Source organism: Columba livia, chromosome 6, assembly GCF_036013475.1.
Source record: "Columba livia isolate bColLiv1 breed racing homer chromosome 6, bColLiv1.pat.W.v2, whole genome shotgun sequence".
In the NCBI taxonomy this organism is placed as follows: Eukaryota; Metazoa; Chordata; class Aves; order Columbiformes; family Columbidae; genus Columba; species Columba livia.
This window is the reverse complement of record NC_088607.1, coordinates 36586600-36797779: the sequence shown is the minus strand read 5'-3', so window position 1 is coordinate 36797779 and position 211180 is coordinate 36586600. Positions and strand designations below refer to the sequence as shown.

The window sequence follows — 211180 nt, the reverse complement described above, 5'->3', positions numbered from 1 at the left end:
CGTAGCTCAGCATCGGCGTAGGCAAAGGCTGGTGGTGGTGGGGATCAGCTTTAGGACTGGAAAACTGGTGTGGTCCTGGTCCAGTGTCGAGGTGAGAGAGAACACGTAGCAGGATGCAATGGCAAGGATGGGTCCCTATGGTGGGACACTAAACCCACATGTCATACAAGAAATAAGTCTGCCAAACCACCGCACAGTGCCCATTTCATTATGTTTATGGTCCAAAAGTATTCTAGCAGAGGCAAATGTTCAATTCAGCTGTTGCATCACCATATGCCACCCCTGAGGACCGCAACCTCTGGCTGCTCAGAGGTTGCCACACTCAGAACCCACCATTGCAGAGTTTCGTGGCCAAAGAACATACTTGCAGCCTTTTCTAGGTACAACAAACCATCCTGGAAACCTGCGCTGGCTTTCCCTGCTGCAAGTATATTGAGTCTTCGCTTGTTTTTGTATCAATTCCTGCAAACCTGCAGTTTGCAAGCTATGTGTATTTAGGCCACCAGCAAGAGAGATATGTCACTCCTGCCACCTTTCTCCGGCAAACCAAAATCTCCTATTGGAACCAGGACTGGCACCAGGCTGTGTCCCTTCTCCCAGCGTCTCTGCTGGGAGCAGCAGTGATGGATAAGCTGGAAAAGCCTTCGGCACAGAGCGAAAACACCAGCAACAAAATGGTAGCACAGCAACGGCCCTTAAGATGTGATCTGAGTTCAGTCCTTTGCATTTATTTACCAAAAAAATGGGCCTGGGTAGGTGCTGTCAGAGCAGCGGTGAGCCAGCTATCTGGTCAAAGGCCTGTGGGGAGCCGGGAGATAGAGCGGGTTAACGTTTAACCGCAGGGACCGTAAACCAGCCCTGCGGCTGCTGAACCTTTGGAGTTTGATATGATGATTAGGGAATAACTGGAGTGACACGTCGCAAACTCTCCATAATCAAGGAGACGTTTTTCCCCAGTGGTGATCTCCCAAATTGCTCAGGTAAGTGGCCGCTCATCCTACTCTGAGGTTTGGGGAGCAGGGACGGGGTATCATGAGAATAGGGGCTTTGGGCTGGGATAGGGAAGGAGTGGATCCACCGTGCGCCTTTCTCCGCTTCCCTGGTGATGTCCCACCATCAAACCCACACCTCGGGTGCTGTTGGACACCAGTGGGGCTGGACTGGGGAGTGCCAGGACCACCCTGCACCTTGAGGCTCGACTCACCCACGGCACCACTCACCTCAGTTTTCTGATGTGCAAGATGGGTAGATAAGGACTCCTTGGTGACTTTGTCATAATTGCTGCCCGCCGGTGGCAGCAAGGAGCCTTTTTTTACCTCTTTTCCCTTGGGGATCACTGGTGGTTGCCAGAAAAGCAAAGCCAGACAAGGTGGAGGGTGGGGGGGGAGGAGGGATTTTCCTTGTGATAATTCAGTCTCAATTTGTTAAAGCACAACTTTGCAGGGCTAATCATTAGAAGGCTTTCCACCCGACTTCTTATTCCTCCTTCTCTTTGTGAAAGGTTGGTCTCCATTTCAAAGGCAATTGTTGATCCTAAAAAAACTCCCCTAAACTCTTCAAACTATCAGGCTTTCCGCCCAATCCATGACGCTTCTCTGAAGCATGTTGTGTGCATTTGGTAACACATCTACAAAAGCTGCGTGCGAGAGGAAAGGTATTTGGAAGAGAGGATCCCCTTCCTAAGCAAAACATTTGTTGGTTTATACACAAAATACATTCCCAAGGCTCACGTGATGCAAAGCGTGCGGCGCTTTTCCATGACTTTGAATTTATCCCATTTTTCTTGCAAATATCAATGAGTTCCCACTTTCTGTGAGACCAGCTGAGCTGGAAAAAAACCCTGTGCCCTGGAAAGCAAAGAGACTAAAACCTTGTGCCGTGTTGCTCAATCGGACTCTGTCCCATAGTGTGTCCCACCCCAGCAAAGGGCTGGTGGCAGCTCCCAAAGCTGATTTTGGGAAGAACACAAAGAATACTTTGGGTTATATATATATGAATCCAAATCCTGAAAAACAAGCTGGTAACCTGAAGAAAAGTGGTTTCTCTAGTAACTCCCTATTTGGGTTACTAAGGGTAAAGAGTGAATATATTAATTAATGTATTGATACTTATTCAGTGTTTTCAAAGGGTGTCATTCTTTGCGAGGAGCAGTTGCACCAGCGGTTAGATGTGCCCGAGTGGCTCAACACATTCAAACACAGAAGTGTATTGATCTGCACAGGATAAACATGGTTTCGTTATCTTGTTCATGAGAACAGTAACCAGGTTTCCCTGAAAAGGCTGCAAAGGGTCCAAAAGCGGTGGGGGATGAGAGCAGGGTCTAGCTGCAATCACATAGAATCACACAGAATCGACTGGGTTGGAAAAGACCTCAGAGATCATCAAGTCCAACCCTTGGTCCAACTCCAGTCCATTGACTAGATCATGGTACTAAGTGCCATGTCCAAGCTCAGGTTAAAAACCTCCAGGGCCGGTGAGTCCAGCACCTCCCTGGGCAGCCATTCCAATGCCTGACCACTCTCTCTGCAAAGAATTGCTTTCTAATCTCCAGCCTCAGTTTCCCCATGCCCCTTGTCCTATTGCTGACCAATCCCCACCTGGCTAGAACTGCCCTTCAGGTAGTTCTAGAGAGTGCTGAGCTCACCTCTAAGCCTCCTCTTCTCCAGACTAAACAAGCCCAGCTCCCTCAGCCTCTCCGCATAGGGCTTGTGTTCAAGTCCCTTCCCCAGTCTTGTTGCTCTTCTCTGGGCCCGCTCCAGCACTTCAATCTCTTTCCTGAGCTGAGGGCCCAGAACTGAACACAATACTCCAGGTGTGGCCTCCCCAATGCAGAGTACAGGGGAAGGATCACTGCCCTTGTCCTGCTGACCACGCTATTTTTGATACACCTTTCCTCCTCTCTACAAAAACCCCGGCATGGGAGACATCCTTTAAATGGGGAAAACAATTCCCCATTTTCCAAGAAAAGAACCCCAAAGTGAAATAAAATCCATGTTTTTTGGGTAAAACCTTCTGGATCCATCTCACTTCTGGCTGAGCAGAGCAAAGCCGTAGGAACAGCTTGCAGTAGCTGGCCAGTAAACCACATGTAGAAATAGTCACAGGAAGGTGAAGCAGTGTTGTAGAAAGTTTGCTTCTTGTCAATGTGGGGTTTGCTAAACACAGAAGTGCCTTTTAGAGCTTTAATAGAAACCTAAAACAAGTGACAGTGTTCAACAGACAGAGGAAAATCTAATGAAGTGATGCTCAGATTGAAGATAAAAACAACATTTTCCTTTTATAATGGCACTGGGTTCTTGACTCTGTGACCATGGTACTACTGTTAAAAATTTGGTCAAAAATGAGAATGAAATAAAAAACACACCTGGACAGTTTGCTTTCTTGAAGGTCCTAATTTCAATATAAACACCTAAATAAAAGGTTTTTTTCATAATGGTCATTATTGACAGCAAGCCATCTGAAGGCCAAACCCCTGAAAATGACTGAATTCCAACTCCCAGAACAATTCTTTCTATTAAGTGTGGTTGGGTTTTTCATTTGTTTGCCTCTTTGCATTTGTGTTTGAAATAGTGCTAAAAATACTGCCTTAATTTGCTGCAGTTGTTCACACTTTCCATCAGCAGCCATGAAAGGGGGGTTTTCCCCCTGTGATGGTGGATTTGCTAATTGATTAATGGCCCAGGGAACAAAGAAGGTGAGAAATAATCATGTTTCCCCAGGTTCTGTGACAGCAACTCTGCTCCTTTACCCTTAATGATTAAAAAAGAACAGCCCAGCACAGCTGCAAGGGTTAAACTGATGCCTGGAATAAGGCAAAAGGGCTGAAATCCCACCAGTTTGGGAAATAAAACATCCCACTGTGGCTTGCATCCTGGAAACAGATGCACTAATGGATATGAGCCCTTGGGTGGTAAAGGTAGGAAAGTGGCCTGTGCAAAAAGGTGTTTCAATGTCCTCAGGCCAAGGGAGGTAGGAGAGAAGTGGGAAAAGACGTGCTTGGAAAGCTGAGGACTAGAAAGCCTCTTTTAATGTGCTTGAGATTCACTGTGTTGGGGCTTATGCCTCTTAAAAAACAGAGGTGTGATTTCAGTTTCTATGCCCCCCGAAACCCAATGGATGGAGGAAAAAAGCTCTCTAGCAAAGAGTCACAGGAAGGTAAAGCAGTATTGTAAAAAGTTGGTTTATAAATTGCTTATAAATTAGCTGTGGATGACTTGAGGTTGGTAATTAGTAGGAGGGACCAGATTTCTAAAAGCAACACTACAAAACCAGATCTGGGTGGTGTGTTGGGTCGTCTGCTCATGTGTCCAAGTCAGAGCACCCCCGGGGATGGGGATGCTGCATTTTTTGAAAGCAGCAGCGTGTGGAAGCACTGGGCACAGATTAAGGTCAGATTGTTGCTAACGCACACCCCGAGAGCATGGTTTTCAAAAAATGCGTGGAATTCTCCAACATCATATTTTGCGGTGGCTGTGATTAACACCTTGCACAACCTTGAATGCTCTTGCTCCCATGTTCCTAGTGAATTGCTGGAGCATATCTTTGAGCACGCCAATGTCTAGACATGCTGGTCTAGAGCCTAAAAAATTTGCAGGATGCCTTACGAGAAGAGCCCAGAAGAGCTTGCCTGGTTTTATCTGATGAGGCAGAAACTGAAGAGCGATATTGCTCTTGCTGTAAATGCATCAGCCTGGCAAGATGCTCTATTCCCATCCCTCCCCCAGCCCCATGGCTTGTGCTCACTGCTCGGCATGAAACCAGCACCTGGGGTGAGATATTACTGGAAATTACTCCTTGGAGGAGGAGGAGAGAGACAGAGACACACGGCATTTAGAGCACTGCATGCAAATGCATTCAAAGCAGCAGCCGCTGAGCCGCCCACCCCATAGGGAAGTGCGGAATGAAACAGCGCAATCTGGGCGAAGGGGTAGGAAAAAAAAGGCTCTTACACTACTCCTCTATCTAGGTCGCGGCTGGGGACAGACTAGAAACCTCAGCCGAGTTGGAAACCCGCCGAGGTTTGCCTGGCTGCAGTCCAGCCGCTTTCCCGGCAGGGAGAGGAGATGCTGCTGGCGCGGGGCGATGTCTCTGCCGGCACTCGTTGCCCACCACGATGCTCCGACACCCAGGCAGCCAGGAACCAAGTTGCTACAGCACTGATATACCTAATAGTTTGAAAAAAAATAATATATATATATATAAAATCTAAGGCGGTGAATATTAGACACAGGGCAGCTGTCCCTTTCTGTCCCCAGCTCTGCCCTGGCCTTTGAGTAGATGAGGACAGGCCCAAGTTCAGATATAAAGGCTAAGAAAGAGTCATGGAACACAGTGCAAATTTGCACCAAGTGCTACAATTTCCTTGCTCAACCCTCTGATGAATCCACAATGCAGCAAAAGCAAAATAGAACGGGCAAAATTTGCAGTATGCCAGAGTTTTCCTCTATAGGGCACATACAGAATCATTTTGATTGGAAAAGACCTTGTCATGCAGGGGAGGATTCAAAATGAATTTGGATTTTTTTTTCAATGTAAATATATTTTTTAACACTTTTTCCTTCTTAAGCAGCCTGGGAAAGTGTCTGACTTGTTTTTGCACAGCAACGTGCTAATTCTGCCCTGTGCTACACTGAACCCCAGCTCCAGAGGACTCAGCAGGCACAGAAACCTCAAGCAACAACAGGGCTTTGCTGCCGCCCTCAGCAAAGGCAAACCAAGGCAGTAATTGGGCTCCAGCTGCTGCAGAAAACACTCCTTTTGGAATGAGAGCCAGGAGAGAGCTACTGCATTGCACAGCCCATCTCCCGGCTCCTGCACGTGGGTGGTTAAAACACCGAGATAACCTGAGAGCATGGCCAAAAGAAAAGTCGGAAGGCACTCGCAAACCCCAGCTCCAAAATCTGGCATTACAGATGTGTCTCTGTTTCCAAGTGTTTATGTCACAGCCTCCAGAGCTCGGTGTGGTAAAGCCCAAGTGACACGAGGCTGAGACCCCTACAAAGACTTGGGATCCTGCCCCATTTTGGGCACTGAGTACGATCCACCTATTTAAATTCAAGCACCTACTTAAGCCTTCCAAGATGTGTGATCTAGGAGTGCAGAGCAACCAATGTCCAAAGGCAAAGAGGCCAAGCTCAAACCTTAGATTTTCCCTTGATGAACCCCAAAGCAGTATGTGCTACTAAAATACTTGGGTGTTACACAGCCAGTTCTTGGAAAAGGCTTTTCCTGTTATTCCCATAGTGTCATGCCACACTCGCAGAACTCTGCCATAATTGGCTGTATTGCACTTCTTTACCTGCGATGCACCAAGAGATCTGCTGTACAGGTGGATTATTTAGGGTCATCTGCCCAAATTTTGGCATTAGCTCAGAGTGCAGCCACAGCAATCCATCCTCCTTCTACCTTGTCTGTCTCTCCCTTTGAATCCTTCAGATTTCCCTTCTTCCCAGCCAGCATCTCCACCACCATCCCATGCCCTTCGCTGTGCTGTGCGGGGTCCTGGGTGCCTCATCCCCCTAATCCCCAGTACACCAACCCCGTCTCCTTTTGGTCCTGTTTGCTCTCCAAGCAAACCTAGAGTCATCATCGCCTTCCATTACCTCCACCTTTGTACAACTGAAAGCAAATTAAGGCAATAATGATCATTTTGGGTGACATGCTTTAGCAAATTCCTACTCTGAGTTCTTGGTCCTACTATTCATAGGACATGCCCTGGCTAAGAGGGCTTGAGGAGGCAACTGGTTTTGCTCCTACTGATCTTCAGCATCAGCCCATCATCATTCGGATTTCAGCTTTAGCGTATTTTCAACCCAAAGCCAGAACTTAAATTTAAAAAATATATATATATTTAATCAGATATGACCTAAAACTACAGCACTGATCCAAAATCTCTGAACCCAAGGTTGTCTCAGTCCTGAACAGATCTGGAGTTTTCCCATATTATTTGTTTTCAAAAACTGGCCAAATCTGAACCTAGGTCTTGTTTCTTATGAAGTGCTGGACACGACTTGTACCAGGTTCTCTTCCCAGCATCAATGGGATGCACTGACATGAAGGACTCACCACCACGTACTCAGTGCAAGATTAGGTATTTTACGCTACAATATCCCTCTGCATCTCACTAGAGTATTGTCCAAAAATCGAACTGTGGGTTTATATGCTGTTTATTTTTTTGCCACATGTAAGAAGGGGATATTTCCACTTTTTCCATGCTCTGTCGTGTTTTGGTTTTGTCTCAAAATGACTGATTTAGCAAGACTGATCCTGTTAACTTTCTCAGGAGGGTGGACTTTCTCCCTCTAGCCATATTAATTTATTTAATTTATCTTAAATTTGATTGCAGTGAGCACCCCTAATTAACCTGATTTTTTGCTGATAATCACTCACAATGGAATCAAATCACAAATCCGGGGATGGATTGACCGGCACACAGAAAGAAGCCACCCTCCGCGCATTAATTCAGCGAACGGGATATAATTTGATCCAGGTAGGAACTCACGGTCACGTCCTTTCTCGTGCAGTGTCTGGCTTCGTCCCACAGCGACGCGCTGTGTCGGGGGCTTGAGCAGTGGATCTGTAAGCACAAAGCACTCCTTGCTCCTTCTTTCCTCTCTCTTTTTCTCTGACATATGTGCTGCACACAGCTATGCGTGACAGATGCTGCGTTTTCCGAGGTGGGATTTTATTCCTCCAGGAATTCTTTGCACAATGCCAAATTACGGTAAGGGTGGAAAAAACAGTTTGAGTGCTGGTGAATGTTGGGGAAGTTTGGGTTTGCTGTCCTCAAAGCCATGGCTGCAGCAGAAGCGTAGCAAAGAGAACCCATTAAGCTAGTTGCAGAAGAGCGTAGGTCCACCCTTGGCAATGGAACGTCCAATGTGTCACCACCAGAACTGCCGTTTGTGTAGATCTTGCACAAGTGCCTGTGAGGCAGATGCCTCACCTGCCCAAACACCGAAGGTTTGTTCTCAGTTTGGTCTTCAAGGTCTCCAAGTGCAAAGCCTCCTCTGGTCAGGGCAGGTGGAAACTGGGCATGTCGTTCAAAAGCCATCTGAAGAGAGTCAGCATGACAAAAACAAGCTGACTTTTCAAAAGCGTTGGGCATCAACCTTGCATCCTGGAAGAAGTGACTGAAAACAGTGAATTTTGGGCAGGTGGCTGCCTTGAACTTTGCCTCGCTTTGTGTAGCACTAGAGGGCGTAACAGCCCAAATCAAAACGTGAGACTCCTGGGGGGAAAAAGCACTTTCCTCTAGTGCTTAATCCCATGTGTGCCACAGAACCAGGCCAGCAGTTGGGTTTGTCGCCCTTGAGGAGGTTTTCTGCTGTACCTGACTGTACCTGTAACTTCTCTATATCTTATATTTACTGTGGCTTTCCTTATCCTGGTCTTCAGTTGTTCATACTGTCACATTCCTTAACTGGTCATTCCTAAAGCACAGATTCCAACCCCCTCCTCTGCACAGATCTGCTCCCCTGATGGGTCCCTCTGAAATCTCCAGCAGATTTAAAGGCCTTCACTTCTCCTGGATGTAGGAAGGGGTGGGTGTTGGGGTCCATCACCAGGCCCAGGTCCTCACCACACCTTGTACCAGGCATTGCTACCTCTTCACTAAGCTCAAATATTGGCACAAATGTCTTTTTTCAGGTGCGTTGAGCAACTCCAGCATCACCTACTGGCAATGATGCCTTGGGCTCCCTGCCTGGCCCCTTTAACTCTCTCCACGTGTCTCTCCAAATTTCTGCCTTAATTCCCAGTTTTCCCCCTGAGGTCCAAATGACTTCTGCTTTTGTCAAGTCCTTCTGCTTTCAGACATGACCCTTCTGGTATCTTCGATCTGTATTGGGAGTTGTCCATCAATTACTAAAACAAGAGACAGTATTGTTGCTAATAAATGGATGAAGAGTTATGACAAGTTATGAATTTTGCAAGTGTTATATTACACAGTCCACAACTAACACACGTGGAAATCCACCTCTCATAGCCAAAAAGACCTACGTTTCCAATTTGACTGTGTCCATCTCTTGGACAGCAGAAGTAGCGGTTGAGTTGCAGAGCATGCGCTGACACACGTTCCTCAGCAAAACTCATCTAGCCACAAACGAGATGATTCTTCAGGTACATCACCAACATACTGACGGGTATTGAAGCCTTTCAGTAGATATGGCAGAGGGGCAGCCAACGAACACAGTTATCTCTGCTGAGACTGTTAGGAGTTGCTCCTTGCATGATGGAGGGCACCTGCCTCCAGCCCAGCTGCTAACAGAGCATGTCTAAAGCGTGATTCCCTGGGAAGGCATTGTTACAGCCACATTTTAAACCTACAGCTCAACCATCCTTTTCTTTTCCTCCATGGCAGGAAAATGGGCAGAGGAAATACGGAGGCCCACCACCAGGGTGGGACGGCCCTCCGCCAGAGAGGGGCTGCGAGATCTTCATTGGCAAGCTGCCCCGAGACCTCTTTGAAGATGAACTTATACCACTGTGCGAAAAAGTAAGACTTTATGGTGGGTGGTTATCTTGCAGAGGTTACTGATGATCAAAGCTGCATTTCAAGGCTGAACTGGAGATGATTTGGCCCTTGACTTGGTGGAGCTCTGATGTGATGTAGTCAAGGAAGCAGCTGGTCTTGTTTGAACACCTCCCACCTCTCTATCAGAATGACTTTTCTTTCTATTTGCAGATTGGCAAAATCTATGAAATGAGAATGATGATGGACTTCAATGGCAACAATAGGGGCTACGCCTTTGTGACCTTCTCGAATAAACAGGAGGCAAAGAATGCAATAAAACAACTCAATAATTATGAAATTAGGTAAGCATGCCGAACACCTTCACATCAACTTTAAATCATATATATTAGTCTATTTTATACATGCAATGTATTTTTCTTTACAGCCCAGAGCAAAGTTATTTAGATACCTAAGACTTAAGAGTCATTGCTTTACACTGTAGTACAAATGCAGTACATAGGACTCATCAGAGCCAACAATATTTTGCACAGAATCTCTTCCTTACAAAAAATATCTACCAGAACATTGGAAAAAATATTTTCCTTTGTATCAAATTAACTTTTGCTTAACTGTTGCTGTTTACTTCACATTCCCCTCTGGGCTGTGTTTTGTTGAGCTGTTCCTATCCGCAGTCTCTCTCATACTGCAGATATGTTCTGGGAGACAGAGTGATTACACGAAAAATGGTGAAATAGGATGGAAAAACAGTGAGCAAAACAGTGATATTTCCTAATAGATAGGAACAGAAAAAGCCTTCATGTTTGTAACTAAAAATTGGGAACAAAACACCCGGAAATCAACAACATATGGGCCCACCAACATGTTTTGTTTTTATTTCAACCGCATTTAATGTTTTTTTTCCAGTTCAAATTGGTATGAGTAGATGCCTTTGCTTAGAAGAATCTAGAGATAAACCATTCTGGAGATTTTGTGGTTTTAATTGAAAAATTTAAAAAAAGGGTTGTGAATTGCTTTACTAGCAACCCTAAGGACAAGCAAGTCACAAGGCACAAGAGGAGGGCTTGGAAACACAATTTGTATCAGAGGCTGGAATGTCTCAGACATCAGACTTCACCCACCTCCACCTCCTCTACTTAGTTCCCTTGTTCCAAAGACCCTTCTAAAGAGGTTTTTAACTTCTCAAGACCTGCCAGAGTTGCTTGGACCACAAGAGTTGAGCAAAGAGTGTGTAAGGAGATTTTTACTTTGGGGTTTGCACAGCACTTGGTATCAGTGAGCCTCCAAATGTTATCTCCCCATGACAAGGGATTTTCTGCTCCTAAAACCTCAGTTGTGTTGGCCAACAAGCTCCAAGTCACTGATGGACACAGTGAACCCTGACTTGCACTGGTGGCAACACAGAAGTCCTCGATGGCAGCAAACATTTTTGCAAAGAGCAAAAAGGAGAATCCCAGGAAGTAAAAACAAAATTTGGCTTTGGTTTCTCCATTATCTCAAATCCTTCATTTCAACTGCGCTGCCTTACTTTGATGTCAAATTCATTAGCTGCCTTCCCATTAGATCTTGCATTGAGCAAGACCACCTGAATGTCCCAAGCACCATATGTTGCAGGAGCGGGAGGCCTTGTGCTTGACCTTATGTTTTGGGACAAGAGGAGGGCTTTATTTTAAGTTTTACCTCTCTTTGAGGATCGATCCTGACCCCTGACAAACCAGCAATGTTGTTCATACACAGGAACGGGCGTCTCCTTGGGGTCTGTGCCAGCGTGGACAACTGCCGCCTCTTTGTGGGAGGCATCCCCAAAACGAAGAAGAGGGAGGAAATCTTAGCAGAGATGAAGAAAGTCACAGACGGAGTTGTGGATGTCATTGTCTACCCTAGCGCAGCTGATAAAACCAAAAACCGCGGTTTTGCTTTTGTGGAATACGAAAGCCATCGGGCAGCAGCAATGGCCAGGAGAAAATTGCTCCCAGGTTAGTACAGATGGTGAGCGGGGTACGGATGGCTTCATCTCAGGGGTCACCTAGGTACGTGCTGTGGTGAGACCGAGGTTTCCAGAGGACCCATGTAGTCCTCTTGGCTGGATTACATGTAAAATATAACCTCATTTATGGTCTCTCAGAGAGCATCACTCAGGAAGGCATCCAAGAACATATACAGCCTTGACAATGGGGGTTCTGGAAAATGGATATTTTCTGTGTTGGAAGAAAACTTCAAACAAGGAATCGCTTTAGGATTTAAACAAGATAAAAAAGAAGTTTGTGTAATTAGTGCTGGGAGATATTCGAAGACCAGAGAGAAGTTTGGCAGGTGTTAGATGAAGGAGTCACTTAACGTCAAGTGCATTTGTAGTGATTTCACCAGTTTTCTCATGCTATCTTATGATCAGTATCTCCCACACTGCTTTGTTGAACCCAGCTCGCTGCTGGCGAAAGAATCCAATAAACCTTTTGTTTTGAGACTTGCTCATAAACCACCAGCTTTCTTTCACTCTTTCTGTGTGGCAGCCTGTAAAACACCATGAATCATTTAAATCCTTCTTTCTTATTGTAAATAAAAGAGCATGATTTTGAGCACTGAGTATGCTTGGCTGTTGTGGGATACCCCACAGTGACTATTTTTCCTTTTATTCTGCAATTTCTGCACCAGTTTAACATCCCCCTGGTTGCAGGAGTACATTTCTTTGGTCTGTGCTTCAGCCCAACTTCTTTCCTTGGTTTCTCTGTTGAGAACGAAGGAAGGAGCAGGAAAAGGCAGAGCTGCCGATGGCAGCCGTGAGGGAGCAGAGCATTCAAAATCCTGAACAAAAACAGATGGGGACAAGCTTGTAGCCCTGAAGAGACATGTGCAATGTGATTTCCAGTTTAGGGACATCTCAGTAAATGCTTTGGGGAATTTCGAAGGCCTGAGCAGGAGCCAGAGTCTTCTGATGTTGCAGACATACGGGAGAAACTTGAAAAAAGTTTCAAGCCAGAACGCAATGTGCCTCCATCTGATGCATTGGATGAATGTGCAATGGAATATCATTATCAAGATGCTTCCTTTACTCTGAACCTTGCTGCGCTTCGAGGAAGCTTTGTAGAAGAGACAGATATGCTAAAAAAGGAAGATGCTTTTTATGAAAACTTTGTCCTGTCTCCTGGTTAAACAAAAGGATAGAGAATGACTTGGTTTTAGCAAGAAGGGTCGGCACTAAGCTACAAGTCAGCCACTATTGATCAGAAAACGGCAATTCAGAAAGGGGCGCACGGCCTTCCGTTTTGCTTGCTGCCATCTCTCTACTCCTGGCTGGTCACAGCCCCGGTTGGTCTGGGCAGTGCTGAAAGCTGAACATCAGCCCAACTTCACTATACAAATCCCAGCTCATTCATGAGCCTTCCTAACAGGGAGAAGCCCCTGTCTGGGTTGTTTCTTGATTGTCACTTCTGTTACAGAAAAACAAGTCCCCAAATTCTACCCTCATCCTCTAATTTTTTTCTATTTTGGAGCTCCCATTCCATCTTAGGTGGGTTGTCGAAGTGGAGGTGCAAGATGGGATGCGTTTTTTTAGCTCTCTCCAAAAAGGTTTTGCAGGATTTCCCTCTATTGGCATAGGCATCCCCAGTTTTTTTCCAGGTTTCAACATAATCAAAGCCTCGGAGGACCTAGTTTTCATGTCATAAAGACCAGAGAGAAAGAAAAAGCACAGGAAACCCCACTTACTCTTTGGGGAACATTTGCAGAAGAGGCAGACATTTTATTTCATTATTTGGGAGGAATATCTAGCACCATGCTGCTAAGACAGAAGATGGCCCCTACTGTCCATCCAAAGAACTAGATGCTGGGCTGATCAAAATCACCAGAGAAAAAGTGGGCCACAGGTAGAGCACATGAAATTTGGGGCTCTGGACATCAGTGGGTGGACAGATTTCAGCCACTCGTGAAGAGAAGAAAGAGGAAGATCTCCCTGCAAGATGTGCAGGAGGGACAGGGAAGAAAAAGAGAAGGAAAGAGCTATCATTGCCTTCCGGAGGAGACGGGAGGTGAAGAAAACCATCACTGCGTAGAGGTTCCTCTGCCCTACCTGGTGTCCTGCAGCTCATCGCTGCGATGCCCACAGCTTCGAGACAAGCCCACGATGACATGGCAACGACATCGTTTTAACTACCTCTTTATTTGACCTTTTTCTTCCCCGTCCCTCAGCAGCTCAATCCAGTGCACACAGAGCCCATGGGCTTCTCCTTCACACCCACACCCTGTTTTAAGCCTCGTTACTTTTTTGTGTCCTTCCTCTCTACTACTTCTGCTGCAGCTTCACCCAATGGGGACCATACAACTTGAAACTCTTGCACGCAGACATACTTGCTTTTGCTGTTTCATTTCATCCATCTGGGACTTCTACATCCCTTTCCTATTATCTAGGGAATGAAGCTTTTGCAGCCAAGAGGGATTTTTATAAGTTCATTAAAATATTTCCCTTTAGGGAGCACTCCAGGGAACACAGACCTTTGTGAATAATGCCATATTTTCACTTCTTTAATTCTGGATGCCGCGTTTCTGTAGGTATTTAGGGTATTAGCAGGAGCATGCTGAAAGTATGACCATCTGCTTTTGGAAATGAGTTAACGAAACAGCCGTGCTTTGAGGTAGAAAAGCTTATTTTGGCCTCATTTGTAGAATGTGCCTACTCTGCTGTTCACACTGTATGTGAAATAGTCTCTGAGCAGAAGCGAGAGGAATCAAAGCTTCTCTGACACTGACTATGCCAACCCCTTTAAAGGAAGGATCCAGTTGTGGGGACACCCCATCGCTGTTGACTGGGCAGAACCAGAAGTGGAGGTGGACGAAGACACCATGTCATCAGTAAAAATCCTCTACGTGAGGAACCTCATGCTCTCGACCACTGAAGAGACCATCGAAAAGGAGTTCAACAACATCAGACCAGGTAGGGAATGTGCTAGCAAATGGTGCAAATGGAAACATTTCTCCATTCATAAAATGCCAAAAGAAGAGACAAAAATCACTGTTTTTCCACTGTAAAATGTCCGTGTGTGACGCCACAAAAATTGTCATTAAGCTAAAGGTTCCCACCCAACATGCACACCATCTCACCCCATTAAGGGATGCTTAATTTCCAGCTAGTAACACTACTAACCTTTTTAGGATGGTTGGCAGCTGGTGGAGATCCAAAATGCTGTATGGGGATGCCTGTGTCGTAAAGATGATTTTGAATCATTTCGACCTTCTTTGAAAAGAGGAAGTTGGTGAAACAGCTGGGTGATTTCAGCATTCTTCTCCTGTGGCAAGGGATGATGAGAGATATAGGGTGATGTAATACAAATACCATTTATCGAATCCATCTAAATTCTGAATTCTATCATTTAAAAGAAAAAACCCACATTCTTCTGTAAATTTGTGAGTAATCAGTGCTTATCGTTGAACACGGAATATAATAGTATTCCTTTGTGGTGTATATGACATGCACTTAGGGCGACATTTTTCAAAAACCAAGTGGGTTTATTTGGAACAAAAATCCTGCTGGCTTTGAAAGCAGATTTTACTGCTGTGTTGCTCCAGTTTTAGGAAATTCCACCCAAAAACAACAAAGTAAAAATAACCCATTTCTGCAGCTCTCCAAGCTAGAGTCCATTAGGCTTCAGTAACTTCTGGTTGGCAATGTGAAATCGCCTTTCATCTCATTCCTATTAACTTCCTTCTATTAATGTTTTAAAATGTACAACAGAGCTTCATTTTTCCTTCACTAACTTTTCACTTCTGCTCTATACTTTTTTTGTTGTACCAGGCTGCAATGCAAAGGTCTTTATGAGGTTTCTTTGTGAGTCATTTCTGTCCTTTTAATTTTTCTGGCTAATACTTTTAGCCACCATCAAGCTGTTAGAGACCCCATTTTACCTCCGAGTTAAATACGTATCATCCCACTCTCTTAAATATTTCCTCCTTTATTGACCCCGTTTTGCTCCTGGACTTTGAACATCTCACACTCCCAGAAACACGTTTGTGCCCATTTAACACTTTGGGAACCCTCATCTGCTTCACTCCTAAGACAAGTTTTCTAGTACAACAACAGAAGATCTTTTTACTTCTGATGCTGTTTTATTTTTTTAATGCACATCAGAGCACCAGAGCCTGAGCTTTGGGGAGAGCAAATGCATTTAATTTATGGTCATATTACAATCAAAACAGTCAGCAAGGGTCTGAAGTGATTCACTTCCCCTCCTTGGTTATCTGCCGTGTTTCAGTACCGCTTGCCCGAAGTGATCATCTGATCCAGGGCATTAGGCAGCTGTTTTAACAATAACAAGTCATCCAATAAAAGATGATCCTAACCAAAGGAGTTATGATCCAGAAGTCCCCGTGATGGGGCAATCACTGCATCGCTACAGGCCCCGTAGGCACTACCAGGAACACTGCTTATGCATCTCAAGTTGTAACACAGCACGAGCATCACCCCTTAAACCTCTGCCAAATTCCTTGCTGGGTGATTTCTGCAGAGATCTGCATCACTTGTCCCCCTGAAAAGCCCTGCCCTTGCTACCTAGAGATTTTGGCAAAACATCCTCATCCCCAGGCCAAGTTTCCGGCAGGATGGTCACGCTCTCCAAATGTAACACAGGGGACAATATTCCTCCCATAACACCGCACATGGAGATGACCCGAGGATGGGTACCATGCTGCTCTGCCCCAGCAGAGGCAGGAGCAGGGAAGAGGAAGAATTTTGGCTCAAGAGAGGATCAGTAATACAGAGCGTTCTCAAGGAGTCAGAAGGGGGATTTTCAAAACACAGAGAGTTCATTAAAGCCTTGACTTGTAAACAAGGCATCAGCATATAACTCCCATAACTTCAGGCTTAGAAAATCATCCTCCAGTCCCAGAAGGACACGAATTGCTACTTACTGTTCCGGTGTCATTTTGAAGACGTGCAGGCTGCTCAGGTTATAGACTGGGACAGGCTCCATTTAGCTCCTTGGAGGTCCTAATGATTCCCCCTGAACTCCAAAGAAATACATTTTCTCCTGCAGTTATTTAAGTAACTGTTTTTCTTGTGGCAGTATGACATTTCCCTGTGTACCTGTTCAGCTTTGAAGGGTAAGAAGCCAACAGGAGAGTTGTTCAGCATCCCTCAGCAATGTTTCCAAAGGATATCTCTGGGGGTGTTACAGTCTTGGTGGCCGGGCTGGCTGATGATATGCTTCCAAACCCACAGGTGTGGGGGAGATGAACAATTAGAGAATAATAGGTAGATATCTAAAGCTTGTGACTGCGGGCAATAGGACCAGTGTGGTTATTTTGGAGACGAACTCATTAGTGTTGAGTACCTTGGTGCTAACTAGTTCCCAGGAGCTGAGCCGCTTACAAGGATAAGCTGTGGAGTATCAACATAGAAGAGAAGAAGAAGAAGCCACTTATATTTGAATTCTCGTGGGTAATCACAGAGGTGTAGAAAGATTCCAGCTGGAGGCACCAGAGTGGGGGTCTCCAGCCCAACCCTGCTCCCAGCATGGCCAATGCCACAGCTACAGCAGGCTCAGTGGGACCATATCCAGGTGAAACGGGGCACCCCTGTGGATGGGGATCCCCTGCTACCTGGGGTCCCATCCCAGGGATGTCCCAGTCACATGGGAAAGGCTGTTTCTTAGGGCCAGACCTGCTGTCCTGTTGGTCCCAGCCCGTGTCCATGCTTGGGGCTGCTCTGTCCCAGCCAGGACTCAGTGTTTGTTATTGCTGAACATCCTGAGCTGATGGTTAAGAGAAGAGCCTCCTTGTTTCACAGCAGAAGGAACAGCTTCCCTGAATCACAGAGTGCATCACAGAGTGGTTGGGGTTGAAGAGACCTCTGGAGATCACCCAGTCCAACCCACGTGCTAACGCAGGGTCACAGAGCAGATCACACAGGGTCACGTCCAGGCGGGTTTGAATGTCTCAGAGAAGGAGCCTCCACACCCGCTCTGGGCAGCCTGGGCCAGGCTCTGGCACCTCCCAGCAAAGAAGTTTCTCCTCATGTTCAGATGGACCCTCCTGTGTTCCAGTCTGTCCCTGTTGCCCCTCACCCTGTCATTGGGCACCACTGAACAGAGTCTGGTCCATCCTCTTGACAGCCACCCTGGAGATATTTATGCCTCTGAGTAGCATGTACAATGCACGTACGAAACTGTGGCGACCACATGGTGACATTACCTATAGCTCACCAAATCCTGGGCTGTTGGATGTCCTGCTCGGCTCATGGTCTCGGTGGTCTGTAACAGAAGGGAGACACAAGACCAAAGGTCGTGTCCAAAAGAGAGTTTTGGACAGATAAAAAAACCACTCAAGTGTAGTGGTAAATCTCCTGGTGTCTGACGTCAAGTTTTTCTTGAAATACTACAGGCTTTATATTTATTTTCTTATGGCATATACATCCTAAGAGGTAAAAAGACACCATCTTCCAGCTCTTCTATGCTTGGTCAGCTTTTCCTTCCCAAAGGCTGACCCAACACAGTTGCTCTTTCAGATCTGTATTTTCCAACTAATACCCATTTTCAACCAATATTCCAATGTTTTCTGCAGGTGCAGTAGAGAGAGTAAAGAAAATTAGAGACTATGCTTTTGTGCACTTTAATAAAAGAGAAGATGCAGTTGAAGCTATGAAAGCCTTAAATGGAAAGGTAAAGTTGTGTAAATGCTAATTTGTGGGGCTTACATGCAGTATGTTACATGCAGCTGAAATAAAGCTGCCTGCTTTATTAGCTACAAAAATATCCTGAAGATGTTGGCCCTCTTTTCTCTTCAGAGGCTGCTTTCATAATCCTGAATTAGTTTTCCAGCAACCCTGATGTACACAAACTGTTGGCTTCTTGCTCCTCGTATTCATGCTAAAAGTTTGCCCAGCTCAGATTGTAGTTCACCCCTCAGGAAAAGAAACATAGCAAAGCCAAAATGAGGGGTTATGGGTTCCCTTGGCTCACACTCACATCCTTGTTTCACATTTGCCAACAAAAATGCTTGCAGGGCAGCCTGTGAATGGCAAACAGGGACAAACAAGGTCGACCCCAAACATCTGCTCCAAATTCAGATGTGGATTTGCAAGGAGGTTGCTGTATTTAGTCCTTCTTGTATTGCATGTAATTCACGGCGCTGTAATGCAAGATCTGTTCCCAAAGCAGTGTTAACCCCGCTCCTATTTTTAGTGCTACTGCTGTTCTCCATAGGAGCATGTATAATCCCCCTGACATGCTACTTTGCAGGGAAGCGAAGCCTTTTGAAGGCTTCATAGCTCTGCTAATTCAGTTAAGGAGCCTTTCCTGGCAGGGCTCAGGGTTGGGTGTTCTCAACATAAGTTTTCATCCAACTTGTGCTTTCTTCCACCCATGGGATTTGGGCTTTTTTGGGGTAGTTTTCACTATCTTCCCATCCCATTAGCAAACCATGTGTGGAAACTGCCTCCCTGAGCAGGATAATTTCTCTGAACTTTGGAGACTTATGCTTGTGCTTCTCTCGTGCTCTCTCCCCACCACCCTGGTGTGAAGGTGCTGGATGGGTCCCCCATTGAGGTGACGTTAGCCAAACCTGTTGACAAAGACAGCTACGTCAGATACACCCGGGGCACAGGCGGCAGAGGTACCATGCTGCAAGCAGAATACACCTATGCCTTCGGACACATGTACGACCCCGCTGCCGCCTACTTGGGCGCCCCAGTTTTCTACGCACCCCAAGCCTATGCGGCCATCCCCAACCTCCACTTCCCCGCCACCAAGGGCCTCAGTAACAGGAGCATCATCCGTCCCCCGTCCATCCGAGGTAACTCCCGTCACACCAATACTCAGCTCTAGCAGAATAACTCCCTGTGGGCTTGGGTGGCTGCTCCCCAGACTTGTGTTGGGGGCGTTGGTTTTGCCCTGGATGCTCAACCCCTTTCAAAGAGCAATGGAAAAGACAGCTTTAGGCGCTGTCCTTCCCAAAGGTGTAATGATCTTCCAGCAGAATAAGAAGAGCATTTAAAAAATAACAGCATTTTTGGTTGGACTCAATGATCTTAAGGGTCTCTTCCAACCAAAATGATTCTATGATTTTCCCAAGCTTGAAACATCTTCCAGAATGCCCTACGTCCAGCATAAATACACCATGAGTCTTCCTGGTTTTGTGTCAGCAGGAAAGACCAAACGAAACAATTTTCCTTTGGTGTGAACCCCCTCAATCAGGCACCAGCACAGCTCTCCGCAGTGTTTCCTCTTTGTTTTGAAGGCCACAGGGAAAATTTTACCAGTCCTGGTGTTTTCTGATCAAAAGCCACAGCATTTCCCAGGGAGATCCCACTGCCCTGACGCAGGGCAGGAACTAGCACTGAAATCAAGAAAGCCATTAATTGTGTGTTCTGAGAGACGGACTTTTTTTTTGGTGGGATCATTAATCTAATAATAACCAGTCTGTGAAAACAGAGTATTTCTGAAAGCTGCCTTCAATCCTGGGTGACCACCCCTGCGATCAAATTAAATCCCCTTGCTCAGGTCCTCCTTATTAAATATCTTTGCCAGCATTGTTTGGGAAGTGCAGAAATGAGTTTGGGGGCTCATGATCCCTGTGGCCAGGTCCCGTGGCAGGCTGGGACCCTGTGTGACACCCCAGTGGGGCTGGTAAGGACCATGCCATCCAATTTTCCCCCCTTCCCAAGGAAAGGTACAGGAATTTCCCTTTTTGTCACCCATATTTTTGCCCACACAGGTGAGACTAGTTCCCGTGAAGGTGGCATTAGAAATACAGATGTGGTAACTCACCAGCCCTCTCTTGCTTTGCAGTCTCTCCAAACTCCCAAGTAGGGTTTTCTGAACAAAAATGGAAGAGTAATGGGAACAATTTCTTCCCCAAAGGGCTGTGGGGCATTGGAACAGGCTGCCCAGGGCAGTGCTGGAGTCACCATCCCTGGAGGGTTGGACAGATGGAGACGAAGTTCTCAGGGACATGGGGCAGTGCCAGGGGTGGGTTATGGTTGGACTCGATGACCTTGAGGGTCTCTTCCAAACAAAATGATTCTATGAAACCCAAACCCAGTGAGTGGGGCTAACTTTTTCATTTCAGCGAGAATCAGGGTCATTTTTTCCGGTGATTTGATTCAGTTTAATGCCTTCTTACATTCCTAGAAATTTACATGAATGTACCTGTAGGGGCTGCGGGAGTTAGAGGACTGGGAGGTCGCGGCTACCTGGCGTACGCTGGCCTGGGGCGCGGATACCAGCTCAAAGGAGAAAAGAGGGGAGAGGATAAACTCTACGACCTCTTGCCAGGAATGGAGCTCACGCCCATGAACCATGTCACCCTAAAGCCCCAAGGGATCAAACTCGCTCCTCAGGTACGTGTGCAAAAAGAAAGATTCCGTATCCCAACCAGAGGTTGTCTTTGCCCAAAAATGCTTTTGGGAAAGCAGCCTCCTGCTTGAATCTGAACTGGGAACTGATAACTAAATTCATTCTTGCATCTCAAAAGGCATTAAAAGAAAATAAAATATCACTAGTTGCACCTTGTAGTACCCACCTGTTTCACCGGAGAATGGCATTCGCTCTCCCTTAGAGGAGTTTTCATAAACTCCCATGGGTGTAAGATGAAATCCAGGTATGGCTGTCGCTCCATGAAAGCACTGAGAGTAAAGAATTCTCACTCAAAATGGGTTTGATAAACAGGATGCATCACTTGGGGCTTCACCAAGGGATGAATGAACCTATAATAGATAAATAATATATATTTTAAAATCATTTATGGGGAAAGAAGTGTTGACTGCCTGCAGAACCCAGTCCAACTCTGTTTGCTCAAGGAGGCTTTTGATGTGGTTGTGCGTGCAGGGCTGGGAGCCAGATGGATGGCTGAGCAGAACAAACCCAGAACAAACTTCCCGCATTTTTGAGGCTCCGGCTCTTACAGCAACTCCTTTCCCTTACATCATCCCAAGCAATGTGAGAAACTTACTTCATCCTGAATTTGGAAGTACAGCTTTGCCTATTAACACTTGAATTGCCTCAGCAGCCCGTTTGCCAAAGCTTATGAAAACATCCTTTTCTCCACCAGAAAACTGGAAAGAGGGTATTTCCCTTTATTCCCTTTATTTTTTTATCAGCATATAAGAGGAGTGAAATATCCTGAGTGGTGCTGCTCTGCCTTAGGGCAGGGGAAATTGATTTTTTCCTCTTCCCATGCATGCGAAACCCCCACTGCAGGTATTTCAAATAGTGCAGTAACAGCGCTGGGCACTTGCAACACTAATTTTTTGAGGCAAGTTTTCCCAGCAGCTGAGCTCCCTAATCCCCCCCAATGCTGCTATTTCACAACAGCAGGTCTTAAACATGCTACAGCTTGCTTCACGGCAGCCTCGTTAATGGGGCAGCCTCATTAATTCCTGTCGACTTGGTCAGCCTCTCCCATCCGCTGCACTGAGACCATTTCTACAACGTCTTTGAATGATGGATCCTGTTCCCACTGCCTGTCTGGGATGCTCAATGTCAATAAGTGGATCTGCATTATTGAGGATTTAAATCTTGATGCAACATTATAAAACCGACATCCATATAAAGGCGTTGGGACAGCAGGGAACAAGTGTTGCCATAGCCAAGAAATTTAACGAACTAGTTTATTTACACTACAAACTGCTAAACTTCAGTTGGAGTTATGATTACAAAATTAAAAGTGGCACTATTTATATTTTACTTTTTGATTTTAACCAAAATTAAGAGTAATTTTTAAATAAGGTGGGCCACAAAAAGGCATGGGTTGGAGGTACCAACATGGTGAACCCAAGACCAACATTGGTTGAATGTTGGGTCTGGTGGAGTAACTTGAAACAAATAACTGGTCCCAGCACTGCTCAGAAGAAGGTCCAGGGACATCACACCGTGTTCAAACCCATTTGGGGACAGTACGTACCCATGGGTTAAAATAAAGAAACACAAAGCCAAAGCAAGAGCGTTTCCAGACAGCTATTCCCAATTATCATGGAATAACTGTGCTAAAGCTGGGGGCAATGTGGTTCAGCATTTCTCTTTCAAACTAGAAGCAGAAATTGCCTATTGAAGCCTGTATAATTAATTGGATGGAAGCACAGACTATCTGGACCTTTCATGCACTGTAACCCACTAAGCCAGGAGGCAACAGAGCATTGAAGATGAATGCAACCCGAGTGCCTTAGCACTGTTAAATAAAAGTGCATAGATAGAGATTCTGAGGAGAACTCAAAGAAAACATTGATAACAGAATAAAAGAGCTAATCACCAAAGGCACAGAGATGTCCAATTTAACAGGGTAATAATTAACTGCGGGAATTAAACAGGCTTCTAAAGTATTCAACATTTAGATGAATCTTATGCTTCAAGGTGAATGTAGTACCCTGTCTGCCATTTATTTTGGGGTTTTTTGTTTTGTTTTCTTGCTGAGCCTTGTGGAAGTTGCCTCAACGCCCCAGGAAGCCGAGTGAAAAGGCGACTACACAGCAATTAACCCGAGTAAAGAAATCTCTGTTTTCCCTTCTAGATCTTAGAAGAAATCTGCCAGAAAAACAACTGGGGACAGCCTGTTTACCAGCTCCACTCTGCAGTGGGCCAAGACCAAAGACAGCTCTTCCTGTACAAAGTCACCATCCCTGCCCTCGCCAGCCAGAACCCCAACATGTACGTCACTAGTTGAGTTGTTTTGGACTTTAGGATTATTATTTTTCTTTAATAGCGTTTTATTTAGCATCTCCTTTCAAAATACAATTGCGCAGCTCCCTGTTTCCTTTTCTTCATTTGTGTTGTTTGGTTTTGTTTTTAATATATTATGGAGAATAACATCCACCAACTAAACCAGACTGATAGTGATGTCTGCCACACTTCCCATGCTTGATGCTCTCTCTGGTGGTGCAAAGATTAAAAAAAGCCAAAAATAATCGGGCAAAAGGGTGGTTTTTAGTACAAAAATAAAGCACACGACAGCTCTTGTGGGAAAAATAAAGCAGCTTGAAGGAACATGCTGATAATGAGGCTCCAAATGTTACTGAACTAAAACATTGTTTGCTGTGCATTTTAAAGAAAAACCCAATAGGCTTTCTTTTGGACTGAAAATGCACAATATGCTCTGAAAGGATGTTGTGTCCAAAATGAGACCCAGGGCCAATCAACTCAGCGAAGAAACTATGAGGGCAGTTCTTTCACTAGTGCTGGTATAATTATGTTAATAATAATATATATAATATACATAATTAATAATAATTAATAATAACATAATAGTGTTAATAATCATCACAGTAAAATAACGTTGCCATTTGATGTGTGGGGAGATGCCATCTATAAGCGGATCAAAACATCTTGTGGGAAAGTCCTAGAGAAAAAAATAGAACCAGGCTAACATTTTGCTATGCTCACAGACATCCCTTCACACCACCCAAGCTCAGCGCCTACATTGATGAAGCCAAAACCTACGCAGCAGAATACACCCTGCAGACGCTGGGGATTCCCACCGAGGGAGCCGAGGTGCCTCCTGCAGCACCAGCTTTTCCAGGTATGGGAACATCCGTGCAGCAAAGATCTGCTGGAATGTTATCTTTCCTGCTGCTTCCTGGTGGACGTCAAGAATCAACCTGGTTTTGGCCAGGGAGGACAGACCTGATTGTCCTCCCCCACAAACAACAGGATTCTGGACTGGGTGGGGTTGAAGGGACCTCTGGAGATCCTCCAGATCATCCAGTCCAACCCACCTGCTATACACAGGGCCACCAGAGCAGATCACACAGGGTCACCTCCAGGTGGGTTTGAATGTCTCAGAGAAGGAGCCTCCACACCCGCTCTGGGCAGCCTGGGCCAGGTTCTGGCACCTCACAGCAAAGAAGTTTCTCCTCATGTTCAGATGGACCCTCCTGTGTTTCAGTCTGTGCCCATTGCCCCTCATCCTATCGTTGGGCACCACTGAACAAAGTCTGGTCCCTCTCTTGAGTCTGTGCTCTCCCTTGACACCCACCCTGGAGATATTTGTCACATTGATCAGATGCTTCTCAACTTCTCTTCTCCAGCTGAACAGCCCCAGCTCTCTCAGTCTCTCCTCATCAGGAAGATGCTCCAGATCACTCAGCATCTTTGTGGCTCTTGGTTGACCCCCCTGAGTACTTAGTTCCTTGTCCTTCTTAAACTGGGAAACCCAGTTTAAGAAGGGGAACCTTTGCCTTGACTCATGTTACTTATGAGTATGACATCGATATTGCCTATATAGTAATTTACATCAGGACTACCCAAATCATGGTGTATGTACCATAGAGCTGCTCAGGCTGGAGGCACCAGGATGGTTGGTCTCTGCTCCCACACTGGTCCCAACAGGGTCAATGCCAGCAGTACAGCAAGTTGCTTGGGGTGAGTTGGGGCAATGTCCAAGGATGGGGATCCCTCATCGTTTGGAGACCTCTCCCAGGTACTCACCTCTCCTCCGCTCCTTACAGTTTGCAGATACTTCCCTTCAACTGGGAGCCCCAGATAGGATGCAGGAGCCAGAACTGGTGTCCCGGTGTCACATCTGGGATGAGTCCCCTCCCTGGACCTGCTGGCTGTGGTCCGGCCAATTCCACCCGTGATGGAGTAGATCTTCATCACTGCCAAGATGCATGGTTGATTGATTCACGGTCCATCTGTGCTCTCCCAGCACCCCCAGCTCCTTTTGAACCAACAAGAAATGACACAACCGTGAACGTTAGGATCTGATCCCAGCACTCACACCCCCCACTGGAAGGTGTTTTTTTTTCCATTTTGATGATCTGTAATCAACAGCAACTGCACAAAACAGCTTGGGAAAAGATGGAAAACAAAGCCTGGGAGCAGGAATCCAGCTCCAGGCATCACATTTACTGTGCTCGCCAGCACGATGGTTATTCTGATGTAGCAGGAGCAACGCATGCCAAACTGCACATGAGGAACGCATTAGTCAGTACTACTGAGTTGTTTGAGTGTCTCAAGGATGGATTTAAAAAAAATATAGAAATCTATTCAGCTTCCTGCCACAGGAGTCCACAAAAGCCACAGAAAAAATCAATTTGTCTGGGTTTGCGCAGGCTTCCGCAGAATGGAAACCAAATGGGCTCTTTATTGAATCCGGTCTCCACTTACTGCTTAATCATAATCTCTCCATTTTCTCTCATCCACCCTTAATTATTTGTCTTGGAAACTCAACAAACTGACACACATTAAAGTTTCAGCTTGCAACACACACTAGGCCTTGATCCATGCTTGTTAAAGCCCAGCTCAGGCCATGCCCAGGTAGCAGCTCATTTCTCTTAGGAGGGTGGCAGATGAGTTGTAAATCACAGATTTCTCAATTCCAAGCTGAAATGTTGCACATCGCTGTGCTAACGCGAAGAAGACTCATTGAGCCAATGGGTGCCCCAGCTGCTCTTCCCAAATATGAGCTTTGTCTTAATTCTTGATTCTTTCACAACAAAACATTGTGGTCTGGTCACCAAGCTCCTCTACCCTGCTTTCAGACAAGCCAGCCCCAAACAATGTTTGTTTTCCCAATGATTCATTTTAACTCAGCAAAGCTAACATTTTCCCATGGAAAAATGTGAAGTGTTGAAACCACATTTTCCATTAGAAACCGGTCGGGAAAAACGAATACGGTGTACTAAATATTTGCTCCTCAATATTGCATAGAGGGTGTTTCCATCCTATCTAATGCAGCTGTCCTGAATTGCATGTATTTTGACTGTGAAGGATATCAGAGTCATATTTCCTCCATGAAACCTGCCCAGGTTTCCCTGTTATTATTCCATTTTCTTGCTTTCCTCATGTCGTGTGTGGGAGGATGTGTACAGAGCACATTAACACCCTCTTAACTCAGAAACAACCGAAGCCTAAGGAAAAAAACATTCAATAGCGAGGGGCATTTTTCAAGGAGCTCATTAGGTGAGAAAACGCATTAATTTTCCAGCTTTTTTTATTACCTTCAACATGGAGAAAAAACATACCAGAAATGACCTATTTAATGTAATTAGATTATTCCCATTAACAAACTCTTCGCTCATTACATCATTTCAATCGCCAGCAAAGTCTTCCCATCAAAACCCTATGGTGAGTTTTGGATGTTTTTCATTAATCTGTGTTTTTCCTCCTGCAGGATACACCATTGCAAACGCAGCCGGCACCGTTGCAGCCACTCAGCTCAAACAAGCGGTGACGATGGGACAAGATTTAGCGACATATGCAGCCTACGAAGCCTACCCTGCCTTTGCCGTGGCGGCACGCAGCGATGGCTATGGAGCATTCTAATCCTATCTTTAATTAAGCTCCCTAAATCAAGCACAGGCAGGAAAAACAAATCTCAGTCTGGTAATTCTTACACCCTCATGATTTTAAGGTAATCTGTCGCCTAAAGGTAGATTTTAGTTGGAGTTTCATTCTTGTAGTTCTTTAGTTTCATAACAGGATAGTAGGGGGCAAGGAGAAATTTAAAAAGAAATCATTCAAATTCAGATTATCGCACTAGAGAGCAAAATCTCAGCCCAGACAATGAGTGGTTCTCAGGTGTGTGTGTATATATACATACATATATATATATATTTATACACACCATTGTGTGTATGTTTACAAGCAAGAACCTGTGCTGACAACAGTTGGTGCCATGGACATGGTGACACAGGACCAGGGAAGGATGGGCTGTCTCCAGCAAGCCCCTCCATGCATCAAAAACTCTCTCTTCACCCCAAAATCTCCCAACCCAGGCAGAGCAGCAGGTAGAATGAAAGACTGTAGAGAACTCCATGCAGAGACCTCCCGTTTGCCTCTGAGCATCCCATGCCACCAGCACTGCTCTGCAGGGATGTGTTCAGGCATCCCAGGCATCTCTTCAATTCATTCTGGCACAGCCAAGGGAAAAAAGACATTTATCATAAACAAGTTGTCCAGCCTTACAGGCTATTTTGCACACTCTTGAATGGTAATTTGATTTTTAAAGCAGAAGGCAAGCATTCAGCATAGTTTTCCCTCTTTCTTTGCTGCTTCCCAGCCATACCTACCAGTCACAAAAGAGCAAACAATGGCGTATTTTTTCCACCTCCCATCAAATGGCACATTCAGTGAAACACAGGAAAACTTTCAGGACTATTAAGGTTGAGGACCAGAAAAGTGGTTTTCGTTAGGGCCAACTCTCTGCTTAATTAGAGCACAAGAGCTCACAGCTGTGGCCCACTAATAACAGGCACCTCCACAGCAGTAAGATTATGTCTAAGGAACCCATTTGATGGGATGGAACGAGCCCTGCCTGGCTACCAACGCTGCTTTACACATTAAAGGAAGACTGCTGGCTGCTCTGCTTCTTGCAAAAATTGGTTTAGTGGAAGAGGCAAAGGCACCTCTTGTTTTGGAGAGCACCGGTGTTGGTGTCGTTTTGGACGCTTTGGGGATGTTGAGAGCATCCTTTAATTTACAGCAGGAAGGCATTATCTGTTTATTTTTGCCATTGGGTTGAGGCAGGAGTAAGGAGAGGTATAGGAGAAACCCAGTGTTAGGTAACTATAGCAGATGTTAATCCTGTATAATATATCCGATACAGAACTGCACACTAAGATAACTTGAATCTGCTCAGTCTGGGGCCATAAAAAAAACCCTTAGTGAAGGAGAATTTACAAGTGGGTTGATGATACCCATGGATTCCAACAAATCTGTCCCCAAATTTTCCATCCAGTCTAGATGATATAATGTGGCACTGTACAAGCCGTTTCAAGCGGAACTCTTTTTGAATGTCCCCAAAGCTGTACAAAGCCGTGATAAGGTGTTGACTACCAGGAGCAAAGCGTTTTCTATTCTCATGCTTTGGCTGACTCTATTTCACTAGGAACAGAACAAAACCACATAAGCTGCATAGTTTACTGTCCTATTAGACCCTTTTCTATTTATGAAGTAGCTCGTTAGTGTGATCCTGAAGGTATTTCAAGCCCTCTGGTTGCTGTTCAGCACACTTGGCTTTGCAGAAAACAAACCTATTCACAGAGGGTGAAACAACCGAGAATGTTATGGGCATCGTGGCTTTATTTTCTCTCCTATGTCTTTTAAGTTGTGTTTGATTGCCAACAAGTACCGTATCCACGCGAGCCTCTCCCTAGATTATTGTTGGCAGAAAGTGTTTCTCACTTTCCATGTTCAGTAATTTTATTCTGCTTTTTCAGCTATTTATATAAGTTCAGAAAGATGTCAAAGAAAAGGGTAAGAAGCAGTATTAAAAAGCGTGTGCATGAAGCACTTATTTTTGTACGCGTAGTACAATATTTGTATAGAGTTTTAACACTATGAAGTGTAGCGAGAAAAAATCACACTGTCCATTTACTGGAGGACAATCATGTATGTTTAAATAGAATGAAGAGAAAATGGCATCTCAGTCATCCATTATAAGGAAGTTATAACTGGGATTAAATTCTGTGAAGCAAGACTGTAGTTCTAGAGTAATTCAAGGACATTAACTGGACTTTGAAATATCATTAAAACTTTTTAAACCAACACACATCTCAGTCATTTTATACCCCAAGTTTCACCCGAAAGGGTCATCCCATGCATGGTAAATAAGAGCACACTTTGCTCTGTAGGGATCGATTGGAGGTCAGACAGGCAAGGTCACAAGCTGCTCAGCAATGCCGAGAGTGTTTTCCATGTGCACTTTGGTGACACTTGGCATGCACACGCAGCAGGAAATCAGCAGTGTTATACTTCTTTACTCTTCAGTAAAAAATCAAGGGGTTAGGGGCTTTTTTCCCAGCACTGCTTTGGCCGATATTTATTTGTCAGGAATCATTTTTTCCTATAGATTTATTACAGTGGCAATAAATTTCCTTAGCTGCTCTCAATGGAGACATCTTGGGCGCGACACCAAGAACAAGACAGTAATGTGCAAAAATATGGGGCAGATGGGGCAATGCATGATTTAGGACTATGAGGGATTGGTCCCACCTCAGGAAGGACCTGTTGTCGGGTCACCAAGAGGTAAATCAGCTACAGCCCTGGTGGTTTGAATAAGATGAGGACCTGCTATTAACACTTGGAAGACCATCATATTTAAATGACCGAGCAGCAGCAATTCCTGCTTCTACACCCAGTATAAAGGGTCCTGGTTTTGCACCTTTCCAGAGACATTCTGAGATGAAGAAATGGGGGGCAGATCTGGTACCAACAGCATGCAGTGCTCAGCCAAAGGCCTCCCTACCAAGCCAAAATAGCAGACTCGCAAAGAGGTCAGCTGTATTCTGGGCTTCAGCGAGAACAGCGGCTCTGCCAGTTCTATTAGTTTCCCTCATTAGCTTTTCCTGATGTCCTGCTTTCGTTTTCTTTGCAATCAGGGCAATGGCAGAGTTCGCTTTTGCGCTTCAGCGTTTACTCTCTCGGAGAACTGAGATTCCCGCTCTGATGGGCAGCAGCTGGCTGATCAATTCTGGAGAGCAAGAATGGTTTTTCAAGAAATCTCAAACCACAGCCCGACTTACAGAACATTATTTCCTATTTGTAAAGATGTGGGTTCTCAGTGGATAGCAAGACAAAGCCAAAAACCATATCCATCCTTCACAAGCAAAACTAAGACACATTTAAGCCATAAATGATGAGACCAATGGCCCAGAAAAATCAGCATACAGCCACACGTTTGGCTGCTTGCAGGGTAGGAGGTACAAAAACTGTGTTTTTCTTCTCCTTTCTACCAGCCAGCCCTCTCCTGGAGGTCTCCAGAGCACAGGGCCTCTCATCTGAGGTGCAAAGTGAGAATAAAACATGCCCGAGTACCATGCAACAACTCTGCCTTTGGAGCTGGATAGACCCTGAAACTTCCCATGTAGAAACCATCTCACACGTCCCATGGAAACCCTCTCTGGAAGCCTATGGGATGAGGTCTCCAGTGTCTTTCAAGAGCTGTTTTATAGTTGAGCTTTCACGGTTCCCTCTTCCCACTAGCCCAGCTAAATCTCCCATAGACCATCTCATCTCCTCATCACATACCTTCCCGGATTTTCCTTTTTTGGGAAAACAAAACCAAACTAAACCTTTGAAGGGTGACATTCCAGTCAGGGACCGCAACTCACTGCTGTTTAGCTGCCTGGGGGTCAGCCCAAACCCGGTGCTGCTCATCCTACTCTCATGGGATGCTCATTCCTTCAAGGGTTGGAAATTAGTATGTTGCCCTCTGTTAAAACTGCAGTTCTCAGCGATTTTTCAGTCTTGGTGAGGGTCCCCTACCCACCAACCCTTCTCCTTCAGGCAGTGCTTAGGGTGGGCTGGAGACATCCTACCACCTCAAACTCCTCTCCATGCTCACAAACTTCTCCTGGCCTCACTCCAGCTACCTGCAGGAGATGGGCACTGTGCATGCCCAGATTTGGGGTCAGTTAAGGAAAACACTGGAAAAGTGACGTTCCTTGGTCCCCAGACCCACCTTGTGCATACGCAGCCCCAGTTGTGAAGATGTTAAAAAGCAGACAGCTGCTGTCAGACCTGTAGACAGTCTGCACAGAAATATCCTGTGTGGGACACATGCAAACAGAACCAGGTAACCATGGGACCAGACTGATCCTAAAATCCTCCATCAGAGCCTGGAGAACTCAAAGAGATCCTATCCTTTCCCCCCAGTGCCTCGGGTCAGATCCTAATTTAGCATCTCTTCTGCAGCTCCACATAAATTCAGGAGGGATAAGATGTGCAGGAGGAAAGTTGTGACACGGTCAAATTCTGCAAAGGAGCTCAGTGAGGAGGTTCAGTCTGCGGCACAAACGAGTTTCTCAAGTTCATACTAGTTTTATTCACCTCCTGAGCACGTATGCAAGGCACAAATGGCTATACATTGAAGGAGGGCAGCTCGAGAGAGGGAAGAGCAACTGCGATGAGTAATGCTATATTTAACAACTGGCAAGGTGCCCACATTCCTGAAAATGTTCTAGGCTTTGGCTCTGCTGAGCGGCAAACTTGTTCTCCTGTAAAACGGCACTGGCACCTAGTGGCTGCTGGATTCAGACACCGCACCCCCAAACGGTTCCTTGTCGCCGTATGCCAACAGCACACACAGACACCATGCTATTAAAGAGCAAATAAAGTGAAGGATCTTTCTCCCACTGTGGTACTCGGAGCTGCTGAGTTTTCTAGACACACAAAATCATGAAAAGTTAAAAAAAAAACCTCAAAAAGCCTTCACCCACTGTTGACACATAAATCAATCTGTTATAAGGTGTTGCACAAGGGGACCGGCTCTGGGACACCGGTGGGGCTCTCCAGGTACCCTAATTCTGGCTCTCAACACCTCTCCTCCCATGAGAAACACCAGCTTCCTAAAAACTCTCTTTTGGAGTCAAGCGCTTGCATTTTCAAGGGTAAATCTTACCCATGAGCACTTTAACTACGTGATTCAATTTTACTTGCAGAAACACGTTCAGCACAAGCACTACCACAAAAAAGTTCACAGTTGGTGTAATGCAATAATACAAACAAAATGATCTGAAACATTCAAATAAAATATCTCGGTGTTGCCTGAGAAAAAACAAACTACTACTTGTTCCCCCCCCCCCCAATGTGTTTCTTTTAGGAAAACTGTGCACTCTTGTGTAATTTATTCTAGTTTACACAGTGTAAGAAAAATGGCAAGTAAAGAGAGTTATTGTTATAATGGCATCCATAAGGCAGCACCGTTTTCAGACCAGAGCAGCTCCTGTTTTCCATAAAAGAGATCTGACCCCATTTCAAAGGACTGCGATGTTTTCACCATGCACGGTCCTGCATGAAAACTGGAGCAAAGCAGGAAAAACATTGCAAGAAACTTTCTGGATCATTTTGCCACCTTGATCATGGCCCAAGTCCATCTGACAGCACAGCAGGATGCTGGAGCAGCATCCTCTGCTGCTGCCTGTACCCTGCGGTCGCCACCGCTGCCATCAGAGCAATTTTGCCCATAGAACGGGGCAGCCGGGACGTCTGGGTAAATTATTAGGGAAGGACATTAAGAGCATCTTCAGGGATTTGATTCCCATTGTTGTTCTTCCAAAGCTCTTTCTTGACTCAATATTGCGACTGCTTCAAGCTGCTCTGGATGGGGATCTCTGAGACTGATTGCAGCTGGTTTAAAATGAATAATTCATTCTCTCCTACTGATTTTAAAGAGAGACAAAATTATCTGACTGACGGTTCTCTGAAGAATTAAAGAGATTGCATACAAAATTAGTACACATTGTTGGAGCTTATTAAACATTTACAGTTGTTTAGCTGTGAGACACTACAAGAATCCTAAATCCGGTTCTGAAAGACATATTTTCTTCTCCCTATGGGCCCCAGATCTACCACTTACAGAGGCTGTAGGAGACCTCAGGAGGGACCTGCCGCCAGCACGGGTCAAGGTGGTCATGGCTTTGCCCAGCCAGCTCATGAAACCTCCAGAATATCCTCTACCCTTCTGGGGACCTTTCTGTGTTGAAAACCTTTCAGCCAAGAGGTTTTGAGACTGTTTTTCTGCCCCTTTAATGCTATCTTGGCTTTGTGCTTTGGTGGAACCCTCCATTGATCTTTCACATGGGTTGGAGGGGCACTATGAGCCCTTCTGGTGACCTACCTGTAGGCAATTCAGGCTTTGTCCTTCAGCTCCGGGCAGCTGTTCATCCAGCCAGAGCCTGCTCACCTTGTGCCCTTCCCCATGCTAAAACATAGCAGGCTAAGGTCTCTTCAGAGCTGCCTCACCCACAGCTTTAATTAATCAGTTCAATTCTTACTGATTTCCACCAGCGGTACCTGAATTATAAACTGATTATGTTGAAATCCAGCCCTGCTCTGGGTCACCTTTTCCTAGCAGCTGCAGGTTCTCCCTCACCAATAGGTCCCTCCCAAAATCCCCAACCTGCATATGGCCTCTGGCGTAACCCTGGTGCCCTCCCATGACACCCTCCCATTCAATCTCTGGCACATGTAAGTGTCCTTATTTTTTCATCATTTTGGTGCATCCCAAAGTGATATTTAGAGGGTAAATTGCCATCTGTTGCCCTTTGCTGTGGTTGGAGGGCTGGTCAGGAGCTTAATGCAAGGACAGCAGTCTTTCTTGCCCAGCATTCTGCCTCTGGACCATGCCAGATGCACGATGTTTTCAGGTGATAAAATCAGAGCAAATACATGTGGTCCTTGCAGACACTTGGCACCCTCCGGCCCATTTGTAGTTTCTTGGGCCACTTGCAATCAATTAAGAGCTTTCAGAGGGCTTCTCTTTCAAAAACTTGCTCAGCATCCCCTTGAGACTACACAACTCCACACGTGGTGGGCAGCACTGAGCCCACCTGGCACACTGTTCAGTTCAAAAGTGACATTTGTGGAAGAGAATAACACATTCTGGCAGGGAAAAACTGGCAACTGCTTCAATATTTTGCCTTGTGTGTGACTGACCTTCCTTTCCTTACCTGAGACGTCTGAGGCAGGACCCTATACAGCCCCTCTCATCAGGCACCTGTGAAACTGAGACCACTGATTTATGGAGAATTATGCACAATTTGATTCATATGGCACTTGCCCCACCACCACCCATAGTCTGTGGTAGATTTTAACTCAGAGAATGAAGCATCAAAATGCCCTAAACCAAAGCAATTAAATGAAACAATATTCAAAACTTAACAGTGAGCATCTATCCTATTTATCCCTTTACCATCCTAAGAGGTCAGCTTTGCCCTTCAACTACGATTGAAGAGTCTTCTCTCCTGATGTCTTGTGAATTCAGCAGGTCTTTCCAGTTTTATGGACTGGGCTCAATATTATGAACTATTTTGTGGTCTGGATTAGCTCCCAATATGCACTAATTCTCCCCAAGAGAGCTTATTCACAATCAAAAGGAACTTCCTCGATGACTGAAGAAAAACAGTTACATATTTTATTACAATAAGAATCAACTGCAACAAGATCTGTCCAGGACGGGAACTGCTTGAATGGGAATACATTGGACTAGTGAGACTGAATTGCAGGTAAAAGCCAAAACTTTGTGGGAAGTCAGGCTTTACAAAGCAGAAGTTGACCAGCAGCAATGATGTACAGAGTAACATTTGCCAAAAAAACCTTCTTAAGTATGTATTATGAACATCACGGGTGTCTAACCTACTGCTCAAAAGAAACAATCCTTTTAATGAACGGATCACCTACAGAGCTATGATTTCAAACGCTGAAGATGTGCCTTCAAATGCAATAGAGACAGCAGGACTGAGAGACAGTTTTTGCCTGTAGTGCCCGAAGTAGCGAATCCTGTAGACGCCCGGCTCTGTGTCACGAGGGATGTGCCACTCAATGGTCACGTTGCTTTGACCAAGTAATCCCTTGGTCCAGTAAAACCTAGCAGACAACCCAAAAACTGCAGTCAGCAAGAAAATCCACTTGTCATTTGTTTTAATATCCCAAGAGCTCAGTAAGCGGAATGCGCTTCAGTTAAGTATATTTTAAAAGCTTCTTTTAACCTTTCCTCATATATTTAAGCTATCCAACAAGCCAACCCAAAACCCAGCAGGGCCAAAAACTATCTGGAACCATGGAAAAATGAGGCAGTGGTCCTTTTTGCAGATGAAGAATATTTCTACAAATGTTATTACATTCCCAGCTCCATATCAGAACACCACACAACGTTACCTCTGCTCTTGTTTTTCTACAAACTTCTTAAAAATCCTTGAGTTTCTACTTCATGATGCACCGCAAATATGGCCAGCTTTTCCTTATGAAAACCCTACCGCTCTGAACCTCTTAGGTTTTCTATTCATCAACACAATGCAGCAGATGGATGGACATAGGCTACGAACAAATGGACAACGATCTTTCTGTAATTTTTGCTCTTCTTTCTACCTTTCCCAAACTCATAAGCCTTCATTGCAGAAGTTATACCCAAGGAGAAGTTGGAATGTTATGTTCTGGACATGTTAACCATCCGAATATGGACCAGTCAGTCCCCAGAGAGCATCATCTACAGGGACAAGACCAACCTGTGGATGGGAGCTCTGAAATGAAGCCATCTAGGGTAAATCCAAATTACTCTGTGGAGTCTATAGAACAGTGAAATCTGGTCAGGGTACTCACCTGGTGTCCCAGGAGGCATCATTCTGCACCACCTGCCAGCTCTCCGAAGTGTTGGTGTATCTCTCCACTGTCAGGAAGTTGTGTTCAGTCTGGAATAAAAATAACAGAGTGAGCCAGATGCTGAAGGGACAGACATGTCCCTACTTTCCTCTATCACTATGCTTCCGTGCACTTTACTGGCAAACATGGTAATTACTAGTAAAAATTCTTATATTTCACGGCAAAAGATCCCAAATTCCAGCATTGTTGTGTCATATTTACCGCTTTCTCAGCAGAGTTCCTGGGGTTCGCACCTACAAAAGTAACTTCAGCAACTTCTGTCTGTGGGGAAAATTGGGATTTGTGTTAAAGACCGAGCACATTGAAAACATGAAGATGCTGTATAAGATTTTAGTGATTTGATTGAGTTTTTGTGGGTTTTGGTTTGCATTTTTTGTTGTTGTTGTTTTTAATTATTTATAATTTCGCTTGTTGCAATAGCAGTAAGCAATTTATACTGTGACTGGTATTCTGTGCCTAACATGTAAGATTTCTGTGTAGAGGAGGGAGAGAAACAGGCGAAACTTTTAAGAGTGCCTCTGTGTCTTCTTCCTACCTTAGTGCTGGAAACAGCAATGAGATTACACTCCTTGCTCTGAACACCTTATTTAAGTTTTGAGTATGAAAACCGAACCATTTCTGATGTTTTTATTTCATTTACATTCCACACCGGAGGCATCAAATGTGACTTGTAAAGAAATCACTGCATGATATTTGCCTATTAAATAATCAGCTCTTATTTTATGTTGAAGCAGAAGAGGAAATCTACATGTTGAATATCAAGGGCTTTTATTTTCCCCTTCATTCATTCACTTTAATTTCACTCAGCACAATGACGCTGGCATGAACACACTCTGTCCATGACAAGAGGAAGAAGAGCACCACCACCCTTTAGAAAACAAAGACCTTTTTCGCAATAGGAATAAGAATTTAAACACAAATTCCCAATGACGTTTACCAAATCCTGGAAGCTCTCACCACTCGATACTGTTGTCTCACTTCTTGCAGCACATCCCCAAACGTCTTATTCGCAGGCGTGCGATCGGCAATGAGAGAAGGCACCAAGGTCAAGTTACCGATGTTGAAAATTGGCGGCTCTGGACCACTTGGCAAATCCTGAACTGTATTCTGGGGGAGGGAAGATGTGCTCATTTGTACACACATGCAGATAACACGTATCTCTGTGGTGAATCATACCAATGATGTGCATTTTATATAAATATATATATATATATTTAGATAGATTTTAAGAACAAGGGTGATAATGGAAATGAACATGCATCTATTTTCTAAACTTTGAACCCAAATCCCGTAGGATTTCTCAAGTGCTATGAGACCCCCACTACAGGAATTATTTTCATACCATAGGAGAATGTCTCAAAGAGGTTTCTTATTTGGGTAGCAATCACGCAACCTCACTGACGAACAAGTATAGCCATCACCATTTACAGGATTTAAATGTCTCTAGCATCATGTGGCATATAAAAAATGTTGATTACCATAGCAATAGCCCTTGCGAGTCCTCTGTACAGCTGAATATAAGCAGAAAGGGTGTGTGGCCCATAAATAGTCGAGGCAGCCTCGTATCGCTGAGCCTAGCAAAGGGCAAATTTGGAAAAGGAAGGTTTGAAGGAACAAGACAAGATCAGCACTGTACCTGCGGGGGTTTATTTACTCCCTTACTGCAAGTAAGACAGCCCAACAGCTCACTTAAGTATTTCTGCTGCAGTTTCAGGTTATTCTTCCTTCTCCAGTCCATGACAAACAAAGAGTACCGGTTGTCACTCTTCCAATTATCACAGCTCTTTCACTCTTTTCAAGGTTTACGATTCAGGTCTTTTCCTCTCCAACTTCTTTTGGATAACCTCAGTTCTTCCAATCTTCCCTCCCAGTTTAGGGTTTCTGAACCCCATGAGTCCACCCAGTGGTCCACACCTTCCTCAAAGCATATGATCTACCACATCTTGGGAAGATCCTTAAAACTGAGCCTTGCAAGCTATATTGTAGTCTCTTCCCCAGTAACATAGCACTATAGTTCATGTTCACCTTACAACCCTACCACTCCAAATCCCTCTTCTGGCAATTTTGCCACTTTATGAAGATAATTTCTCATTCATCCAAATCATCAGGAGGTTACTAAACCAGACCTGAATTCACAGGAGCTCCCTTCAGTGTGTCTGACCATTTCCAAATTAAAGCATCCACATGCACTCCCTAGCTATGGTCAAGAAACCACATTGGCCCTTGGACCATGTCATCTAGGCCAGAATAAACAAAGAGGTCTCATGATTTCTACCACAGATTCTTCAGCTTTTCATGGCAAAGGAAAAGTGCTCTAAATGTGCATAATTTCACACGAGTTATCATCCCATATGTCAAAAATCTGAATTCGGTTAAACACGTCCAATCCACAACTGTAATTGTTTACCTGGTATTCTTCATAGGTGGCAATGTAATGAGTGTAGACATTGCACAGACCTGCAATTATGACATCCATTTGTGATGTACCATGAGAATCAAACTCCTGAAAAAGGAAATAAATCACTTACCTTGTAACAACAGCTTAGTGTATATTATTATTATTAGTAGTAGTAGTAGTATTAACCAGGACAGAACACAAAGTTGCAGCCAGGAGGGGGCTGAAAGTTCAAGAACGCAACACTACAAGTGTAATTTGCCTATATTAATGTCTCATATTCACTTCCCACAGGAAAAAGAGGATAAATTACCTCATACTCCAATATATTCAGTACATTTAGGGTGGGGTTTTTTTTGAAGCTGTGGCCTCTATTCTCCTAAAAAAATGATGATATAACTCTATGAGACAGCCTCAGTGAGTTATGAGACAGCAGCTGGCATTAAGATGGGACTCAGACTGCAGCTGAGAACAGGATGTATCAATCAGGAAAACTGAAAACATACATTTTCCAATTTTTTTCCCCAATTGTTCTTGCGTTGCAAAATTCTGGTAGCAATTAAGGAGCTAAACCTCTCCATCCCAGAGACAAAACTCCTGCCAGCATCTGTTTTGCCTGGATCCCGGTTGAATTAACTTGCGTTGGCTTAATAGATTGAAACCCCTTGGGTTTGATTCTTTTGGGGAGGATATTCATTTCCCAGCATGTCAGTAAGCACATGCAAACTGTGTATGAAGCATTAAGAGAAGGAAAATTCTGTGAGATGCAAGGCCCATGACCCCAGCAGGGAGGAGAAAAGGACCAAGAACCAGAAGGCTCAAGAAACGTGAAGATTCACATATGCTGCTCTCTCAAGGGATGTCTTTCTCATCAACTTACTCTTTTGACAGCTTCCCGGAGCCTGCGTCCAGACATGGTCCTGGGGGTGTTAAGGGAAGAACATCAGCCTCCAGAAATGCAGGGAGCTAGAGCAGAAATTGCTGGTTGGACACGCAAGACGCCACCAGAAATTCATATGGCACTTGCAGCGCTGCTCAGCAATCCCGAGGGATCTCTGCCATGAGCTCAACCAAGACACCTCAAAGCCTTTTACAGACATAATCACAACCAGGGTGAGGCTGGAGGCACTCCAGAGTGGGTAGAAAAAAAGGCTGCTAGAAATAAATCATTACCCTATTCAGATTTTCACCATTGTGCCATTAACAGTCAGTGCAATTTGCCATGATGGTGTTTGTGGCATGAAAAATAAAATAAAATCAAAGTTAACAAGTTCCTTTCTTTTCATCAAAACTGCATTTTGCAATGAACAGTTGAAATTATTTGGGAAGATTGTTTGCATTTCATTCATTCCCACGGCTGACTTACAGAATGGAAAACCCCAGGTAAGCAGAGAAGACAGTATACAAGAAAGTACATGCAGTGGTCATACATGTGTAGTGCCTGCACAGCTGTCATATATTAGGGACAATTTTGAGCCCATGTCTCCTTACTACGTGCATGCAGAAGTACTACAGGTAGTGTGAATGCAATGCTGACGGCTGCAATACATAGAACAAGACCAAGGAAATACGTACGTGAACTCTCCGGGAACAGCAAGGATTGCCAGCGACCCGATGGCAATGATCTGAACATCCACGATATCAGGGTGCCATGGGTGAGGCCGAGTCATCTGATGTGGAAAAAAAAGGAGCATGACTGTTGTGGGATAGTAGCAAAAAAGATAGCTGAAGCGTTTCATTCCTACAGTTGTAAATCAGGGAAATTAAGCAAGTAAATAAGGTCAGGGTAGCACCCAGAAACCCCTCACCTGCATGGGAAAAGGGCACTGTTAAGGTCAATAAGGTTGATCATTTGACCAGGTGAGCAAAAGAGAATGAGTGAAATCAGAGAGCTTGATGGCAATTAGAAATGAGAGTTAACTCTTAATTAGCTGAACAAATGTACTGTCAGCTGTAATGCAGAGAGAGAGTTTCTAAGTCACCCAGAGGGTGATGCTCAGGGAACCCTCAACCTACCCCCGACTTCAAACTGAGCAGCCCGTGCTGGAATCATCACCATATCAAACAAAACAAACTGGAATCATTGGCAAAAACACACACTACGGCAGCATTTCATCTTAAAAGAAGAAAAAAAGCTACATAAAAATGAAGAAGACTGTTAAAAGGGAATTAAGAACAACACGAGCTCAAGGATGTTTGTAGCTCCAGCAGGTGAAATGCAAAATCCCACTCTAGCAAGCCAAAAAGATTTTTGAGGAGCAATTTACTGGGGGCAAAACATGAATGGGAAAACCTAGTGAAGAACATCAGAAGCATGAGGCTTGCCAGAGCAGCCCTAAAAGGATGCTCAGAAGGGGTTAAAGTCGTAAGAATAAAGTGTAATTTACTCTCAGTAGCACCATCCTGGATGGAGGAGATGGGGTGGGAAGAGGCTCTGTGCTGGGATCTCTACTTATGAGAGATGAGATGTGCTAATTGAACATAAAGTGATACTAGGAAAGCTTTTAAAGAGACAGATGAAAGGAAAAATGATGACTCATTTCATCTAGATGGCATCCTCTAAAAGTGCTCTGAAGGACCTTGGGCACAATCCTGCTCTAGTACAGTGCATTTGCCTTAATGCCAAAGGTGTAGCAGGTGGAAAATGGGCCATCAAGTTTAACTTAAAGTTGTAAATTGGATTTTGGGAAAATTCAGTAAGAACAAACACCAAGTCCTGCCCAGAACAGAACATTCCTGAGGATGGGGGTGGGCTGGGACCAACAGGGCAGCAGCTCTGCAGAGGCTGGGCCTAAATAACAGGTCTTCCCTGTGATAGTGAGGCATCCCTGGGATGGGCGGCCAAGCAATGGGGCATCTCCATCCTTGCTGGTTGCCCTGGCTCTTCTGGACATGGTTCTAAGGAACCTGCTGTAGCTGCAGCGTTGGTCCTGCTGGGAGCAACGATGTGCTGGAGAACCCGCTTCAGGGTATGCCAGCCTAAGCTTGGTGTCATTCTACCTATGGATGAGTAAGTCTGGCATCAGCCAATGCTAAAGCTCACAGAACTATTGGACTCTCGCATAAACATCACAGAAAAACAGAGAAGTCAAGAGGACGTTTCCAGGGGAAGTCAAAACCTGGTAGAAACCTTTGAAGGTAACACTGAGGAGATGGGTGAGTTCATACAGTCCTCAGAGCTCCCAAAAGGCACCACGATGAGTTACTTCATTTTGCATGGAACAGGCTGTCACATGAGAAAAAGAACAGTCCTCTCACGGATTAAGGCAAGAAACCAGTGGGAGGATGGAAGAAAAATCCACCCAGAGCTATTAAGATCTGAGAGGATGTCCTGAAGCCAGAGAATGCAGGGAAGCAACACTGATCTCCATGCACTGTTGGCTTTCCCTGGCCTCATGCATGTCCCTGTGCATCCTGCTCAGGGCTGTTTCACAGGCTGAGAATTGGGCCAGGGCAGATCTTCAGTTGGGTTTCTTGACCTGAATGAGAGCAGCATCTCTGGTCCCTCCCCCTGGGACACATGGAAACAATGCTCTGCAAGATGAAAATTTCTACCTCTTGCATTCTGATGAAAACTAATGACAACACATATTCTTGCTTTCTATTTTCATGTCTTCAAGCCCAGGCAGATCTCTCCCTTCTTGCTCATCACCATATGGGCTTGCACGGACAGCCTCTGTAGTGCCCTACCAAAACTTAGACCAGATCAGCAACCTCTGCACTTCCCAGGCACACAACGGTGTATCCTTACCTCTCCGGTGCTAAAGAGGATTGGCTTGGGTTTGTGGCAGGCTTTTGTTTCATTGGATGGCTCTCCCAGCAGTTGGTTCCGGATTTCATCCCAAAACGGGTCCCCTTCTACTAAACCTTGAGGGGGAAAAATCTTTTAAATGCTGTCCTTCAGCTGCCCCAGCAGCTATCGGAGAGCAAACTCATTTATTACCCACTCCCTGCTGGTCTGGGATAGGATATTTCACAGTGGCTTTTGGCTATCTCCCATTTCTGGGGTGGCTTGAAAAGCCAGGCTTTAGCCCAGCTGAGCTACGTCTTAGCAGTCTTTGGCTAATGAGAACAAAGGTGAAAGGTTACCCCAAAGCCAGCTCTTTCTTCTCCCCATTCTTAAAAAACAACCCTTGGAGACTGTGGTTCAACCAGACATTTATGTTCTTAAATGATTCTGGGGGTTTGGATCTGTTTGGGGGATGTTCCATCTCCTTCCCATTTGCACAAAGCTGTATTGACATCTGTTCCCTAAATTACCTTGTGTGAAGTTGAAAGCCCCCACGCCATCAATGGTCCCCGCAGCAAAGCTGTATCCTAAAGCTGGTTTGCATGTTTTAACCTTAATCAGAATGAGAAAAAAAAAAACAAAACTGAGATATTTTAAAACCAGTTCCCCTCAGCATGCCAGGTTCTGCTTTGAGAACACACTTGCTCCTTCCTTACGCCTGCATCCCGGGAGCTCCCACTCTTACCGTGTGCGTGGCATTGAGCTCCACCGAGACATCGCTCATGTTGACCCACTGGTGAGCTGAGCTGAGGGGTCCTGTGACCTCTTGGGAAGCCTCTTCGTACAGCTCCTGACAGACATACAAGGTTGAAATCCTTGAAGAAGAAGAAATCAGGAACCCAGCTCTTCTGAGATTCAGCTATATGAATAATTTCTTCATTCTGTTGACACCTTCCAGTAGCTTCCTCCAAGCGTTAAAGCAAGAATCTCTTCCCCAAGCTCCTTTGTTTCTGTCATACATTTTTACGTCCTTCATGCTTCAAGTACTGCAAGCTCTACCTATCTCAAGTAATTTCTTCCCCAAAGGGCTGTGGGGCATTGGAACAGGCTGCCCAGGGCAGTGCTGGAGTCACCATCCCTGGAGGGTTGGACAAACAGAGATGAGGTTCTCAGGGATGGACTCAATGATCTTGAGAGTCTCTTCCAACCTAAATGATTCTATGATTCTAACATAGGGAGAACATGCTGTGGTTGGCAGTTTTATACATGCTTTTCTTTCCACAGCTGAAACACGTGCCTGTTCCACAAGGATGGCAACTTCTTTGTCCTAGTTGCAACCTTTTGGTGTGTCTCACATCTTAGACCAACCAGAAGAAATGCTTCCTATGAGAAAGATGTTCTTTGGTGCGTTCATTTCTTCGAAACACATGGACTTTACCATGCATTTACCATAGAGCTGACAGTTAAGCTGTTCAGCCTGCCAGAAAATGGTTTGGTGGCACACATGCCTCAAATTGGTACATAGAAAGTGTGGCCACAAGTTAGAGTGCAGGAAGGAGCAGAGGACACGGCCTTTGAAGGCCAAGAGTCTGCAGCATTAAAAACAACAGCAATGCTTTCCATCGCCGTTTGATACAGACACTGGGCCACCGACTGGGACAATCTTTCACTTGCAAGTCACCATAAGCCTGGAGTGAGTTCAGGGCAAGGATTCGAAATGGTGATGAAAAGGGAACTGCCACTATCAAGCCTTATGCGTGTAACTCCTCTGCTGGATGCCTTCCAGTTCCTACAAGCTGCTGTCCCTGAAACAGCGCCAAAAAATGTCTTCGTACTGACTACTCTCATGTTCCATGAGGTCACAGAAGGGGAACCGGTAAATTCAGGTGACTTTTGAGCCAAGACACAGGTGCTGTCAGGGAGGCTATAGGATGGAGGATATCAACTGAGCAAATGTGAAGTCAAGCAACATGAGTATTTTTTGTGGATGTTTAAGCTGGCACATTTTCAATCCCATTTGCATTAGTTTGGGAGTGTGATGCCAAAGCTGGTCAACAAATGCTTTGTGGTGATGTCTCTGAGATCTTCTAGGACTCTCCAACACAAGGAATTTTTCCTGGCATGACACCTCTGGGACATGGGCTTGGGGGGGAGGGGAAGATTATAAGGGGCAACATCCACATGAGATATCAATATACCATTAAAAGCCCAAACCAACATTTTCAAATTGCAACACCTACAATGATGTATCTAAATAAAATGATGTGTTTTCTGAATAATCACTTTTTCTTAAGCATATAGATATGGACTTCAGAGTAATCTAAATCTACATCTACATTCAGAAAAACAGGTGCAAGAAAGTTGCTTAAATAAACATGCATTCCTGTAATAACAGCATCCAAAAAGGTGAAGAATCACTTACCCTTGCTTTTGAGTAGATATTTTGCCCTATAATTCTTGTACTGTCAAACATGTCATTACCGGGACCCATGGCCATGCACATCGTTGCCTGTTAAGAAATTCATTTAAATGGGAGTGACCAGTTAATATGGAGAACATACGGCACCCCAAGTGATTGTTGTGCTGTGGGAACTAATTGCCTCTTGCCAGCCATCTCAAATTTGGGCACCGAGTTACTACACGAAACCTTTGTAGCCCAGCAAACTTAGGTTTGGGCTGAATAACCAGAAAACAGGGTGTATGAGGACAAGACGCAGTAAGTTCCTGAAAGAGGTATCCAGAATAGCCCCAAAAGAGGTGAGTTTTATTTTTTATATTGTCTTCATGCACAATGTTCCACCACGTGGCTCTGTATTTGCTGCTCCACCCCAAGTTTTCTCCTTATCAGAAGATGATGTATATGAGGTAAAATGAGGTGGAGCACAAGTGTGATGGGAGCAGCTGAGGGACCTGGGGGGTTCAGCTGGAGAACAGGAGCTGAGGGGAGACCTTCTGATCTCTGAACTGCCTGAAAGGAGCTTGGAGCCAGGGGGGGTCAGGCTCTGCTCCCCAGGAACAAGCGCCAGGAGCAGAGGAAACGGCCTCAAGTTGCGCCAGGGGAGGTTGAGGTTGGATCTGGGGAACAATTTCTTCCCCAAAGGGCTGTGGGGCATTGGAACAGGCTGCCCAGGGCAGTGCTGGAGTCACCATCCCTGGAAGGTTGGACAGACGGACATGAGGTTCTCAGGACATGGGACAGTGCCAGGGGTGGGTTATGGCTGGACTCGATGAGCTTGAGGGTCTCTTCCAATAAAAATCAATCTGTGATTTTAAGACATACTCACCCCCCCCACAGGACAGGTGCTCTGTGGGTTATTGCACGACTCCCCCGTGTTGATGCAGAACGGGCCTTTGGTGTTGGGCGACACGTCTCCCAAGTTGGAGGATGCAAAGGCGGCAACGAAAGAGCCCTGCCAAAACCAGACGTGGTCCGGTGAACGTTAGTGCCTCGCAGTGATTGCTAACATCACCCGTGGCTTTCCCTGCAGTCCAAGCAGCCAGGCAATGAGCGTGAGATGCTGGTTGATGTTTCTGAAGTGACTGGGAGGACTGGGATGGGCATTTAGGAGCATCCCAAGGGTTGGGGACAGGAAGGGTGAGGGAGAGCATGACACACATGATGCAGATGGGTTTCGGGGTGACCTTTGCACTGCTTCGATATCCAGACAGTGTTTCTTCATCTACCTCTTCCATCTCAGCAGCAGCTCTTTGCGCCATGTGCCTCGTTTCTCACATTACTGGGCAGATGTTAATGGAACATTGCAGCACCTTGCACAGGACTTTTCTTTCTTTCCTGCCAGTTTTTCACCATGACTGATCTGACTGCAGGAGCTAACATCAAGCAGTACTCATCAGAAGCAAGGCTGGTCACACACTGTCAGCTGAATCCAGCTCTCATAGGTACTCTTATTTTTCCCCCTCTTTTAGAGATGGGATGCGTCAACACTAGATATTTTGGTATATTATCGTCTCTTAAGCTATTTTTTGTACGACTACTAGACACAATGAGCTCAGGAGACCATACAGCTAAATATTTCTTAGCTTTGTGTGCATGTCAACTTGCACCCATAACTATGCACTGGATTCAAGGCTTGTGAAAAGCTTTTGGGTAATCCACTATAAAAAGAAACATTTGCAAGCAGGAATTAGGAAGACTTCCTTCAGTTTCCATCTTTGGTGTGAACTGCACATCTTCCTCTGCTCAGAGTATTAACATAGGAACTGGGAAACTGTTTGAAGGTGGAGATACACACAGGATACCCTCTTAATCAACTCATGACTCAAAGCATCTGTGAGGTGCGTTCACATCCACATTTATGTTTCAGGGGAAATAATGCTTTTTAAAGGATCTGTGTTTGCACTCTAGGATGGCAAATCTCCTGAATAAATCAAAATCAGAAGACAGAACAGGCTGGAAGCCATAAGAAAGAAATGGGGCTGACCACAGATGTGATCCCACACCACAGATGCAATATATTGATTCCTTTGGATCAAGTGTATCCCACACATCTTTCTAGTATTTCCAATAGTCGAATCAAAATAAATTGTGTTTATTCCTAAAATCTCAATAAATGCCACTGATTGGTAGTTTGGGAAGCCAAGAGTGCACCTTGCGATTTCTCTAGGGGAAGTAAATGAATCAAAGTGTTCATCTTTGTCCTCATTTGTCTGGTGTTAGCCTGCTGTCCTATTTCACTGTTTGTAATAACCTGCTTTGGCCCACAGAAAGCACCAACCATCCTCGTTATTTTCAGCAGTCCGAAAACCCTCCCACCTCTCCGGGCAGCATCCCCTTGTTCTTCTCTTGTTCAAAGAGGTAAGACGCGTAGCCCATGTTGTCACTGTTCACCAGGTGGTTCGTGTTGTTCATGCTGACCGGGTGCACGGCAAACCAGCTGAGAAGACACACATAGGAAATGCATTGTTCAATCTATATATTGGTCACTCATTCAATCTCTATATTCTCAACTGACCTATGGGAATTCTCTTCAGGAGAATACAAATGCAGACTGTTGGTACCTAGGCGTGGATTTAGAAGGGCAGAGCTATTCCCATTCTCTCCCTTCCTGACCAGGTGGGCTCATGGCTGTGATGGTCCAGGTCTTGAAGACACAAGAATGTGGAATTTCAGACTTGAACAGACTCTTTTCTGAGCCCAGAGAATTATATTTTGGAGGGATTTTGTTTCTTGCTTCAGAGAAACAAGGAGTCAACAAGGTTAAAAACCACACCAAACCACTTTGGAACACTTTGATTCTTACAAAAAGAAAACCCCTCCTCTTCCTCTCAATGCAGTCAGACTCTCACTTGTGACTGCTAAACGAGGAAAATGCAATTATGGCTTTGTTACTGCATGTTACTTCATTAGCTCGGCCTTGAGCTCTGAACTTTGCGCAGCCGAACGCTGCCCCGCGCGCCTGTTGATAGGATGGGTGTCATAAATACTGCCTGTGGGAATGGCATGTTTCCCACGAAACGTGGGGTGCTGAAGGAAAAAATGAAGAGATAAGAAGCCCAAAGGGTCCTGGAGATGCCAGGGCAGAGATCTGCTTGGAGGGGCACAACAAGGGTTTTTTTTTTCACCCCTAAAGGGAAGACCAGCTACAGTCACCTTCCCCAGATACCTTTGGGTCATGCCAGGAAATGTGAGGATTTGCAGAAAAACATATTATTTGGTGGTCAGTACCTGATAAGGCCTAGCTCCTGTCCATTCTCATCTATCATCTTCAGCATCACCATTTCTTTGTCTGTGTTGGCTGAATATCTGGATGAAAACAAAGTGGGGAAATCCCATTAGCACCAGAGCCACAGTCACATTCTGCATCACTCAGACATTTTAAATCTCCAGGAGGTTGAGCAGGGAAATGAAGAAGTTATTAGAGATATTACCAGACCACAGTTAGACCTTAGAGTAGCATCTGCAAAGGTAAGGGAAGAGTTATGGTTGTTGCTGACCCCAGGAGCTGCTTCTCCAGGGGATGGAGAGAGGAGCTCTCTCTAAATACGAATTTGTGCACCAAGGAAGGCTCTGCCATCTGATTCAAATGGTAAAGTCTTTTTTCCCCCCCTTTTTTTAACAAAGCATAAGGCCACATCCCTGACCAACACCTCACATGCTTGGAGGGGGCAACCACAACTTTCAAGCCCACTCTTGCAACTAATTTTCGGGGATGCAACCACCCAAGCATCCAGGATGGCAACAGTGTCATTCTGCCATGGTCTTGGCTCTGCGTTTTCAGCCATCCCATGAATGAGCAGAAACACCAGCTGCAAGATGGCTGGGTCACAGGCCCAACCGAAGGGTCCACTTCAGCCTTCTGTTTCTTTCCCACTTGAGGAGCTTTTACCTGCTTCGTTCAGATGCTGGGTTCTCAAGGTAGGAGAAAGGGCTTCGGTTCATCTGGCTATTTTCTACAGTGCCTCTGTTTATGAAAAGCCTTCCTCTCTTCATGTTCTGATGTGCTATATCAATGCTCTGAAAGGCAGGAAGGCAGGGAATAGTAGTCCATGCATGTAAGGCATATGTGAGAAAATCTTCGTATGTGGAAAATCGTTCTCTTCCGTCCCTGCCTGTCTCAATCATTTCTTGGGAATTTGGAGGCTTTTTTATTTTTTATATCTTTTTCTTAAGTAGTCTAAAATTCTAGAAAATTATGATAATATTTGGAAACCACTCACAACTGTCTCTTTCTCAAGAAAGACTTCAAGGCTTCAGTTTTTTGATATGGGAAGCATAAACCCACCTCCAAATGTGAGTTAAGACCGCAACATTTGGAGGTACTACCATCACAGCAAGAGCTCCGGTAGTCCCAAACATATCTCCTCCCACCTTTTCTGCATTAATGAGCTCTCATGTCAACAGACTGGATGACACCGACCTTTATGATGCCGTTCACAATAGCGTTGAGGGATGGTCTGATTAGCCCTTTGCTGGTGATCCAGAAGAGGGTGTACTGGAAGTAGCCGCCAGGCCCTGAGTGTGTGTGGGTGCCGCTGAGGATGACGTTGTCCTGTCGGTACAGCTCTCCGTACTTGCTCTTGAGTTTCTCGAGCACCTAAGAGGAAGTAGGTGGTCCCAAAAAAACCTTTTTCAAGCCCAAAAGCTATGGAGATTTGTATCAGCCCTTGCAAAACCCCAACAATTCATCCTCCTCCTTGCTCTTCTCTTTCTGCCCGATACTTCTGTACTGCTGTCACAAGTAGGTTATAGCGGTAGATGTGGCAAGAGCCTTAAAACAAAGTCTGGTAAATGAAGACCTTTATGGCCAACCTGCACTGAATCCCCAGTTCTCCAGCACCTCCCTCCTCTGTGGTGCTGGAGAGCCAGCATTGCACAGGCCCTATGATACAATCATAGAAACATTTTGGTTGGAAAAGACCCTCAAGATCATCGAGTCCAGCCACACCCCACCCCTGGCACTGCCCCACGTCCCTGAGAACCTCATCTCCGTCTGTCCAACCCTCCAGGGATGGTGACTCCACCACTGCTCTGGGCAGCCTGTTCCTATGCCCGACAGCCCTTTGGGGAAGAAATTGTTCCCAAGATCCAACCTCAATCTCCCCTGGCGCAACTTGAGGCCGTTTCCTCTCGTCCAATCGATGATAATGTATTTGTGATTAGAATGTATTAGTGATAATTTTTCCACTGAGAGAAGCACAGTCAAAGTCCAGCCTCATTTGCTGAGGAATCAATAGCTCTTCTTCAGCAGAGACACAACGTCTCTCCAAGATCATGTTGCAAGGAGATACCAAAGCAATCAGTCAATGTTCTGCCGTGCTCGGTATTATTTAGCAATGACTACAACCTTCATGCTAACACCAGCAACAACCCAAACTGTGCCAATCATTCATCTCCAGCCACGTACCTCCAGTCTCAGCCTCTGAGACACCATTCCTATGTCGGCACTGACAAACACCACTCGCCTGGAGTCGTCAAGGTCTGCCACGATGAAGGCTCGACTGTAGAGGCGCGTGAGAAGTCCACCACCCACCTGCTCTGGGTTGGCATATCCCATCTGGAAGGGAAGAGCCCCATCAAGCCTACACAGGCAAAATATTGAGCAACGTGTTCATTTGCCTGTGTTCTTCTAAGTTAATTTGCCAGAGGATCAGAGGACTCGTTCAACATAAGAACATTCAGAATTGCAACTATTTTGCCCTGTGATTGCAAGGATCATTGAATCAGAATGGTTTGCGTTGGAAGGGACATTAAAAATCATCTAGTTCCAACCCCCCTGTCACGAGCAGGGACATCTTCCACTAGACAAGGTTGCTCAAAGCCTCAAAGAAATTCCACACAATCTTTGAAGATGACAACCATTTGGCAAGGAAGAGCCGCTAAACCAGAAGTCCTGCAAAAAAATACCCAGAGGTGACGAAAATCAGTATTTTACCAACCCTGTGTTGAATTCCCCCAACTTACCAGAGGAATTTCTGCCACAGGTCCTGTGCAGTCAGCTCGACCTACGCCCAGTAAGTAGTTTGCTGGTGCTTTGCTGGAACCTATAGAAAGAATTAATAGTAGATTAGTGGGCACACAATGCTGATGAGGCATTTGGGACAGTAAAGTGTGGACCAGACATGAAGAACCACAGAGGGAGCTCATGAGATGGGGTCACTGGACTGTGTAAAATGTGTCATGATTCACAGCGAGGGGGAAACAAGCCCGTCTTCGCTGATTAAGTTCTCCAGGCCCACCACTACCATGCGGGAAAGAGATTCGAGGCTGTAAGAGCTGTTTTCACACAAAAAATTCAGCTCAGCAGCAATGAGAAAAAGGGGACAGTGTGTCAGAAGCTACCGGGAAATGATTAGAGAAGAAAGAGGAGGGTATCTGTATGTTGCCCTGGTGCCTCCAACACATCCCATGTCCAGCGCTGGTGCCCTGGTCCCAGCGGGGGATCATGGTGGAGCCAGCAGAAGCTCAAAGAAGGGAAAAGCAGCTCTGGGGAGTGACCTCCAGGCAAGTGGTGAGGAACAGGACTCCCGAAGGACACCATGTCTCATCCCAGCTGTCATGAAGGTGCAGAAGTCCTTCTACAGGATGGACGAAGTGCCTGGATAAGCTCATGGAAAAAATGCCACTAAGGGCTATTACGATTAAAACATATATCAGGAAATCCCAGAACCACAAATCACTGGAGGCTGAGATAACGCTGTGGGAAAATATTTCTGTGTTCTCACTGTCTTCCCCAGCCAGCTGCTGTCACTTGAGACAGGGGACACCCGGTCTTTGAGACTGACCTTTCCTAGGCTGTTAGTTAAAGCAGAGGAGAAGTGAAAGACTCTGGCCGCAGGCTGGCCAGGGGGCATTGCTCTCATTTAAAACGGCATGAGTGAACAGCGCTACCCATTAAAATTACTGTTCCTCATCTTCTCCTCCAAGAACTGTGACACAGAGGGGAATCACTTGTGCACAACTCTTACACGCTACAACCTAAAAACATGAAGAAAATGTGAACTACATCCAATTTGAGACCAAAATCTAGAAAATGGAAGGTCCCATTGCTGACATGTGGGGCGATGCCCCATCTGGGGCAGGGGAGACACCAAGCTCTGGGAAGGGGCTCCTGTCACATGGGAATACCAAAAGCTTCATGACGTTTTCTTTCCCCATGAGATTTTATCTCTCTAGAGGACAAGCATGGGTTACATTAGAAGTGAATTAAGAATTAACTTTGGGCAGCTCCCTACGCTCACCAGCTCCACAGCTGGTGATGGAGCTGGAGGTGCCGATGGGCTGAGATGGGATTGCAACAGCTGTGCAGCCCCACGGTGAGATGCTGGGACTGAGGGGCCCTCGGGACCCCTTCTATGTAGAGGAGAGAGGAAAGGGAGGGTTTCTGGATCCCTGCAGCCAGCCCACAAGGCTGTGCACCCACGCTCTGAGAGATGCTTGTGCTGGATTTGACCACCACAGTCCTACTGCAGAGACCAGCAAGATCATCGTGCCATGGCTGTGCGAGAGGACACGCACAGGGGAGATCACAAAATCACAGAACAGTTTGTGTTGAAGGGACCTTCCCAGCTCCCCCAGTGCCCCCCTGCCATGAGCAGGGACATCTTCACCAGCTCAGGTTGCTCAGAGCCCCGTCCAGCCTGGCCTGGGATGTCTCCAGGGATGGTTCATCCACCACCTCTCTGGCCAACCTGGGCCAGGCTCTCACCACCCTCAGGGCCAACAATTTCTTCCTCATGTCCAGCCTGAATCTCCCTCCTTTAGTTTAAAAGCATCACCCCTTGTCCTATCACAACAGGCCCTGCTCAAAAGTCTGTCCCCATTTTCTCTATGGACCCCTTTTAAGTACAGAAAGGCCACGATAAGGTCTCCCCAGAGCTTCTCTTTGCAGAATGAACACCCCAACCCTGTCAACCCATCCTCCCAGCAGAGCTGTACCAGCCTTGGATCATCTTGGTTATGGAGGTTCAGCAGTGGCCCAGCAACCCTCTACCCACACCTCTTTAATTTAATTACCGCAGCGGACACACACTAGAGGAGGGTGCGACGGTGGTACTGGAAGAGCTCGACTTGCTACTGTGGCCTGTGATGAGAAAGTGGAGGACGAGGAGCACCACGGTCACGGCTATCATGAGCACCAGGCAGATGATGAGGATCACCTCCAGGCGGGAGAAGTAGCACTTGGACCTCTTCCCACACATGGTGGGGACACTGTGGAAGCACAAAGGAGCCCATGGGCAAGGCGGATGGGACAACCCCGACATCGGGCACATCCCACCCTGTGCAATGCATCACAGCCTCAAAGAGCTGGTGATGGTTTGTGTCCCCTGTCCTGGTGTCCGAGCTGGCAGCGGCAGCCATGGAGATGGGAAGTGGAGATTTATGTTTCAACCTGCTTAAAACAGCAAAAATATATCTCCTGCTAGCAATCCTCACTCCCCGTCATGCGGCTCGATAGGATGGGGTGAGTGGCCAAATTAATGATCCCACGTTTCCCAGGACACTTTGCTCGCTCTTTTTAAGAAGTCTTTAAAAAACCAAAGAACTCACAGTCTTCCACCAGATCTACGTTCCTTGAGAAGCTGGAGTTGCTGCGAAGCTTCATGCCGCAGTGTCTTTGCTGCTGCTCGCGTGCTCAGAGCACACCAGAAAACAATATTGCCACCATAATAAAGCTCAATTTAGGAAAAATAATTGCTGAAAGGAGAATTTACTGTCTTGGAAAGGCTGCAGTGAGAAACAACATCACTAAAGAGCTAAGTGATCACCCAGGCTTGTTATAAGTGACCTTTCTTATCAGCTGCTTTTGCCATGGTAAGATACAGCAGTCAGGATCGTTGCTGAATTTCACCTGGAAAATTTTCTAGTGGCAACAAATCTAATCCTGCAGGTTTCCTTCCTCCTTTTCCCCCCCGCAAGCCAGTCACAGGGCACAGCCACCCGTTCAGATACTCGGTATCACAGCACCAGCCTGGAACACCTCTCCACAATACGCAGTTGAGTTCTCCTCCTCCGACTGATTCAGCTGCCAAAGTCATACTAATAGAAGCAAACGCTAGTCCTAGGAAACCCCAGTGAAACCCCATGCAAACTTACCTGAGATCCCTGGTGTGTCCCAGCGCCTAAAGGGAACGTCTCCCAGCTTGAGACCTGTTCCAGGATGAAAAGTTCAGCTGGAAAATTATCGCTGTTATAGACCTGTGAGTCAAGCGCTGCGCAAGATAAGAAGAAACCAATCAATAATTCTTACTGCACAAAGAGATAGTTTGTGTTGTGTTTTGATTTGTTTTTTTCTAATGTGTTTATTTTAAGTCTCAAATGTCACCTACCTCTCTAAAATAGCCAGGGTTGCACCGATCAGCTCTGGTGCATGAGGAGTTTGGGAATGGGACTTTTTCCCTCATCTTTGCTTCATCGCAGCTCGACCAGCCTGTAGGGCAGCTGCTGCTTCCCGCCTGGCCAGGACTCCTAATCCTCAAGGAAGATCAGTCCCCAGGACTCTACTAGAAAAAGAATTGCAATACAGGATTGCATTTTAAGTGCATTTTAAGCACTTCAGTGCGAATTTAAGGCTGGGACCACCTCACACAATTTTCCTTCCTGCTCAGCTTCCAAACGTTTCAGGAGGTTCAGTTCTCCTCTTTCGTCGCCGTGTCTCCCATGCACACTAACCCAGGGGTTAATACTCCAGCCCGCACCGAGCTCACGTAGCCTGAGTCATCGCTCCAAGGTCACGTTCAATATCGCCTTTTAACTCAGCAATTTTTGGACTGGCTGGTGGGGAGAAGCGGGATTTACTGATACATTATCTCCTTGCTGCAATACTGAAGCTTGGGTGGGAAGGGACCCTCCCATCTCCCCCAGTGCCCCCCCTGCCATGAGCAGGGACATCTTCACCAGCTCAGGTTGCTCAGAGCCCCGTCCAGCCTGGCCTGGGATGTCTCCAGGGATGGTTCATCCACCACCTCTCTGGCCAACCTGGGCCAGGCTCTCACCACCCTCAGGGACAACAATTTCTTCCTCATGTCCAACCTGAATCTCCCTCCTTTAGTTTAAAACCACCACCCTTTGTCCTATCACAACAGGCCCTGCTAAAATTCTGTGCATTTCCTTATGCAGTGAAGGTTGTGCTTCAAATGATGTAGGAGGAGTATTCAAACCACCTTTAGATATGATCCTTTAGGAAAAAAAAAAAAAATTAAAACAGCAAATTTGCTTTAAAATGTAAATGAATGAAGCATTTGCTTATCTTTCTGTGCCTCATCTTCTAGTTTCTCACCCCTCTGGAGAAAGACCAGATCGTTTCAGAGAACTGACCCTTTCCAGCCTGCACAAAGCCAGCATTTCCTGGTCTTTCAGAGAGCTCGCTTTGGGCAAGACGTCAGAGCTGTGGCCATAGAAAGCTAAGCTCTTTATAAATACATAGGAGACCACATAGGAGACCTCTGGGAGCTGTCTGAAATGCAATCCCTCCATCCTGCTCTTCCGATGTTGGCATGTGGGAAAGGTGATGGGGAAAATCACAGAATCACAGAATCCCAGAATGTGAGGGGTTGGAAGGGCCCTGGAAAGCTCATGCAGTGCAATCCCCCCATGGAGCAGGAACACCCAGATGAGGTTACACAGGAAGGTGTCCAGGCGGGTTGGAATGTCTGCACAGAAGGAGACTCCACAACCTCCCTGGGCAGCCTGGGCCAGGCTCTGCCACCCTCACCAGGAACAAGTTTCTTCTCCTCTTTCAGTAGAACCTCCTGTGTTCCAGTTTAAACCCATTGCCCCTTGTCCTATCACTGGTTGTCACCGAGAAGAGCCTGGCTCCATCCTCCTGACACTCCCCCTTTATATATCTGTAAACATGAATGAGTCACCCCTCAGTCTCCTCTTGTCCAGCTCCAGAGCCCCAGCTCCCTCAGCCTTTCCTCATAAGGTAGAAACAGTCCCTGCACACTAAGCAACTATCTTGGGCCCCTTTACCTTCAAATCACCAGAGACATAGAGGAAAGGTACGTGCACGCCAAGGAATTCCCACCTGCCCCTGGCCTCCCAGGTGCCCCTTCCACAGAAAATTCCAATTTAAGCAGGTCACAGAAGAGACTAAATAAACAGAGTGGTTATTACTCTTTGCTTTCCTTCCTTTTATCTCAATCCTCATTTTAACCCTGAATTTATCATCTCACAGGCTTTCCAAAGGGAAGGACGCAACGCTCCACCAGTGGTGCTTCATTATCGCTCCAAGCAAGGCAAAAAGCCTAAAATTCGGGTATTTTCCCTCCTCCCTCTCATTGTCATGGTCTTCACGTGGTCTCCAGGTGCGATTTGTTCCAGCTTTAATACTCACTCTTGTCTGGGGCTCGGAGTGGAATCTATCCCCACCAGGAATCAGCCTGTGTTTGCCATGTCCTACCTAAGCCGAACAAGCAGAAGAAGCTCCACCTGTTAAAAACAGTAAAGGAAAATAATGATTGAAGTGGTGTCCTTGTGGACAGCAGGGTGACCATGAGCCAGCACTGGGCCCTTGTGGCCAGGAAGCCAATGGTACCTGGGGTGGGTTAGAAGGGGGTGGTCAGTAGGTCAGAGAGGTTCTCCTGCCCCTCTGCTCTACCCTGGGGAGACCACACCTGGAATATTGTGTCCAGTTGTGGCCCCTCAGTTCCAGCAGGACAGGGAACTGCTGGAGAGAGTCCAGCGCAGCCACCAAGATGCTGAAGGGAGTGGAGCATCTCCCGTGTGAGGAAAGGCTGAGGGAGCTGGGGCTCTGGAGCTGGACAAGAGGACACTGAGGGGGGACTCATTCATGGGGATCAGTATGGAAAGGGCGTGTGTCAGGAGGATGGAGCCAGGCTCTTCTTGGTGACAACCAATGATAGGACAAGGGGCTGTGGGTACAAACTGGAACACAGGAGGTTCCATTTAAATGTGAGAAGAAACTTCTTCCTGGTGAGGGTGGCAGAGCCTGGCCCAGGCTGCCCAGGGAGGTTGTGGAGTCTCCTTCTGTGCAGACATTCCAACCCGCCTGGACACCTTCCTGTGTAACCTCATCTGGGTGTTCCTGCTCCATGGGGGGATTGCACTGGATGAGCTTTCCAGGTCCCTTCCAGTCCCTGACATCCTGCGATTCTGTGACTCTGTGAACTGCCTCCACCAAGGCAGAGGTACAAAATCCTCCTCTAGGGCATTTCTGCTTTTCTGGTGTGGCTCATTGTCACCAGGACAGCAACACGACCGTCCCATTTTCCCATGCCCAAACGGGTTTTGGGTGACAGATCGGAGATATCTCAGCATGAATGGCCCAAAGCCAACACACACCCGCTGCTTGTGCTGGTAAAACGCAGCTGCCTCACACACCTTTGTCTGCTGGAAAAGCCGTGGGGCTCTTGAACGTCTCCAAAAGGCCCTCCTGGAGATTCACACCAATTCTGCTGCCTTTCTGTTAATTAAACTCATTAAAAAAAAAAGGAGTGTAAAAGAGATGAACCAGCTGATATAAGTCACTGTGCATGAATAGCTGGGAAGAGGACAGATCTGCTGTGCAGTCTGGCTGAGTTTTTGTTTGCCTCTGTGCTGGGGAGTATCAAAAGGGTGGATGGGTAATGAAGAGCCTTGATGTTTTCTTAAAAAGAAACAAACCAACACAAGAGCCATGCATTGCCCAGGCTTTTCTTTATCTCATTGGGATATTTTGTGCCACCCTCTTCAAAACCAGTGAGTCTGGCTGGATTTCTGCAGCCACCGAAGCCAGCTGCATCAGCCCTGCATTGTCTGGGTTTGCAAACCTTTGCTTTCCTGGGAAGCCGCTGCAAATCCGCCAAAGCACTGAGCAATTCTCCAGTGGGATCAGGCACCTTGGATGGAAACCTTGATTCAAGCCTGTTTGCTGAGCCACGGGCAGTTCCTGAGCAGAAAATTGGAACAACCACCCTCTCAACATGGGCATAATGCTTGTACAGATCCAAGAGGTTCACCAAAGCCTGGGATCCTGGATGTCAGGAGGGAAAAGCAATTATGAGGCCTCTTAGATAACGTTGTTTGTTTAATAAAGAATGGCCAAAGTCCTTTTTACACGGACACACGAGGATTCTGAGGGCAGGAGATAACGTTTCTGCACAGAGCCGTCAGCAAAAAGCCACTCAGGCTTTGGCAAGGACACATCAGGGGTGAGCCAGGCAGCACCACGTGCATTTTCTTCCCCACCTTTCCTGGTCTAAACACTCCCACGCCTGCTCCAAGCAGCAGCAGATGGCTCTGCTGGAGCCCTGGCCATGATGGCCATGCTTGGGTACAGCCCCATGACCAGGCCGGCTCACAGGCTGACCCAGAAGCACCAAGTGGCAGCACAAGATCTCTCTTGAGACCTCTGGTTGGTTGCCCAACACCTGGAACATAGTTATTTCCTTCTGGAGCATCTTCTGCCTCCAGAGGCCAATGCAGCGATTCAGGTGTTTCACCAAGATCTGAGGTGGGGTTAAAGCTCCTCAAGTATTTCTTTGGAAAGCTTGAGCATGGTGGACAAGGTGCCACTCTTGCAGCTGCCTTCAGTCACTTCAGAAACATCTAGATCTTCTGGGTAAGTCAAACCTGCCACCCCTGAGCTGGGAGAGCTTGTCCCGTTGGGTTCCACAAGAGCTTGGCTGTGGACATGCCTCCTGCCAGCTCTCAGGAACTGCCTGAGCTTGGGCTCGAGTGACACAAGGAAACGTAGCTAAAACCGGCTTTTAAATACACCGCTTAAGCTCAGGGAGTTACAGGTGAAACCAAAAACCTCAATGGGGAAGCAAGAGATGACAACGATGAAGCCATAGGGACCAGCAACCAGAAGAGCAGCACAACAAAATCCTGCTGCAGTCCCAGCACTGAGATACCCCACGTTCCTCCAGCACCCGTCCTTGTACACGTGAAGATGTTTTCCAGGACACACTGACACCTCGGCAGGATGCGGCATTTGGGTACTGGCAGCTTGCTGGGAGACAGACTGTTGTGTTGTGGAAATGCCCTGTGTCCACGGCGCAGCCGAGAGCTGCTCCTGGGAGCGGGATCAGACCCATCTGCGGTGGGCAACGGTGACTTTCCTGCTGGAAAACACGTCTGGCAGCACACACGGGAGGTTTAGGAAGGGCAGGTTGGACGGAGAGAGGGGCTTTTGTGAAAGTAGTGAAACTGGAACCACTGTGTTTTCTGAACTCAGAAGAGCGGTACCACTGAGTGACACCTGAACCGAAGGGACACCCACCAAACAGCATTGAAACGTTGTCCTGGGATGCGGTACGAGCAAGGACCCTCCTGCTCCGCCGGACAACTGAGCCCTGGCCAGTTTTTGCTGCTAATACTCAATTGATGTTCAGACATGGGAACACCCCAAAATTCCCCAGATCATGTGTTTTAAATCTATCCAAACATGAAATGCAAACGGCTTAAAGCTTCCCCACACATGGAAAAGATTTTGACATCGATCATTTGAAGCAGTAGCAAAAGGCCAAACAGGTTTTCCCTGTTTCATAAGAAATACCGCTGCTTCCGAACCTGAAGCATCCTCCCTTGCTGTCCCTCCAGCCCGGCTGAGGTTTCCCACGAGCTAAAAATCCAGAACAACGTCATGAAGAGGTTGCGTGACACAGCACGGGCCGGTTGTCCCTTCTGTGGGATGAAAAGCGTGTAGAAATGTGGAAAAGCACCACTTCTCAGTTTCTCCAAACAGCAGCACAACCCAAACGACAAGGGCACTGGAGCAAGGATCAAAATCTCCGCCAAAAGGTAACTGTGGGCTTAACAATGACAGCAAAAATCTTGCGGCGAGATGAAACGGGGAGGAATGTTCTGATCACTCTGTCAAAAGGCTGGCGATGCACGGAAGCACACGGAAGGGCTAAAAATAATAAACCGGAGTATCTCTCGCTGCTGGCAGGTGCTGAGCTGCATCTGTGCAAAGGAATAGATAACGTCCTGAGCTCCTTTCCCTTTAAGCCTACAAAACATTAAGGGGAAAATGAAGAGAAACCACCTTGGAGGGAGAGCCGAGGCTCCCGAACCAAAACCGCGCTGCCGGGCAGCAAACACAGACCCCTGTTCCGCGCTCAGACTCGCCGCTCAGACCCATCCTGCCAGACCTGTTCCACCTGCAAGAAGCTGAGGTGAACCAAAATGAACTCAAAACAAAGGCTTGCTCAAATAACTCGTCTGGCGGCGCGTCCTTCCCCCAGGGGAAATGAAGATCAGCGGTTATGATAGTGCTGTGCTGTGATTGATGTGTGCCGCGGCCGCAGGCAACCAGCGCTGAAGCCCAAGCAGAAGTGGTTATTGAGTTAGGCAGTAGGTTGGCCAAAAGTCACCCAGAGCATCATAAACAGGTCCAAAGGACAGACAGACAGACCCTTCGGCTCTGCGGCTGCTTTGCAAAGCCCGGGGAGGGAGATGGACTAAAGCGTTACGTGGGCAAAAGCGGGGTTGGATAAATCGCCTTGACCCTTCACGGGGTGGAGGTACCTGCGGGAAAGCTCTTGCAGTAAGTTGTCCCCATGGTGTCAAAGGGATGGGACCAACCCCAAAGTGACGGGATCTCATGGCCCTACCTGGAGGATCGTCCCCATCATCAGAAAGGGGTAACTGAGGGACTCATCCTTGTTTAGACAGAGAGCAAAATGAGGTACGAGATTTCCAAGTCTAAGCTGGCAGCACCATCAGGAGACGTCAGAAGAAACCCTATGGGTGCTGGTTTTGGCTCCAGCCCACCTTCTCCTGCCCAAAGCAATTCCCCCAGGTTAATCCATTCCCCTTCTCCCCCTTCACTGACCTACAAGAAGATCACAAGATGGCTGGATGCATTGGGAAACGTTTGTTGGAAAACAGACTCTTTGGTGGCAACATCATCTTCATTTGCACCCAAAACAGCATTTATCAAAGTCAATCCTGGGCCCAGGACAGACGTTTTGGTCACACAGCTGGCGGCAGCCCCAGAGGCGCGGGACTTACCTGGGGTGCGGAGAGCACAGGGAAAGCAGCAGGGAAAGCATCGCTCCGTGGAATTGCCAAGCAGCACGTGCAAAGCAGAAGCGCTCTGGTAGAAGATGAGGAAAACCTCCTCTGGGCCTGGAGACTGAAAAACAGCAAAGCAGAATCAGGCAGATCATTCCCAAACTGACACCCGCTGGCTTTTTCTGGGCAAAAACATATCACACAGCTGGCAGCAACAGGTCCAGAAGCTTCCTAAAGCACCTGGACAATAATTTCTTGGTACAGGTACTAAGGGAACTGACCTTCCGAGCTTTGGTTCTCACCAACAGAGAGGGTCTCACGGGTGAAGCAATAATTGGCGGCTGCCTTGGCCACAGTGACCACAAAGCAGTCAGGTTCAAAATCTTTGCTAATAGGAAGAAAACTGACAGCAAGAACCCAGCACTGGGTGTGGGGAGAGCAGACTTGAGGCTGCTCAGAGATCTACTTAGTAAGGGTCCCTGGGAAGAAGATTTTGAAGTCAGTGTTGGCTGTTTTTTAAGTACCACCCACTAAAAGCACAGAAGCAGTTGGTTCCAAAATGCCCAAGATCTAGCGGAAAGCCAGCCTGGTTGAGCAGGGAAGAGGAGACTGAGGGGAGAGCTCATGGCAGCTACAGCTTCCTCATAAGGACAGTGACCAACAACAGAACCCAGGGAATGGCAGAAGATGTGCCAGGGGAGGCTCAGGTTGGACATGAGGAAAAGGTTCTTCACCCAGAGGTGCTGGACACTGAACAGGCTCCCCAGGGAGGTGTCACAGCCCCAAGCCCAACAGTGTTTAAGAAGAGACAGGACAATGTCCTCACACACACGGTGTGAGCTGTGGGGTGTCCTGTGCAGGGACAGCAGTTGGACTCCATGATCCTGTGGGTCCTTCCAACCCAGGACATTCTGTGATTGATTCTCCATGCCAGAAAAGGCAACCACCTGGATTTCAGCCACCGCTGAAAACCATCTGCAGTGAATTTGGAGGAAACCCGCTCCCAAACCTTGCTAGAGATCATAGAATTGTTTTGGTTGGAAGAGACCCTCAAGATCACCGCCTCCAACTGTTAACGTGCTTATTTACTTAAACGAGGCTGCAGAACAGACATGCAGAGGGTGTTGAGCCCGAATCCCGGTACCCACCAGCCAAGCCTACAGCAGATAACCAGCAGCAGCAATGACACTAAGAGAATGCACCAGCGCTGCAAAATACGCGTTAATTTTCTACAGGGATGCTGCATCTTCCTGCCCGGTCACCGTGGCGAGTGGATGACCCCCAGCCAAACCAGGCTCCTTTCCCACTGTGTCCAATTTGGCTGAGACTCAACCACTTCATTCTATCAATACGACAGCCCGGGTGAGCTGCTGTGAGCTCTCCCGGCTCAATCAGTGAGCTGCGTGGCCATGGTTTCACTACCCACAGGTCAGTGGATGAGCCCAGCTTAAGTTTAATATCAATCATTTAGCTTAAGCAAATGCACACTGAATATAAGGTTGTGTGATTTTTAATATACTCCCTGCTTCACGTTACTTGGTGAGCTGGATTTGCTGAAATCTTAAGCTGTAAAGTCCTGCTCATATTTACCAAAAGCAACTACAAACTACACTGAACACTTGCAAAATTAGGTCCAGTTCACTGGGAAGAACAGAGCAGACACCCACAGAAGAACGAGGCAGCACAAGCACCGGGCTGGTGTTCATATGATTTAACAACATTGTCTCCCACCTCCTCCCTCGGTCCCGTCCTGCAGGCCGCGCAGCGCCCGGAGCGGCGTGACAGCGCTGAGCCCCATGTCCCCGCGTCCCCGCGTCCCCTCCTCGAGCCAACGCGCTCCGCCAAAGCGCAGTTCCGCTGCGAAATAAACACCAAGATCCATGCAGTAAGTCAGACACTACAATGCAGGATTCAGCAGATTCCATTTAATGTCATGTGCATATATCCATACATTTACTTATGTCAATGGTTTTGATGTGCGTGATGCCAGGTCTTGAAAAATCTACTCGTTCATTTACGTCTGGGAGCGTGAATTCTCTCAAGCCGTCAGAACAAACAGACTTTGGCCAATTGCAACAATAATATTGTGAATTGAAGGTAAAGCAGGCAGAGCTCATCCCCAAAATTCACAGAGAGCTCCACAAAGGCTGTTACAAAGGGTTTTGTTGAGAAGTGTGGGGCACGAGGAAACCCCCACTGAGGAAACTGGTAAGAAATGGGTTCATCGGGTTGAGCGCCCTGCGTAAAACACTAGAAATAACACCCCATTTTCCCTCAAGGAAAAATTGGGGCAGGGCGGAGAAGTAGAGATAAACCATGTCAAAATAATAATAATAGTAATAATAATAATACTAAAGAAATGACACTTCCAGCACCACGTCTTCACAGCAATGTCACCTTTTCCAGCCCCATGGGTGGGGATGTTTTGGCGCCGCATCCCAGCGGTTTTGGGGTAGATTTTTCAAGGCCTGGGGTGGCTCCCAGGAGGCTCCTCCCCGGGTCCCGCTCCCGCCCGCCCCGCAGCCATTGCATAGCATTTGTTCATAGATAAGGCACGGATTTGCCCAACGCAAACAGCAATTCCAAATCAATGCAGTTTCCATACAGTCCAGATTGGATGGCCGACAGTGCAATAACACATCAAATTAAAGGCAAGGTTTGGAAGAATAAACCCAGCTTTAAATTTCAACTGAATATTAAAAAGATAAAGGAAACTACATTTTTCAAAAGCCTTTTTATTTTCCTTCACCATTGTTGTTTTACAATACAAATATCACCTTGTGAATACACAAAAACCCTACAGAAGATAACTCTGCTTCACGTAAAATACAGAATGGATATATATATATTTATATATATATTTTCTCTTCTTCATTCTTTAAAAAAACTCTTTTGCTCTGCACATTGGCAAGTTTAGGATAGAATACTTCCCCAAACATACAGTATGTATGGTAGGAGTGAAACTTAGAATTCCATGCAGTTTCTGCACAAATATCTTAAAGAAATAGATTCTCTTTGTTGTTTCTCAACACCATTTCAAGACGGGATGGAGAAACCATTCGCAGTTCACTCAGTGATCATTTGTAAAATTCTTAAAAAACAGGAATTCATGGCTGTTTTTCTGTTTAAAATACCAAGTAGACAAGAAAGTGATACCTTTAGTTGGACCTGCCCACAATGTGTGAGCAAGATCTTCTTATATACTTTTCCCCTACACATGGCGATTTCAACATTATAAGCAAATTTCCAGTTTAATTTAGCTATAAATGCAAAAATTAGTAATTATACAGTATATATAATTCTGCTTTCATGGAATACTTTATTTTAAATAAAAACATTTAAGACTGCCTACTGACCATACAATCAAGACAAGAAAGGCACTAGAAACATAGACAAATCTCTCTCTCCCAAGAAGCATCTTCTTTAAACTCTCTATTCTCTGACATGTAAAAATCTTTTTAAATTTAATTTTCATACACATCTTGAAAAATAAAGTTAGGAAATACTTAGAAAATCACTTTACAACTCTTTTTTTGTTGGGTTTTTTTGCACTTTTTGACACAGTCACTGCAGACTCTACAAAATCAAGATTACCAAACCTTCCTGTGTCTATCACCTTATACGTAGCGCCGTGCAACAGGTAGAAAGATTTCTCCATTGTACCCAAGGCAGGTATTTAAGAAACCTTCATATAGTCATTTGCTAGAAAATGGCTTACAGCCCAATCTTTGGGGCAAGAGATATGAAAAGTATGTTTTCCCAAGAAAATAATATGCTTTATTCCCAGACGTGACTGGAAAGACCAGAACTTATGATATAAAAGCTTTCATTTATGCCGTCGCATCATATACAAAGGAACACGGTGATGGGTAAATGTAAATCCCAAATCTATTGACAAGAAATGTATAACAGTGCGTGATAAGTTAATTTGTGTTGTTTTCTTTATTGTTGTCCAACGCAGATCCTTTGGAGAGAAAAAAAGATCACAGTGCTTACCAGGTAACTGAATTAAGTCAAGGGAACTGTTAAAAGAAAGGGTTAGGGAGCAGTTGATTCATGTTTTTTATGGCATCTTCTCGTAGGGAGTTCGTAGCACTTGGGACGGGTCGTTTTCCCCCCCGTTCTGTGCGGCGCCTCGGTGTTACGTGTCATTCACCAGGCGGCTGTACTTGACCTGCCGGCCCCGCTGCAGCGCCGGCCAGGGGAAGGGCCAGTGGTACGAGCGAGGTACAATTCCTTGCACATTCTTTTCAAAGTACTGGAAGGGCTTGTACCACCAGACCCTTGCGAGGAGGTTTGTTTGAGAAGCTTCTTTTAGCACCTGCACAAAGATAAACAGAAAAAAAAATAAAGAGGATTATAAAAGAGCGCGTCACCCGCACGGATGCATTGCACGTCGCTTGCAATGGTGTGTCCTGCTGTCCTGGTTTTGTTAAAAACAAATTTCTCGTTTAGTGAATGTGCCTGTCAGCTAAAGCTTCATATCAGCTGCATTTTCCTGGAGAACCAGATCCATGTTTTGGTGAACACAGCAATGGAATGTGAGGTTATTGATAAGCATGGATGGACATCTCGCCAGAGGGGCAACGAGAAACAGGTGACTAAGAAACTGACCAACCGTGTATAACATCCCATTCATGTGAATACTGCATATAAAAGTGGGAGAGCACGAGGATCTTGTCCCTCTTTCCCTTTTCCTCATGGCCGACATTAGGAGAGGACCTTGTGAGTCGTCCCTGTGAACTGAGGCCAGTGACAGACTGAATCCAGCTCCGGTTGGCTGCAGAGTCCAGTCCAGGACTTCGGGTGCCAGCTCTGCAGTTGCTGGGACTTTCAGGATTGGTTTTGTATATTTTGTATTATTTTCTCTATTCTTATTAGTAGCATTAGTAAAACATTGTTAATTTTCCCAGCTCTCTTCCCTCTGTCCTTCTTTCCCTCCCGATCGCCTGTCCTGAGTGGGAAGTGGGGAGAGGGTGTTAACAATACATCTGCCAGGGTTTTATTGTCACCCCGCAATCAAAACCTTGACACTTCCAAAAATGTCTCGATATCTAGAAACATCCCCTAAACATCTGCATGGACAAAGCTCATGAGGAGCCAAGTGACTTTTCCCCAGTGACATCTGCCCTTGTTTCCAAGGCCTCAGCTGTTCTGTGGTCCCATAGGAAAAGAATGAATGACCAAAGAAATCTGGAAATGAAAAAAGCCACCCCAATGCACAGCTGTGTCCATGAGCATCTCTGGAATTACATATATATCAAGAAGGCCAGCATGCCTCCACCTGTCTGGAGGGGATAACGAACACTGCCCTGCCTTCCAAACGTCCCCAAACTGTCCCCATCCAGCCTTCGGCTTCTCCCAACCATGACCAAGCCAGAGGGACAAACCCAAGCGCCCTGCTGCGTGTCCACAGCGGTGGTGCAGGGAAGAACCGTGCTGTGTGGTGGGCTGGTACGAGCACAGGGATTCTGTGCTAAGCTTGCTTTCCATGTCATAAACTCACGTGTAAAATAAACTCCCGTTAGCCCCAAGGGGCTTTTGCTCAGACGCAAGGCACAGCCCCTCTGCACAGAGCATCACCAAGAAGGACCGATGTGCACACAAATGCTTAAGGATCCAGAGATGGATATTTCCCAACATCTCAGCGACTTCGGGAAGAAATGTTGAGCTATCTTCTGAGTCACATAGAATCATTTGGGTTGGAAGAGACCTCAAGATCATTGAGTCCAACCATAACCCAACCCTGGCACTACCCCATGTCCCTGAGAACCTCATCTCCACAGCTGTCTCTGTGTATTACTTCAAGCAGCATCAAAACCACTGGAATAAAATGACATGAAGACCTCGATACGCTCTAAAAGTAGGTACCATCACAATGTTAACTCATTTCCTATCATCATACTAGGTCTTCCTTAAACATAATTAACTGGAATAATCTGCAACAGATAAGCAAAATATCTTCCGCCACATTGCACGGGAAATTTCTGGCCACAAAAGCACGCTGTTCCAGACCTAAAGAAGTTATCCTATCGCAAGTTTCTCTTAACTTTCTAGGTCTTTCCCATGAAGAACAGACTTGTGCATTTCCTCTTGCATTCCTCATCAGTGTCTGCTCGGCTCCTATTGCTCGAATTCATTGACATGAAAGTAAGAAGGAGAATGACATGAAACCTCATTTAGACTTCTTCATTTGACCTTTGCATCACCACTGCTCTCGGGTTGAGTATGACGAACCAGGCTTTGCTATCTCCCACCAAGTGCTGCGTCTCCTAAGCAGCTCCTTGTTCTCAGTATTTCCCTCGTCACCTCATTTTTCATGCCTTTCCAGGCACAGACCTTAGAACAGGAACAGCTCCACTCTCCTCCAAAAGGAAAACATTTCCCTTAGTCAGGAGAACTTATCACCACTTGGAGACGCTTTGAAAACGTGGCTCACCTTTAGCGAGGCCTCACACTATTGCTCAAGAGACCTTTCATCTAATCAAAGGGCACAAGCCACAGAATACAAGGAAAACCCAGCTGACTTCAACATTAAAAAAAACCCACCACATCTAAACGGTTTGCTCTGCTATCACAGAACCGGCCAATTAGCTCAAACTCAGAAGGACTTAAAAATTGAGGTTATGCAGCGGGAGCAAAGTGGCTGGCCTGCCTGTAGGTGTTTTTTTGTGGTCAAGACACAAGATGAACCCAACCGATGGTGCCTCTTCTTTCCCGCAAACCCAACGGGATGGGAGGGATTGAGGGACACTCCAGAAGACACGGACAAGCCCACTCCTACTCCTGCAGAAAGGCTGATGGCAACGCGCCGACGCTCGCCCACCGCCACGCTATGGCAAGCGGAGCAACGCGGATCCCGAGAGCAGGAGAAACTCACTTGCTGGTTGGCCATCGTGTGATACCACCAGAAAAGTCTTGTAGTGATGTAGTAAGCCACCACCACATCCACAGTGTAGTGGTCGTGAGCAAGGAGGATGCAGAACATCCCGACCATGCTGAACGCCCAGCAAAGCCAGTGATACCACCAGAGTCGCCGTGGGGAATCTGGAAAGAAGCACAAACAGGGGTTACTTCAGAGCACAAAGTTATCAGCATGCAGGAGTATCGCTGTAATTAGCAGAGGACTTGGATTGCAATGCTGGTAGCACGATGCCTGCATTGGCATTAAAAGCAGGAATGCTGAGATCACAAAATAAGTATCGTTCTCTTAGGGCATAACTTCAAATTGTACTCAGAGGCAAGCAGATACTTGGAAAATAGAAAGGGTATGAAAACCCTGACAAACAAGCCCAATACATAATGATATAATACACCCTGGTCAGTAAAATTAACTGATTTGCATTTCAACATTCATTATATTAATAATAATATATGACTATTCTAATAATAGCAATACATTATTATTGTAATAATTCTAAAACACCCATTCCTCCCGTCTTTCATAAAAGATAAATGCCCAGTTCTTGCAAAAAAAGCAAAGTTGCATTTAGTGTTGCATTTAGTTGCACTTACTACATGTAGGTAAAATACCATCCATCAGGCAGGGAGCAATGAAGGTTTCAATTACATTTTAAACATTTTATTCAAAATAAAATGCTTAATTCATGCATCAACATGGTAGAGTGTTTTATTTTGTCTCCAAAGCTTTCTTTTTAAGCAAGCCCTATGTTCTGTTACTTTTATTTACCCGAAAAAGCGTGCATTATTACTGTAATTGAATTAACCGATCAGCACAACTATCATTCTTCAATTAGCAAGGAATTCTGAGTGCACAGCAATGAACTTACACTCTTTGATAAATAAGTATGTAAGTGTTAAGATGACGGTGTGGCCGCTGTACAGGTAGTCGCCGCACATGTGGTGGGATCCTGTGATGGACAATCCTCCGCCAGCAAGCAGCTTCATTATCCTTCGCAGATGAGATTCCCAGTCTCCAAAAAGCTGGTGGAAGAGTCAAAACACAAAAGGCCGGTAAAATATCAGCGCTAACCTCTCAGAGTTTAAAGCAATGGTGTTCGTCAGCAACTTCGCCTTTCTGTTATTTTTAATTGGTGCAATTCACAAGATCAATCAGTAAATCCACAGCCTTTCCGCACGCTAGCAGTACATTTCTATATGAAAAAAATGTTAAAAATGGAAATGAGACATGAGTTTGTTTCTTACTGATGCTTTGTATCTGTTATAGTCATATGAAACTTCATCCATCTGTCTAAAATATTCATTTGAAATATTCCATGTATGAAGTATCCTGGAAATTATTACAGTTTCCCTGTATATACACAGTATCCCAAAGGACTACTCTTTCTTCCTATGCTCACAATATAGCTTGAAAAGGCAAATGTGTGTAAAAGATACAACACGTCACTTCCAGCTGCACTGAAAAACAAGGCATTTTGCAGTATAATACCAAAGCAAAAAATTGATCCCAATGTGGTTGAACGCCTGCCAGTGGCTACACTCGGAGATACTTATGGTAAAAGAGCGAACAAAAATTGTTCTTTCTTTATTATTTATAAATACTTGTTGCTAAAACACAAAGACGTAGTCTTCTTCCCAGGTCCTGTTGGCAGTTTTTGCTAATCACAGAATCGACTGGGTTGGAAAAGAGCTCAGAGATCATCAAGTGCAACCCTTGGTCCAACTCCAGCCCATTGACTAGATCATGGCACTAAGTGCCATGTCCAATCTCAGCTTAAAAACCTCCAGGGCCGGTGAGTCCAGCACCTCCCTGGGCAGCCATTCCAATGCCTGACCACTCTCTCTGCAAAGAATTGCTTTCTAACATCCAGCCTCAGTTTCCCCTGGCAGAGTTGAAGCCCATGGCCCCTTGTCCTATTGCTGACTGCCTGGGAGAAGAGACCAATCCCCATGCTTGTGGCTGTGCAGGAAAATGATTCTTACTGGGAATCTTCATGCAGAGCTAACGGGTTCAGATCTCTTATAATTCATCATATTATATTCTTGCACTGGGATATGCAATGGGCACGTGTTTGTGTATATGTACCTAAACAGACATGAACCTCACGTGCATACAGTGAGGTTCAGAACAGCGACTCTTGGAAAAGCTACAACTTGTGCAATACAGTCTCAAAAACCCAGCATCACCAATGAAAAGGAATTAAAAATATTGCCAGCTCAAGCTAAAATGTTGTCATGTTCTCTAAACATCTGTTTTGCCTTCTGTTTAAGAGGCAACACTCTAAAATAAACCAAGTTTAATGTCATTGGTCTTGTTGAGAACAGCACAGGCCCTGCAGATGATAATCCAACAGAAAACGGGATGAGCCACCTGGGGGGTTTTCCTCCGTCCCACCTCCAGCCCATGATGTTGGTGCAAAGGATATTTCTGATTCAAAAAAAGCCGGACTGAAGCAAACCTGAGTCCTTCTGATGATGATACCTCCTCCTAGGTCACCAAAGGGCAGCCTGCACTGTCCCAAGACTTGGGTTTTGCTGCTCCTAGCTCTAAAACAAGCCCAAAACCTGAATAAACCCACCAAGAAAATATGTCATGGGACAAGCACAACGAGGACGTGCTGAGCGTCCCCAGGATGTGACGGGCTGCAGGAGCCATCAGAGCTCAAAGGAGCAGGACGAAGGGATTGATGCACATGACTACACATGTGCTGCATTCTTCCCTCGTTTTATAACGTTTTAAAAACCAATTAACAGCCAGAAGGAAACACAAATCTCCCTAGCTGGCCACTAGAGGCATGTTTTTCTTTTATTTTAAAGCCTGGTCTTGCTTTAAGAAGTGGAAATTATTAATTTCTGGCAGATTTAAAGAGGGTCTTTGCAGCAATTAAACATCCCCTGCCAGTTTCTTACAAAACATTAAAATTCTCCCCAAAGCAACTCAAGAAGGAGTCAAGAGGTATTCTTTTCCCAGCAGTATATTCACAGTGTTCAGGAAAGCCCAGCTCATCCTTAGTCTTATCAGGGCACCAGAAGAGCACAACATAGGCTTGGCTTTACTTGAGCAGTAAGACGGACTTGCCAAGGCTGTAAATTGCCCCAGACGGCAGACTGACGCACTCCAGCCCATTAATACCTGTGTTCTTTGTTAATTTTATAATGGCTGACAGACCAAATACAACGGTGACTCCTCTTGCTTGTCTTTACAAAAGACCTCGGTCCTTCCCAAAGCCACCTGTGGCTTGGCAAACAATCAAACCCTCGCGTTAATACATTCCTGGGCTTTATTTCCCCAAGGAACCGAAGCATTTCAGCTTTGTGTGTACACACCGCAAGCCCCACCGCGACAGCACGTGTGCAGAGTCAAATCAGGGTTTTACTACCTATAAATCAGTGATTTTACTACCTGGCATCTAATGTACAGCTGGGCACACAAAGGCATTGAACTGTGCATGTGGTACATTTTTCACACACACAGAATGGACTGGGTTGGAAAAGACCTCAGAGATCGTCAAGTCCAACCCTTGGTCCAACTCCAGTCCATTGACTAGATCATGGCACTAAGCGCCATGTCCAAGCTCAGCTTAAAAACCTCCAGGGCCGGTGAGTCCAGCACCTCCCTGGGCAGCCATTCCAATGCCTGACCACTCTCTCTGCAAAGAATTGCTTTCTCATCTCCAGCCTCAGTTTCCCCTGGCAGAGTTGAAGCCCATGGCCCCTTGTCCTATTGCTGACTGCCTGGGAGAAGAGACCAATCCCCCCCTGGCTAGAACTGCCCTTCAGGTAGTTCTAGAGAGTGCTGAGCTCACCTCTAAGCCTCCTCTTCTCCAGACTAAACAAGCCCAGCTCCCTCAGCCTCTCCCCATAGGGCTTGTGTTCAAGTCCCTTCCCCAGTCTTGTTGCTCTTCTCTGGACCCGCTCCAGCACTTCAATCTCTTTCCTGAACTGAGGGGCCCAGAACTGAACACAATACTCCAGGTGTGGCCTCACCAATGCAGAGCACAGGGGAAGGATCACTGCCCTTGTCCTGCTGACCACTCTGGTTTGGATACAGGACAGGATCCCATTGGCCTTCTTGGCCACCTGGGCACACTGTTGGCTCATGTTGAGCTTCCTGTCCATTAGTCCCCCAGGTCCCTTTCTGCCTGACTGCTCTCCAGCCACTCTGCGCCCAGCCTGGAGCGCTGCAGGGGGTTGTTGTGGCCAAAGTGCAGGACCCGGCACTTGGCCTTATTGAACTTCATCCCATTGGAATCGGCCCATTTTTCCGGTCTATCCAGATCCCTCTGCAGAGCCCTCCTGCCTTCCAGCAGGTCGACACTCCCTCCCAACTTGCTGTCATCAGCAAATTTACTGATGATGGTCTCAATCCCCTCATCTAAATCATCAATAAGGATGTTAAACAGGACTGGACCCAACACTGACCCCTGGGAAACACCACCAGTGACTGGCCGCCAGCTGGATGCAGCCCCATTCACCAGCACTCCACACTTTCACAGGTATTACCTCCTTGTTTTATTTTCTGAGCAACCTGAGCTGGAAGGGGTTGGATTAGACGAGCTTTGAAGGTCCCTCCAACCGAAACTATTCTGATTTTCATTCCTCAGCACAACAAACAGGATTTGGTGTGCTAAACTGGGGAGAAGGCAGCGAATCCCTGTGCTAAAATAATTGCAAAAATACACCTGGGGACGAAAGGCTGCAAAGGAGATGGAGTTTCCCCAGCCTTAGAAAAGCCTCTTTGGGCCATTTTCAAATATAAATCACGTTTGGATTTGACATGCTGAAGTCTTTAGAAATAAATGAGTCAGTGTGGCACGTCCACCTTTGCTTTGATGGAGACAGAAAACTGAGATTAGAGCTTATGATCTACAGGATGGCCCCATAGGGCCAAACCGGTATTTTCAATTTCATAACAATGATTGAGAAAACGTTGCTCGTCGTTTTGGTAACAGCAAGACAAGGGGAAAACATCAGGGTTAAAATAAGGCAGTCGGAATTAGTTTACCTTTGGAGAACACTTGAAATGCATGCCAGGGACTGGGAGTGTGGTCACATACATTGTAATGCACCGGTACAGGTATAGTGTGCCAACTATACAGAAAAATCTTCTGCTAATGATAGACCTAGAGGAAAAAGAAACAAAAGAGAAGAAAAAATAAGGTCACTGAATGCAAACAAAATATGCAAAGGGAAACATTAACAAAATAAACTACCAACTGTTCTCGATGGGTGTGAAACTCCTGATGGTATCAGCTTACACCTGAGAATACTAAATTGCTTTATAAATATTCCCACGTTGTACGGGTCAGAAACACAAAAAGCAACTCAGCTAATATTACCCATGGAGGTGATTACAGGAAATTTAAGGGCTCAAATACAAAAGCCCGTGCAGATTTAGCACTGAAGACACTAAAAGGCATTTAATGACCCACACCCCTGCAGTAGCTTTGAGTTTTCTATTCAAGGCAGGGGATGAAATGAGAATATTTTCATTTTGAGATGAAAATGAGTCGGTTTATTTCAGCTGACACACACATTTAGCAATTACAAAGAGCTTGTAGGACAATTCAACCCCCTTCTGGCACATCCCGGAGCAACCATAGAGCCCGTGAAGAGTTCCACAAAGAGAAATCGCTGCCCACGGCGCAAAAATCGAGGGCAAATCCAGCCCGAGTTGGTGACCTTACCCACACCAACCCTTTGCATCCTGCTGGTTTGGGTGGGTTAGTTACAATTATGATCCTTCGGGGAACACAAGTTCTGGCATTCATTTGTTGCTATTTTGAAGCATTTACTTAAAAAAAAAAAAAAATCATATTTCTATCAAGCCAAGCTCTTTTGAAGCTCAAAACTGGCCATCTTTCATATTTTTAATAGCTTTTGGCATTATTAAAACGTAGCGCTCCACTCTAGAGAGGAGTATAACTTTGCAGTGCCAGAATCAATAACAACTCGAGTGTCTTAATTCATCAGAAAAGCCTCAACTATGACAGTATAAATACATTTTGCACCCACGTGCTCACTGCTATCGAAACACGGTGTTTCATACTTCTTCTTCGCTCTCCTGGTGCAAACGCAAACAAAGCTGGGAGTTGGAAATGATGCTTTAATGTAGCTCCATGGACTGAAGGGTAAGAGTGGAAGGCTGTGGTTTTCCTCTGCGTTTTGCACGGGGAGTTTTTCCCTGGGAAGGATGATCCAGTAAAGATTTCACCTTTGTGTCTGGCTTTATAACAAGACATTAACACATTTTGCTTTATAACCCAGCACAAATACGAACAGGGGGTTGGGGATTAAAGACAGAGCAGCACTGTATTTAGAGACTGAAGAATTAACAAGTTTTTTCCATCCAGCACTGAACTTTGATTTTTCTTTAATTAAAATTACCCACCAAGCTCTGTGGTTCAGGCAGATTTAGCATATTTTAGCTTTGGAAAGTCTGTGTCGAAGTGCTTTGTACTGTAATATTAAAAAAAATGTAAAAAGCCTCATATTTTCCTTTCTCCAAAGGATTTGTGTGTGTGATTATGAGCCAGCTGGTAAGTACAGCCTCTTGGATTATTACCGGCCAAGGCAACTTTTATTCCAAGTATCCAGCCCTCGCCAATGCGGGTGGCCAGCACGCTGCTTTCCCAGTCCCATGAGCGTGCAGGCTGAACCAGATGTTGAGTACGGCCAAAACCTAGCATTGTGCTCCTCCCAAAACATCTGGGAATGCTGCCCAGAGAAGTTAATTCTACCTCGGCAGCTCGCCCGGACTCCTCGAGATCCCTGCGGCGGCTGCGGAAAAAGGCTCGGGTGGCTCCGAGTCCCCAGCCAGGACCTGCTCCTGCTCTTTGGTGAGAACCCAAGGCCATGGACAATATTCTGCTCAAAGAAAGCTGTGACTACCTGAAGATAAATATAATTTTCAGGGAAGAAAGCAGTAACAGAGGTGAAGGGAAACAGAAACACCCAACACCCTCCTCCCTTGGGGCCCCAACTTTGCAATCCAACAAAGAAGACATGTAGGTTCTACTCAATGTCATCATGCAATCCCTGGACTAAACAAGGAGAACTTGAGTGATCGGTATAACAAATGACACATCTCTGTCGTCCTTCTTTGCGTGGGAGAACAGCAGTCTCAGCTTGGATGAAATCAGGATCTGGTGGGATAAGGAACAGGAATTTCACAAGCGTTTCAAAAAGTCTGAAGCTCTGAAGGTGCCTCCTTTGGTCAAAGGTTCAGCCCAGCAATTCGGTTCGTGGGTAACAAAGCTGCTGGCTCCCTGGTGACACCTGTGAACAGTATCTCTGTGATCTGAGCGGGCGAGGAACCAGGTCTCATCTTGCCCAGCAATTACCTGCCTTCACTTCTTATCTTCAGATCTCCAACGGAGCGTGGCAACGGCTGTCCCTGTCAGAGGAAGGTCGAGCTGGCTTCATTCCCTCTCCTTATTCTAGAATTCAGTTTCCACGGGAGGTGATAATCCACGCCACAAAAGTGATTCACCTCTTTTTAGAGCACTTAGTGGTTCGCCACCCAAAGCCATGAGAATGAGGTCCTCCAGAAAAAGCCACCCCGCTGGGCTCCGGTTCCCATGAGCGCCTCTCCCGTTCTTCCCTTTCTGCTGCTTCCCAACACCTTGGGCTTCCTGGATTTCGATCCATCCACTGGTTGACATAAAAGACTTCTGGTCTCCAAAGCATTACGAACCCATTACACACACTGAGCAGAACGAGCCCTTCTAAAGCAGGTAAAAACAAACACATCAAAGCAAATGGGGATGGGGGGTTGAATCTTCACATCTATCAATGATACCAAGATACTTGACCATGAAGTCAACCCACATCTCGCTGCTTCAGAATCTCCAAGGACCTTATGAATCCTGCTGTTCTGCTCAGCTCCATCCCTCGTATCGTCCTCCTAACCTGACAGCCCGTTCTTGAGCGCGATCCCGTGTCACCTTCTCCAGGTGCCTCCCTTGGTTTGGAACATCTATGGCCACAGACTCCACCAGATAAAACACACAAAGTAGTATCGAGCAGCAGAAAGATGAATAAACCATCACCTCAGTCTTGTGGATTACTTGAATGTCTGTCACATTCCTATGGAAATCCACAGCTGTGTGCAGAAGGGTATCCTGTCCCAGCTGAGCAATTCTCACTTTTCAAGTCACCTGTACCTTATGAAGCTGGTGAACCACATGCTTACGTTTAAATTTTTATGTTTTTCTCCATTATAAGAGCAAGTGATCCATTTGCCTCTTGTTTTATTGCTTTTAAAAAGGGAAATCTGTACATCTAAGGTCATCAAAAGCCCAGAAAAACGAAGGATCTTGTATTTTGCACGGTAGGGCCCAAATTATGTTCTTTCCTCAGTTTCCCACATAGGAGTCACCAAACAAGAGTCAGTGAACAGGTAAAGAACGATGTTGTAGCAGCAGAGGAGGAGCCCGTCTTTGGGCTGGGCAGCTCTGGGGACATCCTTGTGCCTGGTTTTCGAAAGGAAAGGCCATGTCACCTCATCCTGCTTACAGCCACTTGCCTTTGAACACTTGGTTCCCAGTCACGACAGCACCAGGGTTTATATCTCAGACACTCCAGGTAGGGCAGCCCAAGGTGTGGATTTACAGCAGGATAAATACCCTAAATTAAGCACACGCACATTCTGTAGAGGGGAAGCAGGAGGTTATTTCCATTGGCAGGCAAATTCACCCTGGCAGTTCTGGGCAGGGAGCAATCACTAAAACCTTGCAATTTCACTGCATATCTATGCTTTTGCATATTTTTCCAATTAGCTTTTGATGTACTTTGTATTCAACTTTACCTGGACCATCTAATACCAAGCAGAAAAGATCAACATTTTTTCATGCAGCACCACTGAGGTGCACGGACCAAACAAAACCTGTTGGTTTTGTGCAAGAATAACCTTCAGGTAGGTCTTTACATCAGGCATTAAACCGAGCCCAAGTTGGTTTGCAGCTGGGTTCACAACAGCATGAGCTGTGCTCCCTCTAACAGACAGGACAGTCAACTGAGTTAAGAACATCGTTACATGCAGTTTTTCACACAGGAGAAGGACTCATGTTAATTGCACAGATAAACAAGATCAGGGCTATTTCTTAGTTTCTTAGGCAGCTGTTGGACTGAACTTCTCCCTTTCCCACAAGCAGCCACACAAACTGCAGTTTGCTTATGGCACAATATCTATTTCTGTTTCGGAAACCAAAACCAGAAAGAAGCTCCTGGATGTAACCCAGTATGTGACCTCCAAAAGCTCTCAGAAGTCTACCCGAACACCCGATTTTCATAAGGTTTTACTTACTTGTATTTTAAGAGCAGCCACTGAACAAACCACAGTCCTACAAGGATCATGCCGTTGATTTCACAAATAGAAAAAGCCCATTCCACCCGATCAAAGCGATCAAAAAATGCATCTGGTAGGGGAGGCTGCACCTCCTTGGGAGGCACTCGTTCGTGAACGACCGAGATAGTCACCGTGGTAAAGATGAAACAAAAAAGTGCATAAATAAAAGCCAGGAAAGTCTTGCCCCATTCCATAGGATACTGTGAGCGCTCTGGCTCTGGCATGGGGATCTTTATCATCTCCTTCTTATACCCATTTGGCATCCCGTTCAGCTTCATTTTACTGCTAAAGCCATTCTCGCGCATGGCGTTGCCGACGCGGATGTGCCCATTGGCGTGCCCGTTTTTGTGAACCTCCATGTGATGAGCCATTTTTAAAGTTTCAATCATGTGCAACAACCGCTGGCCGCTGTCCGAAGACACCCGGGAGAGGGGCGTCTTCTTAAAATCCTCCTCCGTGAGGTTGATCAAATCCCGCCCGGTGAAGCTCTTCAGCGGCTCGCAATACTCCGGCACGGCATTTTCCGTCAGCCAATTCGTCACCTCCTGGGGTGACCACAGCACCACTTCTTTCATCTCGCCAGGCAGCCGGGACACGGTCTGACATGGGTTTTAAATCGGGCAGCGGTCAGCGCGTCTCTGGCGCGTCGCAAAGCTCCTCCTTGGCTTCATCTTGGCCGAGGAAGCAGGTCCCTGTCCCCGGGGGCGAGCGTGGGAAACGGCTCACTTCATCTTCGTGCTGGCATTCTTCTTCCTGGGGAGGAAACAACATAAGCAAACCAGTCACTAGGGCAGCATTTATCAATAGTTTGCAATTTGGGTCTAAAGACAAAATCACTGCAAAAGAATAGTTAAGATTCTGGTGTGGAAAAGCCTCATTGATTTGAGCCTTGTGCATATAGCACTGGACCTTCTGAGTTTGCTACAGATTTCTCAAGAACATCAATGGTTTTGTATTACAAAAAAGCAAACACTCTGCAGCTGTGGGAAGGATTCCTTCCTGTTCTATATTTGTTAAATCTTCTATTACTATGCAGCTCTGGTGCGTAACTAGTACCCAAACTTCACAGAATCCCAGAATGTCAGGGGTTGGAAGGGACCTGGAAAGCTCATGCAGTGCAATCCCCCCATGGAGCAGGAACACCCAGATGAGGTTACACAGGAAGGTGTCCAGGCGGGTTGGAATGTCTGCACAGAAGGAGACTCCACAACCCCCCTGGGCAGCCTGGGCCAGGCTCTGCCACCCTCACCAGGAACAAGTTTCTTCTCAAATTTAAGTGGAACCTCCTGTGTTCCAGTTTGTACCCATTGCCCCTTGTCCTATCACTGGTTGTCACCGAGAAGAGCCTGGCTCCATCCTCCTGACACTCCCCCTTTCCATATTGATCCCCAGGAATGAGTCACCCCTCAGTCTCCTCTTGTCCAGCTCCAGAGCCCCAGCTCCCTCAGCCTTTCCTCACACGGGAGATGCTCCACTCCCTTCAGCATCTTGGTGGCTGCGCTGGACTCTCTCCAGCAGTTCCCTGTCCTGCTGGAACTGAGGGGCCACAACTGGACACAATATTCCAGGTGTGGTCTCCCCAGGGCAGAGCAGAGGGGCAGGAGAACCTCTCTGACCTACTGACCACCCCCTTCTAACCCACCCCAGGTACCACTGGCCTTCCTGGCCACAAGGGCCCAGTGCTGGCTCATGGTCACCCTGCTGTCCCCAGGACCCCCAGGTCCCTTTCCCCTACACTGCTCTCTAATAGGTCATTCCCCAAATTATACTGGAACCTGGGGTTGTTCCTGCCCAGATTCAAGACTCTGCACTTGCCCTTGTTCTATTTCATTAAATGTTTCCCTGCCCAGCTCTCCAGCCTGTCCAGGTCTCTGGATGGCAGCACAGCTTCCAGTGTCAGCCACTCCTCCCAGCTTGGTGTCATCAGCAAACTTGCTTCTCTTAAAATCATACTACTAAGGGATTTAAAGTTCTCCAGAGCAAATGTTTAGTGTTATTCATGTCACAAATCTTCTTGCCCCTACAAATTTGTGGTATCTTAATCAAATGTATTGCATCAGGTTATCGAACGGGAAGCCTTTTCTTTATTCTGCAATGCAAAACCAGCTGGTGTACCACAATAAATGCTTTTGTATGGGTCAGCAACACAATAATAACAACAACAACAATAATAATAATAATAAATAATGCAGATAAGCAAAGTTATCCTCTCTGCGCAAAACATCAGCAGAAAAATCGAAGTCTGAAAATAAACCAAAGCATTTAGGTTTACAGGACTCTAGCAGATGAATAGCAGCTTTTCAAGGTAAGTTTTATGGTCTCCATGGTATATATTCAAACATATACTGTATATATTCAAATAACGGTTTGTCATCATTTTAAAAAACAAGCAACCAGTAGAAAAATGAAAGCGAAACTAAAAATACTAAAGATAACCAGGCAGCTAATTTCTACACCCACTTAACTACAAAAACGGATTAGAAAGCTTAGAAAAGCTGGTCACTTCAATGCTAAAATTACAGGAAAACAGATGTTACCTGCTGGAAACTCTCTGTGTGTTTCTGAGACACAAACGGCAAAATCCTGGTGATGACACCACCAGCACATTCCCAGGTTTGAGAGGTTTGTGTGGGGAACGATCAATGTTCCTCCCCAGCGCAAAGCAAGGCCAGCGAGAATCCCTGTCCCCAACCCAATGTCCCCAACCCGCTGTCACAACAACTCCGCTGCACCGTACAGAAAGGTCACCTAAAGAAAGCAAAGAGCAGGGGAAACACCGCACGTTTGCTGAAGTCATACCACGTTCTCTATGGGCTTCAGGAATATTTTTAGCCTCTTACAAGCTCCCAGGTGTTTGTGTTTCATAGCAGGGAGCAAAGCTGCCACTGAGAAGAACCAAAATTATCTCCGCTACTGGCACCACTTCAGCAGAAGTGGCACCAACCAGACCCAGAGCTACATTCCTATGCGAAACATGACCACGCCGCACAAAATACATTTTTTGACCTGTTATTACTAAACTGAGCAAGAAACAGAAGGTGCAGCTTTTAATGTTTCTCTGTGGGGTGAACCAGGTCGGGTGATTCGAGAAAATGTTTTAATTTGCACATGCTGCCTCTCGCTTGCACCTGCACGGATTTAAACCTGTGGAGCAAAGCGGGATGAGGATGAATATTCCCCCTTCTTTTAAAACAGTGGAAGAGAAGATACAACTCTATTTCCTCTTTTTTTTCAGTGGAATTCTATGTACTGAGGAAGGCTTTTAGCTGCGGATCGCTTCATTATTCAAGTCGTGTTTAGCAAATGGGTATTTAGTTACACAGCTCTGAACATGGAAAAGAAAGGAGGGAGTGAATTATGCATGTTCGCCCACATTGGAAACTCCTACGAGGCTCTGGCTGAAGGCAGCTCGGCTCTCGGCCGCACTCGCATTGTTATCGCACCTCAAATCCTGGCCCTGACACCGGCCACAGCACAAAACTCATGTGTGAACCCCACATTTTTACTCCACTTTTACTCCACCACAGAACAAGGAGAAGGAAACACCTTTGGGATGGTCACTGAAGTCCTAAGCGAGGCACCGGGAGCTCAGAAAGGGGAGGATCGGTGTCTACATGACGGAAAACGCAACACGCGCTTTCACACTTGTCCTCGGGTTGAAACTCAGGTTGAAATCCAGGAGAAGCAGCCCCAGAAACTGCGCAGCACCAAATTCAACCAACAGACTTCTCCACGGGATCGCCATTGTCGAGGGTAGCGCCTCACCATCTTGACAAAGCCGAAGTTCTTTGGTTTGGAATCCCATTCCACCGCCCAGGCTCTCAGTCCGCAGCAGGACCTTGTTCTCCCACACCTCCAAGTTTTGCTTGAGCAACTGAGCGTGGATTTGGGGCCATCGCAGTGTACACCATAACATGGGGCAATATCAAACCTTTGCACTTTTAAACGCTGGAGTGACTGAATCACAGTTTTCCAAACCACTTGGAAAGGAGGAAAGCAAAACTTTAACCATTATCCATGATACAAGCCTTGCTGGACATCACAGGAGCCTGTAGCCAACCTTCCAATTACATCTTCTTGCTTACCATGCACATGTATCCTCTCCTGCCCCAGCTAAACTTTAAGATAAGCTGTGTGTGGAGCCTGAAAGAACAAAAATCTGTTGCCAGCTGCAAATATTGATGTTGGCACGAGAGTCCTAATATGCTGATGTGACCCCAAGATAGCTGCCAGTGTTAGGAGAAATTCCAATCCATTCAGAAACCTGCTTTAAACTCACCGTCAGTAATGCCATTAAAGCGTACGAAGAATAAAGATTGCTCGCCTCCAATTTTTGTGTCTTGACAGAATTCAAAATATAAATAACACCTCCCAGGAGTCTCTGGTGGTTTTAAAAGTGAGAAATCCCATCTCGTACACCAGAAGCGGCGACTTTCACCCCATTGCATCCGCCGCAATGGGTGGACAATATCAGCATGGGATTTAGCACGGAGCTTCAGTCCTCCCTGATGGTGTTTTTGGGATGGCAATCCCAACCCACCGCTGTCGCAACACCAGCGAGTAAATCGCTATCTAGGACCTTTTGTAAAAGCAGAGTATTCGATACTCGCAGAGGAAGGCTGAGAAAGGCGATACACTGCCGGGGATGCAGGCCATTAAGTCAATTAAGTTAAAAAGAGGAGAAACAACTATAATTTCTAACACACACCTATCATTCAAACCTCCATCTCACAGCCTGTCTAACGGGGGAGGAATAGGCAAAAAGCTGCTTTACTAACACCTTCCAACTCGTCACATTAAAAATACCTCGTTTTCTATCGCGTGTTCATGAAAACTCGATCGGGTGAGGTTTGCAGAAATTATGTGGGAGAGTAAGAGCCCTCACTGGCCCTAAAACGTTCCCTCGATCTGCAGCAGATCTGCTTCATTAAGGAGCCTGCATCCCATAATGATTTATAAATAATAATGTGATTACCATCATACTAATTGCACTATGATAACGATGCCGTGTAAAACCAGCATCTCAAAATAGCCAGACCATGAGGCCGAGCAGGATGAGAGAACTTCAGCAAGGGCTCCAGTCCTCACCTCCTCGTTTTTACGTGACCTTTTTTCCCTTGTTCCCAGCAAACCTTAATGTTCCAACTCAAAACTTTCAGGTCTTTCTTTCCCACTTTCCTGGCAGTGAGTATTTCCCACCACTACTTCAATCTGCCCGTGTGAGGGTGATAATACCGTGACATCAGTGGGTTAAATAAGTATTTGAGAGCGCACTACATAACCCTGCATATCAGGATTTATTTTCTCCTGCATTGCTTTGTGCAGATGCAGTTGGGCATAAGGACCAAACGTGGGAGCATCCACCTCTTTGGTTACAGGGCAAGATCATCAGCAATAAAGTCACCGGCTGGATGCACCTCCACACGCAACTCAGCGGTCAAGCTGCAGGTTTTCTGTCTCTAGGTGTGCTTGGAGGATAACTGAGCACTCACGTTGGACGTTGCTGTTTCACATTTCGTCTCCGAGTCCATGGGTTCATTGCTGAGTGAGTGACGGGACATTCCACAGCACGACTGAGACTTTGGGGTGGCTGCAAGGTCAACACGCTGCTCCCCGTTACCTCTACATTTGCAAGCAGAAAGCATTACACCTCTCAAGTAATGCTGAAGACTGAAGAAAAGCTAAGTTTTCCTGAATCGAATCCTGCCTTCCTCGTGTTTGTACAGCACTTTTATTCTCTAAGCGAGGACCTTTGCTGCCAAGGCAACAGTCACTATAGAAATCAGTAAAATAACCAGCCATTTCAGAAACGGCGATGAGCTCCTCACCAGGAGCCAAGGAGGTTCTCAAACCCTCTCAGTTGCAGTAACACTGAGCATCCTTCCCAAACACCCCAGAAAACAACGAGACGATCAAAACATTCATAACAAATAGAGCTCAAATGAGCCAAGTCCAAGGTTGGAGATAAAACAGTGATTTTGTCCCTTAGGAAACAACTGCTGGCATGCACACTAATTACATGTGCACACACACGTTGAAGCTTTAACGCTTTAGAAACACAAGTCAATTCCCCAAACACCCCGGCGAGAAGTTCCATGAAGAGCGAGAACTTGGGATGAGAGTCGGCAGCTCCCATCCTGCATTTTCACAGCACAGAACAAACTGTTGGTGACAGTGGCGGCTGCGTCACCGCCACAGTCACCTCCCGACAGGCACTTTACCACCACTAACAATAACGCTCCCACACCTTGCTAACTGGGCTCCTGTACTTGCAAAGCACCTTTGCATGCCAATTTGCCTCTAATTATGTGCTAGATACCACTAATAAGGTACCGAATCGCTTTCCTCCCTCGCCCTTTGCAAGAGGCTGCTCCGCTCCTGAGCACACCGGCGTTTTAAAACAGAACAGCAAAACCGGGTTTGTGCTGTAAATACAAATACATGCACATAGGAAATATCTCCAGGCATAAGGCTGAGGCACAGATGGGCTCATGAGTTTCGTGGAGCTCCGAGATAGGTTTCCTAGGTCAGTCCCGGGTGGAAAACATTGTCCCACCGACGCAAAGTCAGAGCAAGCAGAATTACTACTATGAAAAGAGAGGCTGGGATCAGGATGTGAAGCAACTCCCACGTTCCTGGAATAGCTACTTACGCAGCTACAGAAAGAGGAAAAAGAACTGCCTGCATACTACATAAATCCTCAAACAGCCCGTTTTTTTCTAAATTACTCTATAGGAAGAATTAACCAAACCCAGTGGCTATTTCCCATCCTACTTGAACCAAAAAATAAGAAATGAAAATCCGCTCACAGAATAACGGCTTTGAATCCAAGCAAGGATTTCAAATTGAAAGCACTTGCATCCAATGTGAAAGAGCAAACGGCTCATTTCCAGATGGGAAGCACTGCTAGCGAATATCTCTGCTACAAAAATCCATCATCTATACGTGTGTGTGTGTGTATGTATATACACATGTGTTCTGTGCCAGGTGACAGGGACACTTTCCCCCTCCAAACCTGATGATTCCTTTGGTATCTTGCATCTCTGTCTCTTTGTCCGACTTTCCTCCTTCCTCCTCCTCCTTCCCGGGGCTGGGAAGTAGTTATAGAAACCACCAAACACTCGGAGAAGGCTTCACCTGACCAGCAATCGTATCATGGGAGCAGTTGCTAAGCAAGGTTGTTTGTTTTGACGCTATGGAAATCCTGCGGGGAGTGCTGGGGGTGGAAAGGATGAGGTGGAGAGGGCAGGTCCTGCCTTTGGTTTAACTCACAAACCATTTTTTCAGGCTGAAAAATCTCCTCAAATGCAGAACAGGGATAACTCACGTCTCATTCTGTACTGCACACCACAATTGATGTCTACATCCTAAAATAACACAACACCTGCAACAGAAGGAGGATGGATATTAGCAACTGGGAACACACCTTCCAACTGTGCAAGAAGGACGCAAATAACACCACAAAGTTCATTTACGCCAGGGGAAAAAACCCAAACCCACAACTATTTTGCAACATTATCCTTGAGAGAAAGTGGGTTTGTGCTATTTCAGCCCTCCACATGTGTGAAAATACTGAAGGACCATCACAAACCCTTCCCTACACGTAATCTGGTTCGACACTGGAATCTTTAATTCTTCAGCAGGACTCAACGCACCTGCCGCACCAGTCGCTTCCTTGCAATTATATTTGTGATTATTATTATATATATAATAAGTAGGAACAGACAATATGATACGGTAATATTACATTATATATGATATATAACATATAGGAACAACCGCCCCACAGCCACGACGATACGGGTTGTGCTCGAACCTTACGCAGCCGGTTTGTGGAGCGACGCAACCCGAATTTCTCCAGGCTCTGTGCTGGAGCTCCGGCCGTCATCTCCGACACGGCGAGAGGCAGATCCATGTTCTTCCTCGGGATCTGGGTCAGGCAGAGCTGGAAATAAAACCCCGTGTCCTCGTGTAACCCCTGAGCTAACTCTGGCACGGAAGAGCACAAAATCATATCGGCGTTCCTCCTGAAATTATCCAAACCTCCTTCTATTTATACGCGTGCAACAGGAGACCAGATGAAACACTAAAAAAAACAGGAAAAGTGGTTTTTCCCCGCAACAATGAGGAGAGGATGGGGAATGTATAAGGATGAAAATAAGGAGGGAGACTCAACATTTGCAACATGCTCCGTAAATTAACCCTGTTCGAGATGATTCTTTTTAACCTGCAGTGAATACCTAGAAGTCATTTATTGTTAGAAAGTCAGATTTGTGCTGAGCCTCCAGGAACCTTAAGCAGTAGCAAAAACTACAAGGAAAAAAACCAAATACAAATAAATTAGCAAAAGAGAAAGGGAAGTTTTGCCTAAGGAAACTGAGGACAGGGTTGTGACGGATGGGAATGCAAACTCCGGTGTAGTTTGCCAAAGCAGCCATGCAGGTTGGGAAAAAGAAAGCCAGATGAAACTACGGTGAAAAACAGAACATCATTGAAGGCTTAAATCAATTCGCTGCCGTATTTGTTTAATATTTGGGTTGGTCACTGGCCATGTATTAGGCAGCATCCAGACATCTGCTGCCTTCAAATCGCCCTGCCCTGAGTTTTGACTAAAGGAAGAGAAAACTGAGGTTACACACTCAGAATCCCAGGGCGGAATAATGTTTCCATATTTCATTAGCAATATAAATTATTTCAAACACATTACTTTTGAAATCCAGCACATCAGACCCAGATCAAAAAGCCTCTAAGAGCTGAAATATAAATATCTATATATCTTCATATCTTCATGCAAGATGCATTTCAGCTGTTACTATTCATAAACTCCCTCAAAAGGCACACCATGGACATTATTAATCTGCAATGCTATTACCCTTGTAAAACAAAATAATTCCTGCGTTTGTCTTTATTACTTTCTCCTCATCTAACACATACTGATCCCTGCTCTGAAAGGCCAAACAGCACAAATATTCAGGAATATTTCTGGTAGAAATGGTTCTAACCCAATGTTTTTGAACACAAATTCTCCCTTTTTTCAGCAACATCTGTTCATAAATCAAATATTTAAATCTGGAAGATGTATATTTGTAGAAAGGAGAGGAAGACTCTGATTGCGCATTTGGTCTAGAACAACCAGAAGCACAGGAAAGGCTACAAAAAGGGGAAAAGACAATAAAATAGGCATTTTTGATTGCCAGTTATTTCAAGATCGTTGCTTAGTGGTTCAGGACTTGTGCTGCTGCCACCAAATGCGACACTTCGATGCTGCGACAAGCTCCAAATGTCAGAATTCGGACTGCACAAATCCAAGCTATTCTTCCATCCCAGCGCGGTGAAGTGGCTTCATCTCTGTGTCAGGCTCCAGATCTTAATGCCATCAACTGTCCATACTCCGATGTCCATCCATCCCTCCCATGGATTATTCTCCAACACTGGCAAATCCTACTTAAATCTCACTTCTGGCATTGAACCCCAAGAACAGGTATGCACAAACAGCCTCCCAAAACATTATGTGTTCCTAAGCTACTTAATTGCCAGATATTTGATTAAAACAACATCGAAAACACACTTGCTTCCGGACTGACTGTGTGTACTCCCAGCTCTCAGCCAAACCATTTCCAAGACCACAAGCAGAATCATTGAAAATATTCTAGAATCATTTTGGTTAGAGGAGACCTTTAGGATCACCCAACCCTAACCTAAATCTAAACACTAAATCACATCCCAAAGAGCTTCAAAGTCTGCAAAATACTTAATGCTTTAAATATTCACGCGCTGATCTGGTTGGTTTTGAATGTGTCGATTAAATCAGTTCAAAAAGAAATCTGTGATTCCAGGCAAAGAGAATGCCAGCTCGAGGTACTGCGTAAGGACAAGCCTGCATTCATGTCATGGAAATCAGGCTAACGTTTAAAAATAGTACTTAATGAAAATAATATTTCAGCTCACAAACTCCTGAGAACGCTACCTACCCATAGCCAGCGACTCAAAATAGAGCGCAGAGCTCGGTCAGCAGTTCGCTCACCCTTCACAAGCAGAAATAATGAAGAATACTCAAGTCAGATGGTTCTTGGGGCAGCTGTTCATGCAACACGTCCCTCCAGGCTGGGTCGGACAGATGGAGATGAGGTTCTCAGGGACATGGGTGGGTTATGGTTGGACTCAATGATCTTGAGGGTCTTTTCCAACCAAAATGATTCTGTGATTCTACCACCAGCACACGATGTCCAGTTTCTGGCACTGTGCAGAACTGTACAATGCTCTCCTTAAAAAATCTGTATCTCCTTTCATTAAATTGTACATCTGGCGGAAGGAGTCGCTGGCTTGTAGCACAGCACGGGACGTAATGTCACTTCCCCGAGCCACCCAACGCAAGCATCCCCAGGGAACGTCGCGGCGTGAACGCCTTGTTGGCCACGAACAACTGCAGCTCCCTGCGGTGAAACATCCCCACGCTGCCCACAGCAAACACGTCTAATCAATTAAAGGATGCCTGCCACTGCAAAAGGATCGCTGAACCACTTGCCTGCAAATAAAAGAGTGTAGCTCCTGTTACACAAATAACACGCAATAAGGAGAACGAGCAGCAGCAAGAGAACTGCAGAAACCCCACGGCACAATTCTCCTTCCAGCCACAGAAAGAGGAACCCAAATAAATTGTAAGGAAGGAGAGAAGAGAAACGAGAGGGAAGGAGGAGAAGGGAAGGAGGAGAAGGGAAGGAGGAGAAGGGAAGGAGGAGAAGGGAAGGAGGAGAAGGGAAGGAGGAGAAGGGAAGGAGGAGAAGGGAAGGAGGAGAAGGGAAGGAGGAGAAGGGAAGGAGGAGAAGGGAAGGAGGAGAAGGGAAGGAGGAGAAGGGAAGGAGGAGGTGGAAACTCATCCAACATGGAGCCCTCAAGAGCAGAACACCAGTAAAACCCCATCCAGCCAGCTCGTGACAGGCTCCGTGACCATGCAGCACTCCCTCAAAGCCTGGGAAACGTATATATGCCTCCTGAACACATTTGTAAACAGAATATTTTAAATACATTCATAAACAGGATAATGTATTCGTAAACAGAATGTTTTAAGAGTACAAAGCAAATAGGGGCCAACCTGACACAGGTGCTGCTTTGCCTGCCCGTCCCATGGGCAGACTCGCCCTACAGGACTATCCTTGAACACCCGATGTGCATCTTGTACGTAAATCCTAACACCGTTGAGATCTTCTAAACCTGATAAAAATCATCTTCCTTGTAGAAAAGATCATGAACATCAATCCTCTGGTAATGCCGGCGCTTCTCCTGGACGCTGTTGCAATGATTACTGATGGAAAACAAAACGTACTATTTTGGAAACTATAAGATCAAGTACTGTAAAGTGTTATTAAACAGTCACTGTAATTTGCATTTTTTTTGAAGTTTTTAAATTTTATTTTGTTTGGGTGCTTTTGTGGCAGTGAAGGTGGAGTTGCAGCATTACCAGACGCTGCACAGAACATAAATACACATGCAATTTGCTTTTAAAAGCAAGTATATTGTCGTCTGTCCTTAGGCACTCCAAAACCTTTTCACTGCGGCTGAAAATAACCACGTTCACAAATATTTCATGTGGGCGAGGGGCTAAGAGTACTGTGGCGGAAATGCTGATGAAATATGCAGCTCACCCTACCCGGCACCACAACAACACTGAGAAAGAGCGTCCTGTGATAGGTTTTATTTCACGTCATCAGTGAAACAATGCAGGGACTTGATTTCATTTGATCCCAAGACACACGGCACCAGCCCCAAATCAGGAAACTTGCATTTGCTTACTTCACTAAAAGCCAGTTTTTGCCAAGTAACCAATTTCTATACACTCTTTATTAAATAAAATATGAAGGGCAGGTGGAGACATAAAATATAAATGTATATACGTCCACAAGCAGCAGGGCCTGTTACTGTAGATGCTGCATAAATCATTGAGGACAACGGGACTTATGTCCCCTGAGGGAGGGCACAGGCTTCAGGGTCGCTTAGCAGGCGAGGAAGTTTTATATTAACACATGTTGCATTCATATTTGCCTAGAAATAGCAGGAACCACTTTGGTTCATGTACTATTTAGTCAGGCCAAAGGGGTGAAAGGCAGAAGCAAAGCTCAGGACAAACAACCCACGATTTCAATCTGCACCAAATATCAAACTTGCAATGGGATGGCAGGACACTCATGGGTTTGGTAATGAAGCCAGAATGGCTGAAACGATCCTTCTGCCACATTTCTCCGCCTGAAGATGTGCCAGCGGTTAGGAGCTGCCCTACCGAAAGCCATCGCCGTGTCTGTTTGCCACCACTTTGTCACGCGGGTGAACACACACCCAATGTCTTTACAGTCTCAGGCGTTTGCAGTTACAAGTATCTCTTTAGCAAATTGCCCCGGGAGTCATAGCTACCTATGGAAGGCTTGTCCCTAATCACTGCCACCTCCTTTTTCTTAATTATCTGTATTTTGTATTTGTATCTGTATTTTCTTAATTATCTGTATTATTATCTTAATCATCTGCATTATCTGTAGGCACATCTTTCTTGTTCTCGCAGTGTTTGACCCAAAAGGCCCAGAAGCTTTCAAATAACCAGCAGCTGGCACCTCAACGTTCGGTCTCAAAAACCGTGTATCTAGTTGAAAACCACCTTTCACCTTTAAAATTAGGATGTTGACTAAAATACTTTCAGTCTACCTTTTTACTACTCCATATTTGCAAAGCAGCCTTGATGTGGCCTTTAACTTGCAGGCAGATGAACGGGTTTGGGATGAAGACCATGGTGAGTTGTACGTGCAACTTCTCCAGGACAGGACACGTGAAGCTCCACAACCACAGTGCTCAGGGCTTCCAGGGACTCCATCCCACCTTTTCAGGGACTCCGTCCTACTCCTTCCCACCACACAGGACTCTAGAGCTCAGCAGGTCACTGCTGAAGCTCCAGAACCAGCAGGTTTGCCCCAAGCATGGGAAAAACCTGAAGCCACACATCAGCTTGCGGCTTCCTCCTCCCCCGATTATTCAGAGCTTCAACAGAACTGAAAGTCATCTTTATACCCAAAGTGATTTCTGAGTTTAAAATCACCTCTGCGTACCTAGTTCAAAAGGTAGTTATAGACAGGAGTTCCTCCCTATTTCAAAGCTCTGCATAAAGGTGGATTTATCGATGCAGACCCAGGATTCATCAGTAGAGTCAGCTATAAAAAACCAAGTGTTTTGTGCTGGAATCTAGTGAAATTTTCACACTTAAAACAATCAGCCATTGGAATAATCTCCCCAGGGAAGCGTTGGATTCCCCAGCACTGGACACTTTTAAGATTCAGCTTGACAGGGTGCTGGGCCAGCTTGTCTAGACCAGGTTTGTGCCATGAAAGGCTGAACCAGACAATCCTCGTGGTCCCTTCCAGCCTATGAAAATCAGGAAGAATAATTAGGAGTATTCATTCCAAACTGAATTGTAGACAAAAAACCCCCAGTATGGGTGTTTGTGTCTTTTGGAGCTTTGGTTTATTTTTGCCATCAGCATCTGCTCCTTCCTCCCTCTTCTCCTCCACCCTCTGCAGCTGCTTCCAGCCCCACATGTCAGACCCCGCAGCCGAGCGGCACATGCTCCAGATTAAAGGTCAACATGCTAAAGATGGAGAGGTTGCCAAAACCACCACCCAAAAGAGAGGGTGGAATATTCGAGATAACTTTGTGCCAGAGGAGCAGCAGCGCCGGCAGCCCAAGGAGCCCCAGCAGCCGCCTCCTCCTCCCCTTCCAAGGGGTTTGAAAAAGAAGGGGAATCAGTCTGAAAGGATCTGGAGGACTGTAAATAAATTACGGCCCTGTTCATCAATTACCTCGGGCTGTTTTGAAATGAAAGCCACAGCAGGCCCTGTAATCACTCCAAATAAACCTCTCTGTCGGGATCGCGCCTGTACCGACGGCTCAATTACGCCTGGAAAGACTGTTGCAGAACATTAAACATTAACAAAAGTCTGAGCCTGCGTTACTTTTCCTCCAGATAAATCTAATTCAGTAACTGAGTGGTTTTAGCTTAAATAACCCTGAATTACTGGATCAATTCTTTTCCCACCTTTCTCTCACAAGCTGCAGAAGCCAGGCCACCGCATACAGGGAAAATGTTTGCAAACAGTCCCTTTGCTGGACAGCTATATTTTTATTATACAGGGAAGATATTTTGATGATTTAAGAATATATATGGTTTGGGAGAGGGTCGTTTATTTAAAAGTAGTAGCTCAGAAAGCAAAACAGGGGCAAACTGCTCTCCTGGGCTTACCCTGAGCTCTCTAAAAGAGCTTCTTCAGTTCCCTAAAATCCCATTGCAAATTAACAGATCCACAGCTTACGCTTCCTGAAATGGCAAGAACCGCCAAGATGAAGAAAACCTCAAACACAGCAGAACGTCGCTACATTTCTCACTTTGGTTTTGCAATGTATATTATTTTATACATCTCATTTCACAACTTCAAGTTTAACAGGCCCAGAGACACCCTCGCCATGGGAAGCGTCTCTCCATTGCCTCTGTGCAACTGTGACACCTCTCCATTGCCTCTGTGCAACCATAATAACAGATAAATCAAGTCTCTCCAGGCTTGCCCAGGTCAGATCTTTGCTGTTCTAACCCATCCAAGCAGATTGCAGAAGGCTGAACAATGCCAGGATTTTGGTAGGATTTAGGTGTGACTAGTTTAGAACAGATAAACCAACGGCCCCAAAGAAACGCACGTGGCTGAGATGAAAAGAGAAAATTGCGAAGCACAAAAGGAGTTGGAAATAATAAAGGAAAAACCCAGAGAGCTGGGAAGACCCAAAACCTAGAATCAGAGTTGTACCAAAACTAACCAGCAGGTGGTCTGGCTCCCAAATCCTCCTTATCCCTGATGTTCAATGCCAATCCCAAAGCATCAGCTTCCCCAGTATAAATAAATAGGCTCTAACCGGGTTCAACTTCACAGTTCTTAAAAATCAATAAAGTCTAACAGTGCCAGCATTCTCACTGGGGAAAAATGTGCTTGATCTTTTAAATTTACAAGAAAGCAGTGTTTACATATATATATATATATATATGTGTCACTGGGACCAAGGAATTTTTACTCCTGGTTATAAGCCACAGCCCAGTAATAAGGGAGAAGGCACACTGAAGCATTTTGAAACGTAACTGAATGAAACTACCTGCTTGTCTTGTCCAGAGGCCGAAAGAGTAACTTCAGTTCTTAAATTCCCTTTTAAAACGCTGAATAATTCCAGTTTCACAAATCGAGTGGTAAAATTTTACTTGATACCGAATTCCACCAAGCTCTGGAAATGCTTACACTACAGTTTATACCTACAGCCCCTTGAAGACCTTAAAGTGTCATATTATAACTAAGCAAGACCTTTACATTTAGTAAGTGAAATTAGGGCCGCCGTATTTTTTATGTGTTGGGGGTTTTTTCATTATTAATTTTCTTTTTCCATCTACTCAAACTCTCCCCATTAACTATCAGAATATGAATGATTCGAACAGCAAAGTAAACGCTCTTAACTCAGGTAGAGTCACCTGAATGCGCTCAGCTCCAGCTGGAAACAGCAGCATCCGTGTTGTAATTCTGATTTTAAAGCTGAGCAGGCAGGAGAGCCCACGTTACCAATGCCAAGCGCTGGAGCTGTTTACCTGAACTCAGCTCCAGTCCCTGCACACCTGACTCGGGTTATTTGCACCAGAAGAACTCAACAAGCCATTTCTCCCTCCTGCCCTGTGTCCCCATCTTCCTCTCTGGCTCTTGGGTGACTGCGTGGTTTTCTGCTGGGCTGGGTTGAACAGTCACATCAGGATAAGCGAGTCCTTCCCCTTTCGGTGGCAGCAGCGAGTTGTCCGAGCAGCTGGGCTGTATGTTGAAACCATACCTCGAGTTTCCTAATCCGCCTTTCTATTTTTAAAACCCCGGTCATTTCGCCCCCGCCCCCCCCCGCCTTCTCTGCCATGCAGACAGCTGCAGCAAGCAGCTGGAGACAACCAAGTGCTCCACCAGGCCAAAAAGCTCATCCACAGGCTGGCAGCAAGTACCCAAGGGGCAAGAGAGACTCTCAGACACGAGGAACGGGGCTGTCATCCTTTTCCCTGTCCCGCATGGCTCAACGGCTCTTTCTGAACATGGTGAGCTGGGTGTCTAAAGGTCTGCTACCTCCTGGCTCCCGTAAACCAGCTGAGATCCCCATCTCACCCCTAAGAACTCCAAGGTGACAGGCTTAAGCAAAGATTCAGAGCATGGATCTGCTTCTGCCCTGAGCTGCCCAGGGCAGAGATGGAGGGACTGCTCCTGCCTTCTGCAAGCCAGCCTTACCATTTTATACAGAGCTCTAACTGAGATGTCCCCAGTACAGAGACCTCTAACTGAGATGTCCTCAGTACAGAGAGCTCCTTCAACAAACTCACATCTCTCGTGGAAAGGTTTGGATTCATCTTCTCCTCCAGGTTTGGATATCTCCCACTTCAGGCACTTGGTATTAGGTGTAACACAGACACATGGCAAACTCTTGAGATCTCTCCTCACGTAGCAGAACAGCTTTTAAAAAGCTCAGCTTTAAAAAGTTAATGTGCAGCCACCCTGTAAAGGTAGCCAAGCAAAAAGGGCACTTTCCTCAGCAGCAAGAGCAGTTCTGAGCTTTCACAGGCGGATGGAAGCCCAGGGACACGGAGCAAGGCGCTGAGCCCCCTGGAACAGCATGAGTCACAGAATCATGGAAAAGACACTCAAGGTCATCGAGTCCAACCATAACCCACCCCTGGCACTGCCCCATGTCCTGAGAACCTCATGACCGTCTGTCCAACCCTCCAGGGATGGTGACTCCAGCACTGCCCTGGGCAGCCTGTTCCAATGCCCCACAGCCCTTTGGAGAAGAAATTGTTCCCCAGATCCAACCTCAACCTCCCCTGGTGCAACTTGAGGCCGTTTCCTCTGCTCCTGGCGCTTGTTCCTGGGGAGCAGAGCCCGACCCCCCCTGGCTCCAAGCTCCTTTCAGGCAGTTCAGAGATCAGAAGGTCTCCCCCGAGCCAACTCATCCCCACCATCCAACTCCCACCCATCGGGCTGGGGCAGATGGAACCCTCAGGGCTTTCCCAAACCCACAGGGATGCGAGAGGAGACGTGATCTGGAGCTCAGGGAGGAACAGGGACACTCACAAGCTTTTGAGATAGGCTTCTGGGTTTTTTCTTTTCTAAAGTGAGGTCCAGGTTCCTGTGTTCTCAAAGGTCTTATTAGGTCCAGGTACCTCCAGCAAGAAAACTACAAATCTCCTTGTAGGACCAAGCAGACCTTTGGCAGCAAACAGCCGGCACCTAAAGCACACAGCTTAGTGGGGGCAAGGCACGACTCTAATGCCAATTCAGGAAGCTTAAGGGTTTAGTTGGAAGCTTTGAGTCATGCTCTTGGTTCCGAGCAACTAGAATAGCTTAAGCCCCTCTTGAGCTAAGCACTTTTTCTCTTATTCAAACAAGAGCTGCAAACATCGCAAATGAAGCTACTTTTGCTTCCTCATATAATGCGTTTTTGTACGCTACGTATTTTCTATACTTCAAGTTACTCGCATAAAATAGGCAACCATGATCAAGCAAAACTCAAAGAAACGCAGACAGGACTGCACAGTTTATAAGTATCAAATGCCTCGGATAAACCCATTTCTTACATGCCTACAAAACCCAAAGTCAGGCAAAGCAGAAGTCTGGTGTGGATTAAGACCCACAGCAAACCTTCCCAGCTCAAGCAGATTCAACTCACAGGATGCCAGGAAACAAAAGCGAAACAGCCCACTAACCATAAACCCACTGAAAATTAAGTTCCATTAACGAGTTACAGTATTTACAGGTAGGTAAGCGGCAGGAACAGACGTGATTCAGCAATCGCCAGGCTGCTCTTTCAGCAACATGCTTTACTCTTTGTGCCTGGGGAGGTCTTCTCCCTTCCCTGATCCACTGGACTACACCACTTTATTAACCAGAACAGAAAGCACGACACATCCGCACCTAAAACCAAGGTCTGTATGTAACTTTACTTCTTACCTCCTGGAAAAAAGGGAGTTTCGGGGGTGAGAAACGTCTTTAGAAGCTTTAAGCAGCACTGGGACCGCGTGTTAATGATTTACCTGATGGTGCTGTGAGCAGGTAGTTGATAAGAGTGTGTTTTGTTATGGTTTGCCTTCCTGCCTTTGCCTGCGTAACCACATCAACTCAAAAATGAGATAGGCATGGTAATACTTGACCAGACAGAAAGAATTTAGGGCCTCTTCTCAAAGCTTGCATCCTGCTTTCAAACAAACAAACCCCATAGCTTTTTATATATATACACACACAGAACAGAGCCCAATGCCTGGAGTAACTCTTCATGTACACTTAAGTGTGTATACATACACAAATATATATATTTTATATCTATATAAATAAGCACACAGAGAGATGAGCTACTGCAGGCATAGCTTTTCTAGTTTCTTCCCCAAAAGTCAAGTGAAAAAAACAACTTTTCAACTCATCGCTATAAATCTATTAGAAAGCTTCCAGATTAAAGCACTCGCTTCAAAAAAAGAGATTTACAATGAGAAGAAAAGGTGGCTCTGCCACAAACACACGAATAGGATCACATACCGTGGAAAGACTCGGCTGCCTGTCTGCCTTAAGACCCAGCTTACGGATAAAGTTCTATTTATTCCTCTTTCTGACGCACGTTCAGTTCACGGAGAGGATTTCTAGGGTTTCCCTGTGACTCACTGCTCTCCTCTATAGAGCCAGGGCCACCCTCCTGTACAGCCAAACTGGCGTGGTTTTGGGTGGTGGGTGACACCGTGACACACACAGAGTGGCCCGGTCGCACGGCACCGCCTCTTCCTCTGTACAGCTGCCAAAAAACTCACATAAAACCTTAGCTACGCTCTTGTTCTTACTGTGCCATGTAAACACTCGCTGTAATTGCCATGGGGATATTTGGCAGTGATTAAGGAGGGGGATGAGGGTGAGAAGGTGTCCAGGATGGCAAAGGGGACAGTGGCTTGTCCCTGACTTTTAGTTTGTGCAAACAAGCGCCACTGCCACGGCGGCGTAACGCGGCTCACCTTGTACCTCCAAACCAACCCTCCAAACCCAGAAACCACAGAGGGACACCGCCGTGCCCGGGGCGAGAGATGGACCCGTTGGTCGGAAACACGCCAGATCCTCGACTCAGTTTGTGGGGACAAGCCAGGGTACTCACCCACAGGTCAAGCGGCCAACTTGTCCTCTCCCAGTCGCAAACCAAAGCGTTCCCCAATCCCTCCGCCGCTACGGACTCCCAGAGCCGAGGACCTCGCTGGCCTCTCCTTTACCAGCCGAACTTCCTTCAAATTAAAAGTTGTTGCCCTTCAACTTCCCCGCGACGCCAGGGTTTCTCTCCCCTCCGCTCCCGGCCCTGCGCAGCCAAGGAAGTGAATTTTCGCTGCCGTTCCCTCCCGGCCACGCTGTCTCGCCCCGCTGAGTGCGTCAGCAGCGGCGAGAGGAGGAGACGGAGGAGGAGGAGGAGGGACGGGAGCTCCAGCCCGGCTGCGTTTTCCTACGACAGCTGCTGTAGCGCCTCGTGGCAGCTCTGGGTTCTACCAGCGAAAGAACAGCTAAAGCAGGGGGAGATAACATAATCGTACAAATTCAAGTCTATATACGTGTGCAAAGCAAAGCCTTGCATTAATATTACTTTTGAAAGACTCAGGATGACACTGTGGAGATGAAAGAGTCAGTGCTGCGAGGAAGGATTCATTTTTCAAATATATATAAAAGCACCAGATGTGAAGTCCTACCCTAACAAATAAATAATCCACAAGAAAAAAAGGTCATATTTCACCATTCTAAAAACAAAGCGAAACAACGAAATCCCCAACCTTTCCATGAAGGTTTTGGCTCCATCCCACCAGCAGCAGAGTCCCTGGGTAGGCAGCATCACTGGTCCCCAGGGACACACATCCAGCCTTTATCTCATAACACAAACTGTCCAGGAGTGAAATGAGAGGCATGTGAAGTGGTCTGCTTCCCCTCCATGGATGAAATAACATGGGAAAAACCCCTAATAAATAGCATTAATGAAAAGCAGCATCGGGTTTGCCGAACTCCATCCCAGGGCGGGGGATCCTGTTGCCAGTAATACCAAGGAATCTGCAGAGCCACATCAAAGAAATACAGGGTGGAGAAAGTATTTTCAGAAATTTTTCTACGCTAAGCTTGTCATAGAGAGAACAGGTATGTTTAAGGAGTAGTTGGTTTGGGGTTTTTTAATAGCTATATGCCCCTGGGCACAGCCCGTCAATCCTTGTTCCTAGCGCAGGTAGGCAACCACGTATCAGATGCAATAAGGTGTTCAGGATCAGCTCCTCCACACAGTCCAGAAAGCCAAAAAACTCCATGGGTTTGTCGCTGACCTTCAAACACGGGTGAGGAGAGAGGCAGGGAGGGGGTTTTGAGCTCTGAACACAAGTCAGATGTCTGCAAGCGCCAGTTGAAGGAGAACACCCTGAGCAGCCTGTTGTGGCAGGGAGCCCAGTCAATTCCCCTGCCTTTAATTCATTTTTTAAAGCCTTTTTTGTCTTGAAGATCAACAAAAAAAAAAAACAGCACTTTGCTTAAATGGTCCAACTTCTCCCTTTCTCAAATATCTTTTTCCCCTAATTCAAGAATTAAAAGCCATATGGGCTCATTGTCCTTTTCCTGCAGATCTCCGTTAACACGGGAGCTGGCAGACCCCGGCTCCATAACTGCTAAAATCCTTCCGAAAAGAGCTAAGCTGTACCTCCAGCAGGCCAGCGAGTCAAGCTCAATTCAGTCCATTTTATTTAAAATCTGATGAGAAGGGAAATGTGGATTCGCCACTGCCTGCCATGGGAATAACCTTCTCAGGGAAGTGGTGGATCCCCCAGCATTGGGCAGTTTAAAGGTTCAGCTGGACGGGGTGCTGGGCCAGCTTGTCTAGACCAGGCTTTTGCCACAAAAGGTTTGACTTGGTGGTCCCTTCCAATTCTAGGATTCTATGCCTTTTTTTTCCAGCAGTCTTTTAGTAACTGAGCTCCATAAAAGTCAGATGCATCTGCCCAACCTTGTCCCACTTTCTAGGAGGAATTCTGGAGTAGAAGTGGTAATTACTCATTACCTGAAGATTTCTTAGATGTAATTCAATCAGTACCCATTCTGTACATCTTTCCTATTGAGTATAGATAGGAGGAACTGAAGGATTAATTAGAAGGCACACAACGGGGTGCGGATTCCTCGTTACGCAGATGACACTCATGTCTACTTTGGGTCTCATGGGACAGCAGAAGTCACCTGGTGAGGACAGAGGCCAACTTAATAACTCACTTCTAACAATAAATGCATTCATATTTGACAAAAATGCTCTTTTATTACTGCAGCCGATCTTATCTGCGCAATTTCTCCCCTCGGTGATCCAGGACCGTACGGGTTCAGCGACCTCGAGGCACGCAAGGAAGCCAACCCTGTTTTCCCACGATGAGGTGGGGCCAGGAGGGAGAAGAGACGACAGCTTGACGAGTATTACAGGTCATGTAAAGCAAGCTCTGGGAACACCTTTTCAACATGTTTAATCATTACGTATTTAAATATTGCATGTGTCCAGACAGACACAACTTAATACCCTGTAAAGCCCTAAACAAATAAAAAAAAACATAATGAACTTTTCCTAAGAGGATTTTTAGTGGTTTGTGGGGTTTTTTTCCACTCCTACACACTTTGCCCATGACAAATTTAGCCTAAGGGCCAAGAGAGACGACAGCCTGAACCGATTACATCGTTTTCGTTCTATAGGAGTGAACATCTGGGAGTACTGCTCTCTGTTAAGCGGCTGTTGCTCTGTTTCACCTCCACCTTCCCAAATTAGGATGATAACGATCACCATAAAAATGCTTGAAGAAGAGAGACAGCCACCGAGTGCTGACCTGTTTGCTTCTTCCCTCATCAGGACATGAGCTATGTGACTGAACGCTCCATTTGAGGTTGGAACGTAAGAGAAATAGCTACTACCAGGCTTTTGTACTAATGTTTCTTAGTAATTCAAGCACCACGCGCACTGGCGAGAGCACATCTTTCCAAAAGCTTAGCTGGGGAAAGGTCTTGCTCACCTTGACAGCTGAAATCAGCCTAAACATCAAAAAAAAGTCATAACAAGCAGATTGCTGGAAGGCAGGAGGGCTCTGCAGAGGGATCCGGATAGACTGGAAAAATGGGCCAATTCCAATGGGATGAAGTTCAACAAGGCCAAATGCCGGGTGCTGCACTTTGGCGACAACAACCCCCTGCAGCGCTCCAGGCTGGGCACAGAGTGGCTGCAGAGCAGTCAGGCAGAAAGGGACCTGGGGGTACTAATTGACAGGAAGCTCAACAGGAGCCAACAGTGTGCCCAGGTGGCCAAGAAGGCCAATGGGATCCTGTCCTGTATCCAAACCAGCGTGGTCAGCAGGACAAGGGCAGTGATCCTTCCCCTGTGCTCTGCATTGGGGAGGCCACACCTGCAGTATTGTGTTCAGTTCTGGGCCCCTCAGCTCAGGAAAGAGATTGAAGTGCTGGAGCGGGTCCAGAGAAGAGCAACAAGACTGGGGAAGGGACTGGAACACAAGCCCTATGGGGAGAGGCTGAGGGAGCTGGGCTTGTTTAGTCTGGAGAAGAGGAGGCTTAGAGCTGAGCTCAGCACTCTCTAGAACTACCTGAAGGGCAGTTCTAGCCAGGTGGGGATTGGGCTCTTCTCCCAGGCATCAGCAATAGGACAAGGGGCCATGGGCTTCAACTCTGCCAGGGGAAATTGAGGCTGGATGTTAGAAAGCAATTCTTTACAGAGAGAGTGGTCAGGCATTGGAATGGCTGCCCAGGGAGGTGCTGGACTCACCAGCCCTGGATGTTTTTAAGCTGAGATTGGACATGGCACTTAGTGCCATGATCTAGTCAATGGACTGGAGTTGGACCAAGGGTTGCACTTGATGATCTCTGAGGTCTTTTCCAACCCAGTCCATTCTGTGATTCTGTATGATTCTATACTGAACCACCTTTTCCCTTGCCCATCAGTAAAGAAACTCTATATATCAGCAGGTGAAATCCAGCACTGAAGGTGGCAAGTAAAGTCTAGTGCAAATTAAATTAAAAAGAACCCAAAACTACTTTATTCACACCACTGAGCAAACTCAACCCCAATGCCCAAGCACCACAACCCAGATGAAGAAAATGAGCAACAACACTTGCTCCAACCGAGCTGCGGGCAACGGCAAGAAACAAACAGCTTAGAGATACAAACCAGCTTTGGTGTAAGAAGAGGAAGGAAGTCTGAGTCAGAGATAAGAAGAAATAAATAAAAATAAAAGTTTAACAGCAACCGATACACAGAGAGCAGCTTCGCCTTTTATCTCTGGAGACGTAACAAAACAGGCGACAATTTTTGGTCTTGTTTTACTTAAAGTAACCTGATGCTGGTCACTCATATACCAGAAAAAAAAACGCACTACAGGCAAATTAAAGAGCTACTGTGACCTCTGTTTGCTACAAAACGCCGTGTTCAACAACAGCTCAAGGACAAATCTTTAAAAATGATTCCAAACATGCAGCCCAACCGCTGTTTGCTGCAAGCATCAAACCTGCTGCTTGGCATCGAGTATCACACGACGCCAAACAACCCGTGCCACCGGAAAACTGCTGCTTATGACTCTTTCAGCACCTTCTCTCCCCAAAACAAGTGACCCAGTTTACAGCAAACTCCCTGTGTAACACCGATCTCTCTCGAGATGCTGTGAATGCAACAAATCCCGTTGCTTGTTATTTCTGTCAAGCTCATGATTGCTTCCAGCTCCAAGCAGGGTTTTTTTTAAGCCACTTTTCTTAAGCCGAAATGTCTTTGTAAAGCAAACACAAAATTGAGGACATGGCTGAGTTCTGAACAACTTTGGCACCGACCTTTCAGCGCATCTGCTTTATGATCCAGAAATGAGGCGCTTTTTGTTGTAAAATGAAAGATGCAAATGGCTAAAACAAACCTGTTCTGGGCCTCACTGCTCCCCCCTGTCTGCTGAGGGTTTTCCAACCAGCAAATGTGTATATTCCTGTTTGATATCAAACATGATCTCAAACAGGCCAGTAACTAAAGAAAAAGCAGCAACCAAAAAAGTGGATCCCCCCAAATCTATCATCACTCCTATTAAGAAATAACCTAAAGCTTTATATTATTTATTACAGTATTACCGATAATACTATTTATTATTGTTACATCTGTGTTACCGCATTAGCAGCCATTACAACTTCTGTTAAGAATGGACAGTTGCTTTTGAAACAGAAGAAAAATGTCATTAAATTTACCTTAATGGGGTTTGGGTATATAATAGAAATGTTAAAAGGTTGATTTTTAAAATCTATGAAATATTCACGAAAATCACTTCCAGAAATGCCAGATTGAGTGTTTCGGTTATGAGACACGAAGGGCGGTTCCAGAGTCCCCATTTACACCTCAGCTCCAGCAATGAGGTTTCCAGAGAGGAATGAATGCTGTGTCACGGAACGCGTGACTCACGGACCGCGGCCGGGGGAAACCACACCGCTCTGGCTTTTCCTAGAAATAACTCAGCCCGCTTGGAAGCTGAACAGAGTTAACTGAACAAAAAACATCTTTCCTCAAACAAAGGAGCTAATTTCAGCAGCACTTGCTTGAGCGTGCACACCGGAGCAAAGGTGTGCTTTAAACACCTAAAAAAGAGGTTGATCACAGAATCACAGACTGGTTGGGGTTGAAGGGACCTCTGGAGATCACCCAGTCCAACCCACCTGCTAACGCAGGGTCACAGAGCAGATCACACAGGGTCACCTCCAGGCGGGTTTGAATGTCTCAGAGAAGGAGCCTCCACACCCGCTCTGGGCAGCCTGGGCCAGGCTCTGGCACCTCCCAGCAAACAAGTTTCTCCTCATGTTCAGATGGACCCTCCTGTGTTTCAGCCTGTGCCCGTTGCCCCTCACCCTGTCATTGGGCAGCACTGAACAGATTCTGGTCCATCCTCTTGACATCCACCCTGGAGATATTTATCAGCACTAATGAGAACATTGATGATCATGCAACCTGGTAGCAAACTCGGCTGAAAACACACACAGAATCACAGAACATCAGGGATTGGAAGGGCCCTGGAAAGCTCATGCAGTGCAATCCCCCCATGGAGCAGGAACACCCAGATGAGGTTACACAGGAAGGTGTCCAGGCGGGTTGGAATGTCTGCACAGAAGGAGACTCCACAACCCCCTGGGCAGCCTGGGCCAGTGTTCTGTTACCCTTACTGAGAAGAAGTTTCTTCCCCCCGCTCCTCCTCCAGAAGTGAATTAAGAAACACAGTGTGTTGCTGTAGCTGAACACGTGTTTGTACTTTGACCTTGCGTGGGTTTTGCAACCTCCCGAAGCTCGGGCTGGCTGACGTGTTCCTGGGCAGCTCCCAGTTCACTCCCCTTCTGCATCTCACCGGCCTCCAACACGTTGCGACAGCTCTGCAGGATCACACAAACACACACACACGTGCGTCCCTGTGCGCTCGCTGTGACAGACCTGTAAAAAGGGTGGCAGAAACACCAGCGGGATCCCCACGCACCCTGGAGATCCACGAGACACGGGAGCTCTTGTTGATGGAGTGAGCCTCCACGCCACCCGCGTCGTCCCAGCCGCGCAAGCAGCTTAAATCTGTTGAGATTTAATCTTCTTTAACTGGCATAATCTTAATAAAAGGATAAAATCGGTCCCTTTGCTCGCCATGTGTGCATCCCTGGGCTGCAGGGTGTGGACATCCTTCTGCTGTTCTTGGTCCAACATCCCCACTGCTGATCATTGAGAAACAGCCGGGTTTTCTCAGCAGCAGCTCTGCCACGAGGAGCTGGGGTTGCTTGGCAGAGTCCGACACCCAGGAGCTCTCCAGAGGCAAGAGTTGTGAAAAACAAGGTGACACCCACGTTACTGCACGTCATTTCCATACAGGAGATGCGCAATCAGATACTGGGCTCCAAGCAAGCATTTCATACCACCACAGTTATATTTTAACCCCAAAGAGTGATCTTTCCACAGAAGAAAAGAATAAAAGCAAGAGACCCTTTCCAAAGTGATGGTTGCAGCTAGAAGGATGTTTCTCACGTGGCAGGGCGCCATTCACACGTGACTGTGTCCCGCACTCCCAGCTCCTCCAGTGCCACTCCTAGTTCCTTATCCACTTACTTCTTCCTCCAAGACATCTCATTACCCACACGTGTCGAAATCCTCTGCCTGGAGAAGTCACCACCTAAGAACGTGGATGTGGCTGTATTTCTTCCAAACCCAAAATTTCAACCCAAAGGCCTCTGTGTACACATTGATTCCTCACCAAGTACTGGTGGCACCGTTGATTCTCCCATCAAAGAGTTAATTCCTTTGCTATTTGCCCCACATCTTGCTACAATGCTGCTGTTTTTTAACACCAGTGGTTTGGCATCTATCAAGTGCTCTGTTTTTATTTAAAGCTTTTGATCAAGTTGGCGTTACCCCCAAACATGGGATGTTGTGTCACCCAAGGAGCAACTGAGAACCTTCCAGGAAAATACTTTTGCTTGTTTTCAAGTGTAGCTGGCTGGATATAGCAAGTCACTAATTTATTATTCATAAATGAATGGAGCCAAAATGTCCATGCTTGGGCTTATGCAGAGCAGAAAAAAAACCCCACAAAATAAAGGAGAAAGTTGGGGAACAAGCTGTTAGAGAGCAGTGTAGGGGAAAGGGACCTGGGGGTCCTGGGGACAGCAGGGTGACCATGAGCCAGCACTGGGCCCTTGTGGCCAGGAAGCCAATGGTACCTGGGGTGGGTTAGAAGGGGGTGGTCAGTAGGTCAGAGAGGTTCTCCTGCCCCTCTGCTCTGCCCTGGGGAGACCGCACCTGGAATATTGTGTCCAGTTGTGGCCCCTCAGTTCCAGCAGGACAGGGAACTGCTGGAGAGAGAGTCCAGCGCAGCCACCAAGATGCTGAAGGGAGTGGAGCATCTCCCGTGTGAGGAAAGGCTAAGGGAGCTGGGGCTCTGGAGCTGGACAAGAGGACACTGAGGGGGGACTCATTCATGTTTACAGATATCTAAAGGGTGAGTGTCAGGAGGATGGAGCCAGGCTCTTCTTGGTGACAACCAGTGATAGGACAAGGGGTAATGGGTGCAAACTGGAACACAGGAGATTCCACTTAAGTTTGAGAAGAAACTTGTTCCCGGTGAGGGTGGCAGAGCCTGGCCCAGGCTGCCCAGGGGGGTTGTGGAGTCTCCTTCTGTGCAGACATTCCAACCCGCCTGGACACCTTCCTGTGTAACCTCATCTGGGTGTTCCTGCTCCATGGGGGGATTGCACTGCATGAGCTTTCCAGGTCCCTTCCAACCCCTCACATTCTGTGATCCTGTGAGTTTATACCGAATGCACCTTTAACACATGGTAGTACCTGCTTGTAGGCCTGCGCAGAAATCTATGTTGTAACAGTGAGGTTTAAGTTCTATTAATGCTGATCTCTATGCCAAGGAGGGGCAGAGGCATGAGGGACTTGGCTATTTCTTATGATTTCCTCTATTCTTCAGCAGCAGTGCTGCACCCTTCTGCAAATACCAACTTTAAGCTCTGCTGATGCTATCTCTTGGTCTTTAAAGGAACTTCTTATTAACCTGAAAGACCTATATGGAGCCAACACTTCCCAATTCAAGCAAAATTAGCATCTTAAAAAAACCCAAACAACCACTCACACAAAAGCCAAAACTACCTAAACAACCAAAACCCAACAACAATGCAAGAGTTAATACAGGATCACTTTTCACCCTAGAGGTCAATAACAGGGCCCCTGGGTGTGGAGGGGGCTTTTTCCTGTTAAAGATAAACTCCACATCCTGAGGCTTTGTTTGCACGCCACAGGAGTCACAGGAATACAAACCAGAGAGAAATCCAGCTCTTTAGTCTGCAATATATTTTCGTGGCACCTCAGCAGGCCAGTCAATTATCCTCGACACATCACCTACACCTGCTGTTCGTGCAAGGAGCATCTCGTAGCCAGGCGGCAGACCCAGAACACCGTAAACCCTGCTCAGAGACTCTGAAGATGCAACACAAGTCGGTTATGGATTAATCACTGCCTTCGGCTGCCTTTTTCTCCTCTGTAACTGAAAGTAAATATTCACGGGTTAAACAGCACTGACTCAGACATATCCACCTATCCAAAGCCCTACTCATTAATAAGCATGATGTGGATTAATACTGCAAATTAGGGTTTCAAATACCCACTTCCTCCGCCCCAAGGGCAAAGGGAACAACACAACAGAGGCGAAAAGGAGCAATTTGTGAGGACTGCAGGGTGCTGTATTCCCCATACTCTGTTGTCACCCCGTTACCCGTGTCACAGCACACGTCCTCTTCTCGTGACCTCCACACGGCCAGCGCCACCAGTTTAACTGAGTTTGGAGGGGGACCGGATGAATTCAGAGCAGTGAAGAAGACAAAATGATGCTCAGGAGAGCCATTAATCACTAGAAGTTCAAAGAGCTTATTGAGAATGTGTGTATATAGATTTCTCTACACTCCTCCCAAAAAAGAGGAACACACAGCAATGACACCCAGAGGTGGGCTGGTCTGGGTGTAACCCAAAATCTGACTGTACTGATATCTCTTAGAAGTGTGATAAAAATGTTCCCAGTCTCTATTTTCAGGTGCTGACCTGTTAGACCATGTTTTTCTAACCTTGACCGCTGCGATGCACCTGAGAAACACAAAAGGACGAAGACCAAAGCACCGGCTTTGTGCTCCAGGCCCGGGAGGCTCGGCTGTTCCTGCGGAAAGCACCACTTGCGCTGCAGAAGCAAACAGATGCAAAGCGTGGCAAGGTACAAACATGGAAAATATTAGAGATTCTGTTGCATTAAAAATTACACAGCACCAACACTACCTTCTTCTTCGATCTGCTTGTTTAGAGGTGGAACCTTTGGTTCATTTATGGTTTTTCCCTCTGGCAGCGATCTCCTCTAGTTTAACTTACTCCTATAGGAAGTACAAGCAGCAGTTCTGTGTTGGCATTAAAAATGACAGCCTGGTCCTTCCACCAGGACTACTAAAACTCTGCTTCCTAGCATAGATATCCCCCCGAAAATTCAGCATTTACCAAGAACTTAATTCACTACATTTCTTTTACGTAAATTCAGTCACAGCACCCAAATTCGCTCTGACTACAGTGCTGAGCACTAACCTGAACAGGGACCCAAAAAACATCACCCTGCTCCCACTGAAGCCAAGTCTCAGCAGCCCCGAGCACAAAAGGCAGAAGCTCAGACCTGTATTATCCAACACATTATGAGTTCTGCTCAAGTCCAGCATCCATCCCCATTGGATGAGGGGTGATGCGCATCAGCTTCTAAACCTCTTTGGGAGTTACGTGCTCTGTAAGGATGAACGTGAATTGATTTGCAAGTAGAAGATTTCATTTCAACTCACCTCCTATTGATATGGTTAGCTTTAGTGACCAAGGATATGTCCACAACCTATATATACACCTTACTAGAGAAACTACAAGGAGTACTCTCAATACTATATTTATGCTGGAGCGTACGCAAAGCAGTAATTGCTAAATGAAGCCACGGCCAAATCCCTTTGCATTCATCAAATCTATTTCAGTTGGCATTTACCATGTTCACACTTGCATTCTTGACACCAGTCTAGAATGGAAAGGCTACATCCACCTTCAGAAAACCCGCACAGGAGACCATCACGCCATTGTGAACTCACTGTCGATCCCGAAAATCCCCATACGATCGAAGCACAGACAACAGCCCTGCTCTCAGCTATTCCTGGCGGATCATCCCAAGCCAGAAATAACTCAAGTCGACCCTGCGTGAGCTGGGTGGGGTAGATGTGTGGACACTCTGGACACCCCCATCCTTCCCGTAACCTCAGAAACCTGAGTCAAGGAAACTGCCCATTGCTTTTTAAAGATCTTAATTACTCTGGAAAGATGTAACTTGGGTATTATTGTGCTCCGTGCTACAGTTTCCTAGAGCAAGAAGAGATGAGATTTTTCCCCATCCACATCAAAGAGGACTAACCCAGTCGAGTATTTCCGCAGACCTGCCGCTCTTGTGTTTTGTAAAATATCACTGTTGGAGGCTTTAGCCCTGCAATTGCAGTTCTGAGTTTAAACTAATAGGGAGTAGAAAAGGGTAAATACTTGAGCTTCCTAAGGAGGTGCACTTGCTTTTTTACCCTGCTCATTGACACAGTGGTGAGATTTGCCCGGTGATCGGCGTTTCTGCACAAACACAGCGCCCAGAACCCGGCGTGTTCCGAAAACCTCAGGCCTTGAAGTGTTACTTTCTGTCTCTTCTACAGCTCACAAGCAGCAAATGCAGCTTCAGGCCCCAGAAAACCTGTACTTGAACAAAAAGGAAATAGCCTTATCTTGCAAACTATCCTACAAGCACAACATAGACTATACAATCTACACCTTTATACAATTTTCACCCAAATTCACTATGTCAGATTTAGATTGAGCACAATAAAAATGGAAAGCCTTGGGAAGTTTTTGAGGAGCCAGAGCTCTGAATTGCTTAGAAAGCCAAAGATAGTTGAAATTCAGTTTTACTGTAATGAAATCACTTCCATAATGCAATAACAATATTTGGGAGAGAGAGAAGAAGGAAGCTCTCAGCATCACCTATGCAACCTGCTGCCATTTTTAAGTTTGCTGTGCAATCCCTGAGATGTGCACGCAAGCAGATGATGAGAAAGTCTCGCTGGATTATTGAAGAGCGGAGCCTAAAGGCTTCCATCAACTTCTTTCACAGGTCCTTCCTACGATACTGCCCCAGCATTTAACACCTCCAGTCTTCAATATAACCCAATAATTAAAGTTCACAGGTTTGTGGGGGTGTTTGTTGCTGGATTAGTTAAACAGAAAAAGGCCATTTACCTTCACAGGCTTCTCATCCTTCCCAGGTGATAATTTTCTATCACGGTTCAGGGCCCTCTTCTCGCTGAGAACAGCACACTTGATCTTGCACACATTGGATTTTGCTTTGGCTCAGATGGAGAGACATACAAAGCAAACAATCCTACAACGTCACAGGGCGTATTTTTATATATATATATATATATATATATATATATATACACACATGAGAGAAGAAGAAAGAAAAATAGCACTTCTGTAGATATTCAATTACATTATGAAAGATATAAATAGGGGAGAATACAAGACAGAAATAGTCTTTATTTTTCTAAAGCTACATGCACAACGTTCAATGTTGACTCAGACACTGAAGCCAGGTTCAATAACCCAAGATAAATACTGCATCCATCCAGTAATAGGGAGTTTCTCACATATTCCTGGCTTTTGCCAGGAGACGTACCGTTTCTGCTCGGCAAAGACCATCATCCTGGCAGCTCACGCACGTTGCCACTTGGATGAACTTCGACAGGCTGGAGCAAAGGGCAGACAGGAACCTCATGGTGTTCAAATAAAGCAAAGGCCAAGTCTTTCACCTGGAGAAGAATGACCCCAAGAACCAGTGCAGGCTGGAGGCTGATGGACTGGAAAGTAGTTTTGCAAAGAAGGACCTCTGGTTGTGGGTGACAACAAGCTGCCATGGGCCAGCAAGGCACCCTCACAGCAAAAAAGGCCACCAGCATTACAGAATCCCAGAATGTCAGGATCGGAAGGGACCTGGAAAGCTCATCCAGTGCAATCCCCCCATGGAGCAGGAACACCCAGATGAGGTTACACAGGAAGGTGTCCAGGCGGGTTGGAATGTCTGCACAGAAGGAGACTCCACAACCTCCCTGGGCAGCCTGGGCCAGGCTCTGCCACCCTCACCAGGAACAAGTTTCTTCTCAAATTTCAGTGGAACCTCTTGTATTCTGGTTTGAACCCATTACCTCTTGTCCTGTCACTGGTTGTCACCGAGAAGAGCCTGGCTCCATCCTCCTGACACTCCCCCTTTCCATATTGATCCCCATGAATGAGTCACCCCTCAGTCTCCTCTTGTCCAGCTCCAGAGCCCCAGCTCCCTCAGCCTTTCCTCACACGGGAGATGCTCCACTCCCTTCAGCATCTTGGTGGCTGCGCTGGACTCTCTCCAGCAGTTCCCTGTCCTGCTGGAACTGAGGGGCCACAACTGGACACAATATTCCAGGTGTGGTCTCACCAGGGCAGAGTAGAGGGGCAGGAGAACCTCTCTCAACCTCCTGGGCTGCATTAGGAGTGTCTGACAGCAGGACAAGGGAGGTGACCCTTCCCCTCTGGCTCAGCACTGGCAACACCACACCTGAAATGCTGGGTCCAGTTCTGGGCTCCTCAGTGCAGAAGAGACATGGACATACTGGAGAGAGCCTGGCAAAGGGCCACTGAGATGACCAAGGGACTGGAGCAAAGGCTGAGGGAGCTGGGATTACTCAACTGGGAGAAGGCTCAGCAGGAATTTTAACCAATACTTGAAGGGAGGGTACAAAGAGGAAGGAGAAAGTGTCTTCTTAGTGGTGCCCAGTGACAGGACAAGGTGGCATAAACTGAAGCACATTGGACCATAAGAAAAACTTGTTTACTCTGAGGGTGACTGGGTGCTGCACCAGGTTGCCCAGAGAGGCTCTGGAGTCTCCAACCTTGGAGATATTAAAACCCCAGCTGGACGTGGTCCTGTGAAAACAGCTCTGGGTGGCCTTGCTTGATGAGGGCGGGTTAGACAAGATGATCTTCAGAGATCACCAGCCTCAACCAGCCTGTAACTCTGATCATTTTGCCAGTTCGCTTGCATACCCAAGACATCATTTCTGACAAACACAAGTGTTCAGTCCTGTCTCTGGTACCACCCATGGCAGAAACTCACAATGTCACCGCGTTGACAGATCACATGCCAGCTCAGCAGCAAACACCTCACTCAGTTTCCAGTACGTGCCTGCTCACCTTTGCTACAGTTTGGCTCAAACGTGGCTTTCTCAATGTGACACAGGGGTCAGAGACCAGGAACATTAACAGACCAGTCAGGTGTTTCATCAGATCCCTTAAATCTCTCTTACGGTCTCTCTCTCCCTCAAGTTCTGCCTTTTTGTGATGTTTTTAACATCACCTTTTTGATGAATACCTTAAAGACACCCCTCAGCTCCAGAAATGCTCTGTGTCACCTCCAAAAACCAGAAGATGATTCTCCTCTTTTACAACAAAGCAAGAAGAGTCAGACGTGGACAACCTCCAAGTTTACCAGCTAAAACCATCACTGACTTGGCAGATATCTGCTCCTTGCTGGTGTAAGAGAACAGAAGTCCCAAAGATTTTGATTATTTTAAGGCCAAGAGATGAATTAAAAGTTGTAATTTCTTTAAATCTCCAGCATTCCCTGGCACACAGAGGCCAGTTGGCGTCATCGGTAACAAAATGATGTACAAAGCTGATCCCATGCACTAAGATTTCACCCCAACAAGAAGTTCAGGAACAGGGAAGTCTCCCTGCAGAATTCAGGGGTCTGTACAAAAGCTCAAGATAAAACATGTTTCTATCCAACCATTACTGCGCTTGTCTTGCCTGATTCTCAGTTTAGCACACCTCCTCCTCCTCCTGCTCCTTCTCTCTTTGCAAACGGAGCGAGCACGCCGAGGAGAACACAGCTGAGCTCTACCGTGACTGCTGCCACATTTGGGGCCAGAGCACTTGCAGTCTCTCCATCCGGGAGAACAACACAACCAAACCAAACCAACAACAAAAAAAAGCCCAAACCGCCCAATTTTTAAATGGAATTGCCGCACGTGTTTGTTCACGGAGGTTTAAAGGCCACGCACAACTCTGGCCTCTTGCCACGGGGATTTTTCAACATTAGTCTTGGGTCATCAAGTCCAGTCCTGAGACCCACAGATTGACCCGGGTTACAAGGGCCTTTCTGAGGTCGGCCAGTCCGGTCCCAGCTCCAAGCTGGGCTGGCTCTAGGCTACGCTTTCTGGTAGGTTTATTAAGCAATACCATGTTTCACACTGGAGGAAGAGACTATGACATTTGTAGCTGCCAAGCTAAATGTTTGTATAACGGAATAGATGCACAAAGAGACAGCCCTGAAATGATATAAATTCCCCGCACTCATCTCCTGGTCTTAACGAGGAGGCAGCTTCTCAGCTCATCTACAGTTCTGTCTTTAGAAATCCTGCAGCTCTGAAGAGGAAAATTAGACCAGCCTCCCAAAACATCAAAGCAACTCATCCTAGTGAGGTTAAGGAGTTGGTTTCTTTACACTTGCAGCACTCGAGCACACAAAAACCCCCCATTTATATGGTACTTTTCTCTTGGGTGATATAAGCTACTGTTCCATACTGAATTAAAACTGATAAAGCAGAACTAAGTAAACACAGAAATAACTACTGAATCCTCTCTGGACTGGGAAGGGAAAAGAGACGCTGCTAATTACAGCCTAACTCATCTCCTCACTGCCATAAAAGTGTTAGCAACTCTTTCTTTATAATGCACATCAGCACTGGCGGTTTGTTAAATCAGGGACTTTGGTTCTCATAAAAGGAAAGAGTGGCAGCAACCCCAAAATCCATCTCCCTGGTGAAAGAGTGAAGACAGGTTGTCCTCTATAATCAAACCGCTCTTGGTTACTCCCAGTCAATTAATGCACCGCTTAACCTCCCCATTAGCAGCCACCACCATCCGAGAGAAGCCTCAGAGAGGGACAGATATTTCTGTGTGACGCTGCCACAAGCTGCTCGCATGAACACAAACGTGTCTTCTTGCCTGAAGGCTGCTAACGCTGAACCTCTCCATTTGCGTTTCATCTTGTGGATACTCTTAGCACCCCATTTGGGTAAAGAGTAGCGCGGATTATTTCTAAGGAGTACCATGCAGCAGGTTTCAGGGCTCTTTATTGATTAAAGCAGACACCTGGGTCCAGCCAGAAAGGTTTGGTACGTGGTAACCCCGCAGCAATAGAGCAGCTTCTCCACAAGAGTCACATTGGAGCTGTAAGATGCCGGCAGAGCTCTGCAAAAACAACTGCAATACTACTGGGATGTCTAGCACATGACTGGTTTGTTAGATCCACCCATGAAAGCAGCCAGTGCTATTGCTGCTGGCAGAATAATGAACCTTTTGCTGAAGTTCTTGGGGAGAGAAAAGAAAATATATATGTATATATGCACACAGAGAGAGAGAGAGGTATGTATGGAAACAGCACAGCAGCCAGGACGGCACCAGGACACCTGATCCTATATGATCCCAAGGCTCCAGCTGAGGCAGCTACAACCTGTGCCCCGACGTGTATTTTCTGAGTGGTCCCAAATCAGCAAAGCATCAACTCGTGCCCAGGGAACAACCTTCTACCAACACCGAGCACATGAATAACGCACACCTTGAAACCAACACCACCTTTTCGTTACAGCCTCACCCAGCAGGAACCACGCTGGGGTTCGCAATCGCTCATCTAGTGGCGTTACTTACTTAAATACACCGCACAACAGGACAGTGTGGCTAAAACAGACACAGCAGCTCTTTTTCCTGGGTAAGAAAGGCCACAGGACTTTCTGTGACCAGTGACGTTATAAACTCAAGAAGATTTTGGCATAAGAGGCGCACGTTATTTATTAATTGCTTGCAATATTGCAAAGTCACTGCACTGTGTAGTTGCTCATGCTGTTAAGAGCACGACTACTTGTTAATAGAGTGGAAGACTGTATTTGCTCCGCCACCTAAGTAAAGGAAAATCCAAGTTTCCACGGCCATTGTGCATCTCTAAAATGAAACAGTAAAATAAGAGCAAAAGCTTTAAAAAAATCTGCTGTGCTCCCCATTGCCACATTGAAGAGCTGTGCTCAATCCATTTGTGTCCAGCACTCTAAACCAGACCACGGCTTGAAAGAGCTGTCAGGGTTCAATTAAAGCTGACTAGAGAAAATTCACTGGCAAAAAACCAAGAGTTTATTAGGGGTTGCCATTCTAATTTGAACCTCTGGACATTTTTAGGGCCAATAAAAAGGGACTAAAACCCAAGAGACCAAATAATCCACATAGTGATTGTCTCTGCTTGGGCTATTTCAAGAGACATTCTGAGTCACAGATATTTAAAAATAAATACATAGATAGAGAGAGAGATGAGAGAGAGAGAGAGAGAGAGAGATGAGAGAGAGAGAGAGAGATTATATATATATATATATATATATATATAGAGAGAGAGAGAGAGAGAGAGAGAGAGAGAGAGAGAGATGATAGAGAGAGAGAGAGACGATAGAGGTAATTGCTGTTTGACTTCTTGTACCTGCAGTTTGCAAATCACATCACAACATCAAGGAACTAAGCCTCCCCAAAAGGAAAGATATGGATTCTCATGGGAAATAACAGTTTCCAATACATGTATTAATACTTCACCAGTATTATAATCCCAATGGGGAGCAGAAACCCCCATTTCTTTGCCTTCCCGTGTCAAAGACTCTGGCACTCCAGGAATACAGGAGCACCCCACATCAGTACACTCTATATAAGCTTTTCTGAGTAAATATCTCCAGGCTCTGTTGGTCCCTGCAGAGCTGTTTCATCCATCCAAACCCTCCACCAAAAGTGTTGCAAAAGCTTCTCCTCAAGCCTTCATTGCATCTTCATGCATCCAAACCAGACACGCTACTGTGATTCAACAATCATTTGTCTGCCCAGGCCCACCCCTTCCACTTCTACCAGCACAACAGACCATAAAAATCTCCCCAGAGGCTCACGCCTTACCCCGTGCAGAGCAGATCGGGCAACATCCACAGCAGCAGCGTCAGGACCGACTCTTTGTGCAGGTGGTTTTACCTGCAGATGCTCAGCGTGGCGGTTCGTGAGGTCATATGGGATCAGAACTAGTCCAAGACCTCCAGGTAGAATGCCAGCTGCAGACATACTGGACAGTAGATTTGTCCTCCTTTATTTTCCTTCCCATGAAGGCAGTAATTCCTTAGGCGCAACCCAGACAGCCCAGGGCTGTGTTTTGGGTAGTTAGGAGGCCAATAGAAGCAAAAAAACAAACCAAAACGAACAGAAGTGGCCAGTCCCGGGGGCAAGCATTTGCCTGTGAGGACTCACTGCATTTGCAAGCAGCACCATGGTGTTGCTAAAAGGCTTTCCCCAGTAATTCTGACCTTTATTCCTTGGCCAACCGTGTCCGAAACAAGCAGGGAGAAGTCTTGGCTCTCACAACTCTGTACTGCAGCCCAATCTTCCCCCAAACCACCATCAGTCCAAGTAACACATCCTTAATTTAGCATCTCCCTTCCCCTCTACAAGCTCACCGCAGACGGATGGAGCCCCATAGGCTGAATGATGCACCTTTCTATACTTTCTGAAACACAATTTGAGTCAGATATGCTGCCTGTTATACCAGCTGCTACTTGTTTTGTTCTACCTGCTACACGAACAGGCATTTCATCGCAAAATCAAAATGAAATGCCGCTATTGCGAGTCTGCAGGGTGCGGATGAAGCCAAAGCGACGGCCTGGGCGAGATGTTACCTTTCCCCTTGACCTACAGCTCAGAATCAGGACTGTGCTCTGGGTCCAAACATCTTGACCGGCAGCTTTCTGCCTTTCAAATCAGAAATGAGTTTAGTGCTGGTCTAAGACCTCGTCTTCCCTCTGCGTCAGAGCTGTACATTGGTTACCAAGGACACAGTTCACTTTGTTTTGAGGGTTCCCCCCTTGTTTTATTTCTCTTTAAACCATAAACCTGCACACCCATAGCTCCAAAAATAAAAAGGCGACAGCAAAGAAAGACCTTCACAACGCAGCAAAATTTAAGTACGGCATCAAGACAAAAGCACTTTCTCACGTAGTCATTCAAAATCTGAACAGCACTAACGAAGCACAATAACATTGTTAAACAAGCCTAGGTCATTATGACACAACTCCAGTTAAAAGTTACCTACATGACCAGTTACGACTATTTCTTAGGGGAATAAAGTGCCACCTGCCCCTAACATTTCGGATTCAGCTCCTCACTTCAATTCAAGCTTCCTGAATTAACTGAATTTGCCACATCTCACAATCCTCCACAGCTCCAGCTTATTCTAACTCATTGCAATGTGGTTTCCTCATGTGTGTACCTTGGTCCTGGACAACAGATCTAATACTTTTTAGCAGTGCCATAGTACTATTTTGCACAAAATAATATAGACGAATTAGCTTATCATGAACCTTTCACGACAGACTAAGAGTTTAGCGTGTGAAAGCAATCGCAGGCTGTATACACATTATTGTAGTGTTCCTAACATAGGAAACTCATGTAATTTAAGCAGCTATCAACAGAAAAAGTGTGAATCTGACTAAAATTGCCAAGACTGTGTCCAAAAATGAGAAACCCGTCCCTCCCTCCACTCCCGTATCCTGAACGCTCTGCGAGCATCTTCCCTTTGCATTTAAAACACGAACAGCTTTCCCTCCCAAACCTGCTCTTGCAGCTTCGTTCAGATTCCAAAACTCTCCTTGCCCTTCCCCTGGACTATTTCCAAATGAAGATATAAAGAAAAAGGAGAAAAGAAGAGGTGTCTGCAGCTTATTGATGAGTCAAAACGTTGCTCCTGGCATGTCAGGTCCGTTCTTTGCATGAGCAGCAGGTCACAGACGCGCAAACACATTCTCACAATAGTTCTCTGACATGCTAGGTACTAGGTACTCACGTACTAGGCGTTCTTGAAGGCACTTACAAAAAGGGTCCAGAGGAGTTTGGAAATGGCTCACAAGAGGAGCTTCAAGGTCTCATGTACGATTGCAAAGACGATACCCACTGTTTAAATGAGGTGAGGAGCTACTGGCGTTTTCAGGCTGACCAATCATCCTCAGAACTTAATTAATTTAATCCACTGAGTGAAAGCTACTGCAACCAGTAACTAAAAGGCCAAGCACTTCTTCTGCCCAAGCAACTTATGCCTAAGTCATCACGAGCTATGCAGAAACCGCCGGGGAAAAAAGTCAAGCATGACTTAATAAACTCTTGCCGATTCCTGCAATTACAGAAGAGGGATTTCTTTTTCCCCAAACCGCTTTCAGTCGCCACAAGCGGCCTATTGTTGGGATTTCAGCATGCAGCGCTCCTGACGCAAACACCCAGCTCACGTTAGCTCGCCAGGCTGCACGTAACCACGAACCCAACAGAAAGCAATTCAATCCCGCTCCAATAACAACAACTGCTTTGTATGAGTTACCTGTTTGGAGCAGAGGGACGTGCTCTGCTTTGGCACAGCTCTGGAGACGTGCGTAGCAGAGAAGTCTTGCAATGCTTCCAAATTCCCGGGTGCCTGCATGGATGCTGTACATCGGATGATGAGCCAGCATTGCGCAGACGAACCGCCCCGAATCCAGGAAGCCAAAAGTTGCTCAAAACTACATCTCTACACCTCACCGCGCAGGAACACCACGGTCACATCCTCTCTCGTTCAAAAACTGACTCAAAAAACTCCGTCAGACCCAGCAAAATGAGTCATGTCGGCCCCTCAGCTCTGAAAACTCCGTCCTTCAGCTACGGGACTGAAATGTCGTAAACTCAGTGGCTGTGGCAATCGCAAATGCAAAAATCCTGCAGAACTCCACCGCAGCACATGGGAAATACATGCGAGAAAAATCAGCCTTTTCCCCTGCCCTCCAAGAATAAACCGCGTCTCCAAAAGCTGTTCCCTCCCCAAAAAGCAAACTGGCAGGGCAAAGCTTAGCCAGATTTATAACGCTTAAGTAGGATGTGTACTAGGTGTTCTTGAAGGCACTTACAAAAAGGGTCCAGAGGAGTTTGGAAATGGCTCACAAGAAGAGCTTCAAGGTCTCATGTACGATTGCAAAGACGATACCCACTGTTTAAATGAGGTGAGGAGCTACTGGAGTTTTCAGGCTGACCAAATCATACCCCTGCCGTTTGAATACAATAAAGTTACAGTGGATATGTAGGCATAGAAGAGAAAATGGGCCTATATTAGAAAAACATAATCATAATTCTAATGAGTATCAGCATAGCTGAATGCAAAGCCAAGAGGTTTTCTTGGGAGACATGGCAGATATTTCTAATTAAGATGCAGCCATTAACTACATACAGCAATCAGAGGTTAAAACCAACTGATACGGGTAAGGGGGAAGAAAGGAAGAAAAGAAGAAAATATAAGCTAACGAGTTTCGAGCACCAAAGCCTGAACTGCAAATTTAGCTTTGGTGAGAACTTTACCTCTGAGCCCAAGAAATGCTTGCGGGGTATCTACATGCGGCTTGCAAAAACTCCTTAGATGATGTTCTTCAATATTCTGAACGGCAAGCAAAGAATAGAAACCCCACCCAATGTTTCCTGCATGTTGAGAAGTCAGGGTGGGGAGCTTCTGGTTTGCTGGGGTGCTGGTTTTCTTCTCAGTGGGGGTTGTTTGCTTGTGGGTTTTTTCAGTCCTTTTTTTACTATGTGCAAACAGTTTTAGGGACTGAAACCGCTGCAACTTCACCTATTTCTGAGCGAAGCAAATCTAATCCCACAGTCAGGTTATTCTATCTGGTAGCAAAGCAAAGGAGCTAAAAATGAAGGGATGGCAGTTACCATGGGATACCAAGATGCGTCACTTCTCTTGGTGCCATGTGACATCTCAGCCGCCAGTGAAGAACTCAGCAGATGGGATAGAAAAATAATGTAAAAAGGTCTCTAGATTATAGCAAAGTTCAGGCTTTTAAATCAAATTTGCTAACTGTTTATGGCTATGGAAATACAGGAAAACATTTATCTATAAATCAAACTGTCTATCAATCTATTGCCACTGTGCAGTACACTCCCAACAGTCCTCATCGGCACTTTTGTGGTTCCTGACAGTAAACGCAGTCTGTGTGCGTTCAGAAACGCCGCCCTTGTTATCTGCCGTCACAACCACCGCTCGCCTTTCAGAGGCAGCAAAGCAGGTCAGTAATTTCCACCTTGCTCGTAAATACAGAAGCAGCCGCTTCCCAGCAACAGACACAAGTGGCCAGAGCTGGAGAGAGAGCAGGAGAGGGATAAATCACTCTTCATTTACTCCCAGACAGGTTACCAAGCCCATGCCTCGCGACACTGAACCAAGGCTCTTTTAATTTGGAAGGTATCGCTGCCCTGTGCTGACCCCACTACACACTTACCTCTCCTTGGGTTTTCAGCCCATTCAGTCCAGTATAAATTTTTAAACATCTACTGCTCCAAGTTTTTCTCCTCTACACAAAATCCTAAGAATGGTTTTGGTGGTTTACTTTTCCCCCTCCTTTTGCAGCTGCCAGTTTCCTCCTAGCATGTCAAACCGATTCAAAGGACGCTGTTCCACCTCCATCCTCCCAACGCCCACACGCTGCCGAGTGCCAAAACCTCCAGGGAAAATCGGGTCCTTGCACACGCCAAGCAAGCAAACCACCTCTCTGTAGGAAAAAGCAACGTGTGGTGCAAGAAACCCCGTGTAAGCCCCGTGGTGAATTCCGTGGGGCAAGCCCCGAGTTTCAGCTCTACTCAAACATCACATCGTGCTAAAAACGGAGCTTGCAGGGCAATATTGATGCAGATCTATCCCCACCGCATCACACTCACTTGCTGCTCCAACCTACCCGCCTATCAGCTCCAGATTGCAAGTATTTGGGAAAGTAACACAGCAAATCATCTAAGACGACTGACTACTGCTATAATCCGCTCTAAAACACAAACTTTTCATCACCCGAATCATTTGCGGCTATGTGCCTGTTTCCCATTAGCTACCAAAAATATCAAATAATACAGAAGCCAAGAAATCCCATGTTTAATCTGCTACCCCAACTCGTAGCCCCTGCGTTAGCACGTGTCTATATGACACGGCATTTGAAAACAGCTAAGCATTACTTATTGTCTCCTTAGAAAATGAAGTTTCACATTTCTGCAGCATGTTTTACACAGAAGGTGTTAATTTATTTAAAACATTGTTTTAATGAGCCAGGAGACACTGTCTTTAGTAGCTAGGGCTGGGTTTTATCCAGCTCCTTTGAGCCTCTAACCTCTGCGGAAAATCCTGCAGCAGGGAATACCGTAACTACGGGGAATCATGAATGAAGACATTTCATATATTTCTTTTTAAACAGCAGCTTGTTATTTCACTACCCCTTCACTAATAACATTCATTCATTTCCTGCTTTGACTTTACAGCTATTTTCAGTGTATGGATCTCCAAATTCAGGGAAAAAAAAGCCTCCCAAGAGCAGAATAAACCCCAAAGTGCTTCTCTTTTATTAGTAACCAACTGCCGCTTTGCAGCTTCATTGACCTTGTACCACGTACCAGATTCCTTACCTCACCTACGCACACTTTTGTCATCTTTTCATGTGGAAAGAGAGTATTCAACACTTTCTGCATCACTAATAATCACAGTACGCCAAGGGACAGAGGTGCATCCGAAACCACTGCCCAGTGCACAGGTTTTTTTCACCCCAGTTTTCAGCACCTCAAACTCCTCTCAACACAGGGTGAAAAGACAGATTTGCTTTGAAGTGTCTGTTTTAACTCCATTCCTCATTACCACAGAGAAGCAGATCCTGGCCAAACAGAAAGGCTTCCAGTTAAAACTAAAGAATTAGTGCAGAAACATTGCATATATATATATATTTATATATATATTAGGTGGGCATTTTACTGCTAAACAACAGGATTACAAATGCACATAGAAAGAATTTCAGATTTAGCATGACTTTCACAGGGATGATGCATCTTGCACAAGAAACAGTGGGGTGCAGACAAAAATTTGCTGTTTGCTCAAATAAACCATTTTCTAAGTCTTTAGACTTACCCCTTGGAAGGCAGCGGGGTAAAAATAAAGCTCTTCGTCGGGACAGCCTGTTGGGTGCTCCTACTGCACAGTTGGCTGGAATGGACAGGAAGGATGGATTCATTTTGCTTGTGACGGTAAGCGGGTTTTCACTTCCAAGTGAGCACCCAGCACCGCACAGTGTGAAGCAGGATAATCAACAGGTCCAGGAATAGACTTTCTTCGGTACCTCACCTGGAATTTCAGGTTTCAAAAGAGCTTGTAAAATGGTAAAATTCCAATTACAGAATTACAGAATTACAGAATGTGAGGGTTTGGAAGGGACCTGGAAAGCTCATGCAGTGCAGTCCCCCCATGGAGCAGGAACACCCAGATGAGGTTACACAGGAAGGTGTCCAGGCGGGTTGGAATGTCTGCACAGAAGGAGACTCCACAACCCCCCTGGGCAGCCTGGGCCAGGCTCTGACACCCTCACTGAGAAGAAGTTTCTTCTCAAATTTAAGTGGAAACTCCTGTGTTCCAGTTTGCACCCATTACCCCTTGTCCTATCACTGGTTGTCACTGAGAAGAGCCTGGCTCCTTCCTCCTGACACTCACCCTTTCCATATTGATCCCCAGGAATGAGTCACCCCTCAGTGTCCTCTTGTCCAGCTCCAGAGCCCCAGCTCCCTCAGCCTTTCCTCACACGGGAGATGCTCCACTCCCTTCAGCATCTTGGTGGCTGCGCTGGACTCTCTCCAGCAGTTCCCTGTCCTGCTGGAACTGAGGGGCCACAACTGGACACAATATTCCAGGTGTGGTCTCCCCAGGGCAGAGCAGAGGGGCAGGAGAACCTCTCTGACCTACTGACCACCCCCTTCTAACCCACCCCAGGTACCATTGGCCTTCCTGGCCACAAGGGCCCAGTGCTGGCTCATGGTCATCCTGCTGTCCCCAGGACCCCCAGGTCCCTTTCCCCTACGCTGCTCTCTAATAGGTCATTCCCCAACTTATACTGGAACCTGGGGTTGTGTACTCCTTAGGAGGTATTGAATCTTCTCAATACCTGAATAACCTCATCCAACTGTTAACCAGGCAGGTCACCATCCTGAGCAGTCTAGCTGTTCCACTGATACCCAACACGTGTCTTTAAAGCGCAAGTGTTTGTGCTGCCTATTTCTGAACAGGAACACTTCGGTTGCAAGCACCATACTGCTCCAACACCTGCTTCTCATCCAGCTCAAATCAAGCCAAATGTGGGTGAAGGACAGGAAACGAGCATTAGGACAGCTTGCCGAGGTGGGTATTAAATGATGTGCAGCGGTTCTCCAAAGAGACAGCCAGCCAGGCGCGGACAGCAGGGTGTTACCACGTTGTCACACACCCTCTACGTCCCTTTGAAACTCCTCCTTACCCTGAACTCCTACTGTGAGCTCTTTCCATGCCAAGTTCAGCTCAACTCACATCTTCATCTCGGCCTCCGGGCCTCCCCGCTGCTGTCACGGAGACTCAAGACACTGACTGAAAATCCAGTGGAACTTATACTGGGCTTGTTGTTTCCCCTTAAACCTGACACACGCAATGCATAATGAAGGTTACAGGAGCAAAAGGTGGATGGCTCCGGTCCCCAGCCAGCAGTGGAACCTCACACCATGCTCGGGGGGGGGGCATTTCTCATAAAACACCGGGTTTAGGACAAGTGTACACCACGCCAAAACATGCAGCACTCAAACCACACCAATCTCTGACTGCTCAGTTCACAGTGCTGTAGGCAGCACAAGATAATCAACACCCGAGCTCTTGAATTATTATAACGAGCTGCAACAGCAACTCCCAAATGATCTGCATTTAGTTTCCCTGGAAGTTTATGACGACAACCCCAGAAAGAATCAATTTAAGATCTCAAGTTTTGCTTTGGATCTGGACGAGTAGTCAGCAATACTCAATGCTCATTTCCTAATAAAGGCACTTCTTAACAGAGAAGAAATACTAATACAAATAATGACTGCGTGCTGTTGCCCCCCTGCCTTTTGGCGAGGCAATTCTGTGTGCAAACAGCGGTGCATCTGAGTTGTGAAGCCGCGTACACAACGTATTTCCCCCTACACACAGAAATTAGCTCACTGTCACACTGGCTGCATCAGCTGTGTAAATATGAGCTAAAGTACTGCCTTACATACATTCTGTAAAATGAAATCCTACAGAACATAGCCAAATAAAGAGTCATAAAATGTTTAAGCTCTTTATCCGTGCGGTATACTCCTTTATTTCATAATTTTAACGTAGGATTCACCGTAGATAACGTTATTAAAATTTGACAAGAGAGCTGCCTATTCATTGTAAAACCTTCCTCAACAGAACGCTACGGGAAAACCTTGTGCACAAAATCAGCGCATTTTCATGCACCACTTGCAATTTTGTGATTATAATACTTGTGATTAGGTGCCTTAGGGTACTGCAAGCAATCTACCTGCGCGACTATTGTTTTAAAACTAGAGCAAGTCAATGAACGTAAAGAATCCGGCATCGGCTCAATGGTGTTACCACCTTGCTAAGAAAGCGGAAACCTCACTGGTTTAAGGGATTGAAGGACAGAACTGTCCTGCTCGGACAGATGTCAGTCCTTAGGGGTTGGCTTTGGGCGAGCTGACATCCTCGCAAAATACAAACACAACCTTGTGCTGAACATTATTGGAGTATGAGAAAAATCACTGAGAGACGTAGCAGCTACAACTTAAGTACTTATCTCCTTTGCAAACAGCTTTTGAACTGACAGGTACAGCTATGAAAAGACGTCTTTGTAACTGCTGACAGGTTAAGTTTATTTGAGCTTCAGCACAAGCATTTGAAGATGAAAGGGCACAAGGAGGATGCTGAAAGACAACTAACAGCTTGAGGAATACACACCAGTTTAAGCAATTTCTGCGATGTGGGGTAATATTTATGATCACAGCATTCACATTCATCCATTTAGCACCAAGTTTGCCAGATCAGCCGTCGAGACTTTGAACAGGATCAGCAAAAACTGCAGAACATCTCAAAACCGGAGTCAGTGCATTTGCATTCTTGGTATTCAGCTGCCTTCCCAGGGAAACTCACAAAAGACTGTAAGACAGGGAGGGGAAAACAAACCAGCAAGAGGAAGAGCAAGTCGAGCGCTGCAATGGTTTCGGGAGAGACAGAAGCTGTCCGTGTCGACTGCGATGCCCAGACCTGTTAGTCCAGCTCTGCCTCATCCACGGTGCTTCATTTCACATCTGCTGCTGCTTCTTTTAAACGCTTTTCATGCAACTTTATTCTTTTTAGAGCAGGCAGAGTTTGATGAACCGGTACTATGTCAGGGCGGTGATGCTGTCAGATGTAGACCATCCCAACCTTTGGCAGGGGGCAGACACAAGTATGACATCTATATATACATATAAGAGCTGTACTGGGCTGAGAAGGGCATCAGTCTAATTTGAATTTGTGACAGCATTCATGAAACATTCAAAGCAACCTTGTAAGCACAGTTAACATATCCTAACAATAAAACCCAGCCTTTCTGCAAATCATCTTCCTTACCTTTCCTGCCGCTTGCCCTTCAAGATGTGCTGTATAGCTCAGGGAGCTCCCAAGGCTATATTTACACAGGCTTTCCAAGAAACTATTAGTAAAGTTTGGGGAATTTAGCGATGCGTCAGTGTCTGCAATGAAGCTCTACAACACAGCGAAGAGCAGGGAGGAACCTAAAGGTAGGAACATGCTCTAAAGAAGATGGCAGTTACGTGTGCCTAGACGTAGCCTGGATGCGCACATGATTTGAGCAGTTGGGACTTTGGTGACAGAGCAAACATCCTCTGTTGGGACCATAAAATCCCTCAGCATTTAATACCACCATCCTTTGCTACGTATTTATCACCACGGAGCAAAACACTTCAGATATAACATTACTAAGTAGTACATGGAAATCTGTCAAAATAGTTGCTGACAGCCTTTCGACTACTCATTAGAAATAGGAAGAGCAGAGGAAGGGGGAGCACAGGCCAGGGTTAAAAACCAAAACCAAACCACACAACACTTTGTTTTAATGCATCTTGGAAACAAATGCATGAGAATAGAGAAGAACATCTAATGAATGAACTGATTCTTGTGCAAGTATCCCAATAATAATATCATCTGTGGAATAATACAACTGCAAAACCACAAAGTAATTTTAAACAGCTACGTCCGTCATTAAAATAATGAACAAACTAGTCAATAGCTATCCAGTAAGAAAGAGCTATTTAATAGGGTCTAATCTGACATGGGAACATAGCACGTTGGATCCATCTAACGACTGAAATTGGGGGAAAATGACCCATTAACAATGCAGCTGCCCAAAAGGCACAGAAACCAGAAGCATCACCAGTCTTATGTCTCCTGGGTTGCAGAGTAAGAGGACGCCCAGCTCCATTAAATGCTTCAGCACCATTTGAATACGGGTTTGCTGAATGCAAATAAACCAGCTATAAACCAGAGAGCAAAACAAGATTAGAGGTGAGCAAGCTGGCGTTCCCCTCCCGAATCCAAACAAACACGACATTTTGAACTACTTCCAGCATGACTTCAGCACAAAATGACATTTGCACTTCAACGTAATGCTGCTGTCTTAACTGCACACCAAGGGCTCCGGGCTGGTCGTGCACAGTGTAACATCGGAAGCAAACAGAGCTGCAAGAGAGCCCTGCTCTACTTCAAAGCACCAAGTGCCTTCCAGATAAAGACTAAATGTATTTACCCTCACTCTTCAAGCAGGCGAACCCAAAGAAAGCGCACAGTTGCTATCAAAAGTTTCGGTATTTGCTAGGCGCCCCGTTCCATCCCCAGACGTCTCGGGTAGGTGATACGACATCGGAAACGAGTCAGGATGGCATCAGCCATCAAAGCCCCAACTGAGAGCTCACGTACACAAGAGCCAAGTGGGAAAATTAAAGCCAAAGCAAAAACGAGCAAAAGCAAAGAGGATGCAAAGCAAGAGAGCCCATTTGAACATGTGAAAATTGGTGAACATATCCCCACTGGAAATCCGATTACTTGGACCCATGTGATATGAATCGACTGCAAAGTCAGTCAGAGCCAGCCCCAGGACAAAGGAACAGTCCTTTGCTAATTCAGCTGACAAACAAACCTGGAGAAGGAAGATCCCGTCTTTGGATTAAGGATAAATCAGCAGCAGGTATGGCCTGTTTTCATTAACTGCAGCCATTTCCCGCTAGCGTATCTTTTGCCTTTTCCAAGAAACAGGGGAGCAGTTCCCTGTCAGAGGGAAAATGAATTAGGAGATGAGTGAAACTATCGACAGCAACCTGCCTTACGTTACCCACTTAGCAAGAACCAGCCAAGCTATTTAATTAGCAGCAATGACTAGAAGTCTACCAGAGCTGAATCTGATCAAACTGAGCACAGGGAACATACAATATCTGCACCAAAATTCAATTAAATCTTCAGTTTTGGCTAAGCGCCCAAGACATTACGCCATCACTTGTCTCCTGGGACTCCTCTCTTGGTACACGATTGCTCCGTCAACGCAGGAGGAAGCAGCAGCAGCAGCACATCAAACTGCAGACTGGAGTTGGGTGGTACCAGGGGACTGCACGGATTCACCTTCCTCCTCCTCGCTCTTCAAACACACCCTGCGGATCTGGCATTTGTGCCAAGAGCACCCATGCGGACCCTGTAAAATCCACTCGCCATCCCCACTTCTACAGGAGGGATTTCATGCAATGCAGCTCGTGTACATCTGGGAAAAGTTGGGGGGAAGACAACAGGGAGGTCAAACAGGAGAGGAGAAGGCGGCCCAGGCTTTCCCGGAGAGCAGCAGGTGGGCTGGGTGGTGCTGCACAAGGTGTTGCCTGTTGTGTGCAGAATAAAGGCCGAGCTTACATAGCAAATCCCAGGCTTTAACCTGCCTGACCTCATCAGTCATCAGCAACTTCAAGCTCGGGCACCCCTGGCAGCAAAGGTATTACTTACTAAGTCAGTGTCACAATGAACTCCTGTCCTACAGAGGATACAGCAAAAGCTTTACATTCACATTCAGTTACGTACATATTAATAAATTTCCTCAAAGGTGCTTTGACGTGTACAAGACAACAGCCAGAAACCAATCACCGCTTCTAATCAAGATCATCTCCTGTGCATTTGACATTTCACAGGGTGGTGGGGTTTTGTTGGGAGTCTTTTGGGTTTTCTGTTTAAGCATCTGCTCCAGCCAACTGTTGCGTATTTAATTGGAAAATCTGACAGCTGAAAATCCCGGGGCCTGTTAAACTACCAAGTAGTCTGCACCGGCATCTCATTTTAACTATTGCAAACCCCTGCTGTATTCATACACATTTTATTTCTGAACTTAGGCAAAAATATTTTCAACAGATACCACATACACTGAGACTCTTGTTCCCACAAAGTTAAATTTGGTAGGTAACCATCTTAAACAAAAATCATTAAGAGACACAGAAACTGAGTTCAAGCATAAACCGCTGCTTTACGCTGCAGTGTCTGCTTTAAATAGTCACTGTTACACTGTCATTACAGAGCAATCAGGGCGCTTGCTCTTGCAGCCCAGGGAAATGTCGTGGTCAGAACCATTAATTGCTATAGAAAAGTAACATCAGGTTTCTCCTTCAAAGCTGCTGAAGTTTAAATTTAAAAGAGAATTCAGTAAGGAGCAATTTCAAGCACACACAGTGCCGAGCTGGAGGATAACTCTATTTATATAACAAAAGGCTTCCTGGAATATTTTAAGACTCGAGTTCTGCCAAGCTAACAATTGAAGAAAGGGATGTTTTGCCTTTGTTTAAAAAAATAAGACTTGTATTGAGGCGAAAAAAATTAAGAAGTCATTGAGGAGATAGTAGTATCACTACTAATCCACTGTATTAAATCCCTAGATTTCAGCAACGAGTGCTTCAGAACCCCATCGGTTTGGAATGTACGTTGTCATATACAGAGACAAATAAGCATAAAATAGAGGTCTCAGACACCAAAGCATCTGCAAGTAGTATATTCACATAAATAACAAGATAGGGCACGTGCCCGATGGCGTTTGGTTTGCATCTTTTTCACTCAGCAGGATTGCACCTCCCGCACTGTACCTGTTGATGTTCAACCCCTACTAACTTGCATTAAACTTTAAGTAACAGATTACTACATTATTTATCACATCCGTGTACTGGACCCAAGGGAAACAGAAGTTGAATCAATACAGTGACATGAGTGTCTGGTTTAAGTGTCATCCGCTCTTAATATTTATATAGTTGAAGGAGAGGGGAGAAAGTAGGGATTTTTCATGGCCGATTAAAACATACCCAGATATCACGGTTTGTCCAAAACAACTATCACATAGATACCAGCCTTCAGAAAGTGCTGACTGCCAAATGAAAACCTGCTCATAACAATTCACCTGACGCACGACACACATATAAAATCAGTTCCCTTGATTTCAGCAGCGTTTATGTTTAGTCACGGTATTTTTCCTCATTATTTCTGATTACTGATGGTATTTCTTACAGTATCTGTGGAAGCACTACTAACCAGCTTAATCGTACAATACCTTAGATTCAGGGGCATGCAGCATTGCAACAGAGGGGCTAAAACCAACTCTCCCAAACCCAAATTTGCTCTGGGCACCTGCAGGAAGAACTACAAGTGCATTAGGAGGAATCACAACTGAAAGCTGCTCCGTCCCTCCTCACAGCCCCTCAGAATCAACCAGTTTAGTTGCACTAATATTTAAGAACACTGACAAAAAGGCGGCAACTTTCCCAACTAAGAGCTGAAAGCACCAAAGACGTGGTTCATTCAATGTGCTCATCACTCGGGTTACACACAAACGAATTCCAGTTTCAAAAACACATCCTCCCTCAAAATCTCTACACCCAATAGCTCCACTTTTATTTTCTGATTCTTATGACACCTCCTTCTCTAGCTCTTAAATCAGTGGTGAAATCAAAACCAACAAATCCACAAACGTCTTCAAAGATGCCTCTCAGCTAATCCTCACACAGCTTCACAGGATTAATAGAAGATCAAAACATAACCACAAGCAGCAAGAAGGGGTGTACACCACGTTTAGTTTGCCTTTGCAGGTCATTCATCCATGTCAAAGCCAGAACTGGGAACAGACACCAGGTAATCCAGCCACCAGTTTGGTAGTCTACCCAGTGTATCATTCCAGTTTCAGCAGCCAGAAGGGCAACGATTTCCTCCTATATAGTGATTTTGGAGCATTTATGCAAAACCTGTATCTTCTGAAGTTTTGCTCTTAGTTATCTTTTCCTGGAAGCAGGAAAAATGAACCAATCTAGGCGATCTTTCAGTTGCCTTTTCCTAAGATTATGCTGTTTAGTACTGGAGTTTGACTGTGTTAATTTGGTTTGGTTTTTTTGGGGGGTGTTTTTCAGTTTTCTCTTGAATGAGGAGAATGCCAGGCTAGCACAAGCAACAGCTAAGCGAACAGAAAAATAGAAAGAATCATCGTATTCTCTACTAAGCCGTGTATTTAATGAAAGCGTCGCTTAAGAAACCAACTAGTACAGGTGCCAAAAGGAACAGTGCCACACAGCTCTGGGATATACACTGGCACACATGCAAAAAGTGACTAACCCAAAGCAAAACAGATATCTGCCCGTGCAAGTCCAAACTGAGAACCTACCCAAATCCAGGTCACGTTTAATATAAATTTACAGTAAACACAGGATTGGAGAAAACCCCACACCACTCCAAAATACACGTGTTTGAAAATGGAAAATTGATTTGCTTACCTCAAGTTGCTTTTCTACCCAGAGCACTCGATTCATCAGGTTAGAAGCTCACGATGAATACAGGAGTCCAAGCTCAGAAGACCTGCTGCTGGCTGCTTCCCACCTACTCATAAGAGGCACCACTAAAGAAAGAAAAGAAAATTACACATTAAGAAGCAGAGCTAACAGCAAGCATTCTGTTAAAATATTAGGAGTTATTACAATGTGAAGATGACCTCAAGACCCATCAATAGCTGGGATACACAGTAAAGACCATGTTACCACAGACAGCTGCATTTTACAAACAGTATTTCCCAAATGATGCAGAAAGAGAGTAGATCCCTGTGTCCAAATAAGATTTATAAGCAGCTTTCATTGGATCTGAAGGAGGTCTGAAGTGCTTCTTCATCCCCTTCATGGAGGGCAGGCTTGGTTGACAAATAAGCCGATCCAGGAAGGCTCGAAGCCTTCAAGACAACCAACATCATTTACGAGAGAGAGGAAGCGAAAACAAAGGTAAAAAGCAAAATGCACGTTACCAAAATCCAGGTAACAGGCTTCTCTCCAGCCCTGTTATCTGCCTTTTACAGAGCAAAGCATTAGAGTCCACAGCAGACAAACCACTCCAGCAAATACAGTCTTTGTCCAACCCCCCCAGCTTTCAAGGGAGACAAAACCAGGGGGGAGATTTGGAAAAGAACCAGCCCCCCTTTAGCACAGGACTCTACAGGGCTATTTCAGTTTAACTTTAGGCTAAGAGGAAAACAGGTGGTTTCTGTGCTCTATTCACATTAGTTAGAAAGCTGCAAGTTATACACTTCCATTCAAACACTTGATTTGGGGGGTGCAAAAAACAAAGTCTGCTTGCTAGAGCAGAACTAAATCCAAATTGGGATGGAGCCGGGGTGCTGCCCATGGCAGAGCTGCTCGTACAAGCCTCGCTGTCCTGCCCTGGCTGCTGTAGGACTGTAGTACTAAAAGCTCACGTTTGCAAAATATAAGAGGAGTTATCCATCCCATGAACGCCCACCAGCACGTCTTCAGCAAGGAGGAAGGCCCTGTTTCCAGGAGTAACTGCATTCTTATCTCGGAACAACAGCCGCCCTCCCAAACGCATCATGCTGGCGCTGCTCGCCAGCGCTCACTCATCTGTCAAGTCTTAGACAGCCCAAAAAACCGCCCATCCGCTGAAGGGAGCATCAGCCTGAACCCCGAGAACGCCAGCCCCAGGGAAAGCTCCCTACTGCACAAGTTCACTCTTACCCCCTATCCGAGAGATGATGGAGCATACACTCGAACTGGCGCTCAAACGTTAACACATTTTCCACGAGCAAGTCACGAATTGGCACGTGCTGCTGAGTGCCATGAGCTCTTCTGACGTGCTCAGTACCGGTTGTAGCCTCTTTCTCTCCAGTATAAAGCCATAAAGACACATTTTCTGCCACATACAGAACTCAAGTTGCGCCAGGGGAAGTTTAGACTGGATATTAGGAAAGAATTCTTCCCCAAAGGGCTGTCGAGCATTGGAACAGGCTGCCCAGGGCAGTGCTGGAGTCACCATCCCTGGAGGGGTTTAAAAGGCATTTAGACGAGGTTCTCAGGGACATGGTTTAGTGCCAGAGTTGGGTTGTGGTTGGACTTGATGATCCTGAGGGTCTCATCCAACCAAAACGATTCTATGATTCTACTTCTGAGCCACTTTGAAGAAAGTAGAAGCAATTCACGCTGACGGTTACCTTGGTTTACCACCACCACCACACTGACAGCAGAACCGTATGGCACGGTTTGATTAGAGCTCATTCCTATCTTTCTTGTGGAACACACACCACTTCATTTCACTGTATTTTTCTTTTTAGACACTTTTCAGAATAAAAGGTCTATCTTACCTAAATCAATTAGCTTGCAGGCCAAACTTCTCCACCCTCTCTGCTCCTTCTCCTGTTTGCACAGAGGTGGCTCCTGCTCTGCTGGGCTACAAGGGCCAGTTTCCCTAAACTGTGTTTAAACACTTGATGGAAGTAGTTCAGTTTCTGGAGTTGCTAAGCAATAGCAAGCCGCAACAGCATGAGAGAAGCCCACTTCTATTTCAACACATAACATGACCAAAAGTGGTTTTGTGATACCACTTGCTCTAACACTCGCGGCATTCCTTTAATGCAGAAGCACCAGCTGAGAATTCATTATGATGGTTTTGATGCTATGAAGATTAAGGTCTGAAGTTACTCAGCAGTCTTACTCTCCATGTCACAAGATGGCTTAGAACTACCTGTCATCCTCAATAGCACCCAAACACCCTCTAGAGCAATTAACCAGCACAGCCTCAAACTTAGGACAGGCTTAGAGTTGACGCTGCCTCTCTGACTAATGCATTTCAATAGATTACAGCTTGCGGGAACCTGCAGGATTTCCAGAAAGAGCAAATAACTTCCTTTATTAATATTCAAATGCTTTTCAGGTGAATGCTATCACCCTTGTTATCCACACCGTGATAAGTGAACCAACCCTTCACATGATTTAGGAGAGCAGGCATCCACACGTAAGTACTGAGAGTCACTTTTCATGACTTTATGGAAGTAAAACTGTCTCTTTGTGCTGTGTATCAGCTAAGCCTGCAAAGCACCGACATGTTCCTTCCACTTAACACATATCTACGCAAACAGCACCACAGCAAAAGGAGCTGTTGTCGGACTTTATTATCCAACACAAACAGCGAGGATCAGGTATGTCTGCAAAGGCTGGATTAACCGGCTACCGACTGCTCCTCGGAAAAGGCACCTCCAGGATTAGAGCAGCGTTTTCATTTTACAGCCTAGCACGGGAAGGCAAGCGTGTTTCCACATTTGCTTCTCATTTGCCAGCCACACTAAAGTATCCCTTAAAATACACTGGAGTGATTCAGCCTATATAGATCACTTGTACCAATTCATCAACTCAGTACACCTCTGGATTTAATAAATCAAATTGACTGATTTAAAGACAATGTAAGGGATTTTGAGAGAAAGCTTAGCTGATGTTTAAGATGTCCTTTTAATGTTCCTCACAGTTAATTCTTTGACCACAGGAAGCCAGTGAAATCTGCGATGCAGTTCTTACACAGAAACATCTCCAAAGGCATGGCTACTCACTGAGCTATTTTGCAAATCACTCCTAATCTACACTTGTTTGCCTCTACATTACCTGAATACTACTTCCCCCTAAACCCAGCTTTTGCCATTATACGTTAGAGCAACTTCCATTTTACATTTTGTCTTTAATTGTAAAAAAAAGCAGAATATTTTGCACTCGCATTTCCATTTTAGGAAGATTTAGAGAGAACACAGCACATTTTTAATCAGTGCTTGGTGAAGCGCTGAGGGAGGCAGCCCAGAAACATCAGCTTTCTTCTATAGGAAGACAGTAGCAAAACAGCTGCAAACTCACTCCTAATATCCCAAAGCCCTGAGAAAACTTGTTAGCAAGACAAACAGCAACATAATTACGTGAATTAGCGAGATTTATGCAGGAGAATACCTGTGTTTAGTTCTTCCAGCATCCCAGGGACTGGGAACAAAACTGGGGGAAAGAAGCTCAAACGACAAGTGTTTGCAGCAGCCACACTTGCTTTACTATGAAAAAGGTGAAGTATAATTTTTAGAAGTGCAGGGGGAATAAAAGGACTTCACGAGCACCAGTTAAGAAAAGCAACTTTCAAGATCTCTTACTAAATAACTATAGCAGAGAGAAAAGGAGATATTAATAGAAGAAAGGGGGTGTCAGCTTCCATTCAGAAATAACCCGATTCACATCCCCTTTGACTGCTGCCTGGATTTCTTTTTAGGTCACATCCTAAGAGATCTAACACCCAAGTATGCACCAAAGAGTGATCCCATTAAGAAGAGATGGGCTCTTCCCTTGTTTGCAAAACAATTCTTCTCTCTCAGGCCTCCTCCTCACCATCTTGGAGTTTGGCCTTCCAAAAACACTGGACAAGACACATTCCCCCTCCAAAGTTCTGGCCTCAACATTGCCATGAGTATCCTCATCACCCAGGGTGCCAACCGCCCTACAAACAATCAAAAATCCTTACACTAGATGGATAACAGGACACTGAGAATTGACTCGGTACATACTGATATTTCTCTACGGGGTGAGATGACCAAAAATACCCAGATCCACCTGAAAATACTTTGAAGATAAAAAGCTGAGTTGAGAGAGTTGGGCGGGGAATAACCTAATGAAATTTAACAAGGGAAAGTGTAGAGTCCTGCATCTGGGCAGGAACAACACCAGGTTCCAGTATGGGTTGGGAAATTACATATTAGAGAGCAGTGTAGGGGAAAGGGACCTGGGGGTCCTGGGGACAGCAGGATGACCATGAGCCAGCACTGGGCCCTTGTGGCCAGGAAGGCCAATGGCATCCTGGGGTGTATTACAAGGGGGGTGGTTAGTAGATCGAGAGAGAGCCTCCTTCCCCTCTACTCCGCCCTGGTGAGACCACATCTGGAATATTGTGTCCAGTTGTGGCCCCTCAGTTCAAGAAGGACAGGGAACTGCTGGAGAGGGTCCAGCGTAGGGCAACGAAGATGATTAAGGGAGTGGAGCATCTCCCTTATGAAGAAAGGCTGAGGGAGCTGGGTCTCTTTAGTTTGGAGAAGAGGAGACTGAGGGGTGACCTTATTAATGTTTATAAATATATAAAAGGTGAGTGCCATGAGAATGGAGCCAGGCTCTTCTTGGTGGCAAACAGTGATAGGACAATTGGTAATGGGACCAAGCTGGAACACCCTCTTCTCAGTGAGGGTGACAGAGCACTGAACAGGCTGCCCAGGGGGGTTGTGGAGTCTCCTTCTCTGGAGACATTCAAAACCCGCCTGGACATGTTTCTGTGTGACCTCACCTAGGCGTTCCTGCTCCAGCAGGGGGATTGGACTAGATGATCTTTTGAGGTCCCTTCCAATCCCAAACATACTGTGATACTGTGATTCAAAAGAAGCAAGTTATTGTTACATTAGAAAACATTAATAAAGTAAACCACACTGCAACTAACTCATAGTTAGGTCATTTGCAGTCAGATCTATCTACATAATTTCCCCAGGTTATGAAAGTTCAAGGGCTGATTATTCAGACAGATTGATTTGGAAACAATGATCTTTGGACAAAGTTTCCACTACATCCAGCTCCCACTAGCACTCCACATAATGCACATACACATGTGCATCTATTAGAAGGACCTTCTTGAAAGTCTCAGCTCGATAATGATTTCAAGGAATACTGTTGCAATGCCTTTTTGAACGCAGTGCTATCTGCTGCAACATTTGCTTCCGAAACACACTCCTTCATTACTGGCAAACCCACCAAGGGTGCCCTCCACTTGCTATCAGTGAAACTACTGATAAAAGGTCACATGCCTTTTGTTCAATGTACATTGGGCATTCATTATGCAAACACGCTGGACCGACCAGAGCTGTGGACCTCACCGCTGCACATGGAACAGACAACAACACAAGCGAAGCTCCCTGTCTTCTGCCACCAATGGAAACTACTTCAAATGGCTTATTATACTGCTTATTTTTACCCATCAAACTGGTGTTAAGTATCTCATGGATTGTTTTCCAGTGACTGGTTTTACAGGAGCTAGAGGAGAATGGGATGAGAGCCGAAGAGTCCATGATAAGCATGCTCTAGATGCTTCTGCTGAGGGGATGGAGACGGAAATGGTTCACCTCGACCTGCACCAGAATTCACACTATATTTAAACACATAACTTGACAGGAAGGATTTAGGTGTGAAGTTATCTACTGACTCGGAAACAAATCACACCACTTTAAACTTAGCTCAACCCATTTTGCAAGAGTTTTGAAACTTAGACACATTTCATCTTTGCAAGTGTCTTTAAAAAGCAATAGCTAATATAAAGCTTTTACAAAGAGAGGAAGTGGAATAACTGCTTTGGCAAAAGGAGGTGCACCCTCCACTGACCAAGGAGTTGAGAAATTGTATTTCTCAAACTGACATTTTTCAGCTTTTAACATGAGAATCTCCCTAGTTGGACAATCCGGTACCTGCAGAGAAGTGGTGATGAAGAGGAGAAGCAGGATGGATGCTGGGATGCTGACATGCTGATCTCAAAGGGAGGACGGGCAGAACGGAGGGACAGTGTCATTTACAGACTGTGTGGCCTGGAGAGATGAAGACAAACAAGCAGGGCACAAAACCAGATCTGGTGTGTGTTTTTCAGCTCTGGCAGGGCGAAGAGCATTAATTCAGATTTGCTGCTGGAACACAATCCTCCGCTGGTGACTGAACGTCTCCTTTGTCAGCCACCTGGCGTCACAGACACGCAGCTCGCTCCTCTGGTGACATGCGGAGCCGCACGTGGAGTGCTCCAAATTCCAGAAGCACCAGTGGATGCCAATGGTTCTCTTGGGCAGAGAGGTCAGGGGATACTGAGCAGGACACGCTGACAAGTTTTGTGTTTGTTGCTCAAGCTTTGCAAGTCAACTAAAACCAACCCGCTTCATGAACTACAGGGAGACCTCCACTGAAGTGGAAACAAACAAACCAACACGCACAACTTAAACACGTTCTCTGCTTGTCTGGCAAATACACTCAAAATGAGCCCAAGCAGCTTTCCCTGCGTTACTGCAGCAGTTAAAAATCTTCTGCATATACAAAAATGTGCTGTTAGTAACATGGAAATTTATACAGGAAGCCTCTTTAAGCTCTTAAAATATCATTCAATACTTTGTACATGAGTCTAAACAGAAGCTTTGTGAGATAATGACACTGACTGCAGAACAGCAAACCCTGCCATGTATGCAATGCTTGGGCAGCTATCCCATTTTGCCCTCCTTTTCAATTCACCTTCCTGCCCAGGGAAGCTTAACCAAAGAAAGGCTGTAGAACGGGAAAATGGCAGGGATGACTCTCACAGCACCACGGGGCTGAAACCAGCAGACCCACAATCAGCGACTACTTTTTCCAGAGACTCCCTTCAGTGCCACCATCACGCATCTAAACATTTGGCATTTTCTTCCACCCTTAAATTCAATCACCCCAAGCTTCAGGGCTTTTATTTTCAAGATATCCCCGCGCAACAAAAAGCCTCTCAGAGTTGTTCTGCAGCATCCGTTGAATCATCCTGTGCCAGACAAGGTTCTGTCTGAGGCGTTGGCTATTTTCAGCTCCAGGAGTTTCCTGAGCCTGTATTTAGTAACCCTCAGGGAATCTCTCATCCAAATCCTTGCTCAGCACCCCCGGAACACGATCCTATTTAAACTCTTTATGTCCAGAACATTACCTGGCAGGGAGTCCGACACGTCCCTCGCTGCAGAGGCGAGTCTACGTGCTGCTGCGGCTCCTGGGGATTCCAGTTACTGCCGCATCCCGTCTCCCACACAGGTGGAGTGGAAAACCACCCCTTGTTTCTGGCTCCCAGGCTATTTACAGATTCAAGCAGGTATGTTTACACTGCTACCTAACTTTTAAGTTGTCATGAGGTGTCAGGTTGCCTCCCTCAGCTCTTTCTCGTAAACAGAAGCCAGGTTACAATCCACAGGTTGAGAACACTCTTCCCCTCTGTAATAACACGGGGGAGATGTTTTAGAAAACATTTACTGCAAAATGAAAAAATGCCAGAAATGTGCCTTCCCTCTGCAAGAAAAATTATACAGAAATATACTTTAACTCAGTAGGTTCCTTTGTGATTCCTAAGATGCCATTCTCAGATTTTCAAGCATTAAAAGTGGGAGAACAAGTGATTTTCTACATTCTTTCCCTTGAGGCATCACCCCAGCAAAGCCAAAGTTTCTCAGTATCCCAAAAAAGCCGATCACTTTGGCCTCTAATGCTGCTCAACAAATGTCAACAATGGATTTCGTATTTCCTTCAGGATTTAAACAGCCTGCACAGCAAGGGGACAGAGCAGCAGCCACCCCAAGAGATGACAGGGCCGAGCGTGGCACTGCCTGAGTGACCAGGGACAACGCCACCAGATCTCCTCACCAAAGGCACTTGTGCTCTATTTTCTAAAGTGGAACCCCAGCACTAAGCCAGCGCTCCTCAAATACATTTCCAGCTGCTTCCCCTCACCACACGGCAACATTCAGAGACAATTCCGGGGAGGAAAACTCCTGGAAACTGTTCCATAAATAAAACTTCATCTGGTTATGGATGCCAGTAATTTTTTGTACAATAAATGGCTTGGAATGTGATACGCCGATCAAAATTAACATTGGATATGATGTGTTGCCCCGCTACATCCCACGGCCAGCGCTCAGCTATGTTAGAGGTCCTTGTTCACCACGGCTGCGTTCCAGTCTGAGGGTAAAAAGGTGGCCTGTAAGCGGTTTATACAGTATGTGAAATGCTTTGTTTATCCAAAAATATTTTAGCTCCAAGAAACATTAAAGCAAGACAGAGATGTTAGCGTTTGCAGGGTAAAGAACTGCAACTCCTACAGATATTGCCAGAAAATATCTTCCTTACGGCTTTACAGCTATAAAAGACTATTCTGCTAAAGGAAAACTACAAACAAAAAGCAAAGTGTAATGGTCTTAACATGCTAAAAAGGGTCATTACAGCAAGGGCAAGAACAAGCAGAGGTGGCATTTGATTCTTGCATACTTTGTTCAGATCGTTGTATTAATCAGTGGGGAAAATTTGATGGTGCAGCAGGGTAACCTAAAACTTACGAGGTCCTTCCCAGTACACCGGCTCTGGAAAACCACTATAAAGGGATTTTCCCTCCAGCCTGGTCTGTGATTTAACCTGCAGTGGTGAAATCCGGCCGGCCAGCAGATACAGTCATACCCGCCTTAAAAATAAAGCTCTGCCCAAAGCCCGTTAGTTAGGCTGTTAGTAAGACAAGAGGAATTAACCACACTGGTCTCCAGAAACAAAAGCATGGCAGTTAACAAGGGAGCTTTTCAAACAACACTCACAATTCAGCACGACTCAATTATCCCAGAGGCACAGAACTAGAAGACAGGAATATTAAGAATGTTACTCTTCAAAAGCAGCAAAGCATCTCTTAGAGCACGGAGCTCTTCTCACTATAAGACATGTTCTAGACATGTTCTCAACATATTTGATTCCTGATGGCTGTTTCAGTAGAGCGGCAAAGGCTAATTCCATGTGCTGGACCCTCTTGCTTAGGCCAGGATATGTAGCTAAGGAGAAAAAAAGAGGGGGCAAGTGATAGTTATCTCCAGCCCCACTACACCAGAGCTGTAGCCCCATTGATCAGGGCAGTTATTTTTCCACCCCGTAGCTCCAGGTGAATGTTTCTTGGGTTGTGGTTTCACCACTCACCCCTGCCAGGGAATTCCCAACCGCAAGCTGGTTCTGCTCCTGTTCCTCACTTCCATAAAGCACCTAATTAATCCATGGACTTACGTCAAGCTACATGACAAATGTAGAATTAACCAAATATAAACAGGGGAAAAAAAAAATAAAGCTGAGCTTTTCAAACAGTGATGTGATGTCAAATAACACCATAGGAGATGCTATTCAGCACTGGAGCAATACCAAAAACCTATGTGCAGCAAAATAAGCCCTACTCTTTGATAATCCATTCCCCTGTAAGGTACTAAAAAACACCTAGACCTTCACATAGGTCTTTACTCATCCTGCCTTACAGGCTGGGATTTGCCTGGTGTGGTCAGAGACCTCAGATAAACAGGAACCATAAGCAGTGAAACCCAGACAACCCCATATGCAAAAAGAAACCCCAAAGAAAGTAAGTCAGAATAAACTTTGGTCAACGTGGTGCTTCCCCTCCATGAGGTTAACTTCAGCTCTACATGATTGCTTTTCAAGACTAGCCTTGCACAACACTGAACTATAAGAACACTAGACGAGGCTCAAGAGTTTAAGCAAAAGCTAACAAGTTTATTTTGGGTCCCTGATGAGAGCCCTGGCACTAACCTGCACAAATCATCACAGCTTATTTGCCAGAACAATTTCAGTCTGGCTCTAAAAAGCCAAAGTTACTGCTTAGTGCTGAGCAAGCTGCAAGACCAAGAGCACATCACAACCACCCCATGGACAGTAGAATTGATGAGACCTCATTTTCCAGTTTTATCTTACACCAGTGAGAAAAGTAGTTAATGCCAGGCATGTTAATTTCTGGAATTAACCATTTTGCTTAAATGCAACATACAAACCCATCTCCAGTACTTTCTGAGGTCTGAGTAACACAAACAGCAAGTCAGGCAAGATTTTCAAGTCTTAGGTTAAGGAAGAGAACAGCAGTACACCTTTGAAAGCACAGGAAGGGCAGAAAGGCAGGATCACCCAGCACCTCCAGGTTTCACAACGCCTCTGCAATGCTCACAAATCAGTTATCTTTTGCTTTCTTGGAAGGCACAAACCAGCCTAAATCTGAACCATACACACGTAGGTGTGTAAACGGCACCTCTGCTCTAGTAGGTTTCAGGTGTGTCAAACTCAAAGCCATACAGATTTTAGTCTTTGCTGCCAGGTAGTACAAAGAGCAATAAAGTTGCCCTGTATCGCTGAATTGACATGGCAATACTAAAGTAGACAAAGAGGCTGGAATATAAAAGCAACATTCAGTCTCCCCATCTACCCAAATTCTTCTCCAAACACTTGTAAAATGACACGACTATCCTGGTTAGTTGAATTAGGTCACCGATCTACCACAGACAGACCACAGAGCCATTACCAATGCCCTCCCAGTGATTTCAATTAGTGGCACAACCGTTCATCACCGCCTCACCAAGAGACCTTCTCAAGTCCCTACAGAAGGCAGTGGCATGGAAAATAAATCTATTCCCTCCACTTCCAGAGATGTACAAGGGTTATGCTCACCTCAGAGAAATTATAACAGCCTTCTGCCTTCTTCAAAACTCTGGATTTGTTTGGGGTCTGAATTAATTACAGGCCAGAGAACAGATGAGCGTTGGCTCGGTCTCAGTCGCCCGACGAACTGTGTGCGCTGCTCTGACCCAGGGAGATTTCCCGGAGCAGATTTCACCAGCGGACAGCAATGAAAGCTAAAATCTGTCATGCTATCTCCTTTCCCATCCCTCTGCACAACACATTTTGTTTTTAGGCTATAACATCTGATGCAGGACGGAAAGCAAGAATGGGCACAGGCACAACAGCTGAAAAGACCAAGAACGAGACGTTTCTGTTTCACATTGAGTTACATTAGCTACACTTTCAACTCACATTCAGCACTTCTGGAGTCACGGTGGCAAGATTTACAGCGTCACACTGATATCACCTTCACACGTGGTTTCACCGCAGTCACAAGCTGCTTACAAAGAGCCTGTCACAACCCTCACCAACTAGATCAAACGCTGCTTTTTTGCCTCTTGCTTAGTAGGGAAACAATACGATTGAACAAGCTGGGTTGGGTGTGGAAGAGGAAGACACGGGGGACTGGGCAGGTGTCTCCTGAGTGGTGGGTAAGTAAAGAAACCCCTGGTTTGAGAATATAGAAATTAGTGAAGCTCTTTTCTAACTACAAGTTCCACGAGCTGAAGGCAGTAAAAGCTTTGCTCTGGGGAGAATCCAAAGGTGAGAAAGAAAAAGGTACAAAAGCATGGAACACAGAGCAGATCTCCTTTTTAAGCTCACACAACATTTACATACATGGACAAAGTGACCCTCAAACGGTGGCTGCTCTCTCCATACCTGCGATGCTTCCCTGCAGTTAAGGGACAGCACAGGTGTGCACCAACGCTACAGAGCCGCACAGCAAGACTTGGGCGGCAGGTTCTGCACAAGGGAAGAGAGCAACGCCAAAGAAAAAGAAGAAAGCTGGCCAATATCGAGCACACCTTTTCCTGAAGAAGCTTCTCTTGATCAAGAGCTAATTTTCACCTCAGACAGCTAGCAACGAAGGGATGCACACCCAGAACTACGGCCTGAAGCTCTGCCACAGTTCCATCCTCCCCTCTTCCACAGTGAGACTTCTCTCTTGTTTTAAAAAGCTTACCAAGCACATCTCACAGATTTCTCACATCCACTTAATGTCAGAGGTTAAGTGGAGCCGAAGTGAGACAGCACATCTGCTATTACACCGAAACTGTCTTACATGTTCCTTTTTTGTTGGTTCCGTAGTTGTATCAAAGGGAAGCAGGAGGAAACTGAAAGGCAGATCCGCTCATCAGAGCAGCGTGGAACAGGTAACGAACAGCACAGTAATTCAATACTCACTTGTTCTCTGGGAGTATTAAATTCCACAGCTGAGGCTGCAGAGGAGCTCGGTGACCAGCTGAGGTGCAGCCTGCACCCACGTTTCCCAAACCAGGCCTGTTTCTCTGGTCACCAGAGGCCAAGCAAGCCGAGGCTCTGCTATCAGTATGCTGCAAGTGGTTTATTCCCCAAGGGCTGTAAAACAGCAGAAACCCTCCTGATGATACAGGAGCCACAGACCTCCGAATCCCAGCCAGGTTTTGCTGCCAGCTGACACACACACCCAATTCAGCAGCAACTTCTTTTCTCCTAAGAGACTGACTTGAGTTTCCTGGGAAGAGAGATTCATTTGTTCTTTCCTTGCAGTGGCCAGAGACCTGCACATAAAGCTGGGTTTGCATTTGAGTAATTCACTGCAAGTAAAAAGCAAAGTTACAAGCTGATACCTGGGAGAATGACAAGGCTGCTTTAATCAGTCTACAAAGCAGTGTGTAAGCGTGGCCGATGGGCAATAATTACTCTGTGTTAAAAATCAATACAACCCTAGTCTGATGCAAACGATGCTTAAATCTCAGAGTGCTTTTTAAAAGCGCTTAACAGCCACATTAACAAGTGGCAGGTGACTTGCTAGGGGCCAGGGGAGCGATGAGGCATCATCTCTATAGGAGGGCAGCACAAGAGTTTGTCTGCAACAACCTAAGTACAGCTAAACTCTAAGGAAAATAAGCAAGTTGGAACTTCCAGCCACAAAAGTTAATCTAACTTTCAAAGGTGCCCATAGTTCGCAGCAGAAATTTTATTCCCATGCTTAAACTTTCCTACCCTCTGTCTTGACCCAAAAGCCATCAACTCGGAAAAGGAATTTTGCAGACCACACCCCTGTCAGGTTACAGTAATTGCTTTTAAATCTTGTTTCTCCTGGATATTGAAACGCATTTGTGCATTGCTGCAACATCCCTCCTATGCAGTTAACAAATGCTTAGAGGTGGTTACCTCCCAGGCTTCGGGGAAGATGACCAGTACTCATTTAGAAATTCCATATTAAAAAGACATCCTTTTGTATTTGCTTTTGAGTGGGCTCTGTTTGCTTTAGGACAAGCAAAACCTGGCCGGCGCTACAAAAGCAACTGCATGAGATGCACTTGAAGGCTCCTGTGTAGCTATTAATACTTGGCACTTGGCAAAGCCTCGGCTATTCCACAGCAGGCTCTCTCCCCCTGAAGCAACAGTTCAGAGTCGTCACCAATGCAACTAAGGAATCCACGCTTTATGTTTAAAGATTCCGCTTTCACTTTGAAAGAACAGCCACACAAGAAGAGGTCTGACCGTCCTTCTGCTACCAACCCCAAGGCGTGGGGCTGGGGAAGGAGGAACTCCCGTGCCACACTCTCGCCACCACTAGCATTATTTTTTAAAGCCCCAGGCCCCAAAACCAGAAGCATGACCAGCCTGGTTTTGCGCTGCACGAGCAACTTACTCTCCCCAACGTATCACCTGCTCTTCCTCAACATCTCCCCATTTCCACTACACAACCTCAATCCTTTTACACTTCATTTTGAAGAGTTTTACTGTGGGCTTTGTATGTCAGCAAGAGCTGCCTTCCCTTCTTCTGAGAGTTTCCATGCTAAACTTTCACATCTCATCCAGTTACCAAATTGTGAGTTTTGAAAGACAAGCAAGTCCCCTGCAGAAACCAAGTACTGGATTGGAGAGGGAGGGGGCAGTTCCTTGCTCTGGTCTGCTCCTGCTAAAACCACAAATAGGAGTCTGAAAGCTGCATCTGCACAGATTGGAGGGATGAATAACTCTTCCAAACAAGTCTGCCAATGAGGAAAACGTTACTTTGGCTTTTGCACTACTTCTCTTTTTGAGAGGCCATCTCCTGTAATGCATCTGTTACTCAAGTTTTCCGTTAGCTTTTCAAACGCCAAAGAGCCAGTTTTAACAGTTAATCAGATGAGTATGAAAGGTGCAAAACCATTAAGTTGGCAGGAAAGAGAAAAAGCGAGCTCCAGCAATGTATTTGCAAATCCGACCCGAACCAAACGACATATCTTCTCTAAAAAATAATGGACAAAGGTGAGGAAACTTGAGCTACGTCTTCTCAAAAGGGAAAAGTGCTGCTGGGGCTTCAGAGAAATCTTGTGTTTGGGAGCAAGGAGTCACTGTCAGTATAAAGGACCTTCCCCCATATGCACAAAAGACCCCACCATGCCTTATTCAGAAGGTGTAACAGTAACATAACACCAAAAACATTGAAATAATGACATAAAGCAAACCTGTTTGAAAAGAGCTGTTTCTGCCTATTTCTGTTCAGCAGCCTAACATGACATTGACCCACCAGCGCTGCTTTACAGGATTTGTTTTTGGAGTTGCCCACTTTCAGTTCTGAATGTAAGCAAGAAATTTATGTGCCAGCAGCACCCAGGTCCTTAGAAATATCAGTAGCATAGCGTACCCCACTTTTCAGCAAAAGAAACCTTTCCAGTGCAGATTTGACAAGCCGGCTGGGCCTGGGATCTGGCAAAAGCATGGGGTTTGGATCCACCTCCCCCCTGCCACAGGCCCCCAAATCCAGACACACGTCAGGGCCAGGAGCAGGAATCTCTTCCACCCTTCTAAAAGCCACCTGCAAAGTCTTAGGGCTCACCAAGCAACTTCTAATTCCTCTTAATGGCTGGAATGGGACCATCCCCTCAGCAGGGATGGAGGGAGGGATGCAGGCAGCCCTGCACAGCCAGGAATTGCAGCCAGCTCTCCCCGATTCCAGCCTCATGTACACATTTGCTGGGAAAAGCAAATCTTCTTGAAAGCCATAAATTGCGATCTCCCTTGCACTTGTGGATGTAAACACGCAGGCTGATCTCTTGCAGAGCAAGCACGGCGCAGCGGCACGTATGACCTGGGTGGGAGCATAACTGGGATGCCTTCGCTTGTTCTATTCTGGCTCATGGCAGCCAGCTTGGTGAAAATCCAAACGTGCACAAGCAGGATGAGGATCCTCCCTGCTCTCCCTTGCAGCTCTGCACACTGGTTTTTTGGTTCTTAAAGGGGCAGTAACTACACCAAAGCACCAACCCACACAAGCCTGCACTCCGAGGGGCGTTTGCTGAACAGCAACCCGGATGGCACAACTAAAGGCTTGACTGGAATAGGCTTAACAGCTGAGCTGGTGGCTGCAAAAGGGATCTCTGAAGTCCCCAAAAGCAGCAGCAGATTCCACTCTAATCAGATGCAGCCATGGGGCTTTCTACATAGGCTTAAAGATGGATTGACACAAGTTGCAGAAGCAGTTTCATTAAGGAAAAAGGAAAACGCTCTCTATGAACTATAATACAAAAGAAAAACTAACACATAACCTACATTTCTGATGCTGACCTTCCAAAGCCAGGCTTTCTATCCTGTTCTAGCACATTCAAAAAACAGTTTACACTCGATCTGCTGCACATCCTACCAGTTGTTCCAAAGAATCTGCAAGAATATATTCATCCTCTCCCTGAAATTTCAAGGAAATGAATTGCATGTGAACACAAAAAGAGAATCCGAGTTTGACAACACTCACCAGAGCAATATTTTGAGCATATAAACACCGCACACAAACCTGGTGACTGATCTAGCAACAGCAGCTGCTGTTTAAACAGAAAGCTCCCTGTCCCTTGTCACCTTATCAGAAGCCCCAAACACAAATAACAGCCACCCCCCAGGGATGTCTGTGAGCCCAGGGGGAAGGAAGGTGGTGACAGCAGGACATGGCAGGGCCTTGAGAAGGTGGGAATGAACATGAGGAGGTGGAAGACATGGATGAACAGCAAGAAGACCAGTAGGATGGCTCTAAGAGGCGATTTGAAAGCATCTGATGCTAGCTGCATCTCTCAGCCTTCTACAAACCTCCAAACTTTGACGACAAGAAGTACCACAACTGGTGGGTTTGATTTGGGAATACTCGCAAAGTGTATGTTTCTTTTCAATGCTGTGCCTAAAACTGTGTCACTTTATTGCACATATACTGGATATCAAGACTGACACTTGAGGAATAAGTAAAGCATCCAAGAAAGCCTTCGGATAAGGGACCAGCTCTCTTCCTCCTCCCTGCAGTTCCATGGGAGGGACAGTACTGCCCTCACCCTGAGAATGGAAATCATGGCAAGAAAAAGACATTTTTAAAAAAGGTGCTTTGTTCTAGACAATCTAACAGAGTCATTTGGGTTGGAAGAGATCCTCAGGATCATCGAGTCCAACCATAACCTAACTCTAGCACTAAGCCATGCCCCTAAGAACCTCGTCTAAATGCCTTTTAAACCCCTCCAGGGATGGTGACTCCAGCACTGCCCTGGGTAGCCTGTTCCAATGCTCAACAGCCCTTTGGGGAAGAAACTGTTCCCAAGATCCAATCTGAACCTTCCCTGGCGACAATCTGTCTCCTAAGGGGCTGACTTGAAATCTTTTTTCAAAAAAAAGTACATCAGAAATAAAATATGTGTGTTATTACTAAGCCACTTCACATAAATGGCCACACGGTAATTCGCCACTGCTTTACAGAAAATAAAATGTTAGCAAAACAGTCCTGGAAAGGAAACAAATCCTTAAATCCAGAAGAGAACAATACTGCCTCCAGAGAAGCCAATGAAGAGATCAACCCTCTTTTTATTTCATTCTTCCTCCATTTTTATAAAGCCATAAATACAGAAAGATCAGCATGTTCAAATACTTCAGATGCTTCACCTTGCAGTGCCTATGGAAATAAATGGACTTTTTGTTCTTTCTAGTTGAAGTTTTGTCGCCTTTTTTAGTGACTTCGCAACATCAAGAGCAAAGACAAAAAGATGCAAGAAGTTGCACAACCAACCCCCTTGTGTCTGCAAGCTGCAACTCTAAATTTTAGGCTGATTTCATACTTTTTTGTGTCTAAAATAACCACCAAAGGCAGGCATACATTTGCACACACACATTTCATCTAAAATACTGATAACTGGCTTTATAAGCGACAAGATCCCTCCCTAGAGGATGGACTAGTCAAGGCTGCTACAGTGACAATGTAGCAGTATCAATATCTTAATTGCACCAGAGTAATATCAGGCAACATATCAGTCACAAATAATTCACTGCAGAAGTTATTCCACTTCAGCAGTGCAGAGATTGCCATTAGGATTTTGCATGACACAGACCTGGAAGAAAAGTCAATTACTACAGCGGTAGCGAGAGCAGAAAATGTGCAGCATGAGCCCAGGTGCTGACATTCACCCTCTTGCTGCTTCCCTCTCAATAAGGTTCTACTCTGCTAGGGAGCATTTCTCCAAAACCTTCTGGGATGCCCTTTAACACTGGAAATCGGTGATGAAGAGGAGGGAAAAATAAATAAAATAAAACCAGCTCTAAGATAGTCATGAATTAATTCAGCCCAGAAAGCTCCACTTCGAACAGATGTACCTGAACCTTTGGTTTCTCTGGGAATTGAAGCTGCAGCCTCAAATCTCCACCTCAAAGCAGGGATTTAGGGACAGGGACGAGAGGTCACAGAATCACAGAATCGACAGAAAAGACCTCAGAGATCATCAAGTCCAACCCTTGGTCCAACTCCAGCCCACTGACTAGATCATGGCACTAAGTGCCATGTCCAATCTCAGCTTAAAAACCTCCAGGGCCGGTGAGTCCAGCACCTCCCTGGGCAGCCATTCCAATGCCTGACCACTCTCTCTGTAAAGAATTGCTTTCTCATCTCCAGCCTCAGTTTCCCCTGGCAGAGTTGAAGCCCATGGCCCCTTGTCCTATTGCTGACTGCCTGGGAGAAGAGACCAATCCCCACCTGGCTAGAACTGCCCTTCAGGTAGTTCTAGAGAGTCCCAGCTCTAGGGTGTTCTCACCTCACCTGCCACCAAGCCACACCACAACCATCAACTCAGAGCAATGCACCAGTGAAATCCAGTCACCGCAATCACCAGCACAGAGCAATGCACCACTGAAAAGCAGCCTCCCTCGCCCCGGGGAATTCAAACAGTTCATCTCCAGGGAGCAGCTGGAGTCAGTCCATGTGTTGAACACAATGATTCGCCCTGTTTCTTAGATGAAAACTCAGAATACATTAACCAGGAGGCTTTAGAAAGAAGCACGCTGTTATTACTAGCACTTGCATGCACGCTAAATGTCATGCAATTAGTAAAAGTCCTAATGATAACGTTTATACATGAGCTCGCACAAGAAATGGGACCAAAGTGTGTGCCCTGAATACGTGTCAGTAACCAAGATTACGAGGTGCAGTTACTTTTTCTGGTGTTCTAAACAGGGCAAGGTGTATTTACTGCCTTGTGCATTTGTATATCCAGCTACTTAGAAATCACTTGACTCTGTAAGGTCCAACTCTGCACAACCCAGCTGGAAACAGGAGGCAATTACAAGCAGTAGCACCCTACCTGTGAAAGATTTAAAGGCTTCACCTCGATACAGGTCACAAAACAAACTAATCCTTCTCATGTAGTGTAAAAAAGTCTTTCTGAACCTATTTGTGCTTCAAAGTGTTCAGATCTAGTTCATTAATTATATTTATTAAGCAGTCTAGACAAAATATAGATTAATTTTTCTTGAAATCAGGTAAACAAACTCAAATATGATTTGCATTTTCGTAATTATCAAGCTGTTGTGGCCTTTTAATTTGCTATGATGAGTTTTGCGCATGCAGCAAGACCAGACTCCGGAACCGTCACCTTGTAAAGGCTGGAGCTTCAGTGTCCACACAGCCACGTGTAGCAGGAACACGTGTAAAACTCCATTCCCAACAGTGTCAGGATACCTTGGCACGAATACAAAGATCAGACATTGTAACACACATCATGTATGTGCTGAAAATGCAGCTGGACAGAGGCAGGCAAAGCATTTTCTACTTCATTACTTTAGCGAGGCTTACGGCAGAAGGGCCAAACACCGATCTGGTTACTATCCCGTCTGCAAATAAACACAAGGAATTCATTCAGTAGCATGGCATCGCATCTTGAGGGCTGAATTTCAACACCTAGCTGTTACAGTGGAGCCATTTGAAGGAACACATCAATTCCTTATGATTTTTAGTATATAGTCTGCTTTCAGGCTACAACCTTGAAAAGACCAAAAAGGAAGTCCTGAACATGGAAACAAGATTCCCAAATCTTTAACAAATAAAATCTAAAACAAACTATGAAGTCGACAAATATTCTTCTAGCGTGGACAATTATTTTAAATATTTGCTCATATCCACCAACAAACAGACAGTATTAAAGCATTATTATCAGTGTGAGAGGGATTACAAAGTTAACGCAAACAATCTGCTTTTAACCTCTTAAGTACTTTGAGTGGTATCAGCAAAGGAGTCTAACGGGAAGAACCATAAGAGAATTTTAAAGGTTGGCAGCTCAACAAAGTCACCAAGAGGAGTTCCCTATAGGCAGATAGAAAATGCTGCCAGTCAATTCACTTGGCCCATGCTGAGCTGTGAGCTGAGCAGCAACTTTCACAAGTTCATTTCTTTAAGGAGTAACAGGTAGTTCATAGTAAACATCAGCTCAGCTGGACAGGCACAAACAAAAAAACAGTTAACAGCCTTTTCTATTGCATACATCTGGCTTATCTGTATCTACCATCTACCTCAGGTTCTTCCTTCTCCTCCCCTCTCATCCCATCTTGGCACCGAGAAACCTCAAATAAAGCTTGGGGACAAGACACACGGCTATATGAGTCTCTGTCATCTCAGCTTGCAAGCATTTCCAAAGAAATTCTGAAGAAAGTGTCAGAATGCAAACAATCCGCTTGCGAAAAACGTGCTTTGGGCCTTGTTTTTAAAATGCCCTTTGATAAACCACCTATTTACATTTCGAAAGAGAGAAAAACTGAAATAGGAGATTGCACATGCACGAAAACAAAGGCAATATCTGACAAGTCATTTTGTTAATTTGTGGATAATTGCTCATTATTGCGAAATAAGGTTTTTGCACCGTTTCACAGAGACTGGATAAGAAGCCCCAGCCCATTACTGAGAATTGCTTTTGGCAAGTGCGAGCTTCTCCGAGCACAGCGAGACATAAAATCATGTCTCCATTAAACACATATCCTGGCATCCCAAAAGTACCGGTGGAGACAGAACGACATGCTCTGTCAAGTTATTTAGTAGGGACCATCCCAGGCTTGTGTTGACCCTTTTACGTCCGTTCTTGCTCTGTGCACAGCGCTGCTTTGAACACCACCCACCCCACGTGGGCTCTGCCCCTCGAAACACCCAACTTCAGCATTTTAAGAATATCTACATTCCTCTTCCTAAGTCTTGGCCACCTCATTATTAAGACTAAAAATGCATTGGCTAAACTCTCCAAATCGACAGGACGTTGGCACCTGCTGTTCTTCACACACCCTGTGTGAGCAGCGAGGCTTCCCCTGCCCAACTCGCCCACCGCTGCTGGATTTTCGCTCCGGTTTAAAGCAAACCTGCTGCACCAGCACTAGCCAAGCTGGCTAACGGTGCTCACACCGAAGGTGCGCACCTCGGAGTTCCTTCGGCAGCAAACGCTGAGCACGCTCTATGATCCGTGTGCCATTGGCACAGCCGAGCAGGTATTTTTGCAGCAATCGCCCTCAAGGTGCTTTTCAAGGTCTTTCCCATCACCGTAACACCAGGAGTCATTTTTAAGCCTTTCAAAATAGTTTTAAATTAACCTCCCTGATAAAAGTTTTCCAGAGCAATATAATCTGATGACATAAAACTCTCTGCAGAAGAGAGCACAGGGAAGGCAAAGCACAGACTTCAGAGCAAAAGAGACACTATAGCTCGATTTAGATGGAGCTGTTTCATTAGTATGTAGATTCAAAGCCGTTCCTATATGCAGCTATTGAAACGCTACCCAAGCCTCCCTAGCAAGCAAAAATCCATTCCGTGTACAAATAGCGCTTTTATAGCTTGGCACGGTGCTCGACTGCAGAGTCAAACTTTTCAATGCCTGGTAAATTTTTACTTGAAAGTTGCAGGAGAGCTCATGCCAGGAGCCCATATGAAATGCCAGCTCAGTGGCAGAAGGTCAAAGCGTGGTATGAAGAGATTTTATGGACGTCTTTCAAGATAAACTTCTTAAAAGCACTATGCTATCTAGGGAGACACAGATTTATATCACTAGGAAAGCCCAGTAACAATCTTCATGACTCCTTTTCAATCATATCTTCAATATCTTTAATATCTTTAACCCTCTACCTTGCAAAAAGCACAGCAGTCGTGTCTCCTGTGGGTGCTGAGAGTTGTTTCTGTGTCTATTTAATCCTCGGTTATTTTGCTGAAGTTAAGAATAAAAAAGCGTTAAAAGCCAGAGTTTTTGTGCAGACTGTCCTCTACAAAAAAACAACCAACCAAAAATAATAATAATAAAAACACAAACAAGCAGTACCCCACAAACCCAAACCAACAAATCTTCAGGTGCAGAAAGTGTTATTTTACGCAGAAAAGCCCCAAAGGTCATACGCATGGACATCTGAAGAAAGCGCCACAGAGTTTAAAGACCAACAGCCCAAACTCCATTAGTACCTAATGGCTGCAGGAGGAGAAATTTAATTTGAACTGAAAGGCTCTGTATTCTCTACCATTTTGAGAGAAGTATTTAAGGTTAAGTTAGTGTCAACAATGACCCTGAACAGCTGTCAAGCACAAAGACTTGTAACATACTGGATTTTGCCAGCTGTCACCACTCCACAATAGAAGAAAAAAAAGAGATAGTAAAGCTGCATTAAAACCTGGTGTGTCTGCTCAGGGTGTCCCCTTGCATCTACACAAACACGCTGTTAGATTCACTTACAAGAGCAAATTTGCAAATGCTTATACACTTTCCCATTGAGGCACCTCAATTGCCTGAATTTGCCATTTTACCAAATTCAAGAGTAAGACTTGAAAATTCAACTAGCACAAATCTCAGCTCTCCCAACATTACGTTTGCGAGTGACACTGAATGGCATTCAACACACAACAAGCTAAGCTAATACACTGACGGTCCAGCAAGGAAAACTATAAGACGCTCCAAAATGCAATGCTCTTTTTTAGTCAAGGAAATTAAAAGTGTGAGTGCATTGGACAGGAAGAGATGACAGCTATTAAAAATCCTCCTTCAAACAAGGCTGCAGAAGTTCTCTCCAGATATACCACACGGCTACGTCTGCACACACTATGAGAGCAAAGAGAAGAAGTGGCTGCTTTTTCAGCAGAAACTCCTTCCAAACTACTGGGGTTTGGGGGACAAGATACCTCATGTAAAGGTGTTTCAACTCTTAAGATGGGAATTACAACCTCTTCTGTCATTTTTACTGTTTCCTCTTGCCTCTTTTTTCCAATGAAGGCTTTGGCAATGCAGCCCCACTCACCACCTTCACACCAACTGATGCTCACCTCAACCTCACCCAACCAGGTAAGAAAGCAGCTGGTTTTCACACATTTATACTTCCTGCATGAGGAAAACCTAAAGCTACTGGATTTCAGGGATGCCTTTAAGTGTTTGGGTTTTTTTTTTCCCAACTAGCAACATGTTCCACCTTAACTCCCTTAAACAGAGCAAGCTGCTTCCAAAGAGCTTCAGAATCAGGGAGACAGAAGGCAGACAGCGCTGGGAAGTCCAAGAGAGAAAACAGCGTTAGAGTTAAGAAGAGGGAGATTCGTTTGTTTGTTTAAATCTACACAAATTAGCACAAGCAAACGCTGCAGTTAGTGAAGATGCTTTCACAATAAAGATTTATTAGTGTTTTTCCTTGAATAGGGGTGTGTAATTGGATAGCAGGGCAGCACTGCGCAAGTCAATGAAGGAAGGATCAACAGGACGCGTTCTGCTCCACATGAGTCTTGCTCCTCTAATTTGGATGAGTGAACTGTAAAACCAGTAACAGCAATAACTACATTTTGAGAGCTGCATTTCTTTAAGAGATAGCCTAATTTAGCAGACTATAAGGTTTCTTTTCTCTTTAGCTCTTGACCAAGAGCTGTATCAGTACAAAGCTCAAGCAGTACTTTCAAGGTTTCCTCCCCCAACTACATTAAAACGTTTGATAACACCAAAGAAAAAATACAAACATTTTAAAGAAGTTTAAATATTCACTTACATTAATGAACTATAGGCAGCACAGGGAAGCCAGTTACCTTAGTAGCTTATAGGATGGATGTTCTTTTTATCAACAAAAGACAAGCCCAAGCGACCTGCACCAAACATGCTGCCTCTGCAAAGTAGACTTTCAAAAGCACAAGATGTATTTGGGATGAAAGCATCACAAAAAGCCAGTAGGTTTCATACCTCCTTCCGTCTTCTGCTTTTCCCCCCAGCCTTTTGTGAGGAGGGAAGAAGACTTAATTACTAAATTGAATGATGCCACACACTTCTCCAATGAGACCAAAACCCTTTGGAAAACACTGACAGTCCACAAGAGGTCAGTTCACGACCCTCAAAACCTCTCAGAACTCAGGTTTTGCAGCTCATTTTAAGCTCACCTCTACTTCAGAGCATTTTTTCCACATCTAGTTGGTTTTGATGTGTCGCACTTGAATTACCACTGAAATAGCATTCAGGTGCTCCGCTCTATTTCAGCAAAGACCAGTTTGGACCTACCTCGCTGTGAAGCCTTAAAAATCCTTCCTGCGCACCACGTGTCTCTGGGAACCACACCGTGAGAGGATCTCGTGTCACATTCGACAAAAGCAGCGCTCACAGACACGTGCAAACCTCCTACTTTGTTTTTGGTGATGCTATACAGATTAATTCATTTTATTTTCTTACTCCAAACAGGCCCTTCCTGACATGCTGGCTAACAAGGGCCTGGATTATTTTTGTCTGAGCATTTCTTACAGGATGCCACGTTGCCCCAGTTAAAAAGCCCTTAATTCGGCAACCATGCCTTACGGCCAGACTGCAATTGCTATTAAACCTGATTAAGTCCCAGGCCACCCATATTTAGTGCACCAATTAACCAACATGGAACAACACAGAGCAGCCGGGACCAGAAGAAGGGAAGAATTTTTAAGTTGCCATCACCATTCTTCCTCCACTTGTTCAGTTCAAGAGAACTCAACAACTATTTAATTAAAAGCAGCACCTATTCAAGCTTGAGGAGTGTTGAGAGAAGCAGTAATATGCACAGAGAAGAGGTATCCACAAGATGCTACTACCAAGCCACTGCCTTTTAAGGATACCGTTAACTCTGAGTAGTCAATATTCATAAATACCTCCAAGTTCTGAAAATGATTCACGTACTGTGGTTTATTTAATTTAGAAGTGTTGCAAGTTTTCATTAGAAGTTAATTAAACCTGTAGAGACATGTTGTCTCCAGGTTGATACATGAAAGAGGAAAGTAGTGTGATAAGTTATTCGGGAATCACAGTTTGTTGCACAGACCACAAACACAGTTTAAAGGCACGCGAGTTAAACTTAATTCTGCTCTATATGCACAAACCTGGAAAAATCAAGGTAATTTCTCTGGATTTAAAGGGAGTTTATTACCTTTATTGTAAAAGTAGCCTTTATCTTTTGTCTACCATCAACCAGGGTTGATAGCATTCTCTTTCCAAACTCTAAACAACTTCACAAAGCTGAAGCCATTCCAACGCCCACCAAAATACTATGTGAAATAAAACCAAAGTGTGCCAACACAAGGTCTACTCCCCACAGAAATAAACATAGCCAAGTCCACCAAGATCAATTCCAGAGCTTCCACTGACCTGAATTGTGAGGTGCCACACCTGTATTTTATATTGGTTCACAAACGGGCATTAAAAGCAACAGAAATCATTCGAATCCATGGAGACGTGAAGCAGCAGAACGGAATCTGAAGGAATCGCCGCAAAACCTGTCGTCGCACCGCGATGCACGGGTGCTGCCGTCAGCCAAAGCAACACGAGGACGTTCATCGACATCCCATTTCCAGCTCTGCTAAGGGAGGCTGCCTGCATCAGCAGCCTTCAACAGAACCATGTCAATATGGCAGAGCTCCCATTTTTTACAAACAATGCCCTTTACTCTCTCTTTCCATCCTTGCCTTGCGTATTGACGGCGCCTGAAGGCCTTCATTAATGAGGTTTTCACACAAAATATAATAAATTAGAAACCTTGATCAAAACAGGGCCTCCAGCAGGAACACAGTAAAAAAAGAGAACCACATGCATTATACACCCAAAAAACCCCCAAATAATCCAGCCTGTCAATCAGCAAGGAATTGCACTGGCAAAGAGGGAGCACGCCCAGCTGCCAGGGTGCCAGTGATGGTGCTGGTGCCTCTCCTTCTCTCCCCCCGTTCTGCCCTCCAGCCTCTTTGTCCCCAAGGCCCTCAAGCCGCCATCACCCCACAAAACCAGGACCCAGGGAGGTGGTGCAGCCCTAACGCCGCTGTCACAGCCCCCAAAGTGGTCGGGGTGGCTGGGATCTCCTGCCCCCTCACAGCACATGCCTCCAGCTGCTCTTGGCGCCTTGGCACCCAGGGAGCGGAGGGGACCAAGCAGCCCCTGGGCTGGAGGTGGGCCCAGGCCGGGCCTAAGGAGGCTCCTAAGGCCCCCCCTGGGCTGAGGGGACTGAGCTCAGCTCCACCGTCCCACCCCAGCTGAGGGGACCACATGCCCCCCAGACCCTCCGGGGCAGGGGTGGCTGGATCCCCACTCCGGCACCCTGGGGAGAAGGGGAACAGACCCGAACAGGCACAGGGGCTGAGGGAAACAGAACCTCTCCTGGGGCTGAGGGGACCAGAGTCCCCCAGAGACCCCGGGGCTGAGGGGACCAGCACTTCCCTGGGCCCCGGACTGAGGGGACCCGAGACCCTTAGAGCCCCCGGGGCTGAGGGGAACAGAGCTCCCCCAGGCTGAGGGGACCCGAGACCCTGAGAGCCCCCGGGGCTGAGGGAACCGCATCCCCCGAGCTGAGGGGACCAGAGCTCCCCCGGGCCGCACGGCTGAGGGGCCCTGGACACACCCCGCGGATCCACCAAGGCTGCAGGGGCCGTCGCCGGGCTGAGGAGCCGGGATCCCCGAGCCGCGGCCAGGCCCCGCCGCTACGCGGCCCCGCCTCAGGTAGCGGCAGCCCCATCGCCGCTGTCACCCGCCGCCGCAACCACCACCACCCCCGGGCCTGCGGCCGGCCCCACCGCCCGGCTCCGCGCTGAGGCGGCGGCGGCGCGGCCGAGCTGCTCACCATGCGGCGCGGAGCCCCGCGGCGGGCCGGGTCGGGTCGGGTTGGGTTGGGTTGGGTTGGCGCGGCTGCCGGGCGGGCGGATCCCCTGGGCGGCGGCGGCGGCTCCGTGTCCCGTGCGGCGGCGGTGGGCGGCACCGCGCGTCACGTGACCGCCGTGTCATCCCCGCGCCGCCATCTTGTGCGCGGCGAAACGGGGCCGGGGCGCTGCCGGTGCTCTCTGATTTCCCTTAAAATCACAGAGTCGTAGAATGTCCTGAGGTGGAAGGACCCATAGGGGTCATCGAGTCCAACTGTTGTCCTTGCACAGGACACCCCACAGACACCCGTGTGTCTGAGGATGTTGTCCTGTCTCTTCTTGAACACTGTCAGGTTTGGGGCTGTGACACCTCCCTGGGGAGCCTGTTCAGTGTCCAGCACCTCTGGGTGAAGAACCTTTCGCTAATGTCCAACTGACCCTTCCCCAGCACATGTTCCTGCCATTCACAGAATGACAGAATGTCAGGGGTTGGAAGGGCCCTGGAAAGCTCATCCAGTGCCATCCCCCCATGGAGCAGGAACACCCAGATGAGGTTACACAGGAAGGTGTCCAGGCGGGTTGGAATGTCTGCACAGAAGGAGACTCCACAACCCCCCTGGGCAGCCTGGGCCAGGCTCTGCCACCCTCACCAGGAACAAGTTTCTTCTCAAATTTAAGTGGAACCTTTTGTGTTCTGGTTTGAACCCATTACCCCTTGTCCTGTCATTGGCTGTCACCCAGAAGAGCCTGGCTCCATCCTCCTGACACTCCCCCTTTCCATATTGATCCCCATGAATGAGTCCCCCCTCAGTGTCCTCTTGTCCAGCTCCAGAGCCCCAGCTCCCTCAGCCTTTCCTCACACGGGAGATTCCCTGGGGTTCTGTCACTGGTCACCAGAGAGAAGACTCGGCCCTGCTCCCCTTGTGATGAAGCTGTAGCCACCATGAGCTCTCCCCTCAGCCTCCTCCAGGCTGAACAAACCCAGTGACTCCAGCCAGTTAAAGTAAAAACACAGAACAATTTAACTTGGGAATTGTAAGGAGCCATTGAAGGAGGGATGTTGTTTTTACACTGATCTGGCACCTGACCCCGGCGAGGGGGGAAAAGGACTGAGAGACATCAGACTATGAATCCTTAATGTAAAACAAAGTCTCTTTGAACTAATCCTGGAATGCAAACTCTAGGTGAAAGTTTAAAAAGTTAAGCTAGGGGCAAGGGTAGTCAGAAAGCCTGGTGTCCGTATTTTAAATAAATCAATAAGGGGAGGAGGTTGTTAGAATTAGAGGAATGAGATAGGTAAACTGAGGCAGGCACTGTAAACCCTGCAGTACCAACCAGTGGGGAACAGGGGAGGGAAATTGTGGCTGGGATTAGGGTGGTATAAACAGGGGCCTTTTGCCCTGTTCCATGTGCCTGCCTTCATATAGAACACCCAGGTTTGCAAAATCGTTAATAAAATCGGCTTTGCTGAGGGATCCTGCCTGGGCCTATTATACTGGAAAGGTGATTGTTTGCTGCAGGAGTCCCCTCTGGGCAAGTTCTCTAAGTAGAAAGAGGGTAAAATTTAGTGTCATGAACGCTAACGCCTTGCATCCTATTTAAACCTTGCACTTCACAAATTGTGCCTTGTTAATGCATACCAAAAAAAAAAAAAGGGAGTTGTTTTGTTTTATTTGTATTATTTAATCCAACAAAGTCTGACTAAAACTTGTCCTCCGGGAGGATGAAAACACACGAGGGAGGGACTGGATGTGCCCGTATGTCACAGTAACGTCGAGCAAGAGACTGTTTTTGCTGATCTTGGCATGTAAACATACTGAAATCTAAGAAAAGAAATCCCATGGGTTATCCTAATCAACAAGCGATTGCAGACATTACCCAGGCAAAATCAAAATTCAACTTGAATCAATAGTAATGTATGCACAGAGACAGGTGAAACACAGTGATGTAAAGAACTACCAAATACTGCAGGTTCTTCCAATATAGTTCAGCTACTCAAAGGGAAAATTCTCTGTGTAATAAAACTCAAATGTAGAGCCATTGTGAAAGTTACAATTTGCGATCTGCCAGGACCTGCAGCTCTTTAAACTTTTTCATCAGTGTTGATGAAGAGGGAACGAGGCTTTTTTCAATCTCAGGATGCGGGCAACCACTTTCACCCTGTGCAAACCGTGTAGTAGTCGAGAGGGGAAATGCAAGTGGAAGAGGGTGCGCGAGATTTCGCTTGACTTTTCCCTCAGGCAAATTATTTCTACCTGGTTATCTGTGCCCAGCACTCATGGGCTAAATATAAATGCATCTTTTTCACTCAAATAGTAAACCAGGGTCTGGGTACCATATCGGCTACTATTTCACCACTCTTTGCTTGACCCCTGCTGGAAGTCATCATGGAAATGAATGAGAAATGCAGGCGCCATGGTGGGTCACCCAGCTTTTAGTCACTAGGGCAGAGGAGGTTTTCTCCAGAGGAACGGACAGGAGCAGCGTCCTCCAGAGCTGAGCCAGAACTCCTTCATCTTCTCCCATAAAGCTCCTTGTAAACCCCTGAGCTAACAAAATACTGCCTTAAACATGGAATTTTCAGAGATGCCAGATGACCCTGTACCCTTTCAGGCAGGTCCTTTTCTCCCCCTTGCTCTTGTTGCCACGATCTGGTTCTTAATTCAATTCTTTTTTTGGGGATTTGTGTCTGGGGACAACCCAGGTGTTGACAGCTTAAATTCTCCCATCCCTTGGCGGGGGGGGATTTATTTGTGAATAGATTTAATACCGGCCGCTCTGATCTGTTTTTTTCCCAAGTTGACCAGGCTTAAAACCTGATTCTTCCAAAAGCTTTGCAAGGCTGGCTTGCGTGAGCGTGGCCGCATCAGGAAAGGTTTAAGAAGCTGAAACTGGACCAGCTCACCACCCCCTGCCTTGTTTCTCCTGGGGAAGCAGGGAAGCAGGTGGGGGTTCCTGCTTTTCAGCAAGGCGCTGTTTTCTCCCCGACGATCATTTCTTGTGATCCCATCTTACTAATGCTATAATGGGATTAATGTCGCTAACATTTCTCCCGGGGTGATCATATAATAAATTCCCCCTTTCTGGGGTTGTTCCCCTAGTATGGGCATTTTCTGGCAAATAATACGAACCTGCAGGCTGTGCAAATTGATTCCCGGGGAGCCTGACCTCCCTTTTGGGAATGACAAAGGGCCGTCCGAGAGGTTTAGAAATACTTGTCCCAGGCTTAATCCTGCTGAGCCACTTGTGTTCCTGCAAACAACCTTTCCTGCTGCGCTAGGGATTGTGCTGGCACCAAAACCCCACCATTTTGGGGGGGTTTCTGTGGGACAGAGGTGCCTTTGTAGGAGCAGGAAGGACGACCCACTTCTCAGCCAGTGGTTTGGTTTAATCAATTAATCAAAATTGACGTATGCATGAATGAATCAACAGTAAAATGCTAATAGATCATTGTCATTAATAAGCATTAGGTATTGAGCAACAAGTAATAAACAATATTCAATTTGAAGATATGTTTCTATTTAGACGTAGTATATTTACTATTAGCACACTAATACTTCGTTAACAAACTAATATTAAACTGACCTGAATAAAATTTCAATAGCCTTCATCTTACCACACTCAGCAGGTACATCTGTCAGTATGGCCATGACCATTTACCCAGTCACTTCACTAATGACGTCACTTGATACCACATGACATCGTTTACTCACTGATTGTATTTATGACATCATTTACTCACTGATTGCATTTAAGACATCACATCGGCTGGCAACATTTATGTCGGTTGCATCATTTCAGTGGGTCGCGTCGGTTATTTAGTGGCTTTATCCATTATAGCGTTTATCGTTAAATGGCATTGTCGAGTCAATACCTTCATGATATCATTTTGACACCATATGACATCATTAATTCTTTACGCTAGCCCTCAAGTTAGATGGAGCTGCACTGACTGGGACGTTTTTAAAAGCCTTAAAAATAGGAATGGTAGGAACATTCATTGCTCCGAATTAGCAGAGCGCGTCGCGCAGTCCCACGGGGCTCTGTCACCGTCCCTGCTGGTGTGAAGGACAACAGCAGCGGCAGCAGAGCAAAAAATAAGAATTAAGTACATCGGGAACTGAGTCAAGCAAAGGGCACATTACATTCACACGCCATGCTTTTAAGAAGCTGCAATATACATGGTAAAAGAGACCAAAATTTCCGTTTCCAAAGGAGGCAGGAGATTCCAATTCAGCTATTTTTATTATTCAAGCAAGCGATTAATGGTGAGATAGCATCATCTTCTCAGATCAGCAGCAATATCACCCAGTGATCTGTTGCAGACAAGCAGCATTATAAATGCAAGATTGTAGAGCAGGGGTGTCAAACTCATTTTCATTGGGGGCCACATCAGCTTCGCGGTTGCCTTCAAAGGGCCGAATGTAATTTTAGGACTGTATAAGTGTATAACTGTATAAGTGTAACTACTCCTACATTCATACATAACCCGTCATAGAGTTTTCCTCCTGTTCATTTCAGATCATTAGAAAAATATGCAAACACATTTAATTTGGTTTTAATGGCTGAGTGCTCCTGATTAAAACAGCATGTGTCTTTGGGGGAAAATCCATCAAAATTTGAAATAAAAGGAGAAATGCTTACCAGCAGCAAGGCAATAGCAAACATTACTCTGTTTAAATAGAAGAAAGAAAGATGAAAAAGAGGCAGGAAAGAAGGAAGAAAATAGAATTGAAAGGAGATGAGAAGCAGTTACTGAGAGAGGACCCGAGGGGAACCCCACGTCCCAGCCCATGACAACCACAGCAGGTTCCCCCCCCCCCGCCGTTTCCATCGCTGCTAACAGGGTTTGTTGCTCTTTTTAGGAGAAAACGATGTTTTCTTTTCAGGCATGTTTCCTGAGAACGACATCTCTGGGATTTTCATATCCCTCACCCCCTTTTCTCCATCACCTTTGGCTCCGACGCTCTGTGCTGCCTCCTCTTTGAAGGAGCGAGCGCCTGCTCCCGATGACGCTTGTCCAAACCCACAAGGCTTTCCCACGTCGTTGCGCATTGTTCCTCACCACAACAGTCCCCAGTGCCAGTTTATGGAGCAAATTGTTTTAGCCAGGAGGATTTTAAGGCTGACATGAGATTTTTGTCCCTATGGCTGAGTCGCAAAGGAGCGTGCCTGACGGAGGGCACCACGTAGGAGGGTAGCGAGGGGCACAAGGAGACGGATCCAGCAGCATTCCGACAGCAGCTCCACCGGGCCGTTGCCTCTGTGCTCTTGCAGGCTGTGGCAGGAGTTTTGACCTGATTTGCTTTGAAACTCTTATTGAAACTGCACCTCACATGCCGCAGCCCCTGATTTTGCCCACAACATTAGTGTTGCTCGTTCAAAAAGTCTTTTTTTTGTTTTTTTTTTTTTTTCCCCATGACTTCTAACATTAATTGTGTATAATGGTTCTGTTTGCCTGTTTCCTTGTAAAACCCTGTGCTTACCCCCAAAAGGTAAATTGTGTTTTTCCATAAACACACACGCTAGCAGGGCTCGGCTGAGACTGGACCGTAGCATCCTCCTCCCCACAGACAGTGCCTGCGTGCTCGGGCAGGTCCATCAGCACGGGGCTCTATTGCAGCCTAAAAGCTGTTAATTACAGAATGGTTAAAACCCAATTACCTCAGCCAGGCTGTGGGCAGGAGGTAGAAGAAGAAAACTTTGGGAAATCAGCAGCACTAAGGTGGGATTTCACCAGAGCGGCTGCACAGCTGCATCTTTGCGGTGACTTGGGGAGCCCCATTAGCTCTCAGCTTTCCAAAGAGGAAAAGACTATCTTGCGGATGCTCCTTGTGTTCCCTTTGCCAGCAGGTTCATCCTCAGAGCAGCTGCTAAAATCACCGGAGCACAGGAGGAAACGCTCAAGGCAGAGGCTGGGAAGAGGTTTTCTGCTGAGCCCAGAGATGTTGCTGTCATGGAGCGACCGATCTCTGTCCTGCTCAGTCCCGGGGTCCCACCCTGGAGGCTTTTTCTGATCACACCCTGTATTTATCCTTCACCTCAGATGATTTTTGGGAATTGCCGTTGTTCGGGGTTTCGTCCTCTAGTGGTGCTGGCACCCAGGGAGGGCACGAGTTTCTTTCTCAAACTGCATTTTCATAGTTTTCCCTCTAGGGGCAGCCAGTCTAAAGCAAGAAAAAGATCTGTATTTGAAAAACTAATTCCTGTTCCTAGTGAACGCAGCTCTGATGAAGACTAACATCAGCACGAGCCTGTTTTAAGTGGGTCTAGTAGTAATCATTTATTTTAATGTCCAATGCCCTGCCTAAAGCTGCTTGGTCATTTGTGTCCCGTGTCACTACCTGAGCTCTATTCCTCAAATTAGAATAAGGTCTATAAGTTAAGTCTCCATTTGCTGTAATAATAATAATAATAACAACAATAATAATAAAGATATTATTATTGTTCTTATAAAGTGTGGGCAATAGTCTTGCTTTGGACAGGAGCTTCATTCCCAGTGCTGATGCTGTCATGCCACGGGTCAGGGCAACGGGGATTGAGGAAGCGAGGAGAGAAGCTGATGCTAAGGTTCTCATTTTGATGGCAAATTTTGGTAACTTGAAGATTTACAACCAAAATCCAAGGGGAGCATGCATACTTTAGTTTAAGAGAACCAGAAAACTGTATAAACCATATAAAACTCAGAACCACATAACCACCCTGCTAGTGCCAAGCATGCGAGAGAGTCTTACCCTTTTGTCTACAAAGCTTATCAGTGTAAAATAATGTCATTTACACCACCGCTTAAAGAAAGAAAAGGCAACAGGAAAGCACATTTGTCCTACAGGTGGTTCAGATACCAATGTGGCTCAGATCTCCCTTGCTTGGGCTGCAAGTGCCTTTTGGAGGAGACGATGGCAGAGGTTTTGCGGGAAGAATGCAGGAAGTTAAGCAGCTCCCAACAAATTCCCCAGGAGTTGTGTCCCGGGGCGCCGGCCAGACGTGTCAATCCTATTAGCAGCATTATTCACGGGTCACGGCACAAGGGCGGAGGGTTGAATGTGTTTGTTCTGCAAATCGGACTAATATTTGAGGACTGTAAAAGAGCATGCGTAACACGTTTGGCCTCTTGCTGGTATCTTAGATTGCAGCGTACTATGTTTCCTTTAAATTACATTAGCTCAGATCCGATTTTATGGTAACTTACAACTAGGAAAGACTTCAATTTCATTAATAACAGCCACAATCTTTTTAACATTTAATACATCATAAATCATCGCAAACATTTTTTGCTCTTGATTTGAAATGAGACGGCTGGAACAAAATCAAATTGGAAGCCCCTTGAGTCAGGCAAGGGCTGGGTTTGTTCCTGAAAGGTGCTGCGAGGCTGCGCTGAGCTTCTGGAATTACCTCCGCAGCTGTCATTTGATTGCAGTGCTTCACCATCACTGCAGTCCGTGCACCCTTTGTGCAATAAGGATAAATGGTGCATGATGAATAAATGCGAGCCCACTGTCCCACGTCCCTCAGAGCTCAGCTTGTACACCATGTCCTTTGACGCCTGCTTAAATACATAGCAGCAATAACACAGGGCTAATAATAATAGTATTAAATTGAGCACTTAAACACGGGAAAGCTTTTTTTAACTGAGTGCAGCATGATGTTTTTGATGTAGGAAGGATGCTTGATGTAAATGTTGCAAGAATAATTCGTATACACTATGTACATGAATACAGATGCCATCTGGATGGCATGCACGGGATGTTTAGAAATTGAAATCTCGTTAACCTAGCAGTAATTCAGGACTATTAGAGGCAAGCTTAGGGTCTTTAATCAGTAAGACTGTATTAGCATAATGGAGTTAATTGCAATAAAGTAAAAGATGCTGATTAAAGAACATTTTCTCTATGTAGGACCTGCTGCCTACTATTTGCAAAAACACCTGTGGGCCAAATCCTGCCTCTAGTTGCTGAACCCTTTCTCAAGTCAAGGAAAGAAGAGGTTTTGGTTTCGCCTGCTGTGAGGTTGGCCCCAAACTGCATATCTTCGCCCTGATTTTGCAGTGGGAGGAACACAGGCTGCCCCTTGTGCTTGCTCAGCTTCCCACTCCTGCTGGTGGAGCTTGATGAAGTGCGAACACCCTTGCACCAAGGCCCGAGGCTCAAGCCCCAAGTGAAGAACCACAGGTCTTCTGCCTGATGTGCTGAAATCCTGGCTGAAGGAACTAGGAGGGCTGGGCCCCGCTGTTACAGGTTGCATTGTGCATCACTTGTTTTGTATGTTCTATTATTATTATAATTACTACTATCAGTGGTTTATCTTCCTTTGCTGCCCTATTAAACTGCTGGTATCTCAACTCATGAGGTTGTTTTTCTTTCTAACACTCTCCCCATCCCACTTTGGGTGGCAGGGAGTGAGCGAGTGGCTGTGTGGTCCTAGTTGCCGTCTGGGGTTACAAGTGACAATTTGTAGGGCAACAGCAACCAGCCACAAGGAAAAGGGAGAGAACAGCACCAGGGCTGTAACTGAGACCAGAGACACTGCTGTTGCTGTTAATGGTGCACTGGATTCATTCCCTAAAAAGGAACTTATCTGGCTTACTTTAAAACCCACTGATCCCAAGATGTCAATAGCTTTATTATCTCCATGTCCTGGGGACTGTTCTGATAGAAACGTGGCTGAGAGCAGCAAAGGGCTGTAATTCAAGTGAAGTTCACTGTTGCAAAAATTTCCTTCCAAACTAGGAACAAATAAAACTGCATCTCTTCTCTGCCCTGGATAGGAATCCTCCCTGGGAGCTCGACATGCCTTCTCTTTCCTTTTGCTGCCACTTGAAGCCTTTCTCAGATGTTGTCTGAGATGATCTCTGTATCCTTCTCCACCTGATGCTCAGACCACAGCCGTGCTCCAAGGATGCAGCTCCCACCACCCTCGGTACCCTCCTCTGTGCCGCAGAGCTGCTCTTTATCATTGGAGAGATCAAAGACACCCTGAGATGGATCTATTTAACTGTAGTTTGTCCTGAAATGCTTGATTTGGGAAGATGGCTGGATTCTCATCTGGTCGGGCACTCCTGCAAAGTCTCTGTCCTGATTTTGTTAAAAATTAGTTTCTCTTTTAGTGAATTTACTTGTCAGCTACAGCCTGTTATCAGCTGCATTTTCCTGAAAGCCAGATCCATGTTTTGGTGAACACAGCAATGGAATGCGAGGTTATTGATAAGCATGGATGGACATCTCGCCAGAGGGGCAACGAGAAACAGGTGACCAAGAAACTGACCAACAGAGTATAACATCCCATTCACGTGAATACTTCATATAAAAGTGGGAGATCACGAGGATCTTGTCCCTTTTTCCTTATGGCCGACATTAGGAGAGGACCTCGTGAGTTATCCCTGCAAACTGAGGCCAGTGACAGACTGAATCCAGCTCCGGTTGGCTGGAGAGTCCAGTCCAGGTCTTCGGGTGCCGGCTCTGCAGTTGCTGGGACTTTCAGGATTGGTTTTGTATATTTTGTATTATTTTCTCTATTTTATTAGTAGCGTTAGTAAAATATTTTTAACTTTTCCAACTCTCTTCTCTCCGTCCTTCTTTCCCTCCCGATCACCTGTCCTGAATGGGAAGCGGGGAGAGGGATGAGCTAAAGGGGAAAGTGGGAGATAAGGGGGCTAACAATACATCTGCCACGGTTTTATTGTCACCCCGCAATCAAACCTCGACAGTCTCCTAGTCACGATGTTCCCTCTCATGCAGCTCAACCTTAGCTCCTCTCCTTGAAAAAGGTGGCTCGGAACTGTCACCTTTCTTCTTGCCATGACCACGTGTTTTTCAGGGTGGGCCTGCTTTGCCTTCAGTTCAAGGACAAGGGCGACAGTCCCGGCTCTGTTATCACCGTCTGGCTGCCCTCAGCTATTTTTGGGCTCCCCCATAAACCTCCATACCTCCAAATAGATCCCTTCCTCCTCCCTTCAGAGACGGGAGTTGCACACGGGCACGATGCAGTTTTGCAGACTCCTAACATCTCCTTTCTGTCTCAATACCTATTTTTGTTTATTTGCTTCTAAATAATTTGAAAAGGGGTATTTAGAAAGGACTATTTGTCTTCCCTGGGTGACACAAGTGTGTCTAGTTCATACAGGAGCAGCCACACGTGTCAGACGTGGAGTCCCATACGTCTCCACCAAGGCATACAGAGCACAAAACTGCAGTGAGACTTTCCTGGCGCCACGCTCGGTGCCGCAGGGCTTCTCACAGGTTCTCTTTGTGTTTAACAGCCCAGGATTCTTTTCAGCGAAAAATAACGTGCTCTGAGGTCTTGGAAGAATTAGCTGGCTTTCCTGTGCCAAGAAGAAGCGCTGACTTTCTGTGTCAGCTCAAAGTTATTCTCGGTAATAAATCAGCCCCTGTTCAGACCGCACATACTTTAACGGGCTTCCGGACTCTGACTTGCTTACAGCTGCTGCAGGAGCCAAATGCCAAAATATGCTCAGGAGTCAAACACAGAAGGCTTTCATCTGGCTAAAAAAACCCTATCAGCAGTGTCAAATTATCCAAGAGGAGATCTCCAGCCGTGGGTGGCATAATCAAAGCTTTTGCAAAGTGTGTTTTTCTTGCGCAAAATACATAGGGGCTTAAAACTGTAATAGTTTCAAATGCAAATATTGGTTCTCCTTATTAAACAAACAACACGTAAGAAAACACTTGTTCATTAGCAGGAAGATTTATAATATCTACAGAATGTACAACAGGATATTCACGCTGCCATCAGCAGCTTTGGTATGACCAGAAAAGCCTGAGCGGGATCTTTAAACACACAGACCGCAAGTCTTTTGTTCTGTGTCTGCTTAAGTCGGAGTAGTAATAAAAATACACTGACAACAGAGGAAGCAGATTCACTTTTAACATCTTCCATGAGATAAACGACAGCTTTGGCTCAGCACAGCCGACTGAATTTTACCTTACGAGAAGTTGAAAGGCAGTTTTGGAGTTGAGGGGTGATGCGGGGAGGGCACCAGTTCAACCGAGACTGTTGTGTAAACTTGCTCTGTTTGTGGTGAGACAATCTGCCTCGACCTCAAAATTCAGCTGGAATGTCTCAGGCCAAGATTATAGGGAAGCTAAAGCAGGAGTTCTACAAAAGGAGCAAGCTGCAACCTTTTTGTGGAAGAGGGAATGCTTTACAGTTAGCAACAAGATCCAAGTGTCACCTTTGTTAATTTTAACCTTATTCCAACCCCATGATTTCCCAAAAATAGACTCGCTCACCAGGAATGTCACGTTCATCTTGATTCAGCTAATAATATTTATACTTTTACATTGGATGGGATTAATTTTCCTATCCTGTTAATGCAGCATATGATGATTAAATATCTTTTTTGTGTGTGTAGACATACATTTTCTATGTCAGAAAGGAAAGCAACCTGCATTTTAAATTACTGAATGATAATTGTAGGTGGCTGTTTTTCATAAAAATAAAGGAATTCCTTTCAGTAGGATAAACAGTTATAAGAATCCCTTTTGTACAAAATGAGTTCACAAGTGAATTTGTTTGACAGCCACGGGTTATGGGTCTATTGAAGAACATTTCCTGCCCCTCAAAGGCAAAGGTGTTAATGCAGTGAACACGTGGAACATGGTGTCATGGAGTGAAGCTATTGACTCTTCCCAAATGATGGTTTTCAGTACTAACACCCCGTACAACTAACGCTACGGGTCAGATCCAGCCAGATTTCAATAAGGCTCATTTCACATCCACATCTAAAGAAGTGCAGTCAGTGCCTGAGCAAACAGGGATCCAGTGACAAGCACTGAAGCAAAGGAAAATCATCCTGGCATTTTAAGTAAAAGGCCTTACAAAATCAATACGCAGCCCTGCACCGCTGGCATATCAAATGCAAAAGTGAATTCCAGCAAGGGAAATGTGCCAAAAAGAAAAGATTTTGTCCTGACGTGAGTGAAGGAAACACAGACATTTAATGAGGGTAAATGTCAAGAAAGCGGAAAGAAATAAGAACAACTGTTCTGCACAGCACTATTCCCCAGTTATAAAAGCAGTGACTGAAAAATGAGACCCTACGGCTTAGGAAACTCTGACTTCAGGTTCTCTGAGCGGAGCAGCTCACTGCCATCAGCAAAACCACGACAGACCTCATAATCCCCCAAAGAAAGCAAGAAGAAAAATGCTGGAGTTTGACCGGGTTATCAAGCAGCACTCGCCCATGTACAGCTTGTTTCTGTCCGAGATTCCTTTCCTCAACCACGTCACTACCAGCAAAGAAAAGCCTGCCTGGACCCAAGCCTTTTCTAGATTATTTCTTTATTCTTCTCTTGAGTTTGAATGGATACTTCATACACACATAAAGAAAATAAGATGATTTTCATAGCTCTTTGGTTTTCAGCACAAAACTCAAAAGGCGTTCCTGCAGCGGGACACATTAGCATCATTTCTCTCTCTAGGCCCACGCCGCAGGCACCGTTATTGTACCGTGCAGCACTTTTCAAGCCTGTATAAAGAAGAGTAAATGAATTTACCTTAATGAATGGTAAATCCAACCTACAACTCCCTTTTCCTTTGTCTAAGCTAAAAGCATTACTGCCATGAGCTGGTTTGGAAGGGCAAGCAGACAAAAGTTTTTAATTTGTTACCACAGATTTCAATGGGGAAGTGAAGGATTTTCTAGGCGAAAGACTAAGACTCAGCTAACTCCAGCTGAATGCCTCTTTCTGTTCATTTGCCTTTTGTGCTGCAACTGCTAATGGTGCTAAAAGAATAGACCCCGATGACTGGCGTGCCATTCATTCCCGTTATTGAATCTGCGCTCTGAAACACAGGCAAGATCAGCTGAGCTCCGGGCAAAGCTGCAAAGCAAATCAACATCTTTCCTCTGCAAAGCTCTGTTTGCCATCAGGCTCAGCCCAGTTCTGGGTGGAGCAAAACCTTTCCAAAAGCACACACAGATTATATGGTTTGTTCGCAACCTGTTGCCTGGAAAACATGAAAAGAGCTATATACACAAGAGCTAAAACGAAACAAATGAACAGCGGAAAACAGCTTTGCGGTTGGTTTGAGCGTGAGATTTATCGACAACCGACATGGACTGGCCTTGCTACCATAACTGTGATGTACTTTTGACATGCCCACAGATTTTGAGGAGGCCAGAACAAGCATCCATCTTCGTTTTAGTGCTGAAGGGATCTAGGAGTCACTGCTTGCCATTTGCTTCTCCTCTTGCGTGAGGGTATCAGCAAGTACGATAATCTCTGTGGCTTCCTAATGCATCGCCAACTCTCAAATCTAGATGAGAAGAAAGCTGGGCTTCACAAAATAGGGCAGAGAAGCAAAGCAAACCAGCAGTGAGCTGTTACCGCCCATGGGGAAAAAAAGAGGTGACAAAGTTAACCAGTCCAGATAAGAAAGTTTGAAATGTTTGAACTTAAATTGCCTTCAGACTTCCTGAGAAATATCTGTAAATATCTATAACATAGATTCGCCGATAAAAGTTAATGGTGGCCTGAGTTTTTCTAAAGGTAATGTGGGTGATCAACATGTTTTTAAAGAAAAGAAAATAGAAAATGTAGAAGGAATCTAAAAGCAGTATCATAAGGATAATTTACTGCCTTAGGATAGAGAGAAATGTTACCAGACAATATTTTGTTTACTGAATCTATTAAAAAGGTGGCTTGGTCATGAAGAAAATCTGTCTTAGCTGACTGTTGCAATTTTAGAAAGCTGCTGACCAGCCATGACTGTACATCTGAATAAATTGGCAACCTGCCCCCATTTCCAGTTCTTCACCCTGAAATAATTCAACGAGACGTGGCTTTGAATGCAGCGTGGTACGGCTGGATCCGTTTCACGCCAGCTCCTGACGCTGAACTTTTCTGAAGCTCTTTCAGAGCCTTTCGCATCCCTCTTGTCACGCGGGGAGGGACGGCAGCGGCCAGGGGAGGCCGTGCTGTCGGCAGCGTCACTACAACAGCATTAATCCTTCCCCGTCTCTGCCGATCGCGTCTCTTCTGACCTGACTTAAACTCGTCTTTGCCGTTACGTGGCCCCACCGCACAGATGGCTCACAGCTGCTCGGAGATCGGCCGGTCTGTTCAAGCCTTTCTCTTTGTTATTTTGAGCTGATGAGTTTGCAGCAGAAACCCCTGTCGTTCGCTACAAGAGCACAGCTTTTCACTGTTAAATTTCAGCCCATCTCTGACTGGTTGTTCTCTGTATTTGGTCACCGTCAAGCTTTGTGCTGTCAGTAAACTTCATTATTATGCCTTTCTTTTGGCCATTTAAGCCCAAACCCAGCCCGTCAGAACCATAACAAAAAGATTGCCGCTGGATTAATTATTATATTTACCAATTCTTTCATGATTCACTACTCTAACTAGTCCTTGCCTTGAGCATGTTACAATCTTTGAGCTATTTTTCTGCCTTCTGTTTGTTGAAAATACAACCCAGAAATTTACCTTTTCCATATACAGAGCACACATCCACATTGTGTAGTTTCTCTCCCCCTCTTACTTATGGGGGAAAATAAACTGTTATTATTTATTTTTACTCTTGGAAAACCCGTTTTCGCCGGACTTCAAGAGTTCCTGAATTTACCTCTGTGTTTTTAAAACTCCAAGCCATTCCACAGCCTGTGCGGGCTGTATCAGATCACGCTACTCAAGAACTGGAAGGGCTTGACACGCTCCAGAAAGACAAGCCACATAATTATGGGATTGTCACACTGATGGAGCTGCCCACACATGGTGAAACCACCTGCAAGACCAGGTCAAACCACTTAGGATCCCCAAAGGTTTCTGTATTTTCTGGGAGAACAAGCCACGTGACACATGGCCTCATTACGACAGAGCTGTGCTGATCACACCGCTTAAATTATCACAGAATCCCAGACTGGTTGGGGTTGAAGGGACCTCTAGAGATCACCCAGTCCAACCCACCTGCTAACGCAGGGTCACAGAGCAGATCACACAGGGTCACGTCCAGGTGGGTTTGAATGTCTCAGAGAAGGAGCCTCCACACCCGCTCTGGGCAGCCTGGGCCAGGCTCTGGCACCTCCCAGCAAACAAGTTTCTCCTCATGTTCAGATGGACCCTCCTGTGTTTCAGTCTGTGCCTGTTGCCCCTCACCCTGTCATTGGGCACCACTGAACAGAGTCTGGTCCACCCTCTTGACACCCACCTTGGAGATATTTATCAGCATAAATAAGACCCCCTCTCAGCCTTCTAATAATAATATCATGCCAGAAGGGAGAGACCTGAGCCCTGTTCCCAAGCATATAAAGCACTCAGGGGTTCTAAAAGTGCTGTTTTCCCCATAAGTGACCAAACAGGACCAATATCCCAGGCGCTGGGAAGGTGATCTCCAGAGCAAGAGACCTCCCACTGACAACTGCTGACAAGCCGCAGTGCTGGAAGATCCAAACCAGAATGACATGCAAGTCGGACCCAAACCATGAGGACATGGATATAATGTTAGGATAGGATAGGATAGGATAGGATATCTGTTAGGATATAATGGATGAGATCTGAACTCAACCCTTTCTGTAGAAAGCAATAATTACCAGTGCACGTGCCATTCCTTTTCCAGTTCATTGATTGCTAACCAAAATGTGCCATCAAATAAAGAAAACATCATCACTTTCCATACAAGCGACAAATGTGTTCCTGCTCCCTGCTCACATGCACAAAAGACAAAAGACTCCCCCAAAAAAGAGAAAATGCCTCTGAAGAGCCTGGGATTCAAAAGGAAGCAGCAAGGATGTGGTAGTGCCCCTGGATTAAAGTGATTTTGTACCTAGGGCCCCAAAACATGCATCTATAGTGAACATCACTCTGCTGACACAGCTTTGCACTGGAGAGCAGAGATGTGATGCCAACTCACAGAGGATCATCAGCCTGGCTTTCTGGATGCCACCACCTCACTCAGCAGCAACTCAGCTGCAGGCGAACTGGTGAAGTTCACAGGCAAGAGGGTCACTCCCGAGGTTTCTTACTTCCCTATTATGCTGGGACTGTGAAACTCAAAGGCTGAGAACAACTTCTGTGTATTTCTTCTCCTAAAACTGTGGCTGGCCTTCAGATAATAAGGAACAGCTGCCAGCCAGCAGAAGAGATCCTTGCTTGGGGATCTGTTCTATGTAAGCAAAGAAAATGAAAGGATGGCTTGCATGAAAAAGAAAGCAGAACACAAAATTAGCGACAAACTCTTTTTTCTCCCTGGACTGTGTAATAAATATAATTAGTTTTCAAAGTGTTACACAGAGAGCCAAAACCTAGAATCGTTCCTCACTTCTACAGCTGCAGGCAGGGAATTCTGTGCTATTTGAATTACTTCAGTGCTCACACTGGCAATGGAAGCAGATTCTTCACTCCTGAAAAGATCAGCTAAAAGCACACACTCAGCTAGGGACATCTTAAAATATGTTTGCTCTGCCCTTTGGCTGCAAAAGAAATATATCACCATTAATAGTAATTACAGGCCATCAAAGCACTGAGGAACAGGAAGGCTTTATAGGAAAAAAGGTGTTTTCAGAAGAGCTTAGTGCATTAACTTTCTCAGTTGCATTTTTCATACAGCTTGGTTTGGAAATTGATGCATAGAAGAAGCAGAAAGAAGGAATGGAAATGTGACTTATTAATTAACCAGCATCACCCTACGTGAAGATGGAAAGAAACAAAAAAGATGAAGGAGAACAAAAGAGAACAATTTGATAAGGTTGCTTTTGAAACAGGCATGTTTGTAATTTTTTGAGCTTCTAATTTAAACATAAAGAAGACACAACAAGGACCAAAAAAGGACATCACAGTATTTGTAGAGGGTGAAAACTGCAACTTGGCTGCTGTGTAAACACTTTGTCCAGGGTTTTGGGATAAGAACTGGAGCTGTTCTCCAGAGAGAAGATAACACTCTGTTTGAGGACAAGGTTTGAAGGAGGAAAAGGTGTATTTTCAGCATGTGGAGGCTGCACTTGACTAAGTGGCATCAGGCAGGTTGGTACCTACCTGATTTCTAACTCACTTGGCCTGTTTGTCTCTGACACGCTGTGGAACTGTCTGAGCAGTGATGTGCACGTACCTCAACTGAGGCCACATAGGCGCTGTACAAGTCATTTGGTCTTTCCTTATTTCTGAAGGTGACAAACGCCCTGCACAGATGTTCTGAAAAGAGCCTGTGCAACCATTCAAACACAGCAACATTTTCAGCAGAGAGCAGCACTCAAACATTTCCTCTGTGACCAGAGGCCACAACGGCCTCTATGGACTCAGACTCCATCACACACAAAACTCCTCACAGAATATGTTATTGATAAGGTTTCCCTTGCCTTAATAGATAGAAGAAATCCCGTGAAAGCCACCAAAAATACATAATGAACTATCTCATGTGACATGACAGGATGTGGCAATTTAATGTGATGTGATAGGAGTATGTAAGAGCTCACAGTGGGGAGTAACCATCTTCACGTGACAATTCAGGACACAGAATTCCCATTCTGGAATGAAAAGTGCTATCACAAATCAGTTTTTATTTAACTACCTTTTAAATTCGCATTTTGAAAATCTGAAGATTTACAATCTCTAACAAAAACATCTTATGAGTTCGCTTTTTCTCTCTCACACTGCTGTAATATGCAAAGTCATTTTCCCACTAAAACCAATTACAGATTCATTATGGTGAATAATTATGTAGAACATGGAACTTCTATTTTTCATTGTGTTTTAGAAAATACCCTCAATAGGTTTCAAAACAACTTCAGACAGTATTTCCTGAAAACGGCACCCTAGGTAGTTTAATGCTGATTTTGTTATAAAAGATGACGTGCTAGAAATGACTTGTGGTTAGATACGCCTAACATAAACTAAAGAAGTTCATAGGAAACCATGATGGAGCATCTGCATTTTTTTCCCCTCTGGACCTCTTCTCAAACTGAAATCCAAATTACTCCTCTGCACTGATATTGAAATGCTTACTTACAAATTTAGTGCAGCCTTGTAAAACTGGAAAGCTCCCAGGAATCATTTTTGAGGACCCATTTACATCTAAAAGAACTTTACTAAACAAACAATCAGAACCCTTGTGTTTATCTCATTGATTTTGAATTGCCATGGTTTTATAGTGGACAGTGACCTTTTTTAAAAACAATAACTAGTTATTAGCCTCATCTTCTTGCACAAGCTTGTATTTTCTGTGTTTAACCTGAGCCCTTTCCAGCACAGCCCCATGACCAGTGAAATGCATATGCAATCATTAGGAGCTTGTTTATCTGTTTAATGTGCTAGCAATTAAAATGAGGCGCAGTGGGTGTTCCGCCTCTTTGCTGAGGAGATTGTCTTCTGAATCACTGTGGGGTTGTTCCCCATTCTTTCAGATCCTTTAGTGTAGCTTAAAGACAGCACTAGGGTCTTGGTGATATATGAAATGATAGAAACTGCTATGAAAAATACTAGTGTAAAGTCACCTTGTACATGAAAACACTCCTAGAAATATTTTAAATACGAAATAGAAGTCTAAGAACTGGCCATATCCTGTGCAGAGCTGGAAATATACTGTTAGTTTGTATGTGTTTGTTCAAAACAATCTTTTGTGTCTCTACAGAGAATGAGACTTTGCTCCTCTTTCCTGAAGTTACCATTTCAAATACTTCTGATCTCTAAAGGGGAGATGATGGGAGTTTAACTCAGGTTTCTAGTGCCAAACTCAACTGCCCCTCAGCTCTGTGCTTGTTTGGTACTTACCTACGACTGCCTCGAGATCCCAGGGCAGGAAAAGCAGCACGTTGTGCAAGGCTCAGACAAACAGGCCACAAACAGCGACAGAAACAGTGAAGTACTTTGCGCTGTGCCCAAGATGCAGCTGAAACAGAAGCCCCAATAAAACAACTGAGTGCATTACCTCTCAAGTGAGATTTATTTGTTGCAGCTGACATGCTGCTAGGTATTAAGAGATCACAAATCCAACCCCTTATAGGTTGCATCTCTGTGAAACATACAGAACAAAATCCTCACTGTCAATAATTTTTGCTATATACTCCAAAAGTCTCCACCTTCCACCCTCGGAGAGGGTTGAGCCAAAGCCTTCAACAAGATATTTCAGTTTGCATACTGTACTATTCACCTTCCCAGGAAACACAGCAAGTACCCCTGCACAACGAGACACCTGGGTCACGCCACTCTGCTTTAACACAGAGTGCCCAGAAGCTTTAAAACACTTCTTTATTCCTATACTTTCCTTTCCCCTTTATCTCTTGGCTTTAAAGGCTTTGCCTACTCTAACTGTTTGAGCCTTTGCATATCATTGCATTGACACTTTGGTTTGGCTATTAATGAGGTGGGAGACAGGTGAGATACATACTTTGCAACACAGTTTCACTAGTTGTCTAAATATATCATGGCAATCTATTTATTCAATGAAAATTCTCAACTGTATAAGCAATAGCCTGACTGTGTAGACAGGCAGTAAAGTACCTGATCTTTCTTTGTATAAAATACAGGGCTCCTCAGTGACGTCTTGATTCTTAAAATCTTTTTAAGAAGTGATCTGAATCCATCCCATTGCTAAATGAGTGTAAAAGTAATGATATATTGTTTAAGATTTGAGGATCTGCGTTGCGTAGAATTGCTTGCTATGCTTCCTTAGCTAAAATATAACTGCCCTGGAAAAGATAAAAATAAGATACATGAGGAACTGAAGGTTTTAGTGACCACTAAATCCTTCAAGAGGAACTAAAAAGACTTGTAGGAGAGGAACATCCCGCCCCAGAAAGAATTAACAAGCAGGATAATTGCCAAGAAGTACAACGTCAGCAGAAATCAATAGTAACTAGGGGAAAAGTAAAGGCAGTAGGGGGAGATCGCAACCTCCAAGTCAAAAAACATCCCCTACTCAGAAAAGCCCACTGCTCCTGAAGCACGTGTAGAAGGATGAAAGTGGACTGTACCTTTAAACTGAACTGAGCAAGTTTAGACCAAGGAACTTTGAGTAGGCATAAATACGTAGAATATGTTAGGAGTGGTTTAAAGTAGAAATGTATAAATATGTAACTCAGCCTGCCTCTGGTGTGCCAGCTTTGCGAAAGACCACCTGGCACCTTTGTAGGAAACAATTAGCTTGCAAATATAACAGGCCTAGGCAGGATCTCTCAGCAAGGCATATTTTAATAACCATTTTGCAAGATCAGGTGTTCTACCTAGAGGTAGGCACACATAATAGGGCAAACAGCCCCTGCTTATATCACCCTAATCCTGGCCATAATTTCCCTTCCCTGTTCCCTATTCGTTGGGCACTTCAGGGTTTACAGACCACCCAACACCTGCCTCAGTTTACATATTTCATTCCTCTAACCCAAACAATACCCTTCCCCTTATCCATCTATTTAAAATATGGGTTCCTGGCTCTTTGGCTACCCTTCCCTCTTGATTAACTTGTAAATACAAGTATATCAGTTTGCATTCCACGATTAGTTTGAAGAGACTTTGTTTTACATTAAGGATCCATGGTCTGATGTCTCTTGGTCCTTCCCCCCAGCTGGGGTCAGGTGCCAGCTCCTCAGTTTTGGAAAAACAACATTCCTTTGTTAAATATTCCTTATACCTTTTTTGGCGCAGAACTTTAAATAAAGCAAATACCTCAATCCTATGTGAAACAAATCAAAGTTCTGCAACAAATCCAAAATGATGACACCTCTGTTGGTTTTGCTGAGACCTGGAAATGGCTGAGCTTGTGGATACCAGATCTGAGTACGCAGTTAAAGAGACTAATACGTGTTATAATTGTAGGACTATTAGTATTTGTGTGTATCTGTTTACTGATTCAGTGTGTGTGGAAATACTGTTCACTTCCAAGAGGGCACACTTATGAGAATTTGAGACGAGTGTAAGGAAGAGCGTGAATCTTTTCATGACATAGTCTCAAAGGGGGGAAAATGATGTCTTGAGTAAAGTGAGTGAAGTTGAGACCAATGAACTACTTGGAGTAGGGATAAATATGTATAAGATATTAGGAGAGGCTAAAAGTTGGAAAGTATAAATATGTTGTACAGCTTGCTTTTAGTGTGCTAGCTTTGCAAAAGATCACCCAGCACCCTTTTCTGCACAGAAATGTAAATAAAGCGAATACTTTGACCCTGTGTTTGAATTGCTATCTGCATGCCAGGTAATGATCCCACTCTTCTGGGACAACACCAGGACATGCTGCGGGCCAAAAGCTAAAAAGCCCTTTTCCTGAGTCTTGAGCTGTTTTTGTTAACCTCAAGTCTTGTTTCTCTTACAAATAACTCTGTTTCCTTAGCTACAAGCTGATACCTATTGAGAATGGGTATCATGAGCGCTGGGGATGTTTTGCTTACGCTTTTGCCAAAGCTGTTTTATAACCCGGTACGTCACCGTCATGCTCAGGCTTTTCCACAGGATGCCTCTTTTTATTCTTTGCTTTTCTAAGCCTTTCTAAGCTTTTCTGGCTAGCCCATTACAATGCCGTTATGCCGTTCCACCAGCGATACCAATGGGGTGTGGGGATTACAACCTGTGCTGGTGGCTTTTCAGACATCGCTCCTGTCTGGAAACGTTCTCAGCTGCGAACTTCATGCTCCCACTCGTTCCGACTTTTCCACAGCTGTGTATTTCCACCTGAACCCACTCCTGCTGGGAACAAATAATCATGTTAAAAAACCCCAACACCCCACAGTGCCCTTAACCTGCAGTGCCATTCCCGACAGCAGCGCCCCGCAATCCTGCTCACAGTAAGGCTGCCTGTACTTTTGAGTGGAATGAAATAGCTTTTGGGCAAAAAGAGCCAGGAATACCCTCAAAATTCCCTTCCTAGTTTTAGTCGCCCAACACATTGGCCAGACTGGAGGATGATGGTGCCCATGTTGGAGGCCAAGCCCTGACAAAGCAGGCACAAGAGGGGATGAGGATTAAGGATCTTAAGCTTTGTGAGGGGCCAGCCATGGGTCAAAGATGCATTTTTTTCCCACACATGGGCAAAGTCCTGAGGGGAGACGGCCCAAAATGAGGGGAGACAGCCCGAGCTGAGGGGAGACAGTACTTACCTTACCTCCCTGGGGCTGCCCTTTGCCTGATGGGTGCCCACCCAAGGCAGGCATAAGGCAGGGGGCTAGAATCAGGAGCTTCAGTGTGGTGAGGAGCCATACTTGGGTCCAAAAGGCGGCATTTTACCACGTGTGTGTCATCCTGAGGGGAGACACTGCCCCAGGCGAGGCGGGGGAGGTAGGGGAGGTGGTGACTTCCCTCAGGATTTTGCCCTTGTGAGGGGAAAAAACCGCCAAGCCCGCCCCGGCCCCCTCGCGTCGCGGCCCCTGAGGCGAGGGGAAGGCGCGAGGAGGCGGCTCCGCTCCGCCTCTTCCTGCGGGAGCCCCGCAATTGCCGCCATGGCGCCGCACCGGGCAGCAGCGGCCCCGTGTTCCTCCGCCGCCCTCCTTCTCCTGTCGCTGCTTCTGGCGGTGGCGAGCGCGGGCTTGAGCAGCTACTTCGGCACTAAGTCCCGCTACGAGGAGGTGAACCCGTACCTGGTGCAGGACCCGCTGTCGCTGGGTCCCACGGCGGCCGGGTCGCGGCTGCCCCCCGCCTGCGCCCCGCTGCAGCTCCGCGCTGTGCTCCGCCACGGCACCCGCTACCCCACGGCCGGGCAGATCCGCCGCCTGGGCGACCTCCATGCCCGGCTCCTCCGCCGCCCCGCCGCCGCAGCCTGCCCCGCCGCCGCTGCCCTGGCCGCCTGGCAGATGTGGTACGAGGAGAGCCTCGACGGGCGGCTGGCGCCCCAGGGCCGGCGTGACATGGAGCACCTGGCTCGCCGCTTGGCCGCCCGCTTTCCCGCCCTCTTCGCCGCCCGCCGCCGCCTGGTGCTGGCCAGCAGCTCCAAGCACCGCTGCCTGCAGAGCAGTGCCGCCTTCCGCCGCGGGCTCGGGCCTTCCCTCAGCCTCAGCGGGGACGGTAAGCCCGGCGCTCCCCCCGCCACTTCGCTGAGGGGGCGCTCCCCGCGCCCTCCCTGAGGTGGCTCCCCCGCCGCCCTCCCTCAGGGGCTCCCCCGACATTTCCCTGAGGTGACTCCCCCGCCGCCCTCCCTCAGGGGGGCTGAGAGGATTCCGTGCCCTCCCGAGGAGATCCTACACCCTCTATGAAGGGTTGGGGGGCCCGCACACCCTCCCCGCTGCCCCGAGGCTGAAGGGAAGCCATGAGCCCACTCCCATGTCCCCCATCCCCGGGCTGAGGGGCACCCTGCAGGGACCCCTTTAGGGACAACGCTGTGGTGGGGAAGCTGTCCCCGGCAGAGGGATCCAGGGGACAGCGGCGCTTCCCCTGTCTGCGTCCCTGAGGCCCGCATTTGCTTTCAGAGGTGGAGGTCCAAGTTAACGACGCCTTGATGCGGTTTTTCGATTACTGCGCCAAGTTTGTAGCCTTGGTGGAAGAGAACGACGCGGCGATGTGCCAGGTGACAGCCTTCAAAGAGGGGCCGGAGATGAGGAAAGTCTTGGAGAAGGTGGCGAGTGCCTTGTGTTTGCCGGTGGAGGAGCTGAACGCAGGTAATGAGTGCCTAGAACAGGTGGCTTCAGCTCCAAGTCTGCTTGAGAACAATTGCTGAGACACCCTGTAGTTATGCAGAGTAGGTAATTTAAATACGATGTAAATTGGAGATGGAGTCTCATTTAATGCGTGAGGCTGGAAATATGTGTTGGTGTTGCAGTAACGAATGCTTGTTAGTCAGTGGTCAGAAGAAAAACATGTCTGAAAATATCTTTCCTGCGGATGAAATCAACTTTACCTTTGTTTGGAGGGATACAAGCGTGTTATTCTTTTAATTCTGCGTTAGTGAGCAGATGTAGCTTTTGTAAAAACTGTTACAATTCAAATGCACAAATAACCTCAGGAAAAGGTGGACCTGTATGTCCATGTTGTAACTTCACTTGTCCTGAAGAGAAGTGCCAGGTTTCCCTGTGGGGTCAAGCGGTGGGAGAGCCTCTAAAATAGGAGCTGCTGTCATTTCCAGCATGTCCCTGAAGCTGCAATCCCAAAGTTGCAGCGTGATGCTGTTCAAACTGCTACCAGCGTGGAGGATTGGCGGTGGCTGTCACGGACTGCTCTGTGTGGAACGGACACATCTTCCTTGTGCTGGCTGCTCTGTAGTGATAAGAACACACTATCAATCAACACCTATAGCATGTGCATCAGCAGACATACAGCATTTGATGTGAAATTCTCGTTTCCCACTCGTAGCAATGTAACGTGTAAAGCTTGCAATCTGGAATTTGGTTTCTGTGCAATAATTCTGTTGAAAACTGCTTATGTTTGGTGATTGGCCTTTGAGCTGGTGATTATTTTCTGGATTACATTGTTTGCATTGCTAAGTTGTAACTACATTTCATTTTAGAGGAAGTTGAGAGAAAGTTGCTACTTGTGTAGCAATGGTTTATCTTTTGCTTGTTTGGTGGATTTATTGCAGATCTTGTTCAAGTGGCTTTTCTCACCTGCTCATATGAGTTGGCTATAAAAAATGTGACCTCCCCTTGGTGTTCACTCTTCAGTGAAGAAGATGCCAAGGTAGGTTCTAAATGGCGGAAATATTTGAGAAGCCTTCAGAAGACACTGTAGTGTTCAAATGTAACTCTTTGCACAGTCAGAAGTTGTAAGTAGTGTGGCCCTTATTCTTCAGTCTAATGAAGCACTTTGGTCTTCCAAAGAGCTCTGCATTAACCAAGCAGTGAGACTGAAATACCCTTCTTCATTCAGACTTAAACACTGCTGCAGTCTTGGTTTGTCCTCATTAAAATGGTTGTGCTTAATGTTTATGTGCTTTTATTTCTGTAACATCAGAAATATTCTGCACAGCTTTGCTTTGTATATGATAGTCAAATGATAAAATGCCTTGATGACAGAGGACATAAAATGAGGTCTTCTAGGTCCTCTAAAACTCTTTTGATGTGGTTTTGGGGACTGTCAGATCTCTAAACTTAATGGCTGTTAATAAGGCTAGTAGATTCCAGATAAATGAGACTTGTGGTGTTTTCTCTTGCAAAAAGTGCCTGACGTACTCTTTGTACTTCATATAGGAGGTGGCTGTCTCTCAGATCTAGTGTGCCACTCAGAAAGGAAATTTGGATAGTATAGATCCATGAAAATGCTGACTCGGCTACAGTGAAATTAATGAAAAAAGCACTTTTAATGCTAGCAATTGTAAGAAAAGGAGAGGAGAACACGTTACGTAGACCCAAGGCACAGTTCTGTCTTTTTGAGATGTGTGCACATCTCTAGAGTGTATAAATAAACTCAATTGAAGGAATGGGGTTGCTTCTGCCTGAAGAATGATTAGCTAAGCTAAAGGTCTTTGACTTTCATAAGGCAAAACCAGAAATGCTAAAAAAAGCTGTGGATAGTGATTTTCTTGTAGTGTGCATTACCTAACAGGTACGAGGTGCAGGCAGCAGCATGTAGGTTCACAGCAGACTGGTTGTTTTAACACTGCATAGCCAAGCTGCAGGGTGCTATTAAAGCTAAAACTTGGTGTGCTCGAAGAGGAGGTTGGGTTATTGAGGGAGAGAGTCCCCTGGAGTTGTATTAAATTTGTAGTAAACCACTTTAGGGCTCAAAGCCCTGTGCTGAAAGTTACTGGAGTCTGGGAAAGAATGGCTTCTCTTTTCCCTAGGCGTGATCAGAGACAAGATGCTGAATTTGGTGGCTCTTTAGTCTGATCTGTTGTGTCTGGTTTTACACTGGAACATTTTCAGCTGGAGCCTTGGTGTTTGACACAGAAGAAAAAAGCAACCTGCAAACAATTGTTGATTTTTTTTCTGTAGTGTGTGGTAGCTCCAAGTTGTGAGGTTTTTATTTTCCCTTAGTGCAATAATAAAAACTTGAGAACTCTCTAACTTTAGGTGCTGGAATACCTGAATGACCTGAAGCAATACTGGAAGAGAGGATATGGCTATGACATCAACAGTCGCTCCAGCTGCATTTTATTCCAAGATATCTTTGAGCATTTGGATGAAGCAGTGGAAGAGAGCAAAAGGTAAATAAAAAGGCTTTTGTGCTTTGGCTGCAAACTTTCTGTGATCAATCCTTAGTTGGATTTAATGTGAGTAGAAGTTGAGTACATTCATTCCAAACATAACAATGTTAGAGAGTTTTCATCTAGAAGAATTTTAATGGAGAGGATTCAAGTTTTAATAAAGCAATATTACTGTAAAGAGTAAAACTTTTCTTTTTCTTCCACTGATACTCTTGTGCCCAGCTGATGTATTTCTGTCTTTTAACTTGCTGATCCACACAGGCCTTCAAGGGACAGCCAGCTGCTCTGTCTGATAATGGTGTTTTCTTCCCGCACAGTTTGAGAAGAGGCCATTGAGCTGAAACAATGAGATTTTGTCTAAAATGTCTTCGTTAAAAAATAATTTATGGCGAAAATGGAAGACTGTGGGTTGAAAGCATCCCCCTGATGCTTTCTGTGATCTGGTTACTTAAGCACTTCAGTGCGGCAATCTTTCTTTCTGCATGGGCTTGGCCTGAGTCTCTTGTGTTGTTAAAGCTTTCTGTTGGGAAATGAAATGTAATTACGGAAAAGTAATTATTATAGATCAACCCAAACGGTGATCCTAGACCAGATCTTGCAGGATCCAAGAGGCTGGAGCTGTAACAGCATAGGAGCAAACCAGCCTTGTAGAAAGCCTGATTTGTTTTAAGTAGGGAAGGGCAGGCTTTACATGATATATTTGGTGCCCTGTAACAACAGGAGAAAGGCGCTTCTGTTCTGAAGTTGTCGTAAAAGCCTTGATTTGTTGTGTGAATCTGACGTCAATGGTTCAGCCAGCCGGTCCGAGAACTCTGGCTAGGATATCTAGTTTCACATCCTTATTCTTTTACAGCAAAGCTGTGGTTTGAGAGCAGCACGGCAGCTGTAGGAAGCTATTAGGCCTTACAATTAACTGTTAGTAGACTTGGAGATATAATAACTGGGTGTCTTCAGAGGATGATGGTCTCGTAAAGTGGTTTGTCTTCTAAACCTAAAGTAGTTTGTCTTCATCTGTCGCTGTGGTTTGACATCAGTGATTTTGTGTCAGTGGAAGAACAGCAGCAGTGGTAACGCATCTGTGGAGCTGCGCAGTCCTCAAAACTGTCTCATAGTGTCAGGGATGTCACTATCCCTATGCTGCCTGAAAAATTAGAGATGAGACGCCTGTGCTATTTTTGTGTATTGTTTACTCCTCAGAGCTGGTATCAGTCAGCAGTCAGGATTCAGTATCTGGTGTTGATCTTGTCTCGTGTGAATTGGTGTGATGGGGAGAAGCAAAATAGGAACGAAACTGGGATCTGTTGTGGCACGGAGAAAGCAAAGGCTTCAGTTACAGGTCAGGATGTTTGTGTCACACAGTTACCTGCATTTGCTTTCATGTACTGGTAATCTATTATTTTTTTGAGAGCTCCTTTAGGCTTAAGTACAGAGCGTTCATATGAGAATTACTTTATAACTTGTGTGCATGTTTTTCAGCGAAACTGAAGAATTATAAATTCATAATTTAGTGATCAGTCACATGAATGAATTATCTTAGCAGCTAAGTGCAGAAATGTTTATAAAAGTACACAAAATCAAGGATATGATTGTAGGATTATATAAATATTGTGCCATTAACTACTTGATAGAAACCACTTTATAAGTAACTTATAACTAACGAATTCAGCTTTAGTGTTGATACATAAATGTTGGTTACATGTGGTGGGTGTTCTTGTGTTCCTAGCATCCTTGGGACTTTATTTCTATATTCAGTATATTAAAACAGATCTAGGTAACACCCAGCAGAATGGTATTAATTGCTTTTGTATTTCAGAAACAAAAGCATAACTCATGGATATTTGAGGCTGTATGTATGTGTGGGGTTTTTCTTTTTTACTTCATAACTTGTTGGAAAACTTTTTTTTTTCTGTATAGTTGGCAGAGAGAAATTAGAAGGAGCATTCAGGTTTTGGGTTGGAGGAACAATCCACAAAGTTGATTATAGCAGAGAAGGCAGAAAAGAAGTTTTGCTCCTTTAAAAGTTTGCTGACTCTTGGCTATTAACAGTAGTAGAAGAACTGTAGTAATTCATTTGAAACATGATTCTCAAATGCTCCTCTGGCTTTTTTAATGGGGCCTTTCTGAATCTTACCTATGCCACGTACCAGCCAGCACAAAGGAGGCAAATCTGTTCACTTTGGCATGAACGGGTTAAAACTTGGCAGTTTGCAAACATGAAATAAGTTTGGCTTTGGGCAGGAGTTGCTGTGAATGAAGGATGGATGGATGGTGATAGTGACCCCTCTGCAGCCATGCGACTTAGGAAATCGTGCTGTCAGATGATCACTGTGGCGTCTGGAAATCCAAGGCTTGTGTGGGAGTGGGTGATGCATCTTGTTTTGGTCGTGGTGGAGTCAAAGCAGTGGTTTATGCCCTTTAAATAAACTTCTTTACTGCATCTTTTCTTCAGCCTGCTAGAGAGCTAAATGACAAATCCATCAGGGCATGGGCCAGTAACACCCAAATGTGACCAGGTTGACAAGCATGCTGCTGTGATTGTTGTGTGCTGTGTCTGTCTCTGAACAGAAAAAGAAAGAATTGGGAATGAGAAGACCAGGGAGAAATGCAGGTTACAAGAAAAACAGACAAGCAAGACCCTTAACGCCCCGCTGTCCTTCTGAAATCTGAAAAATAACTTCTAAATGCAGCTTGTCTTGTGTAAGGAGAGTGATCAGATTTGTTTCCTTTTAGTGTAATCTACTCTTAACAGTTGCAGCCTTTCAGTCCTTAAATTATACACACTAATTGCAGCTGTATGTCTCAACTGTGTATAAAATACCCCTCTAAGTTTAATAATAATTTAAAAAAAGGCTACAGTTGACAAAACCGATATCTATACTTTATTGAGAACTGGATCAAGAATCACTTAATTACAAGGTGGAGCAGGCTCCGTGGGTAAGAGCACTAAAGGAGCGAGGTAACTTCATCCTGTTTTTCAGCTTTGGCTGCGGAAGTTTGGTTGCAGTCTCTGGGGCTCTCGTGTTGTGCTGCCACCACGGAGGGAAGCAGGTGGGGAGTTCGTGCTTGTGTTTAAGCATCTTGCAAAATTCAAACCCGAGGGGGTGTTCTGTTTAGTCAGCATCATCCTAAAGGGGAGCTGAAAGCTTCTGAAATGCGTTGCACAGAATGAGCGTGTCACTCTATCCCATGACGTGAGGTGGCAGTCTTAAAACACCAAAGACTTGAGTATAATCTGCATCGGGTAAGCTGGTGCATTAAGAATACGTGGAAATCTGCCGCCACCGATGTATTGGAACAGCTTGTGTAGCTTGTATTTTGGAGAGCAGAGGCGCAAGTAGTGCTTTTTCATCTAGGGAAGGAGACTTGTCCTGGATCCCATGGCAGTTTGAGAGTACAGATGCAAACAAGAAACCGGACAAATAAAAAATATCTGCCTGTGTTAATAATGTTAGAAAATGGTTGTGCGTATGTGTGTGCATGAGTGTCTTTTTTTTTTTTTTAAGGATTTTGTGCAACTCCAAGGCAACAGGTTGAATGCTTTTGCAGCAGTTCATTTCTCAGAAAACTTTTGTGATGCAGAAAATTCTTTTAGTGGATCATTGTTTCAATTTAGTGATGCTTAACATTGATTTGTAACTGGCTGTTTGCTTTAAAAAATTAAGAAAAAAGAATAATTCCAGAGCGTTATCTTTGCTCCAAGTTCTCTTTTCTTCCTGGAAAGCCTGGATCGGGCTATCCGAAAGCAGAAAGGGAAATGTTTCTGTTCCAGCAAGAGGCTGTGAATCTGGATTATCTGTTCTGCTCCAGCCTTGGCAGTGGAGAACAGTGTTGGCAATGCTGCATTATTGTAGATACTTGAAGTATTTATACTCAGTAGCTTTTCCTGTTTTCGTTGCCAGTTACAGCTAATTCAAAAGAGAAACCTTGCTTTTCTTGTAACTGTTTCTTCCACGAAAGGATTCTTGACTTTGCAATTTGATTCCTCAAGGAACTCGGTTGCCTTATTAGTTGCCTTGTTAAAGTTCATGTTTCTTTTTTCTGTAGAAAATATCTTATGCAGATTAGTCTATCCCTAAAAAAATTATAAAGGTAGCAAAGGATACCTATTGTTAATTAGTCCCACCTTTAATTTGCTGTGCAGAAGTTTCAGCCATTTTTAGGATCTTTCATCATATGAATTCCAATAGAATTCTTGGTTTAAACGAGTCTCTGCTGCGAAAGAATTTTTCACTATATGGTTTATTTTGTCAGCTGTCACCATCCAGGCAGCTGGTGAAAAGGTGTTGGAATTGAGGGACTTGGATCTGATGTTGCATTTATCGGTAGTTGTAGTAGTGACTGCCTACTGTTAGCAAACATATGCGTGGACCTGATTCTTCTGCACCCTCAGTGGCAATGAAGCATAAACGTCTAATAAAGGTTAATTTTTCAGTAGAAAGCGTCTGCTCCTTGAGACCTTAACCACAGTTGCAGTGGGCCTGTCAGGCCCACGTTCCTCCATACCTGTACGAAAATGGCACGGTCACCCTTCTAGGGAGAGGTTTGGGGGTCAGGACTCTTTTTCCATACAGATTTTCTTAATTACCAAATCCAAAATAATTACGTCACAATGTTTGAATATAAAATGAAGTCAGATGATTTGTTGTACTGAAGTGGCACACTTGGGCAGTTATCTTAGTCCATAAAGCACTTTATTTTTGTGAAGACATAAGAATTGCATTTTTCCCAAGTTTTCCTGCTACGGACAGAAATTAACAGAGTCAGGCTGTGCAACTATGGGGCAAAGCAGCTAATGCTTTTCAGGTTTGTGTGAATCGCCCACATGAGCCTTACATCTGTGGTCTTGGAGTGCTGTTCTGCCAACAGGAGCTGTGTGTGTTGATGAGAAGTCCGTGCATTATGGTAGTTAGTGCAAAACAAAGCTGTTTTATCTTATAAAAGAAACAGCTAAACACTTGGGCAGAGGTTGATTTGCAAATTAGCTGTGGCACACTTTAAGGATATCAACTATTCATTAAAATTGTTTTATATTTTTTTCTTCTAGCTTCAAATATTTACCGAGTCTGCCTTTTTTACTTGTGAAAGAGAATACGAAATACCCGTTATTACATGTATTTTCCAACTGGTTTGCCATAAGGCTCTGAGAGGTATGCTTTGTGTAGCCATCTCAGTATTTAAAGGATGTGGCTAGTGGTTGAAAATACTAATCTAGGTGCACATACATATTGCAAAATATTTGGTGGTTTCCTCTGGGAGTAAGCAGGTTCAAGGTATTGAAAAAAAAGAAGACTTAATTGAATGTGGGCATAGTTCAAGATCAAGGTGATCTTTGTATTTACACCAGGCTAAGCCAGAAGGTAAACCCTCCATTTGCCAATTTATTGGTAACTTTTATTGCTTCATTTAATTTGCCTGCGTCTTTTCAGGTCCGTTCACAACAGAATTGATAACCTTTCTGTAGTTACTTACTGCTGTGCCCTAATCGCTCCTTTCAAAACTGACTCAGTACAAATTAATTAAATATATGATCCAAAACCAATTAGCTGTTCAAAACTATCACTTTATAGTATGTACAAAGGGAACAGAGCAAAAAGCTTCCACGTATGCAGTAGAAATGATATAATCGAATTAAAAAAAATCCCCTTTTGCTTGGATCTAAACTGTTTGGTCATTTCAGGGGTGTCCCCACTGCGTCCCCTGGCTCTTTGGGGTACTGGGAGAGCCTGCGATGAAAGCCACAGGGTGGGTGCTTGTCACTTCATCTGCCAATTGCATAGTGATATATAATTTACACTAAAGTCAAGCAATTTTTATCTTCAGAGAGGAGAACAGGTGTGTGCATGTGATATGCAAACTGATCCCTGGAATAAGATGCTCATGTATTCACAGAACAATGTGCCAGCTGTTTACATCACACCGTTTACATCAATACACCTGACAAATGTGCAGGTTTTGACTTAGTTTCCAGAAAATAAGAGATTTGCTAATGAACTGTAAATGTCTCAGCAGCTTTGTATTATACTGTATGGTTGGTATTGATAGCTCAGTTTTTCGAAGGTGGGGCTTCTGACATGATTAAATAGTGCTTTTGGGGAAACCAGGTAGAGGTGGGAAGTTCTCCATGGGTCTTTGTTGCACATTCAGCAGTATCTGTGTTTCTGAAGCGTGTGTGTTTGCTGACAGCTCAGATACCTCAGTCCAGGGACCTCCCCAGGGAATGTCTTTTTATCTCTCTCCCTAGAACTATGTGTTTGAAGTGTTACTTGTGCCTTTCAGATCTCCTAGAATGTACTTAATCTCACGTTAATTGCCTAATACTTGCTTGCTCAGGATTGCTCTGAAATGATATCTCAGCAACTTTATTATAGAGTCATATCCTTTTATTTGAGGAACTAAAAACCCAGGCAGACCAATACCTAGGCAGCCAGCACACAAATGGACTGATCGAACCAGTATCCGCCTTGGCCAAGAAGGGTTTCACAAGTGGCCTGACCCTCTTGATTTGGTCATGGCTTGTCGTGATGGTCCAGCATTGAGCATCAGCAGGATACTGCTGAGGTGATGCATTTTGCATTTAGTCCCTGAGGTCTGTAGGAACCTGAGAGGTGGGACCATTCAGAAAAGAGCCTTTGAAAGTGCAGAATCTCTAAAGTGAAATGCAGTGAAGCCCCATTAGCTTTGGATGATTAACTCTTGTGGGACTAGATAGGAGTTGTTGCCCTTTAATCAGGGTCTTAAATGAGTTTTGCTTAGTCTTGTCAGCTTTTCAAGTTTGTCTTTGCTATGAGTGAGCTCATGTATCTCCTTGTTGGAAAAGAAGGAATTTTTTATCTTGCCTCTATTTGTGGTGCCATTTTCTTGCGTGGATGTTGGCTCTGGAAATGAATGAGTTCAGCTGTCTTCTACTATTTCAGGTGGAAGTTTGGACATATGATTTTTTCCAGAAATAAATCATGGGGGCAGGTGGGAGAGATGGAGAATTCATCTCATAGCTGAAAATAGAGGGTTTTGTCTTGGCTTTTTTATTGGGGAGAAAAAAGGGCCAAATGTAGCCTAAGCCTGCTTGTTTAACAGTTGTTAAAACTTGCTGTCTTTAACATTGTTGGAGGGAGTTTTACATTAGGTTTGAAGATTGACTAGTTAAGCTTTGCTTTAGAAAATATTCTTTCTTACCCTGCTGTCTCTAGCTGAAAATCACACTGGTGCTTAGAAAATAAACTTTGGTTAAAAGAAAGTTCATTTCTTCCATATCTAGGGTGATGTATGAGTAGTCCTAGAGGAGTAGGAATGGTCTATAGTTGAGAATGGGTGAGTTTTATGTTAAACCTGGGTCTGCCAAGATTAAGGAGAGCTAGAATTTGCCTGAATGATAAATCCAACATCCGTGCTTCTCCATGGTGCCTTTTTTTTTCCATGGTGAGACTTAGCTTTCAGGGTTGTGCTGATGCATTGTTGAGTAACTTCATTTTCAGCTGTGGTCAGATGTCCTTTGTGGGTTACGGTGCGGGTGATTCAGCAGCTGCAGTTGACACATCTCTTTGATGAACCCTGCTCGTCTTTTGCCCAGTGACAGCCACTTCTGCTCATTTGGAAGTGCCTCATCAAATGAGTATTAAACCAATCACCAGCAATTGCTTTCAGACAATCTCTTAATATATTATGGCAAAGTTTTATGCACGGTTTCTGCATCTCCCTTTAAAATTGGCCATGAAATTTTTTATTTCTTTCCTACTGATCAGTGTGATTTCCCCAAGTCATTTACTGCTAAGTAAAAGGAAGGAAAAAAGTTGATTCAAATATTATTAGCACTTGCTGGAGTATGGTGTTGAGAACTTTGATGCTTCCACGTGATACTGAGTCATTAATTGATCGTAAAGACGACCAAGTGTGGAAACCGCAGGCCTCCTGTTTAATATCTTATTAGCCTGTGCTACTGTTTTGGACTTATCAGTGTTTAGGTGATTGTGCTTTGCACTCCTGTCTTTATCAGAAACGTAGGGGCAGTAGTAACCTTTGCCTGTGCACATGCTCTAAACAGGCAATATTTCATGATCTTCCCATAAATAAACATATTACTGTTGCTGTTTTAACCTTGATAGTGATTTTTATTGTTAGTAGCTGATACGAAACCACAGCTGAGCTGGAGTCATGACACCAGAGACTGAACAGGGAGTGCTTGAGTCTTAGAAATTAGGTATCCTGCACTGGTGAGAAACCAAGTGTACTGTGTTACAAAGGCTAATGAAAATTTAGGATTGTATGGTATGAGGAAACAGTTTTAATCCCCATTAAAATAATCCTGTGGGATAGCTGAGCATGGGAGAGGATTGTTTTGTCACCCAAGGTTGTTTGACCTGTCAGCATGAGGATTTTGTGAGACTAATGCAGGGGAAGTAAAAACCCGAGTTACAGTGAGAATGAACAGCTTGTTTATTCCTTCTTTTGTCTTCATGAGATTTTCCTTCCTTGTTCTTTATAACTTCTGTGTGTGTATATGCTATAATTTGTTTCCTGTTCTAGAAACGGGTCTCTTTTTTTTTTTTTTAACCTAGGAAGTTAACCGCATTTTATTGGTGATTTATTTCCATTTCAAAATTCCTGCTAGCATCAGCTGGAAAGTAAAGCCAAGCCTTGCTTAAAGCCAGCACTGATAGCCAGAATGCTACTTTTTTTTTGTTCTTAGCAGATCTGAAACCCTCTTTTTTTGGGGAGTGGGATAGATACATGAAATCTACTCCCTGCGGAGTGCATAATGCCTATATAACTCTTGTTTTGGAGACTTTAGCAGCATATTTTTATTTGTAGCTTCCTTGTTCAGTAAACTATAAAATACAGACCACCAGGTTAGGTAGCAGGTGTGTGGATAAGCAGGTGCAGCTGGGACAAGGGGTTGCTAGAGCTGGGTGATCCAGTTCTGAAAGAACTGGAGTGAAATAGCTGAAATAACAGCTGGTGTGTGTTGATTTCAGCCAAGCAGCTTGTGGGGACTGGCAGGTGTGATGATTTAAAAACACATAATGAAATAAAAGAAAAATGGGAAAAGCAGCTCTAAGAGAATCAGAATTATAGGCCAGTGTAGTGGATATAACGATTGACACTAGCATTGATACGCACCTTGATGAATATGCCAGGATCGTGTCAGAATGGCTCTGTGAAAGAAAAATAAACGTCTTGGAGCTCATGGGAAGGATCAGCAAGCGTACAAATAGGGTCATCTGGGAGACACAGTCATGATTTCCAAACACCTTTCAAGAGGTTTCCTTATCAAAATAAATTAAGCAGCCAAGGTTAAGGGAGAAGGTTCTTACATGGATAAAAAGTGAACAAAAATACAAGAAATGGAGAGTAGGAATAGCTGATAGTTTCTCCTAGCAGAGGCAGGTCACTAGACAAGATGGATCTGCAAAGATCTGGGCTAGTTGCGTGTTGTAAATGACCGGAGAAAAAGAGGCGAGAATTAGTACTGCAAATGCAGCACTTTATTCAATGTAAGTAAGATAAATTGTTTCTACTAGGGGGATTGTAAAAGGACCTTGTGAAACTAACTGCACTTGAAAATTGCAGATCTGTAAAGTAATTCACATGGTAAAAATGATCTTATCACCTGTCCGGTAGAGTCTGGGATAATTTACTGCTTAGGAGTTGAGTTTTGAAGTGATTGTAGTTGTATGGAAGTGTCTTGAACTTCTTTCAGCTAACTTGAAAAGGTGTTAGATGTGAATTAAGAAAACAGCATCATAGGTGCAGCATAGATTTACCACGTACCCTACTGTCTTGAGTATTTTGCATTTCTCATACTCTGATCTGAAAGGATATAGCTCATTTGGAAAAACTGTGGCATGACTCAGGTAAGATTCTTCAACTTGGAAAGAATATTATTGTACAGTTGCAAGTAGAAAGGATTATATGGTGCATAGCATCTACAAATAGAAAAAAAAATTAAGAGCAGTGTGTGAAATTGTGTAACTCCTTGCTGCAGAATGTTGCGCATCCTAGAAATGTATGTGGGTTTAAGGAGAGACTTGACAGATAGGTGGAGGAAAGATTCATTGAGAGGTCCTACGTTACACAGAAACCATTCTGCAAGAGGGGCTGTAGTGAATGTACGCCCCGTGGTGCAACAAAGGCACTGGTGGAAAAGATGTATGTCCTCCATACAGAACCTTTCTGTGGTTTTAATGCTTCTCTTAGACAGGAAACAGAGGCAAGTTTCTGATCTGTTGTTTGTTGGTTTTGGGGTTTTTTTTAATAAAAAGTGATGTTTTGCTTATGGGGAGAGGATGGGCATATATGTCTAAAAAGAACTGCCGGCTCCAGGGAGCAGCTGGTGTGAGGTGTCTATACTGAGCTGGTCATCCAGAGCCCATCCTGTCCCTGCTAAACTCCTGCTTATCTGATCAAAGTTTGGATCTCCAGACAAATCCCTCAGTTAACCATTTTTCAGTTGCTTCAGCTTTAGGTTGCAGTGGGGGCGACGCCTCCTTTTCAGGCCAATCCAGATGTGTCTGATCTGTGGGTGGACTTGACCAGCAGCTGGAGCATTGCCGAGCGTCGCCTCCTGTCTCATGAACGCTAAACGTGTATTTACATGTGCTAGGACAAGTGACCCAAGCCAAGTGCCACTTGGAGACAGTCCCAAAAAGCCATCATGATTCTCTGGAGCAGACTTGCATCTTGGCTGGTGCTCCCTCAGGCAACCAACCAGCTCTCACCTTTCCTTGGGCCGAACAACGTGTAACCTTTTTTCGTACAAACTGTCTTTGTTTTGGGTTTTGTTTGTGGTATGAATCAGTGGCTTAATTTGCTGGCCTGTATGCTGAGGGAGTGTAATCTTCTCTTTGAATAGCTGCTATCCTCAAGAATTGGTAACAACGATAGTCCTGCTTATAATTTGGAATAATAAATTGCAGAGGGACAACTGTTTTTCTCCCAAGACTGGATCGCTGTCTTCAGATGAAACTTTGGTAAATGCTGATGTACCTTTCAAACAGCTGAACCGTGTTGTTGGAAAAAAATAAATGGGCAGTATTTTGCTATCAAATGACAATTCTTTTTCTGGAACAATATGCAGTTTAAAAGCATTGGTGGCTGTAGAGATAGGCAGGAAACACTCCCTAAAATCCTGCCCTGGTGGTAGCGTGCCAGGGACAGAATCGCTAATTTGTTCGCTTGTGCAGGCAATTGTGTGCTTGTAATCAGGTCAGAGGGTAATAGGGGTTTACTGTAGTTTCTTTATGTGCCAATAAGCTTGTACTTAGACTTAATTTTAGTCCTGAAAATGACTTGTTGCTTATTCTATATTAAGGCAGATGGAAAAATTATTCGATCCTCAAATCTAGGAAATTGATGCTGAAAACTTTAAAACTTTCCAGGTTTAAAATTGCGATAATGTGGGGGCTTGTCTTTGCCATACCTTGGATTAATTTAGGCAGAAGCTTATTAAAAAGACTTAAATTCTGTGTCATTTGAAGTATTTAGAATAGCTATAGAAAGAGGGTATGTTTGAATAATAAATCATTGGTCTTTGTGAAGCGGATTGTGTCCTGGATTATCTCACTTAATAGCTCATTGTGCTTTGTCATTTAGGTACGTTCTGCATCTGCCAGGGAACAACAGAAATAAATACTGACTTTGTATCCTCTTAAACACAGCTCAGCATCCTGGGGAACTAAGTTCATGTGGGGAGCCAATACCTTAAATTGGGGTGAAACTGAAGAGGCTTGGATGCTTTGAAAAAAGTCTGTAATATACTCAATTTCCCAGACAGGTTTTTATCGGGCATTGGAGTAAAACCAGTTCAAAGTCTACCTCTTTAAGCCTTTCCTGCTGACAGCTGCACAATGTGTCGGTATGTTGATTTTAAAGCACCGGCTCTTGCTCATCCTTTGCACTTTTTTCTTCTTTTAGTTCAAAACCTATTTCTTCACCTTTGATTGTACAAGTTGGACATGCAGAGACACTTCAGCCACTGCTCGCCCTTATGGGTTTCTTCAAAGATGATGAGCCTCTGAAGGCAAACAATTACATCAAGCAAACGCATCGGAAATTTCGCAGTGGCCGGATTGTGCCTTATGCAGCCAACCTGGTTTTTGTGCTTTACCACTGTGATCACGCGAAAACCTCTGACGAAGAGTATCAAGTGCAGATGCTGTTGAATGAACAACCGCTGGTGTTTCTTCACTCGAATGAAACCATCTCTACTTATGCGGACCTCAGGGACTATTACAAGGACATCCTGGAAAACTGCCATTTCAAAGAAGAGTGTGAATTACCAAAAATTAATGTTACTGCTGTTGATGAACTTTGAGGGAATGAGAAGCAGTGGGGATTCTGCAGATCGACCTCAGTTCTGTTCAGTGGACATTGTGGACAAGCACTTTTGATGATTCGCTGCTGCTGTGTTCATTTTTTTAAACTTGCAGGTTCGATGGGTTGTCTTGGTTAGCTCATTGCGCTCTTTATTTATTACATAAGCAGAATTACAGAAACAAATGCTGTAACAGGGATGTTGCCGAGCATTTGTAACAAATATGCCATGCAAGATAAAGCGTACCTATGCGTTTATATGTATGAATAAGTAATTTAATTGATCATTCCTCTTATGAATGTGCTGTAGATGGATTTATGAGCTGGGGCAGCTTCTGTTTTATCAGAGCTGGTGGTGGCTGGACTGATTCAGTGTTGCTTTGTGCTGCTTGTTTTGCTAGCTACCGTTTTCCTGTGGCAGGCGTGAAATAATTTGAACTTCTGAGCTTTTTTACCCACTTTTCCTGAGCCTCTAGGAGGGAGAGGATACATAGTCCTTCTCCGCAGCTTCTGCCGGGACAGCACCACACAAACATGTCTTTCCTGGGCATTTAGAGCCTGAAAAGTCATCGTTGACCAATCCTGCAAGACAAGTTAACCTCCAGGGTAGGTAAATTAACCCTAAATCCAGGCAAGTTTTGCATCGTAAAAAGGATCTGACCAAGACTTGGCTCTCTTTAAGGCACCAAATGGGTGTCCCTTTCATAGACCTTGTACATTTGATGTGCCACCTTGTTCTTAAAATGAAGCTGGTTTTAAAGAAATTGATTGCATACACGTGCTGGTGATATTTTATTAAAGCAACTGCACTTAAAGTAGGTTCACTTGCTATTAAAATCAGGAAGTTAGAGCTCTGCAGTGAGATAGAAAAAAGAAGAATGAAGATAATTGTCCAGAAATATCTGAAATGCACTAAGGCAGGAAAAATTCCTTCACTGCCCAGAAGGGAATGGCTGCGCTAAGAAGTCACGCCAAAGCAAATGATTTATGGTGCTGGTAGCTGTTGAGGAGTGTACTCGCACCCTCTAACACGTGTTCAGAGCTCACCCTGTAAAGTGAGGTGTAGTTTGCTAGGGAGGGGATGAAAGGTTGGTATAAGTGATTACCACAGAGTATCAGCTGCGCTATAAACCTTTATATCCACATTTGCTTCAGGTTAACTTATTTTTGCCTCACTGTCAGAACCGGGCATTTAACTGATGCGAACACAAACCAAAAAAAAAAAGTAAAGAGAAAGCCAAATTGGCTCAAAGTTGAGAAGTTAAACAGATTGTAAAATTTATTGTGGTTTTCTTTTTTCTTGAGGACTTAGGCTTCTGTCACTTTTTAGTACAGCTGGTACAAAAGTGCTTAAGGTTACATATCTATAAGTCCTGGAGCAATTTGAACTGTTGAACTCCAAGTGAAGGGCTCTTTCCTAGGCTGGGGATGAGGTCCAGTTTCATTAGTGCCCCGTTTCTGTGGAGACCATGATTCTGATTGCTGAAGATACTGATGAAAACTGGTGGGTTTTTCAGCATTAACATCCCAGTGCAATATCTGCCTGCGTTAGCTCTGTAGGTCTTTTTCTGAAACTGGTAGAATGGTTAGGGAGGAGTATCGAGGCTGGAACAAATGTAGGAATGTAGGTCAGGAGAGTTGTCGGCACCGGCATATGACTTTTACTGCTACCTGCGCTTTGCATGTCTCCTTTTTTCACATGATCCTACCTTGAGACTGAGTCAGCTGATCATAAATTATGAACTTTGTTGCAACATTTGAGAAATGAACCTTTGTTTGAAAGCAGTTAAGTTGGGTAAACAGCAGACGCAATGGTATAAAATCCACATTTAAACAAATATTTCTTTTCCTGTGAGTCAGTCGTCCTGCGGTGATTCAGGATTCGAACAGCAGGGATGAAAGCCCGCTTGTTGGAGGGGAATGGAGGACTTCTGTTCGCCAGCTTGCCGAGACTGCTTCTAAGGCATCCCGTGTAAAAGATAAGCCATTCTTCCTTATGGAGAAGGAGTATGTTGCACTTGACTGCTTTTTTTGTTCATGCGTGAAGTGGAGAAACCAAAAAACTTCCTTCTACAGTGAAGCATCATTTTCTTCTGCGTTACCAAGTTGATTTGAGGCTTGAATTCTGTGCAAAAGGCTTCAGAAGCTGCTTCCTATTTTGCCTCGGGGTACAGGTCCATCCCATCTCCAGCATAACAGATGCATCCGTGGCAGCAATTAACAGGAAAGGAAAATGTGCTCATTGGTTTCAGATCTATATGTAGAGGATGCGCTGACTCACGCCTTTGGCAGAATTAGAGGCTGAATGTGCAAACTTTGCACAACTGTAGTGTTTGGACATGTAAACGTTCTAGGGACTGATTCTTACCATCAGGGAGGTGATTTCAGGATGACCCTTCTATTTAATAAATGTATAAATTTGGTTATATACCAAAAATGAAATAGATCAAAATATTTCCATCAAGTTGGGCGCTAGCTTAGTGACCAGCATTGAACAGGCTGCTGCATCTCGTGGCACCGTGGATTACCACTTCTGGAAAAGTCCTGATGGAAAAAAAAATAAGGTTTTCTCTTCTTCCTTCGTGTGGCTCTGGACAAAACACCTCATCTCAGTCATCTGTTGAGGACTTTGTTTCTAAACTGGAAGCTTTCATAGATGAAAAATACCCACAGTGTTCTTGGATGCTGACCTTAAATGTGTTTGAAATGCATTTTATTTTGTTAAATGTCTAAAGCTTCACTAATCCATCGGACAAATTCAGTTTTTCCTCCTAGTAAGTACTGCTGCTGTGATTGCGGTTAGTATTGATCTGTCAAATCACTGGATGCAATTCACATTTGTAATAATACGGTACTAACTGGATGAATTTTGAGAACTTGTTCCGGCTTTTTAGCGCTGTGAAATAAAACTGCACACTTTCTTCATCTCTGTTTTATGAGTAGTAATAATGACATCATCTTCAGTATCATGGCTGTGTTCTGCTTCAAAATACATTTGATAGGTTGCTATTACCTGCATCGGTGTCTCTGGTTATTTAAGTCAGCAAATTGCTTGGTGATTAATAGAAAATGCCTTAATTAGGTTTTTTACTCTCATGTTTTGAGGTGAGTGAAAATTGCCTCTTGTTTCTAGGAGCCCTGGTTTTAAAAACAGCAACATGACAAAGAAAATGCAAAACGTCTGGGAATGCCCTGCGTTTTAAGGCTTGCGCACATATTTTTGTGCATTCCGGAATTTGCTGCAATATTATTTTGCTAAATGTTATCGCTTTCAATAAGAGACTGACACTGATTTGTTAAAGAATTAAACATATGCAGTACTTTCTAACCTGTCATTTCTTGTTGGTATTTAGCAATAGATCCTTGTTATTGAGCGCCAATTAGCTATGTCATTTAATTCTCTTAAATTTGATGAGAAATTGAAGCTTTGCCTGCAGAGTGCTCGTGTGCTGAGGATGCAGCATTTTGAGAGTGTGCTGCGACTGGAATGGCGTCATCCTTGATCAAGGGCTGGTTCTTCATTTCTGGAAGTATTGGTCTGTAAGAAAGTTTGAAGTAGAAAACAATTAATGCTGTTTAGTTTAAAACCAGCCCCCAAAATGTATAGTCACAGGAAAATGAGTGCTATGTCTAAAATGAAGATACCAAACCTTCTGGGGGAAGAACACCACCACCATCCCCACCCAGCTTTTTTAGGATGTATAATACATTAAATGGTCATTTTTTTGGTGGTCTGACTTTTCAAAAGGTATTATCAGATGTTAGTTTGCAGTTGCTGCTGTGGCAGAAATAAGGATTTGTCTGAGAACTGTTAAATTCTTGTTTTCTTGGGCTTGAAGTTATAGACGCTTTCTCCCGATTGTCAGTCATTTCCAAGCTGGCCCATGCTAAGGACTGACCTTACTGGACCCAAGTGAAGGTGTCTCCTCCACAGTCTTCAAAGGATGGTCAGTTATGGAGAATTCTATAGAAATTCACACAATATACATTGAGAAGCCCCCCAAAACATGGTGCCAGGAGCAGGTGAGCCAGGGAGAGCTCATAACTTTAAGCCCCCTTCCTCCTCCTATGAATTTGTTGTCCTAAGGCCACGCATGTTGTCGCCGTGTCGTTGCGTGATGATGAGGCCACACTTGGTTTTGTGTGTGGGGAAGTGGGTTTCTTTGTTTTAAAAGTCCTGGTTTCATCTTGCTTTGGCCCCTGTGTGTGTTTTGTCTCTGATATGCTGCCACTTTCAAATTCATCTTCATCACGAAGACTCCGCAACTGTATCCGGCTCAGCTTTTGAGTGCTGCTTTTCTGCCTGGTTTCTCAGGATTTGTGGTCCAGTAAGTAGAGAACTATTTCTAAATTGCTTTGTTTCTGATGTTGGTGAAGATTTTGAAGAGGGTTTTCATTGACTGAAACACATACCAGGTTAGAACTAGGTTCTGCTTCCAGATCTGATACAGGCAGATATTTGTAAAGGCTGTAACACTTTTTTTCCCCTCCCTTGTTTGCTTCCAGAAGTGAAAAATGAAGATTATATATAGATTAACCTGCATTTACAGCTTTTTCTCCACCTTAGTTCAATACTTTAAAAAGATATTTTTACTTAACATCAAGACAGAGGAGGCGGGGAGGTACAGACTGACAGCACACGGGCTTTATGATAGCGGATATTCTAAAAAAACCTGATCTTTTGAAAAAGGATTTAAAGCCAGCATTGTTTTCCTGCCATTCTGTTGAAAGGCTTGAGCACACCTCCTACTGTATTTAATTAACAAAACCAAATAATTGGTGTTCAGGGAAGGGATTATTGTTGAAGGACTAGGATGGAAGGAACTGGCTGAGTTCTTTATTCATTTATTTATTATTATTGTTATTATTTAGGGGTTAGAAAAGCTCCTTAGACTTTTCAACAGGAGTGATCTGTACCTCTCAAATGCTTTGCTGGATATGACAACAAATCCTGAACCTCTTACAGAAACAGAAGGTACCCAGCTGATCCTGGGGAGCAAAGTACGTACCCTAGGAAGAGAAACCACACGGGATGAGGCTGAAGAAGGTTCTTCAGCTTGGTGACCTCTGGCTTTTGGTAGGACATGGTGCCTACACAAACACGTAGGGATAGAACAAGTATGTTCTCAATTACCAGCCGTTTGTGGCTGTGGGGTGTTCTTGAGTTAAGGAAGGTTGGTTTGCGTTTAGCTTTTTATATAGCTCTTAATTCTCTTCTACATGGCTCTCCTGTTGCTTTCCAAATACAAAGCCTTACACTTTTTTCCTTGAAATGGGCTGTGGCATATGCTAGAGCTCAGCCTAGAGCTCAGCTTTTTGAAGGTCCGGCTCCTTTTGTTTCATTTGAGCCTGCCGCCTGCTAGACTAGGAATTCAGGCACGTTTCTAGGAGCTGTGATTTTAAAAGCAGTAATACTTTCTGACGTGCTCGATTAACACTTAGTTACCATATGCAAACGCTAAGGCTTGGCACAGATTCTGGAGCAGATCAGTCATTTCATGCGATACGGATCTTGTTTCAGTGTTGTTTTGCTGAACACAAGCAGTTCATCCTATTCCTTGGAGCATTTTTATTGGGAGAGGAATTAAATTTGATCTCTTTTCATTCTGCCTGTGCTACTTATGGCTTATATTTTCTTTTCGCCAGATGGGAGAGGCCCATCTTGCTAAAATAATTCTGTTAGGCTAACTGTTAGCATTGCAACTTCTACTTTTGGCTTGGTTTTACCCTGTGCCTAGAAATGTATTTACTGCACCAGACTCGCACACAGCATCAAGGTGAGGATACACCATTGACTTGAAAAGGGGTGAAATGACGATTCTTGTGAAGTTTCCTGGATTTTTATGTCACACACACTCCCCACACCAAATAGGTTCCCGTTTCTTTCCTTGAGCATCAGGCCAGTGTGTGTGAAGCTCTTCACTGGTACCTCTGTCTCACTCCTGACAATATTTAAAAGTATCAGCAACCAATGTCCTGTGGTTGTTTCTCAAGAAAGACACTGTCCTCTGTATATAATATATTCCTTTTTCTTGCTATTTACTGTTCTCTGAGTATTTTGGTTATGTAAAAATACCTGTAAAAATTGGAACAATTTTGTATTAGAATGTTTATGAATTTACAACATCCTGTATTTTTAATTATGGTAACTTTTCATGAATAATTGGTTCATTAGAATAAAATTAGGAGAGGTGAATGGTAGAGGGAATATTTTTAAGCGATCAGTTGCACTGATTCAAAGCATAGCATTATAGGAAAATAAGATAGGAGTTTCTTGAGAGGTCCTCTACTCCATCCTCCGGCCCTCTACGGCATCCTCTGTCGTGCTGATGGTTTGTCAAGTGCGTTTGTTATTCTCATCTATCATTCAGCGCATATGTGATGTGGTGCCAGCTGCAAATTCAGAAAGCACCTCTTTTTTAGTTCTTTTTGTTTGTTTGTTTTCCCTCCTTCCCCATGTGTTGTGGAAGTGGTGTATGTGTAATCTCTGCCTCCCCTCACAGTGGAGATAGTTTAGGTAGATAGTTCTGCCCAAAGCACAGGGAAATGGCTCCTAATCCTCCCTGACCACTCTGTGGTGCTTATTTATTGTAATGCTTTTAATTAGGTGTATTTAACACAAGTGAAGCACTGTTGCTCAGCTTATAGACAAGAATGGTGACTCTGTCAGGTGGGCAACATGCTGTTCTAAGGGACTCGCCGCAATTGTCCTGACGTTGCAGGAGAGGAGATACCATCAGCTGTCATGCGTCCTCTGCAGCCACCGTGTTACAGAACGTCTTTCGCAACCGTATCCACCTATTGATTTAAAAACACAAAACCCAACAAAGCCAAAGCCCTAAGCTGCTAGTTCCTGATGTGTCTGCCAAAAGAGAGAACTGAAAACCTTTGTCTTGTTTTCCAACCTGTAACTTTACACTTGGCCTTTGTGTCCCAATTCTGGCTTCCAACTTACGCTCATCGAGCTGTGCGGTACCTTTGGAGATGCCACTTGCATCTCATTTCAGTCTTTGCTTTGCCAGATCTGATAAGTCGATCCCTCTTAATTGTTCCTCCTGACTCTCTCCTTGCCTGAGTTATTTCTCCTGTGTACTGGCTCCTGTTTCACTTCAATTCTTCTGAGCATAAATGGCCATGATTGTACTCAGTTTTCCAGGTGAGGCTTTACAAGTGGCTCACTTGCTGGCAGTGAGATTTCTCCTGCCTTCCCTGTTGGGAAGGTTAATCATTACGCAAGTGAGGTTTTTATATTTATTTGGTTGGTTGAGGGCTGTTTTCTGGGGCACTGTGGAGGTTTGGGGCTCTGGCTCCCACCTGCTGCTGCAGAAAACTTTCGCCAGGTGTCACAGATCATTTCTTGTAAGTGGATTTGCGCATAAGACATTTGTTTATCATATAATGAGTGTTACGAATTATATTCTGCATTTTTCTATTTGTTTGCACATCTGCTGCTCTTACAATCCAGTAGTGCTGTACAAACCCCAGTGCTTGGGGCTTCTCAAGCATGAAGCATATGCAAAGTCCTGCCATGCCTTGGTTTGCAGGAAAGCCTTGGGGGTTCAGATTTCATTTCACACAACCCAGAATTACAGAGCTATTCCTCAGCCCTCTCAGGCCTTTGTGTGGCAAATAATAGCATGTCTTTTCTCTGCAGGGAGTGCAGGCCCTGCCCTGAATCCACCAGCCTGGGCTGTTGGTTTTACAGCTGAGCTCCCTGGGGACTGATTAGCAGCACCTCAGCAGCCAATATCGGAAGCTTCCCCCTTTGCTTTTCTTCTTCTGGGGCTGTGGGCAGGTGAGATGGTCAGAATTATAGAATCATTTTGGTTGGAAAACACCCTCAAGGTCATCGAGTCCAACCATAACCCACCCCTGGCACTGCCCCATGTCCTGAGAACCTCATGTCCGTCTGTCCAGCCCTCCAGGGATGGGGACTCCAGCACTGCCCTGGGCAGCCTGTTCCAATGCCCCACAGCCCTTTGGGGAAGAAATTGTTCCCCAGATGCAACCTCACCCTCCCCTGGTGCAACTTGAGGCCGTTTCCTCTGCTCCTGGCGCTTGTTCCTGGGGAGCAGAGCCCGACCCCCCCTGGCTCCAAGCTCCTTTCAGGCAGTTCAGAGATCAGAAGGTCTCCCCTCAGCTCCTGTTCTCCAGCTGAACCCCCAGGTCCCTCAGCCGCTCCCATCACGCTTGTGCTCCAGCCCCTCACCAGCTCCGTTCCCTTCTCTCCACTCGCTCAAGCACCTCAAGGGCTTTCTTGGTGTGAGGGGCCCAAAACTGACCCCAGGATTCGAGGTTTGGCCTCCCCAGTGCCCAGTATAGGGCCCAGTACACCCAGACAAACTAACTGACAAATACCAAACACACACCAGATACTCCTGCAGTAGATCTCCCCTTTCTCTGTCGCAGTGCTTTCTGCTTGTAAAACTTCGCCATGCAAAATTGGTAGCGGATGTCACTCCCAGTGTGACATGGTCTGGTTGTCCTGCGCCCGTGTGCCCTACATCGCTGGTCAGACAGGAGAGAGGTGGTAAATCAAACGGGTTCATGGTAAGTTAAAGTCCTTCTTTAGCCTTTTTCCAAAAGGTGCTGCATCTGCTGTTTTAAACCAGCTTTCAGCATGGGGCTCAAGATGGGTCTAAAAGCCAAATCTGGAGGCGATGCTTTGAGCCGCAGGCTTCCAGCTGGATGAGGCAAGACAAAGTTAATGGCAGAGGCTCATGTGACCTACTTCTTAAGCTCTGACATGTAGCCTTCGGATCAGAAAACTAAACAGGAGGAGACAGCTTGCGTGGTGAATGAGAAATTGTTTCCATCCCCTATGACGATGGAGAGCTTTTGGGTTGTTTTTAACTGTATCATGGTTATTGGGTCGCTTATTTTGCCATAGCATGGTTGTCAACTGACATTTCATCCTGCTGAAAGGGCTCTTAACCCGTTTTGAGTAAGAGGCACTTTTTTGTACATCCTGAGGTTCTTCCCAAGCAGTTCAGTCTGACCGAGCAGGTTACTTGTTTGCTGCCAGGTGCCCCAAACTCAGTTTTGTCTGATGATGGCATAAACCAAGGCCAGGCTCAAGGCCAGCACGAGGCCACCTCAGCTGGTTTGCTCTGGAAGTCCAGCAACTGTGCATGATGTTGGACTTGCGGTGAGAGAAGGTGACTGGAGGGAGGTGGGAAAGTAGGTTTTCCTTCAGGTCAAGGAAGCGCAATGGGAGGGTGGCTAAATGGATGGCGATGCTTCATAAAAGCTGAGCAGAGGGTGACCTTTGTGCAGGGGGAGAATGAAGTGTCCGCTGTGGTCTGCAATACTTCCAGCGCCTCGGATGGAAGCGGACTGAGGTCTGAGCCAGTGTCTCCGCAGATGCCTGTGGAAACCCAGGTGGGAAGAAGAGGGGAACAGCACAGGTCACCTTATCGCAATGAAGCAAGGTGAGCAAATAAACAACATTATCTTCTTGTTCTGTCTCCCTTTTTTATCCTGATGGCAGGGGTGAGTGGCTGGCTCAGCAGTGTGACTCCAGGTGAGGTGCTCTGCTGAAGCCTGAAGAGACCTGCACTCTCCAAGCAGGAGAGCTGCTGTTCAGTCAAGCCTCTCGCTTTCTTTTCAGCTAGCAGAACATGCCTTACAGTTGTTGCTTTGGTTCAGTGCACTGTATTCTTTTAATGCCTTTTTAAAGGGGGACTCTGAGGGAGGGAGAGGAGATTACTCAGGCACGTGCTGAGGAGGTATGTGCTCAGTCTAAGGCCATTGTAAACTTAAAAACACAGGGCCCTCCACCCCCAAAGTGTGCTCTGTTTAGGGAATTAAGCTGATGTGAACCACCAAACTGCTGGATGTGGGCTGAGCTAAGAGGCAATCGTGTGTCGAGACAAACCCTTTAAGAAATGTCCTGGTAGAATGTCAGTTCTGCTGGGCCCACTGCAAAACAAGACAGTCAGTATGTCTCCCTCCTGACAGCTACCAGGAGCAACACGTTTCTTTGGTCACCTCCAAAGGGCTACAAGTGCTGAACATGTGCTTGTTCTCATTGCTCTTTGCGTGTTTCTGTCTCTTTTTTAGTGATCCAGTTGATGTTTGAGGTTCATGGGAGGAGATGTTACTTTGCCAAGGGACTCCTGACTCATAGTTGGCAGTGTGGGCTTTGGCATTTTCTTGGTGACTTGAACTAAATAGCTAAGAGGAAAAGAAACATATTTTCTGGCATTTCCTTGCATGCAATGTGCATTTTCAAAGACACTACTTATGCAGAAAATCACCGTGTTTGGATAAAGCAGCCAACACATTTCAAAACTAGTAGATAATACGCTGATTTTTTAAAAGCTTATCGCCTATAAATAAGGATGGTGCTTCTAGGAGAAAGAATAACATAGAGAAGTCTTTTCACCAAAAAATTACAAACTTGAGATAGAGTTAACCAAACCTGAAGTCTTGCAGAAGTTTTCCTTGACATGGTTTCCTACAGGAATGGCCATTTATCCTAGTTGCTGGTGGCGTGTGTCTGTCTTGGTTACACAACCTGCCTGGTCAACCGTGTGATTATGCTAGGAAACGGCACGGAGCAAAAGTGCTGAAATCCAGAATTGCAGATCCTAAATCATTTGTCCTTGCACAGGTGTAGAGATGGATGAAAACTGGTGAACACCAAGGCGGGTGAGTACGGCGGGGTTGTTCGCTGTGCTGGCTGAAAAAGGGCTTGGTGAGCTCGTGGTTGTGACTGCCCGGGGACAGAGGGACAGGGAGAAGCTGCTCTGGTGCGGTGCTGCTTTCTCGCAGGAGGATTAGGATGAAATTAGACTTGAAAAATGTTGTGATAGGAGCTGACTTTGCTACCTGCTTGTACTTGTCCAGCTGTAACCCAAGCTTTCTAGGGCCAGAGAGTGTTTCCTTGGCCCTTCCTTAACCTCTACTGATTTAGGTTGATTGTGACTGCTTTGGTGACAGTTCTGCCTACAAAGACACCAGGCTGGCTTTCTTATGCCTTTCTCTGTGCTAACCTGCTTTTGGAAGAGGACATATGAGGCTTTTAATCTCCTTGCCTGAGTTCCCAGCTTGCAGCAGTCTGTAGGGAAAATGAAACTTTGGGGTAATTTCAGGAACTGAGATCTTTATTCCAGTATTGTAAAGGGGACAAAGTAGGAATATGGGCCAAAGTCTGTGATAGGGACAAGAAATCACATAGGGCAAGGCAATGGATCTATAGCAGAAGATTACATATTATAAATAAATATCTTTACTGCAATATGACACACCACAAAAAGATATGAACCCTTGTCTTGCTTCCAAAGAAATTTGTCAAGTCGATTGTTACTAATCCATCATTCGAGGTGAGCATGTAGAAAACAATGCTTTTATGAGCGAGCAAGCTGTAGCATCAAAGATTGGCCTAGGCTGAGCCCCTCTGTGTTTGGATCTCCAGGCTGCCCTGACCAGCTGTGGAAAGTCAGTCAGACAGGAATTTCTGGCTATTTCTGCTGCTCTTTTCCTGCCAGATACTCCCTTCCTTGTGGAGTGTCGTCCAAGCCCTGGTAGGGATACAGTTTATACTTGTCTTGCTGAGATCCAATGTAAAGATGAGGCACTGCCAAGAGTCTTCAGGCAAATAAAAGCCCTTTCAATTGTCATTCTGTGTTTGCCCAATGGCTTTTTGCTCTGTCACCTGCACTGCGTCTTCAAAACCTCAACCTGCATGTCTGTGTCCTGAGATGAACACCAGCTCCTCTGCTGTGACAGCAGCTGTTGACTGAGCATCTCCGTGCCAGCTCACTCACCGAAGCTGCTTGTACAGCCCCGTGGCCGCGCTGGGACAACTGAGCCATTTTGGATTGCGGTTTGGAGCCTCACATCTGGGTGGTGGTTTGGGTTTGTCATGCACTTTGAATTGTCTGTTCCATGGAGTGAAATCCTTTCCTGTCCTGTTTGCGTCAGTCGTTGTTGCTTTTGTAGCTGTGTCGTGAAAATGCAAGGAGAGTGTGCAGTCTGTCTGCAAAGTGGAGCTGAGCTAGCTCTGGCCTCTGCAGGGCTGGCAAAGAAATCTCTAAGGAAAAAGAGGGAAATGTGAGTAAAGAGGTGAGTGAGAAAAATCAAGGACCCCAGTCAGAACTTAGTTGAGGACAGGGCAAATGTTTGTACCCACTCTAAAAAGGAGGATGGAAGAAGTGGCTGTGTGATAGTACATTTTTCATTATTACCATTTCCCTCATGATTACAGGGATTTGCTGCATCTGGACTTGCTCAGGGGGGATGTCATCCCAATGGCTGGACCATTAGATCCCAGATCTGGGTTATTTAAAGTGAGCTCTGAAGCAATATGAGAAGTGGGGAGGTGGATAAGGGGCAGCACCTGTGCTCATGGGTGGAAATTGTGTGGAGCACAAAGGTGGCTGTTAATTGTCATTAGAGGCACGGATAGCAGCTTGGTAAAACCTCTCTCTTCACCCTCGTTCTGCTATCTGGTGCTGAGCTACAGAAGGATGCAAAGATGTTTGAGAGCTGAAGTTCAATGTATCTCCTGCCTCAGTGATCAGAAGACACTGATTACTATGATCTCATCTCTTCTTCCCTTCTTTATTCTAGATTGAGAACAGCATTTTGTTTTCCTGACTTCTGGATGGTGCTTTAAAGATGCAAAGACCCAGGTCGGTGCAAAGCTTGTTCCCGGCTTGGGCTCATTTTTCCCCATTGTGAAATCTTGGCAAACTGGTTTTGAACTTAAGAGTCGCAGTCCCCAAGAGCAGTGGGTGGTGCCAACGCTGAAGGCTTCTGCGCCTCATTTGTTGTCACTTGTTTATCTCGTAGCTTTCCAAAGGTTGGGGATGATCTTGGGTGTTCGAATTATAGAACAAGGAAAAAAAAAGGTTTCCTGCTCTCATTAAAAGGCCAAATTGCTTATATCAGCAGCTAGTGCCCTGCAAGCCTGTATCTCTGATGCTTCCAACATGCTTTGCTGTTGTAGTTTATAAAACTCATGAGTGAGGCTCTTTAGGGCTGCAGATCCAGACTTGACCTATACACGGGATTCAGAACTATTTGTGAAAGGCCATGGGTGAAAGGTGAGGTAGATAAGCTGGAACTGCTTGTTGGGGCAGTTCAGTATCAGAGCTGGTATCTTTGTGGGCTGATGCCAAAGGTATTACGTATGTTAATTTGTGGAATATTTGTTTTTCAAAGGTACTGATCTTAAAGTATTCGGTATTTGATGAGCAGAATTTGTTAGATTATTGGTGAGTGAAGGACGCTCCATGAACCAGGGTGACAGCTTCCCCGGGGACTTTGTCTGCGTACGCCCAAAAGCTGCTAAGCCTGGGTCTGCCTTTTTTAGGTGTTTCACCACTGATTTCCCCTGTGGGCTCCCTCCTGGGAGCTGTCTTTAGGCTGTTTGTCCTCTGCAGGTTGTCTTCCTTGCTGCTTGCTGGTGGTGAGTGAACTCACAGACAGCACAGAAGTGTGGGATTGTGTAGGAAAACATCACCCCAACAAAGCCGGAGGAGCTGAGAAGGAGCGGTGCTGAAGGTGACAACTTTGTCTCCAGCTAAGAAAAACCAAGCAAGGTGAGGAGCTGGAGCCCTCATCTGCAGCTTCCCCACTGTCAGGAAAGCAAATATTAACAAAACTGAGCCTTGTAGCGTAGTGGTTTTGAGTGCTTATCCGGCCAAACAGTGCAGCCAATCTTTAGGCTCCTCCTGTGATGTGAATTTGGGCGATGCTTTTCCAACTACATGTCAGGAAGGTAAGGGAACTCATGTGAAGATTTAAGAGGACGTAGTTGTACAACTCATCCCTCTGCATCTTCACAAACAGTATCAAACAGGTCACTTTGATTCTGATATGTAGTTGAACAAAGGCCTCTAAGGAACAATGCTTGTGACATCTGGATGGACAGTGAAAGGATAGATGTGATGTTGGATCTTAGGAAAAAATTCTTCGTGGAAAGGGCTGTCAGGCATTGGAACAGGCTGCCCAGGGCAGTGGTGGAGTCACCATCCCCGATGGGGTTTAAAAGGTGTTTAGACAAGGTTCTTAGGGACATGGTTTAGTGCCAGAGTTGCATTATGGTTGGACTCGATGATGCTGAGGGTCTCTTCCAACTGAAATGACTCTATGAAAATTAGGGATGGTGACCTCCCCATTTATATCTTCCATGTGGGAGAACACGGCAAGGGACATCCCTCCCCTTCCACGACAGGTGCCCAAAGGTTGCAGAACTTCTGGGGTATATATCATCCTGCGAGCAAAAAGGATGTGATCTGTTCTATTAATAATTTCCACCTCCACCACATTGCCGGTGGGCAGGGGGCTGCAAGGGATGTTTCCTTGTTGGTGAACTCGTTACACAAGGTGTGTTGAGGTTGGGACTGAGGAAACTAGCTGTTGCGCGTGGCTTGTGAGCGCTCGCTTGACTCCTCATGCTTTGGGTAGTTTCTTTTTGATGAGGAAGGTGCCGCTGTGGATTTAGACCTGGGCAGATGGCTGTAGCAAACACCTCACCAAGCCCGGCTGGTGGAGTTATATATAGATTTTGTTCTCTGGGGATCCTGTTCGTGGAACAGTATGTTGCACAATGGGGTCTTAAGAAAGTGTTTTGTCTAGAGATTTATTGCCTCTTTGAGATCGGGGTGTCAGGACAATACAGACTTTCCAAGGGAGTGCTGAATAATCCCCATTGTGCATGCACAAGGGCAGATATCCAGGGTTTTCTGTCCTCCCCAGCAAGGACAGGAAGAAAAGTCTCTGATCCTGTAAGCAGAGTGAGGATACCTACAGACAAAAATACCCCCTGTAATGCTTTGGCATAGGTCATAGGCCCTGAAAGTTGCCAAATCATTCCCAAAGCTGCGTTTTACTAGGGAGGGAGGCTATTCAACATCTCTTTTCGTTTCCATCTGGAGAGATTTTTGCCCCCCTGCCTGCTGCTTTCCCCAGCTGGGCTAGGCTGAAACTCTTACAGCTCCTTAAATAGCCCGAGAAGTTCTTTAATGAAAATTGGGTGTCACTAATTTGCATGTCTCTTTTTGCTTGCTTGCTTAATTTCTGATTCTGTTTCATCAATGTTTCCTTGCAAAGCGCACACAAATTAAAACTTGAGGCAATATCCCTATACATTTGATTATTAGAAGTTAACGTTGCAGAATTTCATGCCATTTTCTGCGTTGTACTTGAGAAAATAGAGGAAAAAAAACCCCTTGGTCTTGCATGCACAAAATATTTTGTATTAGCTGAAATTCTTGGGCAGGTTATGAGCAGTCAGTTTAATTCCTAGAAGGGAGATAGCTTTGATAGAGTAAGAAATGAAGAATGATGCAACAAATGGAGTTAATGTTGACTCCTTTTCTGTCTCACTGGTAGATATCTAGGGGAAATACTATTTTTTTTTCTCTTACAAGTAATATAGGTTTTCTGTCTTTCTGCTGTTCATTTTTAATGAGAGAGAAATTTTTCCCTTCAGAAATGTTGCTCCTGGAACTAGTTGCATATCAGGCCAGAACGGTTTTATAGTGGTCTATGGTTACACAATCTCCTCTTTCTGCCTTTTCTTTTACATAGACCCCTTCTTGCTGCTGCTCTTTCTTCAGTAAATGTATTTCCCCACTGGCTTGGGTCTGTCAGGCACATTTTCAACTCTTTTTCTTTACTGAAGATAGCCAAAGGAAAGGTAACATGGTAAGGGTGTAAAAATATCAATTTAAATTTCATCCTGTGGAAGGAGAATATTAACTACTTTTGTCCAAGTAAAAAACAACAAAAACCACCTAAAATAATACTTACAGAAATAAAGACACATCATTAACTCATCAGAGATAATAACAGGCTCTTCTATGATCCTGTAGAGCAAAGCCACAAATACAATGACAGTGGCAACTATGGTTAATCTGTAATCACCGGTATATTCCCCAAGAGTACATATTTTTCCTGCCAGGTCAGCATTGATTTGATCAGTTCCGAAGCTCTCACATTAACAAATTTACTCAAATGTGTGTGCAAATAAAAGTTGAGGTGCTGACTGTGGATGCCGTGATTTGGGCTCGGCATCAAGTCGCTTCTGAGCAGCGGCTACACAGACTAAGCGGCCTCAGATAACGCTTGGATGCCATCATGCTTTTTTGTTGTTGTTTTTTCCTGTGCACTCTCAGATTTGCAGTCCTTTAGCGTGTCCTTCTCCTGATGTCCTCCAGTGGATGAGGCGTAGCCCGTGTCCTGGCTGGGCAAGGGTTGCAGGAGGGTTCCTTGTACCAGGATGTGCTTTTCCAATCGATAATGCGTGATAATCGGGCTTGTTTACCTGTTCCATGCCGTATCGTTTTTATGGCAGGAACTTAAGTCTGCAGCTGGACAATCAAAAAAACAATTGACGGAAAGGCATAAAATGAGACATGCTAAAAAGTGACCCTGGTATTATTTAGCCACGTTAATCCCAAATGTAATACCGTGGGTTTAATAGGAATTACAGTGGGGGTTAGTCCAGCTGATAGCTGATTGCGCTGTAAGAGCTGCCCAGCTACAGGAGTTGGTTGAACAGGTGCTTCTTGTCTCCATCCAGCCCCATTCCTTCACCTCCATGTTGTCCCTGCTCCTTCTTCCCTATGCTGGGCCCTGTTCCTCCTCCAGCAAGACCACATTTGAGGACTCCCATTTATTCCACCATTTTTCCTTTCATCTCTCCCTTGGGGTTCCCCATTTTCTGTTTTAAGAGTTCTTCTCCCAGTTATCCCTTGGTGCTTTGCAAAATCGCACCATCTTTTTCCTTTTCCTTCAAAGGGCTTCGTTCAGGGCAGCGGCATTTTGAACTCTGCCGGAATGAAGGGCAGAGATGAAACAGGAGTGTTTTAACATTGTCTATCTTGACTTCAGCAAGGCTTTTGACTCTGTCTCTCACAACCTTCTCATAGGCAAGCTTGGGAAGTGCCGAGTTGGGTCTGAACTGATTGTATGGCAAGGCTCAGAGGGTTGTGATCAATGGTGCAGAGTCTGGTTGGAGGCCTGCAGTTTGTGGGGTTCCCCAGAGGTCAGTGTAAGGTCCAGTCCAACCTGTTCATCAGTGACCTGGGTGAAGAGACTGATTGCACCCTCAGGCAGTTTGCTGATGATACCAAACTGGGTGAGGGGCTGACACACCAGAGGCTGTGCTGCCATCCAGAGAGACCTGGACAGGCTGGAGGACTGGACAGAAGAACCTCATGAAGTTCAGCCAAGGCAAGTGTAGGGTCCTGCACCTGGGGAGCAACAACCCCAGGCACCAGGACAGGCTGGGGCTGACCTGCTGGAAAGCAGCTCTGCAGAGAGGGCTCTGGGAGTTCTGGTTGACAGTAGGCTGACCGTGAGTCAACAATGTGCCCTGTGGCCAAGAAGCCAACGGTCCCTGGAGTGCATGAGGAAGTGTGACCAGCAGGTCAGGGAGGTTGTTCCTCCCCCTCTCCTCTGCCTTGGTGAGGCCCCATCTGGAGTTCTGAGTCCAGTTCTGGGCTCCCCAGTTAAGAAGGACAAGGAGCTACTGGACAGAGACCAGTGAAGGAACACAAAGGTGCTGAGGGGTCTGGAGCATCTTCATGATGAGGAGACACTGAGAGAGCTGGAGCTGTTCAGCCTGGAGAAGAGAAGCTGAGAGGGATCAGATCAACGTGATAAATATCTGTAGGGTGAATGTCAAGAGGATGGACCAGACTCTGTTCAGTGGTGCCCAATGACAGGGTGAGGGGCAACGGGCACAGTCTGAAACACAGGAGGCTCCATCTGAACATGAGGAGAAACTTGTTTGCTGGGAGGTGCCAGAGCCTGGCCCAGGCTGCCCAGAGTGAGTGTGGAGGCTCCTTCTCTGAGACATTCAAACCCAGCTGGACGTGACCCTGTGTGATCTGCTCTGTGACCCTGCGTTAGCAGGTGGGTTGGACTGGATGATCTCCAGAGGTCCCTTCAACCCAAACTAGTCTGCGATTCTGTGGTTCGGTAACGGTGAAGGACATGTGGCAATCGTGTGATGAACAGGTACCAGGAGATGCCCACAACCCCTACATTCAAATCAGGTTTTGCATGTTGGATCTGGAGAGAGCTCTTGCTTTTGTGGGCATGATTAGAAAATTCTCTCTTCCTCGCGGAGTGGCAGCACTGTTTGCACGGCTGTCCTCACAGCCCGGGGCTGCATCCGTCATGGGTGGGTGGGTGGAGGAAGCGGTTGGAGGAGAAGTGCTGTACTAGATGGTACCTGCATCCCCAGGTGCACACAGATAATACCATGTGCAGAATTAGACATCCATGGGGGATGTTTCCTCCTTTGTCACTTGGAAGGATAGAAAATGTAGGGTTTTTTGGACAAAACTGTCAGGCATGGGCTTCTGTTCCCCTCACTTGTTGAGCTTTGTGTCTGTGGGCTCCTGTGTGTTTCTTTCTAACCTTCATGGCATTTTGGCCAAAAGGTTGGGGGTTATTGCTGCTTGTTTTTAGACATTATGATGATTTTTTGACATCTTTTGCGTGGGATCCTGTTGCTCCTCTCTCTCATGAATCACACAGCTGGTTCCTGGCCAGGAGCAGGACCCATCTTTAGCTGGTTGCTGCTGCTTTTACCCCTGCAGGGTGCACATTGGCCAAACACCCCCATTTTGGCCCCAAAAGGAGCTTTTCCCTGAGGTGGAGACCACATCTGGAATATTGTGTCCAGTTGTGGCCCCTCAGTTCCAGCAGGACCGGGAACTGCTGGAGAGAGTCCAGCGCAG

General features: G+C 45.5%; 4 protein-coding genes and 1 long non-coding RNA gene across 16 annotated transcripts; 2 read left to right on the top strand and 3 right to left on the bottom strand.

The window, feature by feature from the left end:
* Positions 1–850: 850 nt before the first annotated feature.
* Positions 851–28935, top strand: A1CF (APOBEC1 complementation factor). Of its 3 annotated transcripts, none has more exons than XM_005505192.3 (12): positions 867–980; positions 7346–7489; positions 9362–9496; positions 9686–9816; positions 11210–11448; positions 14235–14399; positions 18020–18117; positions 18979–19249; positions 20611–20795; positions 22961–23097; positions 23832–23965; positions 26561–28935. In XM_005505192.3, exons 2-12 carry the CDS (start codon positions 7391–7393, stop codon positions 26710–26712), a joined length of 1746 nt encoding a protein of 581 aa, XP_005505249.2. In that variant the 5' UTR covers positions 867–980; positions 7346–7390; the 3' UTR covers positions 26713–28935. The 3 variants fall into 3 exon arrangements, with proteins under 3 accessions (XP_064924230.1, XP_005505249.2, XP_005505248.2); XM_005505191.3 differs by having other exon boundaries at positions 20587–20795; XM_065068158.1 differs by lacking the exon at positions 7346–7489 and having other exon boundaries at positions 851–980; positions 20587–20795.
* Positions 2712–26544, bottom strand: LOC110360719 (uncharacterized). The gene is made up of 5 exons (XR_002416805.2): positions 24874–26544; positions 20978–21161; positions 16370–17709; positions 14610–14751; positions 2712–5165 (listed from the first exon to the last, which is right to left on the bottom strand). It is a non-coding gene; the product is annotated as an uncharacterized LOC110360719 (long non-coding RNA).
* A 4986-nt stretch (positions 28936–33921) lies between the features above and the next one.
* LOC102098837 (putative neutral ceramidase C) lies at positions 33922–52395 on the bottom strand. The gene is made up of 20 exons (XM_065068645.1): positions 52157–52395; positions 50095–50162; positions 49538–49687; positions 48551–48727; positions 48020–48147; positions 47359–47436; positions 46447–46567; positions 44957–45082; positions 44095–44181; positions 42418–42522; positions 42203–42284; positions 41694–41809; positions 39518–39612; positions 38823–38862; positions 37955–38050; positions 37026–37121; positions 36505–36654; positions 35749–35808; positions 35488–35576; positions 33922–34755 (listed from the first exon to the last, which is right to left on the bottom strand). Exons 1-20 carry the CDS (start codon positions 52392–52394, stop codon positions 34566–34568), a joined length of 2292 nt encoding a protein of 763 aa, XP_064924717.1. The 5' UTR covers position 52395; the 3' UTR covers positions 33922–34565.
* Positions 52396–62006: 9611 nt separating this feature from the next.
* Positions 62007–176476, bottom strand: SGMS1 (sphingomyelin synthase 1). Of its 9 annotated transcripts, none has more exons than XM_005505193.3 (10): positions 176197–176476; positions 175668–175783; positions 173612–173799; positions 172883–173000; positions 127871–127992; positions 76325–77119; positions 72023–72140; positions 67887–68040; positions 66977–67143; positions 62007–64417 (listed from the first exon to the last, which is right to left on the bottom strand). In XM_005505193.3, exons 6-10 carry the CDS (start codon positions 76939–76941, stop codon positions 64238–64240), a joined length of 1236 nt encoding a protein of 411 aa, XP_005505250.1. In that variant the 5' UTR covers positions 76942–77119; positions 127871–127992; positions 172883–173000; positions 173612–173799; positions 175668–175783; positions 176197–176476; the 3' UTR covers positions 62007–64237. The 9 variants fall into 9 exon arrangements, with proteins under 9 accessions (XP_005505250.1, XP_005505251.1, XP_064924220.1 ...); XM_005505194.3 differs by having other exon boundaries at positions 175668–175786; positions 176197–176456; XM_065068148.1 differs by having other exon boundaries at positions 173612–173701; positions 176197–176456.
* Positions 176477–176502: 26 nt separating this feature from the next.
* MINPP1 (multiple inositol-polyphosphate phosphatase 1) lies at positions 176503–195485 on the top strand. 2 transcript variants are annotated; one of them, XR_010473587.1, is made up of 6 exons: positions 176516–177097; positions 177499–177687; positions 178605–178702; positions 180034–180167; positions 192075–193079; positions 194334–195485. XR_010473587.1 is itself a non-coding variant. In XM_065068147.1 (5 exons), exons 1-5 carry the CDS (start codon positions 176536–176538, stop codon positions 192472–192474), a joined length of 1383 nt encoding a protein of 460 aa, XP_064924219.1. In that variant the 5' UTR covers positions 176503–176535; the 3' UTR covers positions 192475–195485. The 2 variants fall into 2 exon arrangements, 1 of the variants encoding a protein (XP_064924219.1); XM_065068147.1 differs by having other exon boundaries at positions 176503–177097; positions 192075–195485.
* Positions 195486–211180: the final 15695 nt, after the last annotated feature.

What these genes read in the sequence shown, in the direction of transcription:
- A1CF (XM_005505191.3), top strand. Translation starts at nt 7,391, where the DNA reads ATGGAATCAAATCACAAATCCGGGGATGGATTGACCGGCACACAGAAA. An exon ending in CGGGATATAATTTGATCCAG is followed by an intron (nt 7,490 to 9,361) that starts GTAGGAACTCAC and finishes CCTCCATGGCAG; the next exon opens with GAAAATGGGCAGAGGAAATA. An exon ending in CAGGAGAAAATTGCTCCCAG is followed by an intron (nt 11,449 to 14,234) that starts GTTAGTACAGAT and finishes ACCCCTTTAAAG; the next exon opens with GAAGGATCCAGTTGTGGGGA.
- LOC102098837 (XM_065068645.1), bottom strand. Translation starts at nt 52,394, where the DNA reads ATGTCGGGGTTGTCCCATCCGCCTTGCCCATGGGCTCCTTTGTGCTTC. An exon ending in AGCTCAATGCCACGCACACG is followed by an intron (nt 42,285 to 42,417) that starts GTAAGAGTGGGA and finishes ATTCTGATTAAG; the next exon opens with GTTAAAACATGCAAACCAGC. An exon ending in TCCTCTTTAGCACCGGAGAG is followed by an intron (nt 39,613 to 41,693) that starts GTAAGGATACAC and finishes TTTCCACATCAG; the next exon opens with ATGACTCGGCCTCACCCATG.
- SGMS1 (XM_005505193.3), bottom strand. Translation starts at nt 76,941, where the DNA reads ATGAAAGAAGTGGTGCTGTGGTCACCCCAGGAGGTGACGAATTGGCTG. An exon ending in TGGCTGCTCTTAAAATACAA is followed by an intron (nt 72,141 to 76,324) that starts GTAAGTAAAACC and finishes TTTTTCCTCTAG; the next exon opens with GTCTATCATTAGCAGAAGAT. An exon ending in ATTTCAAGTGTTCTCCAAAG is followed by an intron (nt 68,041 to 72,022) that starts GTAAACTAATTC and finishes CTCTTCCACCAG; the next exon opens with CTTTTTGGAGACTGGGAATC.
- MINPP1 (XM_065068147.1), top strand. Translation starts at nt 176,536, where the DNA reads ATGGCGCCGCACCGGGCAGCAGCGGCCCCGTGTTCCTCCGCCGCCCTC. An exon ending in CCTCAGCCTCAGCGGGGACG is followed by an intron (nt 177,098 to 177,498) that starts GTAAGCCCGGCG and finishes ATTTGCTTTCAG; the next exon opens with AGGTGGAGGTCCAAGTTAAC. An exon ending in GCAGTGGAAGAGAGCAAAAG is followed by an intron (nt 180,168 to 192,074) that starts GTAAATAAAAAG and finishes TTCTTCTTTTAG; the next exon opens with TTCAAAACCTATTTCTTCAC.